Genomic DNA, 288,358 nt, shown 5'->3' with positions numbered 1-288,358 from the left:
TATTAATATTATAATTATTGTCGTTATTATTATTATTATTACTACTACTACAGGTCGAGTCTCTCATAACAGTTACTGAATAATGTTGGCCCGTGAATTAGAAGTATTATTTATTTTTATTTATTAACAGTTTCTTATATAGCGCAGCATATTCCGTTGCACTTTACAAATGAGACAGCAATACAACAAACAGGGTATTTACAGACAGTGAAAATGTAGGAGGGCCCTGCTCGCAAGGTTACAATCTATAGGGAAGTATGGGTGTACAGTATGAGCTGGGTGCTTCTGGCAATTGCCATTCTGATCAACCAGAAGTTAAGAAGTTATGCCCCTGAACACCATGCTAGTTGACTCTTTTTTTAATCTGATCGGACAAGGTTACAGCACTGGTGCTGGTTGATTATTTTAGTGGGTGTGGTATAGGGTTCCGACAGTCGGGATCCCGACAGTCATTAGCCCAACATCGGGCACCCATTTTAGTAGGGGAGGGTTGCTCTTGTTGTTTAAAATGATTTTGTGTCCAAACATATAATAAAAATGGCATTTTACTCTGCAGACTTTTCTTTGCAGAATCAATCCCAAAAAATGGCAGATTTGTTTTCAGAATGAGAATTCAATGTTGTTTTTACTAATTAGTAATTGGAAAAAAGAATTGAACCCCAGAAATACTTGCAAAAGTAAAAAAAAAAAAAAAATGCTAAAATACCTATAGAGTTCATTGTCATGGAATTGGAATAATAGTTAAACAAACCGAATGTTGGTGAATGATGGAAAACATTTTTGCCACTTAAATTCCTAATTTCTTTAATTAAATGTCCTGTGTTGTTATAAAAACTGTTCTTGCCTGCAGGATGTGAGTGAATATATAAGTAACTGAATACAAACTGACTGCAAATATCACTCACTTTTCTGTGATCACAGGATGCAGTGCAAATAAAATTAACTGTCCTTGCTTGTACCAGTCTATAATTTGGAATAAATATCACATTATACTGTTACTCAAAGACTTTATTATTGTATCTTTATCTTCGTTCACATGTTTAAATTAAATTTGGGAGTTATTCTCTTCTGTCAAAATTATTTGAAAATATTTTGTACTAGAACTGAATGTTAAGATACCACTGCATAGAAAGTATAAACTGATTTCTGGACAGAATTATCTTATTCAAAACTACTTATTGTCCCTGTAAATACAAAGCAGCATGAGCAGAAGAGGCATACGCTATACCAATGATCATGTAGCAACAGATACTTCATTTGCATGTGCGCAGCATCTATTCACTGAAGAGAGGAGGCATAGCCAGCATCTCCCTGGGTGCTGGCCATTCCCCCACAGCAGAAAAAAATGGGGCATGGCCTTGCGCAATAGTTGCAAGGCCACACCCCTTATTTTGGGCATTTCTCCCAATGTAATGATCATAGAAGTTGGGAGGTATGGAAATAGCTACACATAGCACCAATCATTTTGTGTGGGGTTTGTGAGCTGTCCCATGGTCCATGCATTTGGCTGCAAGAAGGCCCAGCACGGCACCCTGCAGCCAATGTCACTGGCCAAACCATGCAGACTGCAGCCTATAGAGCCCTGCAGTTCATTTCTTCTTAGTGGTTGGTTGCCCTATGCCCTGGGAAAGATGCAATGCAATCAGAAGGTGTGGCTTTCATAGGGCAATGTTAAGTCCTGTTAAATCGCAGCACTGGGGAACTTTCTTTACACAATAGATTCGGCTGCTCCGGATTGCGACTGTAACCGCCCACATTCACCCCTCCTACCCGCACATGACACTGCAGACAGTAAGGGGAATTTAAACGCAGAACCCAAAAAGTGAGTCTTTGCTGATGATATTGAGATGGCTGGGTGCATGCTTCAGAGCATGTGGTGCGTCATCCAGCACAACTGCAGATATGGCTTGTGTTCTCCGCCACAACAGGACACAGGTCTTGTATCATCCACCACAACTGGAAACAAGGTTGTGCCATCCACCACACCAGAGAAACATTTAATTAGTGTTAAGTGCAATCAAGTACAAGTGTTCACACTTCTCTTCATTAGTCTATGTCAATAATTGGAACTTATATTATTATTTGTATTATAAATGTCACTCCTCACACACTGTATTATATATAGTGGGAGTTTTGATGTGTTTATCCTGGACAGTAGGTTTATAGAAGTAGGTTTATATATAATGATTGGTAAATTGAATAATTTTAATAATTTTATCATATCTTTTTGTTTATTCGTGTTTGCTTATTGCTTCTCCCATTTCTATTAGCGACTAAAGGTTTTGATCATCCATTAGGAGGTTGTTAACAGCTTTAGGAGAAAATTTTTGAGTTACGAGAACCTACTGATATTTTATATTTGTTCACATTTTTGTATTGCTATTAGATTACTACTTTGGCATGTTATTAGTCAAATTGTTGTCAAGCACCTGATCAAATACAATTTTGCTCATATGGAAAAAAACAATTCTCACATAGAAAACCTAAAAATAATAACACCACATTTATCATGTGCCAATATGTTTTGGATCAATGTAACTTCCAGAATATTTCAAAGAGAGTCATTAAAAAGTAGTAGCTAAATTATATTCTCACTTGTTTTATAGAGCTACAAATCCAGCAAGATAATAAATTGTTTTGTTGAAAACAGGAAATCTGGCTAAGTTCGAAGAGCTCAGCAAAACATTGGCCGGGTAACTCATAACATCATGTTCTACTTTGAGAGTGTTTCCATGAGTTGAAGAAAAATAGAGTTACAGACGCATCTGGTAAAGTTGCTAATTTTCCAAATGTGTGGTTACTATCTCACTGATAGAGCAATTTGGCAACTTTATTATCCTATGCTGTTCCCAGCTGTCCACAGAAAGCACATCAGCAGTTCAGGCTTCCTTTTTCCTTAGTAGAGTTGGTTTCGGTGAAAGTATTTTTAAGTTTCTCTTTTTTATTTTTAGATTGTAATCTTTTAAGCAGGGACCCCTTTCCTTTGTCTGTTAGTTATTATTACCCAATCTTGTCTTTCTTATGTTTTGTTTCCACATGTAAAGTTGAACGGAACATACTTGACCTTGTATAAATAAATGTAAATAAATAAAATAGGTATATTAATAAAATTACATGTATTTATGACACCTCTATGAATATGTTTTTTTTTCTGCCTGGAAGATTGTGTGAGCTGAAAAACAGTTTTGGGAGACAATGGAACACTTGGTGATTTGACCCCACTGTTATACATTGGTAGTATTAAAGGTCTTAGCCCTATGTTTTTTTTAAAAAAAAGTAGTGATTAGTCCAGCAGAGACAGAGAGGTTACTTGTTTCCATCAACGTAGCATGGCAAAAAAGCACGCCCCCGCACATGTGACATCATAGGTTGTAGGGAGCCTTACCAGGGGATGCAGTGTAAATCCCGGCGGTCGGGATAACGGCGTTCAAAATCCCGACGCCGGAATCCCGACCGCCGAAATCCCGACCGCCGAAATCCCGACACTTTCTCCCTCCGGGGGGGCGAGTGCAGCGAGCCCGCAAGGGGGGGCGATCCACGTCCCCCCCTTGTCGGGATTTCAGCGGTCGGGATTCCGGCGTCAGGATTTTGAACACCGGGATCCTGACCACCGGGATTTAATACTGAATCCCTTACCAGGATGTCTGCAAGCTAAACATAGGTGCCAATGAGGCAGTAGTTGTGCTGTCACCTTTGACCTGCTTTCTGTTTGGTTGGTACTGCTTGCTCACCCCTAATTCATTACAACCATGCATGTATCTCTACTATTCTAACATGAATGATATGTGCACTATATGCAATGAGATCTCTAGTAGGAGAGATAGCAAGGAGGTAGCATTGTTCCTCCTAAATGTACCGTACATATGCAAATTGGGCGCCCGTCTACTACATAAGTATCAAATTATTTATTATCTATATATTTCATATGCAGGTTGAGTATCCCTTATGCAAAATGCTGGGGACCAGGATAATTTTGGATGACGGATTATTCCGTATTTCAGAATATTTTTATATTTCAATGATGTATTTTGAAGTTTTCTTTTACATTTATGTTTAATAAGTACATCAACCACATGAAATACACACATTTATATTTTATTTGTTTAAATAACAAGGATTCAAAACATGAAACAAAATTTGTGTACTATCTCAGGCACTGAATTTGAATGCCAAGCAATCATTGTTTTGCACATATATAGTGCCAGTTACCTATCTATATCCCCAGTAGTGCTGTTACAGTTTTTTTTTTTCACTTTCTGGAATATATGGTTTTCAGAATAATTCGGATAAGGGATACTCAACCTGTACTGAATGTTTTGATGTTTGTTTAAATATATTTTATTTGAATTTTTTTAAGAGTTAGTTAAGAGTAGAGTTATTTACTAAAGCTTCTAAAATGAAAAGAGGTGATGTGGCCCATAGCAGCCAACCAGATGATGTATTTCATTTTGTAATGCAATAGTGGAATGGTAGACAGATTCTGTCAACATCATCCTTTTTCATTTTTAGAAGCATTATGGGGGTAATCAATGTTCATTGATATTTCCAATACTTAAAAATTTCGGGCAGCACCTTTTCAATCTTGACAATTTTCATCTGAGACTCGCTGCTGCAGATTCGAGTCTTTGAAAAACCGAATCCGCATTTGTGGAACAAGCCACCAAAATTGCGAATTAGAGGCCTTTTCCGCGGAAAAAAAACGTGGATTCGTGGAGCCACTTATTTTCTGACTTTTTGACTGTTTCGAATCTGAATTCGATCTTTTCTTTGCAAAAACGAATAATATTTCTGGAAATCGGAAATATTGACCCTTATTCAGATCTGGTAGCGGTACAAGTTTGTTCTCAAAATGGGCAAAACCATTTTCACTGCAGGTGGGGCAGATGTAACATAGAGCGAGAGAGTTAGATTTGTGTGAGTTATTTTGTTTCTGTGCAGGGTAAATACTGGCTGCATTATTTTTACACTGCAATTTAGATTTCATTTTCAACACACCCCACCCAATTTAATTTTCTCTGCACATATGACATCTGCCCCACCTGCAATGGGTTTTACCCATTTTGAGAACAAATTTGTACTGCGATCAGATCTGAATAAGGGCCATTGACCGGGATATTAGTAAATTTACCCCTTAGTTTTTGCTAGGTATTCTGCATTAATGTACCTGGTATTTGGATGCAAACCTAGTTTATTCTCTTTACATTCTCAAGAATAATTTGCTCATGTTTGAGAATTGTATGTTACATAGCACGGGAACTTACAAATGTGTTTGAACAGAAGAGATGCTCCGAGCTAGGTCTCTTGGGAACATGCCATCTGCTTTTGTTACTCAATAATACCATACAGGTATGTTTTGTTGTTTTGTTTAATTAATCCTCTGTTTGATTTTAGCAGGGGATGTCAGCAAATTTTCAAATGCAAAGCAGCGAATGCATTTGAGATTATAATCAAAGCTGAACTGTGACTCCCTTTATAAATCCTGCTTTCCACTATCTAATTAAATGGCCACAAATCCCAAGTCATACCTCAAAAGGAAATGTCAATGAGAAAACTCTACGCTTTACTAAGAGAAAGTTGAAACTTACACTGTACTTATGCATTCTTCCACATGTTTTTTGAGATTTATATGTTGATATTGAATAAATGCTAATAGCTTTATGTAGAGTTGGATGCCATTTCACTTAAGACCACAGACATAGGCCGGATGTAAAGGGAGCCAAATTTAGCAGCCCATTTGCAACAAATAAACATTTTTTTGAAATGATATCTAACCTTAAAAATCTAAAGTAAATTTTGAACTCTCAACAAGGTCATGTACTGTACATTTTTTTAAATGCGTAAATTGCAACTGTATCTACATAAAAAAAGGCTATGCTAAAGTGTATTCCTGCCAAACATAATTTGGTATACAGATACAGTTGCAATTACATAGAATATAGACATGCTGCATGTCATTTTAACCAGCAGAAGCAGCTTGTGCAAACTTCATCCTTTTTGAATCATGACATATTTTATGGTAAAAAAATGTTAGTCACATGACCTATTTTGAGAATTTACATATGATTTAGATTTTTAAGGTAATAAATATTTAAAAATGTTTATTTATTGCAAATGTGCTATAAATGTGTACTGCATTGCCGAATACAACTCACCCCAATTCTATTTATGTCCAACTTTATAGAACTTTTTTGTGTCCAACTTTCTAACTTGAAAAAAAAATCTATAAATTTTTTAATTGATTTTTCAGTGTTTAATCATGATTAATTGCATTATTCGGGCAGTATGGATGGTATAATGGTTAGCATTACTAACTCACAGCACTGAGGTCATGGGTTCGATTCCCACCATGGCTCTAACTGTGCAGAGTTTGTATATTCTCCCTTTATTTGCATGTCCATCCAGTGAAGAACAATAGGCGCCGCGCGTCAGAGTCCCCTTGCTTCGCTCGCCCACGCTGCGGGCTCGGTGGCTCGCTACGCTCGCCACGCTAATTAAAATCAACTCCATGCCAACATGGATAGTGGAGGTATGAACTATCCATGTTGGCATGGCGTTAACTTAGTTTATTTTACTTAGTTAGTGGCGAGCGTAACCCGGAAGTACGCGCGGCTCCATGCTGGCGCCGTGAAAGTAAAGAAGTACCGGTGGTGACAACAGCACAAAAGTACACTACACTTCCACTAAACTCACACAACACTCTGATGGCACTCTTATGAGATGGTCCTTTTGCATGCAACCAGTGTCAATGCCCAGTTACTGCTCAGAAATTCCACTTTGACCCATCTGAATCTGTCCAATCACCTGGAGAACTTCAAAAATGAGTACATTTTCTTCTGTGCATGGACAGGATTCTGTAATTCACTATTTATGCCTAAGAATCTCCGCATGACTCCGAATCAAGCCCATCACTTGTAGGTGCTCTAAGAGTAGAGCACAATGATGATGGATTCCAACACTAACAAGCAGCTTGTGGTTGGCTAGGTGTGAATGCACCTTCTGACACCGATAGGTTCTGCCCCCTTTTGCTGATGCATATGTTTCTGTTTTTGTGTGCATGTCTTTTGCATGAGGAGAGCTGTTTATTCTGTATTAGGATATTTTTTATTTCTATGTAATGCCTTAAAGCAATCACCACTAGTTAAAAACACAGCATAAACATAAGTACAGTAGGAGGAAAGTAAACTTGGCACAGATGCTTCTTCATGAACAGATTTTCCATCTGAAATTTGGGGCAAAATCACATTCAAACTCACTCAGCTCTTTAGTGTTCTTCTAGTTAAAAAAAAACCATTGATAACTAGGCTATTAACCATTATTTATCATCTTTTAATGTTCCTCATACATCATCAATAAATTGTTGCAATGTCCCAATCCCCCAGGTCAGGCAATTATTAATAAAAGTCAAAAAAGGGGAAAGGGGAGTTGGAGAGTCTGCACTGGTTGGTGCTATAGCACCTAATGAGGCCCCAAGCGAGACAATATTCTTTAATTTATATGTGATCTCTGTGGGGGTGCAGCCAAAGACAATGAATTATGAACAAAAAAAGGGGGAAAGAGAAAAGATTGTCTTCTTTTTTTGGCGCACAGAAGAAAAGATAAAGTATTTTAAGTGTTTGTTTAAAATTTAGCTTTTAATTAGTCTGTTTTAAAACTGCTTTTACTGTGAAATATTAGTGCAGTAAACAAAAATTGATTAAAATCGGTATCAGTGTGTCTTTTTTCTTAGTTTAATTCTTATTCAGAGACGTGTGTTGAGATTTCTTTTATTTTCAGATCCTTTAATACATCATGTATATGATACAATGTTTCTTTACTGGGTTGTAATTGTATCAAGGTTCCTCTTATTTATTCTTCCTCTATGATTATTTGTTATAAACTTTTGTATTAGTCTCAGAGGGCTGGAGGTATAGGAGGGTATAGATAGGCAGTTTTTTGAATTTTGACTGTCTTATCTTATTGTTCACCTATATTGATGTATAAAGTTAATTTCCTTTAATTTTCTTAATCAACACATGTAGCTCCGACTTTTGTTTGATTGTTAATTAATGGGTAGGGATTTGTGACCTTTTTCAGCTTCTATATTGTACCATCAATTATTAATTGAATAATTATCTGCTAATCCCTTAATGTATTATATACCTTTATTGGTTAGATTTTGGGATTGCAGTGTTTATTCAATATTTATGTAAGTACAATTCCATCAAATGTTTTCTACACCAGAGGCTGTGTTTTATAGTGTGTCCACAGACAGATCAAATAGATGTAGTTTTCCTTTTATGAATGGCAGCGTTATGTCGTTTAATTCATACAAGCCGCCGGCTGATGAATGCGCTTCCCGATTTGTACAGGTGACAAATTCACTTAGATGCGTTTTTGCTTCAATTAGAAGATAGCGTTGTGTGACTTAGTTTTTACACGTCGCTGGATAATAGCTGCGCTATTAGGTTTATGATGTGCTCACAATAAGTTTGATTAGTTTCAGTATCTGCACAATTGATAACAGCTTTGTGTAGTTTGAATTTACACACGCTGTTTAATAACACAAGCGCTATTAGTTTGTTATGTGCCGGTAGCACATTAAGCTAAGAGTAGTTTAATACAGTTGAAGTTGACAGTGTGTAGTTTACTTTATACACTCCGCTGGTAGCAGTTATGTTATTGATTCACAGTAAATTGTCAGCGGCTTTTATGTAGTGCAGTCTATATACGCTGATAGATAGTGGCTGCGTTCTTAATTCTCCGCAGGCTGGTAGCAGTTTCACATAAGTGCAGGTTTTCTCGATGAAAATCAATTAGACATTTTTTCCCACAAACTACCCAAAACGCCGTGACAACGTTGGATACAGTATTGGCACAATTGATGGCAGCGTTGTGTAGTTTAATTTACACGAGTTGCTTAGTGACAGCTGCGCTATTCATTTATCTTATGCTGATAATAAATTCAAGTGAGGACAGTTTCTTTCCATTAGTGTCGGCAGTGTATAGTTTAATTTATACACGTTATTAGTGGTGGTTGTGTTGTTAATTCACAGTAAACTGACAGTAGGTACACGAAAATGTGATTTCTCACAATTGGTAATAGTAATTGTACACTTCAAACCATACACACTGATGGATAATCTGCTGCGTTATTGATTCCTAGCAGAAGCTTCACATACATATAGTTTTTTTCTCTCTTTTAAATGTGACGGTGTTATGTGGTTTAAGGTACTTGTTTCCTAGAACGGCCACAATCGTGAGTGATCGTGGCTCTTAATTAAGGGACACGATCCTCACGATGTGGCCGATTTTTTACAATTTTTTCACTTTGATTGACAGAAATCGGGTCAATCGGTCGGTCGCGACCAATTAAAATCGGCCGCGATGCGACCGACCGATTGACCCGATTTTTCCATAGACTTCAATGTTAAAAAATCTTTTAACATTGAAATCGGTCGGTCTTGTGCCATTATAATGGCACAAGATGAGATGGACTTGATTAAGTCCATCTCACATAGGGAAAAATGATAAAAAAGGTGAAATGGGCCAATATGACCCATTTCACATTTTTTATGTGCCCGCCATGACCCCACGATAGACGTGAACCCGAAGCGTGGCGAGCGCAGCGAGCCCGCGAGGGGCGGCGGTGCGCGTCCTCCGACCTTTTCATTCCCCTACTATCCACTAGGGCGTGGAGTGAGAATATAATAGTGTGGCGAGCGCAGCGAGCCACCGAGCCCGAAGCGTGGCGAGCCCCGCGAGGGGACGCGTATACCTGTGAAGTTAGACGCGTCCCCTCGCGGGGCTCGCTGCGCTCGCCACGCTTCGGGCTCGGTGGCTCGCTGCGCTCGCCACACTATTATATTCTCACTCCACGCCCTAGTGGATAGTAGGGGAATGAAAAGGTCGGAGGACGCGCACCGCCGCCCCTCGCGGGCTCGCTGCGCTCGCCACGCTTCGGGTTCACGTCTATCGTGGGGTCTAGCACACTTATTAACATTTGGGGGGGCAATTTAAACAAATCTGGTGAAAAAAAAAAAAAAATCGGGTGAAAAATCGGTCGATCGGATCGGTCGCATCGTATGCGACCAAATCGCATGCGATGCGATCGATCCGATTTTTTATCTTACGACCACAACGATCTAAATCGTTGTGGCCGTTCTAGGAAACAAGTACCTGGTTTAATTTACACACGTTTGTTGAGTAAGTGCTGCACTGCTACTGTATAACTTTAGTAGTGTGCTAGCAGCAAAACCAGACGACGGTAAATTTTTCAATCAAATAGCTGCGTTGAATAGTTCAATTGAGGTGCGTTGCTGGTAGCAACTGTGCCCTTAATTTTATGGCGTGCTAATCGCAGCAAATTTAAATAGAGAGAGCTTTTACCCAATCAGTAGTAGCGCTGTATGGTATAATTTATGTTGCCGATAATAAATTCAAGTGAGGACAATTTCTTTCCATTAGTGTCGGCAGTGTATAGTTTAATTTATACACGTTATTAGTGGTAGTTGTGTTGTTGATTCACAGTAAGCTGACAGTAGGTACACGAGAATGTAATTTCTCACAGTTGGTAATAGTAATTGTGCAGTTCAAACCATACACACTGAAGGATAATCGGCTGCGTTATTGACTCCTAGCAGATTAGCAGCAGCTTCACATACATATAGTTTTTTTCTTCTTTTATATGTGACAGTGTTGTGTAGTTTAATTTACACACGTTTGTTGAGTAAGTACTGCACTGCTACTGTGTTACTTTAATAGTGTGCTAGCAACAAAATCAGACGACGGTAGATTTTTCAATCAAATAGCTGCGTTAGATAGTTCAATTAAGGTGCGTTGCTAGTAGCAACTGTGCCATTGATTTTATGGCGTGCTAATCGCAGCAAATTTAAATAGAGAGAGTTTTCACTCAATCAGTAGTAGCGCTGTATGGTATAATTTATGTTGCTGGTGGCAACTGCGCTAATAGTTTATAGCGTGTTGTTAACAAAAAATAAGAGAATATAGAGAGGGGGAGAGAGGAGTATTGTTTTCCTCAATTAATGAAAATGTTATACACGTTGCTGGTGTCAGCTATGTTGTTGGTGTATAGCTAGCCGGTAGCAGGTTCACAAAGGTTCAGTTTTTTACTTTCAATTAGTGACAGCGTTATGTAGTTAAATAGATGAGCGCCGCTGGGTAGTAACTGCGTTATTATGATATAATCAGTTTAATAGTGAAATAGAAATAGACGCAGTTATCCTCTATTGCTTGCGGCGTTATATGTTTATAGAGCGCTGTCATACAGTAGCTCTCAGCGTGCTGACACCCCGCACTCGTGCTGCATATATTTCATTTCCCACAAAGACGTGGACAGTATTGTACCTATTGGTACTTGGTGCGCAGATGCTTATTATCTATATGCAAGGTCTTCCCTATTACATGGATATACAAACAAATCAATTAGACATTTTTAAGAGACACATTGCCCGAGACGCCGACGCGCGTTTCACAAAGGCAGTTTTATCAAGGCGGACCCGATCGTCCCGCTCAGGGCATATTTAAAGAGAAAGGGATCACCAATCAATTGCTCTATCTTTTGTCACGTGACATTTTCAGTCTGTCAGAGTATTTGGGAATGGTAATTGTTTATTATTCCGCAGGTGAGTGAGGAAGATGACGTTGTATTTTGACACAGCATCCTAAGTCATGTGCTTTTAGTCAGCCAATCAGTGATTATATGGGCAATAATCATATGAACATCGTGTATGCAAGTGGTATTTAGATTGTATCACAATTTTGGACGCGCACCGCCGCCCCTCGCGGGCTCGCTGCGCTCGCCACGCTTCGGGTTCACGTCTATCGTGGGGTCTAGCACACTTATTAACATTTGGGGGGGCAATTTAAACAAATCTGGTGAAAAAAAAAAAAAAATCGGGTGAAAAATCGGTCGATCGGATCGGTCGCATCGTATGCGACCAAATCGCATGCGATGCGATCGATCCGATTTTTTATCTTACGACCACAACGATCTAAATCGTTGTGGCCGTTCTAGGAAACAAGTACCTGGTTTAATTTACACACGTTTGTTGAGTAAGTGCTGCACTGCTACTGTATAACTTTAGTAGTGTGCTAGCAGCAAAACCAGACGACGGTAAATTTTTCAATCAAATAGCTGCGTTGAATAGTTCAATTGAGGTGCGTTGCTGGTAGCAACTGTGCCCTTAATTTTATGGCGTGCTAATCGCAGCAAATTTAAATAGAGAGAGCTTTTACCCAATCAGTAGTAGCGCTGTATGGTATAATTTATGTTGCCGATAATAAATTCAAGTGAGGACAATTTCTTTCCATTAGTGTCGGCAGTGTATAGTTTAATTTATACACGTTATTAGTGGTAGTTGTGTTGTTGATTCACAGTAAGCTGACAGTAGGTACACGAGAATGTAATTTCTCACAGTTGGTAATAGTAATTGTGCAGTTCAAACCATACACACTGAAGGATAATCGGCTGCGTTATTGACTCCTAGCAGATTAGCAGCAGCTTCACATACATATAGTTTTTTTCTTCTTTTATATGTGACAGTGTTGTGTAGTTTAATTTACACACGTTTGTTGAGTAAGTACTGCACTGCTACTGTGTTACTTTAATAGTGTGCTAGCAACAAAATCAGACGACGGTAGATTTTTCAATCAAATAGCTGCGTTAGATAGTTCAATTAAGGTGCGTTGCTAGTAGCAACTGTGCCATTGATTTTATGGCGTGCTAATCGCAGCAAATTTAAATAGAGAGAGTTTTCACTCAATCAGTAGTAGCGCTGTATGGTATAATTTATGTTGCTGGTGGCAACTGCGCTAATAGTTTATAGCGTGTTGTTAACAAAAAATAAGAGAATATAGAGAGGGGGAGAGAGGAGTATTGTTTTCCTCAATTAATGAAAATGTTATACACGTTGCTGGTGTCAGCTATGTTGTTGGTGTATAGCTAGCCGGTAGCAGGTTCACAAAGGTTCAGTTTTTTACTTTCAATTAGTGACAGCGTTATGTAGTTAAATAGATGAGCGCCGCTGGGTAGTAACTGCGTTATTATGATATAATCAGTTTAATAGTGAAATAGAAATAGACGCAGTTATCCTCTATTGCTTGCGGCGTTATATGTTTATAGAGCGCTGTCATACAGTAGCTCTCAGCGTGCTGACACCCCGCACTCGTGCTGCATATATTTCATTTCCCACAAAGACGTGGACAGTATTGTACCTATTGGTACTTGGTGCGCAGATGCTTATTATCTATATGCAAGGTCTTCCCTATTACATGGATATACAAACAAATCAATTAGACATTTTTAAGAGACACATTGCCCGAGACGCCGACGCGCGTTTCACAAAGGCAGTTTTATCAAGGCGGACCCGATCGTCCCGCTCAGGGCATATTTAAAGAGAAAGGGATCACCAATCAATTGCTCTATCTTTTGTCACGTGACATTTTCAGTCTGTCAGAGTATTTGGGAATGGTAATTGTTTATTATTCCGCAGGTGAGTGAGGAAGATGACGTTGTATTTTGACACAGCATCCTAAGTCATGTGCTTTTAGTCAGCCAATCAGTGATTATATGGGCAATAATCATATGAACATCGTGTATGCAAGTGGTATTTAGATTGTATCACAATTTTGATATATATATATATATATATATTGTGACTGGTGTCTTTTACATTTCTACAAAAGGTTTGTCTGAATGTAGATTTTATCCTACATGAAATGATATTCGTTGAAGTTGGGATTCCTGAGAGTGATTGGTGATTTAATGTAGTGAATTTTGTGAAATTATATTTTTAATATTTTTATTTTTTATTATTTATTTTTTATTTTTTATTTTTTATTGGGTGATTTAGTGAAGAACGATTATTGGTGTGGTACTTGGCATTAAGTGGTGATCACATAGTGTTGATCGGTGTATGTGTAAGGGATTGGAAACAGTGAGACAAAAAAAGTGTAAGAATATCAAACAAAAAGTAAAAGGTGATAACTTGTGTGAAAATGCATGAATTATTTGTGCGGTTTCTTTTGGTCAGATTGACCTTTTTAATCTATGAAGAGAAAACTTGTTTTATTTGGAGCCAGGTGTGATTATTATACATTGTGTGTGTGAATATGTGAAAAGAGAAATCCCATAAGATTTAATTTTCATGTATTTATGGGGTTAGATTTATAATTGTTTTGTTTCTTGGAATTATTATTCATATCCTTTGATTGTTTTTCGAGAAAATGTGTCGGTTTAATTAAGATGGTTGTTAGAATAAATTGGAGATTCAGATGGTATTTAGAGAAAATGTACATAACTGTTACTTTCATTTAGCCCATTTGGGTGTAGGCTGTCTAGCATGAAGATCATTTTCGTTTCAAATTGCAGTAATTGTTTATCTATATTGCCTCCTCTGATGTTTAGTTTCAGGTGTTTCATCCCAAATGCTTGCAGGCCATTGGGATTCCCATTGTGTTGGTGTAGGAAGTGGGAGGCGATAGGCGTCAAGTTCTTAAAGTTTTTTTGATCTTGTCTTGCTTTTCGGATGCTGCCTATATGTTCCAGTATTCTGACTTTTAGTTTCCTTTTAGTTTTGCCGATGTATATTTTATTGCAAGGGCATGTTAAGTGATATATTACTCCTTCAGTGGTGCAGTCAATATATTCATTAATATTCCATTTTTTGTTGAACTTGTCGTGGAATTGTGTTGTTGGCACCATGAAGGGGCAGGCCTTGCATTGTCGGCAGCAATATGATCCTTTTTTAGTGATTGATGATTTGGTTAGGTTGGGAAGATGACTCTGGACCAGAGTGTCTTTGAGATTACGTGATCTTCTCCAGCTAGTCTGGACCTTATCTGGAAGGATTTCTTGGAGGTCTGTGTCTGTTTGAAGAACTGGCCAATGTTTTTGTAGTATTTGATTCATCTTCTGCCATTTATTATTAAATGTTCCTATGAATCTAACTGGTTCTTCTTTCTGAATTTTAGCTTTAGGTATTAACAGAGCTTCTCGTGGTTGTTGTTTTACATCTTTCTTGGCCGTCTTAATTATTCTTTTGCTGTATCCTCTCTGATACAGTCTCTCACACAGTTCTTGTTCCCTTATTTTGAATTTGTCATTCTGGGAACAGTTTCTCTTTGTCCTTAGGATTTCTCCTTTAGGGATTGCTCTAATTGTTGTTGGAAGATGAGAGCTAGTTGCGTGTAAGATGCTGTTAGTGGCCGTTGGTTTCCGATAGTTGTCGGTTGATATTTGTCCGTTTTCCTCAATCCTTATCTTTAAGTCAAGGAAATTTATTTCTTTTTTGCTCATGTTTCCTGATAGTTTTAGATCGAGTTTGTTGTGATTGAGTTTATTGATGAATTCCTCCAGGCATTTTTGTTCTCCATCCCAGATTATCAGGATGTCATCAATATACCTTAGGTACAGTACCACATGGTCGGTATATTGGTCGTTATCCTCTGAGAACAGGATTTCCCTTTCCCACCACCCCAGGTAAAGGTTCGCATACGTTGGGGCACAAGCTGTCCCCATCGCAGTCCCCTTTACCTGGAGGTAGTGTTTTCCATTGCAAGTGAAATAGTTCTTTGTAAGAACAAATTCCAGTAATTTGAGTAAAAAGGAATTGAAGTCATTTTGTCTGCTCATGCTTAAGAAAAATTCTACTGCCTTTATACCGTTGGTATGATGGATGCTTGTATAGAGACTTTCTACATCGTAGGTTGCCAGCCAGGTGTTAGGGCCTACCGTGATGTCTTGAAATTTTGTTAGTACATCCATCGTATCTCTCACATACGATGGTAGCGAAAGTACAAATTGTCGTAGATGTTGATCTATATAAGTACTCGCTTTTTCTGTCAGGCATCCTACTCCGGAGACAATTGGTCTTCCCGGAGGTGTTTTTTCATGTTTGTGAATTTTCGGCAGTAGATAGAGAGTTGGTATGATGACTGTTTCTACTTGCAGATACTCATGGTCCTTCTTGGAGATGATATTGTTGTTGAATGCCTCTTTAATTAAGTTGTTATACTGTTGTAAGTAATTGGAGGTAGGGTTAAATGTCAGGCTTCTGTAGCATGTCTGATCATCAAGTTGTTTCTTTATTTCATCAATATACATGTTTCGTGGCCACAAGACAACATTTCCCCCTTTGTCAGAGGGTTTGATAATTATATCCTCCCATTGTGAGATTTCTTTTAGGGCTCTTCTTTCTCCAGAGGTTAAGTTGTCATGATGTGATTCAAGTGGATCAGATTCTCTGAAAAGATTATCAATGTCTTTGGAAACCAAGTCCAAATATACCTTTACAGGTGGACATATTTTGAATTCTGGAAAGAAATTCGATTTTTTCTTTATTTTGCTACTGTCGAAAGGTTGTAGGCTCTGGTTAGTGTCTTCAATACCAGATTCCAGTTCCTCCAGGATTTTAAGAGCTTCCAGCTCTTCATTTGAAAGTTGTGATGAGCTTGTAGGGTCGGTATTTTGTTCCTGAATCCTTTTTTGAGTACAGAAGAATTTTTTAAGAAGGATTTTACGTGCGAATAATTGGATGTCTTTCTCGCATTCAAATCGGTTAAGTTTGCTGACAGGTGAGAAAGAGAGACCTTTAGATAAGAGAGATTTTGATCATCGTTTAGGATTTTTGTTGATAGGTTTATGATCTTTAGGTTGTCACTCTTGAATCAAATACTACAAAAACATTGGCCAGTTCTTCAAACAGACACAGACCTCCAAGAAATCCTTCCAGATAAGGTCCAGACTAGCTGGAGAAGATCACGTAATCTCAAAGACACTCTGGTCCAGAGTCATCTTCCCAACCTAACCAAATCATCAATCACTAAAAAAGGATCATATTGCTGCCGACAATGCAAGGCCTGCCCCTTCATGGTGCCAACAACACAATTCCACGACAAGTACAACAAAAAATGGAATATTAATGAATATATTGACTGCAGCACTGAAGGAGTAATATATCACTTAACATGCCCTTGCAATAAAATATACATCGGCAAAACTAAAAGGAAACTAAAAGTCAGAATACTGGAACATATAGGCAGCATCCGAAAAGCAAGACAAGATCAAAAAAACTTTAAGAACTTGACGCCTATCGCCTCCCACTTCCTACACCAACACAATGGGAATCCCAATGGCCTGCAAGCATTTGGGATGAAACACCTGAAACTAAACATCAGAGGAGGCAATATAGATAAACAATTACTGCAATTTGAAACGAAAATGATCTTCATGCTAGACAGCCTACACCCAAATGGGCTAAATGAAAGTAACAGTTATGTACATTTTCTCTAAATACCATCTGAATCTCCAATTTATTCTAACAACCATCTTAATTAAACCGACACATTTTCTCGAAAAACAATCAAAGGATATGAATAATAATTCCAAGAAACAAAACAATTATAAATCTAACCCCATAAATACATGAAAATTAAATCTTATGGGATTTCTGTTTTCACATATTCACACACACAATGTATAATAATCACACCTGGCTCCAAATAAAACAAGTTTTCTCTTCATAGATTAAAAAGGTCAATCTGACCAAAAGAAACCGCACAAATAATTCATGCATTTTCACACAAGTTATCACCTTTTACTTTTTGTTTGATATTCTTACACTTTTTTTGTCTCACTGTTTCCAATCCCTTACACATACACCGATCAACACTATGTGATCACCACTTAATGCCAAGTACCACACCAATAATCGTTCTTCACTAAATCACCCAATAAAAAATAAAAAATAAAAAATAAATAATAAAAAATAAAAATAAAAATATTAAAAATATAATTTCACAAAATTCACTACATTAAATCACCAATCACTCTCAGGAATCCCAACTTCAACGAATATCATTTCATGTAGGATAAAATCTACATTCAGACAAACCTTTTGTAGAAATGTAAAAGACACCAGTCACAATATATATATATATATATCAAAATTGTGATACAATCTAAATACCACTTGCATACACGATGTTCATATGATTATTGCCCATATAATCACTGATTGGCTGACTAAAAGCACATGACTTAGGATGCTGTGTCAAAATACAACGTCATCTTCCTCACTCACCTGCGGAATAATAAACAATTACCATTCCCAAATACTCTGACAGACTGAAAATGTCACGTGACAAAAGATAGAGCAATTGATTGGTGATCCCTTTCTCTTTAAATATGCCCTGAGCGGGACGATCGGGTCCGCCTTGATAAAACTGCCTTTGTGAAACGCGCGTCGGCGTCTCGGGCAGTGTGTCTCTTAAAAATGTCTAATTGATTTGTTTGTATATCCATGTAATAGGGAAGACCTTGCATATAGATAATAAGCATCTGCGCACCAAGTACCAATAGGTACAATACTGTCCACGTCTTTGTGGGAAATGAAATATATGCAGCACGAGTGCGGGGTGTCAGCACGCTGAGAGCTACTGTATGACAGCGCTCTATAAACATATAACGCCGCAAGCAATAGAGGATAACTGCGTCTATTTCTATTTCACTATTAAACTGATTATATCATAATAACGCAGTTACTACCCAGCGGCGCTCATCTATTTAACTACATAACGCTGTCACTAATTGAAAGTAAAAAACTGAACCTTTGTGAACCTGCTACCGGCTAGCTATACACCAACAACATAGCTGACACCAGCAACGTGTATAACATTTTCATTAATTGAGGAAAACAATACTCCTCTCTCCCCCTCTCTATATTCTCTTATTTTTTGTTAACAACACGCTATAAACTATTAGCGCAGTTGCCACCAGCAACATAAATTATACCATACAGCGCTACTACTGATTGAGTGAAAACTCTCTCTATTTAAATTTGCTGCGATTAGCATGCCATAAAATCAATGGCACAGTTGCTACTAGCAACGCACCTTAATTGAACTATCTAACGCAGCTATTTGATTGAAAAATCTACCGTCGTCTGATTTTGTTGCTAGCACACTATTAAAGTAACACAGTAGCAGTGCAGTACTTACTCAACAAACGTGTGTAAATTAAACTACACAACACTGTCACATATAAAAGAAGAAAAAAACTATATGTATGTGAAGCTGCTGCTAATCTGCTAGGAGTCAATAACGCAGCCGATTATCCTTCAGTGTGTATGGTTTGAACTGCACAATTACTATTACCAACTGTGAGAAATTACATTCTCGTGTACCTACTGTCAGCTTACTGTGAATCAACAACACAACTACCACTAATAACGTGTATAAATTAAACTATACACTGCCGACACTAATGGAAAGAAATTGTCCTCACTTGAATTTATTATCGGCAACATAAATTATACCATACAGCGCTACTACTGATTGGGTAAAAGCTCTCTCTATTTAAATTTGCTGCGATTAGCACGCCATAAAATTAAGGGCACAGTTGCTACCAGCAACGCACCTCAATTGAACTATTCAACGCAGCTATTTGATTGAAAAATTTACCGTCGTCTGGTTTTGCTGCTAGCACACTACTAAAGTAACACAGTAGCAGTGCAGCACTTACTCAACAAACGTGTGTAAATTAAACCACATAACACCGTCACATTTAAAAGAGAGAAAAAAACTATATGTATGTGAAGCTTCTGCTAGGAATCAATAACGCAGCAGATTATCCATCAGTGTGTATGGTTTGAAGTGTACAATTACTATTACCAATTGTGAGAAATCACATTTTCGTGTACCTACTGTCAGTTTACTGTGAATTAACAACACAACCACCACTAATAACGTGTATAAATTAAACTATACACTGCCGACACTAATGGAAAGAAACTGTCCTCACTTGAATTTATTATCAGCATAAGATAAATGAATAGCGCAGCTGTCACTAAGCAACTCGTGTAAATTAAACTACACAACGCTGCCATCAATTGTGCCAATACTGTATCCAACGTTGTCACGGCATTTTGGGTAGTTTGTGGGAAAAAATGTCTAATTGATTTTCATCGAGAAAACCTGCACTTATGTGAAACTGCTACCAGCCTGCGGAGAATTAAGAACGCAGCCACTATCTATCAGCGTATATAGACTGCACTACATAAAAGCCGCTGACAATTTACTGTGAATCAATAACATAACTGCTACCAGCGGAGTGTATAAAGTAAACTACACACTGTCAACTTCAACTGTATTAAACTACTCTTAGCTTAATGTGCTACCGGCACATAACAAACTAATAGCGCTTGTGTTATTAAACAGCGTGTGTAAATTCAAACTACACAAAGCTGTTATCAATTGTGCAGATACTAAAACTAATCAAACTTATTGTGAGCACATCATAAACCTAATAGCGCAGCTATTATCCAGCGACGTGTAAAAACTAAGTCACACAACGCTATCTTCTAATTGAAGCAAAAACGCATCTAAGTGAATTTGTCACCTGTACAAATCGGGAAGCGCATTCATCAGCCGGCGGCTTGTATGAATTAAACGACATAACGCTGCCATTCATAAAAGGAAAACTACATCTATTTGATCTGTCTGTGGACACACTATAAAACACAGCCTCTGGTGTAGAAAACATTTGATGGAATTGTACTTACATAAATATTGAATAAACACTGCAATCCCAAAATCTAACCAATAAAGGTATATAATACATTAAGGGATTAGCAGATAATTATTCAATTAATAATTGATGGTACAATATAGAAGCTGAAAAAGGTCACAAATCCCTACCCATTAATTAACAATCAAACAAAAGTCGGAGCTACATGTGTTGATTAAGAAAATTAAAGGAAATTAACTTTATACATCAATATAGGTGAACAATAAGATAAGACAGTCAAAATTCAAAAAACTGCCTATCTATACCCTCCTATACCTCCAGCCCTCTGAGACTAATACAAAAGTTTATAACAAATAATCATAGAGGAAGAATAAATAAGAGGAACCTTGATACAATTACAACCCAGTAAAGAAACATTGTATCATATACATGATGTATTAAAGGATCTGAAAATAAAAGAAATCTCAACACACGTCTCTGAATAAGAATTAAACTAAGAAAAAAGACACACTGATACCGATTTTAATCAATTTTTGTTTACTGCACTAATATTTCACAGTAAAAGCAGTTTTAAAACAGACTAATTAAAAGCTAAATTTTAAACAAACACTTAAAATACTTTATCTTTTCTTCTGTGCGCCAAAAAAAGAAGACAATCTTTTCTCTTTCCCCCTTTAATTATTAATAAAAACATGTTGAAAAATCCTGATTTGGCTTTTTTAACATGTTTAAGTTCCCCAAATCCCCAACGGATTGCCGATCATCTCTAGCCATGAATCCAGTAAGCCATGGGTAGTGTCGGCAGGTCCGGAATTTGGGGAATCGCATCTGCTGATGTATGGGGCCGTAAGCCTGACTGGTTTTATTCAAGATCTCCATTCCCATATCTGACTTATTATCATGATTTTACTTTTGAGACTTTTCTGAATTTATTATATGATATAAAATTAGGCAACGATTTATATGTAACAAAAATATTCTTTATATTTTTTAAAAAATATATATTTTGAACACATATAAACAAACCTACAAATGTTTATTATTCCCTTACCAAAGCACTGTAAAAGTAAAATCCAACAGTTTAGAGCCAGCTGGGTACCCACAAAAGTATAAAAAAAAGTCAAAAGTCAGAAAAAGTTAAAATAAAAGTATATAAAAGACATGTATACAAATTATTTCTATATTAATAAATCATATGCCCATTGGCAACTCAACAGAGTAGTGCTTATAGTTGGGCTAGCATACAATCCTAGAAAATGAATGAGAAATCAAAGAAAGTGTGGTTTTGGTAACATGAGAAAAACAGGGATATAAAATGTATCATCCAGTAATACGAACAGAAACATGTAACATTGGAAAAATGAGAAGTGAAAAGCTGGTAATACAACAAGGAGACTAGATATCGGGAACATAAGGATATAAATGTGGGACATGACTCCAAGGAACAGCAAAACAATTAACTTACTGTAGTGTTACGGTGTTGCACAGATTTCTAGGGACACTACACTGTCCTGTATGAATAAGACTACATAGGGACACTCCTTTGGATAACCCTGCTCTGCAGGATCTTGGAATATTCTGATGTGTTTAAAATTTAGGGGCATATTTATTATTTCTTTACAGCCTATCTCCAAAATGAAAGATTCCTTAAAGCTGCAATTCATGGTAATAAAAACATATTTTTTTTGCCTAATCCAGTGGTTCTCTGAGTTTGTCCACAGGACCCCAAACAGTTTAGGTTTTCCAGGCCACCGGCGGATCTTTAAAATGTGATAGATGGTAATATTCCTGTTGCTATGGGCTACCAATCAGAATCTATTTCTTATTTATTTAGCACCCTCTAGAAGATAGTAGACAGGATCTAATTGGTTGCCCATAGATACATGTGAAGTCTAATTCACATCTTAGTAAATTTATTTTACTTATAAAAAAAGTGTATTTTTTTATGATTTGTAATTAATATTCTACTAAACACAAAGAAGCTAATGCAGACTCAGTACTACTCCACTTGGTGCATTATTTCTTATGTCTAGAACAGAGTCCAAATGCATTTTCAATAAGCCATGTAGGTTTGTGACTCTGTGATACAGGGCCTTATTTTGGTTCATTCTTTCTGACAAAATCCTTCTTAGATGGACAAAACCATGTGCACTGCAGGGGGGGCAGATGTAACATATGCAGAGAGAATTAGATTTGGGTGAGTAATTTTGTTTCTGTGCAGGGAAAATACTGACTGCTTTATTTTTAACTGCAATATAGATCTCACTTTGAAGTAAAACCCCACCCAAATCTAATTCTCTCTGCACATGTTACATCTGCCCCCCCTGCAGTGCACATGGTTTTGCCCATCTAAGAAGGATTTTGTCAGAAAGAATGAACCAAAATAAGGCCCACAGTCCGAGCTTGAGTGGGTAATCCGGAGTTAGAGCATTCAACCGTGATACATGCAGAAAGGAGTAAAGGTTAATATATTCCATAGAAAGCCGTTATTTGTGGATGATTGGGTCTCACGTTTTTATATGTATCTCACTTTATCTTATATATAGATAACAATGGTAATTGTAATAACAAATGCAGTGGTGCTCTCTTTTTTTATCAATATATTTTATTCAGTTTTTAATATACAGTTTACAATGTTCAAGAGTATCAATAAAAACATACAAATATACATAGAACAAAATATTCAGCTTTTTAAATTTTGCAAAGAACACTGTGTCGCTTTCCTGAGCATTAGAATTTCTATTTTTAACTCAAACTTAATCATAAACCTTAAAATTGTGGAATGACACACACAAAAAAATAAATAAAAAATAAATAAAAAAATAATGAAAAATAAATGAAGATTTTAATAAATAAAGAAAATAAAGATAATAGTGGTGCTCTCTTAATGCTTATAATATCAGAAGAAAAGTGTTTATTGCCAGACAGGGTTCTGTATGTGTTTTCAAGAATTATAGGGGTTTATTTACTAAGATGGGAGTTCTATTAAAGATCGGATGTTGCTATGGGCAACAAATCTGAATCTACTGTACTTAGATATAGAAGATAATAGATAGCATCTGATTGGTTGGCATAGCAACATCCCATCTTCAATATAACTCCCATCTTAGTAAATAGTAAATAAAGCATATATCTAAATGCATGAAGATTGTTAGGATGAACTCTGCACACCAGCATACTAATCATGCATTATAAAGCATTTTAACAGGGTGAGCTTTAGAACATGATGGAACAAGTGTCATGTTGGAAGTTTTAAGGCTATCACTGATAAAGTACAGTCGGTATGCCAAGTTCCACCCAACAGTGTCCCCATTTTTATTGTGGACCTTATGATTGTTGAAATAGCAAATAAATCCTGGCAGGGAGACATAAAATGAATCAATCAATATTTTTATCCTAGTAAAATTACTGTTTGTATATTAAGATACGTAGCTTAGGATGCCAGAAGATGGCAAACTGTCTCCAGAATCTGGATACATATCAAAATACAGATGTTGGAATTCCCAAAGCCAACATCCCAAATGTAAGCATCTTAGGTAGGTTAGGGTTAGGCTTCAAGGGGGAGAGTTAGGCTGTGGGGGGAGGGTTAGGGTTATGCTGTGGGGAGGGAGAGTTAGGTTTAGGCTCGGGGGGGTTAGGGTTAGGCTGAAGAAAAGCAGGGTAAGGGTTAGGTGGAGGGAGGGGAGACAGCAAACATACATACTTTAAACCTGTCGACATTGTGGCCATTGGAATCCCAGTGTTGGTCTCCTGACCAAATACATTCTCAGAACTGGGACCCGGTAATTAAACCATTGGTAAAATCATTGATAGTCATTGTCTTGATTTACCTGATGTCTATCTGCTCATACATAACAATCAACTACTTTCATAAGCAATAGTATGACTGGCTGAAAACGAATATGCAAGGAGTTGCTGAGAATCCACTAACTGCCATCTGGCTGCACTTATGGGTGGTGTAATGAGTTTATCTATGTATTTAGACATTCAGACTATAATATTATGTGATGCAAATAGTAAAGATCTGAAGTTATAATGCACTCTGTGATTTCAAAAAATAACCTCTAACCTCTCATTCAGTAATCCAACACTTTTGAGCAAGACCACCAGGTGTGCATAAAGGGGCAATTATTATCCTTTTTTTTTAAAGACGTATTAAAGGGTCATGAATGTTTCTTGTTTGCATCACATAGAAAATAATAGTAGTGTGAAAATCAGTAATTCTAATATTCTAATATCAAGTTAGCGAGATGTGGTCTAACTCGGTTATATAAATATATATTTTTTGACCTATAAAAGATTCATACATTCTTGCAATAAAGGGTATAATGGGGCAGATGAGACTGACACCTCCAGAGGTCACGGTAGGATCTTTGTGACATTCTATTTCAAACTGTTAGGGACCAAGGACATTTATTCAGCAATTGCTGAACACTGCTCAGCTTCCATTTATTCAGCAATAACTGACTGTTCTGAATTTATACTCCTCTGACCCTTAGACTGTCTAATTATGTTAAAGGCAGTATGCAGCACAAACCAGCCTCCTCTCCTCCCTTCCAGTCCAGATAAAGAGAGAGATCCCCAGGAACACCCCTCTGGTTCATTGTGTCTGTGTACTACCTTCAATGGTTAATCATCAATGGTAGACAGCACAAAGCCCCCAAATGAATTTCTCCGTGGGGAGGGGACATGAGGCCTAGCCCCACAATCCCAGCATGACCCATAAAGCCCCACTCTAGCTCTGATTGGTTGGCCATCTGGTAAATAATACAGGGGATACAGAGCTATTGCAAACTGTTGCCACAATGTCAGCAACCACAGAATATTGCCAGCCTCTGATACCATCTCATAGATTGGCTAAAGTATCTTCTCTGGACTTGCAGACTCTTGTCAAAGAAAAATCCAATGACAAATGCAATGGGGTGGCTCATTAGGTGTTATCCCTTTGCTTGTATTGGCTTTGACAAGTTATTTTCCACTTTTGTCAAGAAAGACATATCTACTAGACAATACCATACACATCTATTAAAGGGTCCCTTGGTACTTGAAACGGTGGAATTTTCTTTCATTCTATTTGTGTCAATATTTTTTTACCCCAAAATGACAGTCAAAAAGAAAGAGAAAGATACAATAGCATAATATTGCTAGATACACAGATATAACACTCAATTAAAAAGGTGGTGGGATTTGTACCAAAATAGGTGGTCTACTATTGCAGGAGAAAAACCAGGGGACCCATCTCTAATACCAGCACTGCAGGGACCCCTGTTGAATTTTTACATCAAGCCTATATTGTCTACCTTTGTTGTGGACAATATCATAGGGTGAGAGTCCTCTGTTTTGAACCTGATGTTCTTATCTTGTGATTTTATAATAAAACATTATTATGCTATGTGATTCTATGTATTCCATTATGATGATCTGAATTTGGGGAGGAGAAGCTGATTACTATCTGGTGACGTGAGTGTCCCTCACTGAGCTAATTTGTCTAATTATTATTGTAGACTACCTATTTCGGTACAAATCCCACAACCTTTTTAATTGAGTGTTATATCAGTATCTAGCAATATTACGCTATTGCATCTTTCTGTTTCTCTTTGAGTGTCATTTTGGAAAAAAAAATATTGACACAAAAAGAAGGAAAAAAAATTCCACCATTTCAAGTGCCAAGGGACCCTCTAATATATGTGTATGGTATTGTATGTGTTTTGGTGAAAAGGTAAAATTCATCTTTTAGAGGATGACCCCTAGGTCTACTAAAAGCGCATGATCTAGTATACCACAAACCTTATTCTCTTTTCATATCTACTAGACAGACTACAAAAAAATATATAAAAAAATGTAAATACCAAAAAAGCACCAAATGTAATTAAAAAAATAAAAATGTCCTCTCACACTTATCAATTAAGTGTAAACTGAGCGGTATTTAATAAAAATATTGAAACACTTTATTTCAGCAAGGTCACACTTATATTTTTATGGAATGGTAGAGCTATCCAAAGATTCCAATTGGTGTCCAAGTAAAATATAAGAAAATGTGTTCATCATATGTCATTAAAGGGATAAAATGTAAGAAAGCTGAAAGATGCTTATTTCTTAACATGTTTGGTCTTTAGGGTACTTTTAAGTGTATGGGTATATTTCAGATTAAAATCCACAATAGTGGAATTCAGTTTTAAAGTTCACATATATTATTATTGCGAATACCCAATGACATAGCAAATTCTATATTATCAGCATTCCATGGTTTAAAATAATGATTTCTGTCCATAGCAAATAGTAAATGAATGCTCTCTTCAAATATGTATCTGTGATAATGTTGTCTTTTGTATGATCTCTTTGATCTAAGACGTATTATGTTTTTCCTGTGTGATCCACAAGAGTTTACTAGAAGGGACTGATTCAATACTTACAGTGATTCCTGTAAGAATGCCTAACAAATTGATTTTTTTAAACAAAGTATTTATCCATTAGTCCATCATTAATGTTCCTCCAAAATGGTATCCATTGGTATATGTAATACCACTGGATACCATATAGGTGGAACATCATTAATGGACTAATTTATGGCCAAAAAAAACTTCCTGTTTTGATTTCTATATATCAGCAGTTGCCAAAATCAGTCCTCAGGTCCCCACACAGTTTGTTTTCCAGGTCACCTGTTTTTTATTTAAAGTGTATCAATTGGGGATACACAGTGCTCCTGCCAGGTGACCAAGAAAATGTCAACTGTTAGGGAATAGATATTAGAAAACAATCCTCTACATGATTTCAGATAGCAATTTAAAAAAGGTATGGTAATGTCATATTATTCTATTGTAATCTGTGTCAGGATACAATAGATGACCAGCTATTTATGTCACAACCCATCACAGGTAATGGGACTATAATTCAGAATCTCACATACAGTATATCTGTATTTTATTTTTCTCATATATGTAAAAAAAGTAATTCAAAATTACATTATTCTAAATTTATCTATGACTGTTGGGTGTTAGTTAAAATGATGACACATACAGTAGACTGGATTCATTTTATAAATGTCATTTTGTTACATTTTATTACAATAAAGTCTTTGTTACTTGCAGATTGAAGAAAGAGGAAGGGGAGAGAAGAAATTATAACTTTATAGGTTTTATAAGAAATGTTATAATTTGGGGAAACCAAACACTTCATTCCAGCATAACAACCTCATCTCACCCAAGACATAGTGGTGGCAGTGTCGTGGTTAAAGGTGGACCAAGGGTGGATTATCATCCTTGATGGAACTATGGATTCTTGAATTGTATTGCTACATTCTATAGTAGAATATCAGCATAGCCATCAATTAGCTGAAGCTCAACTGAAAGTGCATCTGCCACCAAGAAATGACCCAAAACACAAAAGTCATTCTACAAAAAGTTTCTGATAAAAATGAAATGTAAACTTACACAAAGCCCAGACCTTAATAAATTAGAAATGTTGTGGTAGAACCCGCTTGAGGTACTCATGGAGTAAAGGTTAATACAGGTTGAGTATCCCTTATCCAAAATACTTGAGATCAGAAGAATTTTGGGTACTTGTATCCTAGAACGGCGCCCACTAAGCTATTTGCTTAGTGGGCTATTCTGCGTAGTGAAATCGCATCGCATCGCATGGGCCATTTTAGTGCCATGCGATGTGCCATGCGATGCGATGCGATTTTTTCATGTAATTTATTCACTGCTCTGTGTGCCCCAGGGCATCGCATCGCACCTCCCGCAAAATCGATTTTATAGGGTATGCGATGCCATTACATTAGGTCTGCAATAATATGATTATATAGGTCCTAAAAGAGGTTTTATGCACTCCCCCACTATCCACACTGAATATGAATGCCAAGCAATCATTTTCTTTTATGTAGTGCCAGTTACAGTATATATCATGTCCGCAGTAGTGCCAGTTACATATCATTTCTCAGTAGTGCTGTTACAGATGTCCCCAGTAGGTGCTTTTAGCAAGAAAAAAAATGTTGTTCACTTTCTTGAATGTATGGTTTTTGGAATAATTTGGATAACGGATATTTGGATAAGGGATACTCAACCTGTACTGTATATACAAGTTGATGCAGTTCTTTAAAGCTTTATTAATATATATTTTATGTTATTTAATTGAGTTGTCTATAAAATTCTAAAGTTTGCTGCTGAAGTTATCCTTACTCTTTATGTATGTGCATGTGATTGGGAAAATAGATTGAAAGCCCCATTGGCTAAAGGACAGATGTGAAAGATACTGCATAATATATGTATACAGTATATACTGTATAACTTCATAAATAATAATAACACATGCATCAATACCAAACCAATAAGTGCGATGTAAACAGGTCTTGAGATTCTCCAAAAAAGTTGAAAATTTAAACATTTAGGGGATTTTTTAAACAGAACTAATAAGTAGTTAAAAAAGGTCCATGCTCCAAAACAATATGTGATTAATAATTCATTTACTGTTCCAAATAGTCTTAATACTGTATATATTACTTATTTCTATGAGACCATATCTAATAGGCTTGGCCCCAAGTCATTATATACAGTAAGTCTGATTTAGCTTAGGGGAAGTACTTGCTTTTGTGTGTTGACAACTGGGTGACTCAAACTTCAATTTAGTATCTTGGACCGACAAATTGAGTAGAATCCTTGTGACATATAGGGTGGTATTCAATCTCCCGCCGCTATACCCAACTGGGGAAATAGCTGCAGGGCCCTATTCAATGCTGTTTTCCCTAACAGCATTGAACAGGGATCTCGGCAGAACGGGCCCGACTTTACAAGCAGTCGGGCCTATTCTGCCAAGAAGGACCGGGAATTGTCTAGCCCCCGGCCGCAGCTTGACGATTTTCAGCCGTTTCTCACGGCCATGCCACCTTTTCAGCTCTCGGCAGTCAGGGCATTGAATCACTGCCAAGCTAGCCGAGAACGGGACAGGTCACAGCTGTCTGGCCAGCCGGACAGTTGTGACTCGGGATTGAATATCCCCCATAGACTCTGGGCCGCATTGTGAGTAAAAACTGATCATGGCTTTTGTGGCACTGATGACTGGCCCCATAATCTTTCTCTTAGTCACAGAATTTGTAGAACTGTTAATTTAAACAGGTCTGGGTGAAGACTGTGGAGATCGACCATCCATTCTCCAGTGTTTATACTGTGTATACTTACAACCTACGTATAAAATTTGATATAAAAAGCACTTGCAAAGTTTTTGCAATAAAATACAGAAACATAATACTGTAGCTACTCCTTAGAATATATACACTAGCTGATTTACCTGTAACAACAAATAACATACTTCATTTTAAAAATTGCTGTTATATATTTACATTTTAACTTTTCAAAGCAACATTGAGAGTTTTTATGAGGATCATGAATATCCAAATGTGTATTCTTCTGTATCTTTTATTATCAATGTTAAATGTCTTTCCTGTAAATCAACATATTTATGAGGAAGATTCATGCTACCAAATGCTAATTATTAAAACTAATCAGTTTAATGATAGTTGGTGTGATGCCAAACATGATTACATTCTGTATTTTGAATGTTACTGTTTGTATATCTGAATACCATTACTTTTAACTCCTCCTCGGCTGATTGTCCTGAAAGCCATTCCTCTTGTGTAGCCGCACTTACAGTAGAAAAGCGTACCTACCTGTTATCTTAGATCGTGTACAGTTAAGGTATATATTAATTTGTGATAATAAATGATATGGTAAAGATTAAAATAATCAAAAATAGTATCAAAAAGGTATAATAGTAAAATGTGTATGTGTGCGTGTGTGTGTGTTTTTATATATATATATATATATATATATATATACATATATATATATATATATATATATATATATATAAACACACACACACGCACACATACACATTTTACTATTATACCTTTTTGATAATATCCTGGGGAAAGCTCTGCTTATCTCTTTATGATAAAGATTTTAATCGAAACGCGTTGGATTTCTGGACCTGCACAAAGGAATTTTTCCTTTTATGTTGGACTATCTTGTCACTGTTGGACATTGAACTAAGGTACTGGGTGTTCATTTACCAAACATCCTTGACTCATCCGGAAAGTTTCTGATGTATTGTTAATGTGAGTTCTACAAACATCATTCACCCACCCTTGGATCCATTTCTTCAGTGTACTTGTGGTACCATTTTAAACAGTTTTTGATAATAAAAGTATTTTTCAAGTGAAAGAAACCCAGATGTGCTTTCAAAACCCCTGTGAATTGTGAGTTACTGGTACGCTTACCTAAAAAGAAACCTTTACATGTGTTACAACATTTAACTTTAGTGAGTGGAAATGTACGCTTAATTGAATTATTCGGACACTGTGGTGAAGTCTGGTGAAGGGCGTATAAAATCACCATAAAAGATACCTCTATGAGCTTCAGATACACACTCCTTTTGTGAGTATGGTACGTCCTACCCTTGTTACATATTTATGTTTTGAAGACAAAATTTACAGTCCTACACATTTAACCCTTCTCTTTGCTTCACATATACACCGTCTGAGACAACGGGAGAAGGAGAAAAATTATATACAGACAGCGCTTGGAATATATCCTTATCTTTCGTTGTATATCATTGTTTTACTTGTTTTGGTTAAACAAGCTTCTTTGGTTATATCGAGCTGCTCCTCTGTCCTTGCGCCTTGGAAACCTCCAGTGTTTTATATTTGATGGATATGAATATAGTATATGGATAAAACAGACACACATAGGTGTGCTTATGGGAATGTCACGGCTATGACACCAGCACACAATCCTTATAGGTGTGCTATGGGAATGTCACGGCTATGACACCAGCACACAATCCTTCACATTGGGCAACACAGACGGTGGGGGCAGCATGGACAGTGTAATGGTTAGCATTGCTGCCTCACAGAACTGAGGTCATGGGTTCGATTCCCACCATGGCCCTATTTGTGCAGAGTTTGTATATTCTCCCTGTGCTTGCATGGGTTTACTCTGGGTCCTCCAGTTACCTCTCACAATCCAAAAAATATACTTGTAGGCAAATTGGCTCCTAAAAAAATGAATCCTAGAATGTCTGTGTGTGCGTGTACATGTGGTAGGGAATATAGATTGTAAGCTCCACTGGGGCAGGGACTGAAGTGAATGTTTAAAATCGTCTCTGTAAAGCACTGCAGAATATGTGTGCGCTATTTAAATAACAGGTGGTAATAATAATAATAATAATAATAGGAGGACAAACAGATGGAGGGAGGGCTGATAGATTGTCACGGATAAAAATCAATAGAATCCCTACCCCGCCACCCAGCCTCCAAGTGACTGGGACGCATGTGCGTGTTAGACGCTCATAGGGCTGATCCAATCTTAACAGTGCAACTGATGGAGGCATCTAAAGATGCACCAAGCAGTATTAAAGCATCTACATATAAGTGGGGAATGCACATTTATGATAACTTAACTAAATCAGGTGTTTGTGTCCGGAAGTACAGTAGGGGATGTGAGCAGATATATCTTCTATTATGAATATGAACGCCTACTGTATGTACTTTTGGAGCATGTAGTAACTGGTAATCAGTTTTCCTGATTAATATTATATGCACATTAATTAAGCACCTTAGAGTGCTCAATGTAGGGTGTGTGAACCCCCCCCCCCCCCTTCCCCAGGGGAACACATGGTGATATGCAGGGATACTTTTAAAAATGTCAGTAATGGTGTCTTGGTAGCTATCCAGAGTTCTGTGAGTCTCAGGGATTTATTTACTAAGAAAGGGAGTTCTACTGAAAATGGAATGTTGCCATGGACAACCAATCCAATTCTAACTATTATCTTCTAGAAGGTGCTAAATAAATAAGTAGATTCTGGTTGGTTGCCCATAGCAACATCTCATAGCCAATAAAACTCTCATCTTAGTAAATAAACCCAGAAGAGTCTTAAAATTACATTGACAGCCCAAGTACCACTATCTCAGTAAATACTACCAGGGAGAGAATGTGGTATTGCAGTCTCTATATATCCCCACTCCCTGGACATCTTATGAGCATGGGGGCAGTTTGAAGACTTTCAAATACTTGGGCATTGGGATCGAGGATTTATTTGAAGCCTGCTTGAGATTTATACAACTTGCAGTATGATTGGCAGCAGGCTGTCCTCCTCAAGCTTCATCTGCTCAAACAGCCATCTTGTATATCTAGTACCCCATTACAGGAGATATTAGCCCTCAACACCTGGGAGGTATACCAGGCATTTTGTTGGCTACCTGCATTTGTTACTGGTCAGTCATCTCACTATGGGCATAATTTATGGTGGCACACACATGCCTATGCAACTACGATTTTTCAGGCTACATACTTGCTAATCATCCCAAGTGAAGTTTCCACCAAGAATAGAATATAGATGCCCACCGGATCCATTGCAAAATCCTCAGCAACTGTGTACACATATGGAGCATTAATACAATAACGTGAAATGCCACCTCCCCAAGTCTATGGTCATACACACTGACCGTAGCAGTAGTGCCGCTTTTTGCCATCACTTCCCATTAACTCCTCAAAATCCAGATTTGGGGATTTGGATTGCAAAAACAATTTTATCTTTTTTTTTTTTTTTATAAACTTTTTACAATGATTAGTAATTTATTGATTTTAAACTGAGATGTAATCCAAATCCAAACCGAAACACTTTTGGGGGTGGTTTTGCCAAAACCAAAGCATGATGATGAATTAGAAGTAAGACCAGCAGAGGATTGTTGATACAGCATTTCTTGACCTATTTGGAATGTTCCAAGGCCCGGCTACATAACACCAAATGATAGTGAACAGGATCCTCAAACACAGTGACAAATGAGTATTAATTGGCATAAATAAGCAGACGGTATATGGTCCCTGTGTCAACAATATCTAGGTTATGAGGTCGACCACTAATGGTTGACAGTGACTAGGTCGACACCTGAAAATGTTCGACATACCATAGGGTTTTGTTACTTTGCCTTATTCTGATCTGATTGCAGTACAAATTTGTTTGGAAAATAGGCAAAAACATTGTGCACTGCAGGTGGGGCAGATGTAACATGTGCAGAGAGAGTTAAGGTGCGTACACACGGGGGAGATATATTGCTCAGTGTCTCCTTTTCATCAGCGACCAGAGATGGTCGCTGATGAAAGGGAACCTCTGCCGGCAGTGCCGCAGAGGTAATCAGCTGGTCGCAGGAGCAAGCTCCTGCGACCAGCGATTAGAACGGGGCTGAAAACGGGAGCGCGCACCCGGCGATTTATCGCCGGGGCACACTCCCATCACTGGGAATATGGTCGCCAGTTACCATATTCCCAATGATTTCAGCCCCTATTGCAGCTGTGTGTACACAGCATTAGATTTGTGTGAGTTATTTTGTTTCTGTGCAGGGTAAATACTGGCTGCATTATTTTTACACTTCAATTTAGATTTCAACACACCCCACTCAAATTTAACTCTCTCTGCACATGTTACATCTGCCCCACTTGCAGTGCACATGGTTTTGTCCATTTTCCAAACAAATTTGGACTGCGATCAGATCTGAATAAAGGCCATTATGTGGTTTATTCTGGTTGATTCGTTCGGATGTGAATTCGCATCCTTGCGGGTCAACCAGAACCCGTCCTGCTAATGGTGATACACCGGCCCACCATTCACAAGGCGCGTATGTTCGCATGGCATGCGAATGGATGATTTACATAAACATGCATTCGCATGCCAGTGGGAACCTCCCACATCTTTCGATGGTCGCTGACCATCGAAAGATGTGGTGCGCACACGCATATATAAAGTAACACTCTGGTCAAATGGCATGTGAATGGCGTGTGAAATGGCATGTGAATGGCGTGTGAAATGGCATGTGAATGGCCTGTGAAATGGCAGGCAGCTGACATCTGGTGATGTCCGCTGCCAACCCCCTGTGCCCACATCCCCGGGCGATTACCTTAAATGCTGGGCATTCCCATGGGTGGGTAGCCCTGCCCGACGACCCACGCTACAAGGTTGGGTGCGTGCACCCAGCGAACAGTGTGTTCCCCGTGGGTGCACGCACCCAGTGTCTGAACATGCTCTGAAATGCGTGCGAATGAAGGGGCCGATGCCCATGAATGCACATGTGTGACTACTGTATCTACATCTGCTATCAGTTTGCTGCGATTAGTATAACCATTCACAGGCATAGTCACACCCGCAATCCATAGGTACTGTATTGTGTGTTTACCCAACTGCAGCATTGCAGCAAAAATGAAGGATGCATCTGTATGTGGGCCAGATTCTCTAAGCTTCAAAAGTGATAAAATGGAGAGTGATAAACAGCCAGCCAATCAGCTCCTACCTGCCATGTCACAGACTGTGTTTGAAAAATGTCAGACAGGAGCTGATTGGCTGGCTGTTTATCACTCTCCATTTTATCACTTTTGAAGCTTAGAGAATCTGACCCTGTATGAGAAGGATCGTATTCAAATCCTCTATGTGTAACAGCTAAGAGTTGACAGTTAAGAACATTTTCTAATATCTGAGTATAAATGAAAATAGAAAATGTGCTAGGTATTCTGGGACATTATTTGGATGCCATTTGAGAACAGCCACCAATTTTCCTTACTATGAGAAGTAGCAGGCTGACATGTGGTGCAAGTCATTACTAAATGAGACTTAAAGGAACTCCAAACAAATAATTAGTCAAGTAAAACAATTGGAGAACATGTTGACTTATACTTTATGGAGTTTGAGTTTGCGATTTTGGAATACCACAAAACAAATGGCACAGAAAGTCCTAATTTTACTACTATGGGAATTACTGCTTATGTTAAGTAGATGGGGAGAGGGTGATTAAAAAGTCATAAGTTAAGTTAGTAGCCAGAGAGAGAGAGACGCAGATGTGCAGGGGGATAGGCCGATGAAGGAGGGGTGAGTAAATATGGCATGTAAGGAATGTAAATATGTCTTATTTAGATTTGTGGTGTGTTATATTCCTGCAGTTTTGTGTAATTAATGAATTGTAATTATTATTGGGAATGATTGAATATTCTCTGCAATGACGTGCCTAGTATGCAGTGACTTTATAAATAACTGTTAATAATAACATATTAAACACAGCCGCATTTAGTACAACACTGATTACTACCGTGTATGGTTCTTGCTGTAATGTTTTTATTATCTATAAATAAATGAGAAGCTGAGTTTCCATGTCTTGAGCGGAGCAAGGCTGGATAGTAGAAAAAATCCATAAAAACATACATGTACAGTATGTAGTATAGATATCACTCAGATGGATATATACAGATGGAGCAGCTCTCATTAGAGCTGCTCCTGGCAATCAAATCACCAACCACAGGAAGGGAGTGCATGAGCAAAAGACGCTGGCGCACCCCGTTGTGACGGAGCTCTCCGCAACCTCCCTGCCACTCCCCATCTCTGCATTTCTCCCTCACCCTTCCCATCTCCCTGAAGCAGAGATGGGCAGGGATTCCGCCCCCCACCACCAAGTGACTGAGATGTGCAAGCGTATGGGGCGCTGGAGACAGGCCAGTACATCAGAAGACACGGAGGAGGCCAACAACCCAACAGCAGCAACGCTACCTCCACCTTTGTGCAAGGAGGAACAGGAGGAGCACTGCCAGAGCCCTGCAAAATGACCTCCAGCAGGCCGTTTACTCAAACGGTCAGAATCAGACTCCATGAGGGTGGTATAAGGGCCCGACGTCCACAGGTGGGGGTTGTGCTTATTGCCCAACACCGTGCAGGACGTTTGGCATTTGCCAGAGAACACCAAGACTGGCAATTCACCCTGTGCTCTTCACAGATGAAAGCAGGTTCACACTGAGCACGTGACAGATGTGACAGAGTCTGGAGATGCCAAGGAGAACGTTCTGCTGCCTGAAACATCCTCCAGCATGACCGGTTTGGCAGTGGGTCAGTAATGGTGTGGGGTGGCATTTATTTGGAGGGCCGCGCAGCCCTCCATGTGCTTGCCAGAGGTAGCCTGACTGCCATTAGGTACCGAGACCTGAATCCAATTGAGCACATTTGGGACATCATATCTCGCTCCATCCACCAACGCCATGTTGCACCACAGACTGTCCAGGAGTTGGCGGATGCTTTAGGCCAGGTCTGGGAGGAGATCCCTCAGGAGACCATCTGCCACCTCATCAGGAGCATGCCCAGGCATTGTAGGGAGGTCATACAGGCATGTGGACCCCACACACTACTGAGCCTCATTTTGACTTATTTTAAGGACATTACATCTAAGTTGGATCAGCCTGTAGTCTGTTTTTCTACTTTCATTTTGAGGGGGGCTCCAAATCTAGACCTCTGTGGGTTAATAAATTTGATTTCCATTGATAATTTTTGTGTGATTTTGTTGTCAGCACATTCAACTAAATAAAAAACAAAGTATTTAATAAGTATATTTCATTCATTCAAATCTAGGATGTGTTATGTCAGTGTTCCCTTTATTTTTTGAGCAGTGTGTATATATATATATATATATATATATATATATATATATATATATTGGCTTTAAGACAGTTGTCTGCTTCTTCATTTATTTCCGAGTGACATCCACCGCTTGAAATATATATATATATATATATATATATATATATATATATATATATATATATATATATATAGGCAGTAAAGATATACTGTATTCTCCCAAAACATACATATGATAGGAACCAAACATATCTATAGGTGTTATATATATTGCTATGTGAATTGTTATAGGGGGTTATTCAGACCTGCACACATGACTGCTAAAAAGCAGAGCCCTGCAATCAGATAGCCACCACCCACCAATGTGATAATCCGCTACATGCAAGCCTGCGAATGAGCTGCAAACATTTCACAGTCCCTATGAAAAGCTGCAAATCCATATACAATCACTCACCAGCAAATGATTTTTATAGTGTGTGCAGTCTGTGCATAGCCCATGGGGAGATGGAGGCCACTGCTGATGTCACAGCCCTCCCTTCTAATGGTCCGGATGGCTGGGCTACTCCCACATTTTCTGGGGCACTCCCAGGAAATGTATGTCAATCACCTTGCAAACGGAAAGCGATGGTAAGCCATCTCTGGCATTGTTTGTATGGGGACCCTGCAGACAAAGTACCTTGCGCATGCCCAGCTATCGGGTCTGAACCAGGCCTATGGTATATATGATGTTAGGATACATTTTCATGGAACTAATTTGTGTTCTAGATATTAAGCTGTCTAGCTCAGGAATTAAATTACAGTGGGGCAGATGTAAGCAAGCATAAGTGTACTACAGATGTAAGCAAGCATAAGTGTACATACAGTATGTTTGCCAAACATGCACATGCATGCATTATTAAACAGCTACAAATCCCAGCATTCCCTGCCACAGTTTTGACATGTCCTGATAGCAAATCTGTGGCAGGGCATACTGAATACCACTGAACTAAATCATGAATGCTAGGTGTTTTATATGTGTATTGATTTCCATGATGCCATAGGCCAAATGTTATAGCCTCTGAGTTTGGTGACCATGTGGGTTGGTGTCCGGACTCATTTTATTAAAGGGGCAATCACATATAAGGTATGGTTTTGCCTTGTATATTATTGCCCTTTTAAAAAAGACATCTGGGTTCAGCCAGCAACCCACATGGCTGCCTGACTCGGAGGCTATTACATTTGGCCCCCAAAGCTATCTGTTCCAACACCATGCAACATTGAACAGCACTATATATGCCCCCAATATTGCACAAACTTACCCCAACACATAAATAATCATTGGATTGTCAGCCATCCATTACCATTACCTATTATAGTAGCCTTACAGTAAACGTTAAACTAGTATTCTTTGTACTAGCTTGAGTTTGATGTCTTCTAGTACTGTTTGAAGACTTCTTAGCAATGATAAATTCTGGGCTTATCATGGTCCTTGTCATTACTTAATCATGTGACTGCACAGGAGCATGGGCCTTAAAGTTACAGTATACCTGTATTGCCAGATACTCATGATTCTGTTATTGAATTCTGGTTGCTAATTTTCATTTTAGTACTGATTATTGATCCTAGTCTTTTTTAAATGACTGTAGAACCTGTTTTTAATGTTGATATTCTGCCTTCTGAATGCAGATTCTGTCATTTTGCACATTTCAATCTTCCTGACCTCTGTGCCCTTAATTGTTCACTAGTTATTGCTATACAGTTGGAGCCCCTCTCAACTTTGTTCCTCAGGTCGTGGCTCACCATGGCTAGCCATGGCTATTCTATTGTTCTCAGCAGCAATACAATACATAGAACAATACAGTAGGGGATTAGCAAAGTAATCCTATTACTCACTTAATCATATTAAAGGGCTAATGAGGAGGGCTCATCTGCATATATATATATATATATATATATATATATATATATATATATAGCTATGGGGTAACTAAGTACTGGTGACAAATAAAGGGGTTGATGCATCAAGTAGTGAAGAGAATGGATAAGTGCACCAGTGGACCATAGAAATCAAATGGAGACAATAGAAAATAATGTCTGGATATTGTCTTTGGCTGCACCCCCTTTGAGTTCTATTGTTAAACTGCTTAGTTTGGGGTTAAAGCAAGTGCTGTAGCACTCGCCTGTGCGGATATATTCAATTTTTCCTTTTCCCCCCAAAATCTATAGACAATATAAATCGGTTGGCTTCAAAGAAACATTTATAAAGTACGGTATAATCTAGAAAATGCAAGGTAGAGGCTGATTGGTTAATATGGGCAACTTCACTGGTCCATACCTCCCAACATTTGATAGACTAAAATTAGGACCTGCCTTGCCGAAGGGTTGAGTGGGTGTGGATTCAGGTAAATGGACATGGCTTAGAGCAGAAAAAGCGGTGATCTCCAGCTCCCCCCCAACTGCCCCCCCCCCCCCCACCCACACACATGGGACACTGTCACCCATGGTTAGCTTAGCTAACTCACTGACTGTTTTCAATGGTGAACATTGACTTTAGCGATGACCATTTACAGCCTGGTTCTTGAGCAAATTAGTGAAAGCCCTAGAATGGAGCAGATGAAAAAAAAAAACCTGATGGTTCAGTTATTTGCGATTGGATCGGCGAATGCATCGCTATTTGCGATCCATTTACAATTTTTCAAGGGGCATTTCTTCTTTCTGTCTGGGTGGCGGCTTTCTCTAATTTGTAATCTATGCTAAATTAGGCCTTGTGTGCTATTGTAAGAACTAATGTATGTTTGAGGACAGCCCCGTACTTTCTACAACTTTCAGGCATATTCTACTTTTGCTTGAACATCCTTTAAATTGAACATCTTGAAGGAAAATATGGAGATCCCTGAATAATGACCTGTTTTTATTTTATTTTATTTTTGTATTGAATAAAGTGCTAATTTAGACATCTGATAATTATACACTTGTTTACTAGTAAAGCGACTGTGACACAGAAACAGAGAGATCCACAAGAGTGAAACTCATTTTTCCTTATGTCGCTTAATCTTTATATACTAGTGTTTAAGATGTATTTCTCTATTTTTCATCTACAGACTCTCTTGATGGGAGTCTGTTGTATGAATCTCCATCTGGTAACCCAAAGTACCATATGTTAAAACTGACTTCTGCAAATGTCAAACTCCATAACAGTGAATGTTTTTTTTATGTTGTGCATATAGATGAATGTTTTGCCTTATTTTTCTGAAATGTACTTATGGCTAAAGTTCTACATTAACGCATGTTGCCTTCAAAACAATAGCAAAGTGACCTATTTTTATCATTTTACCTATCAAAATTCATCTGTCTTAAAAAGCATTTGTAGCACGGCACGTTGTCTTTTTATCCTGTCCGCATTTAACCACGTTTTCTTTCTTTCTTTCTTTTTTTTTTTTAAACTTGGCTAAAAAAGAATAAATCCTATTTAAATATTATTTGATTAAAGCAGATGTCGGCTACTGCTTATGTAATTGATATTTGATTTATTCAAGATTTATGCATGCTGTGCCTTAGATTTATTAATGATAATCCCTGGCTCTTATGTTTAATATAGTGGAACCAAAACATAATTTGCTGGGATCAGTCAAAAATGCATCAAAGTGATTAACTCTACATGCAAAGCATTAGACAGTGACATCCCTACTGTGCATTGGGTAAAGGGAGGTAATAATGGTGTAATTTGCTGCACTTAGAGATGTTGGGCATTTGCTAAAATGAATGGTATATTTCGGTCCTTTTCCACTGGTAGAATATGTGTGTTTAGCCAGAATTATTTTAAGAATTCATACAAATTATTTTAAAATATTAACACTGTACTATTAATGAGTAAAAAAGGCCATTATTAGATATTAATAAAAACGTAACCAAATCTGTCTGTCAAGATATAATTAGAAATGAGCAGGTTCCATGATAAAGTCCTGAAGGGCAATCAGTGCTCACCTTCCCAAGTCTGCTCTTTCCTTCTCCCATGTGCACACCATAAAATAAATGGACGGATGGATAGACGGACAGACAGACTGGCGAACATTTAGACAGGTGACATGGATGGACAAACATATTGATGGATAAGTGGATGGACTTATTCTCCAGATCAGAAGTCATAGTGTTTTGAGAAATGCATTGTTATAAACCTTTGGGGTACACTGTACGGTCATTGGGTCACCAGCATGTTGGCCGACAACCATTTGGTTAACACCATTAGGTCAACATGCATTTAGGTCATGACTTAACGTTGACATGCATTTAGGTCAACGTGGGTTAGGTCGACAGGGTCATTAGGACGACATGGGTAGGTCGACATGTTTTTTTTTTACTGTGCCGACAGGCAGTATTTCATGCCCTATTATCCACTAGGGCATGGTGGGAAAGTAAAATAGTGTGCCTGAAGCATGGCGAGCATAGAGAGCAATGTGAGGGGACACGGTGGTATGATTCGGTGTCCATATCGACACGACATGTGCCGACAGGGGGTATTTCATGCATTACCATCCACTAGGGCATGGTGGGAGAATTAAATAGTGTGCTGAGCATAGCGAGGCACCATGCCCAAAGCATGGCGAGCACAGTGAGCCATGCGAGGGGGCGCGGTGCTACGTTTTAGTGTTTCTGTTGACTGTTGACATTCCGGTAAAAAAAAAAGTTGACTTTTTCAATGTCGACCTTACCCATGTCAACCTAATGACCCTGTTGACCCATACCCATGTCGACCTATTGACACTGTCGACCTTAACTCATGATGACCTAAATGCATGTCGTCCTTATGGTGTTGACCTATGCTTGTTGACTATAATGTTGGTGACCTAATGATCCATACCCAAACCTTTAGGACACAACAATCACACTCATGGAGACTTCATAGACTTCATGTACCGCACATACAGTAAAATTACTACTAATTCATATTTAAGAGAAATAGGCAAACGATAAGAGAAAAAACAGCAATACACGAGCCGGAACTACCATTGGTGCAGCAGGTGCAGTGCACTGGGGTCCCTGAGGACGAAGGTGGCCACTTCTGTCTGAGTCACCCTCTTACTGTAACCCACTGATTTCCTCTGTCACCCTCTGCCTCACCTTGCCACCCAATACCGTGTTGCATATTGTGAATTTGGGTTGAGGTGGAGGAGGGGGGCCCAAATTATATTTTGAAACAGGGCTCAGCACCCACAAATTCCACCACTGCCCTTACCACTATTACACTTATGTGTCTCTGTAGTGATGACTTGAGCAAGACTCACGGAGCATTCATAGGTCATTGCTTTCACACAGTGCCAATCCGCAATGATAATTTTCTGTAAAGTGCAAGGTACTATAGATACTGAATGCAAGATACTCATTGTTTATCACACTAGTGAGCCAAACATTATGTATATCTGCTGAATATGCTGTTGCATCTCTGTATGCCATAAAAACAGATCTACAGATGGAGCTGCCCTCAGCATTGCCGAGCTGGTGAAGGGCAGCGATGTGCGGTGCGGTGGACAAGCGAATGGCTCACTCGTTTGCGCATCCCTGTCAGCAAGGCAGTGGTGACATTTGTATGTGCACGATTTTTACTTACCGCATTTCCCACCTGCTTCAGACCCATTTGTGATGTCTTCACTTCAGTTATCCTCACAATGACAGTCTCATTGTGAGGACAGATTATCTGTCTCATTATCTGTCTTTGCACTATCCAGACCATTAATAAAAATCTAGATAGAGGTACTGTATGCAGCCTACATTTTGGATGCAGTGAAGTACGACCCCCTTGTGGGGGTCCCTGGTGAAAACCACCAATATGTTAGACTCCGCACCCCTGTTCTGGGTCTACATCAATCCTAATTGAACATTCAGCAGCGATACAACCCCAACAAGAATTGTTACAATAATCTGTTCTTCCAAGTCATGGATTGTACAGGAATGGATGGTGTCCTGTGACTTCTGCTGGCTCATGTAAGACTTGGCAACTCTTGTTAACCTCTTAAATAAATGACCTTTTGCCTGTCAGAGGGACTGTACATGTCTTCCCCCTTTCAGACCCAGAATGGCTAACCTTGGACATATAACATGCTTTGCCATTTTGGAAATGTTCTGACCCAGTCATTTGACCATAATCATTCAACATGGTGAGGTGGAGTACCTAATGTGTAGAATCATAGGGAGGGGGGCTCCACTGGATCATGAGTTCCAGTAGCCAAAATCTGTAGAGGATGCTGTGCAGTGCCTGTGCCTGCAGTTCAGCAGAGGATGCTGCTGCATTCCTACTGCTGCTGTCCTCTGAAACTACTGGCTGCCACTGGCAACGCTTACACCATCAGGGCCAGTTTATCACAGGAGCAATAGGGGCAAGTGCCAAAAAAGGCCTCCACACATTAGGGGAAATCTCCAGGACTTATAATGGCAGTGCAAGCGCTGCTGAGCATGCGCAGACACCTCAGAGACTCCAAGAAAAACGACAATTAGCCCTAAGGCTAGATAGAAGCGCTGGTAATATGTATCTAAGATCCCCTGTTGCTATACACGTTTGCAGCCCCTTGTTAGAGGGTGTGTACCTCAAACAAAACAGAAAGGAGAAATAAAGCTCATGCAGTTTGCACTGACAGGAGCTTCCAAGGGGCGCAGCTGTGTTCTAGCACAATAATGAGTCTGTTAATTCAAAAATCAATAATTTTTTATTTTCTAAAAAATAGTAATAGTATGATTACAATATCAAAATATCAAAAAAACGAAGTGCACTTCAATATTTAAAAACAAGACAATACAAGACTTACAACATAAAGACAACAGAGGCTATTAATTTGTATATCCCATATGAGGCTTAAATCAACCCGACATCTTTTGTAGGAACAAACACCCGCAGCATATAGTTACCAGTCCCGAAGTGTGAGAATGCCTGCTGTCTAAGGTAACTCCAACCTCCTTATATGGACAGTTCAACCTCTGATGCAATGGAGGTATTCCCCTGGTGTGGGGGGGGGATAGGAGGGGATTCCTCAAATGTCCAGCAGTAGCCGTTTAATATAGAGCTATTTCTCCGGCAGTTCTCTTTCAGCAATCTCTGGGTATGGATAAACAAGCAGGTGCAGGGTTTCTGGCACAGCAACAAAACGCGTTTCTCCGCCTAAAACGACATCAGCGGCTTCCTCAGTTGAGGAAGCCGCTGATGTCGTTTTAGGCGGAGAAACGCGTTTTGTTGCTGTGCCAGAAACCCTGCACCTGCTTGTTTATCCATACCCAGAGATTGCTGAAAGAGAACTGCCGGAGAAATAGCTCTATATTAAACGGCTACTGCTGGACATTTGAGGAATCCCCTCCTATCCCCCCCCCACACCAGGGGAATACCTCCATTGCATCAGAGGTTGAACTGTCCATATAAGGAGGTTGGAGTTACCTTAGACAGCAGGCATTCTCACACTTCGGGACTGGTAACTATATGCTGCGGGTGTTTGTTCCTACAAAAGATGTCGGGTTGATTTAAGCCTCATATGGGATATACAAATTAATAGCCTCTGTTGTCTTTATGTTGTAAGTCTTGTATTGTCTTGTTTTTAAATATTGAAGTGCACTTCGTTTTTTTGATATTTTGATATTGTAATCATACTATTACTATTTTTTAGAAAATAAAAAAATTATTGATTTTTGAATTAACAGACTCATTATTGTGCTAGAACACAGCTGCGCCCCTTGGAAGCTCCTGTCAGTGCAAACTGCATGAGCTTTATTCCACCTCAGAGACTCCCATAGTCCATGGGAGTGTGGAGGCAGAGCTGCGAGCTGCTTCTCATGAGCTCCACCTCCATACTCGAATACTAATTAGCGCTACTACCAGTGCTTAAAGTGGTCATGGAGAGGTGGTGGAACTCTCCTTCCCTGCCGACTCCCCCCCCTCCCTGCCCCCCAGCCCTCCCAGTAGGCAGAGCTATAGATGGTACTAGAATGTTTTTTGCATTTTCCAAACAGTAAATTTGTTCTCTACTGGCCAATCAACACAAAAAAATAGTGCGTGCCGAAAAAAAGTGGGGGATGGTATAAAAAAAATCATCTTGGCCACATAATAGTAACCCCAGTTCAAATTAAGGCATAGAGTAGAACAATCCTATTCACATTACACAACACACGTAGTTACCCTTATTCACATTAACCTTAAACGATGACCCATATTCATGCTACAAAACACGCAGTGACCCTTATTCACGTTACACCTCATAGTGACCCATATTCATGCTACACAACACGTATAGACCTATATTCACATTATACCTCATAGTGACCCATATTCACGCTACACAACACGTAGTGACCCATATTTACATTATTAAATGTTCCACATTATTAAATACACTTATACACATAATGACACACATAACACTCCTTACACACATATCCCCCCACATTATTAAATACAATTACAGTATACAAAGCCCTACATAATTCTCCTTACACATGCCCTACTTTATTTAATGCCCCAATACATAGTGACACGCATAACGCTCCTTACAAATGCCCCACATTATGAAATGCCCTTATACACATATGCTGCCAGCTCACCCTTTCCCTGCAAAACACTCACCTAGCAGGAGGTAACAATCAGGCTGAGCAAGAGTATTGGTGAGCCCGGGATGCAGCAGCAGCAGAAGCATGGGGTGTGTGGAGGGGAGTAAATCCTTAGACAGGTGGGGATCCCAGCCTCACAGTTCTAGGTCTGGATTGCCTCCACACAAATGCTTCCCGCCGAGCATCTATAGCCGTCTCACTTCAGGCGGCTCACATCCCCCGGTTCACAGCTCCACTGGCCGCTAGTCTTATTGTCAGCTAGCAGTCCGCAAATATGGGAGGGGGGGGGGTGCCGAGCAAGGTAGGCTGATGGAGGCGGAACCATTCCGCCTCCAAATTGGAACTGATGGACCACAATTCCGCCCCATTCCGGCCCACTTTAACCCCTAGCTACTACTGTTGGCAACTGTTAACATTATGCATAAGCAGCGCAGCTACTGATGGCAACCAGATGCTATGTGTAAGTGGCTCTACTAATGTGACCATTATGTGTTTAATTGGCGTTACTAATGTGAGCATTATTTATAAGGGGTGCTACTATGGTGGTTATTATGTATATTAGCAGCACAAGTACTGTTGATGGAGCTGGAGTCTGCAGAGTTGAAGGCCAGAGCAGGCATACTATCAGATGGTTTGTATTAGGGCATAATGTGTGAGGCACTACTGGGGACATAATGGGTGAGAGGTACCACTCGGGGCATTAAGAGTGTGAGGCAATACAGGGGCCATTATGAGTGAGTGGCACTACAGGGGGTATAATGTGTGTAAGTGGCACTACTGGGGGCATTATGTGGATGTGGCACTAAAATGTGATGGGGGAGGGCGCAAAGGGGGGGGGGTTGTGACATTAGCTTGCTCCAGGTGCTATGGTTTAATGCTACACCTCTGCCTTCAGCCCAATACACATTAGACAATATTCTCTGTGAATGATATGGTTAACAATATTGCTGGAGCTCCCGGACAAAAGAACTAGAGCATACCTGTACACAATGGGTATCGTAGGGCTTTAATTCAAATGCAACAAAAAGCTCATATAGCAAAGCTCTGCATTTCAGTTACTACCTTCAAATTACAGGTGGCATCACTGTCAAGCCTGACACTCAGATTTGTCCATCGGAATTACCTCATACGGGCACTTGACATGGAAATTACTTCCAACATAGAGCCTTTATAAATGGCAGCCATCATCAAAAAGGTGGCACACATAGGCCCCTTGCACACTGAACCTCAGAACCAGGATATTGCGGACTTAACGACCTCAGGCAAGTGCTGACCTAATGACCCGGGGACCTGGGTCGAGAAAACCGGCAATTTGACCATGTCATAAGAAGAGCTAAACCCGGGTCGTCCTCTGTATAATGAGCGACCTGGGTTTAATGTGATTGTGCCGGACCTGGGTCGGACCCATGTTTGCGATCTGAAAGCGACAATAGTAGGCTGAAAATGTTTAATATTTGCCACTTTATACAACCTCCATCTGCAGTTCTAGATAAATAGGAAACATACTGTATTACCTGTATTTTGTTTTTGGCTTACTTGCACCCTGGTCTTTCTGGAAATATCATTATATAGAACAGGGGAAGGCAACCTTTGGCACTCCAGTTGCTGTGGAACAATACATCCTAGAATGACCTGCATTAGCTGGGCATGCTGGAGTATGTAGTTCCAAATCTCTACGCTTTTAGTTTTTGGTACTGCTTTCCTAGCACGGCGCCCGTCTCATTGATTGTATGCCTTAAGTTTAAGGTACTTAAGGCATACAATCAACGCGATGGACCCGATTTTTTAATCTCATGGATCTTATGCATACATAAGATCCATGAGATCCATGAGATGCATGAGATAAAAGAATCGTGAGCCCCCAATAACCATTGTTAACGCCACCAGCACTATCAACGCCAACCCGAAGCGTGGCGAGCGGCGGCAGTACGCGTCCTCCGACCTTTTCATACCTCCACTATCCACGTCGGCATGGAGTTGATTGTATATAGTGTGGCGAGCGCAGCGAGCCACGGAGCCCGAAGCGTGGCGAGCGCAGTGAGCACCGCAAGGGGACGCGGACTACTTTACATGTATTCCGCGTCCCCTCGTGGGGCTCGCTACGCTCGCCACGCTTCGGGCGCGGTGGCTCTCTGCGCTCGCCAAACTAAATAAAATCAACTCCACGCCGACGTGGATAAGTGGGGGTATGAAAAGGTCGAAGGACGCGTACCGCCGCCCCTCGCCAGGCTTCGGGTTGGCGTCAATTGTGGGGTGGCGTTAACAGGGGGGGGGGCATTTCACCCATGAAGGGGGGTTACCAATTAAAATTGGGGTTTTGGGGCCTTTTTACATTGATTCCAATGTAAAAATCTCGTTGATCGCGCCGATTGCATCATCTCATGCATCTTATGCCGCACAAACACATAAGATGCATGAGATGCTTGAGATATCAGCCCCACACATACAATCTAGATCGTGGGCGCCGTGCTAGGAAAGCAGTACCTAGTTTTTTGCCAGGCTCTTCCCTTCAACAGGCTGCCTCACACTCCCTGACTCATGGCCGGCAGCAGCGTTCTTCGTATCCTCAGCAGCATAAGACACACATTCTCCCACTCTCAGAGCAAGTTATACAATCTCCTGCACTGCCTCAAGGTGCCCACACACGCACCGATCCCGGCGGTGCGATGCTATACGATGGGGTGCGCGCTCCCGTGGCACCCCATCGCACAGTACAAAAAGTATGTGCTGCACATAGCATCGCAAGCACATCGTATGCACAAGGCATACGATGCGATGCTATGTGTGCTAGTTGAGCCCACAACGCACGCCGGGATCGGTGCGTGTGTGGGCACCTTTAGTCCTAATGCAGAGGTCCCGTCTCCATGGCAGTACACCTTCTGCAGTAATACTGTCTTCAATAATGACCTTTTTATGCACAAAACCATTTAATGCCAACCCAGTTCACATGAGGCAGTGGTGGTTGAACACCTACATTTTGTTAAAAGGCTAATTGGCTTCCAACAAAATTAGTTTAATTAATGTGTGTGTGTGCACATTTGGTAGGGAATATAGATTGCAATCTCTGCTGAGACAAGGACTGATGTGAATAGCCAAATAATCTCTGTAAAGCGCTGCTGAAAATGTGTGAGCCTTTATAAATGGCAGCCATCATCAAAAAGGTGGCACACATAGGTCCCTTTCACACTAAACCTCAGAACCAGGATATTGCGGAATTAATGTCCTGAGGCAAGTGCTGACCTAATGACCCGGGGACCTGGGTCGAGAAAACCGGCAATTTGACCATGTCATAAGAAGAGCTAAAGCAGGTCGTTCATTGTATAATGAGCGACCTGGGTTAAATGTGATTGTGCCGGACCTGGGTCGGACCCATATTTGCGATTTGAAAGCGACAATAGTAGGCTGGAAATGTTTAATATTTGCCACTTTATTCAACCTCCATCTGCAGTTCTAGATAAATAGGATACATACTGTATCGCCCCCCCTTGCGGGCTCGCTGCGCTCGCCACGCAGCGGGCCCGGTGCCTCGCTATGCTCGGCTCGCTACGCTCGGCTCGCTATGCTCGGCTCGCTATGCTCGGCTCGCTACGCTCGGCTCGCTAATTTATTCTCCCTCCAGGGGTGTCGTGGACACCCACGGAGGGAGAAAGTGTTGGGATTTCGGCGGTCGGGATTCCGGCGTCGGGATTTTGAACGCCTGGATCCCAACCGCCGGGATTTAAACTGCATCCCCTTTTTGGAAATTATATAAAACAGGGGAAGGCAACCTGTGGCATTCCAGTTGCTGTAGAACAACACATCCTAGCATGACCTGCATTAGCTGGGCATGCTGGGGTATGTAGTTCCAAATCTCTATGCTTTTAGTTTTTTGCCAGGCTCTTCCCTTCAACAGGCTGCCTCACACTCCCTGACTCATGGCCGGCAGCAGCGATCTTCGTATCCTCAGCAGCATAAGACACACGTTCTCCCACTCTCAGAGCAAGTTATACAATCTCATGCACTGCCTTATTCCTAATGCAGAGGTCCAGTCTCCATGGCAGTACACCCTCTGGGATAAGCATATTGATATCCTTACAAAAAAAATAAGGATCAAATATGGTTTGAGGTAACATGTTTTAAAAAAGGGGCAGACTAGATGGGCCAAGTGGTTCTTATCTGCCGTCAAATTCTATGTTTCTATGTTTCTATATTTAATACTGTCTTTAATAATTACCTTTTTATGCACAAAACCATTTAATGCCAACCCCAGTTTACATGAGGCAGTGGTGGTTGAACACCTAAAATTTGTTGAAAGGCTAATTGGCTTCCAACAAAATTAGTTTAATTAATGTGTGTGTGTGTGCATTTGGTAGGGAATATAGATTGCAATCTCTGCTGGGACAAGGACTGATGGGAATGGCCAAATAATATCTGTAAAGCGCTGCTGAAAATGTGTGCAATATATAAATAATTGGTAATAAATAAATAATGTACAGTACATGTGCCTTTTACAGTTTTCTGCATTGGTTCCATTAGGTAAGCTTGCAGACTGCACAGAATTTTCCTGTTTGTAGGCATACCAAACCAAAACACAGCAGTGCACTTTATAATATGTGGCCCAATTCGGGGTGTGTGGCATAAAGAGTAATAGGCATTACGGTGGGGGTATAAAATGAAACAAGCATTACTGTGTATTATAATATGTCATAGGTATTACAGTGTGTGGCATACAGTGGCAAAACCATTATGGTGTGTGGCATAATGTGTAGTGGGCATTACGGTGTGTGGCATAAAGTGAAATAAGCATTACGGTGTGTGGCAAAAAGTGTAATGGGCATTATGGTATGTTGCATAGTTTGTAATGGGCATTACAGTGTTTGGCATAATACGTCATGGGTATTACAGTGTGTGGCATTTTCTGTAAGAGCCACTATGGTGTGTGGTACAATGTGTAATGGACATTAGGGTGTGTGACATATTGTGTAAGGGGCATTACATTTTGTGGCATAATGTGGTTTGTTGCATAATGTGTAAAAGGCTTTACTAGAAGAAGTAAAAATAACCAGGGGGTGCCAAAATTCACCCTTGTTCCGGGTATCATGTCGCCTAGCTACACCTCTGCTAATGCTCTGCTTACTGTCTACAATATCTCTGACCTTAACATTTTTCATTGTCTACATAATTCACTACATACTGTATGTGACTTGTCATAATGTTTTGTTTAATGGGTGTATGATTTAGTGCACATTTTGCACCCAATTGCAATGTCAGTAAATACGATCTTATGTTCTCAGACCACAATACACATGTGCTCTTTGATATATAATGACAGTTAAATTGCACACTTCTGCTTCAATACATAAATGCTAAAGTACTATCTGCATGCAAAAGAGCAAAGCTGTTTGTTTAATACACCTTTGAATAGCACCATCTAAAGAATGATTATGCTCTATTCAAATTTGAATAGAATGGGTGAAACAGTAACCATATGATTTATTCTTCTGGCGAAGTGGAAAAACATGATACCAGATTTACACTTTTAAAAACAAATACCTAAAATTTGACATTATGAAATCAAATCCTTGCACTGAAAGAGGTGAAGCTCAGCACAGTGCATAAAACTTGACCTCTTGTGCTTTCAGACATTTGATGAATGTGCAATCTGGTTCCAAGTAGAGAAAAACATCAGGGCTATTATACAGCTTTGATTGCATAATCATTTGGAAAAGACAAATTCCCTTCACTCGTTGTCAACAGACCAGTAGAAAATGTCACGTAGATACCTTGAAATGCGAGCACTTAATTAAGACTCGAATGAAGCAAAGCAGTGGATGTCACACACTGTCTAAAAATATTTGGCACATCTACGTTGGGAAAGAAAGTGAGATTATGATGTTTTACGGCATCCAGGCCATAAACTGTCTGACTTTAAACGACTGTATGGATTTTTAGATCTAGAGTGCCAATCATTGCATCTTGAGGTTATCAACACATTGTAAACTGACTTCTATATGCTTCAAATAATAAAATGTCTTTAGTTCTAAGCAATGGATCCAAGAGATTTTATGTGTAGTATCTCATGAGGTAATAGTATTGGGATTTATTTACTAAGATATGAGTTCTATTGAAGATGGGATGTTGCTATGGGCAACCAGTAAGATTCTATTATCTTCTAGAAGGTGCCAAATAAGAAGTAGATTCTGATTGGCTGCAATGGTCAACATCCCATCTTAGTAAATTTTCCCCATTAAGTTCACTGTGAAGAGGTATGTTGCAACTAGGGTCATATGCTCATCTTCACCAGGGCTGGATTAAGGGGGGCTCAGGGGGGGGGGGGGGCTCAGGGGGGTCAGTACCCCTGGGCCCCCTCTAACTAGGACCCCCTGTAGTACACATGAATCTTTAAAAATATATATTTTCTTATTTTTTTTAGCTAAAGGTTCTGTGCATGGGAGTGGGGTAGTGCTGCAGCTTCGCCTATCTGCCAATGTGACAATGATTAATGGTGCTGAGCATCAGGAGCCAAGGCACACTGCAGTGCATTACTGGGCGTTGACTAAGGCCAATGAGACTGCACAAGAGGTCAGAGGCTGAGATGCTTTTTCTGAACTCTGATTGGTGGAGCTCACCATATGCTTCTCAGGCCCATGGAGGACAGCAGCAGCAGCGGCCATGGGAGGGTTTTTAATCAGAGGAAGCGCTGAGCCTGTGAGGTCTCCTACAGAGTAAGATACAGAGGGACAAACACAGACATTTCATGTGGTGTATATATATTAATCCCCCCCCCGCATTTACCCAATGACCAAGTTATTACTGCCATTACTCTGTGTTTTGACAGTGTAATATTTATCCTGTGCAGTTTGCGGACAGTAAGTGACCCGGCCCCCCCAAAGGCTTAATCCAGCCCTGAAAATCCACTTTTATCTTCAGGCCACTGCAGTTTTGCACAGATGGTCATGGAACACATGTCAACTGTTTAGGAATAGAAATATGTGAGAAGCGACACATATATTTACAAAGTATTGGCTTTTGCAAGCTATCACTTCTAAACAGGGAAAACTAAAGTGTAAATACCGTACGCCCCTTAATGAATAAGAGGGCTCTTCTTCTCAGAGTATGTAAGCTCAAATGAATCCCAGGGGTAGCCACCAAACTGATTGGATGGAAATCAGGAGTTTGGACTTATTTCTGGAGGACCTCTGGACTCTTTGCACTTACCGCACAACACTTGGAAGGAGTGTGGGCTGTTTTTCCCGGGATCAGCCCTGCTCCCCTCTGGCTTGTTTGAGAACTTTGATATACATCTCTGTTCTCCATCTGTGACGGTAATATGCCATTTGTTTTCATTGTCTTCCCATTTTTATGTATTTTACTTAATAAATGATTTTACACTATACCTCCCCAATCATCTTTTATTTTGGGTCACCACTGTATGAGACGGACGCCATAAGGGACCAGGTGTCAATATTTCCATCCTATCAGTTTGGTGGCTACCCCGGGGATTCATTTGAGCTTACATACTCGGAGAAGAGGAGCCCTCTTATTCATTAAGGGGCGTACGGTATTTACACTTTAGTTTTCCCTGTTTGGAGAAGAGGACCATTCCCCCATATATAGGAACATATTATCCGGCACCAGTGGAGGAGATATTGATACCTTCTTCTATGCAATAGTCATTACCATTAGCAACAGCATATTTCAGGTGCAATACAGTAGATCTGCCTCTAGAAAGGCGCATACACACCTGTTCGGAGGCACATCATTAATAATCAAGGACATGCTGTTTGACATCTTCAATCTCCTATTGCATGTGGATTTGTTTTTTCAAATTCATGCTTGTTTTGAACTTGTTTATGTTTTTATAGCATATGGATCTTAAGATGGGATGTTGCCCATCGCAACCAATCAGAAGCAACTTCTTATTTATTTACCTTATAGAAGATTATAGAATCTGATTGGTTGCTATAGGCAACATCTTCAAAAGACCTACAATATTAGTAAATGTTACCCGTGAGAATGTTTTGGGCAACATCCATGGGTATGGCATCTAAAGCAGCAATGGAACGGGGACTCCGGGAGGGGTGTGGCCACGACCCCGTGCAAAAAACTTAATGAGAGGGAGGGAGAAGGCAGGCTGCTGCTACAGTTCTCTCTCTCCCCAGTTCAGCATACAGCACTGTGTAACATGTGCTGAGCTGGGGAGAGAGGCTGTGCTGCGGTGGCAGCCTGTCATCTCTCTCCCCACTGCCCAGCTCCCTGCAAGGAAGGAGCGGGATGGGGGCCCCCAGCAGACCTGGGCCTGGATAAAAAGTACCCCCCCACACTCCCCGTCTCCACACCACTGCCCATCATACAGCGCTTCATCTTTTTCACTATTCTTTCATTTTCACTGGGATATATATCCCCACTGCACATTATACGGCTCCTTAGATTACTGATAACAACTAGACTCACGCGACATTCACATGTTACACATCACATACAACAGTACATAGTGAGACAGACAGACAGATAGGGGTCAATTTACTAAGATGGGCATTATATCAAGATGGGATGTTGCCCACAGCAACCAGTCAGATGTACTTATTTATTAAGCACCTTCTAGGAGATAATAGATATAATCTGATTGGTTGCTGTGGTTAAAGGGACTGCGGGGGGGGGGGGGGTTTCTGGTATCCCGGAAACCTCCCTTTTCTTGGCAAGTGCCTTAAATTATGACAGCGTAAGCACTGGTATATAATATGATCAATAGAGCTGCCACCACATCATGCAGTGTAAGGGACACATCTACTGTGCCCTTAAACATCACAATGGACCAGAGAGTAGCTGCTAGGAGGAAGAGACAGGAGACTTACAGATGTAGCCGAGCTCATCCTTGCCCGGCGCCCGCCAGATCCCTTTCACTGGCAAGCGCCGGCGATAGGGACTGGGAGGCGCGTGCATCGCACGTGCGTCCCAGTATCACGGCGGCTGGGCAGCGTCTCCCTGCCCATCTCCGCTTCACCGATATGCTGCCCTGTTTGGGGGGGTGGTCGGGGCGGCGAGGGTTATTATATGTTTAACCTAAAAAAAACTATTTTCAGGGCTGTTACCGCTCCCCCAGTCTCCCGTACTTACTCCAATGCTCTGCAGAGTGGGAGTTTTTGGATTACATTTGGAAACTCCCCTCTAAAAATCCTGCGTTTGCCACTGAATGTTACTAAATGTTTTATTTGCTTATATTTATCTTTTTGTTTAACCATTTTGTTACTTGTGAGCACATTCTTTATAACCTCAATTAGGGATGTGTTTTTCTCATCTTCAATAGAACTCCCATCTTTGGAAATGATTGGTTTGTTTGGGCCCCCACAGTGGCCATTGGGTGTTATTCAAACCTGATCGCACAGCTGCGCCAAGACCCTACATTTTTTCAATTGGGATTCCCCCCTGTGTTTCAGTACTTGCAACACTCTGTTTGATGCTTTGTTTGGCAACTCAAATGGCCTAGAGTCTGTATTATAGTTCAATAGGCAACAAGAGAAAGGTGCTTCACACAAAGCGCTCAGTGTATAACCTCATAAGACAGATTTAAAAATTGAAACAATATCACCATATTTCATTGTGCTGTCACTGGATAGGTTCAATAGACAGGCTTGATAACCTGAAATGATAGCCACCTTTAACAGGTGTTATATTTCAATGATTGGATTGGTACAGAATGTCTTCTGAGATTACAACTGTACAGTATTGCTCGTCTTCATGCAGCTGTGTCTGGATAAGAAATGGAACATAGATGCGTGGTGCAGCCGGGAGCCGGTGGGTGGGCGAGCCAGGGAGATGGAGCCAGGGTTGGAGGACGAGCTGGGTTGATGGTGAGCGGGCTGGTCCGCTGGTCAGCCTGGTCCTCTGCTGGGCGGGTGGGCGCCGGCAGTCTGGTCTGTTGCTGGGCGGGTTCCACAGCACTGTACACAAGGTATTGTCTTGAGTATACCTTATTTCAAGCATTATGATCTAGCAGCTCAGCTCTCCCAGTGTGTCCCCTTTAGTGACTCTTATCACGCTAGGATATGGCTTCTGATAAACTTGGAATCTATTGGGGCTTGGTTGGACTCCTCTCTGCCATGGCTCAACAGACCAATGCATCATCCTTTTGTTCTTGTCCACCCCTCCATCTCTTTTTCATTTTTGGGATAGATAAATTACAACATTTAAATTGGCCCCTTATTAAACATTCCTTTTTTGAATAGCAAAGACATTCATCCAGGCTGTACTCCTTCTGCCTCTAAGCCAGCGATTTCCAACCTGTGTGTTGCTGCACATTGGTGTGCCGTGGCTGGTTACCAGGTGTGCCCTGTCTGTTTTACTCTGGCTGGCTGCTTCTGTGTGCAGCTCCCACTGCTATCAGTTCCAGCCACTGCCACCCTCCAGGTATTTGGATATCAGCCACTGCCACCTGCCGGCTATTTGCAGTCCCTGGTTGTTTCCGCAGGATGGCGTGTGACCTGTGGTAACTCATAGGTCATGCACGCCACGTCGCCTTCCCACCTGGAGTGCCTGCTTGCCCGCCCACCCATGCCCACCTCTTTTCCTCCACCCGCCACTGCTTAACCACATACCGCTACTCCTTGTCCACACTCCACACAGTCTGTGTGAACCAGGTATGTGTGGCAAGAGGAAGATGTGGGATAAGCAGGCCTCTGTTTGTAAAAAAAACTTTTAACTTTTAAATAATTTTCATGGAGGGCCAGCTGCCTGCAAGATTAGAATTAATGAACAAATGTGCAATGTATGTAACTGTTACATAAATTGCAATTTTGTTCATTAAATATGGCCTCCTATAATTATATGTTACAATTATATTATATGTTACATGGTATTATGTCCTTCTATAATAAAGTCACAGTATGTTATTGTAACATATACTATTATTATAGGAAGCCATATTCCCAGCGTGTTTTAAGGCCACCATTATAAGGGTGACTTCTCCCCTCAGAGACATTGTTCTTTTCATATATCTATTCATTTTACACATATAATATAAAACCATGGCCAGTTAAAACATACTTATTCCTGTACTAGCCTTTTGAATAGATACATTTTGTTATCCACATATTGTTGATTATTAATATTTATTTATTTATTTATGAACAGTTTCTTATATAGCGCATACATATACCTCAGCGCTTTACAGATAATATTTGACCATTCACATCAGTCCCTGCCCCAGTGAAGCTTACAATCTATATTCCCTACCACATGTACACGCACATACAGACATTCTAGGGTTAATTTTGTTGGGAGCCAATTACCCTACCAGTATATTTTTGGATTTTGGGAGGAAACTGGAGTACCCGGAGGAAACCCACGCAAGTACGGGGAGAATATACGCACAGTTACGGCCATGGTGGGAATCGAACCCATGACCTCAGCGCTGTGAGGCAGTAACGCTAACCATTACATCATCCGTGATGCCCCAATATTATATTATAAAGTGGTCTCTTCCTTCTACTTGTTCTTTATCTATATTCCTACTTTCTTATCTTCTCTTTCTGCTGGTTATGTGACAACAATATTGTATTTGTACTACTGTGGGGGCCACTGTGTATGTTTAATTACTGTGGGGCCACTGTGTGTGGTTTTTTTCCATGTGAGGTCCTGATGATGTGCCTTGGCAATTTTAAAGTCTCGTCGGTGTGCCGCGAGTTGGAAAAGGTTGAAAATCACTGCTCTAAGCTATGGTTATATTGGGGAATTAGATTGCTAAGCCATCTCACTCAGGCCCTATCTTACCTTCCTTTACCAATGTGAAGGACAAATTCTCAACACCAAGTAAGTCCAACCACTTTTACTCCTCAGAAAAGTCCAGACTCTGCTCAAGACATTTCACTGCTTTTGAAACAATTTACCTTAAATAATCCTTTACTAAAGGGTGTTTATAGATTCTATAGGATGAACTCTGTTTATGAGGCTCTTCAGACAAGAGCTCCATATGAAGGGGTCTGAGAGATGGACTTTGTGGAACCTCACTATGTCAAGGATCGGATGATAACGGTCTTATTGCTGCCTCCAGTTTCTTATATGTTTGCATAATGGGTAATGTTTATACTGTAAGTGCTTATACAGATAGCATTGTGTTCCCATAAATTCTAAACACAGGTCTTTGATAGGTTGTGCTGAAGTGGACACTTGATTTCATATATGGTGTGAATGCCCAAAGCTCCTCCCTTAACTGGAGAAGTGATGCCAGCTGCTACCTCATAGAGCATGACTTCTCCTCCATCCATGCAATCTATTATTAATAGAATCTGTTATGTGTACAAGAGGAATATATAACAAAACTTAACTCCTCCAAGTCCTTTAATAATGTTTTGAAGCTCTGGAACTCATGTCTTGAAACCCGTTCTCGCTTCTCTCTATGATAGCATACATAAAGTTCCTCTTATTTTTTTTAACCCTTTGAGTGCCAACATCTCTGTGAGAGATGTGCAAAATATCTGCTAAAAAAGCCAGGGTTGTTCACATTTGTTATATAAATTCAAATAAATATTGTTGTGCAGAACAAGATTATATTTCCTATATAAGGTAAACATTACAGGTCCTTATGATGAATAAAAATTTTCACACCTATTTTGATGAATTCCCTTGGCACTAAAAGGGTTAAACTTCCTGACCTACCCCCCCCCCCCCCCCCCCAACATCTCCTCTTTGTTTTCATTCAGCAGCTAGCATCCTGCCTCTTTACTTTTCTTCTTTCCTTTCTCTCTGTGCGGCCTTTCCTTAAAGTAAATGGCCCCTCAAATTTGTTGCAGTTTATGTTTGCTTTTTAATTGGTCCTTTTGAACTTTATTCTAGAAATGTGTATAAACTGTATTTTTTTTACGTATTTGTAGAATGTACCCTTGTATTGCCCCATGGCCTGCTCAAGATGCATTTACTTGTTACTAGGGATGGCCATCGTTGCCATTGCCATCGATGGTTGCCATCGATGTCAATTCTGCAACTGGCCATCGATAGTGCTTAGCTGTGCAATGGATGACCATCGATTTTATTACATATCGATGGTCATCCATTGTATTTGATTGATTGACCTGTGGGCCAATCAAAACACAAGGGGCGGGGCTGCGCGGGTGTCAGGGGGCGGAGCTATGCTCCATGTCCTGGCACTTTGAAAAAAAAAAAAAAAACCATAGTTTTGCTATTCCATCGATGGAGGGAAACCATCTGGTTCTCCATCATCGATGGCAAAAGTATTCGATATCGGTCATGAACCATCGATGATTTCAAATCATCGATGGTCGATGGCCATCCCTACTTGTTACACCCTATACTGTATATCAACATACTTGTATGATTTTAATGTTGTTTACAAACTTTAATCACACCAGGAGCCGGTATGTCCATTATCTGTTGTTAGTAATATGGAACATTCATGTAGTGGCAAATCTTTTAAACAGCCTTTCACATTTGATAATAATATACCTGGCACTGCAGACCTTTAGCGGATCCATCTGCAAAGGTTTTCGCAAAACTATGGGTGCCATCCAAATTGCAGAATTATCTCCACCATTGATATGATATATTTCAATGGTTGTAACACCACCCTGATCATTTGTATCACTGCTGAGTATGACAAAATATCAGGCACAGTAGAAGAATGCTGTTAGAATTCACCAACACCTCTTCTGTTAGTTTGGATGAATGCCCGAATATGTCCTCTTTGTTTACATTTCCTTCAATAAGTTATGAATAAATATTCGCAGCGCCAGTGGCTCTTGGACTGGTAGAAAAGGCAAAAGTAAATACCGCAACATTTAATATAAAATGTAATCACTGTACTCTTTCATAAAGTGTTATAAACATAATACTGTAAATAAATATAATGAGTTCCTTGAATTTGTCAAACAACCTTAAATTCTAGCAATCCAAAATTATTTGTCAGACAACCTTAAAAATGTAAAAACACCAAATCAGGGAAAAAATGGAAAGAGAGCTAATGTAATAAATTGTAAAAAAAATAATTTAAAATAACCTTGCCGAAATATAAAGAAAACATTTTTTATAGGGCTGATGAAATGTGAGTGTGTGTGGGGTGTATCTATCATAAAACTTTATATATATATATATATATATATATATATATATATATATATATATATATACTCCAACACTGGTACCGTAACAATGATTGGTGCCCACCGCATAGTGATGCCTGTAGGAGACAGGCTATTTGCAGATATCTGTGGACGGCGGCACTCAAACAATAATAAAGGAGGCAGGAGACCTGGTAGTGTCCAACGTTTCGAGACCGAGTGGTCTCTTTATCAAGGTGCAGAAGATAACAACAGGTAAAACACAAACACATACCTTTATGCTGATGTGGAGCCCACGCCCACCCACCGGCACCGCATCATGACGTCACCCGGTGAAGCCGCCAAGGGCACCCAGGATCTGCCCATACAATACACTAAAAGTGTTAAACAATGGTGCAATATATATGTAAGGGCTCAATATGAGCCAGTTATCACATGTGCATATATAAATATGTGACAAATACTAAGACAATATAAAGTGCATAAAAATGGTAAAACAGGCGCATGTCACGTATATTGAGACCAAAGAAGTATGTACTCTCCGGACTAAAATGTTACAATCTACTGCAAAACATTTCTAACTATGACACAAAGTCACAGTCTAGAGAGAGACACTACATGATACAACATATACTTTTAGTCAAACACATCCACCTAAGGTACTATAATGAATCGTATTCATCAACCAGTAACTGCCTGTAAGCACTACAAAAAATGTGAAAAACCGGCATGTTCATTTAACCCTTTAGGGGACAGGGTCTCGAGCCGGTAAATCCACCGGCTCTCAGCTCTACATAAAGTTAGCCCTCTGTCACCACCACGTTTAGGTTGCGGGATCTGTTCAATGATTCTGTACCTCAAAGAAGATAATGAGTGGCGGGCTGTGGCAAAGTGCCTTGCCACAGGCTGATCACTGCTGCCTGACGTCAGAGCCTGTTTAATGGCAGACCTGTGGGCTGCTGCCCTTTGTTTGAATGTGTGGATGGTTTTGCCGACATAATGTTGGCCACAGGGACAACTGATCAAATACACAACATAATTTGATGTACAAGTTACCCGTTGTCTAATTTTAAACGGTTTCCCCAAAAACGGATGACAGAATGTATCACCCGGGGTCATAAAGCTGCATGTAGTGCAGCCACTGCACTTGAAACATCCGGGCTTAGGGGTCCCCAAAAAGGTAGATGATATTTGAGATGGTACCTCAACCACATAATTTTTAATCAAGTAGTCCTTCAAATTCTTTCCCCTTGTGTATGCACACATGAGGTTGGAATTGTGCAAGGACCGTAAGGCAGAATCAGTATGAATAATCGGCCAATGTGATTTGGCCATTCTGCTAATAAACCTACTTTTAGGATGGTATGCATTAACCCATATAAATTTGTCCACCTTCTGGTTATGGTTGGTGGGGGTTAAGGCCTGATCCCTCGTCAGGGCTAGAGCCTTTCGTTTAGATTTTAACAAATCACCAAATAGGTTGAAGGCTGGCCTACCATTCTCCCAAATGCTTAGAGTTCACTGCATTGTCAGCGACCCCGGAGAGTTGGAGGAGACCCTCACAAACATGGTTGAAAAATTTAGAGAATGTGGATACCTTTTAGAGTTTTTTAAAAAATTTAAACGTACCGTGGACAGCTAGAGTGTCTGGGACTTGAAATTCCACGAAAAATGTCTTGGTGGGAGTTTTATCTACCTTTGGGAGGGGAAAGAGGACCTTTATTTCAATCTTTTGAGATATAAAACCAATACATTGGCACATTTGCTGCTCTTTAGTAACAACTACCTAACAGCATTGCAACATCATTTATGCACTCCACATGTGCACACAAAGACCACAAAAGTCAACATTCAAGGCTTATGGAAAACTGAGATACTAGCATAGTGACCTATCTTTTTGTGAGATCTCCAAGAAAGTATCCTTAGCCAAATTATTTTATGCACAGTGGGATACGACTGTTTTTTATATATATATATATGAGTCATGTTCCGGCACTCCTCTCTCTATGGGTCAGCTGCTCTGGTGCCTTCAGTTGTCAAATCAATATATCCAGGATAAACAGTGGCACTCTGGAGTCTTTTTTTCAAAAGCAATTTATTCGTACAAAAAGAAATCAAACAATCATGTCCCCAAGGACCAACGTTTCGGGACTTCACATGCCCCTTTGTCAAGGTGAGAGAACAAGGTAACAATGCATTAGCTTACCTTAAATGCCTAAAGTGAGATCCCCTCCACCATTCTCGTGGGTTTGGTATGCGTGCATTGTTTATGTTACCCTTGACCATTCTTTAGTGCCGCCACCATTCATAATCTTAATTAAAATAGTCAAGCTTTTCAATTAATCAATTTGACAGTACATATTTGAAACCCCAGCACTGTTGTCCATGTCTTTCTTCATTAGTGTTAAGTAGTTTACAGTGTTAAGGTATTTTAAAGTGTTAAACATAAAGATACCCGATGGTGAGTTTATCTAATGCGCTCAAACCCCACTCAGCAAAATGCACTCCTGATTCATACAAGCCCTCCCACACCTAGTAGACATGGTTCATTCCTGTTGCCCAGCAAATCTATGCACTTACTGTACACGTATACTGTATATGTAGATTTGCACAACAATGGTGACATCACATTACGCTTTTGCAGGATTGTAAATGAGACTTACAAGATCTAGTGTGAATTCCAAATATTTGCAAGCTTCACTATGGAAATAGGAAAATAATATCAGCTACAACGTTAATAATAAAGGCATCTAAATGTCTAGTTAAAGTATTTTTGACTTTGACATAGTGTCACCAATAGAGAAAGCAGACACAGCATTTTATCTATAAATCAGCTAGCACTGAGATAGATATTGCCCGAAGGTCTAGCCAGAGAAAACAGACAAAAACGTGTTTGGGGCACAGTTGCTGTTTGGAACTGTGCATGTTTTTCTTTCTTCAAAAAACATCTGTCTGTTTGCATAGAAAAAGCATCATCAGTAAGGGGAAACAAGCTTGGTGGTTTATTAATACACTATGACCTCAGTAGCTGAGTTAGAAAATTTGGCCTCACCAACATAGATGACTTCATTAGCTGTCAATCTGCTACTCCCAGTGACAAGTCTTCAAGAAGAAAACAGTTTGCAATGGTTGAAGCACAAAGCATACATAAGAGTTGTATCTGAAACATTTTAATAGTATAATTGAGGATATGTTTCTTCTTGTAAGCATCGCTGTTGTTTGTTTTTAAATTTGAATACAAAGATCTCTGTTTCTAATTTCAAATTCTATGAATCAAATGTGTTTCAATAATAGAAAAAGATGTTCAGGATTCCAATAATAAACTAAGTACATGTAACAAGTGATAAAAAATGTATGCAGAACTGTGACAATTTTTCCAGTCATTTAAAATATATATATATATATATATATATATATATATATATATATATATATATCTCGTAGCGGGGTGGCGGCACTCAAAGGACTTTGTTAATAAAGTAACATACACAACGGCTTATCACAACAACGTTTCGGTCTTTATTGACCATTGTCAGGTGGAAGGTCAGTAAAGACCAAAACGTTGTTGTGATAAGGTGTTGTGCTATGTTACTTTATTAACAAAGTCCTTTGAGTCCCGCCACCCGCGCTCTAATATCTACAGTGTAGTAAACACTGCTCTTGCATGCATGATAATGTACCACATTAATAATAACAAGAATGCACTGTAGAAAAGTGCACCTTACTCCCGTGCAGTATAATCTAACATATGTATAATGTATTATTCAGTGCGCTAGGATAGAGTGTAGAAACTGGTCCCTAGAATAAAAGATGGGCCTACAGGCAGTAGAGCCCACCGCGGGTTTCCCCTGTTCCTTTGTGGGCCAGTCCAACACTGGTCCTCATCTCAGCCCCCAAAATGAACACCATATTCAAGTAGTTTGAATAAGACAAAATGCATGGTTGTCATACACAATTGTATGTAATCTGAAATCTGCCCCCAAAAAAGGCTCAATCGCCACATTTATTTTTTTTACCCTCTACAAGCCCTAGATTTATTTCTAACATCACATGGGCCAAAAATAGAACTCAGAAAACTAATTTGTACACAGGTTGTATTTACAGTGGGACATAAAATTACTTCTAGGAAAATTCTGTATTAAATATCTGTAATTACACTAATACAGCTGTGTCCTCATACACCTAGACTCAATGCACCATACAGCACAAGAGACATACATTTTGCAAGTTATTTGCATTGCAAATATGTAGCAAAACACCACTCAAAGTGAACTACAGACTTGTATGCAACTTTAACCACATAAAGTCACAGATGAAGCACAATGGAACTTGGGGGCCGATTCAGTTTCACACTCGCCAAGCGATTTGATCTGGACAGGGAGATCCGGGGTGGGCAAGCGGTGGCAGCAGGGGAACACAGCCAGGTCATTGCTTGCATGGAGCTGGTGGCTGATGTCAGTGCCTTCTCCCTTTTTTGGCCATTTCCGTCAAGGATAAAAGTAAGTATAGACATACTTTTATACAATAATTTAATGGTCAGCGAACATCAAATGGTTTTTCATCTAGGCAGCTGGAATCGAGGAGATTCGAGCGATGAGGTGGGAAGGGGCGTTTAGCAGGGCGGTGGGTGGCGCTTACCTGTTCGCTAGGCTGCAAATATACTCAGCCTAGTATATGCAGCCTAGCAAACAAGTCTGAATTAGGCCCTTGGTGTAGCTGCATTGCAGATCTTCATACACAGATGAGGACTCATTTGCAAGCACAGATGTACCAACATCGCATGTCAATTGATCAGTACGATCTGCAAAGCAGTTTTATCCTTTCACATTGGTTTTATTTGTGTGAATAAGATACACATGTTGAGCAAATGAGAGAATCACCGTAGGAGCGACAACATGGGAGCAGGTGCACCGTAAGGGACCATTTGGCACAATTGAAACCACAGACATATGTGTACAGTAAATTTAAAACAGGTGTTTTAAAGAATCAAGTAACCATGTAATTTGTTTGATTTTACCCATTCTTCCTTTACAGGGCATATAAAATAAAAATGTATTCTTAGTAAATCTAACACAAATCAAATGATAAAAATGTATCTGGTCTCAAACAGGACAGAAGAGAAATTTGTGGGGCAATCAATTCAATTTGGAAACTCATGTGGTGTCCAAACTGGAGAAAATCCAACTCATACAAACCACTGCCAAATCCATTCTCTTTTTTTCGTAATTGCCATGATTCATATGTTATTACATTTATTTAACTGACATTCTGAATCTTCATCTAAATCAGCTAAATAGACAGGATTGCGTAAATGTGGTTGTGGGCTACAGCCATAGAGGTTCTAAAATGTCCAACTGTCAGTAAAATAGGTAAATCTAGGCTACTATGTGTTTTAAATGTGGATAACGCGCTGCAAACCAAATTAATTGACAAGAAAAGAAGAAAATATACTAAATCAACCAAGATAAATTTGATTGCCCAAGGGGAACTTGTAAATGCTTGGTTTAATGCTTCAGACAAGATGGTAGTAATTGATCAAATGATTACACTTGCACTCCGTTGTGCCTGAAGATAGAATCCTGTCTTCATCAGCTTGACCTGCACAAATGGGTTCTGTTAAAATATGACTGCCACCAGGATTAGGACTCTTTGAAGACTTGCTAAATCTGTCTAAGCAGATGAAACATTCTAATGAAAAATGGATAATTAGATCTGTTCAAGACATACAGACTATCCCTTTATACAAAAGCTATACCCTGTAGAAGCCAGCTGATACCATCACGTAGTTCTGTAAATGGATAATATATGTAGAGAACTGAAAGTAAATCTTACGGTCTTAAGTAGAATAAAAAAATTACATGGCTTAATGCAACAAAGAAACATTGCCTGTTGCTGAGTTAAGCTGAGATAAAAATGACATTATCCTAGTCTGTTTAGGAAATGATCAAACTACATTTAGAACGTCCAGTTATTCAGGATGCTAAAAATAGTTCTTTGTTCTTTTTGATTGAATAAAGATGCCAACAATTAGGAGTAAAAACTTTACCATATGTTTGAAAAGTTCAGAAATATCAGATACTAAACTGCGTACTTTCTTTATGATTAAAGTCCATTTACCATGTATAGCTCAAGCATACAGTATGACTGCATGTCTGCATCTGCACCCTACGTAAATAAGTACTTTAAAAAAAAGTCCTTCCCCTGGGAACCTCTTCCTCCTTCATGTCATTGTACCATATAGGCTCCAACATAAAAGTCCCATTGCCAAAGGTAAACTTCCATGCTGCATATACTGTAGTTGTGCAATAGTAATACATTGGTTTGCTCAAGGCATCATCTTGAGGAGGCAAGATTTAATCTTTGGTTCCAGAAGTAAAGATGCAATGCTTATCAAACACTATTTAATTTTGGTAGGAACCATTGCTTGGGTTCACTTCCCTCTGTACTCCTGTGAACTGATTAGAACTAGAGGCAAATTAAGTTCCACAAGCTAAGCTTAGCTAGATTCCTCTACAGCAGTGGTGGCCAGAAGGTCGATCGCGATCTACCAGTCGATCGCCGGCCTTCCGCCGGTAGATCGCGATCGGTATTGTGCCCAGTCCCCGTTAAAATAGTTTGCTGCTGCCCGCTGCCCGTGTGCTGGCTGAAGCCTCTCAGGGCTTCAGCGTTCCCAGTGGTGCACTGCGCGGGTGCACGGATGACGTCACCGCGCACCGGCGCATCGGCTCAGTGTAGGACTGGGAACGCTGAAGAAGGCGGGAGCTGCAGAGTTTGAAGACTGCAGAGCGGGAAGAGCGGGCTGAGCGGGCAGAGCGTCTCCAGCGTCCAGCAAGGTACTAGGCATCCCAAACAAGGTAAGCGCCTGTGCAATCTGCTCCTGATAATTAAGCCCGGACCTGTGCTGTAGGGGAGGGGAGGGGGGGTGCGTGCGTTATGGAGAGGTGAACATCGTGTGTCACCACTTGCAGGGGCTGCTGGATAGGTGATTGCTTTGAAAACAGTTCTCAGTTATTTATTCACATTGTCTAACACCCTTATGTTTGTGCCACAAACATAAGGGTGTTAGAAAATGTGAATAAACAACTGAAATGCAAACCCAGCAAATTGGATGTGGTTTCGTGTTAATGAGGGGGGGGGGGAGGGTTCTAAAATCTGGGGTATCCCAAACAAGGCAAGCATTTTCTGTAAGGTGCCTTATTCATTTATGGTGGTTGTTACATGGAGGGAGGTGGCCCCCATGTGTCCCCTATCAGCCAGGGGTGCCCAATGTGTGCGGTATAATTCCATTTGTACCCCCTTGTGTCCCCTATCAGCCAGGGGTGCCCAATGTGTGCTGTATAATTCCTTTGGTACCCCCTTTGTGTCACATATCAGCCGGGGGTGCCCAATGTGTGCTGTATAATTCCATTTGTGTCCCCTATCAGCCAGGGGTGCCCAATGTGTGCTGTATAATTCCATTTGTGTCCCCTATCAGCCAGGGGTGCCCAATGTGTGCTGTATAATTCCTTTGGTACCCCCTTGTGTCACATATCAGCCAGGGGTGCCCAATGTGTGCGGTATAATTCCATTTGTACCCCCTTGTGTCCCCTATCAGCCAGGGGTGCCCAATGTGTGCTGTATAATTCCATTTGTGTCCCCTATCAGCCAGGGGTGCCCAATGTGTGCTGTATAATTCCTTTGGTACCCCCTTGTGTCACATATCAGCCGGGGGTGCCCAATGTGTGCTGTATAATTCCATTTGTGTCCCCTATCAGCCAGGGGTGCCCAATGTGTGCTGTATAATTCCATTTGTGTCCCCTATCAGCCAGGGGTGCCCAATGTGTGCTGTATAATTCCATTTGTGTCCCCTATCAGCCAGGGGTGCCCAATGTGTGCTGTATAATTCCTTTGGTACCCCCTTGTGTCACATATCAGCCAGGGGTGCCCAAATGTGTGCGGTATAATTCCATTTGTACCCCCTTGTGTCACATATCAGCCAAGGGTGCCCAAATGTGTGCGGTATAATTCCATTTGTACCCCCTTGTGTCCCCTATCAGCCAGGGGTGCCCAATGTGTGCTGTACCAAGGGTGCCCAAATGTGTGCGGTATAATTCCAAGGGTGCCCAAATGTGTGCTGTACCAAGGGTGCCCAAATGTGTGCTGTACCAAGGGTGCCCAAATGTGTGCTGTACCAAGGGTGCCCAAATGTGTGCGGTATAATTCCAAGGGTGCCCAAATGTGTGCTGTACCAAGGGTGCCCAAATGTGTGCTGTACCAAGGGTGCTCAAATGTGTGCTGTACCAAGGGTGCCCAAATGTGTGCGGTATAATTCCAAGGGTGCCCAAATGTGTGCGGTATAATTCCAAGGGTTGCCCAAATGTGTGCGGTATAATTCCATTGGTACTCTCATGTCTCCCATATCAGCCAGGGGTGCCCAAATGTGTGCGGTATAATTCCAAGGGTGCCCAAATGTATGCGGTATAATTCCATTGGTACCCCAAATGTGTGCAGTATAATTTCAGGGGTGCCCAAATGTGTTGTCACTTAGGTCACAGAGTCTTTGAGGTGCAGGGTTGAGCAAGGCAAGCCATTGTCTACAAGTCTGAGCGGTCACAGTGCAGGAGCATTTTATCACCTCCACGAGAGTCTTCAAGGAAGAACAGGCAAACTATTGGTAAGTATATCCACTGAGTGTGCTGCTATGGTGGCTAATATGACATGGGGACTGATATTTATCATGATGTTTTTGTTTCCTAGGAGCCTGCTATCACCATGAGTACTGCACAAAATGCCAAGAAGCCAAAAACATACTATTTCCACTCTGAATGGGAGAATGACTTTTTTTTCACAATGTCAAACTCAAAATGTGTATGTCTGATCTGCCATTCTAAAGTTGCAATTGCAAAAAGAGGGAATCTGGAATGGCATTTTAAAACCATGCACAATAAGTTTGACACCGATTATCCTCCTAAAAGTGAATTGCGGAAGAAGAAAGTTCACCAGCTAAAACTGCACCTTGGCACTCAGCAGTCAGTTTTTACAAGACCGAGTGCTAAATCAAAGGCAGCTACTATTGCATCATTGCGTGTCAGCCACATACTTGCAAAGAAAAAAAAACATTTTCAAGATGGAGAAATAGTGAAAGAGGCTTTTTTAGAGGCAGCAGATGTATTATTCCAAGATTTTAAAAACAAATCGGAGATTATGTCTTCTATTCAGGATATCCAGCTTTCCAGAAATTCTGTCATGCGTCGCTGTGAAGTTATGGCTGACAATTTAGTGGAGCAGCTGCAAAAAGACCAAAAAGAGTGTGTCTTCTTTTCTCTGCAATTTGACGAGTCAACAGACCTGACAGACACATCACAACTTTGCATATTCTCTAGAATGGTTTTTGAAGATATGTCTGCTAAAGAGGAGATGCTAAAAATCCTGCCACTAAAGGGAAAAACTAGAGGGGAAGACATTTTTCAGGCCTTCAAGGAATACATAAAGGACACACAACTACCAATATACAAACTTGTTTCCATAACCACTGATGGAGCACCGTCTATGACCGGAAGGACCAATGGGTTCATTGCCCTGTGCAAACATGATGAAACATTTCCTGACTTCCTGAATTATCATTGCATAATTCATCAGCAAGCTTTGTGTGGTAAAATGCTAAATATGGCTGATGTCATGGATATAGCACTCAAAATTGTAAATTCAATTAGAGCACGAAGTCTTCAGAGGCGTCTCTTCCGATCACAACTTGAAGATAATGAAGCACCACATAATGATCTTTTATTGCACACTGATGTCCGATGGCTAAGTAGAGGTGCATTTCTGCAAAGATTTAGAGAACTACTACCCGAAATCAAAGATTTTTTAGAGTCCATAGATGTGGAATACAGGCAGTTGGATGACGAACAGTGGCTGCTAGATTTAGCTTTTTTAACAGACATCACAGCCCTGTTAAATGAACTGAATATACAGCTTCAAGGTAAAGACAAAAATGTTGTTGAAATGATTGGGTCTATTAACTTCTTTAAGCAGAAACTGAAAATGCTGTGTGTGCGTCTCCAGCAGTACAACCTGCGTGACTTTAAAAATCTTCGGTACTTGTTTCCTAGAACGGCCACAATCGTGAGTGATCGTGGCTCTTAATTAAGGGACACGATCCTCACGATGTGGCCGATTTTTTACAATTTTTTCACTTTGATTGACAGAAATCGGGTCAATCGGTCGGTCGCGACCAATTAAAATCGGCCGCGATGCGACCGACCGATTGACCCGATTTTTCCATAGACTTCAATGTTAAAAAAACTTTTAACATTGAAATCGGGAGGATCGCGTCGGTCTTGTGCCATTATAATGGCACAAGATGAGATGGACTTGATTAAGTCCATCTCACATAGGGTAAAATGATAAAAAAGGTGAAATGGCCCAATATGACCCATTTCACATTTTTTATGTGCCCGCCATGACCCCACGATAGACGTCAACCCGAAGCGTGGCGAGCGCAGCGAGCCCGCGAGGGGCGGCGGTGCGCGTCCTCCGACCTTTTCATTCCCCTACTATCCACTAGGGCGTGGAGTGAGAATAGAATAGTGTGGCGAGCGCAGCGAGCCACCGAGCCCGAAGCGTGGCGAGCGCAGCGAGCCCCGCGAGGGGACGCGTATACCTGTGAAGTTAGACGCGTCCCCTCGCGGGGCTCGCTGCGCTCGCCACGCTTCGGGCTCGGTGGCTCGCTGCGCTCGCCACACTATTCTATTCTCACTCCACGCCCTAGTGGATAGTAGGGGAATGAAAAGGTCGGAGGACGCGCACCGCCGCCCCTCGCGGGCTCGCTGCGCTCGCCACGCTTCGGGTTGACGTCTATCGTGGGGTCTAGCCCACTTAGTAACATTTGGGGGGGCAATTGAAACAAATCTGGGGAAAAAAAAAAATCGGGTGAAAAATCGGTCGGTCGGATCGGTCGCATCGTATGCGACCAAATCGCATGCGATGCGATCGATCCGATTTTTTATCTTACGACCACAACGATCTAAATCGTTGTGGCCGTGCTAGGAAACAAGTACCAAATCTTCTCTCTGAGCTAGATGCTCAAAAAAAAGAACATTCGCAACTTGCCATTTCCAGATATATGGAACAGATTGAAAACCTCCAATCAGACTTTGAAAGACGTTTCAAGGACTTCAGATTTCTTGAACCGCTAGCAACATTTTTGTCTTTTCCCTTTGGTACAGACAAGGATATTGATGATATTGCATCCCAAATGTCCTCTCTTTTTCATATGGACACCTCTTCAGTTGCAGATGAAATAATGACTTTGCAAAATGATATTTTTATCAAAGCCCGGTCTTCTGAAGGAAATTTTTGGAAGCTTCTTGCTGAAGAAAAATATCCAAACCTAAGAAAAAGTGCCATGTACATAACAGCACTTTTTGGCTCCACATATCTTTGTGAGTCTGCATTCTCGCATATGAAAATAATCAAATCCAAATACAGATCAAGTCTAACTGATGACCACCTTGACGCCTGCTTACGATTAGGAACGAGTACCTACTGCCCTGAGTATTCAAAGCTTGCTGATGCCATGCAGTGCAAGTCATCTCATACCTAAATTTGATTTCACCTCTGATGAAAACTACAGCTGTCTGTTTGTGCAATTATGTTTGTACAATAAACTCTTATTTTCTTCATCTACCATTCGAGTGTCCGTTCCTATCCTTCTGCAAACAAGGGGGGTAAGGGCTTTCTTTATTCTACTTTGTATGTTCCTGGCACCGGATACACCATCTTAATACAGAGTGCCATCCTGTGAACCAAACGATAATACCTAAATTTGCAAGATTTCCCAACATATTGATGCCGGTAGATCACCGGTAAGTAAGAGTTCAAAAAGTAGATCCCAGGCTACAAAAGTCCGGCCACCCCTGCTCTACAGTATACAGTGGTCTGGGACATATAATTTGCAGTGTTCTAAGGACAGTGAGAGAAGAATTACCATAGCAATGCTTCCAATCCAAGTCATTTCATCATTGATCTAGGCAGGGCCAGATTTCCCACTAGGCCTGTGAGGCACCGGCCTACAGGTGGCATAGTGAACAGTGGCCTTTATGCCATGGAAGGCCTGGATGGGCAGCATTCATACAAAAGAGCTTAAAGGCCACCACCCACCGGGTAAAGAGCAAGAACATACAGTTGAAGTGCTGGGGAGGTGGTGGCAATGCAAAAGAGCTTAAAAGTCACTGCCCACTGGGTGATGACCTAAAAATACACGGTGGAAGTACTGGATGGGGAGCAGCTGTGCAAAAGTTCTTCAATGCTGCTGCCCAACATGTAAAGGGCAAGAAGATGCCATGGAAGTGCTGAGGAAAAAGGTAGTCATGCAAAAGAGTTTATAGGCTTCAGCCTACTGAGTGAATTCCTAAGAAGACGTTGTTGAAGTCCTGTATCAGCAGTGGCCATGCAAAATAGCTCAAAGGCTGCCGGCCACCAGGTGAATACCTAAGAAGATGTGGAAGTATTGGATGGGTGGCAGCCGTGCAAAGAAGCTTAAAGGTCGCCACCCATCAGGTGAAGAGAAAGTAGATGCCATGGAAGTCCCAGGGTAGGCAGCAACCAAGCAAGAGAGCTTAAAGGCTGCTGCCCAATGGGTGAAGACTGAAGAAAATGCTGGGAAGGGGGGCCTGAGTGTCTCCCTCTCGCTCTCTCTCTCTCTGTGTGGGGGGGAATGCTGTGCTTAGGGTGTGGACTGACCCTCCCCTGGATCTATGACACTTGTAAGTATTTACATGCTATTGGGATATTGTAGTATGCATTTAGCTGCACCTGTTAAGTTAACTGTAAACATGGTCTGCTCCAGCATATTGGAGAAACTAGTCATTTCCATCAAGCACACTGTCACGACCAGTGAGGGTTGAGGACCCACCTCAGGTGCATGTCCAGGTGTGGGCTGTACTAGGAGCCCTTGGAACTTAGCAGGTTGGATATATGACTTTTGCATAAATCCCAGGCTGTGAGTTTTGGCGGAGGCTCCGGAGTGAGGGCGCGGAGTCTAACTGCCAGCGGTCTTCTCCAGGGACCCCAGCAAGGGAGTTTGGGTTTCGCTGCATCTGGATAGCATGTCGCGGCCCCTCTTTCGGAGAACTCACTTGTGCCCAGGGACAGATGGTCAGTAGGTAGACCGGCTAGACGTGAGATAGCGGACCAGGATATAAAGGTTCCAGGACTAGTAACTGTAACTCAAGTGGCCTACTCGGCTTGAAGGGTTCTGGAGAGCAATAACTGTAACTGAAATGGCCAACTTGGCTTGAATGGTTCTGTAGGGTGATAATTGTAACTGAAATGGCCAACTTGGCTTGAAGGGGGTTCTGGAGAGAAATAACTGTAACTGAAATGGCCGACTTGGCTTGAAGGATTCTGGAGGGTGATAATTATAACTGAAACATAACTGGCTGCAGGGCTCGAATACAGGAATGGGAACGGAACGGATCAGGAATAGGAGAAGCTGGATGTCAGAGACAGAGCTGAGACCGTAGTACCACGCAGAAACACTGGAGGCTGCTGCAGAGCTTTGCTGATGACAGCTGCAGAGTTGTACAAGCACTGAGGCTCACAGCTTGCTGGAATTTATGCCCTGCCCAGCTAAGTAAGGCCAGCCTCCCTCCCAGAAAAGGGATAAAGCACCCTCTCGCCTGCCGTTCATGTGACCTGGCCAAGATGGCGGCATCCGGTCCCGGGAGCCGGCGCCTGACATGCCACCAGACTTGTCACCGACCTGGGAGCCCCCACGCCAGCCTTCCCCCTGGACCCACTCGGACCCGCACCACCGCGGCACAAAGACAGAAGTGCCCAGCGAGGTGAGTAGCCATGGCTGGGTTGGGTGCTACGGCGAGGTGTGACACACACAACCACATGATTTACAAAGGAGGTTCATTTATATCTCACTTAGCTCCATATGATCATAGATTGAGATCTAAATTATTGATTGAGAAGTATATTATTCCTCTCTTGGAAATTTTTATGCTGTCTCTTTGTAGGATATATATCCTTAAGCAGGAGTTCTCAAACTCGGTCCTCAGGACCCCCCACAGTTAACATTTTCTGGGTCACCTGGCAGGTGCAAAGGTGCATTCATTACTCATTAATACATTTTCAAGATCCACAGGTGGAGCTAATTATTTCACTTGTGATTCTCTGAGGAGACCTACAAAACATGCACTGTGTGGGGTCCTGTTTCTTAAAGCACTGGAGATTATTCATTGATTAAGGCAAATTTCTAAAATCATATTATAGGGCAGATGGATTGTTTCCACGGGACCCCCACACATTTTGGGTTCCCCGTACAATATTTTTCTGCCTCCTTAGGTTCCTCTATCATGATTCCAATTCCCACTTGACCATGATTGCAATGCTTTTCCATCTAAGTAAGCACAATATTGTTCTAACGATGATGGGAACTAAAGTTTATTGGAACATGAGAAACAGAAAACATATGATATTCACAGAATGAACACTTCCAAAGAATTAGTGCATACACACTTGCCGATGCCAGTGGGAGACAAGGGAAGGCGGCGGCAGAGGAGGTTGGCGCAGGCCATCGGAAGGTGCATACACAATGGACAATATACTGACCAATATCATTCAGAAGGACTAAAATTAGCTTAACTGTTAGAGGTATTTTGCTGTTTTAAAAAGTTAGCAGGATGTAGGATGAGCAGAGGCAGGTGAAAAATAGCAAAATATCTTAAGCAAATTCAAAAATTGTGTGTATAGAATGTCAAAGTAAAGCATTGATTAACATCTGTTGGTCTTATTTTCTCAGACAGTAATACAAAAATTATAATATCAAAGAGACCAAGGGTCAGTACTGGTGGGCTGTATAAATAATTAAAAAATTGGAGGACAAAAATTTATTGCCAAGAGTCAGGGAATTGGGTCATTATATATGACTATTTTATGCTATTTAATCAAGTGATGGAAATAATAAAGGCCGCAACACAAGGTGTTACAGTGAGAAGAATCCAAATTAACCACTCATCTGACATGAGATGTGACTGCAGCCATCTGGACTTTCACGTACATGGCTGCATCTTGTTTTCACCTCTGTTCCACAGCAAAATCTGTTCTACTCATGTGACCATATCCAGATTTTGGAGACCAGATACCCATGACAATTGTGCAATAATCTACATGTCAGTCATAAGATCTATGCAGGAGTACACCATAAAAAGTAAATTAAATCCTTAGTTTTAGATGTTTGATCTTCACTCAATGCAACATTCAAATGAAATCTAAATGCATCCAAGGAGGTTTAATAAGAAGGAAAAATAGTTCAAGAATCACTTCCGTTATTCTATTAAAATCACTGGTGCTCCGTAGAAAAAAATAGCTGACAAAAGTTTTTTCTTCAAAAAAGAACCTACCTAGAGTTGGTTGCATTTATGGAGATTGAAAGGTAATCTCTCCCTGATGAAGTATCTTTGAATATGAAATACGTAAGGACCCAGGAGTTTAAGTAGAAATACTGTTTCTATTGATAATGTTCATTAATTTAGCATAAATATTAATTATAAAAATATGGGATACAGAATGCCATTACCTCCAATTAAGTAGAGAATTGTAACACTCTGAGGGAACAGTAAAGCTTTAGCCTTAAGGTGTCCATTCACGGTGCAATAATTGCATGTGATTTGGTCTAGATCAAATTGCATGGGATTTGCGTGCGATGCGATGCAATCGGGACCTAGTTCAAAAAGTATGTTCTGCACATACTTTTTGATCTGTGTGATGAGATGTGCGCGGGAGCGCGCTTCGCACCAAACCTGCAAATCGCACTGTTTATGGACACCTTAACTCTAGGCAGGGGGGGAACCAGGATAAAATGACAGGGGGGCACCATGATAAAAGAGGGTTTGGGTAGGGGAGAGGCAGTGTTAGTGGTGCCAGTGTACATGCTAAGAGAGCGGCAGAGAGAGGGTGGGAATGGGATTAAAAATAGGCCCTGGCATTTAAAGTACACAGGCCCACCATGGCGACAAAAGTGAAGCATGTAGTTGTGCGCGCACCAAAGGCGTGCTCCGGAAAAGGTGGTGTGGCCACTCAACAGGGGGCGTGTCCTTGAGTGTAGTGTAACACACCATATACAACTTCTACACATTATGCAACAAAATACTAGACCCCATTATACTTGCCCCTTACACATGATGCCAAATGGAATGAGCCAAAATTCACATAATGCCACATGGATTGAGCCAAAATTCAAATAATGCCACACAGATTGAGTCAAAATTCACACAATAAAACATGGATTGAGCTAAAATTCACATAATGCCAAATGGATTGAGCCAAAATTCACATAATGCCAAATGGATTAAGCCAAAATTCAAATAATGCCACATGGATTGAGCCAAAATTCACATAATGCCACATGTATTGTGTCAAAATTCACATAATGCCACACGGATTGAGCCAAAATTCACATAATGCCACACGGATTGAGCCAAAATTCTCATAATGCCACACGGATTGAGCCAAAATTCACATAATGCCACACGGATTGAGCCAGAATTCACATAATGCCACATGGATTAAGCTAAAATTCACAATACGCTTCATAAACAGGGACATTGTCCGCCAAACGCGTGTATTAAACATTTACACCATAATGTCCATTACATGTTAAGTTACGTGCCATTATGTCCATTACGTATTATGCTAAACACCATAATGCCTACAAAAAGTTATGCTACATAAGTGCTGCTTATCTACATGCTCATTGCCAGAGGTTCCATGCTCGTTGCCATGTGGGATTACATGCTCATTGCCAAGGAGGAATACATGCTCGCGGTAAATGGGGGACAGCCGCCAGGCAGAAGTGATAGCCACTGACAGTGGCAGAGCCTGGCTGTATTCAGAGCACTGCAGGTCCTTGCTATTTGAAATAATACCTCTTTCACACCAGAAAATGCATTCCCAGGTTGGCCCCTTTTACACCAGTCTAGTCCCTGCATTTTCTGGTGTGAGGGGGAGAGAAAACCACCCCTCCACCCTATAACCAGTTATCTCATTTAACCGGCTCTATCTTTGGAACCAACTGACCCATTTTGAGACAAGTATCATACTGAAGGACTTTTAAGTGGGCTTTGAATTATTTTGGTACAGTGAAACTGTTCCAGAATAATCTGCCCTCAAAGAACATGAACAGCCATGAAATTACATTTAACAAAAAAAAAATCGGTTTACCCACAATATCTCTGGAACCAATTGACTGATATGGACCTGATATCATATTGAAGGCCCAGCGATTTGGAATTGAATGAGAGCAACCACAAGCTTCTGTGATGCCAGGGGGGAACTGGCAGCCATCAGAACCAGGTGGGGGTCGGCAGGGCTGCCAAGAGAAATCCTGTGCCCCGGTACAACAACTTCCCGGGGCCCCCCTGGAGGGGGTGTTTAGCATGTGAGAATATAGCAAATTTTATACATTTTAAATACATACACACAGTGGTTGGAGGGCAACATTTTAAATGATGGTATGGTAAAGTGAAGTTTGTAGCTCCGCAAAAGAGGGTGTGGCCACTCAAAAGGGGCATGTCCTTAACTGTAGTGTTCCACACTATATACCCTTTATACACATAATACAACACAATAGTAGACCCCAGAATGAGTAAAAAGTCACATTATGCCACACAGTATGAAGCAAAATTCACAATATGCCACATGGAATGATCCAAAATGTACGTTATGCCACATAGAATGAGCCAGAATTCACGTTATGCCATACAGCATAAGCTAAAATTCACGTTATACCACACAACATGAGCAAAAATTAAAGTTATGCCACACAACATGAGCTAAAATTCAGGTTATGCCACAAAGCATGAGCCAAAATTCACGTTATGCCACACAGCATGAGCCAAAATTCACATTATGCCGCACAGCATGAGCCAAAAATCACGTTATGCCACACAGCATGAGCCAAAAATCACGTTATGTCACACAGCATGAGCCAAAAATCAAGATATCGGCGACACAGGGAAAATGAGAGTGACAGCGGGGAGGTGGGGAGAGTGACAGTGAGGACATGGGGACACTGACAGCGGGAATGAGGGGACAGTGACAGCGGGAACACAGGGGCAAGTAGAGTGACAGCAGGGAGGCGGGTAGAGTGACAGCTGAGACAGTGACAATGTAGACATGGGGACATTGACAGCAGTGACGCTGGGGCAGTGACAGCAGGAATAAGGAGTCAGTGACAGTGGGAACACAGGGACAAGAAGAGTGATGGCAGGGAGAGTAATAGCTGGGACAGTGATAACAGGGACACAGAGAGCGAGGATGCGGGGACACGGGGGAAGTGACAGCAGGAATGAAAGGACAGTGATTATTAACAGCGGCCCGATGGGGAGAGTGACAGCAATGGGACAGAGAGAGTGCAGTGGCCATTTGTTGGCCTAAAAACTTACTCCCAGGCCTTCTGGTGCAGAGGCGGCGGGGGAGGCAGGAGAGCCAACATCAGACGGGGTCCAGGGATTCAGGAGCCAGGCCACCTGGTGGGGGTGTGGCGGCAGCAGGAAGGAGGAGGGCCAGCTCCAGGCCTACTAGCACCCTGAACCGCACCCCCACCCATGTGAACGCACGCTCTTGAAAAATTGGGCATTGCCTTGCAATAGCGTGCAAAGGAGAAGCAGTAGGTGATGCCAGGGAATGGGTGACGGGCAGGCAGTGGGTATCAGGTAGATGCAGTGGGGAATAGGTTGACAGGAGAGAGTGAGACAGAGAGGCAGTGGGTAATATATTTCAGTGGCCCTGGGATGGATGGGAAGGGGACAGAGAGTTGATGGTGGGAGTACGCTGGGATGAATGAGGGGGGCACATTATGACTGGAGTAGCTGAGGGGGTAATGAGGGTCATTTAGAAGAGGGACGTGGGTTAGTTGGGAGAGGGAAGAAAAGAGACACGGCTGAGAGATTCAGTGAGATGGTGGGGAACACTGAGCTGGATGAGGTTCACTGTGAATAGTGGCCACTAGGGAGGAATATAAGGGAACAGTAAGTGGTGGAAGGAGGGAACACTTGACTGAATTAGGAGGGGTGGATCACTGTGTAACTGGCAGGATGGGTTCTATGTATGGGGGCAGTGATATGGACAGCTAGAGAAGGGACAGACACTGGAATTGGAGAACTAACCTTGCATCATATCCGCCGCTGCATGTTCTTTACACTGGCAGCGTGATGCAGGGATCTGTTCCCCGGCAGCAGGTCTTGGCTCTGCCTCTCCTGACTGCCATCTACATTTTATTGCTGGATGACTGTGGCTTCCTTCCGGCAGAGGCACTTTCGTCGAGTTCGTTACCCTGTCCCCGCACAATGCTGCTGCTGATACTGGCAGTCAGATCCCTCCCCCTGCTTCCTGGTCCCAGCAGTGCCCTAGTGCGGCGTCGGCTCCCAGCAGCTGACGGCAGCTCCAAAGGTGTGCGCCTTGAGCTGACTCTGCCACGGATTCAGTGGGAGGAGACACCAGACCGGCAGCGGCGTGGCAGTGGAGGGGAGAGGAGGGAACCAGCAGCAGTGTCCATAGAGCTACCCAGCCCCTCCTCACACACCCCTGCCAACAACTGGCCCGGATGACCTGACAGACCCGGCGCCCGGCCAAAAAAAAAGCCAAATACATCTTTTTTTAAAGTGTGTCCCTGGACCCGGGCCCCACTGACAGACCCGGGCCCAGGTAAACTCTACCCCCTCCCACTCCCTCTCGGTGGCCCTGGGGGTCAGAATTAACGGGTCCCATATTTTCCTATGGGGAAAAACGTTACAGCTTTACCAGGCAATATATCCAGTTTCCGGGGGCCTAGGGACATGGGGCTGGGCTCGTTTGAAAGCCCTCAGCAACAAAATGAAATGACAGGGGGGCATGTGCCCAGGTGCCCCCCCCCTGAATCCGCCAATAACTCTAGGCAAGTTTTGAATGTGATACACCCCACCATTTACTGCATGCATAGCACTATTTATTAACTCTTTGAGTGTCAACGTTGCTGTTAGAGATCCTCAACCTGTCCACTAAAACTGCCAGCGTCGCTCAGAGCAACTGTTATTTTGGTATAAATAAACACAAATACAGCCAAGTCAATTAATTGAAGTTTAGTTAAATATTGCACCCAAAAAAGAACACTTGCTGTGAGTGACGATGGTATTTTTAGCGGATATTTTGAGGATCTCTCACAGCAACGTTGGCACTCCAAGGGATAACACTGTATGTATTTCACTTTGTGATATTTATGCAAGGGGCATCCTTTCCAATAGCAGCTGTCATTTGTTATGTGCGGACTTAGTGGAGTTTAGAACCCGCAAGTCCTACTGAGGATTGGCAAGCACATGTACAAGCCGGTGGAGATGATTGGAATAATGTAGAAAGAAGCTTATAGGCTTTATTAGGAAAAGCCATCTATAGATGTCTTGCCTATTGGGTACAAGTTCCAAAACAATGTTCTTTCTGGTGCTTGATACATATTGAGAATACAATAATTTTGACTTCATTTTGTTTTTAGTACATCCAGTCCCAATATCTTAAAATACTGCACTAGATTATCACTTTCAGTTTATATCTATGGGGCTGATTTATTACCATCCTCATCCTCAGATGTAGATGATGATATTGCCCCAATTCACAATGCAATAATCGATTACATCACATGGGTGTATCATGAAGGGACAGAGCTTGCAAGAAAGCTGTCTCTGCAATGCCAGTCCACAGCCATGAGCTGAGCATGTGCCGCCTCCTCATTTTGCAGCCAATATGACCCACTCCATGCTGGGACCCCCCCACCACTACTGCTCATACTGAGCGAGATGTGCTAAGTCTTTAAAAGTGACAAAATGGAGAATGCTAAACCACCAACCAATCAGCTCATACCTGTCATTTTTTTAAACACAGCCTGTGACATGGCAGTTACGTGCTGATTGGCTGGTGGTTTATGACTCTCCATGTTATCAATTTTCGAGCTTAGTACATCTGGCCCACTCAGTGCTACCTCCTTGCTTGTCTTTTTACTGCTCATATTCACCTACAGTGGGGATCGGTGATTGAAGCTCCTGGAGGGTTGACAATCATCAGGGCAGAATTAAGGGCCTAATGGACCTCGAACTGAAAATGTTCAAGGATCTATAATGAGAAGTGGGGGAGGAGGCCACTGCCATGTAGGTATGTGGAACCCATGCACTATAAGCTCCGGTGGGCAGAATTTACTACAGTATGTCTTAGTATTGGTATTTTGTATACGACTAAATACGACTGTTATCAGTGGATTATTTCATTTACACATTCGTATTCTGGAGCATAATTTAAGGTGTCAAATTTTTGAGCTTCGCATTTTTTGATGTCGTATGGAGTCATATTTTTTTTCCATATTTTTTTACAACTTATACTAGAGTACACCTAGTAAACACATGTTAAATGTCTGATTTTGTGAAATACACCTGCAAATTAAGGAGTATTGGTACTTGTTTAGTTTCAACGTGGCAGATAAATCGCATGCGATTGCATCGCATGCGATGCGATCAGATGCGATTTGATGCGATTTTGTACCTGTCCATAATCCCACTATCTACTATGCATGAAGATGATTTTATATAGTGTGGTGAGCACAGCGAGCCACCGAGCCCGAAGTGTGGTGTGCTCAGAGAGCCCCGAGAGGGGACGCGGATTACTTTACATGTATTCCGCCTCCCCTTGCAGGGCTCGCTGCGCTCGGCACGGAATACATGTAAAGTAATCCCCGTACGCTTGCCACGCTTCGGACTCTGCGCTCGCCACACTATATGAAATCAACTCCATGCCTAGTGGATAGTGGGTTAAGAACAGGTACAGAATCGCATCCGATGCGATATTGCATGCAATATAGCTGCCGTTGTGAAACTAAACAAGTTCCAGAGTATTTTTTTTACAACTTGTAATAGAATACGCCTAGTACATTATATATACATATACATATAGTATAAGTTCTGATTTTGAAATACGACTTGATAGTAAATTTCAAAATTACATTGGAGTAATGTAAAATTCAAGGCGTATTCTTTCGATGGCGTATAAAGTCATATTTTTTATAAAATTACGGTCGTAAAATACAAAAAACGAATATGTGCCCGAATACAAATATGACATATTTTGCTTTGTAAATCCCCCCCCCCCCAATGTCTCCCTAAATATATAGAATTACAAAAACTGCATAAATGTAAAATAGAAATGCAGTTTTAATACTTATGATTTATGACCAAGCTGTTGTCTGTCTGGTGATAACAGGCCTATTTTTATGTGGAGTTCCACATCCACCCCCATATGGGAATCTAGCCCTGGTTACCTCCGTTTGATTTGTGCGGAAGTATACAAATATCTATCATTCATATAAATTGGGTATATTTCTACTTAAATATTTCTAACTTAAACACAAGGCAGGTTCTTTTTGTTTTGTAGATGGATTAATTACAGTAGCTGACACCCAGGAACACCCTGCTTTGTACACATACAAATACATTCGGTGCAGTCTTCACAAGTCGGCGTCTCCTGTTTTTTTCCATTTATAAATTAAATCAATCACAATTATTCCTACATAATTACAACAATACAGTATGTGGCACATTTGATATAGAATAGGCAGTGAAAGTTACTCAGAAGAACAATATTATCCACATTTAGTGCTAGTTAAAAATAAAATCTGCACAATTTAGTGGTTTGAATAAATACAATAGTTTTCACTATGCTACTGTAGAAAACAAGTCATTCTCTTGCCAGTATACAATTCCTATCTCCAGGAACACTGGCAAATTGTGAATGTGCCTTTGCCTAATAATTCTATAAATATACAGTAGGTACCACTATACAGCTGGCATGTAGCCTAGTGATTCTGTTCCTGTTCTAGATGATTCCTTTATAAAGCATTGATATACCAAGCTGCACTTTTTGTTGACTTAAAAGTAGTTGTATTGTAGTATGTAATGTAGAGATTTGTTGAGTATCGAAATTGGGTACCCTTGATCCACATTTTGTATATCTAATTTTCTTGAGAAATACATCCTGAGTGGAGCAATACCTTTTTATGGGTGGGAACTCTCAGGTATATTATCTTTCCACTTCTTATAGTGGTTGCTATTATAATTTAAATACCTATTCTGATCTGTCTTTATAGCAAAGGTTTCAGTGACTATACTGCCATTTCTTACAGTGGACATGATATCCAAGTAGTCCACATGGGAATTATGATATGTACTTTTAAACTTAATACTAAACTCATTACAATTTAAACTATAGGATGCCCGTAGAGGACCAGGTTCACCTGAGATTGCTCCCCCGAATGTCCTCTAATTGGCCAATGAAGAATTTCTGATCCTCATCGATGTTCCTTGTGTTTGAAGAAAATAATATGATCAAGTCTGGACTGGAACCCTAATTCTTATTTATTCAAGTGTGCGGATTCCCTAAGTTGCTCATCCTCCCTGCCTCTCACCTGGTGGCTCTCCGGAGACCAGCTTCCCTGAACACTGTAGTGCAATCCAGAGTTATCTGCTCATGGTGGCCTGCTGATGGACCGACCTTCCTGGTGATAGTTGCTTGTCGTGGTAATAGTTATACACCTTGTGGTAGCCAGCCTACAGCCTTCTATCACTCGGTATGAGCATCCATTTGTTGTACCCTGGATTTGTTTTATCAGTCAAAATAAACTCTTTTATTGCACTATGAGGCGCCCCTTCTCATTTTCTCTTTGTGCAGATTTCCACTTCCTTCAATCGCGGAGGAGCTTATGATGGAGAAGGGTGCTGCAGCCTTATACTTGGGACTTTTGTGCTTTTAAAACCCCTGGGTTAATACATGGTGTTTGGTTTGCTGAACATTGACTTGTGATTAATTTCAGTGCTTATATAACTTTGCTTTATATATATATATATATATATATATATATATATAAATTCCAGAGAGTTCCGCACCTATCGCACAAGAGTCACCACGGTGGTGCTCACTCCAAGGATAAAAATATCCAAACAATAAAGAACAAAAGAAGAGGGCACTCACCAATCGCTGAATGAAATTTGAAGAGAAGACAATTTATTTATGCTTACATGACAGGGCTAACGTTTCGGTCTTACACAGACCTTTGTCAAAGCCAAGTAGTATAGAGAGCAGGTCCTTCCACCATGAACACCCCATGGTGGAAGGACCTGCTCTCTATACTACTTGGCTTTGACAAAGGTCTGTGTAAGACCGAAACGTTAGCCCTGTCATGTAAGCATAAATAAATTGTCTTCTCTTCAAATTTCATTCAGCGATTGGTGAGTGCCCTCTTCTTTTGTTCTTTATATATATATATATACTGTATTTATAAATGGATATAGAGCGCGCTAGATGACCGCCACCTCCTTCACGTGAGATTATGGAATTGATGTTCAATGTAAAATTTATTAAAACATTAAATACTCAAATCAGACATGGCTTCCATTGTTTAATTATTTCAAGATGGCAAAAGACCCGACGCATTTTGTCATAAATGACTTAATCAGGGGAGCCGATACCACTACATCAAATGTAGGGAAAAAACCTTAATGAAGATGGTTTTAGTGTCGTCACTTTTTTTAGTGAACTTCTTTAATGGCTGAAAGCGATATAATTATCCAGCAATAACCAAAACAATCTTCGGTGCCAAGGTTCAATAGGAATAAACCAGGTACAACTTCCAATGTCTGAGTGCTGAGTGATGGATATATATATATATATATATATATATATATATTGCAGAGGAGGCGGCGGCACTCTCAGCTAGCAATAATCCAACGATAAAAGTCGGTGCCTTCCACAGGCTAAGCTGCCAAAAGAGATGCTGGCCAAATACGCAATATAGAGGGGACGGCGGCACTCGGTTCAAACAAATCACACAGTAGGCATGGGCAACGTTTCGTGGCCAGGGTTGCCACTTTATCAAGGTGCCAATGATATATATATATATATATATATATATATATATATATATATATATATATATAGTATGTGTGTGTGTGTGTGTGTATATGTGCTCTTATGGAAGAAAAGCAAGCACAGGTCATTTACCACCCTCTGCTGTGCTTACTATTATATATTCTCAATTATACTAAATATTCAGGTGATTACAAAGTATCTTAAACAATGAACACAATTATGGACTTTTAATGGCAAAAGGTCAGCTTACAGCTAAAGACCACAAATCCCTTGCCAGTGTCTGCAAATGGACTAACAACAGCATCTTAATTACCTCAAGACTCTTGAGCCCTGTATGTTATGTTAATTATGTCTTGGAGTGCCCCAGGCTGTGTGTAGCCACAGACACTATGGTGAAAACCTGCTGACCTTTTTCAACCTCAGGTTCAAGTTTCATGATTTGTGCCTGTATGTGGTGAGAGCTCTTGTTTACACATTCCTTTGCCTTAGTACTAAAGTATGTGGAATTCTTATAAGATGTGTCCAAAAAGTAAAAAGCTAAAACTTGTATATTATTGTTATCCCATAAACTAACCTAGAATGCAATAACAATTGTGGAAATTATGTAAAGAAAAAAAAAAATCAGAACTACGGACATTTTCTCTAGTCTTTAGTAACCTGTGGCTTTAAAAAGAATCCATGAATTACATATCTGTTACATATAATATAAATGTATTGATATTCAATATAAGAATTTTATTTGTAAAAAGTCATTGGACAAATATCCAAATGAAATCACAATGAGAAGTTTTTGTAATTTCGCTGCAAATAGGTCTATAGGTGCATACACAGGGCATACCTGCCAACTTTTAGATTACTAAAAATGGGACACTCGCATGGCCTAGTTGCACGCGCCTGAAAAGGGGTGTGGCCTATGTTGTAGGGGGCATAGCCTTGTGGGGATGCTGTGGCCACAGGTTATGCCCCCATTTTCCATCACTTCGGATGCATGGCCAGCGCTGTGTAAGCTGCTGGCCATGCCCCCAGCCCCTCTGCCTCTGAAAAGATGCTGAACACATGCACACGTCTATTCACTGCTCTGAAGTCCGCCGGGCAAGGGGGACTCCCAACTGTTCCCCCCCACCACCGTGGGACACTGCCGGGACTGTCCGATTTTTAGGTGAAAATCGGTACACTTGGGAATTATGCACATGGTGCATTTTTGGCTGTGTACGAGTTTGACTATGTGATTTTCCTTGAACTTTCTGGAACACAGAACCATCCAATATTGACTATATTTACTTGAGATTGTGACTATTTTTATTTACTCGAGAATTTGACTATACTAGAAAAATAGACTCTATGCAATATAGTCAAAAGTGGCTTGCCTGACAGTCTATATGTTCTTGTGATGCCTATCCCATGGTTGCGAGCAATGGCATCGCAGCCTGTATACACACTGTGCGATTTGTGCTAACATTTCTTATAGTCAAAATCAGAAGCTCAAATTGCACTGTGTGTATTCACATGAAGATGGAGCCCAAGTACTTTACCTGTGCTTTAGTGAGTGCATGCCATTTAAGGTGTTTATGGGTAGAGTATCTACATACAGTGTTCTCCCCTGGAAGTCCTATTATATAGCACATTGTAATTGTTAGCATTACTGCCTAACAGCACTGAGGTCATGAGTTTGAGTATCACCCTAACAGTGTGGAGTTTGTATATTCTCCCCATGCTTGTTTGGGTTTCCTCTGGGTTCTCCAGTTTCCTCCTACTTAAAAAAAATTGGTTAATTTACTTTCAACACAACTATCCCTAAATAGAATGTGTGTGCATGTATTTGTGATGTAAATGGCCAAATATTCTCTGTAAAGTGCTGTGGAATATGTTTGCGCTATATGGTAATAATGATATAAACAGTTGCTGGTCTCCATGCCTAAAGTCTCCTAGCATTATTTATTGAATAACCTAGTATGAGGAGAAAATGTATTAGAGATCGGTCACTAGAAGGTGTATTTTAGTGGAGACCAATGCCCTAATTCAACATCGCTCTATATGCAGCGGTCGCTTGGTGTTTAGAGAGCGGTTAAACACCACCTGCCCCCGCCGAATCCCCCTGGTACCAAATAAGGGGATCTGAAACAAGAACACATCCCTCACATGTCTCCGCTAGCAGGAGAAATAATTTGATGGTCACTTCGCAAATAAATGTCAGTCTCAACTGTCTTTAATTAACGAGCGCCTGGACGAAGACAGGGCGAGCAGCTGACGTCACAATACGTGCACCCATGGGAACGCCTAGCATTTTCATGGTGACGCCCATAAAACACTGAGCGTTCCCATGGCCGAACCTTGGTTTCACCCCTGACCCTCCCTCGCTGCAGCAAATAGCTCCTCGCTGACGGGGTTTGAAATGCACATGCGCATGCACAAATCCCGACCATCGGGCTGGGGCTGATTTTCGATCACCGCGAGCGATCCTGAATCGGCCCCCTACTTACAGATAATGGTACTCTTTATCTAGAAGGGCGCCCATCGTGGCCATCTCGGGCATTGAATGCACTAAAAAATCGGGTGCAATGCGACCCCCGCGATTTCCCATAGGGAACAATGTTAAATGTCTCATTTGACCCGATTTTCCTGTTAAATGCCTCAATTGACCCAATTTTTCCATAGGAAACAATGTTAAATGGGCCACAGAGGCCAAATAGGCACCCTGAAGTGTGAAATGGCAACCCCAATTGTTAACGCCACCCCACGATCAACGTCAACCCGAAGCGTGGCGAGCGCAGCGAGCCCGCGATGGGCGGCGGTACGCGTCCTACGACCTTTTCATACCCCCACTATCCACGTCGGCGTGGAGTTGAGAATAGAAAGTGTGGCGTGCGCAGCGAGCCACCGAGCCCGAAGCGTGGCGAGCGCAGCGCGCCCCGCGAGGGGACGCGGATACCTTCACAGCTATACGCGTCCCCTCGCGGGCTTCACAGGTATCCGCGTCCGCTTGCCACGCTTCGGGCTCGGTGGCTCGCTGCGCTCGCCACACTTTCTGTTCTCAACTCCACGCCGACGTGGATAGTGGGGGTATGAAAAGGTCGTAGGACGCGTACCGCCGCCGCTCGCCACGCTTCGGGTTGACGTTGATCGTGGGGTGGCGTTAACAATTGTGGGGGCCATTTCACACTTCAGGGTGCCTATTTGGCCTCTGTGGGCCATTTAACATTGTTTCCTATGGAAAAATTGGGTCAATTGAGGCATTGAACAGGAAAATCGGGTCAATTGAGACATTTAACATTGTTCCCTATGGGAAATCGCGGGCATCGCGTCGGTCGCATCGCACCCGATTTTTTAGTGCATTCAATGCCCGAGATGCCCGCGATTTTTTGCTAACGATGCCCACGATCAAAATCGTGGGCGCCGTTCTAAGTAAAGAGTACCCAGATAACTTTATATTATGAGTAGAAAGTTCCTTGCTACAACTCTGGGTCTCCAATCTCTCACTTGTGCATTGAAAAAGACCCATGAGGTTGAAATGCGTCTGAGGCAGGTGTGAGAGACTCTATTTGATGCAAAGCAACCTTCCAGGGAATTAACAGGAGACAAGCAGCAGGAGTGAATTTAAGAATCTTGGGCAAATGATAAGATCTGTGCGTTTACTTACTAGATTCTAATCCAAACCAGCTTTCTGGTAGACAGACTTGCAAAAAGTTCTTGAATCCTACGCCAAAGATTTTTTTTTCCTAAATGTATTTTCCCCTTCTGTAATTGAGGATAATATGCTAGATGTATTTTTTCTTTCTTTCCTAAATCCTGTTTTGGACGAAACACAAAGAACGAGAAGCCTCAAAAATAAAAGTTTGGTAGCTAGGAAATATTAGAAAATATATTTAAATGAATATACAATGTGAATATGGTAACATCCTTAAGTAAATGCATTACTATTAAAGTGTGAAAAGATCTCCCAGCAATTTTATCATGACCAATTTGCATGTTAAAATCTGTAACAGCTTAAATGTGGCCACTGGAAATGAAAACATTCGATACGTCTATTTTGTTGAGCACTTTTTCTGCGGATAATTGGAACACGTTCAAAGCTACTGTTCTATATGTGCATTAATTTTAAGGTCTATATAGCATTTTATTTAGAAACAGCAGCAGAGATGGTAAATGAGTAACAGCATGTTCCAATGACATTGAGTGGTGGCACCAGAGTGGAGGCTGAAGTACAGTTCAAAATTCAAATAGGGGAACCACACCCGCTGGCAGTTAGTCAGTTTGGAATGGCAGTTGATGCGGCTTCCCTATTTGAATTTTAAACTGTGCTGCTGCAGCCCCACCTCTGGAGCCGCCACTGGCTATGTTTCATAATAGAGCATTCTTCCTAAAAGTTTCTATTGCCGGAGCCTTCATGTCACCTTTCATTTTTTGATACAATTTGATGTGTAGAGTTTGGCAGTCCAGGGACCAAATGTAATAGGGTGTGAAAATCAGAAAGTGAAAGATTTTGGGATAGTTTTATCATTTTTTTAAACTGAAAACCAGGTGGATTTTGCAATGTTGTCGCTTTACAAGAAATGGGAAAACTCTCCCAAAATCTCTCACTTTCTAGCTATCTATTATAATAATTATTATTATTATTATTTTTTATAAAGCACCACAAGTGGAATGCAGCGCCGTACATATAGCACACATTAGAACAGGGTACACAGAACTAAACATAACAGCAACAGAAGAACTAAAACAGAGCACAGGTAACAATTAGCAGCATAATTCTTAGTACACAAACAGCTGAGATGTAGGGAGGCAAGTGAGAAGAGATGTGGGTATAGATGGTAGGTGAGTAATGGGCCCCATACAGCAGCAATTATTTGTGACAATCCTCAGATCTGGAGATGATTGTCACAATTAATCTTTAATGTGTGGGCTCCCCCTTTTGGCGATCCCGATCAAAATTGATCGGGATCACCAATCGATTGCTGAATCAGATTTTTAAACATGTTTAATAATCTGGTATTATCTGTGGGTCTTTTTTATATGTGTGGGCATTCCCGTTTCGTCTTCTTCTTCTATTTAAATTATGAAAAGAAGTAAAACAGCTGAAATGACAATCGATTGAGGTGATGTATGGGCACTTTCCAGATATGAAGATGCAATCTTTAGATGGGAAAAATCTGACGATCACTGAAATAAATCTGTAATGTTTCTAATGTTTTTGCAAGTCAAATACATTGTAGAAACCATTTATCTGGCCGAAAAATCACTGGAACTGGAAAACAATTAATTGTGATCGCTGATGTATGGGGCCCATAAGAGAGCTGTAATTAAAATGCAAGAAGAGTGCTGTGAGAACAGGAGGGAAGAGGGCCCTGCTCCAGGGAGCTTACAGTCTAGAGTCTAGACTGTAAGCTCCCTGGAGCAGGGCCCTCTTCCCTCCTGTTCTCACAGCACTCTTCTTGCATTTTAATTACAGCTCTCTTATGGGCCCCATACATCAGCGATCACAATTAATTGTTTTCCAGTTCCAGTGATTTTTCGGCCAGATAAATGGTTTCTACAATGTATTTGACTTGCAAAAACATTAGAAACATTACAGATTTATTTCAGTGATCGTCAGATTTTTCCCATCTAAAGATTGCATCTTCATATCTGGAAAGTGCCCATGATAAATACAAATACACACATATATCTCTTTAGCTATATTTAGATAGTCTCTAGACTCTAGAGACTATCTAAATATAGCTAAAGAGATATATGTGTGTATTTGTATTTATCATGGTTAGTGAAGCTAACAACATTTTACCTAAATGTGCTCTGTACTTTAAATCACTTTATTAAATAAAAACTTAAAATATGTTCAATGAAAATATTACCAAATTTTGTGATGCAAGTTATTAATACCTTAGCTAACTACAGTGAAAAGATGAAAGGAGTTAGTTTAAAACATGATTTATTAACATTTGCCACTCTGTTACTCTTTTTGGAATTTCCATGTTTCCAGACAAGTCATCGAGATTTTTATTGTTTTATATTGTTCAATTATATTTGACTTTTTTTTACTGCATTCGTGTTTTCTAGTTAAAAGTAAATCAACAAACTGTGCAGTTCTAGTGTGCTATTTAATTATTAACTTATTATATTTTAAATGTATTAAAAGCGGTTTTGTAATTTTATGTTCCTCCAAGTATTGATTTGACTTAACTGCAGGGAACTTTTGGTGAAATTTAATAGTATGAGAGATTCATAAAGGGAGAGATTTGGTAAGAAATCTCCAGATTTTTTTAAAAGCGGCAATCATTTACACTGCAAAACCAGTTTGATTTTGAAGTGTAAATGATTGCCGCTTTAAAAAAACTGGAGATTTATTACCAAAACTTTATTTCTTAAATTAGATTGTTTTTCTCAAAATTGTAATTTGCTTAATGTTTTATAAGCCATTTTTGCCTTTGTACATTGAAATGTCAGTTTTCTATTGGGAGTGAAGTTAATCAATTAATAGCAATCCAACTGATAGTTTATAAAACGAATTCTTTATTATTATTATTATTATTATTGTTTATTTATATAGCGCCAGAAGGGGTTCAAAAAAAAAAAATATATATATACTGTATATTCTTAGGAAATAATATGAGGAGAGAGGGCTCTAACATTACAATAAAACACAAAATGTTGAAGAGGTGTTTTTCTACATCAAGTGTGTAGTGTACTTTATAAACACGGTCCAAGTTTGTAAGTCCTTATTATTTTTATATATTGTTTTAAATTTATGATTTTACAAAAAATTTTATTGAAGCAAAATCAGTGTCATTTTTAACATTTAAATGGAATGGAAAAATGTAATTAAGTATCCTTATTCTTGACATATTTATTTCATATTTTCTTTCACTTTTTTAATGTGTTGTTGTCATTGTTCTTAGCTTTTCATACTGTACCTGCTGTTATTTTATGTTTCTTCTACGTTTTTGACTTATTTTTCTGATTGGTTGTAAAGTATAACATCTCGGGCGAAATGTAATAGGGTGCGATTTTTTAGACAAAAAAAAAATCGCACCAAATCGCACCTTTAAAAAATCGCATTTTTTGCAGCGAATTCGCATATGTAATGAGATGCGAATTTGCGGCAAAAAAGTGCGATATGGTGCGATTTCGGGCGATTTTTAAGTCCTGAAAATGTGCGATTTTCAGTCATGAAAATCGGCACATTTACAGTACAGTGCGCTGTGTTGGAAAAAAAAAAAAAAAGAAAAAAAAACATAACCAGCCCCGGGCTCAAAAAGCCGGTGCTGGTATCATAAAATCAGAGGGACAAACAAATAGGGGTTCCCTTGATTTAATGAAACCAGCACCAGGCTCAAGGTCCAGTGCTGGTTCCCAAAATACGGGGGACAAAATGACTAGGGGTCCCCCGTATTTTAAGAACCAGCACCAGACCCAACCAGCCAGCAGGGTAATGCCACAGCCGGGGGACTCTTATTATATAAGGTCCCGCGGCCAAAGCATTATCCCCGTGGCTGGTCAGCATGGGCAGGGGTCCTGGGGAAGTGGGGACCCCCCCAATGAAGGGGTCCCCCCTCCAGGACTTACCAGCCCATGCTGAAAGTCCGGGGCTGTCCCCGATGCCCCTGGGCGGTGGGCATCGGGCTGATGCAAAGTGTAAAAAAATGAATAAAAACTATTGTCTTCTACTGTGGAACTATGAGTCCCAGCAAGCCTACCCCGCATGCTGGGACTTGGAGAACCACAAGTCCCAGCATGCGGGGCATTAAAGGGCCCGCTGGCACTTGTAGTTCTACAGTACAAAAAATAGTTAAATAAAACACACTGACACCCTAAAAAATAAAAGTTTAATACATACATAACACACACATACTGATACTTACCTACCTTGAGCCCGTAGGTCGGTCCCTGGATCCTGGGTCCGGAGTCCGGGGCTCCAGGGCTGAAGAGTCCGGTTCTGGGGCCTTGGTCCTGGTTCCGGGGCTGGTCCGGGGTCCTGGGCTCCAGGGCTGATGACTCCGGGTCCAGGATCCGAAGTAGTCCAAAAGGGGTACCTAAGGAAGGAAATCCTACTCACCTGGTCCCCGGCGACGATCTCGGCATCTTCTCCGGCAGACGCGCTGCTCCCGGCTGCTGGTACCCGCTCACGGACTGGAGAGGCACAGAGATGTTTCATCTTCCGCGCCTCTCCTCAGAATGATTCTATTGGCCGACTAGCGGCCAATCAGGAGCCAACTTTCTCGGCTCCTGATTGGACGCTAGGCGGCCAGTGGAATCATCCAGAGGAAAGGCGCGGAAGATGAAACATCTCTGCTCCTCTCCAGTCCGTGAGCGGGTAACAGCAGCCGGGAGCAGCGCGTCTGCCGGAGAAGATGCTGAGGTCGTCGCCGGGGACCAGGTGAGTATGATTTCCTTCCTTAGGTACCCCTTTTGGACTACTTCGGATCCTGGACCCCGGAGACATCAGCCCCGGAACCAGGACCAAGGCCCCGGAACCGGACTCTTCTGCCCTGTAGCCCCGGACCCCGGACCAGCCCCGGAACCAGGACCAAGGCCCCGGAACCGGACTCTTCAGCCCTGGAGCCCTGGACCCCGGACCCAGGATCCAGGGACCGACCTACGGGCTCAAGGTAGGTAAGTATCAGTATGTGTGTGTTATGTATGTATTAAACTTTTATTTTTCAGGGTGTCAGTGTGTTTTGTTTAACTATTTTTTGTACTGTAGAACTACAAGTGCCAGCGGGCCCTTTAATGCCCCGCATGCTGGGACTTGTGGTTCTCCACGTCCCAGCATGCGGGGTAGGCTTGCTGGGACTCATAGTTCCACAGTAGAAGACAATAGTTTTTATTCTTTTTTTTACACTTTGCATCAGCCCGATGCCCACCGCCCAGGGGCATCGGGGACAGCCCCGGACTTTCAGCATGGGCTGGTAAGTCCTGGAGGGGGGGGACCCCTTCATTGGGGGGGTCCCCACTTCCCCAGGACCCCTGCCCATGCTGACCAGCCACGGGGATAATGCTTTGGCCGCGGGACCTTATATAATAAGTGTCCCCCGGCTGTGGCAGTACCCTGCTGGCTGGTTGGGTCTGGTGCTGGTTCTTAAAATACGGGGGACCCCTAGTCATTTTGTCCCCCGTATTTTGGGAACCAGCGCTGGACCTTGAGCCTGGTGCTGGTTTCATTAAATCAAGGGAACCCCTATTTGTTTGTCCCTCTGATTTTATGATACCAGCACCGGCTTTTTGAGCCCGGGGCTGGTTATGCTTAGGAGGGGGTACCGCACGCCGTTTTTTTTCTTTTAACTATTTTTTTACAACAGAACCATGCACAGATCTCAATGATCTGTGCATGTTTCTGATAAAATCGCCAGGCAGAACCTGGTCTATTTTTTTTTTAGATTTTTAGTAACCTTTACTAAAAATCGCAACCCATTAAATATGCGAATTCTATCCTTTTTAATGGGAAAACATCTGGATGCGATTTTTAGTCTAACTAAAAATCGCACCTTTAAAAAATGCGATTTTTGCCGCAAATCGCACCCTATAAAATATGCGATTTTCGGGAAATGCCCGAACACGGCATATTTTGCGGAAAAAATCGCAGAAAAAAAAAAACGCCTCCCATTACATTTCGCCCCTCATCTTTAATAGAACACGTATCTCTAATTAATTTACCCCTAAGTGTCTGTGGGTGTCTCTGTATAACCCAGAAAACCTCCAAATAGATCTGTCCAGTCCAGGATCATGGAGGCATGGCCAAGATTTTTGGAATATGGCCACATCCCATTGTATCAGGCCCATTGCAAGAACTGTGCGCTCTTCACCAAGATGGTCAAGAATATGCCTTCCTGGCAGAGAGTTTACGCTCACTCCCTTGTTGCAGCTGCACCCCTCCAATCTTACAGCAAGCATCCAATCCCCATTAACAGTAAGCAGCATACACAAAGGCCATTATGCAAAGAAAGCATTACATTATTATTTTTTATCTCATAGAACACCTAACGAACATGAGAAAGATAGAGATACCTATTGTAACCATATTTCAACCCATTTTATCCTTCAGTAATGTGATTAAGGCACAACAAACTAAAGTACAGTGACCGGGCTACTTGGCTGCTGTCATATTTTCTGCTGTTTTCGTGTAATTGAAAAACAATTTGACACTCCTGCCTGCTACGTTAGAATGCTGAGTTATTTTATAAAGACGGTTCTGTGAGTTTTCCATGTACATTTGCTCTTCTGAATAACTGTAATTGTTTGGCTGCAGCGGCCTCTGTGCTGATGCCAGCTGGCAACAGCTACGTCTGTGACACATGACACCGCAGCTGTGTCCACATGTTTCTGTGTTGCAGTATCCACTTATATCATTTACTTTTTTTTTCTTTTTTTTATCAACAGTGGAACTGCTCAAGTGAGCCTAATTTATGTTTTTAATCAACTGTTGAACCATATATGTGAGATCATTGGATTACACATGTTATGCTACTATTTTGCCTTGACATTTGCATTGTTCCAAATAAAAATAAAATAATCAATTGTTCAGGATTTGTCAGAAAGGACACTGTGTTTTTGGAAAATATTTTACTATCTATTTTTTTATTATTCTCTAATTAATGTGATTTCTCATTCCCGGTTCCAACTTTATTTTACTTTTTACATATAATCATTAAATATTTTATTAAAGTAGCAATGATGCTTAATAAATTCCATAGAAAAATATGATTAATGCATTTAAATAAATAACTTTTGTGAAGAGATTTTTAAATATTTTTCAGGGGTAAGAGAGGTACTTCAAATTGGTTTGAGCATAGGTGTGTTATTGCACATGGGATGATATATTTTAATTTGCCGAAGGACATGGGGAGGAGCCAAAAGGGGGCTGCAGCACGATTTATAAAAATCAAATAGTGAATAGGGGAGGCACCATAACTGCCACCAACTGCCATTCCAATTTTACTCACTGCCAGTTGGTGTGGCTCCTCTATTTAAATTTTGGAATGTGCTGCAGCCCACCTCTGCAGCCACCAATGATAAGGACCCATTGAATAGGAACAAAGCACAGACCAGATTATAGGGAACTGGTTACAGTTCTTAATTGCACAATCTCGAATACAGTATTTCCTCCCTCTGTATGTACTAGCATATATTCTATACCAGTGGTCAGGGAACAGAGGTAAATTACCCCAAATGGGGTAAAAATTTAATTCCTGGGGGTAATGGATGGTCGCGCTGCTGAGACACAGACGGGCATGCATATAGATTCATATGCATTTCCGGCTGTGTCTTAGCAGCGAGACCGTTGATTACCCCCAGGAAACTCATTTCATTGCATATAGAATCTATATATAGATTCTACAGTATATGTATGCCCGGCTGTGTGTGTTACAGTACTGTAATGTACAAGGACCTGACGCAGTGCAGTGCATCAAGCCTCCAAGTCTGTACACTTCTTCAGTAGAGTCAACTAGTTGCTGTGCCATCTCAGCAGCGCACAGTCTGTACTGCCGCTGTGGCACTGAGTTTCTTTGCTGGTATAGGCTCCTGTCAATATTTTTGGATTGTGGGAGGAAACCAGAGTACCCAGAGGAAACCCACGCAAACACAGGGAGAATATACAAACTCTGCACAGTTAAGGCCATGGTGGGAATGGAACCCATGTCCTCAGCGCTGTGAGGCAGTAATGCTAACCATTACACCGTTCGTGCAGCCTCTCCAGTCAGTCAAGAGTTGACCTGTATTACTCAGTTGCTCCTCATTGAGATGTGTCACTTTTCTAAAAGAAACTTTTATTTATTGGTTGGTTAATGTATTCCTGCAACATTTGCTATAAAGTTGCTATATCCATCCACCCCCCATTGGTTTTCATCATGATGTTTATATCTGCAGCAAAAAGTTGTTTATTCATGGACAGCGTTATTTCATATCCAGAGGTAACATGTCATCCATATAATCCAAAGTGCTTTCTCATTAGAGATTAGCTAATTAGTTTTATAAATCTATCCAGTTTTTCCAAGAAATCACCCATCGTAGGACAAGTTGAGTTTCTCTGATTTCCATATTGTTTACTTTGTAAAATATGTTTTATGCACAATAGTAACCTAGAAATGATTCTTTCAAAGTAGAGATGTGCAGGTCCGGATTTCCACGGATTTACCCGGAACTCAAAACGGGATCTTATTGGCTATATGCTGTCACATGTTTTTGCTCTAAAACATGTGACAGCTGGATAGCCAATACGAACCCATTTTGAGTTCTGGTTGAATGCGAGTAAATCCGAACAAATCCGAGTAAATCCGGACCTGCACATCTTTATTTCAAAGATAGGTTTCTCTTTTCATTGTTCAAAATGCATCAGTCTGAGTATGCGGCAATGGCTGATTTGCTGAGCTGCGGTTGTCACGAGGTTGTTTGTTAGATAGACATTAAATCCTTCTAAACTCTGCGTATTATTCCATTGAACTTATTATTGGTTAAAAGCAAGTAAGCCCATCTACAGATCTAGAAAGGGCACTTTTCACATTAACCTTTCATCTTTGTCCAGAGCTTATAGCACAGTTCAAGTTTCCTTGAACAGTGGTGGATTATAGGGTGTTTAAGACAGTTGCTCCAGGCTCTATATGGGCCCAGACCTGCCCCATTAGATCTAAGTGGTGCAAAAATATATTTGACAACCTTGTTCTTGCTGTTTGCAAAACATTTGAAATATGAGGCTTGCATTGTATAGTAAACCTGGCAGAACAAGGTGCTTGTTGTGTGTTAAATATTAGATTGAAGCTCATTTGGGAATGTGTATATAAATCACTGGTCATGCATTAAAAAAATGCACTGTAAATTAGGAGTTACATTTATTGGGCCGGGAAAGAATTGTTTTAATCCACTACTATTCTGCAAAATCAGTTTCCCACTGCATTCTTCTCAATATTATAATCCCAATTTATTCTAGAAGGTAAAAAAAATGCTCCAGCCATTTTGTGGGATAAGTTGCAGTATGGAGTACATTTACTAAAGCTTCTAAAAATGAAAATAGGTGATCTTGCCCATAGCAACCAATCATATTCTGTCTATAATTGAATCTGATTGGTTGTTTTGGGAAACATCACCTATTTTCAATGTTAGAAGCTGAATAAAGTCAGTATCTTAGTGATGTCTTAGTTTAGTCTCCAATACGGAAACTTACACTTTTATTTGATTGGTCCAATGTAGAAAAAGAAAATTGCTGAGAAGTATGTGACCCCCGGGAATAGCCTCAGGATTGAGAGGAATTCCACAGCCTCAGGTTGAGACAATGTTGCTGGCTGGACAGCCGGGTTTGCAGCTGTGAGTGCTCTAAGGGCAGTAAACCCAGATGCAGATGATGTTGCCCTGGATTCGTGGAAGGAGTTGAGAAGTGCCTGTGCAGAGAGGGAAGAGAGAGTGAGTAGAACAGGCAGTGTGGAGTTTAGAGGGGCCCATCAGGGTGGGCTCCTGTGAAAACTGTGCTAGAAGTGACCAGAGTATGGGAGTGGAAGCCGAGGGCAGTGACCGGGTCCCCGGCATCAGTGGGAGTGCCGACCAGCCAGCTGACAAGAGTAAGAAATCAGAATAGTCCCAGGCCCACAAAACTGTAGTGGCCATGACAACCGGGCACACATCCAGACCGGAGACCATGCGTGAGGGGCCGGAGCAGCCCTGTGACCCGCTGGAGAGTGGTGGTCCAGGCAACCGCTGGGAAGATTTTGTCCATCCGTGGACCTGGGTAATTCCACAACCCAACTGTCCCAGCTGCACAGACCCAATAGGGCTGGGTTTAGACTCTCCTGTAGTATACCCTGGCTTTCTCATAGCCATATTCATTGCATGGAATCCTGTTTGTCAAGAGACATTTACCCTCTCATAGCTGCCGAAGCGGTGTAAAGCTGGAACTTTAAGCATGTGTAAAATGTTATTCTTGGTACAGATTACAAGTATAGTAACTTTCTGTCTCTTAAGGCTACATCCATAACAGCCCAGTCCTACAGTATAATATAGTTATAATAAGGAAGGCTATATTCACAATCCTCCAGTCTCACTGAAGCAACTCTGGTAAATAGCATAAAGAGTGTGGGGAAAGGCAATTCATTATTTGTTCATATTCTAGTCCCCTTTGAATCTATAAAAAGGGAATCCCTGTCAATTAGGGTGACATCAGTAAACAGGAGCTTGATTCATTGTTGTTTGACTTCCGTAGAATACACTGTGTACTAGTGGCAAAGAGTTTGAAGGGATTGGTTGCCATCCTGCATCATCAACTAGATTTGTCACCCTTGTGCACTTCTCACTTACACCTGATTAAGGAGGGACACTTGAACGAATATGCACTGTGTGATACTTTGGCGGGTACATTTTGCAATGCCTATTCAGATTGTTATCACTGCGTATAGACTTCCCTACATAGGGGCATACACCCATTGAACATTTTGATGCGTGACAATTACTAAAGGGTGTTTATCCTGGGCTCTATAATATTCATAACATATGCAAAGGTTGAGATTATTGAATGTTTCTAAATGATGATATAATGCTGATTATTGAATGGAGATCTGAAGTCAAACAATGTTGTTGTTGCAATGATGAATTCTGAATGTGGTGCTTATGATGGAGAAAATTGCACTGAGACTAAAGCCAATAAATTCACTACTATCGAAAATACAAAGTCATAGAGGCACTTGGTGGTCTGTCATTTATTTGGTGGTGTCCATTATTCAATGGCATGAATGTATTAACCAGCTATTGAGTCCCTCAATATACCCTGAGTGCTCATTGGTGTCAAAGTTACCTTCCTTGGAAAGTCCGGAGGTTAATCTGGTGTCAATTGATAGCTGAGAAAAGGGACAATCATGCAGACTTCTGGCTAGTACCTGTGTTCCAGACTTACGCCCCCCCCCCCCCCCCATTGCCTGGGAGTTGTATTTGTGCCTTTATTTTACCTAATTTTAGTGATGATAGAGTTTTCAATCTCTCTCTTCCTCCTTTCAGCTGCTACATCCATCAAAATTTCCAAAGTGATTTCCGGTTCAGATCTGGCTTCAATGACATGAATTCATGGTGCTGTTGCCACAGCAGTTAAATGTGATTTTGCACCCTTTCTCAGGTTGTTTACAGCATGAATTAGCTGAAAATTGCTTACTACCCTATGGGACAGTGAGTACTTTTATGAAAATTCCTGCTGCCGTAAAGTGCAACCGATGCTGCTGCTTGATTCTTCCGTTAATGTTTAAACTTGTGCAAGAAAATAATATTAGTAATGGCGGAAGAAGGAGTACCGCACACTACTCTTCTGCTACGCCTTAATATAAGGACACGCATAAGGACATGCATACCGCTCACTTTCACTCTACTCTTAAGTACTGTAGATATTTCAAATTGAGAGGAGAGGGTACTCACAAATGAAATGCCTAATCAAGGGGTACGGGAAACAAAAAGGTCGGGAACCATTGTCTTAAGGTGTTGGTGGACAAACCAGCAGTTTACTTTCCTGCTGAAAGCGAGAATTACTCTGCTCAGGCCCACTTATATCTTGCCACATGTCACATACATATAATAAATAAGAATAGTTATGGGTGCTTATTTGTTTTATTGTTTTATTATACTATGCAGTGAGTGCGCTACTGTTTAGTGTATAATTATGGCAGTGTTTCTATTTTTGCTTTTTTGTATTTCATTAACAATTACTGTCTAAAGCACTATACTGGTACCCAGTAAAAGTGATTGTTTTGCTCTTTTAATTAACTGCAATTTATAGATACAGTAAATGTGTTGAAAATGACCTTTATGAAGAAACAGGGGAGTATAAATATGCAGAAATAATGACGCCTGGGACTACAGAGGAAGGTGAAACAGTAAAAGGTCATACAGGAGGATAGCCAAAAACTGTTACTATATTGGTTTAGAGGAAATATACTACAACTGTTTTCCTTAATCACAGTGCTGTATGTGATGGGTTTTTATATTTTTGTCGGGCCTTAGGATTTTTTAAAAAGTAAGACTTCAAGCTTTGCTTAAAGTGAAACTCAAAGAACAATTCCACATTTTGGGTGACAAATTCTACAAACAAACCGCCCTTTCCCTTGCTACACCTTAACAGTGGAGCTTCTTCTTTATACTGTAGAGACCCTTTAAGATATAAGCCCCTTACTAGATGCCCTAGGTTGACCCACAATATTCATGCCAAAGCAATTGCCAATATTCAACACGGTCACTCTGGAACAGGTGGCACAATCATTTGATGGTCAATGACAGTACTGCCGAGAGGTATGCCGACCCCCATTAAAATTGTGGGGATGTGGCCTAATTTTGGGAGGCGTGGCCACCTCCCACGATTAGGCCACGCACTCAAAATGTTTAGGGGTTGAAAAAACACTCTAAAGTCGAGGGGGGGGGGGGAGTGTTATCCTTCCCCCCTCAGCAGCAGCACCCATCTACAGCATGTGCTGTGCTTACAGCAGGCTCAGTATGAGCTTTCACGCTGTCAGTGAGATGCTCATGCTAAGCCTGCTGTCAGCACAGCACATGCTGCTGTCCAGGCCCAGGTAATAAGTACCCACTCCCCCCCCCCTCTCGGCAGCCCTGGTCGCTGACCATATACTTCCATGCGAATGGATGTGTAAGCGTACACATCCATTCCCATGCAAATAAGAGAGTACATTTGGTAAAGGGGAGTGGTAGTTCACAAGCCCGGCGGGCGGCATTTACTGGCTTGCTGAGCAGCAAATTTAAGTTGCTTAGAGAGCCAATGTGAATCAGGCCCATTGTGTCTTATGTGAGTGTTGCAGGCATGCTGCTTAAAGTGGTTGCAAATATAGGGGGAGATGTATAAGATAAATAAAAAGTACCATCCAATTAACAGCTGTCATTTTTTTAAGGGCAGTCTGTAAAATTACAATATAATAGTTAGCAGGTTGAAGACAGAGAAATCCCTTTAACACAGAGTTAGATTTGGGTGAGTTAATTTGTTTCTGTGCAGGGTAAATACTGGCTGCTTTATTTTTACGCTGCAATTTAGATTTCATTTTGAACTCACCCCACCCAAATCTAACTCTCTTCGCCTATGTTAAATCTGCCCCTCCTGGAGTGCACCACGGAATTCCCTGGTTCCATGCATAACAAGCACCCCCAAAAGGTACTCTAGGGGGCCCTCTCATCTTGCAAACATAGGTGTTCTTGCTCAGCAATGTATGATCACATCAAGGGAGAACCATTGACTGCTTAGAAAAGTAAAGACTGTGTTCTTTTCTACCTTTTCATTACAGTGTATCGGGAGGTTGCATCTCTCTCATTAACTGGTTCACTGCTGTTCCAAGCATACATTAAAAACAGATCATGATATGATTAGGATATACTGTATTTGTGCATAACAATCTTATTGTATAAACTAACCCTTTGATAATAAGATCTTACAGTGTTATCCAACTGTGTAATATACATATGTAGAAGACCAGATATTGCATGAGATGTACTTTAAATTGTACAAGCCTGATAAACTTTTGGAGAGTCTTTAAGAACTTTCTAGCAGGGAACTGCCTTATATGCAACCACTCTCTAATATTAATGACCTCACTACTTATTTTATTTTCTGTGTCTACCAAGCCTACTGAAGCCAGAAGCACAGGCAGCCAGCCACAAGAGATCAAAGAAGGTGTGGGCTGGGCCTGGGGTCTGCAGGGATTCCTTCATGTTGCTTGATACAACTTGTATATTCTAAATATTAGTGTGCACTTTCTGGAGCTCAGGCTGGAGAGATAATTGTGTGGTCTGGGGCTGGAGAGACATTGGGCCTTATTCTAGTTCACTCTTTCTGACAAAATTCTTCTTAGATGGACAAAACCATGTGCACTGCAGAGGGGCAGATGTAAAATGTGCATATATAATTAGATTCAAGTGAGTTATTTTGTTTCTGTGCAGAGTAAATACTGTCTGCTTTATTTTTACACTGCAATATAGATCTCACTTTGAAGTAAAACCCCACCCAAATCTAATTCTCTCTGCGCAAGAAACATCTGCCCCACCTGCAGTGCACATGGTTTTGTCCATCTAAGAAGGATTTTGTCAGAAAGAGTGAACTAGAATAAGGCCCATTGTGCGGAATGAGGCTAGAGAGAAACATGTGTGGTCAGGAGAGATAGAAATGGGACTGAGGAGAAAATGGAGAAAGTGGAGCACTACACCATGAATCCACAGACCTTCCATTAGGCCTAGCCCCTTATACATAGCTCCCACATTAGGTATAGGGGGGGGGCAACTGTGGCATAAAACAGCCATGGCCACTGTGCACGAGTTTGCCCTATGTGGCATTATTTTATGCTATAGAATTGTGCCAGACGCCCTATTCCAAGTCATTTCAGTATTTATATTAATTGGGAAAAAGTTTCATTGCTCCTTTTTACACAGATTTTAAATTGCAAAGCCATTAAGCAAGTAGAGGGTAAAACATGCAGCATGGTTTTACATAACAGGCACAATTTGTTTTTTTAAAACCCGTATTTAATATAAAAATAGATTTAAAAAAAATGTCATTTGACTGAGCAGAAAAACCTTCTATTAACCAACTATTAAGGTTATTAGTGCCAGTTTTTTATTTATCTTGTTTATTATCAGCACAATGATGATGATGATGATGATAGTATTATTATTATTATTATTTTATTATTATCTACTATATAATAAGTTGAAGAGTCTGTGTGCGTGTGTGTGTGCGTGTGTGTGTGTGTGTGCGTGTCCGACGCATTGCGGACACACCGTGGCACTCAGAGACACCAAATTCAGCAACAAGATACCTCTGGACCCGGTGGTGTGCACCTCGAAGCCGTTTTTGGGAAATTTCACTTAGAAATTTAAAAAACACCAAGTTGTAATTTTCCTTCATTGATGTTCTGGGGAAAAGATCGATGATCTGGGAAACCGTTTGCGAAGGAACAACTCCACACCTGATTTCATTGCTGTCATTGAGTATGAATGACACATTCTAACATTATGGTGAAGGCTTTAAACAATTAGTTAGGAAATTATTGAGGATATACATAGACCACACATAACATACACACATACACATTGTACATGCACACACAGTACACCACATACGCACACATAGCACACAACACACACATTTATACATAGAGCACCTCACACACTTACACATTGGACAGATACACACACACACAACACACCACATGCAGTACAATACAAATCCATGCACACTACAACACACACCCAAAAACAGTACAACAAACACATACTTAAACATTGCCAGGATACGCAAAGCACACTACACACACATATATACGTAGCACACCTCACAAACTTACACATTCGGCAGATACACACAACACTCACAGTACAACACACACCCACATTCACTACAACACACACCCAAAAACAGTACAATACACAGAACACACACACTTAAACATTGCACAGATACACACAGCACACTACACACACACAGATTTATACATAGCACACCTTACGCACTTACACATAGGGCAGATACACACAACACACACACATAACATACCTCTAACAGCACAACACACACCCACATTCACCACACACACCCAAAAAACAGTACAACACACACAAAACACACACTTAAACATTGCACATATACACAAAGACACAACACACACATACTGTATATACGTAGCACACCTCACACACTTACGCATTGGACAGATACATACAACACACACAACCACATACACTACAACACACACACAAAAACAGTACAACACACACAAACACACAGAACACATAAAAAATAATTTGCCGTTTATTTAACAGTCTGTACCGGCAAATAAAAACTGTACCTAATGTACCGTTTCTACTTTGTTCCCCATATCCGTCTCTCCAGTCCTCCAGTTGCACTGAGAAATCTTTGTCCTGGCCAATGCACCCATTGATCAATACAAAGTGGGTACACTGCACTCACCCTGTTAGTCAGTTGGATATCAGGCACTACTCTGCCTTAAGGGTTTCTCAGACTCTTTTGGTTCATAGATAATGTTTGGTCGATGGGCATGAGCGCTGCATGCATTTGTTTGAATGTTATGAGTGTAAGAAGTTGAAGAATAAGACTGAGATGAAGATTTGTCACGTTATAGTGTACAATTTACTCAATAAATTGTGAAAAAAATATGTGTACATAGAAGTACAATCAAGAAATTAATGTAGGGTTAAAAAATAAATTCTGATTCAAACTGATAATTGTTTGGATGGCGGTGGGTTGCGAAACAAATCTATAGGTGGAGGGGGTATGGATATTGTGGGCATAATTGGTGTTTGGTACACCTACAGGGGGTCCCCAGTTGATGAGAAATTTTCACTACAGTGTCACCGTAGGGGGATTTCCAATTGGGGTTCAGGTGGTCTTTTAGGGACCCCTTTACAATCCCGTTGGTCTCTTCTCCTGGAGCCTACGGTCTCCCTCAGTGATTGACTATCATTAAGGGAGACCGTAAGCTCAAGGAGAAGAGACGTACAAGATTGTAAAGGGTCCCTAAAAGACCACCTGGACCCCAATTGGGAATCCCCCTATGGTGACACTGTGACCGTGACACTGTAGTGAAAATCCCATCAATTGAGGGCCCCCTGTAGGTGTAACAAACACCAATTATGCCCACAATATCCATACCCCCACCTATAGATTTGTTCCACCCCATCCAAACAATTATCAGTTTGAATCAGAACTTATTTTTTAATCCTACTTTCATTTCTTGATTGTACTTCTACTGTATGTACACTTACATTTTTTTTTCACGATTTATTGAGTAAATTGTACACTTTATAACATGGCAATTCTTTTTCTCAGTCTTATTCTTCAACTTCTTACACTCCAAACCTTATCAATGCATCCATTGATGATTGTGATGGCTGGATCAGTGGATTGGCCCGGCGGGTGAAGGGAAGAATTTGGCCCATTGCACCCATTCCCAGTGGTGCATTACATTACATTTTTAATTAATTATGGCGCGGTAAGTAACGCCCACCCTAGTCCCCACGCACTCAGCGCCTGTAATTACACACCCTACAAACTGTACCATTGAAAGTATAGAAATGGAGGTGTGGCCACGTCCCTTTCTGATTTTGTACCGATTTCTGACCCTCAGATGTTGGAGGATATGTCATACAGTAGGTGCTAAATCTCAGGAGTGGATGTGGAATTCATCAACACATACAAGTTATCAACTCAGGAGTGTTGTGTTTCAAACAACAACACCACACCTCATTGCCGTCATTGAGTATTAATGCAAACACATTCTAACATTATGGTAAAATCGATAACAAATTACAATCATAAGGTCTTTGGCACAGCATACTGTAAGATGACATTTTTCAGCAATTTTGGAAATAAAGAAACCCCAAGGTTTTCCCGGGCGGGTCAGCTAGTAATTATTATTACACTTACTATTATTATTATTATTATTATTATTATTATTATTATTATTATTATTATTATTTTATAACTATTATAATTAATCAATGATGATGATGATGATTAATTAAATAATAATAATAATAATAATAATAATAATACTTTGATCACTATATTTCCTATGTGCCAGAGTTTAGTCCTGTTTGGCACAATATTAGATGGATTTAGATTAGCATAAGAACCTGATATTTACACATCGTCTTCTCATTTGCATTAATATTCCGCTGTTGCTACTCACTTTATTTGTAAGCCTACATTTCTGGAACATTCTAGTCTGTGCATAAAGCTGAGGCAGTAATGGTCTACTTACTCTGTGGTATGGTGTGATTAGGGTAGGACTGGGAGAACCTAAGGACAAATTCCTATCACAGAACGTGCAAAATGGAAGGACCATAAACCGATCGAGACGAATATTTTCCTGAACAATTTGGATCATTTTCCTCATCTCTAGATGTGGCTCCTAAATTACAAGCAGTAATCCTTGTAATGTATAAAACCAAAAGTGTGATTGATTAATACTGCATCTTGACTGTAAATAACCCCATAAACTGTGCCATGGACTTTTACCTCCTATATTATAACAATTAGTCCTGATAATATTTCACTCTGACTGAGCATAATGATGACTACATAGTGAATAACGGAATATGTTACAGCTGTTCTTAGACAGTATCACAGAGTACAGTTTTGTGTACCAGTTAAAAAAAAAAGGATATTACAGAACTGGAAAGAGTTCAGAGATGGACAATAGAATTAATAAAGGGATTGGAAGATGTTTAGCTAAAGTAGAAAGCTAGCCAAATTAGCTCCGTCAGCTGCAGTCCCAGTTGGTCAAGATCTGCACATTAGCTCAACATCTGAATCTACAAGTGAATCTACAAGTATTCCTATTGTATTGTTCAAAACTCTTTACTTCATACAACTGCTTGCTCAACAAGAGAAACATATTCTTCTTTATTTTACTTCTTTAGAAGTTCAGTATCAATACAACCTAGAGAGACGCTCATCATCTGCTGATCCGCACTGTCAGTCCCTCCATTGGTTGCCTGTATCTTACCGTATTTAATATAAAACACTTCTACTCACATATTAAGCTATTAACCATACTGCACCAGCATATATCTCTTATCACAAAATATCTCCCATCTCGGCCACTCCGCTCTGAGGAAGATCTTTGTCTTTGTCTCTGTTCTGCACGGATCACCTACTCCCATTCACTATTACAGTACTTTCATCGGGCTGCTCCCACCCTATGGAATGCCCTTCCACGCACAATAAGACTCTCTACTAGCCTCCAAACATTCAAGTGTTCCCTGAAAACTCACCTCTTCAGGCAAGCCTATCATAGATAAGTACCATACGCATAATCCTCTGAGGCACTTATGTATTATATAGCTTTCGTTATGGACTTACAACTATATATATATATATATATATATATATATATATGCTGCAATTATAAATGAACATATATCTATATATTTATTTATTTTATTTATTTACGTTTTTTATATAGCGCATACATATTCCGCAACACTTTACAGAGAATATTTGAACATTCACATCAGTCCCTGCCACAGTAGAGCTTACAATCTATATTCCCTACCACATGTACACGCACACTCAGACATTCTAGGGTTAATTTTTGGTTGGGAGACAATTAGCCTATCAGTATATTTTTGGATTGTGGGAGGAAACCGGAGTACCTGGAGTAAACCCACGCAAGTACTGGGAGAATATAAACACTCCACACATTTAGAGCGATGGTGGGAATCAAACCCATGACCTTGCTAACCATTACTGCCCCAAGTTAAAGACAAATTGTATACTTACAAAATTACATCTGAAATAATTCTTAAAAACACAGTAAAATACCACAATTCTAAGGAGAACATACAACTGTGAACAAGACATCCAAATATACAGCTATAATAGATTTACATTAATAATACTTTTATAATATATATATATATATATATATATATATATATATATATATATATATATATATAAATGTACATTGAATGGCACTCCATGTAACATGAATAATGATGGGGTGCACACACAGCAGGGTAGATAGATGTATGGAACAGTGGCACGCACTCAGATTTGCACAAACACAGTCAGACTACAGCAGTAGTGTCCAACGTTTTGGAGTTTAATCCGTTTTCAAGGACGGATTAAACTCCGAAACGTTGGATACTACTGCTGTAGTCTGACTGTGTTTGTGCAAATCTGAGTGTGTGCCACTGTTCCATACATCTATATATATATATATATATATATATATATATACTTGCTGGGGGCGGCCCGGCACTCTCTGCTGGTTCACGGGGGGGATAGGTAGGCTGGCAATGATGGGCGGCACTCAGAGGAAACTTTCAGAAACTTTAATGCAGTGAGGCAGAAACCAACGTTTCGGGGCGCGGTAACCCCTTTGTCAAGGTTGATTTTTGAGCACCTTGACAAAGGGGTTACCGCGCCCCGAAACGTTGGTTTCTGCCTCACTGCATTAAAGTTTCTGAAAGTTTCCTCTGAGTGCCGCCCATCATTGCCAGCCTATATATATATATATATATATATATATATATATATATATATATATATATATATATATATATATATATATATATATATATATATTAGAGATGTGCAGGTTCTGATTTACTCTGATTTACTATGATTTCAAAGCAGGATCTTATTGGCTATCCCAAATCACATGACAGTTGTTGACAGTTGATAGCCAATAAGATCCTGCTTTTTAATCAGAGTAAATCAGAACCTGCACATCTCTAATATAAATATATACTCTTTCCAAGATATAGAACCAGGTTTACCTTATAGTATTTGTGTAAAAGCCAAGTAAAGTTTTGGTCCATCCAATCATCCAATCACTTATTTAACCAAGAAACACAATCAGGGTTAAGGTTATAGTTAGCCCAAACTTCAGCAGTATTTTCCCAACTTGGTCCTCAAGGCACACTAAAACTGGCCATACATCTACAGATTGATTGTCAGATTGGGCTGGTTGGAACAAAAACCTAGTAATATTTGAATGACAGTTTGGCAGTTTTCTAGCAATTCAAAGCAAATGGTCAACTGTAATTTGCTCTCATCCATTACCAGGTTTTTGTTCCAACCAGCCAGATCTGCCAATAAATCTGTAGATGTATGGCCAGCTTAACAGTCCTCGTTATAGTGATAGCCATGCATAAGCACTGATGGTTAAATCAAATTAACTGAGGTATTAATTAGGTCACCTGTTCTAAAGTATGGCTATCCTTAAAACCTGGACTGTGAGGGTTTCTTGAGGGTCATGGTTGGGAACCCTTGGCCTAGTGCTGCTAACCAAATTATGGTACTCATATGGCCATTATTCCTTGTATTACCTATTTACAAGGTACTGCCATGATTATTGTATGTACAGTATACTGCCTGACTTACCTGATTGTAGATGAGCTTCTACTAATACTACTATCGGCAACAGCTGTACTTGCACTGGGTGTGGTATATGGTCCCGACAGTTGGGATCCCGACAGTCATTAGCCCGATGTCGGGATCCCGACTGGCCGGACTCAGACAGCGGGGCGAGCGCAACAAAGCCCCTTGCTCACCACGCTGCGGGCAAGGTGGCTTGCTACGCTCGCCATCTATTTTAGTCTCCCTCTATGGGGGTTGTGGACCCCCACTGGTGGCCGTCGGGACCCCGAGTGTCAGGGTTTTCACTGTTGGGATCCCGACGTCGGGGTAATGACTGTGTGGATCCCGACTGTCGGGAAACTTACCAGCACCCCTTGCACTAACATCTCAGAATTACTCTAAACATGGTGTGTTTATCTCCAGCTGTCCGATGCAGTGGTAATTGTGTTTTGTAATTATGTAGCTTAATTGATAATATGCTTATACTATGCAGGATTTATTTGTATTTGGGGCTTGATTCGGAATTCAACGCTGAAGTTCGGAAATCGCATGCATAAGCCATAGAACTGCGATCACAGGTGATTGTAGTTCAGAGTTGGCGAGGGGCTGTAGCGATGCTTTGAGGGGGTGTTGATGGACCATTGTGTGGGCATCGCGTCAGTATTTTGTGGGAGCAGTCCGGACAAAACAGGCATGTCTGTACCACTTGGGGGGAGGCCCGTGGTGGCTGCATGACATCACATGCAGTTGCTGGGACCCAAAACATGGTCGGCCTGTGCCTGGCTTCTCAGCTAGGCTGCACAGTCAAGGGGCAGTCAGCAAGGGTGTAACTACCATAGGTGCAGGGGGTGCAGCTGCTATGGGGCCCAGAGCTGAGAGGGGCCCACTTTGCCTGTCAAAGTATCATGTGCTGTATACATTTTTCAGCATTAGCTGATGAATAGGGGCCCTTACAAACTTTTGCTATGAGGCCCACATGTATCTAGTTACGCCACTGGCAGTCAGTACTGTATGCAGAAGGACCAGGCATGCGAGGTGGCCTTGCCCTCTGGTGGGGGCCCCCACAACAGCCTAGCGCCGGTAGTTGCAGTTTTGCAACACAAAACTGCAACTGTCTGAATTAGGCCCTTTGTTTGGTACCATTTTATTTATTTGTCTTTTTTATGTTTTATTACATATTGACATTAATTCAGCAACCTTTTTGTTATAATGGCCAGATAATTACATTTATTTTTATATTTACACTCTATTGCAGAAGTTATATCCCTGTTTTATTATGCACTTGGACCAGTAGCCTTGCTCAGTAGATAAGACAATGTGGACTGCAGAGGGTCCTGTACACCAAGAGCCACTGACTTCCAGTGAGGTAAGTTAATAGGAATCCTTTCCTATTGAAGCTAAGCATACTGGCCCTTATTCAGATCTGATCTTAGTACAAATTTGTTCTCAAAATGGGCAAAACCATGTGCACTGCAGGTGAGGCAGATGTAACATGTATAGAGAGATTTAGATTTGTGTTAGTTATTTACTTTCTGTGCAGGGTAAATACTGGCTGCATTATTCTTACACTGCAATTTAGATATCAGTTAGAACACACCACACCCAAATTTAAAGCTGTGTATACACCCTTAAATTTTTCCCTGTTTTTGATTAGTTTATGCTTTAAGAAGCAAAATTGAATCAAAATTGAATGGTTGATCAGATGCTTTTGATCTGCATTCGGTTTGATGCGCGCTCCCATTTTCTCTATATCAAAAAGAAAAATAGACTGTGCAGGCAAGGAAATATCGAATTCGATCCAGTAAATCGAATGTGTACAATGTGCCTTGAATGTAAATTGGATTCGATATCAAAATCGATATTGAATGCAAAAGTACAGATCTAATGCTAAATTGAATGGAAAGATCTAATGCCAAATCTAAGGGAAATTTAATCGAACATCGAATCTAAAGCAAATCGAAGCACGGGTACACACCATAACTCTCTCGGCAGATGTTACATCGGCCCCACCTGCGGTGCACATGGTTTTGCCCATTTTGAGAACAAACTTGTTCTGCGATCAGATCTGAATAAGGGCCACTATCCAGAATATTATAGTGTGGGGTTTCCTAGCTTTGAGTAAAAGGAAACTTCCTAAATAATAATGTATTTGAAATGGATTTTATAGGGGAAACATGGTTTGATGAAGTAACGCTCAATGATATGGTGTCCTCATGCACACTCACTAATTAGACTAATTATCTAACTAGAGCTCTATGTCCATGTCAGACATTAGCAAATACATGCAGGAAACATTGGAAGGTTATAACACTGAAATGGATCATTTGTTTAGAATGTAGCGAAAAGAAGCATGTATAAAAAATAACAGTTAACCTGCATATGTTGAGTTGAATACATGCCAAGATGTGCAAAGCTTAAACATAAGTATTTGCACCAGATGTGCGCTAAGTATATGAGTATATATTTATGCCCTATGACAGCATAAACTGCCATAGAGAAAGCATAGATACCTGTATATGTTGCTTTACTATGTTTGTAATAATTTATATAGTGGCATTACCCTATTTGTACAAAATAAAATAATAATAATAATAATTATAAATGGTACTTGTTCCCTAGAACGGCGCCCATCGCATTGTATACCATAAGGCATACAATGGTATGCGATGGCCCCCGATGTCATACAATTTTAAAATTATATACCATTGTATATGGCATACAATGCCATACAATGCGATGGTATACGATTTTAAATTGTATAAGCACCCTAATGGGTGCTTTCAATGTTAAATGGCCCCCCTATAAGATTATTAATTGTATAAGCACCGTAATGGTTGCTTACAATGTTAAAAGCACCCCCACGACACCCCCACTATCAACGCCAACCCGAAGCGTGGCGAGCACAGCGAGCCCGCGAGGGGCAGCGGTACGCGTCCTCCGACCTTTTCATACCCCCACTATCCACGTCGGCGTGGAGATGATTTTAGCTAGTGTGGCGAGCGCAGCGAGCCACCGTGCCCGAAACGTGGCGAGCGGACGCGGAATACATGTGAAGTAATACGCATGCGCTCGCCACGCTTCGGGCTCGGTGGATCACTACGCTCGTCCCACTATATAAAATCAACTCCCCACCGACATGGATAGTGGGGGTATGAAAAGGTCTGAGGACGCGTACCGCCACCCCTCACGGGCTCGCTGCGCTCGCTACACTTTGGGTTGGCGTTCATAATGTGGTGGCGTGGTGGTGTATTTCACATTATAAACACCCATATGCTTATACAATTTAAAATCGTATAGGGGCTTATACAATTTTTTATCGCATCGCATGCCATTTACCCGCATGCGATGCAATGAGATGCCATACAACTTAATATCGTCGGCGCCGTGCTAGGAAACAAGTACAGTACCTAATAATAATATAAAGTAACATATAGACAAGAAACTATGTTGCCTTTGAAGTTTTATTAATTAATATTAAACCAATAAATTCCATATACAGTAAAGTGTAATTGAATATAAAAACAAATACAAAAAAACAAATAATAAATATAAATAAATTCAATCAAATGTTCCTCTTTAAAAATCAAATAGGCATCTTCTTGCAGTAGTCAAAATGGCACAATATCAGTTAAGTAATCTGACGGCAGGACTTGCTTGGGTAGAAAATGTAAGCAATGATGGTGTCAATGTACCAAGCTTTGGCGAGAGATAAACTGGATGGAAATATAGTACCAGTATCCATTACTATAAAAGCGATATCACCTTAGAAATATGTGGTAGTCTGTAGAATTCCTTAGGAAGGTAATCATACATATGTGTCTGGATTTACACAGTTAAATTGCCATCAGCACTTACAGTATGTACATTTAAGCCACTGTACTTATCTCAGTCTTGTAGTATTTTACTAAACATCTACTTGGCAACTAGTGGCCCAGAAGCAAGGCTAAATCCAAGAAAAGCCTAGCACAATCAAAGTAATTTATATGCCTACATTTTTCCTCCAAGTCCACTTCCTGCATATGTTCCCAGGCAACTAAATATTTAGCAAATTAGTGGTTTTGTATTGAAAACGGCAACTATTTGTTGCATCACCCTGTAGGAGTCAGGATGACTGGATAAAGGCAGCTTAGCTGCAGTTTCGCTGACTTACTGTATGGGCAGTGACTGGAAGAGTCAGGATGCCTTTTACAGATGGGGCATGTGCCAGAGGATTGGAAAGGGAGGATGGCTGATTTATGGGAAAAGCCACAAAGAAAGATGCAATACAGCTGAGTCTCATTAGCTGTCTGAATATACATATGTAGATTGTTAAGGATGTCCTGGATTGAAGATGAAAATGATTTATTTTCTGCCTTATAAATACAAGCTTCAGCTTTTAGATTATTGCATGTTCCTCGACAGGGAGAATTGTTAGAGCAAATACGTCTGGTCTCAGTATATGGAACAGTGAGGGAATTCCACCCGCCCTCACCGGCAGACACTGTGCTAACTCACTTTGACATTTCTCTCTCTCTCTCTGAATGTAGTGGGTTATGATTTGAAGAAGGTGAGTGTGGTGAGAGATAAATTTGATGGTTCTGGCTACAGTACTGCAGAGTTCTTCCTAAAAGAATTAGTCTATAAACACACCCTTAGCTGAGACCACTACATTAGTTCTGCTTTCCGAATGGCTCCAGTAATGATCTACGAGCTGTGAAGAGGAAGACTAAGATGCAGGTTCTCTTCAAACAATGCCATAACTGCATAGTAAGGTGACGGCTGTCATTGCTACCTGGGTGTTTCTGTTTCCATAGTGTATATTCTACTATGTGTGCATGGTTGTGAGGAGGGGTTAACTTATACAACACCCTCTACATTGATACGTACAGTTCTTATGGCTTGAACACCACCACCATGATGCTTCATTTTTGGATAAATCAAGTACCAATTAGTATTGTACTAATTGGTACAATTGGGTCAGTGGTGCAAGTAGGAAAAACGACTTAGTGGTACTGTGCCGCGCGCCGTAGGCGTTCGTCGAAAAATGGGCGTGGTCAGGGGCATGGTCAGGGGTGTGGTCATGACACTAGGGGCAGTGGCTAGAATATTGCACGCCGAAGGCACACGGCCAACATTTACACAGTAATGCCTGTTATGCGTCACACACCAAATACATATGACCCATGCCATAATGCCCGTTACACATTATGCCCATCACCATAATGCTCATTGCACAACACAACTGATGCCCATTACTAATATACCCCCACAGTGCCAGATATGCCCCCACAGTGCCACACATATGCCCCCACAGTGCCAGATGTCAAATGCCCCACAGTGAAACACATATGCCCCCAGTGCCATATATCATATGCCCCCACAGTGCCACACATATGCCCCGTGCCAGATATCATATGTCCCACAGTGCAACACATATGCCCCCAGTGCCAGATATTATATGCCCAACAGTACAACAGATATGCCCCCAGTGCCAGATATGCCCCCACAGTGCTAGGTATGCCCCCACAATGCCAGATATGCCCCCCAAAGTGCCAGATATGCCCCCAGTGTCAGATATGCCCACACATATGCCCCCAGGGCCAGCCATATGCCCCCACAGTGCCAGACAGAACCATATATGCCCCCACAGTGCCAGATATGCCCCCAGTGTCAGATATGCCCACACATATGCCCCCAGTGCCAGCCATATGCCCCCACAGTGCCAGACAGAACCATATATGCCCCCACAGTGCCAGATATGCCCCCACGGCGCTAGGTATGCCCCCACAGTGTCAGATATGCCCCCACAGTGCCACACATATGCCCACAGTGCCATAAATGCCCCCCACAGTGCCAAATATGCCCCCACAGTGCCAGAGATGCCCCCCACATTGCCAGATATGCCCACCACAGTGCCACACATATGCCCCCACAGTGCCAGATATGCCCCCAGTGTCAGATATGTCCACACATATGCCCACAGTGCCAGCCATATGCTCCCACAGTGCCAGACAGAACCATATATGCCCCCACAGTGCCAGATATGCCCCACGGTGCTAGGTATGCCCCCACAGTGTCAGATATGCCCCCACAGTGCCACACATATGCCCACAGTGCCAGAAATGCCCCCCACAGTGCCAAATATGCCCCCACAGTGCCAGATATGCCCCCCACACTGCCAGAAATGCCCACCACAGTGCCACACATATGCCCACACAGTGCCAGATATGCCCCCGCAATGCCAGATATGCCCCCCACAGTGCCAGATATGCCCCCAGTGTCAGATATGCCCACATAGTGCCACACATATGCCCCCAGTGCCAGCCATATGCCCCCACAGTGCCAGACAGATCCATATATGCCCCCACAGTGCTAGATATGCCCCCAGTGCCAGATATGCCCCCACTGTGCGAGGTATGCCCCCCACAGTGCCACACATATGCCCCCAGTGCCAGATATGCCCCCACAGTGCCAAATATGCCCCCACAGTGCCCCCCACAGTGCCAGCTGCAGAACAGCACAACTCACCGTTGGTTGCTGCAGCCTGGTCTCACTCTCTCCTGCTCCAGCCACTGCTTCCCCCCGCCGCCATCTCCGTGCCACCACCTTCGCGCCGCTGCTGCTGCTGAGGGAGGGGAGGGCTCCCCGCCCCTCCCCTCCATAGGAAATCTGCTGTGGCGGGGGGCAGTGGACCTGTACAGGCCATGCCCCCCGCCACTTACATATGTGCCTATGTTTTAGTGGTACGCCGTACCACCCCGTACTGCCTCTCTTGCAGCACTGAATTGGGTATAATTTTTATTTATCTATGTTAACCCCATCTCTGTGAGAGATGCTCCAAAAATGCGCTAAAAATGCCAGCTCACATTTGTTATATAAATTTAGCCCCATTAGCATATGAGAACGCTCAGCATTTCATGGGCATTCCCATGAGAACTCTGGGCTTTCTCAGTCTAATGAGGCCTTGACGAACAGGCGGGGGGGGGGGGGGGGGCAGCTGACATCACCTGATGTCCTCGCACAGGGCGCCCACAGGTTAGAGTCCCTATATATGTGTCTCTGAACTGCGAGGGCTGGAGATTTCTCCACGACTGTGAATGGATGATTATCTAAATAGCTGAGTAACTTAATGCTATCAGTTTAGCATGATATTTAAAACTATAAAATGAAGTGGACACAAAACCCCAAGTACTGTAAAGTCCAACTTTTAATCACTAAAATCCACTTTGTTTTAAGGCAAAGATGCTATAAAAGGAAATGACATTTGGAATTCCATACAGACCGGACTGCAATCTTTCTGTACAGTAGCAGATTAAGGCCTCGTACACACCAGAACGATCACGATCGTGCGTCGATCGTGAACCGATTTGCTGTGAACTTCTCGGGAGCGCTCCCCCGGGCCCAGACTCACGATTTGCATAAGATGGTGTATTTTTTTACTTACGATCGTCAAACGATCGCGAGTCGTTTGCGATGGTCGTCCGACTGTCGTTTTGGTGCATCGTGTGTGCACAGTGACTGTCGTTTTTGAAATTTAAATAATGGGCAGGACTAGTTGTGGGGTACAAATAACAGCAGCCATTTTAGATCTGTGCATTTGTGCTTTGTGACTAGTGAGGCTTGGTGTATACCTGCTGAACGCTGTACATAGCTGTTTGCTCTGCTTTGTTTTTGCCTGGCATTACAAAGTGTGCTTTTCCTGTGTCCATTATGCAGTCTGCAGTGATGGATTCTTACCAGCAAGATTTTCTGCTTTCCTATGCTGTGCTCAGGGTGAGGCAGCTGAGGGCCCAGCGTAGAAGAGCTAGGTCATGCTGGACCAAGCAGTGGCTGCTGAGCCGTCAGGCTCGTTCTCACATGCCACTGCTCCTGGAAATTCGTGAGAATAATCCCAATGATTATAGGAATTTCTTACGTTTGGATGATGCCACCTTCCATGAGTTGCTGCGTCTCGTCACCCCCCACATCCAGAAGCAAGATACCAAGTATCGCATGGCTATACCTGCTGAGGAGCGGCTGGTGGTGACCCTGAGGTTTCTGGCTACAGGACGGTCTCTGGCTGACCTGAAGTTTGGATCCCTCATCTCCCCGCAAGCTTTGGGCCTCATCATCCCCGAGACCTGCAAAGCAATCGTGAAGGTACTGCAGCACGAGTATTGCAAGGTAAGGAAAAATACACCACACACTTGTAGTGAAAACATATAATGTTTTATTAAAATAAATCAAACTTTGACATCCACACATTTTTAGTTTTCCTTTTTTTTGGATTAAATACAAATGGTACAAAAATAGAACCCATTGATACGCATAACTGCAAACTGTTCCAAAGTGCAATAACATGTCCAAAAATATATAAAACATTTCACTTTTCTGCCTTGAGGTACGGAGCAGTAGAACACACAGTGCTTGTGGCGCAGATAATCAAAGTACCTTCATGCACACGCAGTGCAGAAGCAGTGGTCCCGGCCCCATTGCTCCGCACCATGCGCCACGTGAGCATGGGCTTTATCTGCGCCACAAGCATCATGTGTCATACTGCTCCATGCATGTGCAAATGGCAAAAGTGTCATTTTAGAAACATTAGGTACGCATAATATAAAAATAGACCAAAGTGCTATAACAAGTCAAAAATTTTGTAACAAACTGAGCTTTAAAACCTACTGCCGCACTCACTAGAGGTACGGAGCAGTAGAACACACAGTGCTTGTGGCGCAGATAATCAAAGTACCTTCATGCACACGCGGTGCATAGTGCAGAAGCAGTGGTCCCGGCCCCATTGCTCCGCACCATGCGCCACGTGAGCATGGGCTTTATCTGCGCCACAAGCATCATGTGTCATACTGCTCCATGCATGTGCAAATGGCAAAAGTGTCATTTTAGAAACATTAGGTACGCATAATATAAAAATAGACCAAAGTGCTATAACAAGTCAAAAATTTTGTAACAAACTGAGCTTTAAAACCTACTGCCGCACTCACTAGAGGTACGGAGCAGTAGAACACACAGTGCTTGTGGCGCAGATAATCAAAGTACCTTCATGCACACGCGGTGCATAGTGCAGAAGCAGTGGTCCCGGCCCCATTGCTCCGCACCATGCGCCACGTGTGCATGGGCTTTATCTGCGCCTCATGCATCATGTGTCATACTGCTCCATACCAACAGGGCAAGAATTGGTTTTACAATTCGCGTAAAACCGGAGGGTCCTGCTCTCCTGTGAACTCAGGCAATAATGAGGTGTACAGGTGGGTATAGCGGGCTGGAGTTGAAGGTTGTGCGGAGGATGCTTGGACAGGTGGAGATTGATTTGGCAAAGTGGAAGGGACTGGTAAGGGTGCTGGGGGAGTAGGCCCTGGTGGTTGTTGGCAAGGAAGAAGGCCAGCTATGTTGCATTCAAATGTAAGGCGGTCTAAACGGCCAAAAAACAATAGCTCGCTGCTTATGCGTTCAAAGGCCATTTGCTGGGTTGGACTCAGCTGGCGTAAGCCGTCAGACAAATATTTCCCGAAAGCATCAAATCGGTCGGGAGGCCTACGTAGAACCTGTTCGGCCCGTATCAGTAATTCCTCCTCTAGGTTGTCTATTTTCTTTTCCTTGCGGCGCGATTTTTTACAGGCCTGTTGTGGCGGTGTGGGTGTAGTGGATATTCCTTGCGATGTTCCTGGAGACTCCGACAATCCAGACAGGTCCAGGGTCGGTGAATGTTCTGTCTCTGCACTGTGTTGCTGTGGAAACAAATACCAAGTTCAATTTATTAATCAAGTTTATTTATTATTTCTACAGTTCCCTACCAGCGTGAAGGATTGGCAAAACATCGCTGCAGAGTTTGAAGAGACATGTAATTTCCCAAATTGTGGAGGAGCCATTGATGGCAAACACGTCCGCATCAACCAGCCTGCACAGAGTGGTTCCTACTACTTCAATTACAAGGGATACTTTAGTATCGTTCTAATGGCTGTGGTTAATGCGAACTACGAGTTCATCTTCCTGGATGTTGGCAGGAATGGGCGTGCTTCGGATGGTGGAACTTTGAAGGATACCAAGTTCTACCAGAGGCTCACCTCCAACACTCTTCACTTGCCGTCGGTCCAGGAAACCAAACATGGGCTCAATTTTGTGTTCGTGGCAGACGAGGCATTTGCCCTTCATGAGCACATCATGAAGCCATATGCCAAAAGGGGCCTGGACCACGACAAAAGAATTTTCAACTACAGGCTTTCCAGGGCACGGCGGCTTGTGGAGAGTGCGTTTGGTATCCTGGCAAGCCGTTTCCGCATTTTCCATACTGCCATCAACCTGAGGGTGGACAAAATAGACTGGGTCGTCATGGCGTGCTGTGTCCTGCACAATTTACTGCGCCGCAAGGAAAGACCACAAAGGCCTACAGGACCAGCACCACCAGAGGTCCCAGAGGAGCCAAAGGAGGTAGTGCAGATATCCTCTGTGGAAACGCCGGCGCAACAGTATAGGGGGACTACACGCGCCATGCAGGTTAGAGACCAGTACAAGGACTATTTTAATGGAGTGGGTGCTGTCCATTGGCAGGAGAACCACATTTAAGACATGTGTGGACTGAACCTATTCTCCGGGCCCAAAAAAATAATGAGGAAGGACATGTGTCAATACCGGGTCTGTACTTACCGGCAATGGTTGGGAACTTTCATCCACAGTCTGCAACACCTCATCCCCCTCACTCTCCACCATGAGGTACAGTCCGGTCCTCTGTGCCTCCTGACTCAGGGTGAAGGTTAAGAGATTGTAGTACCACAAGGAGGTCTCATACACGTCGCCGGCTCCGGCACCAGATCTCTTGGTGGTCTGCATTTTCTTATGCTCTTTTAGGAACACAGTGCGGAGATTTTGGATTTTTTTCCGCACCCACTCCGCATTGGCTTCAGGGTGATATGAACGGCTGAAATTGGCCAACTCATCCAGGGCATTTGCTCTTTTTATTTTGTTACTGTAGTCTTTGGACTTCGTCTTCCAAAGACATTCGTACTCCCTGTATTTGTCGATAAATGCTTCGACGAAGTCACGCTCCTATGTCAGAGCCTGAGACATGTCTATAAGAAAATAGATAAAAAAAATTATTAAATGATTATAGTTTATATATTGTTAAGACACTTCTTTTATTTCAGGTTCACTTTTGTTAATATCACAATAAAGTTTTAAGTTTCACCAACCAGTTTCCTTTTTATTGTAAACAAGGTGATAGTGTACACAGCTTCATCTATTCCAGTGTTGGCCAACCTTGACACTCCTGCTTTAGTTGAACTACACATTCCAGCATGACTTGCTGTGGTTTTGCTATTTACCATTTACACACACAGATATATCACTGCACTGCATTGGTGGGCATCAAATGCACTGGGGGGGAATTGGTGCGCAGCTAATGCATTGGTGGGCAGCTAATGAATTGGTGGGCATTGGCGGGCAGCTAATGCATTGGTGGGTAGCTAATGCATTGGTGGGCAGTGGTGGGCAGCTAATGCATTGGTGGGCAGCTAATGCATTGGTGGGCAGCTAATGCATTGGTGGGTAGGGCAGGTCCAAATACCTGTCTTCAATTTGGCTGTGCTCCAGGATCCTCCGTCACTGCTATCCTGTACCATCGACGAGTCTCACAAAATGCCTGCGGAGGGAGTGACACACACAGATATATCACTGCACTGCATTGGTGGGCATCAAATGCACTGGGGGGTAATTGGTGCGCAGCTAATGCATTGGTGGGCAGCTAATGAATTGGTGGGCATTGGTGGGCAGCTAATGCATTGGTGGCCAGCGGTGGGCAGCTAATGCATTGGTGGCCAGCGGTGGCCAGCTAATGCATTGGTGGGCAGCGGTGGGCAGCTAATGCATTGGTGGCCAGCGGTGGGCAGCTAATGCATTGGTGGCCAGCGGTGGGCAGCTAATGCATTGGTGGCCAGCGGTGGGCAGCTAATGCATTGGTGGGCAGCGGTGGGCAGCTAATGCATTGGTGGCCAGCAGTGGGCAGCTAATGCATTGGTGGGCAGCTAATGCATTGGTGGGCAGCGGTGGGCAGCTAATGCATTGGTGGCCAGCGGTGGGCAGCTAATGCATTGGTGGGCAGCGGTGGGCAGCTAATGCATTGGTGGGCAGCGGTGGGCAGCTAATGCATTGGTGGGCAGTGGTGGGCAGCTAATGCATTGGTGGGCAGCGGTGGGCAGCTAATGCATTGGTGGCCAGCGGTGGGCAGCTAATGCATTGGTGGGCAGCGGTGGGCAGCTAATGCATTGGTGGGCAGCTAATGCATTGGTGGGCAGCTAATGCATTGGTGGGTAGGGAAGGTCCAAATACCTGTCTTCAATTTGGCTGTGCTCCAGGATCCTCCGTCACTGCTATCCTGTACCATCCACGAGTCTCACAAAATGGCTGCGGAGGGAGTGACCAGGAAATGAGTATAAACAAGCAGGATCTGACGACGGTCTGACGAGGCAAGTGCACACGATCATCTCGCAATCTGCATACAATCAGCCCCCAATCTGAGGTCGGATTGACAGATCTTTACTGCAGTAGGTAGGATCTTCAATCCGACCTACGACCGGCGGGTACGCGCATCGGATCGGAATTGTGGGCTTAAAACAAAAGATTTTGCACCAATCTATAGCAAACGCTCGTACGACCCATCGAAATCGGAGGTTTTTATGCCAAATCGTCCTGGTGTGTACGGCCCCTAAGGCATGCACATTGATCTCACTCACTGTAAGGGTGTGCAGTGCACAAAGGTGTTTCTATAATGGATGCAGTGCCCACACCGTACATCCTGGACTCATCTTTTATTACTTACCTCTCCAAAGTGTCACATTTCCGCATTGTTGCTACAGCAGAAATCACTAGATAAATGGTGAGGCAGTCATGTGGGTGCCATGTTTCTGGAGAGCTATGGAACCACACCAGGATGGTCATATGGCCCCCTACTTTCTTTTAATGTATACATATGTAAGTATGGAAAAGGCCCTTACAGACTGGGCTTGTCCCTCTGTAATAGGGAACTCAGCCACACCTAAGCATGGTGCTGAATTCCACAGGGATGGACTTTACAGTATATTCAATACGATGATGCATATTATTGTACTGAACAATATACAAGAATTTACTTATACTTAATAATATATATCCATGGCTGTCATTTCAAGATGCACTTAATTGTTTCATTCCTACGCAGGGGCAAATACAGTGATGTCACAGCAGCTCAAATTACTTCACTCTCAGTCATGTTATATAAACCAGAGATATCGTTTTTTCTAGAAAAGTAGGGATGTAAAATGTTATTCCAACTTACTATGGAAAGACAGGTTCCCTCTTAACAATGTATTTTACCTCCATGGTTAATGTCTAAAGTTATAATTTGGAGATTTAGTGCTCCAACAGAGTTCAGCAAACCTCATTGCCAATCCCTTAACATTCCCATAATGTATTTAGCTTTTATAGACATAGGCCCTCATTCAGCATGGACTGCATATGTGAGGCTGCTCGCAGGATTAGAGTGTTTGGGTCCAAAAGAGGGCGGGGAGAATGGATGAAGAGAAAGCTGAGGTGGGAGAGGGGGAAGTAATATATGAAGTTGGAGGTGTGAAGGGGCACAGTCCCAGAGGAGGGGAAAGCACACAGTAACTAGCAACATACTGTGGAGGCTGAAGCTGACTGCAGGGGGGAGGAGGGCCCTGAAGGTGGGAGAAGGGCTGTAGGGAGGGAAGAGGTAGATCAGCCATAAAGTGAATTATCTTCATCCTGACTCTGCCCATGCTAACCCTAAATGGCAGCTGCAATGTGTCATGCAACCCGGTACATTGACTGGTGCCTCTCAAATGTTTGAAGGGAGGAATGAGCTACCCCCCAGTTCCCCATCCTCCACCTCAGTTCAGGCACCTATGGTTGCCAGGGATACTTGTATGAATTTAGGATTGCTGATATGGCTTTGCAAGTTTGGATTCTGGACACCCCCAGACACCCCAAATTCAAACCCACGCTCTGAGCCTATTCGGGAATTCCCACCCAGACTCAGAGCACAGGTCTCCGGACCTCGCGAGATCCCACCATCGGAGACAACACTGCCGGAGATACAGATCCAAAACACATTTGGCGAAATACTAAAAGTGGCCGGTGCACATACGGAAGTAATTTTTTTCCAGATGGCTCTAGTTTTTGAAACAATGGACAGCCTCAATTAATAAAAAAACTTACATTACACATTCATATGGGAATAAATGCAATAATTCTAGAATATTTCACTTACTGTATATAAGTTCTTATTAGCTATTATCTATAAAAAAAAAAAACAGCCAATAAAACTGGTGTCGTATTCCTAATCAGCTAATCACCACACTACCCTAAATTTGCTCGAATACAATTGGGAATAAAATGAGTGATGACTAGTTTAATGCAGTACTTTTCATTGGTGCCACAGTGATCTTGAAAGACTAACTTATGACAAGCAGAGAATTAACCAGAGTCTGTTCTCTGCATGGGGTTTTTATATTTTAGGGTGTAACATAGGGCACAAGGAGCCATTATACTGAAAAAGTGGACTTTCTCCCCAGATGTTTTATTTGGCAGTTGGTAGCCATCTCGCATCCTAATTGTAGTTTGCACAAATGTTCCGTTGCCCACACTTTATTTCTATCACACTCACACCCTTGTTTAAATTGGATGACCTAACCCACATCATAATGCAAGAGAAATGTAAGGTGGTTTGTGGATAACCATGCTGTCAGCAGCATTAGCTCAAAGCCGTTGTGTTTTAGAATAGCACTCAGTCACAACTTAGTGAACATGAACCATCTGGATGTATTCTCTAAATATTTAAAAATGAGAAAGAAAGAAAAAAAATACCTCAAGAATTTATTCTTACCTTGTGGTGTTTTTGAGGCTTAATACCTAATAATATTATCTAATGATAATAATTTTATATTTACTGACAACTATCTTCATTTCTGTGTATAGGGAATCAATCATCCTCTTCTTAAACTTTACAGTAGGCACATCCCCTTAGTAGCATCAGATCTAATTAAAGAAATTGCTCAGCTGGGCCACAACATCATGGCGGCTTCGTGACTAAGCACAGAGCCAGGAGTTCAGACCAAGGGGAATTTCCATTTAGCTGAGGCTAATGGTTCCCCAGGGATATCCAATTAGCTATGATAGCCAAAACTTTGCATGCCTCAGGTGCCTCATGATAACCAGCACTAGGAGACCTGTTTACTGGGATAACACATGGGTCCGAAAACTTTTCCTGGACCCCGGTGTTCATAAAACAAATGCCAGCATACCAACTACCACTGGGAGACCAGAGTTGGAATCCCAACTGCCTAGATGCATAATGGTGAGTAACTGATAGAGCTGTAGTGTCAGGCTGGGGAATGAAGGGCAGGTTTAAGCAGTAGAGGGGGACATACGGTTAGGCTGCGGAGGGGGGGTGGAAGGTTAGGGTTAGGCTGCAGGGAGGGAGGTTTAGGGTTAGGCACTTAGAAGGGTGGTTAGAGATAGGATGTGTGGCAGGGTTGTTAGGTTTAGGCAGCAGAGTCTGGGGGTTAAAGTTAGGCAATAGCAGGGAAGGTTAGGGTAGGCTGCAGTGGAGTTAGCAGGGCATAGGGAGGGTAAGTATAGGGTAAGTATACTTACCTGCCCCCTGTCGGGATTCCATCCTTCTTGATGCTGGCATAGGTATTCTGATATCCATATGTATACCTTAGATAGTGGCTCCCCTAATCACATGCATCACGAAGCTAGCGGGCAATGCAGCACTACTTATAACTGATATGTCTAGATAGAAGTCCAATGTTAAGACCAAGGTATTGGATTCAATTCCCCATGTACAGTATTAGGTATATTCCTGCTGTACGTGGAAACTATCATCTAGCACCACGCAGATGAATCCGTATTAATACCTTTCAATGGAGTTGCAGATCGTTAAAATTATGTTTACGCGGCATCCGATGTAATGAAACAATGGAGATGTTTCAGAATACTGAGAAACAAAATATTCCACACATGACAATTCATTACGTCAACTTTTTTATTTATCCACCAAGTAAAAAAGATTAGCAAAGTAATCTGATAGTGTTGAAAACAAAAAAAAATTGCGATCTTTCAACGTGCCCAAATTAGTAAATGGGATATGATGAATTAAAGGATGCTTACTAACAATGCAGGAATTTTGTTCAAAAGAAACATTTGGGCACTTTCACTGGGAAAGAGGTTAAGAGGTTGTCAGAGCTTTCTCGAGGGGCTCCATCTGACAGTGAACATGTGTTTCCTCCCTTTAATCGGCTTGCCAGTAGCCAGAAAGCTGCTTGTTTTCTGCCGAGGTTGTCAAAAATAATTTCAGTCTGGAGACGATGAATGATAAAAGAGATTTTCAAACACAGTTTTGCACTGTAGTCCTCACAGTCCACAGTAGATAGGTTGTATTACAACCCCAGTGCAAAGGGTCTTGTCCGTGTTTCAGAAGTATAGCTGCACTTTGTACAACCTGCTCGACTACTTAGAAACGTAAAAGTCTGTAAGAAAAAAGAAAGTTTAAAGGGAAATAGTTTTAAAATGCAAATATAGAGGCATTAATGTTTCATTATACCACATAAAGATTTTAGAGATAAAAAATACCATCTTGCATTATTGTTAGAACAGACAGTATTAATGGGCCTTTCATTCGGTGATTTAAGATCAAGTAGACAGTGCTACAGTAGTTAGTGCTACTGTATACTGGGGCAGATGTATTAAGCCTTAACAAGAGATAAATGTAAGGGTGATAAGGAGAGATAAACGTCCAGCCAATCAGCTCCTTACTGACTTTTTTCAAACACAGCCTGTAACATGGCAGTTAGCAGGTGATTGGCTGGGCCTTTATCTCTCCTTATCACCCTTGGATTTATCTCTTGTTACTATGTCTGCTATGTTTTTATCTATATAAATGTGTATAGAACTACAGGCAATAGAATTTACGGTCTTCTGCTTAGAATTATCAAAACACTAATTTACTCTGTAAAGTGCTGCGGAATATGTATGCGCTATATAAGAAACTGTTAATAAATAATTAACAAGGGGATTGATCGTAGAGCGGAAAAGGTCAATGAATAAGATATAAGAATTGTGTCTGGCTACTCAGGCCCGTGAAAACGGGGTGGTTGTTGGAGGGTGGAGGGGAATCCATTCGATGGAGAGTGATTGCAAATGGATTTCCCCCTATTCGCACAGTTGCGATCGCATTTGCAGCCATACACATGGGTGGGATTTTACTCTGGCGGGGCAGAAGCTAACTGATCACTGAGCTCTGAAGATTCGCAACCCAGCGATCGTGTCTGAATCAGGCCCCAAGTACAGGACTCTGAGGCAGCACCATCGCTGCCCATGATCCCTGCTAGCAGTATGCCTGTAGCCAAAATTGCTGCTGCAGTGCCATCTGAAGAGACCAGACATACACACTACAGCCTATACAGTCTCCTGAAAGATCCCGAGGATGCTACAGACAGTGCTGTTCTTCCTGATGGCTGGTGGCCCCTCCTCCTCAGCATCATGTCATGCACTCAGGGGATATGGTCATCACAGGATACTGTAGAGCCCTGTTACAGTGCTGGTACAATGTATTCAGTTTCAGAAGGAAGGTGAGGAGAAATATTATACACTATGTATAACAAAACCCCATAAGGACTTATGCTCCCAGTGGTAGTGTCTGTAGATGTAGAAATACTGATTGGTGTGTCTTTAGATGCCCCATCGATTGGACCACAGACACTTCCACCTATATCAGGTGCATTTTTTCTGTCCAAGCATGGCCTCTTATGTAAGTGGATGAGCGTCTCTGTATGAAATGCTTTCAGCGATACATCTGTGACACTCCCTTAACACACCCATAATTCCATCCATCTCTATGGGCCAGATGCACTTAGCTTCAAAAGTGACAAAATGGAGAGTGATAAACAACCAGCCAATCAGCTCCTGCCTGACATTTTTCAAACACAGTCTGTGACATGTCAGACAGGAGCTGATTGGCTGGCTGTTTATCACTCTCCATTTTATCACTTTTGAAGCTTAGTGCATCTGGCCCTATGTGAGCGCTAAGCAACCTCCCTGTCACCCACCCACTACATTTGCAAAACATTTCTGACACCATGCATCGGTCATGATCCTCATTCCCAGGTATGTCTCTGCGCGCACCCTATCCGAGCACATGCGCAGTGTGTCTTAGACTCATGCGCATCCGAATCATGGCCCTAATTTTTACTAATAATACAATTAACATATTGCTACAAAAAGAAAAAAAAAAACATAACAAATACTAGTTGTGCATTTTGTAATGAAATGAATTCCCTATTACAGATATAATTAGAATATTAAAAGCTACATATTGATCTCTTCATTAACAATATTTAATTTAAATTAAGATATTACTAATTACTATAAAGCAAAAATAGAAAAGTTCCCCAATGCTTGGACAAAGGCCTCTCTTGGCGTTCAGAAACATTTGGCTAGCATCATCCAGTTCTGGCAATGCGGGTTGTATCGAGTGTTTTTAGTCTATTATAGTTTATAATCAAGATGAAGAGCACTGCAGACTAATAAGTGCCGTAATGGAATCTTTGTGTATGTTTTCCACAGCAGGACGCAAATTAACATAAGTGTCACACTCTGTTGCCATTCCTGCAATAATATCTCAGGCGTTACACACGCTGAGAATTTCTCATCTGAATACCAAGAAGATGAATAAGGCATGCAGGGCATTTACAAACCCTTTTCTATTTTATTTCTCTATGATAGATATACTTCACATTACAATTAATTGAGATTTGTGTAAAACTGTTATTTAACACATACACATATCTATCTATCTATCTATCTATCTATCTATCTATCTATCTATCTATCTTTATATATATATATATATATGCTGTAATTGTAAATTAACATATATATATATATAGATATATATAGATATATATATATATATATATATATATATATATATATATCTGGCTACATCTGTCACTCAAAGTGGGTGTCTGTGTCTATAACGCTCTGTTCCTGGACTTTCCTCTTAATGTGTGATTGCCTTCATCTGTGCTGAACACCTTTCTGAGAAATTAACCTGTTTAAAACAGGTGATGGCAATCATACATTAAGGGGAAGTCTAGAAACAGAGCATTGTGTCCCTCCTGGAGAGGGTCATGTTGGGAGGTATGTGACAGAGAACCAGCCCAGTGAGCCCACAGACAGTGCCAGACACCCACTGCCTTCCCATGTTGCCCAGCACTGCTACTCCACAGCCACCAGGTGAGCGCCCCCCTCCCGCGATTTGCGGCAAAACCTCCCCCCCTGCGCCCCCCCCTCCCGCGATTCGCGGCAAAAACACCCGCTCCCCCGCGACCCCCCCTACCGCGGTTCGCAGCAAAAACACCCCCCGCGACCCCCCCTCCCGCAATTCGCTGCAAAAAGAACCCCCCCACGACCCCTCCCGCAATTCGGGGCGGCACCCCCCCTGCGACCCCCCCCCCGCAATTCGCAGCAGCCCCAGGAATAAATGGCACATGCAAAACACTGACATGGCTATGGTCGACAATGAAAAAGGTTGACATGAGTTTTTGAAGATTTATTTTTAATTTTTTTAATTTTTTCCATATTCATTGTCATGTGTCGACATGGACACCAATGAAGTGGCACACTTATGTCAACATTTACATGTGTTGACCTTTCTGTGTTGATTTTTTCTTGTGGCGATTCGCGTCACACCCCCCCGCAACCCCCACTCCCGCGATTCGCGGCAACCCCGTGACCCCACACCTCCCGCAATTCGCGGCAACCCCCCACCGGAACCCCTGTGAACCCCGCCCTCCCGCGATTCGCGGCACCCACCCCCGCGACCCCCCCTCCCGCAATTCGCGGCACCCCCCCGTGATTCGGGGCAGCTCCAGAATTAAATTGCACATGGAAAACACTGACATGGCTATGGTCGACAATGAAAAAGGTTGACATGAGTTTTTGAATTTTTTTTTTTCATTTTTTGAATATTTTCATATTCATTCTCATGTGTCGACATGGATACCAATGAAGTGCCACACTTATGTCAACATTTACATGTGTTGACCTTTCTGTGTTGATTTTTTCTTGCGGCGATTTGCGTCACCCCCCCCCCACCCCCCCCCCCACAACCCTCACTCCCGCGATTCACGGCACACACACACACACACACACCTCCCCCGCGATTCTCGGCACCCCACCCCATGACCCCCCCTCCCATGATTCACGGCACACCCCCGCGCCCCCCCTCCCATGATTCGCCGCAACCCCCGCCCCGTAACCCCCCCTCCCGCGATTCGCGGCACCCACCCCCGCGACCCGCCCTCCCGCAATTCGCGGCACCCCCCCCCACGATTCGCGGCAGCTCCAGAATTAAATTGCACATGGAAAACACTGACTTGGCTATGGTCGACAATGAAAAAGGTTGACATGAGTTTTTTAATTTTTTTTTTTTCATTTTTTGAATGTTTTCATATTCATTCTCATGTGTCGACATGGACACCAATGAAGTGCCACACTTTGTCAACATTTACATGTGTTGACCTTTCTGTGTTGATTTTTTCTTGTGGCGATTCGCGTCACACCCCCCCTGAACCCCCACGATTCACGGCACACACACCCCCCCGCGATTCTCGGCACCCCACCCCGTGACCCCCCCTCCCGTGATTCACGGCACACCCCCCGCGACCCACCCTACCATGATTCGCCGCAACCCCCCTCCCGCGATTCTCTGCAATCCCTCCCCTCCCGCGATTCGCAGCATCCACCCCCCCCACAACCCCCCCTCCTGCAATTCGCGGCACCCCCCGCGACCCCCCCTCCTGCAATTCGCGGCACCCTCCGCGACCCCCCCTCCCGCGATTCGCGGACACCTAAGTTGCAATACAGGGCATCTTTCATACAATTCTAACCATATTTCTCATATACAAACGTTCACAAATTAAGGGGGCGCAGCCCCTTACGACGGTGTGAAGAGCGCCCGTAGGGCGCGATGAATCACCTAGTATATATATAGATAGATAGATAGATATATATAGATAGATAGATAGATAGATAGATAGATAGATATCTATATATCTATATATATATACACACACACACACACACAAATCAACAGAGCGCTGAAATCAAACCAATTCAGATGAAGCAGGATATCCATGTCCTATAGTAGTCCAAAGTTCACTGGAGGAACTAAAAGTCCCAGAATCACCACTGTCTCTGTGGTTCACTCTGGGTGCACTCAAGGTGTAATTAAACCCAGCTGCTCCGTTCTCTGCCTTAGGAGTCACCTGATCCAGACAGCAGCATCAGATTCTATTGCTGCATGAGGAGTTAAAGGAGCTGAGAAAAGGTGGCCCGGAGCGGGAGAGGCTAACAAAGCTCACCCCAGCTGATGACATCAAAGCATTCCTTTGCACATTTGAATGCACAACCATGCATTTAGGATTGCCTGCAGAGGAAAGGTCTGATAGGCTGGCTCCCTGTTTAACAGGGGATGCACAGAGAGCCTATACGGATATATATATGGCTGAGTCATGCTCCTACCCTGGCCTTAAGAAGCCTATACTCAGAAAAGCTCAAGAGTTTCATGATTGGATTGGTGGCTGGAGGGCTCTGAGCCTCCCAGGATCAAGATTGGCAAACTATCCCAGCTGGCTAGGGCCTGGTTGCCGCTCGATAAAAATTCTGCAGGTCGAGTTATGGAAATAGTCACTCTGGACAAGTCTATGTGGGTGTTAGACCACTCGGTGTAGTAATGGGCCCTTTGAGGAGCTGGCAGTGGTGATTTAGTGACACCTGACCCTGGGAAAAGTAAGTAAAGGCAGATCAGGATTCATGCCAGCACCAAAGCCCAGAACTCAGGTACCAGTGGTTAAGCCAAAATCTCCACCTCCTACTGTGTGCTTTGAATGTGACAATACTGGTCATGTATGGTGAGATTGCCCAAGACATGAAGAGCTGATGGATTGCAGCGCGGGGACAGTGGCTCGGCCAGAGAATAGCTTGAATGCTGCAAAAATGACCCAAGCAGAGTTGACCCTATTGCGTGTCGTGGTACAGCTGGAAGGACAGGAAATCTGGGTGCTAGTGGACACTGGCAGTGAGTTCACCATTGTCTCTGCCAAAAGTGGTTACTGCAGGGGTTGACCAGGTCCTTAATGAGATGGGGAGATTTTGTAATTCCACATGGAGTAGATGGGGTACCTGAATAAGGACTTATCAATTGTGGAAAGAGATTGACTATAAACACAGGCACACTTTTATCACGTATTGTTATGATATACTTTCAATTGTTTCTTTTTTTTGTAATGAATATATTTTTAATTTAGCACTGAGCATTGTTTATTTAGCACAGCAATACCCCAATATTTCTTGTTTTCTTGTATATGTGGGTTTTACCCCCACTTTCTTTGCTGCAGCTTGGCCAAACTGTGCCTCGAACGAGAACTTGTTATCCTCTCCTTGCTGTTGACCAGGTCCTGTCTTCGGTTAAAGTGCTGTGTATACACAGTGATGTTGAGGAGTGCCCATGTGTGCACTTATCTTGGTAATACAGGTTTGACCAATAAAGGTGACCTTCAGACCACCTTATCCGCTATTCCTGGGGCATGAATTCCCATTACTGCAGGAGCTGGTTACTTGGCATAACACCAATAGTCAGCAGCTGAGGCTGTTAAAGTCTTTATGGGCACACAGGTTTACCACCAACCCTGAGAAATGTGCCATTGGTATGGTGGAATCAAAGTATTTGGGGTACATTGTAGGCAGAGGACAAGTTAAGCCTCAGCTTAGTAAGGTAGAAGCAGTCCTCGCTTGGTATAAATCCAAATGTAAGTCGCAACTTTTCTTGGTCTGTTGGGATATAAACGAAAGTTCATATATGGGATTTTGACACTAGAGCAGCTTCACTTCTGAATGTCTTAAAAACAGCCAACAGACAAAATAACGTGGTCTAAACCAGTGGCAAATTCTTGGCAAGATTTAAGATGAGCTTTGTGTACAAAGCCTGCCTCATAAGCTCCTGATGTTTTAAAAAAAGTTTGTGTTGCAGACGGATGCCTCTGGGACAGGATGAGGGGAAGTCCTTTCTAAGGAGGAAGATGGAGAGGAGAAGCCTATCCTCTACTTTAGCTATAAAGTACTGCCCAGGGAGCGCAAGTAATCATCTGTACTATTTATTGGGATGAGACTTTTTGTTGGTCACAGAACATGCACCCTTGTGATGGATGCACAAAAACAAAGAGGTGTATGCTCATGTGACCTATTGGTTTTTGTCCTTACAGACATTTAAGTTTGAGGTGAGACATTGTCCAGGGGAAGAGCACCTTAATGCAGATGCCCGTTCCAGGAGGTTTGTAGGTCCTGATTCTCCTCCAGGTACTCCGGTTTCCTCCCACAATCCAAAAATGTACTGGTAGGTTTATTTGCGCCCAACAAAATTAACCCTAGAATGTTTGTGTGTGTGCACATGTGGTAGGGTATATAGATTGTAAGCTCCACTGACAATGTCAAAAATTCTCTGTAAAGCGCTGCTGAATATGGCCCTTATTCAGATCTGATCACAGTACAAATTTGTTCTCAAAATGGGCAAAACCATGTGCACTACATGTGGGGCAGATGTAACGTGCAGAGAGAGTTAGATTTTGGCGAGTTCTTTTGTTTCTGTGCAGGGTAAATATTGGCTGCATTTTTTTTACACTGCGATCTAGATTTCAGTTTCAACACACCCCACCCAAATTTAACTCTCTGCACATGTTACATCTGACCTACCTGCAGTGTATATGGTTTTGCCCATTTTTAGAACAAATTTGTACTGCGATCAGATCTGAATAAGGGCCAATGTGTGCGCTACATAAGAAAATGTGGTACTTATGTAGTATCTGGGCTGCCGATTTTTTGATTGTATGCCTTAAGTTAAGGCATACAATCAGATGCGATGCGATATCGCATCGCATCGCATCGCATCGCATGCGACCATCGGATGCGATGACCCGATTTTTCCATAGGAATCAATGTTAAAATGGACTGAGTCCATTTTAACATGGAATTCAATGGGAAAAAGGGGTCCTTTTCATACCCCTACTATCCAAGTGGGCATGGAGTTGGATATAAACCTGTGGCGAGCGTAGCGAGCCACCGAGCCCGAAGCGTGGCGAGCGAAGCGAGCCCCGCGAGGGGCCGGTATTCTGTGTCCCCTCGCGGGGCTTGCTACGCTCGCCACGCTTCGGGCTCGGTGGCTCGCTACGCTCGCCACAGGTTTATATCCAACTCCATGCCCACTTGGATAGTAGGGGTATGAAAAGGACCCCTTTTTCCCATTGAATTCCATGTTAAAATGGACTCAGTCCATTTTAACATTGATTCCTATGGAAAAATCGGGTCATCGCATCGCATCGCATCGCATCGATGGTCGCATGCGATGCGATGCGATGTGCCCGATTCGACCCGATTTAGAAATCGGCAGCCCAGATACTACATAAGTACCGAAAATGTTAATAAATGAATAAAATTATAGTTCTGTTATAAGCCAAGTTTAAAGTGACAGAATAAAACACAGTAAAATATTTTTCTATAGAAAACCAGATCCTGATGATTTGACCGGTGATTAAAATATTTTGATCTTTAACTAGCATTGATTGTTTTGTTAAATGAACACAACTCTGTATAGGTATTGCAAGGCCATTATTGACAGGTTAAATGTGGATTGGCTCATTGCCTCTTCATCCTCTCTTTCTACCTCAGTCGGATTTTCATGATCCAGTAGTTATAATGATAAAAGTTGTGGACTTAGATAATTTTATTGCAAATAAAAAATGACAATATCTTTATGCCTGTGATATATTAATCCATTAATACTACTAACTTTAATTGTATTAAACTAAATTAATGAAACTAATAGCATGAAGCACAACACATTTTGAATATTACACTGAATAATCGATTGATATTATACTCATTTTGCGTTTTTGCTTAAGGGAAGCTGTTGTAAATATATTATGCTATTAAAATTTAATCAGGACCTTTGCCTGTGCATGGCTGATCTGTTTTAGCAAAGTACATGGTGCTTACAACTCTCATTTCTGAATATACAGTTTATATGTTTACAGTTTTTCTGGATCAGTGCTGCTGATCAAAATGATCCTTGAGATCTACCAAAAATTTGGCAGGTATTCAATGCTGTGTGCGAGCGGCGACAGCGAGCAGAGCTTCCTGCTCGCTGTCACCGCTCGCCCTGTCAGAATTCAACGCAGCCCCCTCATACGCCAATTTCCCCTCGCTCCGTTTTTTTAACGAGGGGGAATTGGCGTATGCGTCTCCAGAAGCAGCGAGACTCGCGGCTAAATACAGTGAGCTTTCTGCATTAGCCGCGGGTCTCGCTGTTTTGGGGAATTCTCGCCGTCCTGTGACGGCGAGGATTTCCCCAGAACATTGAATAGAGCGAGCGGCCGGCGCAGTGGTTAAACAGCGAGGATCACTGGTTTTCTGCAATCCTCGCTGTTTAACCCCCTCGCCGCCCGCATTGAATACCTGCCTTTATGTTTTCCAGACCACCTAGCTGGTGTAGTCATTATTAACTAATATTATCAAACATGTGCTGAATTTATTCATAACTGACACATTCTACAGATTCACACGTGGCATAGAGAACATGACCGGTTGTTTGATCTTGAGATCCACTTTGGTCACGCCAACTTAGTTTGTAAGATATCCTTAGTACTCTATTATACACTATATCAGTGGTCTCCAACCTGTAGCTCGCGAGCTACCAGTAGCTCACGGTCATTGTCTGGGTAGCTCGCCTAGCTACAGTACTGCTGTCAACTCAGATTAAGTGCCTCAAATCAGGACCTGAATCCAGGAGCCCCCACAAGGCAGGATGAGAGAACCCAGAAGCCACCAGCAGCTGCAGAGGGATCCAGTGTCATTGTCCCATAGCAGATTGAAGGCTGCTCTGTTGACCCACGAAGATGCACACCACAGGTAGCCACTGGTGGGAGACAGCAGAACAGCTGACACTCCCACAGAGATAAGTGGGAAGGTAGTTGGGAGTCACTGTGAGATGGAGTGGGGATCTGTTGCAAGTTGGCTAGACAGGTATGGGGACCACATGAGAAATTAGTAGATTTTTCTAAAAACATTTTTAGTAGCTCTTCAAGCTGTTTAATTTTTCTCGAGTAGCTCACACCCCAAATAAGGTTCGCGACCACTGCACTATATCATCCTTAATTCGTATATTGGGCGAGATCTCACTGATCTGTGCACAGTTCTGTCAATTTTATTTTTAGATTTTTGGTGGTAATATTTACCAAAAATCTAACCATATTACGTTTGCGAGTTGTATACTTTATAATCGGAAAACATCTGGATGCGTATTGAAGTGACCAAAACCCGCCAAAATGTGTGGCAAAAAATATGATTTTTACAACAATTCGCACCCTATTAAATTTGCGATTTTCGGAAAACATGCAAATTCAGAGATTTTTGACCAAAAATCGCACATGATTAAAAAATTGCACAGTATTAAATTTTGCGCAATGTGTCTATATTTCTCTTACCTTTATATGTATATTTATTTCTGTTTGGTAAATTATATCTTCCTTCCTCCAAACATCAATGACTTTATTTGTCAAAACATCTCTCACCTTGGTAAATTTCTCTAAAAGCTTATCATGTGAATCCACCCATCCAACAATTTTGCAAACACCTATATTCCCAGACACATGCCCAAATAATCATTTATTTTTATTGGAAACATTTATTTCTTATAAACCCATGTCTCACTTTCTCCAAATGCATGGAAACATAGGAATATAGAATTTGATGGCAGATTAGGACCACTTGGCCCATCTAGTTTGCCCTATATGAGCAAACCCACATTGCTGGCACTACTTGCTCAGCCTGAGATGCAAAGCAGAGAGATGCATTGCTGGAGAGGTGCTCTCTCCACTTGCTAACTGCTACTTGCTGCCGCTGTGTCTGGCAAGCTGTGAAATAGGAAGTGGCACTGGCAGCATGAAGCATAGCCCAATGTATCATGTCCCATCGGCTCTCTTTCTCCTCTCTCAGCCCCTTCCTGCCTGCTTCACTTGATGTAGTGGCACCAGCAGCTTGAAGTAGTGGGTGTTCTATGTAAGGGACAGTACCATGAGCATTCTGTGTAATGGCTACTATTGTTAGTGGTTTGTTTTCTATCAATTGCAGTCTGCAAGCAGATCTAGAACAGGATATGGAAGGATCACTACTAGGAACTACTGCCTTATTGTGCTTAGATTAGCAAGTCTTTCAAGTAGTAGTAGTAGTACGTTTATTTATAAGGCGCCGCAAAGTGTCCGCAGCGCCGTACATAGCAAACAAAAAAAACAAATTACAAGGTAACGTACAGGGTGTGTTGAAAAATTCAGTATAAATAGGGGTATAGCTGGTAGAACTAAAATCAGCATCAGTTCAGAAGTAGGTGTCAAAATTGTCGAGGAGACTGAAGATGAAGTAGAGGAAGGGAAGAACAGGACAGGAGCACAGGTGAGGTAATGAGGTAGGGTGAGTACGTGAGGAAGGAGGACCCTACTCATAAGAGTTAACATACTAAAAATAGGTGGGTGGATGAACGAAATACAATAGGATAAGTAGGAACGGAGGGGAACAGAGGCAGGATAGGAGGATAAAAAGAGGTTAGGAGGAGGGATAGGCTAGTCGAAAAAAGTGGGTTTTGAGGGAGCGCTTGAAGGAGGTAAGGGAATCAGATAGCCTGATGGGTGGCGGGAGGTTGTTCCAGTGCAGGGGGGCAGCGCGAGAGAAGTCTTGGACACGGGAGTGGGAGGAGGTGATTAGGTGAGAGGTCAGTCGGCGGTCAGCGATGGAGCGAAGAGGACGGGAGGGAGTGTGGATAGAGATCAGTGAAGAGAGGTAGGGGGCTGTGGAGGAGGAGAGAGCCTTGTAGGTGGTGGTGAGGAGTTTAAAGAGAACTCGGAAAGGAATGGGGAGCCAGTGAAGAGATAGACAGAGGGGGTCCAAAAGAAGATATGGCAGTTTTGCTATACACATAAATACAAAAAGCACTTTAAACTAGAAAATACTCTAATACAAGTCAACTTAGCACATGTAGATACAAGATGCTCTAGTGTATCTTTATGTCCCTCAAATATCCATCAGACTAATTCACATGCGATTGGATCTTTTCACAGGATACTTACTGCCCTTCAGACATCCCTTCATGACACTTACCTTCCCAACATACCCCTTAAATGTCCTTCAGATTGTATGTACATCAGCTTCAGATCCTTGTATCTGGTCCATGTAGGACATTCGTTATTTCAGGGCCGGCAACAGAATTTTTGGGGCCCCATACACTGATATCTCTGGGGCCCCCCACCTCTCAAATGCAATCAACTACCCCTTTGTTAGAACATAAACTGTGCGTTCTTTCTCACTGATGTGCTCCCTAACCCGTCGGCTTGGGCTCTATAACACTGGTGCACTATATGGTTATAGGCTGTGAGGTTTGTGCATGTTAGGGTTAAGTGATGGGTGGTGTATAATTAGAGTTATGCTGCAGGGGAGGGGGTGTAGAGTTAGTTAGGCTGCGGGGGGGGGGGTATATAGTTAAGGTTATACTGTGGGGGAGGGGGGTGTATAGTTAAGGTTATACTGATGGGGAGGGGGGTGTATAGTTAAGATTATACTGTGGGGGAGGGAGGTGTATAGTTAAGGTTATACTGATGGGGAGGGGGGTGTATAGTTAGGCTGCAGGGAGTGGGCTGTATAGTTAAGGTTAGGCTGTGGGGGGAGGGGGATGTACAGTTAGTTTGGCTGCGGGGCAGGGGGGTGTTAGGCTTCAGGGAGTTTCTGGTAGTTACTAACCTGACCTCCGGTTCCATGTTCCCTTCAGCCTTCTTCCCCTTGCTCCGCTCTGTACCCAGTGCACCGCACCCTCCTCCTGGGGTCCCTCATCTACCGCTGGGACCTGCTTTTCTTCCAGTCCAGCGGGCACGGCTGTCACCACGTCCCCCGCTGCTCTCCTCTTCTGCAGCTGCTCCCTCCCCTCCAGTAGCCCCGGGCAGCGTGACTCCTCACAGGCACGGAGTAGACACGTGCACTGTGCAGGCTGAGGGAGGGACTCTGGGAATCCCGCGGCAGGTCACATAGTATACTGGGTCATCCTGTCCGACCCGCTACCTCCAGGCTCAGCAGGAGTCATCACAGCAGGCATGAGCCTGAGACTCGTGAAGCCCCGCGGCCCTGCCGAGACCCGGCGTGTAGCTCCGACCATTTTCCCAGAGTGTGTGGGGACAGGGGAAGTGGCTGAGCGGCCGAGAAAGGGCAGCTTCCGATCCAAGCCTGGCAGCGGCTGAACATCTATCTGAGAAGGGGGGATGCGTGACTATTCAGGAATGACCGCTGAGCAGGAGGCTGGCAGGCCTTGGGGCCCCACAGGACCTCGGGGCCCGTTATGACTGTCCCCCTTGACCCCCCCTGTCGCCGGGCCTGCGTTATTTACACAGGATCATTTATTTTTTTATTATTTATTTATTAACAGGTTCTTAGATAGCGCAGATTCCGTTGTGCTTTACAATTGTCGACAGTGATAAAACAAACTGGGTAACAACAGACAGACTTGGAGGTAGTAGGGCTGTGCTGCAAGCTTACAATCTATAGGGACATAGGAGGGGAACACAAGGACAAGCACCAGTAATAGAATAGCAGTCCCACCAAGTTGCAAGTCCAGAAGGGAAGCTATATAATACATAAGTGCCTCAAAGGGTTATGCGTGTGGAACCTAAATATGATAGGCTTGCCTGAGGTGAGTTTTTAGGGAACACTTGAAGGTTTGGAGGCTAGTGGAGAGTCTTATTGTGCGTGGAAGGGCATTCCATAGGGTGGGAGCAGCCCAATGAAAGTCCTGTAATAGTGAATGGGAGCTGGTGATCCATGCAGAAGAGAGACGCAGATCTTGTGCAGAGCGGAGTGGTCGAGATGGGAGATATTTTGTGATGCATGTAACATGATTTTGGAGACAGGTTATACAGATGAATGTGGGGAAGAAAGGATAGTTGTATGTTGATTGGGTCCTCACTACTTACATTTAAGCTGTAATGTGTATTGAACTGTGGTGCTCTTTATTTGTACTGTATTTTTGTTATTTATTCAATGTTATGCCAAGTTTTGTCTCCCTGTATTGTTCCTTTGTACGGCGCTGCGAAACACTTGTGGCGCCTTATAAATAAAATTATAATAATAATAATAATAGTTCAGAGTCAAGATTGACCCCTAGGCAATGAGCTTGTGGGATAGGGTAGATTGTCCAGTTGTCAACAGTTATGGAGATATCAGGATGGTAACTGTTCTTGGCTGGTGGGAATATAAGTAATTCCGTTTTGGAAATATTGAGTTTGAGTTGGCGAGAAGACATCCAAGCAGAGAGACATTCAGAGACTCGGGCCAAAACCACTGGTGACAACTCTGAGGTTGATAGATAGATTTGAGTATCAGCCGCATATAAGTGATTCTGAAATCCGAAAGAGCGGATTAGTTTACCAAGAGAGGAAGTATAGAATGAGGACCAAAGACTGAGCCTTGCGGAACTCCAACTGACAGTTTTTCCCCTTGAAAAAGATTGCAGTTGGCAATTGAAATGCGTTGGTGTTAACTGGGAGTGGAGGAACCTTTGGAGGAGGACGTTTGGATTGCAAGAATAGTGGGAATAGTGGACCTATCTATGGACTGATTCCGGACAGACCCTGGATTTCCCCCAAACACACGCTGCATATGACAATCTCCCTGACAGGAATTCTCATATATATCTGGTAATTACAATCAGTTATCTCTCACATCTTTCCTGCACCACCCCGATATTTGTATATTGTTTTTTAACAGATTGTTTTGTTATCAAAGAAGATAAAATGCACCATATGCATCTTCTCTTTTAATTCCCTATATGAATATTGGATGAAATACACCCAAGGAAGAACTGGGCAGTACAATGGAGAAAACCTTGCTTAAAAGTCATCTGGGTGACCCCATATTGGCTCAATGGGAGAAGAGAAACGGTTCCCCACAATCAGGGACGCACTACTCATCTCTCTTTCCATTCACTGTTTGTGGCGCCAAAAAGGGATACCTCTCACATCTTTTCATACTATTTACACACCTAGGCATGAGGACACCTTAAGTGGGGCACCCCCATTGGCAGCCTAATGCACACCACCTTTTACTTTTAATATATAGCTATGTGTAAAGGTGCCTATACACTCTGATTTGGGACAATTTCACCAGATCCAGATGGATCCGGCCAAGAAATCAACCAAATTGGATGTGTTTGATACCTCATCCGACCCGATGTGCGGTCCTATGTGCATTTAGATAATGCCCAAATATTACTCTGTGAGTAAGCAATAGTGATGCGCTTCCCTGCACGTCATTATCGCCCCAGTGATTAATATCCAGCATACTGGATAAATCTAGTTTATTGTTGGGGTTGCTCGAATCAGGGGCAGTGTTCTCCATGGGGAACACTGGCGCTGACATATTGCTCAGCGGTACGTCGCTATGCAGCGCTGTGTGCTGAGCAATCTAGTATCTATCAGAATGCTCTTGCAGCTTATTTTCCTGTGTGTAGGCCCCATTAGAGTGGCTGATTCATTGGTGTTCACAGTACATGAGTGGCTGTGATTGCTCACAGATTCTGTGAAAATATGCAAATTACAGTTTCAGAATGTGAATATTGGACTGAGCAAACCATGCTGGAAGATCTGATCTCTCCAATATTGATGCAACCCTCTGTCACAACAACATGTCATCATGCAGCTCCTGATGCACAGACTTCCTTTCAACCTGTTTAGGATATGGCCAATGTGACTGCAGTTCTACAAATTATAACCTATTTCACACTGCAGCTCTTAACTGGTATATTGCCAATTTTTTAGCCTTTTAAAATGGTTAGAGCTGTAGTGTGAAAGCACCAGTCTGCATTTACCGGTTACAAATACCCAGTACTTGCAAACGGGTAAAAAGCAGAGTCCTACACGGTTCAGAGCCGTTTTTTATGCAGTGTGAACGGGTCTTAAGATTGTAGCCACTTTTTGATACATTCCCAGGGCACGCCTTTTTGCAAAGACTTAGGTCACCTCTCAGTCTCCAGCATGAATAGCCCACAGATCTCAGAATCCATCCATCAAGTATGCAATGTGTGCCACCGCAATCTGTTTTTTCGAGTGTGTAGTAAGGATTTCTCCTGGGCTGCTCATGCGCAGTTTAAGATTTATTACTCCTAATATGGAAACTCTTAACTGAATGCACCTCCATAGTCCAAAAAGAACTTTCCGATCGGTAGGTTGACACATTATTCCATGGTACCGTTATACTGAGCTGTCAACTAGATGCTCTGCTTTTAACCTATCACATTCATTATGTCCAGTGTCTCCCAAAACAGCCAATATTAAATGAGAATAAAAATAAAAAGTTGAAATTAGCATTAAATATGGTTTAATATATATGAATTCAATTAATAGTAACTTTATTTTAATGATGTATTAATAAGATTGATTTTCCGGGATCCATTCCATAGATGGAGAAGTTCACCGTATACACTGCAATGCATATAAGTTGGCAAATGTATACAAATAAAGAAGCTGTATACAGATCGAATTGCGATCCGCCAGCCTTCTCCAGCCCCTGCCAGCCACCATAAGGGGGCGCGCACGCACGAGATACTCACACGCCCCGTTCCGTCGGAGCTCTCCGCTGCCTCCCTGACAGTCCCCGCTACCCCCCTAACCCTGCTTGTCTCCCTGAAGCAGTGATGGGCAGGGTTTCCGCTCCCCACCTTCGAGTGACTGGGATGCGCGCGTGTGTGAGATGCTCACGCGTCCCAGTCAGATGGCCAGCGGGGGCATTGTGGTGATTCCCGGCACTGTATGAGAGGCGTTCCATCTGTAGTTCATATTTTAATGCTTAAGAAATTAGTGCTTACAATGTAAGACATTTATTATGTTAAAAATAGACTTTTTAAGTGACTTCAGAATTTGAAATAATAAAAGCAAAAAGAAAACTAAGATAACTTTCTACACCAAAAAAATGCATAACTTATCATTTATAATTCCTGTAGATAAATACATAAGGCTTTTGTTGTACATATCCAATGATTAAAACAGCCTAAGGGTTTGGAACTGAAGGAGACGTATGTTCTAACTTGATATCAATTCCACACAGAATTTCAGTCAACTTAGATTCCTGACCTTTTGAGACCTTTGACCTGTCAGAGCTGCCAACATGTCTGTAATGAATGTTACTATGAAAATCTAAATTCTATGGATTGTTTTCTGCTTATTTGAAATTGTCAGGACTACTAGGATGTTTATGGTGTGTTGGACATGCTGTGAAGGTTACAGGTCTTGTACACAAAGCTATACTGGATAATTGATTTTGACTTTATTTATGTTTCATGTTTACATGACAATTTCACATTTTGGATGGACAATTTTGAATTGGTTCTGCTTTGATTCCCCCTGAACAGTTGGAGTCATCCTCTGGGAACCCCTTTAATAGTCCCTAAATAATTCAGGTCTCCACATAAGAAGGTAAGATTTGGACCAGGCCATTAGTAAAGTCTTAAGGTGGCCATACGCTACTGAGATTTCTCACAGCAATGTATGGCCATCCGATCCCCCTTATGCTGCCCGTGACCTTCCCAGTCGGCAGGATCGCATGCGATATATCCTTTGCATGTGATGTATCACAAGCGACCCCATTACCTGATGCAGGGAGGGGACACTAGTCGGAGGTCAGACGTGCCGGCAGGACCGACCTCAGTGGCAATCCCCTCCCCCTAATGTCTAATGTAGGGATGGGAAGTTTCCAATTAGCTTAATTAGACCTTAATAACTTACCTTCTGTGTTGTCTTCTCCCTCCAGCCTTTGGTGTTAGGTCTTCTTTTGCATCAGTATGTGTAAGTGCTGTATGTTTGAGTGTGTAAGTATGTGTAAGTTTGTCTGAGTATTTGTAAGTATGCGTGTGACCACCTCGTGTGCCTGAAGGCAGCAGTGGGAGAATTAAATCTCCCAGCAGCCACAACCCCTCCCAGCAGGCACCTCCCGAGTGGAAAGATGGAGAGGAGATGACCTGGAGTTGCAGAAAAACACTGGGCAGTAAGTGTCCAGCTTTATTTTACTCCCCCCCCCCCCCCCCCTCCATGATACTGACTTTTCAAAGCTGAAATCCATTCATCCATTATTATTATTTTTAATTGTACACCTGTGGGTATCATTAGAAGGCATAACCATGCGCATGCAAAATTTGTGGCCAAACCCTTGCATATAATTGGTTTTAGTTAGAGAAGCATATCCTCTAGCAGGGTCCCCTTACTAGTGTAGTGTAAGCAGTTTTGTAATAAAAATCTAAAGTAATTATGTAATTCAGATATCCAAAATGTCTACTCAATTTCCTGATTATTCTAAATTAAGCTAAGAAAGTTGTATTTTAAGAGAAAAAATATGAGGGAGAAACCAATACCTGTAAGCCCACTAACGTAGAAGTATTTTTTTGTAATGACACAATTTAGTCTCCACTCTAAAATCCTTAAAAAAACAGACTCAAACTTACCTGCAGGGGTGTATTAAGGCCTGAGGAGTGTAGTGGACCAGCTCCCCCCCAACCTCTTCCACATACAAATACACACAAAAACACACACACACACACACACACACACACACACACACACACACACACACTACACTATAAAGAGGGAGCCATTTTACCAGTGATTTTCTTGAAATAAGACACATGCGCAAAGGTTTCTGTTCTATTCAGAAGTCTTTGCTTTAAATGAATGGTGCCATTTTTCCAAGATGTCACTAGGAAAATGGCGCCATAGTGTGCAGAGCAGGCCCACCCTGCAAAGCCAAATGCATTTCACTAATGTCAACAACCCAAATTCACAGTTCTCTTTAGTGTATCTAATTATCCTCAAATTTAAGGTGCAGAGTTCTGCAGCTGTGCGGGATGCTGTCCAAACTTGGACATTTTTGTAAAGGGGCAATCATTTACAAGGCATGGCTTTGCCTTGTAATTGATTGCCCTTTAAAAAACATCTGAATTCGGCCGACATCCCGCACAGCTACCGATCTTGGAGGCTATTACATCTGGCCCCAGGGTAAAAAAAATGACCAGTTTCGATGTAGGCTTTTAGGGATTTTGCAGCACCTTCCTGTGGCAGGCAAAACAAATTCCTAATAAGCCACAGCACATGCCGACATATCGGGGCTATGTCACTATATAATATATCGGCTTCTATGTTCTATATGGAGAAAAGTGCTATGGAAATATTGTTATCATTATTCACTTTTTAAAAAGCAGTGTTGGATGCGAATGTGTCTGCTACATATTTGTACTGTTCTTTTTTAGTGAACAATTCCTGTTGCTCAACATTCTACTGAAATTATATTTATTAAATATTGAATTTATTCAAAGAGAAAGCAATGATAGACAGACATCATCATACATGAATAGTGGAATAGTGGTATAAGAACATTGGGCCTTATTCTAGTTCACTCTCTTACAAAATCCTTCTTAGTTGGACAAAACCATGTGCACTGCAGGGGGGTAGATGTAACATGTGCAGAGAAAATTAGATTCTGGTGAGTTATTTTGTTTCTGTGCAGGGTAAATACTGGCTGCTTTATTTTTACACTGCAATATAGATCTCACTTTGAAGTAAAACCCCACCCAAATCTAATTCTCTCTGCACAAGTACCATCTGCCCCACCTGCAGTGCACATGGTTTTGTCCATCTAAGAAGGATTTTGTCAGAAAGAGTGAACCAGAATAAGGCCCATTGACATGTCTCTCTGTATTTTTCTTTGGCATTAAACAAATATAGAAAAAATGAAGAAACAAACAGGGGTAGAGGGAAAAATGTAGGGGAAAGAAAAGAAGGGGGCAAAGATAGGCTGAAATTACATTTAGTTACACACAAGTAATTTTTCTCAGCATTACAGTTTGGACCTTATTCCGGTCCGTTTGCTCGCGTGCAAATTTGCATGTGAGCTTGATGATTTCCAAATGGGCATTTCTGGGGGCATGCGTCAACAGCGAACAGACTGATCCCTGGGTGCACGCACTTAACATTGCGGGCGGTGGGTGGGAGGGATGTGGTGTGGGTTGGTGGGCCGGAGGAGTCATCCATGGGAACGCCCAGCGTTTCATGGACATTCCCATGAAAACACTGGACGTTCCCATGGAAGTCATCACCGGATGACAGCTGTTCCCGAATGTGCATGCGTATCTGAGTGACCTGAGAGTCACTTTTTGACGGCCGGATTACCATACGTACGCCCAGCGTTTTCATGGGAACTCCCATGAAACGCGGGGCGTACGCATATGGTAATGAGAAAAATCAGCCCTTCATGCCCCTCTCCACCCCCTGCTCGAATGGTTCCATATGATCATTTTCTGCACGGATATCACGCCGTGTGAGGCGTTCACACATCCGCAGATACGCCTCTGCACATGCGCAAACACCAACCATCGGCCGGCCGTCCGCATTCGGAGCCATCCGACTCAATCAGTATAAGGGCCTATGTTCATTAAATATTGTAAAAACACGTTTTAATTAAACGCATCAATGAATTACATTTACAGTCATTTGTTATGTCTCTGGAGGATGCCACGTCTATTTCTCTATACTGTTATACTGTGTGTGCAGTTGTTTATTTTTAGTTTAATGTAGCGCTAGTCCCCATGTGAGGTGCACCTGAATGATTATTACTGAGTCTTGGCACCGTATACAACAGCAGAGAAATAAAGTTATATGTATTCCTGTGCTATCGCCTCTCAACATGGAAACTGGCAGATCATCAAGGATGAGAAGGTTAATGACACTAGGTTGTGTTTCAATAGTAGTATAAAATATGTCTTTATTGCTCTGTTTTGTTGTGTTTGTTGCTTTTTTATAGGCATACCAGATGGAACAGGGGCAGTTTATGTCTATGGGAGTCATCCTTGTTGTAGGCACAGATGAATTTCATTTGCTTACTAGTGACCTATGTGAAACATGTCCAAACTCAATCTGCGTTGGGTACACAGAGATGTCTCGCTATTATAGGGAATGCTAATGAGGAAGCAAATAATAATCTTTATCACACTTTTGAATGCGTAAATGATGCATTATTTTAATGAGGACCAAAACACCTGGGAATATGTGATAGTTTTTCGCTACCAAAATGTTGTGGCTAACTTTAGTTATTTGCATAAATTGCTGCTTGTTTTGTATGAAATTGTAGAAAAATAATTCAAGCCCCCTGCAAACTGTTCATTAAGGTTCTGGAACAAGGATTAATAAATAACTGGTGCACTAATTGTACTAATTTGTAAAACTGATTATGCACCTTAACCACTCACTGAGCAGGAGCAGAACATATTAGCCCAGCTGAAAGGTGAATTGTACTCGGAACTTGAGGCAAATGAATGTGTCATCTGTATCGAGGTTACTTGGATTTTATAGGGTAAACAAGACATTATCGCTACAGGTGTAATGCATCTTCTGGCTGCGATTAAACTCAAGGTGCCCTCTCTATGTAGAATGGCTTCATTTTCTGTGTAAAATGTTATATTATTTCTACATGCATGTGCCATAAGCCAGATTCTGAAATTAAAGGTAAACATTGAAATACATTTTAAAGATTAAAACTAATATGTTTTTTTTTTATAATATATATATATATATATATATATATATATATAGAGAGAGAGAGAGAGAGAGATACATATATAAATATATATATATATATATATTTATTTACATACATAGAACAACATAGAAACATATAATTTGATGATCTATTGGACTATTCAGCCCATCTAGTCTGCCCCATTTTTTAACCATAATGTTACTCCTAAACCCTATTTGATCCTTTTTTCTTTGTAAGAATATTGGCAATACGCACGCATGTCATGACCGCATTTCCATACCGCATTTCCATACGCATGCCCAGCATTTCCATTGGACTGGCCATGAAACGCAGGGCATACGCATATGGTAATGAGACTGTTCAGCCCTCCACGCCTCTCCCTTCCCACTTCTCGTATGGCCGGGAGCGTGCACTGGGAGAGCAGAATTCTCGCTGAGTTCAGACGTTCTCTGCATACAGACATGTGCAGAAAAGACTCTGCGCATGCATATACGCAAAACATTGGTCCCCTGTGCAAATCCGTGCCCTACAGAGTGAACCAGAATAAGGCCCTTATAGTGGTATCCTTTTTAAAGATCCATTCATTCTTCTGAAAAACAATGTAGGTGCTTGAAACACATGAAAATGCCACATCTACTAATTATAGCACACAATGGGGCAGATGTATTAAGCCTTAACAAGAGATAAATGCAAGGTTGATAAAGAGAGATAAACGTCCAGCCAATCACCGGCTAACTGCCATGTTACAGGCTGTGTTTGAGAAAAGTCAGTAAGAAGCTGATTGGCTGGATGTTTATCTCTCCTTATCACCCTTGCATTTATCTCTTGTTAAGGCTTAATACATCTGCCCCAATGTCTTTTTCATTTCATGATTAAGACAAAATGGGGGGTGGGATGTAAATTGTACCTTGCGTTGTCTGCTGGCCATCTATAGCAACAATTGAATTGCTCTAATAGGCACTCATTCTTATAGACAGCCAGCAGGGGACACACGGCACAATTGAATTCCCCCCCCAATTGGACTAAAAAACTCTTAAGTGTGGCACAATGTTGGCTTCTGATGTGGCACTTTTGCAAAGTGGGAATCTCCCATTTTACCTCCTCCCTGTAAACCTAAGCATATTTTTCATTTATCCTCCAAAGACCATAAATTGGTCCTTCAAGTGTATTGTGCAGTCCACTATGGGCACTAGCACAATGACAAACTTTATTACAGTAAGTATAACAAATTTAATGTTTCAAACTTTCAACTGTTCAAAATGTTTTAACAGTTGAGATTTGTAAATCATGGCACAAGTCACAAATGCTTAGTTCACATTCTGGTGAATTTGTGAAAGTATTATTTTTGGGTTTCAAAAATGGTTTGGCAATTCAGCACATCCTGAACATTATGCACACTTGTCTCCGCCTTGGCAAAAAAGGAAAAATAATGTTGTTTGATTTAATATTTCTGATAATAGTTTGGATTTCACTCTATTATATTTAGTAGACTTCTGTTCCCACCTTATAAATTACCTGCTAAAAATAAGAAAAGCAGATAGGGTGCAGCCCTTCCCACTTTGTTGGCGTTAAGTGAAAAAATCTTTTAAAAAAACAATCTTTGTACACACTATGGGGCTTATGGTAGAAGTGCACCTGCTCAGTGGCATATTTATAATGTGTGCAGTGAGCACCGGCCCCTGAATCCCAGGAGGGCCCACGGTGCACACACTGCATCAGGCCTTAAAGTGGTCTTGGAGAGGCGGAGCTCCTTTCCCTCATTGCCACCTAATCCACCCCTCTCTCCTACCTCCATTCGGCAGAGCAAGGGCCAGTGGTAGGGTTTTTAGCACTCCACTGCAAACTATAATGCTTTTCTGTTTGAATTACTGTTGGACAGGGCCATCTTAATGCATGGGCTTACTGGGTACCTGCCCTTGGGCTCCACAATGCTAGGGGCCTTCGAGCAGGGGTTTGCTGTTGCCTCTGGGCAGTGGCGTAGCTATAAATTTTGCTCCCCCTGCCAAAAAATGTGTGGTGCCCCCCCCCCCCCCGGAATCCTTTCCAGTGTGTTCCCCCAGCGTGTGATGTGATGACATCACACGCATAACGGAGAACTGAATTAGTATAGAGGAAGAGAGACCAGCAGACACTGCTGCTTCCTATGTCTCCGACGCATCCCAGGCTGCCCTAGCACGCCCATCCGCCCACCCATCCTTACGCAGTAGCCAATAGCCGGCTCTGTTTATAGTCAATTGAATCAGTGGAGGGATTTGTCATCTCTGCCATGGCCGCACCTATGCTGTGGCTGACTAGCCTCCGGTGCTCAGCCAGTGGGCAGTGACAGGCAGCAGCATATCAGTGCATCGAGACGGTGTCGGCGCCCACACAGACCCCACTGTGGCTTGCTCCCCCAAGCAGCAGCTGGGGCTGCCTTACAGTAGTTACGCCACTGCCTCTGGGGTTTCTTGTGAGGCTAGTAGAGATTGCTGTACACAAAATCACACCTGACGGGAAACATTCTCTACCAGCCTGCAGCCTAACAGTTAATGGATATACGCATGGTAATTGCTGCAGAGCTGATAGCAGGTGGAAAGATACGGCAGGAAATATTTTTTTACTTAAGTAGGGGCCCCAGTGCATTGCTTTGCCTAGGGCCCAGAATGCCGTTAAGATGGCTCTGGCTATGGACAGCCCGCACTTTATTAAATATACCCCCAGCTATGCATAAATGGCAATTATGTCAATACGCTGTCACTGGACTGCGTTCATGAGTACGCCACTTTATTTATACATCTCTTCAGTCACAAGTGTGGATGAGACTTAAAAACACGCCACTTTGCATCACTCCTTCTTGTGTATGTAGGGTTCTAGAGCATGTGCAGTGCAAAATCATGCAAGATACTGTATACTTTACCTTTACCTAACGGTCATCTGTCAGACCAGACTGAGGTCGACAGTCATTAGGTCGACCCCGGAAGGTCGACTGTCCCCAAGGTCGACAGGGTTAAAGGTCGACTGTCCCCAAGGTTGACAGGGTTAAAGGTCGACATGGCTCAAGGTCGACATGACTTAAGATCGACATGGGCCAAGGTCGACATGGTTTTAGGTCGACAGTCATTAGGTCGACATGAGTTTTTCATTGTTTTTTGAGCCGACATGTGCTGACAGGCGGTATTTCATGCCCTACCATCCACTAGGGCATGGTGGGAGAATAAAATAGTGTGCCGAGCGAAGCGAGGCACCGTGCCCGAAGCATTGCGAGCGAAGCGAGCAATGCGAGGGGCTGCGGTTCAACTCCAACTGTGTCCATGTCGACTGTGTCGACATTCGGGTCAAAAAACAGTGAAAAACTCATGTCGACCTAAAACCATGTCGACCTTGGCCCATGTCGACCTTAAGTCATGTCGACCTTGAGCCATGTCGACCTTGGGGACAGTCGACCTTCTGGGGTCGACCTAATGACTGTAGACCTAAGTCTGTTCTGACAGATGTACCGCTTCCACCTATACTCATTCGTTCATACCATCATCAATAATGTAATACACTGGGGCTTGTATAGAAAATGACAATTTTTTATTTTATATTTAAAAATTTTATTTCATTGTTTCAACACAGGTTTATTTCTTTCAATTTATGATACTATCCTAATACACTATTTCTGTTATGCCCTAGCCTAGGGATGGGGAACCTTCAGCCCTCCAGCTTTTGTTGAACTAAACATCCCAGAATGCTTTGCTACAGTTTTAGCATGGCCAAATAGCAAAACTGTAGCAGTGCATGCTGGGATGTGTAGTTCGGCAACAGCTGGAGGGCCAAAGGTTTCCCATCCCTGCCCTAGCCTATACAACTCACACAGAGAATCTGATGTCAGCTAAATATAATTTTCACCAGTTGTTTTCTCTCAATTAAATTGGAATGAAGCTCAGTGGCAGATTATAATAAGGGTAATTATCTCTACTCAGTGACCCACGGCTGTAAGGAAGCTCATTCAAATACATTGCTGCAAATAAGGCATAAGGAGCAAGGAGAGAGGGACTCGCTTTATAATCTCACACATTTTTTAACGTATTCTTTCTGTTTTATGCAAAATACAGCATGCTTGCTGCATATATTAAATCCACGAGGGGGAGGGGCTTGCTGTGTGTATCTACTGAATAAATAAATGCAGAAGTGTTCCACAGAGATGTTATAGAATTATGATTGCTTAAGCAAGGGATTTAAACATGAAAAATAGGTGGAGTGGGAATGCACGGCATGAAAGTCACCAGGAGCGATGGTAATTTGAATCCTGCATTGATGAAGTACAGTGTACAAAACAGAAAGCAACCGACTACGTCAAACATATTGCAGTGATTTTCCCCTGCTATGCGAGGGCAATTTTTTTTTACGTATTCATGAAGGGAATGGTGTTTAATTATTTAATCGCTGGAGCTTGTAACTTGGAGAACGCATAACTTAGCCATTAGTGAGTATTAGCTGCTAATTTCCGATCTGTGACACAGAAAAAAACGTTTACACAACTACGTTCATCTGGGATTTAAACGCTCTTTGAAAAATCATTGTCAAAATTGTACTTCCATCTTTACTCCCGAGGGGGGGGGGGGGGGGAATTTTCCAACGGAACGTGATGAATAGGAATCAGTTTGCAGACTGTAGGGTCATTAAATCAAATACTTTCAAACTGTTAAAAAGAATTTAAATTGGACTTTTCACAGAGTTAAGAACCACTTGCCATCTCTTCACGCCCACAGTTGGTAAAGGCTGGGTGGCAACATATTTCAGCAACTGATGGTAAGACCTGTTAAGTCGTCCCTGGTAACTTAACTGAAACAGTATATGTGTAAAGCCAATGAAAATCCCTGGCCCTTTACAGCTTCGGTCCCACTGGAAATAAGATCACAGTAATGTTTACAAAAGTCTATGATTCATTTGGAGAGGAAACCATGACAGCATGGGCTGCCTGTATGTGAAATATAAGTAACCAAAGCTTAGCAAAATATTCTAAGAGCACAATAATGAGGGTGAGGTAATTACTAGGAGTTAATTACTGGTGATATTACACGCTTAAAAATGTGAATGGCTTCACTGTCAATGATTTGCGTCCGTGACATCTACTGTAATTTTTTTTTACAGTTAAATCAATGTAAACATTCCTAGTATTTTGTTACATCTGTTTCAATGTTTTGCTTTTGTTTTTCTTTAAGTACTTGCGGCAGTGTTTCATAAATTTGGTCCCTAGTAGTCAAGGTTTTAAGGATATATATGGTTTATCATTAGTTAGTTTGATTTTTAAAAAAAAATGGATATCTTCAACGCCTGGGGATATATTTATTAAATTAATTTTAATCAATTAAGAATATAGTTACATGGCATAACCACACATTTAGGAACATAATTTAATATTCTTTTTTAAATCTTAATAAAATAGTAACCCTGAAAACACAACTCCATTCAGTTAGATTTGAAATCAATCGTAAATGTATCTTATTGACTGTACAGAGGGGCCCTTATTGTGGTTCACTCGCAAAGGCAAATTCCATCTCAAATGGACAAAACCTTGTGCACTGCAGATGGGGCAGATGTAACATGTGCAGAGAGAGTTAGATTTGGGTGGGGTTTTACTTCAAAGTGAGATCTGTATTGCAGTGTAAAAAAAAAAGCAGACAGTATTTTCCCTGCACAGAAACAAAATAACTCACCCAAATCTAACTCTCTATGCACATGTTAGCAGCACCCCCAGCCCTCAGTGGCAGCAAAGCAAAACACCCCCCCCCCTCCTCCTTCCCAGCACTTAGCAGCAGCATGCCTTCTCCCCAGCTCTCATTAGCAGCTCACCCCAGAAGTCTTCCTCAAATGGCTCTGTGGTGATGACAGCTGGTCTGGCTGGGAGTTCAGCAGCGCTGCTTCTCTCTTTCTCCCACCGGGGAATTGCAGCAGCGCCAGCTTCTCCCCCAGTCTCCCTTCTGCCGGGGCCATGCAGCTGCACTGGCTTCCCCCCTCTCCCTCCCGCAGCCGAGGTAATGCAGCGGCGCATTCTACTCCCTCAGTCTCCCTCACGCTGGGGCCATGCAGCTGCACTGGCTTCCCCCCTCTCGCGGCAATGCACCGGCTTCTCCCTCAGTCTCCCTGTCGCCGCGGCCATGCAGCTGCACTGGATTCCCCCCTCTCCCTCCCGCAGCCGGGGTAATGCAGCGGCGCCGGCTTCCCCCCTCTCCTCCACACCTGTCCGTGGAAAAAACAATTTGGTCCGTCAGGGGGGGTTCCTGGGTACTCGGAAACCCCCCTGCGTGCACTACTGAAGAGAGTGCTTTTCTTTCTTCTATTATATTATACAGGTTATGGTTCTGTTCTCATTTCTAAAGCCTTTTCCAGCTCACATATCCACAGTTGTTTCCATTGAAGGTGTAAGTAGCACTTTGCTATTGGAAATCATTTACATCATCAATTACATGAATAATATATATCATTAAATTGAACAATGCATCTTCTATAACAGAAGCTACAGTACATGGCCTTGTTCACGCCTTGAAATCAAGATGCAAATAAATCCTAATAGCATAAAACAAATACAAAGAACAGCCAATAGAAACTGAGTTTAACTAGTCACACAATGAATAGATACATGTAAATACTTTGAGTAGCGATCAGTGGCAGTCTGTTTTCTTTGAAGCTCCAGCAACAAGTCATTAAGGTAAATTACAGTTTTGACTAATGACATGTTCTAAAAGCCTAACACTGTTTGTATTTGAAATACATATGTAGGCTTTGTTGACCCCACTCTGTTGCTGCACAAAATGTTGGCAAAGACGAAGAAAAGAAGAATTACTAGTTATCATTTGAAAAATTAAGAAAGTTACATATTATATTGGGTCAATTTAATTAGAAGTGATTTATGGACGATGTCAGCAATATGCCATTGTGACTCTAGCTTGCGCCGCCCCTGGGAACTCACGCCTCCCCCCGCCACCCAAATTTCCTTGCTATGCTGTGAGCTGAGGTGTACGCAGAGGCAGAGCTTTGGGAGGCAATGGGGTCATCTGCCGCCGGGCTCCTGCTCCCAAGGGGGCACCTCTCCTCCCCTACAAGTTTACATCAGTTAATTGAAAGCTGTCAATATGGCTTTTGTGGCTGAATCTCCCTCCATAGACGTCACACTCTCTTTATTTTAAAAATAATATACATAATATACATACATACATGCATACAGACATGAATATATATATATTTATATAAGGTGCAGTGTGTATGTGTGTGTGTGGGGGGGGGGGGGGACACCAATAATAATTTTGCCTTCGGGCAACTGGGAAGAACTTACACCACTGGGTGTACGCTTACACATCCGCTCGTATTCACCCGCGCAGAGGAGAAACCACAGCTAATGGACTTTCAGTACGTTTGTATGCAAACAATAAATATTCTAAAGCAGTGATGGCTAACCTTGGCACTCCAGCTGTTGTTGAACTACACATCCCAGCATGCCCTGCATCAGTTTTAGCATGGCCAAATAGTAAAACTGTAGCAGGGCATGCTGGGATGTATAGTTCAACAACAGCTGGAGTGTCAAGGTTAGCCATCACTGTTCTAAAGTATAGTAAAACCAAGCAGTTGACAAAGGTAATATACCTTCAAACAGGCACAACCAATTTTTAATGAGTAATTAAAAAATATTTAAAGTTTACAAAAGTAGCTGGTGAGGTGATGTGAGGTAAGTATGGGACCCGTGTGTGAACGCAAAATGCATTTATGTTGTATAAACACATCAAACACATGAAATACACACATGTTTTATTTGTGCATGAAACAAGGTTCCAAAACATGAAACAAAGTTGTACTATCTCAGGCACAGAATTTAAATGTTAAGCAATGATGTTCTTGCACATAGTTAGTGCCAGTACATATCATCCCCAGTAGTGCCAGCTACAGATTTCCCCAGTAGTGCCAGTTACAAATGTCCCCAGGGCCTGATTAAAGGTTCCAGGTGCCCCAGAATAATACACATGAAGCTCCCCTTGTAATGCTGCTAAACACATGTGTATGGATGCTCAGAGATTTGCCATTCATACTATCCATGTGCATATAATGAAGGTTACACAACTGGCATGTATGATCTTATGGTGAAGCACACTTTGGCTTTAGGCTGCCCAGCTGGCGCTGTAGCACAATGTACAGTAATGGTTCCATCAGTAAGTTGCACTGGCACAGCGATCAGCTAGTCACTCTACTACCACAGTACATTGGGGCGGATGATAGCTAACAAGCATGGAATAAATTAGGCCTTCATTTTATTCATCGGCTGTCATCTGCAAGGTGCCCCCTAGTTATGGTGCCCTAGGCTGCAGCCTAATCAGCCTATTGGGTAATCAGGCTCTGGATGTCCATAATAGTGCCAGTTACAGATGTCCCCAGTAGTGGCAATTGAAGATGTCCCCAGTAGTGCTAGTTACAGATGTCCCCAGTAGTGCTAGTTACAGATGTCCCCAGTAGTGCTGTTACAGATGTCCCCAGTAGTGCTAATTACAGATGTCTCCAGTACTGCTGTTACAGATGTCCCCAGTAGTGCTAATTACAGATGTCTCCAGTAGTGGCAATTAAAGATGTCCCCAGTAGTGCTAGTTACAGATGTCCCCAGTAGTGCTGTTACAGATGTCCCCAGTAGTGGCAATTAAAGATGACCCCAGTAGTGCTAGTTACAGATGTCCCCAGTAGTGCTGTTACAGATGTCCCCAGTAGTGCTAATTACAGATGTCCCCAGTACTGCTGTTACAGATGTCCCCAGTAGTGCTAGTTACAGCTTTCCCCAGTAGTGCCAGTTACAGATGTCCCCAGTGGTGCTGTTGCAGATGTCCCCAGTAGTGCTAGTTACAGATGTCCCCAGTAGTGCTAGTTACAGATGTCCCCAGTGGTGCTAGTTACAGATGTCCCCAGTAGTGCTAGTTACAGATGTCCCCAGTAGTGCCAGTTACAGATGTCCCCAGTAGTGCCAGTTACAGATGTCCCCAGTGGTGCTAGTTACAGATGTCCCTAGTAGTGCCAGTTACAGATGTCCCCAGTAGTGGCAGTTACAGATGTCCCCATTGGTGCTAGTTACTGATGTCCCCAGTAGTGCCAGTTACAGATGTACCCAGTAGTGCCAGTTACAGATGTCCCCAGTAGTGCCAGTTACAGATGTCCCCATTGGTGCTAGTCACAGATGTCCCCAGTATTGCTTTTAGCAAAAAAAAAAAAGAACATTCAGGAAACTGGTTTTCAAAATAATTTGGATAACAGATATCCATATAAGGTATACTTAATCTGTACTATGTTGGTGATTCTGGTTGATTCAAGAAGCTGCTTACCGAGTCCTTGTAACGCCCCCCGGCAAATACACACACATACACACCCTCGCAGGCATGCAAGGGGATGTGTCCCGAAGCAGGAGAAATCATTCAGTGGTTGGCGACCATCAAATGATTTCCACTGCCTTAACAAATATAAGTAACTGGAGCTCACTTATATATTGTGGGTAGCAGGACAAAGACAGGGCAGGCTACTGACATCATGTGACATCAGCCACCCGCCATGGCACACCTCGTCCCATCTGCAATCCCATGGCAACACCCAGCATTTTCATGGTGACGCCCAAAAAGCACTGGGCATTCCCATGGGAGACATCCGAGCACACCGACACACGCCCCGGGCCCGCACCGCTCCATGCAAATGGTTCGGTGACATTGCAAATTGAAATGTGTATGCACAAACCCCGCCCATTGCGGAAGGGTCCGATTTTGGTCCAGAATCTGCCCCAATTTTCCCCAAACAGTGACAAAACTGTGCATTATGAATGTGGAGGAGCCATGAGAGAAAAAAAAACATAGTCCAAAGTGTGTAAAGCTGGATACACATTAGAAGATGTGTACCCAGCTCGATGTCCGGACCCGACAGGGGAACCAGCATTGGCAAGTGCATACACACCTTCTGATGCCGAGCATGATGAACAACGGTGGCGGGGAGGAGGGGAACAGGAGCCAGGATAGCAATGCCCTTCATCATCCTGCATGTACAGATGAAGCAGGACATTGGTAACTGTCACATCCACCATGGCGCTTGCCTAAAGACCCCGGTACTGTGCCCAGTCCTGGACCCTCTAGGTGCACTAAAACCATGGCGCTCACCTTTGTTATGTCTCTGGCTCCAGTGGGGTACATGTGGCTGTGTTGTCATCGCATGGTGACACTGGTGTATTGTGCTCCAGCTCCATGCAGGACATGAGTAGCATATCAACATGTGTGTTTGTGCCTGGTCTGTGTCTGTTTAAAAGCCGGTGCTTGTGCAGCTGCATACAATCAGGGCCTCCCAGCCTCTCCTGCACGGCTCCGCCTCCCTCTCTGATTGCCTGACCAATGCCAGCACAGCTCACCTGGTAAGTACTGGCTGCTCAGGCTAGATCCTGCTGGCCGTTTACTGCATCGAGTACCACCGGACTCTGCTTACCGCCTATGTGGACAGCGAGGTCAGATCCTCAAAGGGGTCTCACCTTGCTATACTCCCGACGGTCACTTCCAAAGGTTACCTCTGGCAGCAGCCACGACCATAAACTGCAAGGATTCCTCTTCTCCAGTTATCTTCATTTATTCATCCAATCATCCAATCCTCCAATCCGCAACCAATCATCCAATCTTCAAATCCTCATCCAATCATCCAATCCGCAACCAGTCATCCAATCTTCAAATCATCATCCACTCTTACAACCTTCATCCAATCATCCAATCTTGCAACCTTCATCCAATCATCCAACCTCCATCCAATCATCCACATCATCCAATCTTCCAACCTTCATCCAATCATCTAATCTTCCAATCTGCAATACAATCTTCATTCGTTCTTCAAGTCATCCAATCCTCAATTCCTTCTGCAACCCTTAATTACTACTCCGGTTTATATTCTATTCCACTCTTCAATTATATTGCAATATTCTTCAAGGACCAAGCTTCATCATCTATTATAATAACTTACTGGACAATTGACTTTATATTTGCATACTTGCCATATACCGTTTTTATCATCATCATTATCACTGTCTGCAATATCTTCATTAAATTCATTATATTTTATCCTCCTTGTTTCACTCCCTTCTGTCGTGGATGCAACCACCATACGTTAAAGCACCCATCCTCTGTTAGGGGGGGTACACACCAGAACGATTAGGGCTCAATTCCATCAATCTGGATCCAATTCCGACCGATTGGATGCAGATTGTATGTAGATTGGGCATGTTTAGGTCCAATTCCGATCCGATTCCAATCCGATGCGCGTCCCCGCTGTCGTTTGGTCATTTTACAGATCCTACCTGCTGCAGTGAGGATCTGTAAAAGATCCATTCAACTGGATACAGACTCAGATCGGATTGGGATCAGATTGGATGCAGATCGTTAGCAGATTGTGTGCTCCAACAGATCGTGCGAGCATCACACAATCTGCTAACAATCTACTAACAATCAGGATCGTTCTGGTGTGTACCAGGCCTTACTCTCCAGCTGGTGCTTCTAAGAGCGTGACCGTAACAACCCATGACCGCAAGCATAATTAACTATAAAAACTAATAGTAATAGAAGAAATCAACTAAATTGTAAATATTTTATGGAACACCCCTATTGATGCAACTAAATAATAATCACATGTAATACTATATTCCCAAATAATGACAGTAGAGGTGGTATTGTCAGAAGTGAGAGGAGGGGGCCCTTTCTCCCTCTCTAACAGGCAGCCGGACAGCATAGTCAGTATCACTCTGAGTGATGAGGCCGGGAGCTAATAAACTCTAGAGTGGTGCTGGATTCCACTGTGCATGTGCATTACATTGGGGAAATGGTGTGGTGGTCGTCTAGCCAACAATTCTCCTACTGTACACGTGTAAGCAGTGGCATAAGTTTGCTTCAGTCGCCCGGAGGCATGATTAATGTTGGTGCCCCCCCCCCCACACACACACATTTTATGTATCAATCTCTCACTCGGACACACACACACCTTTCACACAGACACACACCTCTCACTTGGACGCACACACACGCCTCTCACTCAGACACACATACACCTCTCACCCGGACGCACACACACACCTCTCACTCGGACACACACACGCCTCTCACTCAAACACATCACACTCTCACTCAGTCACACACAACTTTCAGGCAGACACACACACACACCTCTCACTTGGACGCACACACACCTCTCACTCAGACACACACACCTCTTTCACTCAGACACATACACACATCTCTCACAGAGATGCACGCTTTTACTAAAAAAAAAAAAAAAAAAAACACTCCTATTTGAACTAAATAATTTCTCTAGGAAAACAAAGCCAAACCTCATTTAAAAATCTACAAACATATAAAATCATTATGTCCAACCCAACTCCACTGCAACATGAAGCAGGTGCAGTCAGTGCCTACCTGTGTGTGGCTATATTCCCCACGCGGTGCAGGAGAGTGCATCAGCCATCTATGTACTGTACAGCCTGGGAGGAGCTGAACGCAGCAGCTCCACCTAGTGCCAGTGGGCTGCCAGCTCAATCTCTGTGTGAGTCTGTGAGAAGAGAAGGCAGCTTCCGTGCCTCAGCTCCTCCGTCGGCTAATGAAATGTACAACTGCAGGGATGAATCAGCAGACAACAGGAGACACCGGAGAAGTGCCCCCTGAAGACCAAAAATCCGGCGGCAGCTAACTCCATTGCCTCCTGCACTTCCGCTCCATAAAACTCATTGCCGCAAAGCGATTTTGCAGGGCTGCTTTAGTGGACTCTGGGCTCCGAAGAGATGAGTACTGAAGAAATGGGTGCAGCATTTGTGGTGTTGGGCCCCCATTGCACACACTGTCCCCATTTATAAACACACCACTGGGTATTTATAGTGTGAATTTAAAAGAGAGATTGTAGAGCTCAAGGCATATACTGAATGAATAACCAGGAATACTTTGTTAATACTGTGGGTTTTTTCATTTAGCTTTTCATGTGCATATTATTGTGAGCAACATAGAAATTTTGTTTTATGTTATTTTTTTTCTGTTATACTGTAAGTTCCTGAAACCGATTCCTGTAGATTGGAATTTCTTTTTCTAAAATATGAATTTTAGAAGTACATTTCTCTGTATATGTCTCAAGTTACCAGACATTAATAACTTCTCTGAAGAGGAATTCCATAGGAAATGTACAAAAACACAGAGCAAATGGATTGGAAGGCTGACTCGTAACATGTCTTTGGCAAAGAACAAGCAATATTTGAACTACTATTAATCACACATGGAGTTCCTATAGTCCTGATACTGAGATTTTACATATTTACTAGACTGAAAGAAGTCCATCAAGTTTAGTATCACCTCATTATTTGTCCCGGTATGTGGATATTAGATCAACTTTGTCTAGATCGACAGTCCATTAGGTCAACCACTATTGGTCGGCAGTCATTGGGTCAACACATTATAAAAAGTTAAGGTTCATTAGGTCAACACAACAAAAGGTCAACATGGAAACAGGTTTACATGAGTTTTTCATGTTTTTTTGTTCATACTTTACCATCCCAGTGGACATGGAGAATAAAAGAGTGTACCGAGTGCAACAAGGCACCATACCTGAAGCATGCACGGGGACACGGTACACTTACAGTATATGGTGTCCATGCCATCCTATGTCGACTTAGACACAAAAAGACTGTGAAAAACTCATGGCGAACTTTTACCATATTGACCTTTTCCATGGCGACATTTTGCTTGTGTCGACCTTTTGACCATGCCTGCCTAATGAATGTCGACCTTTTTCATATATCGACCAATGGTTGACCAGTGGTGGTTGACCTAATGACTCTCGACCTAGACAATGTCAACTTATGACCCATATGCTTTGTCCTAAAGAATTCACACGATAAAAATAAATTTCTAATGACACAAACTATTTGAAAATAGGAGGGAAGACTAAAGGCCCCCATACACTGGTACAATTTGGGCTGATTTCAACCTGAAGGATCAGGTTGAGAAATCAGGCCAAATTGGATGTGCTTGAAATCCCCTCCAACCTGATGCATGATCCTGTGCGCATTGGGTCGGACCCTAGAGATTGAACGTCCTGCACATAAAATCTATTGGATCACATAAAATCAGCGGCACATCGGGGGTTTTGGGTCTTATTCTGTAGGTGTGTGCCAGTGGTGAAGCACTGCCCAGGACCCACCACTGCACAGTCACCCCGACCCCTGGGTGCCCGGGACCCATTGCTGCTTCCCCACCACCGGGCGCTCAGCAAATCCCAGGACCTGCTGCTCCCCAGGACCCACCATTGCCGCCCCACAGTTCACCAGTTTTTTTTTTTTTAAATCTCCTGTTCCACTTGCAATTTATTGCATGTAAAAATGGCACATTAAGTGCCATATCATAAGTGATCTCTCCTGGGGAGCTGCCGGGGGAGCTTTGGGGAAATTAAGTCCAACTTGTCATTAGGACAATGCAAGGGGGCCTTTACAGTAATTTTACTAGATGCAGAAACCCCCTATCTCCCTTTACTTATATTACAGTATCTCTATATACATATTGTCAGTGAAACAGCTATTGCTTAATGGGCTCATAGCAAACTGTGGGAGAGAGGTGCTCAACAACACAATAATGTGATTTCTGCTTGAGGGGCCCATTTATCAAACCATATTTGCGGCTAAATCTGGTGTTTTCGGGGGTTAACCGCAAATATTAAGTATCCCCCAAATGTATCACAGGGGACCGCAGCAGGAATCTCCGATCCCTGCTGCGATCCCCCCCTGCAGCGCTGCCGGCCGCATCCCCCATAGGTTTCTATGGGGGATGCAAAGCTGCCCGATGTATCAACATCGGGCAGCCCGGCATCGCACCCCTGGCCTATCGCCATTCTGATATGGCGATAGCCCATTGTAGCCTATGGCTACACATCGCACTGCCAAGTGGGGCAGTGCGGTCACAGGGGTCGGCGGGGGTCAGCGTATAACCACGCATGCGCAGACCCCCTGGCTTCCGGGTCAGGGCTTCGCAGGGACGGGCTCCTTTCGGAGCCCTATCCCTGGTCCCCATAATGATACATCCCGGCGATATTAAAAGCAACCGCAATGCGATGCCTGGCGATGTCACCACGCCGGCATCGCACATTAATGATAAATGCGCCCCTCTATCTCCTGGTTCAGATAGCCTAAACAGGTCTTCAGATTCACCATACAAGCATCAGAGCCTAATGTTGGGCCTAACTCAGCATTAATCCCCGTTCAGAGGATTCACAATCTCTTTGATTATTGAATGACTGCGCGTTTGCAGCATTTGCATTGTCCATGTGCGGCTGCAATTACCAAAGAAATATCCATAAACATAGCAGTCACATAGAAGTTGCAGTTTGATTGACAGGAAGCCAGCATTTTCTGGATGTGTTTGTGAAATGCAGGTGCACCCAGCTGTTATTTTGGTGGGTCTCTGATGTCAGCGATGACCACTTCCAGTCGGGTTCTTTAGTGGATTAGTGGAAGCCGTAGACTTACGCAGATGGAAAAAACTCTTCATTAGTTCGGTTTTTGTGAATGGATCTGTGAAAGATTTGCTATTTGCGATGCATTTACAATTTTGGCAAGGGCCAGTTATTTTTTCTATCTAGGCAATTTCTTTTTGACCGCTTTTTTTCTAACTAGTGATTCATGCTTAATTAGGACCATTGTGTGCTATCTTAGTTTCTCCACAATACTGGTATGTCTCATATATACAAAATACTTGGGAGCAGAAGTATTTTGGATTTAAGGTTTTCCGTATTTTGCAATATCTGTCAGCCATAATGACATACAGTATCTTGGGGATGGACACCAACTCTTCTTATAAATGTAATTTTATACACATCAAACAAAGTTTGTGTGCATTAAACCATCAGAAAGCAAAGGAGGTCACTAATTCAGTCATGCTGAAAAATTTGATATTTTGGAATATTTCAGACATTAAGGGTGACATTTAATAGGATGCGCTAGTTGTTTTTTTGCGATTTTAAGTCAACAAAATGGCATTTTCGCATTTCCACATTTTAGGGAAAATGTTTACTTAATATGGTGCGCTAAGTCATGTAATTCGCAGTATATTGTGCGATAAATCGCACATATTTGCTTGCTGAGTTTAAATCGCATTTTTTTTGCATCCAGATGTTTTCGCATTGAAAAGTATACAAGTCACTTATTGAATGGAATGCGCTAACGGAATTTAGTGTCTAAAAATCGCCACTGATGCAGACCAGGTCCTGATGGGCGAATTGACCCAAGAGCAACTTTGGTCAAATGCAGAAATGGCTAATTTTACAAAGGTGTCCACAATTGTATTCATAACCTCCCCTACATATACCCAAACATCATTATGGACACCTGTAAGGGTTTGAGAGATGGAGATTGTGCAGAGTGGTGTGGAGCTGACTCTTTGTGACTTTGGTCATTTGGAGGAGCTGCGCAGGAGGAGGGAGGCTGCTGCGCATCAGATCCAGGTACCCCGATTACTGTGTGCTTCACGTAGGTATCGTGCTAGGCTGTACCTTGACTCCCTCTCTGATCAACAGGTTGTGGGGATGTTCCGGCTGAACCGCATTAACCTCTTGAACTTATATGAGCAGGTGACAGATGATTTGGACCCTTATTGGGGTGCCAACTATGCAGTGTCTGGGCTGCAGAAATTAATGTGTGCCCTCTACTTCTTGGCCACAGGCTCCACTCAGTCTGTGACCTCATGGTCGTTGGGGGTCTCACAAGCCACTTTCTCTGTGCATTTAACTCAAGTGTTACTTGCTTTCAAGAAGTTGTGGGGCACATATATCAGATTCCCACGTTGTGAGTCAGAGTGGCAGGACCTTAAGGTGGCTTTCTGTCGGCACTCAGCATTTCCAAATGTTGTGGGAGCCATTGATTGCAGCCACATTGGACTTCGGGCACCGCACGTGACGGGACATGTCTACGTCAATCGGTGTGGGCGTCACTCCTTTAACGTGCAGGTGGTATGTGATGCCAACCTCAAAATACTCCATGTCGTTGCAGGCTACCCAGGGAACCGCCATGATGCCTATATTCTGCGTCACTCAGCCCTCTGGGACCGATTCCAGGACTACCAAATGCCATAGGGCTGGCTACTTGGTAAGTACATTTTAAGTTCTGTAAATGATTGCCCACTATGTATATTGCTATTATGTGTTAATTTACGTACTAAACAATTATTGCACTCCTGCGTAGTGTGTCAATAGTGTGTTCACTTTTGCCAGAAATGTATCCTTAAATCACATTCAAAGGTAATGTCACTCTGGACATGGATTATGGGTATGCTTGTTTCTGAAACCACTAATTAGCAGCAGCAAGTGTACCCTGTAGTGCATGAGGTTTTTTTTTCTGAAGTGACACTTTATTGTGTTGTGTCTTCTGAGGCAATAGGGTCCTCCACCTCCTCCTGCTGTGCCTGCTCCTCCGGGGACCGCCCTGGCCCAGGCCTTGTTGTGGCCATGCTGCCTGGCACAGTGCTGCCTCACCCTTTGACACTGCTGGCTCTTAGTTGTGCCTCTGCTGCCTCTACCCCTAGCTCCTCTGATGCTTCTGCTGGCTGGAACTGGCCCACTGCTACCTCTGCCATCTGCACTCCCCGAAACTGCTCCTCTCCTGTCCATCCTCATCACCTTACTTCCTTTCAAAGGTCAAAATGGCGCCTGTGCCCCTTTAAATAGGGGGTGTGATGCATATTGTAGGAAACTTAGGTGGGCCAATAGGTTGTGGGGTTGTTTGGCATGCGGAGGCAGTGTAGTAATTCGCATTCTGGTTGGTCAGAAAATCACACATAACCTGCGCCGGAAATCACACATTACTGTGTCATAAATTCGCACCACATCGCATCTCTTCACACTTTACCACACTTTTTGGGCACATTTGCGCATCCCATTAAGTAATCGGTTTTGGAGAAAAAATGCGATTTCAAAAAGTGCATTACGGTGCGATTGTGAAAAGTAACTAAAACTCGCATCCCATTAAATGTCACCCTAAATTTTTGTATCTGGGAGACTCAACCTGCACTTTATAAACTTTAAATTTCAAGCTTCTTTAAAACTTAAATGTTAAAGGGAATGTTATGGTATTGTACCCAATAGTGAATATTCAATTTACTTTAAAAAAATCTATTCTCTTCCTTCATAACTTTATTAATCAACCTGTAGAAAAGTTTCATAAAAAAACAATGAAGGTTTGCTTACTATTTTCTTTACACATCTTTCTTAAATATTTACGCTTAGTTTAACACATGCTGAAAAGGAAAATTTGATAATGTATTAAAAGTAAAAATGTCACGGTAGCGTTTGGAAAATTGCTAACTCATTTCCAAGATAGTTCTTATGAAAAAACAAGTTTGATGCCATCTGAGCCATGTGATAAAGAGGTACAAGAAAACGTAATACATATTTGTGATTTTAAATACCTAATTGCAATTGTTTTGAATCTTGGTCATTCTTTTATTGGTCTAAATTACAATCAGGGAAAATCATGAAACAATGGAAACATTTGAAAAATATATATAAACTTTTGTCCATATATATGATAAATATAACATTTACAACATTTTGAAATAATGTGGAAAAAATTTAAATAGTAAAAAATAAGAGCTTGCTCTTTACTCATAATTTCAAAATGTAAAAACGAACTTTATTGAAAAAATGTTCAAACAAAACATGTGTGAAACAATAGCAAAGTTTTTTCCACTGATTAGAAACTGTTGTTAGAGGTATGATATAATTATGTATTGGGATAATAATACACAAATTAGTTAAATAAGATAAGTGTTTGGAAACACCCCCTGTAGATCAACTTAAGACACTAAGGGGTAAAGATGGGAGATCTATTGAAGATTGGATGGTGCCCAAGGCAGCCAAACAATATTGTTTTTTATTGATCTAAATTGATGTGGTGCTTCAGTGACTAAAATATTAATTTTCTAATATTTAAAAAACAGTATTAAAAAATCATCTATTAGTAAATGTGTGTTTTAGCCCCTAAGACACAACATCGATTTAATCGATAAATAATTAAAATTAAAAAAAAAATATATCAGTAAGGGGGAGATTTATTCAACCAATCAGTTGTCATGATAGTCAATTCTATAAAATAATACCTAGAAAATGTCGGTTGCTATGGGCATATTCTCAAACTGTTCTCATTTGGATGTTTGATACCTCTCCCCAATGATTGTTTTAGAACACAGGAATCATAAAAAAAATATTGTTGTATTGGGTGGGTTTTTAGTTCTTCTGAATCGAAGAAATAGTCGGTAACCACCGGAAAGATTATAAATTCAATTTACACTTTACTACAAAAGTGAAAACAAAGAACAAATAAGAGTATAATACTCAACTTTTGTCTAATGTCCCATACACACTTTCACTCATTTTGGCCCTTCTGAGCGATATTGTTTGTAATATTGTCTAATATGTATGCTAATATTGTTAATGACATGTGCTGACGTGGGTATTTAACAATGTCACCCATCATCTGTACATGCAGCCCAATATGTCAACAACTGCATGTATAGAGCAGGGACATATCATCACTGAACAATATATCATTCAGTGTACATGAACTATATATTTTGGCCAGCACTTTAGCGGTAATCATTATCGATATATCTCAGGGAGTGTATCATGTAGTGTATATGATGATGATTCAACTTCCCAACAAAGGAGGAGCCCTTGTCATTTGTCTTTAAATAGTTCCCTGCATAGCGAGCGGCTGAATGTTGCCCACTGCCCACCCGAATGCCTACCCCCCCCGCTCGATACCCTGCAAGGGGATGTACGCAAACACATCATTTGATGGTCACCAACCATCAAATGATTTCTCTCCCCTTCGGAAATAAAAATCAGTCTAAAGTGACTTTTATTTATGTCAGAGTCCGCCGAATAGGGGGCGGGCACTGATATCATGTGACATCAACTGCCCGCCCCCTGCAGACAGAGGACCGCCTGTTTTCCCAGGGGAATGTCCACATTGTCATGGGGATGTTCATAAAATGCAGATTGTTCCTCTGCTCTGGTCCCTGCCCCTGTCCACCCCCCCCCCCCCATCCACTACCCATGCGAATGCCTCGGCAACTATGATAGTCAATGATGGCGTTCGTACAGTGGCCCTGCACATGCGCAAATATGCACAGGTGCAGAGCTGCGCTATCAGTTCCCGCCACGCAAATACGCTCATGAATCAGGCCCTTAAAGTATTCTCTCCCACACTCAATAATACCCTACACCATAGGCAACCCTTCATATAATACCTCTCCATTACCAAGGTGTGCATTGTTGGATCTTGGGAAAATTAGAGGATTACATGCGATCTGGAAAAAGACAGAACTGCAAGTAAAAACCTATTAAAAATAATACTCTTACATTAGTCTAGCTCTCTGTAATGCTGTGAGATTATGACTTTGCTTAAAACGCTATTTCTTGTTTTGCTTAGAAATCAGAATACAGAACATTTGGAAAAGCAGCTATTTAATGCTGTCTGCATACAAATGGGTACACGGTGCATCTTATTGTGCCATATAATGGTAGATGTTCAATCTATTTAGTAACACTTCTCAGGTGCATAAAAGATGGGGTTATTTGAATCAAGAAAAAGAGAAAACTTTCCTCCCAGCCCACCCGAAAAGTATCATCGATACGACTTGAATACTAATACTAATCTATCTTATAAGATGTACATACGCTGTGATCCAGCAGCTATCTACTATCTGCTATCAGGATCCGGTGGTGCCGGCATCAAAGAGGAGGGAGGGACAGATGGTGCCAGGTTGGCGCACGGGGGGAGGGAGGGGGTATGGTGCATTGAGCAGCATAAGACCCCATTCAATCTGCTTGATTGAAGCAGAAATAGACTTGCCAGGCAAGTCTATATCTGCTTTCGATCCCAATGCCACAGGGCTACATATCAGGATCAAATCTGTATCTTATGCAGCTCAACACTATATAGTCCAAATCGAATCGAAAATGACCCCAAATCGAAGTGTTTGTTAGCCACCAGGCCACGTCAAGGCATCTCTTATACTGTGATCCCTAATGCTACATGATAATAGCAGCCATAGTGGGTCATATATTTGCTTATTGTTATGCAATATGCAAACACATACAAAAATATATCTAAATTGGGAGCCAACTCACATGGATTCAACCCGAGATCCCTTAGTATTGTTAGGGACAACCAATATCGGAGAAGCCTTGAAACGGCCTAGTGGCTTAACCATATCTTTGCAAATATATGCAACTAAGATGAACTCTGAATGAAATATTATTATGTTTGGGGATGTGTAGTGTGTGGCAGCAGGGGAACATAGTAACATAGTAATTAAGGCTGGAAAAAAGACGCCCAGCATTTAATGGGAACACAGGCAGGGCAATGCCTGCTCGGGGTGGGTGGCTGACATCACATGAGGTCACATGACCCTCCCTTTGGTGGACACCAACCGGAATAAAAGTCAGCTTAGATTGTCTTTTATTAAGGAAGGGGATACAAATAATTTGATGGTTGGCGCCTATGGAATGATTTCTCTTCCCTTCTGCCACATGCAGAGGATGTGTTTCCATACACATTCATTCAAATGCTACTGAGGGAATTCAGCATAGGGGGTGGGCATTCGGCCGGGCAGCATAAACCCACTTGCTAAGCAGCGGTCGTTTGTGCCTGATTCAGCTTTGTTAGCTAAGAAAGCAAACAAAGCCATACTGCACTGCAGTTGGGGCAGATGAAACATGCAGAGAGAGTTATAGTGGGTACACACAGTGCGATTTTGCATGTGATTCAATCCCGATTCGATTGGGATCGAATTGGGATCAAATCAGGATGCCTGCCGATTTACAGTACACGGGAGCACGTATTGGGTTCGAATCTGCATCAAATGTGGACAAACCACACACAAACCACATTCGGTACACATTCTAATTCAATTCGATTTTGCTTCTACAGTATAAGCAAAATCAAATAGAAAAATAGTGCATATCTCACCATACGTACCCTTTATTAGATTTGGTGGCAGTGTTGCAATAAAGCTGTCTAATATCTGTAAGCTACATGCAAAATGATCAAATATTTACCCTACACAGAAAAAATATAAATATATTTGCTCTCCTTGTATTACAACTTTGTGTGTTCGGGACAAAAAATGACTTCCTTTTTTACTTTACTGAATCTGGCCCTTTGTCTTTAATGCACTATAATTGCATTATATTAAAAATAGTTATTTAATTGCTGCTACAGGTTGCTCCACATTAACACTTTAGGGTAGTAATTAGTATATCCCAATGTCGTGGTACGGAAAGGCAGTTTCGGCAGAATACAGCATCTCTCTCCATCACTGGACAGAAATGTCTTAAAATATTCTGTGGCTGTTTCATCAAAATGACTGACGTTTATTCATGTAAATGTGTTTTTTGTATTACCACTTGGTGATGTACACCGTCCTTCACAGTAGTATTAAAAACATGAGCCCTGAATGCGCACTTGTGTAATGTGCCGTCCAGTATCTATTTTAAGCTGTAGAGCAGCCTTCGACAAAATAAGCATTGCTGAATTTCTAAAACTTTAAATCAACCAAGGTGTTCTTTCTATTTCTTCAGAAGAGCGACACTCTGCAGCAATTTCAGTTTTGCATTAAACTCTGCTTTGAAGCCTAAACAAATTAGAGAAGTCTGGGACTTTATTTTCAGAGTTCATTAACTACTTCACAGCAAAACCTTTTTCTCACGTTCCAGATGTTGTGGTTTTTCTTGACCTCAGTTTATATTTCCAGATGATGAGAACAGGCCAACATTACATTCTGCTCTAAGTAGTTTCTCTGGGAAATCATCGGAGATTAGAAATAACTAGAGCCAGGCAGAATTGTTAGAAATAAACACTATACATTTTTCCTGCAGAATTGTATGTCACATTAACGTTACACTGTTGAGGTCACTGCAAGAAGGCTAAGGAGTAACGTAAAAAGGCAAATTGTTAGATTATGTCATTCTGGCTCATACCGACGGGATTGACGTTTGTGACCGTGCAACAATCAACAATCTACCCATTGTGCCTCATTTATTTCCAGAAAGGAATTCTCAATTTGCATTGACTTTTGTCATACTCACCTATAAAACAATCCCACCAACTGTATTTAGATTCATATTATCACCGAAGAACAATACTAGAAAATGAAATAAAAAATGAATGGGCAAATTCCAAACTTTAAATTCTACTGAAATAAAGCTTGGTGGAATTTCACATTATTACCGAAGAACCATACTAGAAAATTAAATAAAATCGAATGGGCAAATTACAAACTTTAAATTCTACTGAAGTAAATCTTGGCGGAATTTCAGATTTTTTATGTTTTATGTGTTAGGGCAGAGGGTGATATCTGACTCATTACTGTTCTGTTTTGTTGGCTATTGAATGTATAGAACCCTTGGTAGCAACAAACTACTTTATTAAACTTAGTTGCAATTAAAAAGGGTTTTTTAACATTAGTGTTTACAAGTCGTTATTCACATTCCCACCGCATTTCCTAGCCTGTTGGGTTTTAAATTGTGTTTTTGTTTGTTAACAATTGGACTTAATTTAATTAAAGAGGGGAGTCCGAGAACCATAAGGGCATGTTTGCATAATTGAAACTGATGCCGACTGGCATGGAAGTCTGTATGCCTGCTTCTGTTTATTGAGCGCGTAGAAAATCAGCTCCCCATGCACAACTTCCAACAACCGTGATTTGGAATAATCCATACCATTATGTTCCAGATGGATCTGGCACATTTTTAAATAGGCATACATCTGACATTTAATATTAATGTTGTTTCTCCTGGAATAATTATCATATGCCGGGAGAATTATTGACTTAGAACATGGTGGTGTTGAGCAATTGAATAATCAAAAATGTTCTGCAAATGGGCAGTGAAGTAACTCACAATATTGGTAGTTGAAAGTTGCCTTTCATTCTTCAGAGATTTAACAGTATAGGGGCTAATGATGGCGTACCTGCCAAGGCAACATTTTTACAAATTTGTCAAGTGTGAAATTAGCTGGAATAATACTTTAAAAAATAAAACAAACCTAAGGGGAAAATTCAAAAATTCACTGTAAGAAAACCATCATCAAAATAAATGTAGTTTCTTATATAGTGCATACATATTCCGCAGCGCTTTACAGAGTATAGTTGAACATTCACATCAGTCCCTGCCCCATCCTCCTATATCAATATAGAAATCGGAAAAGCCCAAAACTCCAGAACATATAGTAACTCAGTGGTGTAACTAAAAATGTTGTGCCCCCTTGCACGACCTCATTGTCCGGGTTTTTATGCTCATTGCTGGCGATTACAGGCTTATTGCCTGTAATCGCTGGCAATGAGCATGTAATCTTTTGATCATTGCAGGGGGTTGCAGACTCACATCATGCAAGCACTCCCGGAATCTGGCACTTCCAGGAAGTGCTGTTAATTCTGCGCACCCCTGACAGAAGCTAGAGGACCAGTAGAACCACTAGCAACTGTCTCTAACAAGGCGGCAGCCATTTTTGCAGGGCTGTTTTAGCTGTCCTATGGGGTCAACCAAACCGCATGGAATCTGCCATGACCCTGTGCACCATGGCCCAATTCCCCCAAGCCACTGCTAGGGCTGCGGTGTACTATCTATGCCACTGACTCAACAAACCCAACATTTATGTAGACACCATCATCAAGTATATACTCCTGCAGTTTTGTATGCAGTTTTGAATGTACAACAATCAAAAATTAAACAAAGCAGCAGTAGTAGCAACAAATAAATATATTATTATAGTTATTCTTCTTACTATTCTCATTATAATTATTATATTTGTATTTATAAAACCTGGAAGAGAGGCAGCAGTGAAGACTGACTATTAGTATGGTGTGGTGAATTATTATTATTATTATTTATTTATTTTGTTATTAACAGTTTCTTATATAGCGCAGCTATTTCCATTGTGTTTTGCAATTCGAAACAACAGTGATAATACAAAACTGGGCAATAACAGACAGACGTAGATATAGAAAAGCCTTGCTCACAAGCTTTTCATCTATAGATTCCAGAAAAACACATATGATACCTAGATTCTAGCTGTGACTGTGTGTATTTCATATTTAATGCAGTTGGCAATGTTACTGTAGAGCAGTGGCATATTTATAATAAATGCAATGTGCGCAGTGCACATGGGCCCCCATTCCGCACATATTGCAACCTTTTTTAATATGTACCTTCCCGGAGTGAAGCAATGAAGGCAGCAGCTCTGCCGGAAATGCCAAAAAATGGCTGTGGCAGCCATTTTGGTACTTGTTTCCTAGAACGGCCACACCGATTTTGATCGGGTCGGAAAAATCGCGTCGGTCGCATCGCATGCGACCAAATCGCATGCGATGCGACCGACGCGATGGACCCGATTTTTACATTGAATCAAATGTGAATAGGGTCCCTGGGACCCTATTTTACATTGGATTCAATGTAAAATTGTACCCAGACCCCAAATGGCCCCATTGTGAACGGCACCCCACGATTGACGCCAACCCGAAGCGTGGCGAGCGTAGCGAGGGGCGGCGGTACGTGTCCTCCGACCTTTTCATACCCCTACTATCCACGTCTGCGTGGAGTTGAGAATATAAAGTGTGACGAGCGCAGCGAGCCACCGAGCCCGAAGCGTGGCGAGCACAGTGAGCCCCGCGAGGGGACGCGCATTACTTCACAGGTATACGCGTCCCCTTGCGGGGCTCGCTGCGCTCGCCACGCTTCGGGCTCGGTGGCTCGCTGCGCTCGACACACTTTATATTCTCAACTCCACGCCGACGTGGATAGTAGGGGTATGAAAAGGTCGGAGGCCGCGTACCGCCGCCCCTCGCGGGCTCGCTACGCTCGCCACGCTTCGGGTTGGCGTCAATCGTGGGGTGCCGCTCACAATGGGGGGGGGATTAATTTATAGTCATGACGGGGGCATATACAATGAGAAATGGGCCATATTGGCCCATTTCCCATTGTTAGCTATGTAAAATGTGCTTAATCGCATCCATCGCATCTTGTGCCATTATAATAGCACAAGACCGACATGATGAACATGATTACAATGTTAAAAATATTTTAACATTGAACCCTATGGCAAAATCGGGTCCATCGCGTCGCGCGATGGACCCGATTTTGCCTTTGCCGGCAAAATGGACCTGATTTCAAAGGAAATCGGGTCCATCGCGTTAATTGTGTACCTTAAGTTAAGGTACACGATTACTCCCGATTGTGGACGTGCTAGGAAACAAGTACCGCCATTTTTTCAGAGTTCTGCGGATGTGCAGTAGAGTCTGAGCCCTAGAGGGCTCTGCTGCACTGCACACTAGAGAAGTGCCAGCCAGAAGAGAGGAGGGCCTGAATGGAGGAGGCTGCACACAGGCCTCCTTTCTTAAAGCGCCTCTGTTGTAGAGCCTCCCTGTATACAATATTTGTTGCTTTGGCTGTATTGTTTTGAGTGCAAATATAAATATCTCTGCTTGACCTGACTTGGCTACATAAAGCTGACCATGTGAAAAGCACCCAGTTGTCATGTACACCCCTACTTTATGTAGTGTCTGACTTTGAGACTGAATAATTATCATAGCAAAGCATGCATTGACTGGAAATTGAAGTCTCTTAAACTGTAAATGTAATTGGAAATTAGAAGGGTTTGAGGAATAAATGCATTTTCATCTTTACTACATCCTGGGGCTTATTCAGATATGAAGAGTTGCTATAACTGCTTCCTTGGACGCAGCAGCAATATTGTATCTCTGTGTGTAACACAGCAGGAGGCTTCTACTTTTGCTGCACCAACGCGTTTCGATCTGCATCGGATCTTTATCAAGGTGTCCTTGATAAAGATCCGATGCAGATCGAAACGCGTTGGTGCTGACTGACCTTCTTTGGGGGATCTCACCATTTTGGGGACAAAGGACTGCTGACCACTCCAGGAAACGGGGCCCCGTTACTTCCTGGCGATACCACCTTTCAGCTGACCCCTGCGAACCCATAAGATGAGTACCCCACTTGTTCTACACTTGTTATTTTAACACTGTTTAATAAAGTCAATAGTTGTGACTGAAGAATTCCTCACGTTTTAAAATCTGGATATAACAAGAATCTTAAGATACGCCTGACTTACTCCGATACTTTGTGAGTTGTTTGAGAAGGGGAGAATTCCCCGTATTTATTGTCATTCTAACATATATATAACAATAAGGAATTGTATGTATGAAATTGGAATTGATATATCAGTATCACACGAAGTATCCCCATAAATCTTCTTTCCACATATACTACTCCTAAAAATACCATTGAGGAGCACCGTGGAAAAACATCAAAATCAGGGGAGTACTGCCATTTCATATTTTAGCGCTCATTATCTAAGTTACAGTTACCTCCTTCCACTTAGGTTACCCAGTATATGCCAGTCAGTTAAAGTATTATAGATAGATCAAATGTATATAAATATTAATAATAATTAATATATATATATATATATATATATATATATTTACATAACAGCAGTGTAGACCCCTGGGCATAGCAATGTATTGGGGCCCCTTCCTATCCTCCAGCGGTAGGGGTGGGGGGTGCTATGAGCGGAAGCTTTGATGTCCCGCAGGTGGTAGGGGGTACTATATCAACCGCTCAGCATGTAGGGCTCAGTAATTTCCACTAATTACCCCTTTACTGCACAGATGGTGGGAGATGAGGTGGGAGAAGGGGGCATTGGCAAAACGCCAAGTCAGAAAGAAACTGAAATATCTGACTGGGGAGAGCAATTAACAGGCTTGGATGGGGACCACTGCTTTGAAGTCAGATATCTCCGGTTCCCCAGGGCCGATTTTTAAAATTCTTGTACCCATGGAAAGAGGGGAGCCTCAGCTTTCAGGATAGGGCCCTCAGATTCCTGGGGGGGTTTCTGGGTACTCATAAACCCCCCTGCGTGCGCTACTGATGGCCCCAACTGTGCAGAGTTTGTATATTCTTCCCATGCTTGTGTGGGTTTCCTCCCACAATCCAAAATTATACTGGTAGGTTATTTGGCTCCTAAAAAAAAACTAACCCTAGAATGAATGTTTGTGTGCGCGTGTACATGTGGTAGGGAATATAGATTGTAAGCTTCACTGGGCCATGGACTGATGTGAATGTTCAAATATTCTCTGTAAAGCGCTGCGGTATATGTGTGCGCTATATAAGAAACTGTTAATAATAAATAATACAGTGGCTTCTATAACTTTGAATAGATTTCCTTTTCAGTCCTGCCCCACTGCACAATTTAGTTGAATTCAAGCTTCCCATCAGTATAATTGGCACATCCGCTTTTAAGGTTCTAAACTATGCTGGTAATCCTAATGCTGATAGATTATTTAGGAATTCAGGAGGCTAAAGCACTGAATCTTCTACATTCATGACAGTATTTACAGAATTATAAACTCTCATCTCCCCAGGAAACCTCTCCAATATATCACTATTAATAGAGTGATCTTGTTCCTTTTTGGGTGCAAGGATCAGAAATCTGCATAACAATAAGTTGCTATCTCTTGCATTGATGTTTTTGTTATTGCTCAGGTTTATAATTAATAATAATAATAATAATAATAATAATAATAATGTTATATATTTAGCACTTATCTCCAGCAGGACAAAAAATCATTCTCCAGACATGAAAAAACATATCACATTTTACAAAGGACTTTGTATTACAGCAGATAGAAAAGCCCCAGAAAGCACAATTGCTTTCTTTTTGCAAGGTTAGTTCACAATTGAAAGGTTAGTTTTTTGGCAATAGTGTCCATGGGTTATTTACAGGGCCGGCCCCACCACTAGCTTTAGGCAATTGCCTATGGGCGCCGGCCACTGGAGGGCAGCACTGCGCGCTGCCAATGCTTCCGATATTATTTATTCCTTGAGCTCTAGCTCTTCAGGGAAGCCGCAGCTGCCTGTTTTTTCAGCCGGCACTGACAGCATGAGCATAACTCTAAAGTAAGCACTGTGACAGCGCCCTTGATCTCACCCAGCTTGTTAACCAAACAGAGACCCCCCCCCCACTCTGCGTCCAGAAAATGACAACCCCCACCTACCCTGTGAGGGCACGCATATTCTCTGCCGTGCCCTCCTACTGCACCAAGACACATTGAAGCTCCCCCTCCCTCCTGGGCTGCTACAGCAGCACCGGGCACACTGGAGAGGCTGCTGCTGCTGAACCCTGGCTGAGACGAGGTTCCACCCATGTCTGGACTTTTTTTTTAACTCTGATTTTCCCTAAGGGGACGTCGCAACACCTCCCACGATTAGACCATGCCCCTAAATGTTGCCGGGGGCCAGCCAACCTCTCAGCCGCACTGTACATAGAGACATGTCCCCCCCCCCTTACTGTGCCTCTGTGTACTCCCCTGCTTGTTTTCTGAGTGACTACAATACCAGACATTCTCCTATATGCGGTTCCCCTACAGTGTTTCCCATCTCAGTTCCGAAGGAAGAGTGGAGTGCCGGCTGCTGACACTGGGTAATGGGAAAGTGCAGGTGGCTGAGCTTTACCAAGAAATCTAAGCACACGAGTCATTCCCTAGGGGAATTGAGGAAGGAGAGAGACCACATGCACCACTGTAGCCTGGCTTGCCACCTGATATCAAATACATCCCATGCCCCTGTGTTAATCCCTATACGATTACATTACTACTGCTCCTATACCTGTGCTGCCCCTATACCCCCATGAACCCTCCCATTACTGCTGCTCCTATACCTGTGCCATCCACATGTCCCCTGTTCCCTCCCATTACTCTTGCTCTTATGTCTGTGCTGCCCCTACACCCTCCTATTACTACTGCTCATATACCTGTGCTGGCCCCTATAACCCCTGTACCATCCCGTTACTGCCCTGCGGTAAGATAAGCTCCTATACCTGTGCTGGTTCCTATACAATTCCCATTACTGCCCTGCTGTGACAACCATACCCAAGGCCAAGGTTACATAAGGCAGCTTTAGGCAGCAGCATATAGGTACCTGCCCCTGAGGGATGCCGCTGGCTTTCTCTTAACAAGTCCCTAATTTCTGTATTAAGAATAGTATTATGGTAGCATAACTAAGTATTGACTGGCATTTACTTACATTGTCCCCATATTTATTTTCATATTTGTTCATAAATACGAAATTAATATAATATTTCAAGAAGTTAATTATGTATGTAAATGGCTGGGCAGAGGGTATTGGGGTGAGCAGGGGTGGTATTGTATAGCTTTGCCTAGGGTGTCTAGAAACCTTGCACCGGCCCTGGTTATATATAACACCCATGAAAGGTACCAGATGAGACTGCCATCTTGGGTGCACTATGTAGGATTACTCTGGCTGGTCATCCCTGTAGAAGACTACACAAATTGTGATGGTTGCAGCCAGTGGTGTCACAGGGGGGTGCAGGCTGCACCTAGGTGTTACCCGCAGAGGGGGTGACACCCAAATGCCAGCTGCCACTCAGTGACAGGAGCTGTTGCTGCACAGTAGCATTGGCTAAACCTGGTAAAGTGATAAAATGGTAATAAATCTGTGCTAATGTGGAATGTGATAATGCACCAGCCAATCCTCTTCTAACTGTTATTTATCAAACACAGCTGATTGGTTGGTACCTTACCACCTTCCGCTTTATGACTGCTTTATCACTTTACCAGGATTAATACATCTGCCCCATTATGTGCATCATTCACCTCCCATCACTGTGCAGGAGCTGACACAGCAGCCACAGCTCTTTCAGTAGGCAGCCCATATCACCAGACCCCAAGACTGATGGAAACAGGGGGTAATGGGATGTGAAGCCACGCCCTCCCACAAAGCCACAGTACTTTGGCACAATCACTCAGAGCCGCAATGGGTGTCAAAGGGGCAAGTGACACCTCTGGTTGCAACACTGTAACATTTGTAGTGGAGCACTAACATAACAGGTCAATGTATTTTTCATCCCATCCCTCAGTGTACTAGGTGTGGCTACAATGTTGGATGCACTACAAAGATTAAACTGTGGGAGATAAGCCATACCAGGACCCAAAGCATATATGGGACAACTGACGTATACAATATGATATACATTATATCTTTAGCAAGTCACTATCGTCAGGTATAGTACCAAAAGATTGGAGAATAGCAGAGGTAGTGCCAATATTCAAAAAAGGAAAAAAGGAAGATCCAGCTAATTACAGACCCGTTAGTTTAACATCAATTGTGGGTAAACTATTTGAAGGATTTTTAAGGGATGGTATCCAGGAATATTTAGATCATCACCGTCTACTCAGTACTAACCAACATGGGTTCGTGAAAAATCGTTCATGCCAAACTAATCTACTAGGGTTCTATGAAGAGGTTAGCAAAAACCTCGATAATGGAAATGCTGTAGATGTGATTTTCCTAGATTTCGCTAAAGCATTTGATACTGTCCCACACAGGAGATTGATTAATAAAATGGAGAACCTAGGATTGGGTGAAAATATCTGCAGATGGGTAGGGAATTGGCTATGTAATAGAGAACAAAGAGTGGTTGTGAATGGTGCCGTATCAGATATGATACCGGTACTAAGTGGAGTGCCCCAGGGTTCGGTTTTGGGGCCCATTTTGTTTAACATTTTTATTAACGATATTGGGATAGGGTTACTCAGCAATGTATCCATCTTTGCGGACGATACAAAACTTAGCAAAGTCATCAAATCACAGAAGATGTCACCATGCTTCAAAATGATCTTGCAATTCTAGATGAGTGGGCAAAAAAATGGAAGATGAGGTTCAATGTAGATAAATGTAAGGTTATGCACCTTGGGAGACACAACCAGTGTGCAAGTTACAACCTTAGCGGAGAGGAACTGGGTAATTCCATACTTGAAAAGGATCTAGGAGTCCAAATAGACAGCAATCTAGGATGTAGTGCCCATTGTAATGTAGCTACAAAAAAGGCCAACAAAATTCTGGCATGTATTAAGAGGGGAATGGAAACTAGGGACTCAAGGGTAATTATGCCACTATATAAAGCATTGGTGAGACCTCACCTAGAGTACGGAGTACAGTTCTGGGCCCCACACTATAAAAAGGACATCATAGAATTAGAAAAAGTCCAAAGGCGAGCAACAAAGCTTATTAGGGGAATGGAGAATTTAAGCTACGGGGAGAGATTAAGCAATTTGGGACTATTTACATTAGAAAAGAGACGTTTAAGGGGGGACATGCTCAACATGTACAAGTATATCAAGGGCCAATATAAGGAACTGTCACACACCCTATTTTCTACTAGAAAGGAATCTAGGACGCGAGGGCATTAGTATAGATTAGAAGAAAAAAGATTTCATTCAGCTAGTAGAAAGAATTTCTTTACGGTCAGAACAGCCAAGCTCTGGAACTCTCTTCCCAGAGAGGTGGTAACGGCTGGCTCATTAAATGCGTTCAAGGCAAAGTTGGACAAACATTTACTGGAGAAAAACATCCATGGGTACAAATAAGAAATATAATTTGTCTGTAAAATACCAGAACCTACCAAATCAGCAATGGATATCTATACCAGGTTGAACTAGATGGACGCAAGTCTTTTTTCAGCCTTACCTACTATGTAACTATGTAACTATATACTCTATATCAGGCATTCCTAACCTCCCAGGCCCCCCATCAGGGGCAAACGCAGGATTTTCAGAAGGGGGTTTCCAGAGGGGCGGAGCAAAGCACGGAGATGGACACTTAGGTGACCCAGTATATGCCGTATCAGTTAAAGTATTATAGATAGACCAAATGTATATTAATTATATATATATATATATATATATATATATATATATATATATATACACATGGGCGTCAACAGCAGTGTAAACCCCTGGGTATAGCAATGTATTGGGGCCCCTACTGATCCTCCAGCGGTAGGGGTGGGGGAAGCTTTGATGTCCCGCGGGTGGTAGGGGGTATTATATCAACCGCTCAGCATGTAGGGCCTGGATCAGTAATTTCCACTAATTACCCCTTTACTGCACAGATGGTGGGAGATGGGGTGGGAGAAGAGGGCATTGGGCTGAATGAAGGGGCCCTGATACATAACTTCCAGAGTGGTAGAGGATGTTTAATATGCAGAGGAGGGGTGTATAGTGGAGTTGGCTTATTATTCATAATTTTCTGGTGGGAGTACAGCTTGCTTGACTGCAGATATCTCCAGTTTCGGGAAATAGATTTCTTAGATTTTAATGGAATTAAAAACTGGGGACAAGGGGATCAGAGCTCAGGAGGCAGAGCAATCTGCCAACGAGTATATAAAACTACATACCAGGTGTGTGGAGCTGGAGCAGTAACCAGCTGCTGGAAGGCTGATATCTCTGGTTCTGGGAACAGAAGAGACAAGCTACTAGTGTCGTTCAAAGGGGGAGAGTCCCAGCTTTTGTAATATACCCTCTGAAAAACTATAAGTCAGACAGAACCTTAAATATCTGACTGGGAAGAGCAATTAACAGGCTTGGATGGGGACCACTGCTTTGAAGTCAGATATCTCCGGTTCCCCTGAACCGATTTAAAAAATGCTTATACCCATGGAAAGAGGGGACCCTCGGCTTTCAGACTAGGACCCTTAGACTCCTGGGGGGGTTCTGGGTACTCAGAAACCCCCCCTGCATGCGCTACTGCCCATGGCAGCCATGCTTAAGCACAGGTCACTTAATTAGTACCTCAATTAAGGGGTATCCACACAGGCTGGGGCTGGGAGATTTTGACTAAGCGATTTGGCTTTGCCAAAATCAAGATGTACTGTAGCCACTGGAGATATCTGGCTGCCATCCCCAGCCACTAGCTCGTGTGTACAGCCAAATACACTACGTCTAGTCAAAAGTGACTTGCTTGCATGGTATATTTGGCCAGGCAATAGCCATGCTGTGGGGATGCACATCGCTATCACCCACAGTATACACACAGGGGGATTGTGACAAACCTTCTAGTCAATTTTGACTATCAAAATCGCGTTGTCAAATCGGCAGGTGTGTGCACAGCTTTATTTTTATTTAACCATACAATATGTGCTGAAGCCTGGATACCACAAAAATCTTCAATGATAGTGCACCCCGAGGACCAAGGCTTGGACTACCTGCTCTGTATGAATAGATCAATATATAAACAGTAATACATCCTGCCCATAGAGGAACCGTCCAAGTCAGCCACATGAGGTGCACTGGCCGGGTTTGCAGAGACTAGAGGTACAGTGGAAGTTACAGGAAGAAAATATAAGAGACAACAAAACACAGTGGCATAAATGGCAATATTAAGTCAGTGGGGAGGTCAATATAAAAGTAATGGAATTAGATTTTGTGTGTTTCAGGGAGCAGAAGATGTTTGCTTCAGTAAGGGAGCAAGTTTGAACAATATAAAACAAAGAGAGCAAGTTATTTTTTATCATAAAAAACACTTTTTTGTGACAACTTGGAACAAATAGACACAACACTTGTATATTATATTTGTATAGATAACCATAGAACTCAACCAAACATAGCACAGTTGTGCAAGAAAAGAACTTTATAAGCAACAATTTGCATATGTTCCCATCGGGAGCATGTGCTTGAGTCTTGTATACACACACACACACACACATATATATATATATATATATATATATATATATATTTTTTTTTATATATATATATATATATATATTAACAGTTATTTATATAGGGCATACATATTCCGCAGCGCTTTACAGAGAATATTTGAATATTCACATCAGTCCCTAACCCACTGGAGCTTACAATCTGTATTCCCTACCACACGTACGTGCACGCACAGACATTCTACTGTAGGGCTAATTTTGTTGAGAGACAATTCACCCTTGAGCATATATTTGGATTGTGGGAGGAAACCAGAGTACCCAGAGCAAATCCACGCAACCATGGGGAGAACACACAAACTCCACAGTTAGCGCCATGGTGGGAATCAAACCCATGACCTCAGTGCTGTGAGGCAGTAATGCTAACCATTACACCATCCTTGATGCCCTACACGTTATTTGTGTAACGCTAGTATGTTCTTCCATAGTCTGAATGGATTTATTTTGGGTATGCTGGTTTCTTCCTACAAAGCTAAGAAACTGGTAGACAAATGACATAGAGTGTGTGCTAAGGAATATAGATTGTAATCTTCACTGGATCAAGAACTGATGTGATATTATTCAATAAGTGTGTACTATAAAAATAACTGTTGATATATATATATATATATATATATATATATATATATGTATGTATATATGTGTGTGTGTGTGTGTGTGTGTGTGTGCGTGTGTGTGTGTGTGTTCTGCATCTACTGAATATTATGCTGTGACATTTACTGTTATTCCTGCTAATGAATTCTTCCCCATTGTTTTATTCCTTACACAGTGATCCTCACACTCTTGTATTCCATTTTTTGCCATAGGGTTTGTTTATGCTCATTACTCATGGAGACAGGAAGCCTGAATGATTGGTCTGTGTATTTATTTCATGTGCCCTCGTTTGGACCTTTCATCAATCTTTAGGTACTTAGTCACAAGTCCTGCAGTCACTTATGTTACATTACTTGATACAATGTGACTGCACACCAAATTGATGCACATTGTGCTAATTCCCCTCTGCCTAATCATTCGCTAGTCATTTTTCTTATTTATTTTCTTATGAGAAATACAAAAACAATAGTTTCATACAGTTTGCATTTTTGAAAAGAATATGCATTTTATTGTGGTCAGTTTGATTATGTATTAAACAATTTCTTCGAAAACTTTTTTGGGGGTGTATTTTTTGGTGCATAGTAAATTTACAGATAAAAAGCTGACTTGGACTTACACCTGTTTGTATAGTGGAAAATATGTGTATTAGTTCTGTGGATTCCCACAAAAAATTGGGTACTTATGTAATATCTGGGCTCCCGTTTTTCTTATGAGACCGCATCCCCTCGCGGGGCTCGCTGCGCTCGCCACGCTTCAGGAACGGTGGCTCGCTGCGCTCGCCACACTATTTAAATTCAACTCCATGCGTAGTTGGATAGTAGGGGTATGAAAAAATGGGGTGCATTTAACATGGGAGCCCAGATAATACATAAGTACCAAAATTGTTCTCTTACTTCCCTATGTAGATCTGGATTCCTATGCAGCTGCTACTGTTCCTCAATAATATTCACATTTAATTAGTGTTTGAAAAATAAGAGGATCATTAAGTAAAAAAAAGGTCTCCCCAAATAAAAATAATAAAGAAACTTTTTATTTAGTTAACATTTTAAATTTGAAATAAATAACATACATGAGTAGTTATTATGTAAAAACTATAAAAAGGAGAATTTTGAAAATAAATCCCTTAAGTTTTTATTTTGAGCATTATGTATTATAAGACAAACTTAAACCTAAAATTATTTCTTCTAAAATAAAAGCAAAATCAAGCTCCTTCTGTATAAAAAAACATACTGTACATATTCTTCATTAAGTAGGGACATTTTACCTGATCTAACTTGAGATGTGACTGTTAATTATTTTATACATGAAAATATGTCACATAAAATTAAATGTTTTTGTTGTAACCATATTGTAGCAATATACTGTAAGCTAAGTGGTTGGACTCCCTTTGACGTTTGCCATCATTTAAAAGCATCAACTGGAAGACACTAGATAGGTGTGAAATTTTTAAACTGCTTTGTGGAATCTTTGCCTCATTCTGTATTTGAACTCAAAATGTACCAAAGTTCTCCAAAATAATTTGTCTTGCTGTTTAGCCATATAATTTGTGTTCCATCCAAATTTTCCAGCCACAACATAGAGGAATATGATTTGACCACTGCTGCAAAATCTCTATTTCTTAACGGTATATTCTAAGAAATCCAAAATTAACCCATGAGTGTCAATGTGTCTGTGAGAGATGCGCAAAATATCTACAAAAAATGCCAGTGTCATTCACATTTGTTATATAAATTCAAATAAAAAATGTTGTGTAAAAAAACGATTATATTTCCTTCATAAGATAATGGTCATTATAATGAATATAAATGTGTGCTTGGCAATTTTCACAACTATTTTGACAAACTCCTTTGGCACTGAAAGGGTAAATTCATAAATCGTACTTTCCAGAATGTCAAAGAAGGCATCCCATCATTGGGGAGGTTATTCTGGTTGGTGCGGAACTTTCCGAATTCTTTCGGAGCGGACCGCACGCCACGCTGTGCGGACATTGTAAGAACAAACGCCCACAGGTCCTCCGCATTCGGACGGACTCGCTCTCTGAGAAGAGGGTGTGTTTTCGGACAACATCCAAACCGTGCGTGTGCAGTGGCCACACAAAGATTCTGCACGGTCTTACAGCGGCAGAACGGACGGGAAACTGGCCATACGCACCGATGCGGTGTATTTCTGCAAAACTCACGACTATTATCATATAAATATGTCACATGACACACTTATGCAATTAGGCAACCTCATAAAAAAGGGTTTGTTTGTAATTGTGAATCAATTAAATCCTATTTGATACTTAAACACATTACTACCACTTTACATTAACCCTTACATCATGTGAAGTGCTATTCAATCATTGTTACCCCTTTACGTAGGTTTTATGTATGCAAACAAATGTGTGCTGTTATTGCTGAATGTAAAAGTGACATGTATATTTATATTAGTGATACCAATTTCTGCCCATTGCTTGCAGTGTAAATGTGTGTAAAAAATGCAGCCGTGCTTTCAGCATATATTTGTGTGTTTAGTAATGATCCTTTTAGGCTGCAATGGTTCCAATTGAAGCAATGAAAAGAGTGTAATTAATGACTAAGGAGTAGAGGAGAGGATTGTATTGTGTTCAGCTGAGAGTGGTTCAGGTGCAGGCGTACTAATTGGGTGATCCGAATGCCTAGCGCATGACTGAGTGGTGTCCGCAAAGTAATACTTGCTTATGAAGACTGCATATTTCCTGCCTGTTGGTTCGTTTGCAGTCGGTGTTCTGTCCGAATGCACGCCTACCAGAGTTCGTGCACTCCCTCGTGTACGCCCATATTTAAGCCCACTTTGAAACTACGCCATTGTGTAGTTCCGAATGACGCCCATATTACGCCCATATTTCCCGAGTATATGCGGTGCACATTTCTGTACGTATTAATGAGATCGAGTACGGAGACCGTGTGTGGCACATGCGCATTGCGTTGCCTACGAATGCGCAGACGGCTAATAACCGCCATCCGAAATAATTCAGAAAGTTACGCATCGACCAGAATAATGCCCTGGATGTGCTGGGATCAAAGGAGGCATTTCTGCAATAATGTAATACCAATTTCTACTATACATGTATGTGTGTGTTTTGCTTTAATCGCTCCCTGCTGATGTATAAAATTATACTATTAACATGACTTTTAGTTGGACCTTTGAAACAATGTTTTATGTTGTTTTCTATGCCACATATGTTTACTTGTTCAAGGCAGTGTCTAATACAAGCAATGATATCTGTAAAGAATATTGTATACAATGGGAATTACTGTACTGCAAGCTTATCACCGACTAATATTTGAAATCTTAACAACAGTTTGGTTCTGTAGAAATATGATTTGAACTAAATCAAAGCCCACTTTGGTTCTTCCAAGGAGAAACAATCTGTACCAATTCTGTTTCGGATCTGGTTTGAATTTCGGGCTTTGGATAGCAAAAATGACATACTGTTATTTTTCCCTTTTTTATTTATTTTTTTACATTTTTATCAATGTTTATTGATATATTTTTTAAACCATTTTTTATCCAAACCAAATCCAAGCCAAAATACTTGAGGCTGATTTTGCCAAAACCAAAAAAATGATGATGAATTAGAACCTAAAAACAAGTGTCCACTAATATCTCTAAATATTTTTTAAATCCTACCAACTGATACCTCCAAAAAAACATGATTTTTAAGTATAACTCAGGGCCATCCTCAAGTTAGTTTCTTCATAGATGTAATGCATAGAAGGTAAACTCAAGCTTATTCACTCTAGAGTTCTGGTCTGGGCTAATCCAACACAAATAATCACTGGGAGACAATTGAGGAATATACTCTAGTTGACTCCTGGGAATTTATTTACTAAACAATTCCCAGGAGTTCCTATCAATTTTCTGTAGAATTTTAAAAAGTAATACTATTAAGTGCTAGACATACCTGGTGATTTTTTTTTTTTTTTAGCAACTATTCTTCCCTTGGCTTTTAAAATGATACTCTATCACACACCAACAAATAAACCCCACATTTCTATATTGGATAGAATTCAGAGAACCGAAACACATTTCCTTCATTTGTTCCCCTGTTACACCATTCTCACAAAATTCACAGGGATTTTCATTACTGAATTTAGTTAGATTTACAATACTGTAAATTGAGCTGAGAAAAAGCGGTTTGATAAATTCTAGAGGGATGCCTAACTTCTTGGAAATGAGGGAGCAATTTGCCTTGATAAATTACTAAATAAAGCCCCATACACAAGGGGCGATCCGGCCTCTCTTTCTGAGTGATGTTCTTAACCCTTTGAGTGCCAACATCTCTGAGAGAGATGTTCAAAATATCCACTAATAATGTCAGCGTTGCTCACATTTGTTATATAAATTCAAATTAAAAAAATGTATTAAAAAAATAATATTTTCTATATAGGTATACATCACAGGTCATTATGATGAAGAAAAATGTTTGCTTGGGAATTTTCATACCTATTTTGACAAATTCATTTGGCACTCAAAGGGTTAAGCATGATCGCTCAGCACACATTTTGGCACACTCGCTCAGCACACTTCGATGTGTGCTGAGCAATGTGTGCAGAGCGGAGCTTTGTCTATTGTTTATAGGCAAAGTCCCGCAAACTAGCAGGATAGACAGTGCAAGTGCTGTCTATAGCTATGTACACATGGGGCAACATGATCGCCCAGTGTTTGGTTTTCATCAGCGACCACAGATGCCTGTGAAATCTGCTGGTCGCAGGAGCATGTTCCTCTGACCAGCGACCACCCCAGGGCCGGTCGCGGGAGTGTGCTCCTTGCGACAGTCTTACATTTCTGGAATTGTAAAGTTCACAATTAAGCATAATAAAAAATGAGATGTCCAAAAACATTTCTCTCATTGAGAACATTGAAAATAAATAAAGATCTACAACTGCAAAGGTATCCGGACAACTTGTCATTTTTACTGGACTTCTGTGTAAAGGAGATTTTTATGAAGTTTCTTACATCACATTTGTCTTCACATGGATTTAATTGTAAAACAGTTTTTAGGTATATTTTTTAAATTATATTTGAGCTTTTCTCCATTTTAGATTTAACACTGTATTTATTCTAGAAATCTGGGCCAGCAAAATAAGAATCAAAAATATTTTTTCTCCTATAAAGTCTCGAATATATTGCCAAGAAATCTACACATTTTTGTGACCGCACAATGCTTAAATTGTTAGTCCAAATGGTGCTGGCAATCGGCAGTAGAGAAAAGTCAGTTTCAGTAATTGTCTATACAGCATTATGAGCTATAGAAAAAGAGAGGCAATGAGCTACCTTAATTGTATAATTTTGTCTATGAATATTGATAATTTACTGAGAATACTCAAGTCACGCAAGCCAAGAAGTCTAACACATGTTAATGGAAATAAAATGTGTACTGTAGATTACTTTATGGGATATCTTTGGTCAAAAGCACCTAGACCCTTGATGGCTAACCTTGACACTCCAGCTGTGTTTGAACTACACATCCCAGCATGCTCTGCTTCAGTTTTGCTAGTTGGCCATGCTAAATCTGATGCAGAGCATGCTGGCATGTACAGTTCAACAACAGCGTCAAGGTTAGCCATCAAGGACCTAGACAATACCTTTTCCAAGCTAGAAATGTAGGGTGACATAACAGCTTTCTGAGTCCATTTGTAAATTCCCATGGAATTGGAAGACCTACCATTAATATGGCTAATTGCTGCAGTGTGTCTATATACAGGCCAGGATTTTTTTCAGACAGGAAAGTCCCTTGTGCCCCAATGCTTCAGTCATGAACTACCAGCCTTTTCCGTATCTATTGATAGCAAAAGGGTTATATCTCTATTTAGAGATATAAGAGATAAGACCCCGGAGGCCTATGACTTTTTTGTATGACCAAGTGCATCATCATGGTCTCTTTTGAACAATTCTGGCCATAACAGAATGAGGCGCTGTTGATAGTTACTTAAACCGCTTATTTATATTACTGAAAACATCTGTTTTTGAATATGGTGAAGGATAGTTTTATTGTGTTGTCTGGCAAATTCTGCAAGACTGCCACAGTTTAGGCAAGTATTTTATAAATGGTCTGGGACATAGAACTATTATAGCTCCTCTTTTCCTTTGTTGTTGTTTCACCCTAAACATTACCAGATATTTCACACTAAACATTACCAAAAATTGCACCATAAACATTACCAAAAATATGCAGAAAAAAAATACACCAGGTCCAGGCTGGTAAGTTTGACAGAACCATGCAGAGATCAGTAAGGTCTGTGCATGGTTCTGTCTAAAAGTAAAAATTAAAACAAAACAAAAAGGCATGAGGTCCCCTTCCCCCAAGCACAACCAGCCCCGGGCTCAATATAGAGGACCCTAGTCTTTTTGTCCCCCCATATTTTTAGAACCAGGACTGGTCCAAGAGCCCAATCCTGGTTTCCCAATTATGGGGGGGATAAAGTGATGGGGTCCCTCTGTATCTAAAAAAAACAGCACTGGGCTCTTGGACTGGTGTTGGTTCAAAAAATATGGGGGGGGGGGTGCAAAAAGACTAGCGATTCCCCATATTTTGGAACCTGCACTGGGCTCCAACAGCCAGTGGTCATGCCACAGCCATGGGACACTTCCCCAGCTGAAACATGAAAACCCTGGCTGGTAAACCTTGGACAGGTTACCTGGGAGAGTGGGGACCCCCCAAAAAAAAGATCCCCCCCAGGCTTAACCCTTCAAGGGATGTAGCCCTGGGTTGTCCCCGCCACTCCTGTGAGGTGGGCTGATGCTTTTTGTGTTAAAAAATGTAAAAATTACATTGGGTTATGCAGTAAAACTACATGTCCCAGCATGCCACAAATTCCAGCATTAATGGGTGTGCTGGGACTTGTAGTCTTGTAGTCCCACTGCATAATCAATGTACAAATAAATGCACACAAACACACCATGAAAAGTACAACTTTATTCACATACATGCACACACTCAATCACACATACTCACCATGCCTGGCTCCCATGCTGGATTGGTCTGCTTGTCCAGTAGAGGGTCCAGGGTTCAAAAATAAAAAAAACCTGGGATGAGAGGAACCTCATAACTGACTCCTCTCCCGACCCCTAAGGGAATCCCAGTGATGTGCATCTTGGGAATCCCAATTATGTCCATTACTGGGTCTCCACGAAACCAATCATGGCTCGACTATATCCAATCATGGCTGAGCTGATTGAGGTGGGGAAAGGGGGTTCTCAGTAAGACCAAATAAGAGGTGATTACAGTATTCCAGACTGGCAATGAACAGTGAGTTAATAAGGGTCTTAGTTACATTACTGGAAATATTTTTGAGATGGAAACAGCAGTATTGCAAAAGGCACTGAAAATGTGATTTGAAGGAGAGGAAGGAGTCAGGGATAACTCCAAGACAGTTCACTTGGGGACTAGAGGAGGTAGTTGAGCAATCAATAGATAATTAAACTGTGGGAAGTGGTGTTATGCAAGAGGGTGAAAAGATCATCAGCTTAGTCTTTGAAATGTTAAGTTTAAGTAAGTGCTTTGACATCCAGTAAGAGATAGCAAATAGACAGTTGGAGAAACTGGTGAGGAAAGAGGGGGAAAGGTAAGGGGCGGAAAGGTAGATCATCAGTATCATCAGCATTAGGATGCCATTGGAGATCAAATAGCACATGAGCTTACCTGAAGAGGACGTATAGAACTCTTTATTTTCCTCAAGGGGGAAATATGGAGGAGTGTACCCCAGTGGCCACAGTTAGACCAGCACGCAGGGGTAGAGGAGGGAAACATTTTGGATAGTCTAATTGGGGTATAATACAACCTATAGTATAATTTGTAAGATGTTTCCTTGCAGATGTTTCCGGGTGGAGATAGAACTTTTAGCAATATTTTCCGTCACCTCCTCCCAGCACAGAGCAGAGCTAAATGTTGTTTCCAATCCTGTTCATGATGACTAAGGGAAACTATACAGACCTCAAATAACATTGTATATACAGAATAAATCAGATACTTACATAGGGGGCAATTCAAGCACTGAGTCTCAAATGGGGTGAATATCGAGGGCATCTGTTTGAAGGAGAGACATAAGAAAATTACAGTGTTGGAAATATTTTAAAAAATTTATGGCATTAGGGAGGGGAAAAAAGGCTTAATGTAATCGATAGAGGCCCAAGAGCCTTGGACAGTAAAATCATATACCATAAGTAGGCCCACAGAGCCCCAAGCTATGAAACATAAAGGAATACCTGGAGGTAAAGCATGGTTGTTCCACACAGAAGCAAGGGGAGAGAAGGTGGAAGATAGTTTGTAGCTAGAATACGAAGAATCTCAGATATCCATGTAAAATCTGAGATAGTGCAGGGGGCAACCAGCAAAGATCTATGGGACTTACTCAAGCCCCGTATAGAGGTCAAAAATCGAACTCCTAAACAAACAGCTTCCATATCAACCAAAGAGATAAATCTAGGTGCGGGCTCCAAAGAGATAAATCTAGGTGCGGGCTCCAAAGAGATAAATCTAGGTGCGGGCTCCAAAGAGATAAATCTAGGTGCGGGCTCCAAAGAGATAAATCTAGGTGCGGGCTCCAAAGAGATAAATTTAGGTGCGGGCTCCAAAGAGATAAATCTAGGTGCGGGCTCCAAAGAGATAAATCTAGGTGCGGGCTCCAAAGAGATAAATCTAGGTGCTTATTTAACATTTCTTGTATGACTTAAGTTCACTTTTGACGATAATTTTTATTTTATTTTTGAAAAGGAAAAAAAAAGTTGTATGCAATGATACATTTCTCTTATCCTGTAAAATAATAATGTAATGACAGGGAATTTTCTTTCAGCATCTATTAAATCATTACCTGTTCACCACCGTATTTACACTTTTAGTTTGTGAGTTCTGCTCCAGGCTTCTTCTCAATAAACACGAGTGGATGCATTTTCTGAAACATGTAAACAGATTAGTGATGTCATATAGGTTTTTTTTATAGTATAGCACATTACAGATTATAACACTCCATGGTTTAAGGTGTTACTTTTCCTCCAATGTGCATCTAATCTACATACAACTAAGGTTTAATTAGGGGGTATATTGTTATCATTTGACACAAGAAAATAAAAAGAACAAATTTGACTATAATGTAATAAATAGTTCTATATAATGGAATACATTTCTGTAATATATTTCTACATAATATGCTTTATTCTATTCATTTGTAGCCTGTCTTAAAAACACATTTTGTCTATTCAACTAAAACAAAATAAAAAACGAAGGTGGATTACACATAGTGACATGTGATAGGCCTATACAGCCCTGCCAAATATTTCTGGCACTTAAAATCTGGCATAAAGAACAGTTATTACACATTGGAGCTTGTAAGAGAACTTCACTACATTTGTAAAACTATTTACATTACTGCAAGAAAGAAAAAGGCAGTTCGGGTTCTAAGAACATTTTACACCCTCTACTATGTTTTCTTTTTTTTCTAGTATTTTTTTTTCTACAAACACAGATAAAATAATTCTTCAAATACATTTCTATATTGGGGTATTTCAGAAAACTGTTCACAGGTAACTATGTCCAAAAGTTAGCAAAAGTGTAAAATTTCTTTCAGGGCTCTCAGAAATAAATGGAGTATGTTTAAGGTTATAGATGAGAATATTGCCTATAAAAATGTTAGCCTAATGCTTATAGACTGACCTACTGTGTAACAGTTGTGGTTTTGTGACTAAGCGGCCTGTTCATGAATCTGTGCAGTGGCATATTTATAATCTACATCAGGGATGGGGAACCTTTTTGGGGGCAAGTGCCGTTTGTATAGGGCAGGGGTGGGGAACCTTTTTTGTGCCAAGGGCCGTTTGTATGGAGAAAAAATCCTTCGGGGGCCATATGTAAAAATGTCTCTTACAAATTCTCCTGCTGCAGCCGTCCCACGCTCTGGCGGCTGCCGCAGAATAGGACTGACAGTCTCCAGTTGCTGTTGATTAAGAGGAATCTTGCGAGAACTACCGACCTCTTACGAGAATTCTCCTGTACTTGACTCCCGGCAAAGCCGCCTGGTGGGTGGGAGGGCCACTCAGATGGCTACGGGGGCCGCATACGGCCCTAGGGCCTGAGGTTCCCCACCTCTGGTATAGGGAAAAAATGCCTTGCGGGCCATAAATTTAAAAAAAAAACACTTACAAGTTCATCTGCGGTAGCCGTCCCACGCTCCGGCGGCTGCCGCAGTTTAAGAATTGCCGGTCTGTGTGATCCGACGGCTGAGCAGGGAGTCAAGTATAGGGGAAATCTCGTGAGAGGTCGGTAGTTCTTGCGCGATTTCCCCTGTACGTGAATCCCTCCGCAGCCGCCGGGCGGGTGGGCGGGCCGGACAGACCGGCTGCGGGGGCCGTATACGGCCCGCACTCGGAGGTTCCCCACCTCTGATCTACATTATGCACTGTACACGGGCCCCTGAGAGCCATGGGGCCCACACCGCACCCATTTTTTTTATTACTTACCCTCTGGAGTCCCGCATTAAATCAGACGCACTGCCGGAATCGCCGTATAAATGGCCACACCATTTTTCCAGAGGTCTGCGCATGCGCATTATAGTCTATGCACTGTAGTGCTCTCTGGGCAGCACAGCGCTGGGGTTGGCAGAGAGGAGTGGGTCCGAACAGAGGAGGCTGCACATGGGCCAACTCCTCTCTTAAAGCGCCTGTGAATCTGTGTAATGTATAAAGGAAAGTTTTTACTAACTCAGCTACTCAGCAAAAAGCAAATTAATTCATTCACTTTTTTGCCCATGCAAGAACGAGCTTTGTGTAATTCCAGCACTCATATCTTGGGTTAAAGTTGAATTTTTTTATTATGTATAAAACAAAGTGAACATTACATTTTTTTTAAAAGTATTCACCAGAGGAGGCAATGCAAAGTTTCAACATGAAGCAGCTTGAACAGTCCGGAGCAGGTATGTCTTCTACATGCTGGATGAAGGTATACACTGCAGCTTCTAATGACTAAGAATGAATCCCATGTATCTTGCACTTGGTTTGTAGGAACATGCAAAAGTCACAGGTGGCTGGAATGTATGGCAAATTATTAAGCTCCTTGATACATAATGAGCCAAAACAGACACCACTTTTTGGAACTGCTGGGCAGGACTTATGTCATGATGGAGGCATTGGTTAACCTAACAGTCCCCAATGACGGTGAGCAGGGCACTAACAGGTTGGCTGGGCACCGGTAAAATGGAGGGAATGTGGACACTGGGGTTGGGGCCCGGCCGACCCATAAATAAGAGGGAGAGAAAGGACATGCTACCGATGCAGCTGTCTCTCTCCCCTGCTCAGCACACAGCACTGAGCAGTGTGTGCTGAGCTGGGAAGATAGGTTGTGTTGCGGCAGCAGCCTGTCATCTCTCTTCCCACTGCCTAGCTCCCTGCAATGGGGGAGGGGTAAGTGGGACCTGGGCACCTTCAGCAGACCCGACCTACTTTCACTGTGTGGCATATTGTGAATTAGAGGCACTACAGAATTGCATAAAATGAACAAAGGACACTACATTGTTGCATAATATTAACTGTGCATTGTATTGTGTGAATTGATTGACCTATAATGTGGTATAATGTAAACTTGGGGTTCTACAGAGTGGTATAATAGTAACAAAGCATTGTCATTTTTTTTAAATAATATGAAATTGGGGCATTATATCATGGCATAATGTTAACTAGGTACACTAACATGGCATAATATGAACCGTAACACTTGTGTGACATAATATGGACAGCAGGTCCTGTGTGGAAAATTGTGAAATGGAGGCACAACAATGTGGCATAATATGAACTAGGGCATTAAGTGGCATAATGTGAACGAGGACACTATTTTATGGCATAAACTTAACTAAGACACTACTATGGGGTTTAAAATGAAATAGGGAACTACTACTGGCATAACATGAACAACCACCGGGGGACAGGTGTTACCTAAAAGCCTTGGGGGCACCATCAAAATGTTGCTTTGGTGCCCTCACAGTTCTAGGTATGCCCATGTCCATAGCAGTATGGGGACCACCAGTGGCACTTAGTACCACTGCTGTATTTTTTATTAGGCTTTAGGAGCACTCAGCGATGGCTACTTCCAGCAGGTGCACCGTTAAATAGGGAGAAACACCTGTTTTCACCTAATGTAGAGGTTATATCACTTTGTTTAATAGGATTGGGAACAGACCAAACACTTGAGGTACAATTTTTTTTTTTTTTCATTTAACTTTTTTTCATTTCAAAGTTTTTCATTGAAGTTTTTCATCGAAATTGATTGTCATCAGTAAGTCCTAATTTGAAAGATCATTTTTTTATAGTGGTTGCAGAAGGTCTATATTTGTGTATTTTACAGGTTCTCCCAACCCTGGGCCAAATGTAATAGGGTGAGAGTTTTAGAAAGTGAGAGATTTTGGGAGAGTTTTCCCATTTTTTTTAAAGCAGCAATCAATTACATGGCTACCATTCTCCCAAAATCTCTCACTTTCTGAAACTCTCACCCCATTACATTTGCCCCCCCCCCCCCCCCGTCTTAAACTAAAGTATTTCTGTACAATGCAATTATTCTGCATGAGAGCACAATATAATATCTAGCACAGGATGCAACCTACAGTTTGGTGCCCGGTAGGCAATGGGGTCATTCATAAAATTTAAGGTACTGTATACACCCAGCAATATGCACCACTTTTCCTGGTCATCTCATACCCAAATTACACAGGCTCATTGTCTGCACCTGTAACAGAGTTTTTTAAAGTTGGACTCCATGTTTGGATCTAGTGAGTCTGCTTGCAAATATGTCCCAAGACCTTGTTAATTTAAAAACATAGATTTTTTTTCTCTTAAAGTACAGATTATTTTACCCTGTTTCATATAAAAGGAGATTAGGGTGGAATTTATTTAAAGTGTCATTTATTAGAATAATGTGGTTTACATGTGCATATATTATCACCCTATGCCTTACGTGTGACATATTTGCACCTGCATGAAAGCAGTACTTTACACAATCTCCATGGTGGTTGCCGTTTCTGGACAATCTGTGCAGTTGGATAGCCCTGCAGCACCAAACACATTTAGCAACACCTTCCTATATGTGCCTATTTACATCTGCCATGTCATTTATATACATGGTCCCACATAACACAATCACATAAGCAGCACATAGCAGTAAGCAATTACTCCAATGTGCCCAGGTCTGCCCATTGTCCTATGCAAAATGTAATTTCTACACATTTCACTACACACACCATGAGAAGTTGGGTACTAGTAGGTGTACCACTTGCAATACTCCTCTATGGGGGTGCCTACAGTATAGAGGTTACTGTACATGAGTGGTACATACTGTAATTTCCCCAGCTGTCTGTGCAGACAATGACATACCTATGTAAATGCTCCAACTGTCCTTGAACTAAGATAAAACAAAGTAGAAGCGAACTCAAAAATAAAAAACACATTTAAACTTTACTGCAAGAGGAACCTTTTATTTTTATTTTATGTCAAGTAAACAAGTTTATTTGTATATGTATATATCATATATATATTATATTTACAAGGTGATTTTTGATGACAGTCCCTGTTCTCCCTTCATACTGAACCTGCTGCTTTAAAAGGCATCCCGCATGCCCAAACTCAGACTGTTTAACTAGGGATGGCCATCGTTGCCTTTGCCATCGATGATTGCCATCGATGGCAAAAGTGCAACTGCCCATCGATAGTCTATAACCATTCTATGGATGACCATCAATGTTTTTGCATATCGATGGTCATCCATTTTCTCTGATTGAGTGGCCTGTGAGCCAATCAAAATGTGGGGGCGGGGCTTCGCGGGTGTCGGGGGCGGAGCTATGCTCCGTGTTACGGCACTGTAGGGAAAAAGCAAAACCGAAACTATTCGTTTAAGCTTTTTCATCGATGGTGGGAAACCATCTGGTTCTCCCCCATCGATGGCAAAACTATTCGACATTGGCCATAAACCATCGATGATTTCTAATCATCGATGGTCGATGGCCATCCCTATGTTTAACATCCTGATACTAGACATCGATGATAGACAGAAAAACAGACAGATAGATAGAGATAGAGATAGATAGATAGATAGATAGATAGATAGATAGATAGATAGATAGATAGATAGATAGATAGATACATAGATAGATAGATGCACATGTGCACTTTAATAAATGCATTTTGTTTAGTTAAAGCAGTTCTACAAGAAAACACTTTGTTCTGAGTCCGATCTGTCCCTCGTCACACGTGATGTTGTTTTTATATACAATTATAAATAAGGGTTACAGCGTATGAAAGCTGTTTTTTTTTTCTCTCTCCGTAAGCTTTAGGGACTGAAAAGAATGCTGCAAGTCATCAGAGTCATAGTTGGAATAGAGAGTGTTAATTCTTCCATATCTAAGCTTCTTTGTAGATTTTTCCTTTGTCTCTTGCCCCAAGTCATTAAACACTAATCCCATCAGCCTTTTCTAATCCGCCGCAGTTGAACTAGAGTCCAGTTTCCTAAACTGTCTTTGTTGCAATTCTAATAGACAGCTTGCTCTGGATTTTACTTGCTGGAGAACCATTTAGGCTTTCCTATTGCAGTCCTTTAATGAAGTGCCATTAATGAATATTTCCTTGCTTTCAGCCACTGTGCAGGCCATCAATTGGTTTAGTGCTAAGTAAGCCAAGACGTGGGGTAATATGGGTGTTAAAGGCAGAACCTAGGAGACAAGAACTTTGAGGTCACCGCTTGAGAAGTCATAGGTTTTAATTATTTAGGATTTACAATAGAAAATCTTCCTTTTGTGAATGACAAAAGAAAACCGACTAAAAGGAGATAGCAGAAAGGTTTGGGATCTGCAATGTTTTGTAAGGAGGAACCACGCTTGAATGCAGCTAGAAAAACCTGGTTTAACCTCTTTTAAACTTACATCATATTTGAAGAATTAAGATCTTTACGATGCAAACTCCTTGATGTTTAATTTTATATTGTTCCCATAAAATATATTAAAGTCAGCAAGAATCTTATTAACTGGCAACATAGGTGTTGAGTTCTTACACTTAAAAAGCCTCATTCATAGATATTCACTGTTTAACTTGCCAAGCAAAATGTGCCAGTTAGAACAGCTTTCTTACTAGCCTAACCCCCTTTTTGCTGGAACGTTGTTGTGAACTGCCTTTAAGTATATGAAGTGTTATTCCTAACAAGAGTATATTTCTGGCAGTCTTTAAACGATAGGATATCATAAAAATTTACTTCACATAAGTGGTTAACATGTTTTTTTTTATGAACTGCTTTTCAAATCTACATGTCTAAGCATTTCCAGTGTGTGCACAGCCTTTGGAGATGTGAGTTGAAAGAATTCTAGAACACACAGTTTTAATGAATGAAAATTATGCTAAATCGGGGCTCGTTATATAAATGTTTAACTGGTATTTTGATTTAGGAAGAATTTTCTTCAACGAGTTTTTGAAAAAAGTTCGAAAAAAAATACCACAGCCGACTCTACTTCTGCCAGCCTTCATCACCAAGGTTTTGATGTAAAAAAAAAAAAAAAAAAATGCGCTCTATAAGGAAGCAAAGAAAAACAGTTAGGCCTTAGTGACAAGAAATCATTTACAGTTTGTTTTTTAAAACTATTTTGAATATACCAAGAGTACAGGGAATGTTTAGTCCGTGGTCTCGCATTTTAATGTTGAAGATACATTTGGCGAACTGCAAGGCAGTACACCAAGCCAGTTCTATGCCAAATTCTGTAATGGGCTTTCTTTAACATTTAGGTACTTGTGTATTAGCACGGCGTCCACTAAGCAATTTGCTTAGTGGGCTATTCTGCGTAGGAAAATGCTTTGGTCTCGATGGCCCGCTGCGCTCGCCACACTATATAAAATCGACTCCACGCCGACATGGATAGTGGGGGAATGAAAAGGTCGGAGGACGCATTCCGCCGCCCCTTGCGGGGCTCGCTGCGCTCGCCACGCTTCAGGGTGGCGTGGTCAGTGGGGGGTGCGTTAAACCTATTTTGGGGACAGACAATCATATTATTGTATAGCTAATGTAATGGCATCCACACCCTATAAAATCGCATGCGATCGCATGCGATTTTGCGGGACATGCGATGCGATGGCCCGGGGCTGACAGAGCAGTGAATAAATTACACTGAAAAATGGCATCGCATGGCATGACCCTTAAATGGTCCATGCGATGCGATGCAATGCGATTTCCCTATGGTGCCGTACGTAGCAAAACTGGGCGCCGTGATAATACACAAGCACCAACATTTATTTCCTAATATTTATATCAATGTCATAGATGCAGTAAAATGATTGTGTGAGACTGGCAATCAATACATAAACCGGGGAATAAAATGCAAGTACTGTCAGTATAATATCTATAAAATATCTACATAATAATTGGGTAAGGCTGTCCCGTCTACGCAATGTCCATGCAGTGAAAGCATGGAAATATGTCCCCAGAGCCGGTGTTAGGCTTCTCAGCACCCTAGGAAAAACTTCAACCTACTGCCTCCCCATGCTGCCACCTTTACCCACTTTCCAACCCCTTATGGCATACTTGCCCAACATTCCAGAATGCCAGGGAGGCTCCCCTGCTTTCCCTGGAGGCCCCCCTTTGTCATCCACAAGGAGGAGGGGGCAGCAAATGAGGGAAGTATGCCTCAAAGGAAAGTATGGAGGTCAGGTCTTAAAAGTTCCACAGCAGCTACCTGCATTAAGTACAACAAAGAACCTCATAGGCATCATTGATTTTTTTGATAGGCAGACTTGGTGGTGCCCCCCCCCCCCAGATCCTGGCACCCGAGGCAGCTGCCTAAAGCTGCATAATGGTAGAGCTGGCCCTGTATGCCCCAATGGCTCCTACTACAAGGAAGGCAGGACAGACTTCAGAGAGGAGGACCAGCCACCTGGATACACATTACCTTGGGGGTGGTTGGAGTCATGATGGGATGAGGAACAACAAAAAGATGGTGGGAGTGGCCTTAGAGGGGGTTGGTACAGTTATAGATGTTGGCCCCATTCTAGGATGATTACAGAGATGATTTGGCATATGATTAGGCATGCCAATCGCGGGGCATTTTTTCAATCCCGGAATTCGGGATTGAAAAATGCCCAATCCTGGGATTCCCGGGATTGGCTTCCCTAATGCAAAAACCTGCCACGGCCGCCCGCATATTTACTTACAGGTGCGGTGCGGCCGGGTGGGTGCAGCCTGGGTGTGTAGGTGGGATGATGCAGCCTGGGTGGGTGGACGTCGGGCGATGGTCCGGGAAGAGGTGAATCATGCAGGCAGTCTCGTTGGTGGGTGGCAGCAGGAGGTCAGTGCGGTGCACACAGAGTCAGACGAGAGGCGGCTGTTGTGTGGCCTGCGCAGCATGACCTCTGACGTTGTTACGCTGCGCAGAGCCGCACTGCCCGGGATGGGAGAAGCCGGGCAGCGCCTGAGCACCAGCTCAGACGCTGCCCGGCATTAGACTTCGCATGCGCAGTCTAATCCCGAAATCCCGGGATTGAAATCCCCGCGTTTTAGGGGCCAAATCCCGGGATCCCGCTGATCCCGATCCCGGGATTGGCCACCCTACATATGATGGTCTGACTTGGCATACGATGGTCTGTTACACTAGTAAACTTTTTAGATAGATAGATAGTTCATCAATAATCTGGCACTCACCCCAGTCACCACAGCATGCCCAGGTGCCTCTTCTGGAAATAGATGAAACATGCAGTATATACTGTATATACAGTATCTACAGTATATATTCTTGTAAATAATATCTACCATAAATTGTTGAATTCATATATCATTGCTTTTGTGCTCTTTACAAAACAAAATTTCTAACTCTAATGATAAAAGCAACGACTACTATAAATATTACAGATATTAAGGGTAGAATATAATAGGGTGTGATAATCAGAAAGTGAGAGATTTTGGGGCAGATGTATCAATAATATTTTAACGTTAGTTAAATAACGAGTCCCGCTTCTCCTGCATAACGAGGAGAAGCGGGCACTCGTTATGGGGAGATGTATTAACATCCCCCAAGCCGATAAGGAGAGCCGTTATGCCCAGCGTTAACGGCTCTCCTTATCGGCTCCCTCGCCGCCCCGCACATGCGCACTCGCCGTCGCCCCCCCTGCCTGGCTTACTGGGCATGCGCGAGATCTCGCAAAAAACGCGAGATCTCCAGCGCAGCCCTAGCCAGAAGCAGGGCTAGCGTTGTCCCCACAGTGGGGGATAGGACAACGTTAGCCCTGAGCTGGCGAAGCGGCCGGGGCGAATTAACGCCTTGAAGGCTGTTAATACATCGCCCCGGCCGTTAATCCCTGGGGGGGATTGCAGGGACAGCCCCGCCGAGCGTAACTCGGCGGGCTGTCACTAGCGCACGTTAGGTGCGCTAGTAATACATTAGGGTCAGACGTAATCCCCCCCAGTTAACCAGCGTTAAGTGCATTTTTGCACTTAACGCTGGTTAATACATCTGCCCCATTGGGAGAGTTTTCCAAAAAAAATTTAAACATCAATCATTTACACTGTAAATTTTGCCATGCAAATGATTGGAGCTTTACAAAATGGGACAACTCTAACAATGAGCATAGATGCACTAAGCTTCAAAAGTGATAAAATGGAGAGTGACAAAAAGCCAGCCAATCAGCTCCTGGGTGACATTTTTCAAACAGAGTCTGTGACATGGCAGGTAGGAGCTGATTGGCTGGTGGTTTATCACTCTCCATTTTGTCACTTTTAAATCTTAGTACATCTGACCCATTAGCTCTCACTTTCCGATTCTCGCACCCTACAGCTACAAGTCACCTCAGATTTCTGCCTACATTCTTTTATAATGACACAAAACTTCTCAATGATTTGAACTATCCCTATAATTTACGGTGGCTAGAGAGCATGATCCCATATAAATAGTATTGTAACATCATCATAAGATTGCTAGTAAATGCAATGGAATGTCATAAAGAATTGGTAGGCCACATCCATTCTCTCAGTGTGGAGATAAAAGCATGTATGCAGTTATTTTAATGAGTTGATGCAGGGGTGTTTGTATCATGGGCCTAGTGGGAATCACGTAACACCCTGCACCCAGGACAAGCCACTGTTGCCTCCTGTGCAGTGCAGTGCGGGAATCTTGTGCACAGTACGGAAGGAATTGTTTGCTCAATTGCAAACAGACAAAGCCTGAGAACAAAATACTATACACTTGGAAAAGTCACTAGCACATGTATGTTTTCTATAGAGCAAAGTTACATACTTTATACCTGATTTAAAATAAGTAATTCAGCTAATAGTTGCAATATGTATACCTACCACAGGGGGGGCAATGTAAAATGAGCTGCCTGGATTAGTATTGCATAGGACACAACATAGCCCAAATCTAGAACACACTGTTACAAAGGATGAGCGTAATGCACACTATATACCCTGTTTGCTAAAAATGTTTCCACTTTCATCCTCTACCGCAGTGATATATACCTTTTCCAACTCCCGGACAAGACTTTAAAATTGCCAAGGTACACCATCAGTCCCCACAGGGAAAAACACGCACGAACACACACTGGCCCTTATAGGAAAAACAAAACACACCCACATACACATTGGCCCTCACAATATCAAAACATAACGGCCCCCAAAGTAATACATACGCAATGGTCCTCACAGTAATACAAATGTGACCCACAGTAATCAAACACATTGGCCCCCAAAGTAATGCCACACACTTCTCCCCCTCCTAGGTAATTCCTAACACTGTCCTCCACTGCTAATATATCTACAGTAAATACCTAGGGCAGCGTTGGATGGAGGCGCAATGTTGGATAGAGGAGCATTGTAGGATGAAAAAGCATGGGCAGACAGAGGAGCAGCAGCAATGCATGGACAGGCACTCTGGCGGGATGGGAATGTGGCGTGTGTGACATATGAGTCACCACAGGTCACAGGCTGTCCTGTGGAAGCTTTTGGAGGAGTCCTTATTGGCCACTTGGTGATATCCTGAAGCTGTTGAGATGGACTACAACCGATGGCACAGATGGAATTAGCCTTATCGGGAGTCCTCACTGCTGCGAGTGGTCAGGTATCCAAGGTTTTAATGGCAAGAGACTTACAGAAGTAAGGGGATCCGATCAGAAGAAATAAGCAGGTGGGGCGGGCCCTTTGGTGTATAAGGATTTTGCTTGAAGCAAGAGCTGTCCAGACAAAGAAAACACCAAGGGTGAGATTTAATAGGATGAGATATTCAGAAAGTTAGAGATTTGGTGAGAAATCTCCAGTTTTTTTAAAGTGGCAATCTTTTACACTGCAAAATCACACTGATTTTGCAGTTTAAAATGATTGCCGCTTTAAAAAAAACTGGAGATTTCTCCCCAAATCTCTCACTTTCTGAATATCTCATCCTATTAAATCTCACCCCAAGGCGTTTCGCAGTGCTGCTGACTGCTTTATCAAGGACTACTCCAAAAGCTTTCCCCAGGATCAGAGCAGGTTCTATTATCCTTGAAATTGGTGACTATATATTTGGGTCCATTTAAACATCTTTTTACATATTTTTACCTTTTGTTTTTTAAAAGTGTTGTTATTGTTTTTAAAATATTGTATTCTTTTTGCCATTAAATAATACTGTGACATTGGTAATATTCAGCGCTGCTTTCTCTTTTTTTTCTCTATCTGGGAGCTGACTACTCCCACAAGCAGCTGCTTTTGATTAAGCAACTGTGGGCAAGCGCTCTATACTAGCCATTGGTTAGTTCTCCTCTTTTTTGTCCTGTGGAAGCACCTAGTGCTGCAGGAGCTGCTGCGCACGTCATGTACCCGGTGGGAGGCAGCAGCTGTCATGTAGTGATAGCAGCAGTAGCCTTGCATGCAAATTCAGTTGGGCGGCTACTGGTAGAATAGTTTGTCTGTCAGTAATTTCTGGTCATATTGGGGTTCCAATCCTAACTCTGAGCCAGCCATTAATATATAGGTAGGCACTTAGAGTATCAAGACTAGGAATGTCCAGAGTGCATGTTGTGATAGTAGATCCATTATTGAAAGAAATTTAGGTAAGAGCAGAAAATACTGGTCATTGTGTAGTGTCCACTCAAAACACACAGATAAACGTAGGGATTGAAACCAAGGCAGGACTTGTTACAGGGTGATGGATTATTTAACAGGCATGTTAGGATCTTCCAGCCTCGGAGTAGAGAAGTCAGAAGGGATTACACAAGGAAACAATGCAGTAATGTATACCAAGGAGAAGGTTGCAATCAATACTTATGATTAGGGAGTGAATTGAGGTGTTAGTGGTTCTTTGAAGATATAGGACTTTTCTTGTTTCAGACAGCCGACCTGACAGCACCATGGAGCCATAAACTGTCAGGATCCACTCAGTGAAATTTGATTTAGATATCTACATTTTTGTCCTTGGAAGTAAATACTAAAATACTCCAATGTTATACCCCTTTCACACAGAAAAATGAATTCCCGGGTGAAGTAGTTCCACCCAGGAATTTCATGAAATACACAGGTCCTTTTTCTGTGTGAAAGGGTCAATCCGGATTTTAAACTTCAGGCCTCCAACCATGCAAATGATCAGGGTCAGAGACTCGTAGTTTAAGATCCAGTTTGACACATTCACACAGGCGAAAACCCCGTGTAATAGAGCAAATTACCAGGTCTCAATTATAGACCCGGAGATTTGCTCTCCTGTGTGAAGGGGGTCTGACCACATGTGGCCAAATAACTCGGTGCTTTGAATGCCGGGTAATTGCTGGGTTATTCGGCCTGCCACTGTCTGAAAGCGGTATTATTGACTTTTTTCAAGTCAATATGGGATTATTATCTCTGACATATTTGTTGTATGTTATTTGTTTGTTTGTTCGCTATACATTTGGACACCGTTGAACTGATTTGGACAAAACCAAAGCAAGGTGGCTTGATTGGGTCCACATTCGGTTTATGGCCACTACAACCCCAAATCCCTACCCCCTGGGGGTCCTAGGGACCAAAAAATGGGTCTGGCTTATACACAAAGTGGGTCAAGGAACCACTATACAATCCCACGCAATGCCAAGGAGGGTAATAGAGGCAACAGGGAGCCACAGACTGAGAGTTGTATAGCAGGAGGGCAGTGTCCACCAGCAGCACAGAGTATATCAGGAGATGCATGATGTGTCAGTGAGGACAGGGCTGCATGTGACAGGGGCAGTGACATGATGAGAGGAGGGGAATGGGGGCAGCAGGAAGTCAGAGACTGAGTTATATAGTGGGAGGACAATGTCCACCAGCAGCACAGATTATATCAGGAGATGCATGATGTGTCAGTGAGGACAGGGCTGCCTGTGACAGGGACAGTGACATGATGTGAGGAGGGGAATAGAGGTAGCAGGAAACCACAGGCTGAGAGTTATATAGTGGGAGGAGCATGGTCCACAGCAGCATAGAGTATATCAGGAGATGAGTGATGTGTCAGTGAGGACAGGGTTGCAGGTGACAGGGGCAGTGACATGATGTGAGGAGGGGAATGGAGGTAGCAGGAAGCCACGGGCTGAGTATTATGTAAAGGAAGGAACACAGAATCCAGCAGCACAGAGAATATCAGGCGATGACTGTTGTGTCAGTGAGGACAGGGCTGCACGTGACAGGGGCAGTGACATGATGTGAGAAGGGGAATGGAGGCAGCAGGAAGCCACAGGCTGAGAGTTATATAGTGGGAGGAGCATGGTCTCCAGCAGTACATAGTATATCAGGAGATGAGGGATGTGTCAGTGAGGAGAGGGTTACATGTGACAGGAGCAGTGACATGTGAGAAGGGGGGTGAAAGTAGCAGTAAGCCACAGACTGAGAGTTATATAGTGGGAGGAGCAGGGTCCCCAGAAGCACAGAGAATATCAGGAGATGCGTGATGTGTCAGTGAGGACAGGGCTGCCTGTGACAGAGGCAGTAACATCATGCAAGGAGGGGAACGGAGGCAGCAGGAAGCCACAGGCTGAGAGTTATATAGTGGGAGGAGCATGGTCTCCAGCAGTACATAGTATATCAGGAGATGAGGGATGTGTCAGTGAGGAGAGGGCTACATGTGACAGGAGCAGTGACATGTGAGAAGGGGGGTGAAGGTAGCAGTAAGCCACAGACTGAGAGTTATATAGTGGGAGGAGCAGGGTCCCCAGAAGCACAGAGTATATCAGGAGATGTGTGATGTGTCAGTGCTCCGTTGCTGCCACCATCGGCAAGTATGTACTTGCCGATGCCATGTTGCCCGCCAGCTACTCCCGCAGGTGATATAGCTGAGTACACACATTGGGGAAAATTTACTAAAATGGGAGTTCTATTAAAGATAGCCCATAGCAACCAATCAGATTCTATCTATATCTACTAGAAGGTGATAAATAAATAAGTAGTAGGATCTGATTGGTTGGAATTGGCAACATCCCTTCTTCAGTAGATCTCCTATATTATTAAATTTACCCCCATTGTGTAGTGTGTACCCAGTCCCTATTATTATTAGATGCAATTCATCATGAATCTGCAATCAGTAAACATCCATCTGAGTAATGATAACTGTCCCAGACATGGATGAAATGTAGGGCAGATTAGTATTGCTAAGAGATTAGTAGGTCGACACCTAAAATTGCTTCAGCAGGTCCAAAAGTTCCTAGTAAAACACAAGAGTCTAAAAGTACTATGCGCTACTTAGCTGCTGCGTCGTTAGCATTTTCATAAACTGGATTTAATAGGGCAATTTGTTTCAGTGTAAAGTTTTTGTTTTGAATATAATTGAAACCACTGATGACATTGTGGCTATGAAAAGCACCACATAGTTAATTTAGACATAGATTGCAAAAATAATCCAAAAGTAGAGTATATAAAGTTTCTCAAAAAAAGAGGAGATCATTTACACTTTTACAATATGGGGAGTGGGATTACAGCATTAGCTCTGTCTAGGTTTACATCTATTTGGCTTGAATGAAGGTTTTGGTTAAAGTTAGATCAAGGTAAAACCTTGAATTGAACTGAAATTTAGGAGTTAATTTACTCATTGGAGTTTGTTTTGGCAGTTTTGAAATAATGATGATTCTTCAGCTCAAAACTGCCAATGGTTTACTGTGAAGTACCAGTTTTCACCACAAAATTTCTATCTGCTTAAAATATTATTTGTTGCTGTCAGTGCAGAATTGTCAGGAATCAGAACCTATTTGCAAGTAGCTCAGGGTTGCCGACTTTAAGATTCTCCTCTCCGGGAGAAGCCCGGAGAGGAGAGTTTCACCAGCCGCTCAGGGGGCGGGGCTTACGAGTGACATCACTAAGCCCCGCCCCCATGCTGGTAAAACAAGGAATTAACAGATTTCCGTGGGGGGGGCGGGGCTAAAATGACGCGATTGTGTCGTTTTAGCTCCGCCCCCTCCTCTGAGCCCCGAGAATTGCGGCATTTTAATGCCGCGATCTGGGGGACAGCGGGGGTCCCCCTGAATCCGGGAGGGTTGCCCACCCTTCCGGGGGGCCGGGAGGGGGTCCCGATTTTCGGGAGACTCCCGGAAATTCCGGGAGGGTCGGCAACCCTGAAGTAGCTATTTCCTAATTTTCTTTAAATTGTAGTGAGGTAGTAACAAAGAAACAAATTTGATTTATTATTTATTATTTTTTTCTTAACAGTTATTTATATAGCGCATGCATATTCCGCAGCACTTTACAGAGAATATTTGAACATGCACATCAGTCCCTGCCCCGGTGGAGCTTACAATCTATATTCCCTACCACACATACAGGCACGCACATTCGTTCTAGGGTTAATTTTTATTGCGAGCCAATTAGCCTACCAGTATATTTTTGGATTGTGGGAGGAAATCAGAATACCCAGAGGAAACCCACGCAAGCATGGGGAGAATATATAAACTTTGCACAGTTAGGGCCATGATGGGAATTGAACTCATGACCTCAGTGCTGTGAGGCAGTAATACTAACCATTACACCATTCGGACCTTATAGCATGCCCCTTTTTCCTCTTATCCACTAGCTTTTCTGTGAATGAATTCTCTTTTAACCTACCTCCCTGCAGTCTGAGTGCATGTTCTTGTGAATTGAAGTTTCTTAACCTTTAAAGAATGTTTCCTTCCTATTCCTCATTAAGGGCCTTATTCTAGTTCACTCTTTCTGACAAAATCCTTCTTAGATGGACAAAACCATGTGCACTGCAGGGGGGCATATGTAAAATGTGCAGAGAGAATTAGATTTGGGTGAGATATTTTGTTTCTGTGCAGGGTAAATACTGGCTGCTTTATTTTTGCACTGCAATATAGATCTCACTTTGAAGTAAAACTCCACCCAAATCTAATTCTCTCTGCACAAGTTACATCTGCCCCACCTGCAGTGCACATGGTTTTGTCCATCTAAGAAGGATTTTGTCAGAAAGAGTGAACTAGTATAAGGCCCTAAATGCCTTGATATAGTTGAACATTTCTAGCATGCTTGCCTTCTTCATTGCTTTGTTACCTTGCCTTTAAGTGACTCCTTGAAATCTCTCCTCCTCTGTAATTTCCATCATAGTGCCAATAATACTATATTTAGCCTTTGGATTTTTGAGACCCAAGTGCATGGCTTTATATTTTTTGGCATTAAACTGTAGCTGTAACTTTCTTGCTGATTCCGCTAGTTTACCTAGATCCTCAATTTGTTTTTTCTTCTCATTTTGCATACTGTACCTTAGTGTCAGCTGCAGAAAGACATTCTTTCCCTATACTATTTACAATGTTACCAATAAAGATATTATAAAACACTAGTCCAAGGGGGTTATTCCCACAGAGCTCACAAACAGAAGTCTGGTTGGGGGGGGCGTGGAAGGGTGTGGGGCGACATGGTGTAGAATCTTTCTATGGAAACAGCCATTATTTCATGGGCTTTCCCATGGTAATTCTCCCAATGACGTGGGTGTGGGGGGAGGGCAAAAAGCTGTTGTCAGTGGAGGTTAGCTGCCAACCTGCTTCCCACACAGGGCACTCACAGGTCTGAGACACCATAGAGGTGTCTCAGATCTGCGAGCACAGAAGAAAACATTTGATGGGCGCCGACCACCCAAGGCTGCAAATGGATGATTATGCAAATCATCCATTCGTATGCCTGCAGGGGTTTGAAGGGTGGGTGGCCATGCGGTCGGTGTCTGGGGGACTCATTCTGGTTGACTTGCCAGCCTGGCGAGTGTACCATAATAAGGACCCAAGTACAGATCCCTGGTGATTTACATTGGTAACATTTCCCTTCTTGCGAATGCACTCAATTTACTACATATTTCTATTTCTTATCCCGCAACCAAGATCTTATCCAATCAATTATCCTAGGATCCAATCCCAAGTTTTCATGTTGATTTAACAGTCTGCAATGGAACACCATGTCAACAGCCTTCACAAAGGTTTGCAGTGTTGAATGCAGGTGAGCGAGTGTTCTGTGAATGCATCTGAGTCACATTGTGCATGCATCAGTCCATGCACAAAGAGTGACAGTTGCAATTCATATGCTGGGCGGTTCTGGACGATTACATGGAAGTGGAATGGAATTGTCATGGAATTGTCTACCATTGTAAAGCGCAACGGAATCTGCTGTGCTATAGAAGAAACTAAATAAATAAATAAATAAGTGGCTATTTGGATGCCAGTAAATGGTCCAGCTATTGATGTGTTATGGATGTGCCACAGGAATGACACTATACTGGTTGCAAACACAGCTGCATAATTATTCATACTGGAGGCCATATTCCGATTGAGAATCTACATGTAGCAAGGGGTTGGTGAGAGTTTTGATTGTGTTCCCCAAGCTCGGTGTGCCCCAAGCAGTGTTTCAGCATCTAAAGATGCTCAAAGTGGACATCTTAGTCCTTGGCTGTACACCATGGGTAGGGCTTGTCGTGGTAAAGCTACTTCTAAATAAATCTGCCTTGTCTCAGGCCCTTTCATGTGTGCTTTTTCAAATTACATTGCACAATTTCTATTCACTCCATGGGGGTAATTCAGCATGGATTGCTAATTAGAGAATTCTCAGATCGACTGATTTGTGTGTGCGTGAGCAAAATTAGTGACTGAAAATTCAGAAGGCTTATAATCTCAATGTAGCTGCATTTTGACAGACAGTAAGTCGGTGTTTGGGTAGCAGAACCTATGCTTTTTCTGGGTGTGTCTGCAAAAAAGTAGGTGTGCCCAAGAGATGGCGATGCATTCGCAGATTCGCATAAGCATTTTTTTCTTTCATTTTGGACGGTCGCTTTCTGCCACCGAGCCCGAAGCATGGCGAGCGGACGCGGACACCTGTGAAGCCCGCGAGGGGACGCGGATACCTGTGAAGGTATCCGCGTCCCCTCGCGGGGCTCGCTGCGCTCGCCACGCTTCGGGCGCGGTGGCTCGCTGCGCTCGCCACACTTTCTATTCTCAACTCCACGCCAACGTGGATAGTAGGGGTATGAAAAGGTCGGAGGACACGTACCGCCATCCCGAAGTGTGGCGAGCGCAGCGAGCCCGCGAGGGGTGGTGGTACGCATCCTCCGACCTTTTCATACCCCTACTATCCACGTACAATATCGGGGTGGCGTTAACGGTGGTGGGGGGCCATGAAAATTTTTTTTTAAAACATATCCAATGTGAAATGGCCATATTGGCCCATTTCACATTGTCATTTTATTTTGCACATCATTTAACATTACTGTCATACATTTAACATGGGAAATCGGGTCCAGTAATTTTAACATTACTGTCTATGGGAAATCGCGGGCACCGCGTCGGTCGCGTCGCGGCCCCTTATAACGGCCGCGACCGACGCAATGCCCGCGATTTGGGGGTAAATCGCGGGCATCGCGTCGGTCGGGTGTCCTTAAGTTAACTAAACTTAAGGACAAAATCGGCAGCCCGGATAATTCACATGTACCAAAAATTAAAATATAAAAAAAACCTTTGACCTGAAACGGCTCCGTAGCTGCCACTGATCATTATTAAGAAAGAAAGTGTTCCGCACATGGCCGTTGTTTAAACAGAATTAAAGTTTTGTGTTGTTTTAACCGAACAGGCTTCCATTGACAAAACGTTCAACTCACTAATGAAAATAAATTCGATTTACTTACAAGTTAAACACTGCAAAACAGGGTGACACACATCTGAAAGTGCGACCACGCTTTCCTTTGTAGATAAAAACAAACAGGTCACATTTTTTAAACAGATTTCCACTTTTTGATACATTTCTTCTGTTGGCAATGCAAGTTGTATTTGCACGTTGTTAAAATTTGTGCGCTTTCACTTTTCAAGTAATCCACTTGCCAAACTTCTTCCTTTGGGGAGTTAGACAACTTTTACATGAACTGGAGGAGAGAATTCCTGCATAGGTAGCTGTTCTCTCAGTAATCTATATAGCATCTGTGTACTTTATGAGGAACTTTGGGCCATTCTTAAGTCGCTATCAGCATAAACTGACTGCCATATGTCTAGGACTTCCCTATTTTCTTTCTACAGTGCTTCAGATGTGAAAGATCTAAAATATATTGTGTGTTTTGCTGCCAAAGGGCTATATTTAATCATTCACAAGATACTGGACCGCCCGGGGAAGCGATGTTTGGCATCTGCGCATGAGCATTTTTGCTCATGTGAAGACACCAGGTGCGAACGGGCACGGTGAACTGCAAATCCGCCATCCCATTCACACCCAGCAGTGCGGGTGGGGGGCGTGTGGTGGTGGTAGATAGACGTGCCCATGGGAATGACCAGTGTTTCATGGGTGTTTCCATTAAAGGACTGGACATTCCCATGGAAATGAGGCAGTGACGCGACTGCAGAGGACGGGCAGCTGACATCTCCCGAATGTCACCTACCCGCCCTGTCCTTTTACAGGGCGCACAAAAAGCTAAGACACTGGAGAGTGTCTTTGTTTTGCGTGCTCATTCCACATCATTCGATGGTCAGCGACCATTAAATGATGTGGTCCTCACCCACAAGGCTGCCTCAATTAGGTTCCTCTGCAGTCATTTTAAGCCTAGTTCCATTGCATAAAAGGGCAAGAGTGAAGTTCTACAGAAGCATGATGTCCGTAGAAACGATGCACAAACAGATGTAAAGGGTCTGTATGGGTCCCGCCTGTAGCCTCACTCCCGCCACACCAACGCGTTTCAAATAAAAATCCTTCCTCAGAGTGACACCACCTTTGGTATACAAAAAGTAGATCACAGCACTAGGGACATAGGTTTAATTGTGGGCAGTACACAATGAAGAGTTTGTATGTTCTCCCCATTTGTACATGAGTTTACTCTGGTTGCTCTGAATTCCTTCCAGATTCCAAAAACGAAACAAAACATTAAAAAAAATATTATCACTCATGATAATAAATAAAATACCATCAGTTAGGCAGTTAAGGTTATGAGCAATTTAACTGACCCCACCCATGTAGCAAACATAAGTATTTCTTATAATGGCCCTTATTCTGGTTGGTGCGGTAATGTCCGTGTGCGTTCGTGCCGCCGATGTTTTGTGTCTGCGCATGTGCAGAGGCGTCTCTGCGCATGTGCGAACGGGACGCACTGTCAAATTCCGCATGAAATGTGTACACTACGAACAGGGGGTGGAGAGGGGCGTGAAGGGCTGTTTGGGCTCATTACCATATGCATACGCCCCGCGTTTCATGGGCGTTCCCATGAAAACGCTGGGCGTACGTATGGTAATGCGGCCGTGACGCACGTGTAGGGGGCGGACATATGACATTGCCGGATGTCAGCTGCCCGCCCAGATCCCTGCTTTTGCACGGAGAAATGCCCGTGTGGTCTGAGGTTGCGGGAGCTGGTGGACCACTCGGTCCTGCATTCGATGTTCTGCGACCATCGAATGATGGGGGAGGTTCCAAGAGATGGAGGAGGTGTATCCGCGCGGTCAGCGGCTTACCGCATTCGGACGGAGTGAGCGATCCGTACGAAAGGCGGGGTTTAGGACGCACGGTCCTGGCCGCATAATCGGCTCCGGCCGCACCGACCAGAATAAGGCCCAATATGACTAATTATAAAAGCAAAGTATCTAATGACATTATATAGAACATTTCCAACATTATTTTGCCACTGATCATAAAAATGTCACAACAAGCCTGATAAATATGTTTAGGGACAAATAGGGAAGAAAAAAGATAAATTAATAAGTATCTGTTAGCGATGATGATATGTAATGGTAAATTAGTTAAGTTCTCTAACACAGTGAGAGGAGTAAAGGTACATTCTATTACCCTGGTTTAATGTAAATAAAGAGGAAAAGTCAGTGATGGTTAATTAAAAACAGTGAGCCGGATGTTTTGCGGTTGTAGTGCGGTATGCCAACCGAGCTCAGTCATTTTTTAAATGGGCTTTCATTTACAAGGCAAAAACATGCCTATAAAAAAAAACGTAGCATTCGCCCGGCATCTCACACAGCCAATGGACCCGTACCACTTGACATTCGGCCTACTGTTTCTGAAATGTATAATATAAGAAGTTGTTTTAATAATAAAGTTTTTTTAAACCCATGCAATGTTTTAAATGGCTTCAAGATTACTTTATAGCAATGTATTTCCTTTCTAAAGACCATAGACACTGGGCCTACTACTTCAGCATGGATCGCTAAGTTGAGAAAAAGCAGTTGCTGCAATAAAACAGAAAGAAAGAAAAAAATGCCCATTGCAGAAATTGCGTAGGCATCGCAAAGCGCTAGGGTCACTGAGAGTTCAGTCAGTGTGAAGGCATGCACTTTAATTTCATTGAAAATTATGCGCATCATGGCTCATAATTGGCCATGCCCCCGCTCGAGCACCAGGGCCCATCTGATTTCTCGTGGTGCTGATCTTATCAAGGCCTAAGTGAATGATGGCCTTTCAATATACATATATTTATGTATATACATATATACTGATATATATATATTTAAATATATATATATATATATATATATATATATATATAGCGTAGTGTGGCTGGCACTCACTTCCAAATAAGTCTCTCAGGGCCCGGTGCCTTCAGCATGGGAGCAGCATGTGCTGACCCAAATATAAATAGCAGGGTTCACAGCGGCACTCGGGACTTAACCGTACAAAGAAACTCACATAGCCATTCAAGGTGTGGTTGATGTTTCAGCCCCTCCGGGCTTTTATCAAAAGCCCGGAGGGGCTGAAACGTCAACCACACCTTGAATGGCTATGTGAGTTTCTTTGTACGGTTAAGTCCCGAGTGCCGCTGTGAACCCTGCTATTTATATATATATATATATATATATATATATATATATATATATTATATATATATATAAATATATATATATATATATATATATATATATATATATAAAGAGAGAGAGAGTGAGAGAGATTTTGTTCCACAATGGTTCCGTCTATACTTTGGGAGAATATGAAGTATTTTATTGGTTCCTCACAGCTTTCACAATTTTAGATCTTATGGCAAGGTATAGAATGGAACAGTTTGCTAAATTAAATTGGGGAAAAAGAATGTAAATCAGATGTACACTTGCATATTCCCTATCCAGGACCTTGATGTGGTTTCAAGAGGGTTGATAGCTTTACAAAACCCCATTAATGAAAGCTAAAATTTCAGACAGAACTGTTGTGTTGTATATAGGGACCATCATTGCTTGTGCCTCATTATGAAAGCAGAATGTTGGATCTATGATATCTAATCTAGAACTCAGATGTAGTACATTACAAAAATAATATTTCCTTGATGTTTGTTCCCATGTAAGGTCTTTAAAGGTCTCTAATGATGCCTATATCTTTCTGCAAATGCTCTCACTTCATTCTTTTCATGAAGCACATGTGGGTAAAACGGTAACATTGCTCCATCTGATGAATAAACCCATAGCAACATTTTGAAGGGGCCCGCTGTCCTGGTGCTTCAAGCAAGACACCTCTCTTTACATCACTAATTATTCCATAGTAGTGCACTTGTTAATTGTATAAGCATATTAGTTTATTTTCTGGACTGTAGTAATGTTATGCTCCACAGTAGTGCTCTAGTTCATTTTATGGTCCATAGAAGTGTTTCTACTTCATGTTATGCCCCATAGCAATTCACATTATACTACAAGTTCTCCAAGCCCTGTAGTGTCTCGGTTTATAATATGTCATATTACAGTGCTGTCACATTATGGGCGCAGTCACTTAGTGCCCCCAGTTCATATTATGCTACAGGGTGGCCATATATGCCACAATAAATTGCCTACCGTTCTTTATTTTAAAAAAATGTGGTGTTTATATTTATACTGTGAGATATTACAATGCTTTAAGTTCTTAAAATGACTCATTACAATGCCTTCCCATTCATATTATTCTACAAGACAGTGCCACAAGTTTATATTGCCACAATACAGTGCACTCCTGTTCATATGATTCCATATGATAATTACCCCAGTTCAGATTATGCCACATTACATTATCCAAGTTCACTTTTTGCCATACTACTATAGTACCTCCCATAGATATTGTGAAGCATTACAGTTTCTCAGTTATGCGATGTTACTGTACTTGTCCTTTAGTACATTGTAACAAAACAACCAATGCGCACATATAACTTGCCATTATAGCATACACTACATGCATCACCCCATTAGACTGCCTTATCCTACATACAAGTCAATGCCAATGTTCACGTTATTGAGCGATTTATTTGCTACTCCGCTTTCCGAAAAATCCCTAAAATACATAGAGTGTACACACAATAGCATTGCTGTAATTGAGACACACAGTATGTCTTGGATTAGTGCTAGTGCATTACACATTTGCAGATGCTGGAAGAGGGGAGCGGCGGCGGGGTAGAGGCAGTGGGAGCAGGTGCAATCCTGCATGTACCTGTACATAAAGAATGATAGGGCGCATTGTTATCAACATTTAGGAAATATTTAGCATACACACTACACAATATTTTCAATACTTTAATCAATATTTCTCAGAAGGGGGGAAAAGAGCATTTAAAATATTGCATAGTGTTTATGGGGCTTTACGGCAGCCCCACATCTTCAGGGCTGAGAATATTGACATTACCAGTGAGTGCCAAGACACGGCAGAAGGGGGCACAGTCTTGCATTATATTTCAACTAAAAACTCTAATGACCACCTGGATGGGTAGAAAATATTTCACTACAAAGGAAAAAGTTTTGCGCTAATTTAACAGTTATAAAACATCTCACCCATGTGGTACATTTATGCAAGAACGGTGGTTCCCAAACTGTGTGCCGTGGCACAATGGGGAGTTGTTGGTCCATGACCAATTTAAATTATTTCTGGTCAATGTTATAAAAAACTCCAGTACTTGTGGCTTCCAATCATAAAATATGTGGACAAACAGAAGCAAATCCTGTCCCTCACCACATAACTGAACCTAAGGCGGTCATTTAAACAACAATTTTTTTAATGTATACGTACTCAATAAACAACTTTTGGAATATGGGTGCCACCAAAAACTTTCTGATACTATAAGGCACCGCGATTCGAAAAATAAAAATAAATATAAAGTACATATGCAAAATATATATATATATATATATATATATATATAAATGTATATTATACATATACATAAAACTGTACATATAAAAATGGCTTATTAATAATTAAAAAATATTATATAGTATATCTATTTGGAAACAATAACCAGACACAATTAGGCAGTGATATAAAATTGTGTTCTTTTAAAAGTTTCTGATTTCCAGATGACATTACTAAATATATTTTAGTACATTGCTACATATATAATTTCTTAATGTCAGAGGATTTAATAAATTAATGAATGAAATATTATTTAATTTAATTAATGGAAATATATCTAGAAATATATCTGTTATAGTATTTAATTTTATGGAATTATTAATGAAGATGGATGATCTTGACAAGTTTTTCACCATTACCGGTACTTATATAATGCATATTTTGGGTTACTTAGCAGTTATTATAAAAAGAATAGATAAAGGGGAATAATATAATCGCAAATCTTCACTTGAATGTCAAATTAAATGGAGGATAGTTAAATGTCCTTTAGCCCCATGGGAAAAAATGCAATTGATTCAACTGGCTGTATTCCAGGTCTCTCTGTTTTATGGAGATGATGAGGGTACTCCACAGTAAGGACACTCCCTTCCCTACCTTTTCTTTCTGGCACAGTTTAATGACTTATGTAGTCATTAAGAAGAAAGCAATTTTTACAATAAAATGGTATGTTTCATTTGGCATAATTCCATAATAATGAGAGCAATTATGCTTGGCTTTAACATACATCTGTCCCTCGCTCTACTGTTGGTGAGGCTTCTCAGTAGCTTTTTATACAGATCATACTAATAATATGCAGACAGAGGGTGAGGAAATATTCTTAAACCAATTTTACCATTTCCCACAAGGTATTTAGTAGTATATGCCCTTTAGAGTTAAATTCACTTTAGGCAGGGCTGCCATCAGGGGGGACTGTGGGGACTACATTTCCAGGCCCAGACAGATAGAGGGCCCAGGACTGGAGTTTATAAATTATAATTTGTCATAAACAAAGTTCACATTTCCCCTGAACCAATGTAGAGGTTGAGTAGAGCGTCCAGAGCCTGATGAGACACAGTTCTCACCAGGCATTCCGTGTGTTCGAGAAAGGAGGTCCCTGCCTATTTTGTCACAATTTTGCCCCACAATTTCTGATGGCAGTACTGACTTTAGGGGAGATGTATCAAGTAGTAAATATCTCTTTTCCAGTGCTCCTCCCACTGAACATCCTACTAAATATACAACACTATAATTAGATTAAGTATTTGTAGGAATGCGCAGCCTCTTCTATTAGTACTCTTGAAGAGGAACACACCCACATTGCACTTTTTGTTGATGCTGCGTTGGAAAATCTGCATCACCGAATAGGTTGATTTGCGCAGAACGTCTTCAGAAGTTGCCAATATAATACATTCGGCATGCCAAAGAAAATTTGTAGGTACTTGTTTCCTAGCATGGCGCCCCCGATGTCCATCGTAGGGCATCTGATCGCATTGCATGCCATATAGCCGCATACGATGCCTGCGATGCGATGCATTTTTTTAATTGTACAAGCACCCTGATGGGTGCTTACAATGTTAAATGCACCCCCACGCCACCCCCACTATCAACGCAAAGCCGAAGCGCAAACCCGAAGCATGGCGAGCGCAGTGAGCCCACGAGGGGCTGGCGGTACACGTCCTCCGACCTTCTCATACCCCCACTATCCACGTCGGCATGGAGTTGATGTTTGATAGTGTGGCGAGCGCAGCGAGCCACTGAGCCCGAAGCGTGACGAGCACAGCGAGCCCCGCGAGGGGACTCATATTACTGTACATGTATTCCGCGTCCCCTCGAGGGGCTCGTTGCGCTCACCATGCTTCGGGCTCGGTGGCTCGCTGTGCTCGCCACACTATCTAAAATCAACTCCACGCTGACGTGGATAGTGGGGGTATGAAAAGGTCGGAGGACGCGTACCGCCGCCCCTTGCGGACTCGCTGCACTCGCCATGTTTCGGGTTGGCGTTGATCCTGGGGGTGGCGTTGACAATGGGGGGCCATTTAACATTGTAAGGCTTGTACAATCAAAAATCGTATACCATCGCATCGTATGCTATTGTATGGCATTTGATGCGATGCAATATTTTATTGTACAATATCGCGTTGCATCGCATACCATTGTATACCTTATTTAGTGTAATGTTATACGATGCGATGTGCGCCGTGCTAGGAAACAAGTACCAAATTGTAATACTAATAGTGTTTTTTGATCAGAGTTTTCAATGGTATGCACAGAGAAAATCCATTAAGATATACACACACTTTCTCCAGAATGAAAGCACTTGTACATATGACAGAAAGTTCATCTGATCATGGATATAATAGGACAGAACAACTCCACTGCAAATGCTATAGTCAGAACAGAAAAAATTAAATTAATTTGCCTGCCTGACCCATTCACACGGTACAACTGATTTCAAAGTTGTTTCTATCTACAAATACATTATACCATTTTAATGCTAGCTACTGCTTATGTTGAATTCAAGAATAGCTTTATCTATTTGTCATTTAAATCTTCAAAAGGTGAGTAAATCATTAACAATATACACGATAACGATATAGTAAGGACATACTGTGCATATCACCTAGTGTGTATGCACTGTATCATTAACGATGCACGCTCCCGAAGGTTGTTAATGATTCCACCTGTTATCTGTACTTGCAGTCAAATCCGACTACATCATCAATGACTGCATGTTCGGCTGGGGGTCGTGTGAAGTCATTAAACAATATTGTTCATCTGGAAGTTCAAGCGATATCTTTAGCTATATTGTTTGGTAATGATATTGCATAGTGTGTACCCATCTAAACTAATGTCATAATTTGATTTTGCTATTTTACCAGTACTTCTATGTACTTATTGTAAGTTGGCACAAGAGCATAATCATATATGGCATTGTGGTCAGAAGACTCTCACAATGGCAACATAGCCTGGTCAGTATTCTAACCCTTGTACTAACTAACCTTAACAATAGCCCTAACAACCCCTTCCACAGCCTAACTCTAACCACCCCTTCAGACTAACCCTAACTGTCTCCTCCTGCGACCTAACCCTAACTAACCCCCTTCAGCAGCCTGACCCTTACCAAGTGGTCAGTGACCATCAAAGGATTTCTCCTGGGTTCACAAATATAAGTCAGTGGAGATGAAGACAAGGTGGGCGGCTGACATCATGTGACATCAGCCACCCACCCGTGGCACACGTCATCCCTCCCGCAATTGCTTGTGAACGCCCAGTATTTTCATGGGGACGCCCATGAAACGCTGGGCATACCCATGTCCAGCACCGCCACCATCCACCCCATCCTACACCGCTCCCTCCACACTGTGAACAGCCCAGCAACAATGTAAATCACCAAGACTGCTCACAATCAGGGTTTGCACAAATGCGCATGCACAAACCTCAACCATCGAGGTAGGGGCCAATTTCGGTTCACTGCGAGTAAACCCGAATCGGCCCCTATATGTGTGTTTATATATAAGAATTAAGAATTCCCTTGAAAAGTCCAGGACCTTCCTTACGGTAGAATCATATGCGATATATCACTTTTGCATACAATATATCGCATGTCATCTCATTCCCTGCTGCTGGGAGGCTGCCCATGTTGGAGGTCGGACATGCAAACAGGTCCGATCTCTGAATCCAGTCCCTTGCATACAGGACCGCCCATCGGATCAGATCAGATGTCAAACACATCTGATTTGAACAATTTTCACCTGATTTCTCGTCTCGATCCGTTGGAAGTGGATAAACCGAACAAGAGTATGGCCAACTCAATAAAGACAGATAGACAGACAGACAGACAGACAGACAGACAGACAGACAGACAGACAGATAGATAGATAGATAGATAGATAAACAGACAGACAGTAAAACATATGAGCTATTGGTCACTAAATGTAAAAACTGTCCCTTATATATGTATGTTTTTTTTAGGTCTCAATTATTATAAAACTGGATAAAACAAATATGTTACAGAATGGGAATATCTCAATAATAGATACAAACCAAAGATTGTGCTGCAGATGTTTGATGTCCCAAAATAAAAAAAGTTACAGCGTAAATCAGTGAAGAAACAATGTTGTCGTCTAATTGATTACATGTGCTTTATTATGCACATGGCTTGTGTTCCTCCTTTGTTATAGTCTTCCTTGGGTGCTTGAGTTCATCTTACATTTAGGTTCTTACTTTAAACTCTTAAGCCATTTATTTGTGAAACCCAAGATGAACCTGCACTATTTCATGGGATTGTCAGAGCGTAACATAAACCAAGCTCATTTGTACTGTTAAACTTCTCATTTGTTTATTTTTACTCTGCACTTCTAAAGCTATCACAAAAATATCCCCCAAAAAGTTCTAGCAAAGACTCTGAATCACTAAATCTTTTTAGAAAAGGATGACATTTAGTAAATGTTATGTTCTGATACAACACACTGCGGTTACATGTCAGTGCAATATTACAGTGTCATTGACATGAAGTGTTGTTTGTTTCCAGCTTTTTATAATTAAAATACATATTTTAATCTAACACTTTAAAGAAGTTTATTCTATTTTACACCATTATAATCTCTTGAGACAACCAAACTGTTCTGAAAATAAATGCTGTGGTAGTTATTGCCTTATGGAAATACTGCTCCAATGCCCAGCTGTACATGAGGACCTGGGAGGTTTGGAGTAGTGGTACAGAGCAGGGAGTGAGGGTTGGAGTAGTGGTACAGAGCAGGGAGTGAGGGTTGGAGTAGTGGTGTGGAGCAGGGAGGCAGGGTTGGAGTAGTGGCGCGCACATGGAGAGAGGATTGGAGTAGTAGTGCGGAGCAGGGAGGTAGGGTTAAAGTAGTGGTGCAGAGCAGGGAGGAAGGGTTGGAGTAATAATGCACAGCACGGACAAAGTTGTGTTATGGAGAAAGGAGGAAGGGGCAGAGTAGTGGTGTGGAGCAGGGAAGGAGTGTTGGAGTAGTAGTGTGGAGCAGGAAGGAAATAGTGGTGTAGAGCAGGGAGGGTGGGTTGGAATAGTGGTGTGGAATAGGGAGGGAGTATTGGAGTAGTGGTGTGGAGCAGGAAGGAAGTAGTGGTGCAGAGCAGGGAGGGTGGGTTGGAGTAGTGGTGTGGAGTAGGGAGGGAAGGTTAGAGTAGTGGCACTGAGCAGGGAGGTAGAGTTGCAGTAGTGGTGCGGTACACGGAGAGAGGGTTGGAGTAGTAGTGTGAAGCAGGAAGGGAGTAGTGCTGCACAGCAGGGAGGGAGGGAGGGTTAAAAAAGTGGTGTGGAGCAAAGAGGGAGGGTTGGAGTAATGAGGCAGAACAGGGAGGGAGTGGTGGTGTGGGGCAGAGAGGGAGGGTTGGAGTAGTGGAGCATAGCAGGGAGAAAGTTGTGTTGTGGAGAAGGGAGTAGTAGTGTGGAGCAGGAAGGAAGTAGTGGTGCGGAGCAGGAAGGGTTTGCATAATGGTGTGGAGCAGAGAGGGAGTATGGGTGCGAAGCAGGCAGGGTGGATTGCAGTATTGGTGTAAAGAAGTCCCATATAATGCTATTTCACCTCTGAAATGACAGCAGCAGAATCCTTCCCCTCCCATAACAGTGAAAGCACCCCCGACCGTACAATCTACCCCTCGTGAATGTGGGTACCCCCTCCATTACAATCGTAAAAGCATTTCCAGTTTGGTGTGGATTGATTCTGTATGCTAGAGAATTTATTTACATGAGCTACTGCATATAAATCGCACATAAGTCACACTGCACATTTGCAGCAATGGCGGTCGCAGTGAGGATTTATTCATGAAGCAATTGACAGTGCGAGAGTGTCTGTAAGAGTTTGTAGGAGGCACTGGGACACATTAAATGCAGGCATATCATTGCCAATTTAGGGGCATGTCACAGAGTGTGACTGAAGTCTTATACAAAGTTAAGTTGGCTCTGGCATCTGCCAACAGCCATGCTGCATGACCATAGGGTTACTCTAGAGGTCAATTACATGTGTCCAATGTCTGCATCTTCATACACAAGCAGCAGATCAAAGATACCTCTAGTGGGTGTCTTAGTACAAATCCTAATCCTTGTGCAACATTTTCATATTGTTGCACAGCTGCTCCTTACCTAATTAAACCCCAGGGCATCCACACTACTCATTGGTAGACTCACAGTCGTTCCTGGTCCTGATGTCTGCCAGCTCTAGTAATGTTGCTTTTGCTTACCTGCTGCAGTCAGCAGGCACTAGGACCCAGATCAGCTGTCACCGGAGGCACTACTACCAAAAGTGTAGCCAGCTAATTCCTGAGACATTCCTGTTTGTCTCTGAATCAGGCCCAGGGTCCTTATGGATTGAGACTTATTCTGAAATTCCATTAATAAGAGATTTACAAAAGGAAACACAAATGTGGTCATGGTACTTGTTTCCTAGGACGGCGCCCCCTATGTCCATCTTACGGCATCTGATCGCATCGTTTTTTAATTGTACAAGCACCCTGATGGGAATACATGTAAAGTAATTCGCGTCCCCCCGCGTGGGGACGCGTATTACTATTACTTTTGCTGCGCTCGCCACGCTTCGGGCTTGGTGGCTTGCTGTGCTCGCCACACTAGATAGTGTGGCGAGTGCAGCGAGCCACCGTGCCCTAAGTGTGGTGAGCACAGCGAGCCCTGCGAGGTGACGCTTATTACTTTACATGTATTCCACGTCCCCTCGCAGGGCTCGCTGCGCTCGCCACGCTTCAGGCTTGGTGGCTCGCTGTTCTCGCCACACTATCTGAAATCAACTCCACGCCGACGTGAATAGGGGTATGAAAAGGTCAGAGGACGTGTACCGCAGCCCCTCGCGAGCTCGCTGCGCTCACCACGCTTCGGGTTGTTGTTGATCCTGGGGGTGGCATTGACTATGGGGGGCCATTTAACATTGTAAGGACCCATCAGGGTGCTTGTACAATAAAAAATCGTATACGATCGCATCATATGCCATTGTATGGCATACGATGCGATGCGATATTTTATTGTACAATATAGCATTGCATCACATCGCATCGCATCGCATCGCATCGCATACCATCGTATACCTTATTTAGTATAATGGTATACGACGATAGGAAACAAGTGATGGGATCATAGGTGATGTTATTTACCAGATACAAATTGCAGCAATTAAACTAATGGTTTTGGCAAACTTTGTCAATTTTTGTGTACTTTAAATTCAAATACCACTCGCAAGTAATAGAACAACCAAGCAGAGTAGGTGACTTGATATTATGCAACAAAACAGGTAGATCTTTTGCACAATGAATAATTTATTGAACACTGATTTCAGCATAGTAAAAATTTACTTGTATTTCAATAAAACATTTTGTAAACGAGTAACAAAAATTAGACAATTTAAAAGGGTAAAAATCAATCAGCACAGAGACGCCTTGAAACTTTTATATTGGGCAAGTGTCATTATACAAAAAAAGAAAAAGAAAAGAGACCACTTTTTAAAAGAATGGTAATAAGTATCTACAATAAATAAGTAAAAAAACCATATGGTAACAAAATTCCTGGAAAAAACTTCACGTGTAGATGTTTGCATATATGTTTGTTTCAGTTTACTTATGGGAATTTTTTTATTTTAAATAAACGTTCAGGTTGTATATTGAAGAAAAATGTTGTATTTATTTTATTTTTATTCTTTCTCTATGTGTGATTGTATATGTTACATTTCATGTATATGAAAAATTACTAATCAAAATTATTATATAAAAAATATTGTCTATGATTTGTCAGCTCATTTCTTTCTTTACATAATTTACATTTTATTTATTTATATTTAATTATTTAAATACATTTTTCCATGTATTTAAATTATTTTGTATATTTTTGTTTAATTATTATTTTGACAATTTTGGTTTATAAACATTTGATTTGATTCTACCTTGGTCCTGAACTCATCAATACCATGGCCCTTATTCTGGTTGGTGTGGTAATGTCCGCGTGCGGTCGGTCCGCCGATGTTTTGTGTCTGCGCATGTGCAGAGGCGTCTCTGCGCATGTGCGAGAGGGGCGTACGGCCAAATTCCGCATGAAATGTAAACACTCCGAACAGGGGGTGGAGAGGGGCGTGAAGGTCTATTTGGGCTCATTACCATATGCATACGCCCCGCGTTTCATGGGCGTTCCCATGCAAACGCTGGGCGTACGTATGGTAATGTGGCCATGACGCACGTGTAGGGGGCGGACATATGACATCGCCGGATGTCAGCTGCCCGCCCAGATCCCTGCTTTTGCACGGAAAAATGTCCGTGTGGTCTGAGGTTGCGGGAGCTGGTGGAGCACTCGGTCCTGCATTCGATGGTCTGTGACCATCGAATGATGGGGAAGGTTCCCTGAGATGGAGGAGGCGTATTCCGTGAAAAATACACGTGCGGTCCGTTCGGCCAGCTTCTTACCGCGTACGGACGGAGTTGGCGATTCGTATGGAAGGCGGGGTTTCGCACGCACGGTCCTGCCCGCATATTCGGCTCCGGCCGCACCGATCAGAATAAGGCCCCATTAATCAAAGCTTATCAACTTATTCCTCTTTCAAATGTCAGCAACAACATTCATTATTTATTATTTATTTATTAAGAGTTATTTATATAGCGCACACATATTCTGCACCTTTTTATGGAGAATATTTGAACATTCCCATCAGTCCCTGCTCCAGTGGAGCTTACAAACTATATTCCCTACCACATGTACACGCACCCACATTCATTTTAGGGTTAATTTTGTTGGGAGCCAATTAACCTACTAGTATAGTTTTAGATTGTGGGAGGAAACCAGAGTACCTGGAGGAAACCCACGCAAGCACGGGGAGAATATACAAACTCCGTACAGTTAGGGCCATAGTGGGAATCGAACCCTGTGAAGCAGTAATGCTAACCATTACATCGTGCGTGCTGCCTCATTAAATAAATAGCACAAAACATGAATGAGTGCTGATTACATACAGCAAAGTCATCATTGTAGAATTCCGTTTGCCTTTGTGGATTTTCTACGAAATCTGTTTTTTGGCAAAATACTTATTTCCATTATAAGATACAGCCGACATTCAGTCAGACTGGAATAATCTGCTGAAATTTGCTGGATCTTGTTTGTCAGAATAAATTTGCAGAGCTTTGACTGCTGGCATTAGTTATATACACTATTGTTTTGCAGAGGATACCATACACACTGCTATGATCCTTCTACTGTCTCTCCCATCCTCTTTCAATTATAATATCTTTTCTAGGGAATGGTAAGCAGACATTAAAATCTTTTTCATACCTATTATCCAATAATCCAATTTGTGCAAATTATGGTAGTTGCTATTAAGTGTAAACACCTTTACTCAAGCTATATATTGTTATCGGTGGAAATGTTTGTACACAGACGCATTTATTTTTTAACATACATATTGCGACCAAAATCTTTTGTAATTCATTAAAAAAACATTCCAAAATTATTTTTTTAAGGATAGAAACTGTCTCTTAAGTTATACAAAAAGGAAGTCACAAGTGCGCTAAAATAGAAATGAAAATGAATCTAAATAAGAATAATGCAAAAAATAATCATACATAAATAAAAACACAAAGGGTAAAAACAACTTCATCTAGAGGGCAAAAAGGGTTACCCTTTGTGTTTTTAATTATGTATGATTATTTTTTGCATACCTTTATTTATTATGTGGACCAAATACCCACATCTAACTGCAGCTGAAATAGAAAATTTAGATATACCACAGACTGGTAGCGCACTGCCACCATCTTTTTTCTGCTTGTTCCCTGTCTCTTAAGTGACATAAGTAAGGGGAAAAGCTCATACCACTTTTCCACTAAAAACAACAGGTGTGAACCAAGTTTCCAGACACAATTGTAGCCCAGGTCAGACCCCACCATTGCACCTTGGACCCAAGTTATTTTTGGGTCAGCCTTGTTTAAATTGAACACGTGTCTGCCCTGAGTGCATACATCTACAAACACAGCCAGTCAGCAGCTTTTAAGCATAGTCTAGGTCAATGTCAAATTGTTTACACTGCCCTCTTACACATGTTCAACTCTGATAAGTACCAGGGTTAGATTACCAGGGTTCTCAACCTGGTTATTTTCCAAGGACCTTTTAACATCAAGCTGTAGCTGGGCAGTGTTGGACAAGAAGGGGAAATGACACCATGACACAGGGTGGGTCCAGAGTGTGATGTCATGACATAACGGATGTCATAACATCAGCCTGCCCGCACACAGCTCCTCTTCTCCCTCCCACACTACAGCCACTGGTGAGCAGTCAGTAGAGGATGAATGACCCGACGGCGATAACAAAAGCATCTTGCAGCCACTGGGTCAGTCATCTGCTACTGACTGCCCGGCGACATTAGAAGTTTTTGACAGGCCCTGCCTACCTAAGAAAATGGGTAGATTAAAAAATTAACTGGGTCTCCCTCTGGGCCAGTCTGAGGCTGTGCTTAAGTATATCAAGCAAAAACCGAGGTTATTGCTGCAGCGAAAAAGGGGTATAATTTTCAACTGACACACTTTTATTTTTACAGCTCTTTTTAAAGAGTTTAAAGGTCCATACACACGAGACAATGTGTTCAGTGAATAATATTGTTGAATGTTTTCCCTTGATCTTTCCAGTGTCTTGGACAGTGGCGTAAGTTCTTCCCAGTTACCTGAAGGCCACATTTTTATACAGGTATATGTATGCATTTTCCAGCACTCTAATTTAGTAAATACAGCTTTGTCCTGCGCATTTCAAAATGTATGATAGAGGCAAAAGAAAAAATGGATGCCACTTGGACCAAAATAACACCATGAGCAGACTAGTCTCAGTTTCAGGGTTGGACCCCCTTTATCAGGATCACAGACATATGGTCTTGATAAAGGGGGTCCAACTTTATCAAGGTGTCTTTTTTCTATGTCCAAAGGTCAAGAGTTCTAATATAGTAAATGTTAGTTGCAAAATATATGATTAAAATAAAGACTGTGAAATCTAAGGTGCTGGGAGGGGAAGTTGGACATTGAAGAGATAGGAATGGCCACACAGTTAATTTAATGTTGTTGCAGGGAAGAAGAGGTGTCCCCTTTGGAGAAGGAGCCCAGCTGGAGATGACTTAATTGCCTTCTATAGTTCTGTCTCTGGTCCTGGTCACACTGACCGATGTTTTCAGAGATATCATTCCGAAGGGCCAAAATGAGCGATATTGTTACAAATATTGCCATTTGTAGTGTCCCCACCTTAACACAAGGAAGAGGTTCATCAGGAACATTGATTGTACATTATTTGTGATCCTAAATACTATGAACAAATCTATATTAAGCTACATTAAAAAGTATAAATGAGTGACTTTCCAAACTGGTCAAACTGGTCAGTGAGACAGTAAATTTCAATCATTCAAAAATGTGTGTGCGCACAATAATCGTTAGATATTACCATTAAAGTGGGAAGGGGTGTGGATAATTTGGTCAACAGTGTAGAGGTCAACAGTCAATAGGGCGACCACTTGTTCTTTTGTGTGTCAATGTCGACATGGAACTCGCCATGCTTCGGGCGCAGTGCCTAGCTGCACTCGGAACTCTATTATATTCTCCCACTATGCCCACTGCGATGGTAAAGACGGTTTAAAAAAAATCATGAAAAACTAAAGTTTAACTTTTCCATGTTGACCTTTTTCATGTTGACCTTTTGCTTCTGTCAACCTTTTGACTATGTTGACTGAATGCATGTTGACCTTTTCCAAGTGTCGGTCTTCTGCCTGTTGACCAATAGCTATGGACCTTTTGAATGTCGACCTAAGAACCGCATACCGTGGTAAGGTCCGGACCTGTAGAAGTATAGTAAATTACCAGGAGAGGAAGACATTGCGGTGGTGCTCTTTAATAAAGGTGTTACAATGGAGGGAATGTTAACAGATCATCCACCTGGCTAAAGATGCAATGGGTTATATTTAATAGGATGAGAGATTCAGAAAGTGAGAGATTTGGTGAGAAATCTCCAGTTTTTTTAAAGCGGCAATCATTTACACTGCAAAACCAGTTTGATTTTGAAGTGTAAATGATTGCCACTTTAAAAAAACAGGAGATTTCTCACCAAATCTCTCAATTTCTGAATCTCTCATCCTATTAAATCTCACCCATTATGTCCACAAGGTCCTATAGTACATGTAACACAACAGAAGCTTTTGATGTATTTTGCTGTTTAATAACATGCTTCCTCAAAGCAACTGGTAGTAGCTCAGCAAGTACCTTCTTAAATACTCATATTTAATTGTGTAATTTACGACACATTATATAAATAATATGGAACACACATTATTCATTTGTGATGCTAATTGGAAGATTGACATTTATGGTCCAACTAATTTAAGATTGTAACACTCATAATTCTTTCCTTTTGAGACATTTTGTAAAATACTACTCAACAAGAATTTTAATACAGACTTTGCAATGATTACGTTTTATATTGTTTTTTTTACATAGTTTTTTTTTTACTTTGCAGAATCATAATGATGAAGCTATTAAATGTGTTTGGTGTTTTACCTAAAGCTGCATGCTACTTTCATTCATTTGTTAATTCAACATTTGCAATTCCCCCAAGTAATCACTTGAGAAGTATCCAAACCACATGTGTTTGACCTCCACTCCGGTGCGTGGTCCCATGCACACCGAATCAGAGTCAGAGATCGGATGTGCTGCCCAGAAAGCATATGTTATATCGTATGCAAAAGGACTGCATGCAATATATCGTATGTGATCCTTCCACCCGGGAAGCTCCGGGGCACTTCAACGGGGACCGGCTGTGACTTCTTCCCTCAGAGAAGTCGCAGTAGTCTATGGGGGCCTTAGGACCTTATTCTGGTTGATTCGCAGCCTTGCGAGTCCACCAGACGCCGCCCTGCGAATGCAGATACGCATGCCCCCCCATAAATGATGGTTTTGTATGCACGGGCTGCGAATGGATGTTTAACATTAACATTGATTTGCAGGCTGTTGGGGAACACCCACATCATTCGATGGTTGCCGTCCATCAAATGGTGCGGAAGGCACACGCACACCTGAGCCTTGAGTGCGGCTGTTTGTGACTTTGTTTCTCTACATCAGGGCTCAACACATTTCTTTAAAATCTAGGAGCCAGGATGAAAATGTAGGAGCCAGATAAACTAACAATAAGTACAATACCCACCGAAGGCGCGACCCAAAAATGTACACATGCCATAATGCCCATTACATATACCACACGCCCTAATGTCCATTACACATTATATCAAACATTGTAATGCTCATTACATATAATACCACATGCTGTCATTACATATTATGCCACATAAGTTCCGCTTACCTACATGCTTGTTACTATGGGTTTCATACTTGATTAAAGGGGTTAACATGCTCATTGCCAATGGGTTAACATGCTGTGCCAGGGGTTAATATGCTCTGCCAGGGTTAAATGCTTGTTTCTATGGGGTTACCATGGTCTGCCAGGGGTAAATGCTTGTTGCTATGGGTTTTACCATGGTCTGCCAGGGGTAAAACTGCTCGTTGCCAAGGGGTTAACCTGCTCGCTGCCAAGGGGTTTAAAATGGCGGGCCACCACATCCAGTACTAATTATAGTGAGGTGCAGGGTTCCCTAGCAAACTGTCACACTGAGGGGGTAGACAGGGGCAGGAGGCACATCATTTTAGGGCAGAGGAGCATATTTAAAATAGCTGGCTGCAGGGGGGGGGGGAACGGCGGGATTATTTGATTTTTTTGGGGCACCTCCAATGTTATTATTAAATTGTATCATCCGTTGAGAATATCCTATATATACAGATGAAGCCAGCCTCATCTAGCCGTCTCTGGATAGCCATGGTGACCATGCTGAGCCAAGGCCTACTGTTCTCAGCTGCAATACAATACATAGAACAATAGAGTAGGGGATTAGCAGAGTAATCCCATTACTCACTAAATCTCTTTTTGTGTCCTGTGCGGGATATCCCCTGTTTGCCGTGGCCACGAGCAGTCCAGATCACCAAGATATGCTGAGAGGAGAGTCATGCTGATAACCACTGCAGGGGAGTGGCTTTCAAATAGTCGGCCACCACACACAGTAACTGTCACTTACATTTAGCAGGACGACAGCTGTGCAGGAGGGCAGCTGGAGCTGCGCTGACATCCAACCTGCTGAGGACGGGGCTGAACACCAATGAGAAGGTTATCCACTATGCAGGGGGGGCCCGATGTTCGCTATATGCTGAGAGGAGGTGTGACACTGATATCCGTGGCTATGTGGCTTAGGTACACCCTGCCGCTTCGTCCTTTCTCCTCAGCAGATGGCAGGCAGCAGGCCACACCTCTCACAGAATCTAGTCGCCAGATAGGAAAATCTGGTTGCCATGGCAACCTGGCGCCTGGGGTTTGTCGAGCCCTGCTCTACATGCAATTGACCCGGAAGGCACCAGGGATGTTGTTTAGTACAGGAGGAATGGCAGGCCTACACTTGAAATTCTCTCTCTCTCTCTCTCTCTCTCTCTCTCTGGGTCAGATGCACTAAGCTTCAAAAGTGATAAAATTGAGAGTGAAAAACAACCAACCAATCAGCTCCTGCCTGACATGTTTCAAAAACAGCCTGTGACATGGCAGGTAGGAGCTGATTGGCTGGCTGTTTATCACTCTCCATTTTATCACTTTGAAGCTTAGTGCATCTGGCCCTCTCTCTCTCTCTCTCTCAAGTTATTTTGTCACATATAATACACTTGTGATATACTATAGCATAAAAGATAAATAATCATTTTGAAATAGAATTATTTATATTTTTAGACTGGATTTAGGCAGCTCTCAAATTGCATCTCATGCATTATTATTATTATTATTATTATTATTATTATTGTTGTTAAACATGAAAGGTCCTGAATATAATTTCTGCTGCACAACAGTAAAGGCAGCATTTGGGGGTTTGTATTAGATAAACACAGCAGGAAACAATATCATAGACTTTTTCTTGTCTAGAATCATTCTCCCACAGTGTATAAGTTCACAATGAAGTTAGATTTGTTCAGTTTCCTTTAGATGTGCTACAAATATTGGATAAAATCTAACAGAAAGCTTTGTGTGATCCACTACATGTCATGCTATCTTCCCTCTGCTCACCAGAATTAGATTATAAACATATTGGGAGTTCATAGATTCATCGTACGCATCAATCACACCATGTACAGTATCCTACAAAGTGCATGCCCTTTTCGATTACACAAAGCGCGATATACTGAAATGTAAAATAAGCACGTGTCATAGTCGTCAGATAAAAATGTATATTGTATTTTCATAGCAATCTTACATGCGCATTTAATAGTCCTATAATTATTGTTTGTAGGAAAAACAAAGTTTTGTGTGGCACTGTTTGTATGTTGTATCTCAACTTCTATAATCAACATAGTTGCCCATCTGGATAATTTACTGCGGAGGGGAAAAAAATGAGACTTTGAAATGATCTCCTGGGATCATTTAAAGTGTTTTCAAAATGATTCAACATAAAAAATGGAATGTACATATTTTTGGCATTTTATGCATTACCATGAACTTACAAACTTTGGAGCGCTACAAATTCCTCCGTATGTTTCTCATTTAAGTTGCATGTAGCTCTTGTTATTGCTAAGGTATTCACAGTACCATAACCATACACTGTGTTTCATTTATCTAAGTGAAAGCAAGTGGCTGGACTAAATTCTTTATTTTTTATGACAGTCTTTCTCAGCTTTTCTCAGCTTTGCATATGATCATAAATGAAGAGATTAAATGAAAAAGGCGAAGAACTGCATCTTGGCTTTTTAATGTGATTCCTTCAAAGCCTCAGTCTGGATAACTGCCTGGCTTAAAAATATAAAGTTTTTATCTGAGATCAATCAATCTGCAGCATAAGCATGCAATAGGGGGCATCACATTTGTTTGCTATAAAAAAAAATGCCATCACACAACATTATATAACAATTAATGAGAGAAAGCAATGGCTTATTAAGCATATTAATCATATTAACAATGAAATTGTTTTGCAATTGTGTTTATTGGTAACTAATGATATACACAGACTTGGAAAATATCTGACTTTGTAATGGTTTGAAAAAATTTTTTTATAGTTGCAGAAATATAATTGTCTACAGCCTCACAGCTATTTTTTTATTTTATTTTTTATTTTTTTAGCATTTGATTTTTTTCCACTTGATGACTGAAAATATACAAACATTAATCAAAGACTCTGAAACAATACAGACATTTACTTTCATTTTCTGTCTTCCACTAGGCCGGTGATTGACAAACTTTTTTTGAATCACATTACCCTAGAATGTCAGAATTCTCTTCACGGCACCCCTAGGCCAAACGTAAATAGAAGTAAATAGAAAATTATATAAATTGTGTTTATATATTATACTTAAGGTCAGGGCTTAAAGTGGTTATGCAGAGGTGGGGGAACTCATTTCTCTATGCCACCTAATTAACCGCCTCCCCTTCCCCCATTAGGCAGAGACAGGGCCAGTGGTAGGGTTATTGGCACCACCCTGCAAACTAGAATGCTTTTCTGTGAGAATTACTGTTCAGGGCCAATGTGGAGGTTAAAATGTTCCACTTCATCATTAGAGGTGGTGGAACTCAGTTCCACTCCATTCCCCCTCACTTTAACCCCTGCTTAAGGTCAGTTATGAGGTGAGGGGCAGGATTTGCTTTCGTTTGTACACATATTTTGTTTCTTTTTACAGCTACCAGAAATGGTTCTGTCTGTTATACTGACCATACAAAATTTTAACTGGTCTTGAACCATCAACCCAGGGCACCCCTGCTAGTACCCTAAGGCACCCTAGGGTGCCACGGCACAGAGTTTGTGATCTACTGCACTAGACAGTTAAGTTAATGCTCATTGGTTACTAATAAGAGATGTGCAGGTTCGGATTTATCCGGATTTAAAAATGGGATCTTATTAGCTATCGCTATTTTTAATCCAAATCATGTGACATCTAGATAGCCAATAAGATCCCATTTTGAAATCCAGGTAAATCCGAACCTGCACATCTCACTATGGCCGTAGCAGGGAGAGCTGCAAGGAAGATGATCGGTCATTCTCTTTGTACAAATACACTAGTTCTTGCACTATCATTGCTTCAAAAGCTTTGCAAATTTTCATAGTGTCATTATATAACATTCTTTGTGTGGAGAAGTGTTCTAATTCCAAATACTTTTTCCCTATATTTTAATCTGAGTTGTTTGTAGGAGTGGGTGGATACCTGATTTCAAGTATACATGGCCTAGTAGGTGAAATCATTACTATCCCACTTGAATTTATCTTGCAAGATATTTGGAATCTCCCCCTGCACCATAGATATGATGCCCCCATTTTATGGGAGGGAAGAACCAGGGGACCTGTGTCTCCACAAAGACTTCTTTGCATGAGAGCCTCCCACCGAAAATCATGATGTCAAATCCCAGCTTGCAAAGCCGTTCACAGTACTGATCTAGTCCCTACATCAGGTAGAATGTGATTCTTGCACGTGGCATTGACCCTCTGTCCATTTCTGAATCAGTGCCTATACTTTCACTCATTGCACAATCTCTGTTTGTTCTTGCGTGGTCGGCATTGATGTATCGCAGATTGGGGCTTCTAGTTGGTTTCTGTCCCCTATGCCAATTGCAACTAGAGTCTAAAACTTTATTGATAGTTTATTGAAAACAAGTCTGATAAAATTGGCCATGGTGTGATGTTAAAACTCTTGGCGTGAAGGGCAAGGCAGAAAATGCAGATACATCATAAATAACAGGCAAATAAATCTTTAGTACTTTTTCAACAACTAGAACCTTATAAAAATCATCAACAGTTCATCAATATCATTGTAAAAGAATTAGTCTGTGAATAAAATGTTTACAACTGAAATGGTCTGATCTTATAAGATGTTGAATATAACTTTTCATTCCCTTTATTTGCTCTAGATCAACATGGAGGTTTATAAGCAGAGTTGGAGGATGATCACACACATATATCTTATTTTATTAGTAGATATTCAAAATTTCAAACTATGAGCTTAGTGTCTGTTTTGTTGCCGTCACTGATTCAGTTTGCCATGGGAAAAAAGGTGTCTTTTAAATTAAAATTTTTAAACAATAGATGAAACATGCAAAAGGAAAAACGTTTTATACCGTCAAAAATGTTTAAAAAATATTGTTTAATAAGTGTGTTTTTGACAAATATCACAAATCATTCAGATGATTTTTTTCGTCATTTAAGAACATTTTTAAATAATTTCTAGAAATACCTGAAGAATGTGGATATCTGAAGCTGAGCAGATGCATGTAAGCCCATCGATCACGAGACTAGCTAAGCTGGATTTTGAGTGCTAGGACCCATTATATTTTGCTGACCTTGGTAACAGAATGGCATTTTTTGCATTTTAAATGCTTCTTAACTTGTAACATGTATTAACTTGTGAAGCCTAAAGCATATGAGTCCATACTGAAAATGATATTCAATGCGAAGGAAATTCAACATGCAGAAAAAGAGATATTTTACTCCTCACTAGTCCGAAGGGTGGGTAAAAGTTTATGCTTATGCAATTCTTGTTTGTGATTGTAGCATAGCTAATGCTGTGCCCCCCAAAAAAACATGAAATTAGGCGAGACGTCGACAACGCCAAAAATACTGTTGGGAAAGTGAAATCAATTTTTTATTAAACTGCAGCACAGATCTTCTGAACATTTAATGGAATGATATGTTTGGAAAACTGATTCAATCAAAAAGAAACATCTGACAATTTAAAAAACCTCCAGCATGCCCGGGCCAAGGGAGTCTGTTTATCTACATAACTATAAGTTAATGATGTTTGTGTGTGTGTGTGTGTGTGTGTATGGATGTTCCACAATAACTCTCGGCACACAGCCCGCACCCCCTACAGTTTTTTTTTCCTTTGGCTACGCCCCTTCTGTTGACCATGCCCCTTTTTTATTGGTCCATAAGATAGTGGTAACGTTTGAAGATGATTAGTTATAGCAGTCAAGAGTTATCGTGAAACATCCATACACACACAAACATCATTCAATTATAGTTATGTAGATAATGCCCAAAACCTGTATATTTCAGAAGCCAATATTACATTTTTAGACTGTTCCTGGAAATTAGGGACAGTTGCAGTTCCATTTTCTTACAAATAAGAAATACTGTATGAAACAATTTTACGGACACTTTAAAAATTCACACACCCTTCTTCACAGCTCCTACTCTAAGTGATATTGTGATTAGTTTGTTGATTTCACAAGGGGCTAACCAGGGGCTTAGAGAGGGAGGGCAGGTGTGGGCAATGAAGGGTCATGACTTAATTGTGGAGGATGTGCCCATGCCTCCTTTTAAACCCTTTAGAAATAATTATTATGCTTAGGAGTTAAAGTGTGTAGTGTGTGTGTGTGTGTGTGTGGTAATTCTGACAGGAAAGAATTGTGGTTTGCGGGAGGGTGCCAAAAATCGTACCACTGGCCCTGGCTTTGCCTAATGAGGGGAGGGAAGGGGGAGGAAGTAGTTGGCAGAGGTAAATGAGTTCCACCACTTGTCTAGGACCACTTTAAGCCATGCTTATGCATCATGGAACGGCACAGCGACCAGCATGGGAGGAGGGGTGGTAATTTGCTTCTTAGCCAAGGGCAGGTCAATGGGGGGGGGATTAGTGTGACTGCATACCTCCCACAGACCGAAGAGAGCTGCTGCAGCAGTCTCCCTAGACCCATGCAACTGAGCACACAGCAATGTTTGTTGGCTTGTGGGGAGAAAGGGAGAGAGAGGCTGCTTCCAGCTGACATGCAAGGAAGTGGGTGGGGTAGTCCAGGGCCCCTCAAGCAAGACTGGGCTCAGGTAATCAGTACTCAATCCCCCTCAGCAAACTCACCAATCAAATATTTTATATATAAATTATACTTACCGTATGTTGATGTGCATAACCAGCAAATGGTGATTCATAATTTTAAATGTAAATGTACAAGTACTGGATGGGGATCAGGTTGCGTTTACAAGGGTGTTATCTACTTTGTAGAAGGTGCACATAATGATGCACTGCAGTTCGATATTGTGCGGTTTCAGAATTTAGGTCAATAGTATGTTCATAAGCCCATTGCCAAGGGCGTAACTGGGGTCCACAGCAGAGGGTGCCTTCTCTAACCATCCCATGGCGAAGTACATGGGGTCCTTATTAGTTGCTATTGAGCCCACAAATAACTAGTTACATACAAATGCTGCTCCAATGTGGGCCTGAACAATGCATGTTGGATTTGACTGCAATTATTGAGTTTACAATGAAATGTGATGTGTATCTTCTGTTTCAAGTACCTGTTTCAGCATTGTTACATAAATAAATAAAAATTGTACAACACTATCAATTTGCTTCTTGGGCTAATTTATGTCATATACATTTTTTTTGTAATTAAAATACTATTTCAAAAATACGTAATACAATACTGATTGCGGAAACCAACACATGGGGGTATATTCAATGCCAAAGGGTGAGCTATGATGCTGAGCAGTGCCGATAGCTCGCCATCATAGCTCGCTGTCAGTTTTCAACTGCCCCCTTCACTCGCCATTTACACCTTACTGGTTCTTTTCAGCGAGGTGGAAACGGCGAGTGGGGTCATCAAAACGGTGAGGCTTGCCACTATACACAGCGGGCTCACTGCAATTGTGGTGAACCTTGTCATTCCGGGGACTACTTTCCATCCTCTGACATCGAGGATTTTCGCAGAACATAGAATATGGTGAGCAACCGGCGAGGGAGATAGACGGTGAAGATGGCCATGCTCGCCGAAAAAAACCCCTCACCGGCGGCATAGAATTCCGCCCATAAAGTACTGATGCCACCAGTGAGATGATCCTAAACTAGAACATTTCAAGAAATTCTGCTAATACAGGGGTAACAAAGGACTAAAGGATAAAGAGGAAATGAGCAGTACAACTTGGGCTAGAGTGAGAAATAAGAGGTCAACAGAAACAGCAAAAAATTGATCATATATATATTTTTTATTACCAGTTTCTTATATAGCGCACACATATTCCACAGTACTTTACAGAGAATATTTTGATCGTCCACATTCCTCCCTGTCCCAGAGGAGCTTACAATCTATATTCCCTATCACATGGGCATGAACACACAATTTTCAAATAAATTAAGGAATTTCCTTTTCCCTGATTTAAAGTAGACAGTGCTGCTATCCCCTATCATTTTGTTTGGGGGGGAGCCAATTAACCTACCAGTATATTTTTGGATTATGGTAGTAAACCAGAGTACCCGGAGGAAACCCATGCAAGCACGGGGTGAATATACAAACTCCACACAGTTAGGACCATAGTGGGAACCAAACCCATGACCTCAGTTCTGTGAGGCAGTAATGTTAACCACTCCATCATCTGTGATGTTTGCTTCCCGATGTCAATGTTTTCCATCATACGTGTGCATACATACCATGCTTGTAATTACTGGCTTATGAAGGTATTTGTATGCTATATTGTTAATTAACATAAAGAAGAATTCTGATAGCAGGCTCCTTAGGTAAGTAGAATATCCATTTATTAAATCAAAAAGCTTGAAGTCTTTTCTAAGCTACAATAAAACTTTTAAGGATGTGATAAATTCTATTGTTTAAATTCCTCCTTTATTACTTTTTGAAATTGTAATAAATGATCTTGAACCTCTAGATTTGACCACTTCCTTCAATAGTATTATCCTAATTAATTTCAATTAAATATATGTAAAAGAAGATATATTTTGAAAAATGCATATCCCTTGCCATTTATTAATATATTGGAAAAGTGTAAACCTTGGAACATTTAGCACAGAAAATATTCATTTTTGGTAATTTCTCAAGGGGCCAATTTATTAAATGAAAAGCTTTTAGCATCAGCTAAAAGCAGAGCAGTAAATCATCGGCGTCATCAAACTGCTCCATCACTTCATTAATTTAAAAGATTATTATATGCGTAACTGACATAATTTTGAACAATGTTACATGGTTAATTTATTAATGTAGAAAAGCAGAAATGACACTATGAATTGATTTATATTTATAATTGTATAATTTTAAGACTTTCTGTGTGACTTTCACCAACAGAATGAATGATTCAATGTCCTGCTGGTAATTTTATGGAGAAGGTTCCATCCTGGCTAATGGTTTACTGATAGTAACTTCATCAGGTCATCTCATTTTAAAATACATACCATTTATAAGAATATACAATGACTGCCATTTTTAAATATACTGTAATGTCAACTCCGACTGCTTGGCTTCCCAGTAAATTTAAGAAGAACTTCAAAATAATTGCCTACTGAAGGAAGGCATTTTTTATTTTCCAAAGAAATCATTTAGAGTACAGCTAAACTCTACTTCCTTTGAGGTAGATGTCAAACAAATTTCAAGTCAGTATCAGGGACATTATTATTGATATGTAAAACAAATATGCAAAGTTTAATTTAGGAATATTAGAACTTATTCAGCATGGATTGCTAAATTGCGAAAAAACAGTTGCTGCAATCAAAAATTGAATGCCCAGAAAGAAAGAATAAACACTCACTGCATTCTATGCGACTGCAATGCATATACTGTAGATATTTATTTGCAATATATGTATAGGCATGCACAATGCAAATGCTGTGCATACACAGTCATTCAATAATTGTCCACTCTAAATAGTGATCCATGCTGAATAAGGACCATTATTGTGCCAATCGCCATATTTGCTAGACTAGGAGACATAGTTTAAAGGGGGGTATTCAATCTTGCCTTGCCCTACAGCATTAAAGAGGCAGATCGACAGAGTGGGCCCGTTTTGTCAATTACAGCTGTGAATTGTCACGATCATGGCCGAATCTCAACAATCCTCAACCATTCACGCAAACATGCACCCTGGTGGGAAAGATGCCGGAAACGATGTGAGACTAAAGCGACACCGGAAGTCATGTGATATCAAGACGGCCGGGAGATAGCGGCAACATGTATAGATCACTATGAGCCATTATAGAAGTGCACTTGGTTATTAGGAATTCAGCATTGAATTTTGGCGGGAAATTGTGAAAACCCGCCCCCAGTGACTGTCAATTAGACAGCTATTTAATCCGGACAACAGATAGAGAGGATGCACCTTGATAAAGATCCACTTGGGAGAGGCGTGGCTTGGCGGCCATTCTGGGAAGAAGCAACTGAACGGAGCTCCGGGCGACGCTGAACTGAAAACACAGTTAACTGCCCGACCCAGCACACCCAGAGACTCCCATTATCGCCGGAACATCCCCAGAGCCTACCGAGCTAGTTGCAGAGCCGGGGAGGGAGTAAATCCCCTCCTGCAGGCTGCGACGCTCGAGGCCACCCAGCAGCGCCCGCCATCTTGAGAGGCCGCAACTCAGACGGCAGCACATGAGAAGGACACAGCTTCCTCACAAGAGACACCGAGGACTCGTAAAACCGAGCGGAGACCCAGCTCTGCACTCCTAACACCCAGCACAGCCGACCAACAGGGAAAAAAAGGTACTGAACACCGTTCTCCCTACAGCGCTGCAGGACACAGACGTGGGGACAGATACCACACACGCAGACACGCTGACGCTGAGGTTACAAACACCTTAGCAGATAAGCAGGGGCTAAGAAAAAGGTTGAATTAGGCACCCCTATACAGAAGTCCAGGTACAATCACCTAAGGTGCAATATACCCTTGAGAGAACCACCCCCCGCAAAGTACCTCATTACCTCAGTGCCTCAGTGCCTCAGTACCTCATTAAACATTAAACATCAAACAGTCAGTACCAAGAACTGTGCACTGGGATATTGGGTCACAAACAAATAAACAAACGCAGAACTTTGTCCCTAACAGAGCCAGTGCCGCAAACTCCTAATTTCTACTCCTCTGATCCTTTGATGCCCTCATCAGCTCACTAATAAGAGATAAATACAAACCAACAAAAAAAAAAGGGAAGAGGATCAGTTAATCCCTTGAGCTTGGTATTTAACAGTACTAACATGGAACTGAAATAAACACCAACTAAAATCCCATCCGGAATTGGCTATTAACCACAGTTATCAACGCAGACACCGTCCGGCATCCACTATACCCATCCCCCCCTCCCCCCCCCCCCCCTCCCCAAGACGAATCCGACATGGAAAGAATTAAATCGACCCCTTCACCTCAACGCTCAGCGCAACAGAGCGGGATTCAAGTTAAGAGAGGCCCGGGAAACTCTAAATCCTTTGAAACAGAGTCATCCTCCCCTGCACAAAAAAAAGCTATCCCAGATAACCAAGAAGAGGACACAGAAATACATCAATCTTCTAATCTGGCACCGTTAACCTATGATGATATGGTCGATGCAATTACATCAACTATGGCTCCACTGCTGGCCAAAGCAGTGAGCGATATTACATCTCAGCTCCAAAACCTCACACATAGGGTGGACACTATAGAAAACAATGTGGGTGCCATAGCACATGATTTGGCCGGAACCATGTGCGAAATAAAGAGATTGGAGAAGGAAAACTATAACATCATTAACAAACTAGAGGAAATCGAGAATCGGTCCAGACGGAGCAATCTAAGACTAATAGGTCTCCCGGAATCTGTCAAGGGCCCGGCACTTGACCTTTTTGTTGGAAATACCCTCCCGCAACTACTCAATGTCAAAGAGGAGTGCAAATCAATGGTCATAGAAAGAGTACACAGATTAGGCCCTCCCCCACGTCCTGGGGATACTAGACCTAGAGTCCTGATATTTAAATGTTTAAGCTATGTACACAAAATGATACTATGGAAAGCTTCAAGAAAAATCTCTAACCTACAATGGGAAGGCAATAACCTTCGATTATTCCAAGATTTTTCGGCGGAAGTGACTAAAATGCGTAAAACATTTTCACCAATCTGCAGTAGACTGGTCGCGGAGAAAATCAAATTCGCTCTTATGTACCCCGCGAAGCTGAGAATCTTCCACAAAGACTCTCAATACGATTTTACCTCGCCAGCAGATGCCATTGACTATCTTCGGAGAGAAATCCACAACAATGGAGACAACATTGCTGACACTCCTTAACGTTCCCTTATGCAGGGATAGTATCCTTTACCCTATGGAAGATATCTGAATATATCTGGACACCATTATTAAACCCGGTTACCTACTAGAAGGAACCTATTGTTGAACAAAGTATGGCACAACTAATTTGTGCAATTTCTAGGTATAATAGTTATAGCAAAATGTTTAATATTGTTTTCTTCTGCTTACCAACACCCCTTCACAAGTATCTGACCTACTCTCTGTTCCCTACTCTCTAATATCCATATCCAACTCTCTCCCTCCTTCCTTTCCCCCCCCCCCCCTTCCCTCTTTTCAAATCTATACCCTTACATGTGAGGCAGACGGTTAAGTGCACTTAAGTTCATGTTTAAGCCAATCCGGAGGGAACTTGACTCCGGATTTATATGATTAAGTGTGCAGGACACACTTATGTTAATTACACAATGCTGTTTTTGGGCCGTGGCCTGACAGATGGCTATAAGAAGTTAGATAGCTCGATTAGCGAGCTCCAAAAGTTTAAATGTAATTGTAATTTTACTGTGTATTGTTGTCCTGTCACCCCCTCCCTTTTGTGTTTCCCCCTTCCAAGGTGTAGCAGTGCATCCGAAGCCAAAAGAAGACTACTGAGCAGGTATGTTGACGGGCCATCTCACCCCTTACACGTAACATGACAGAATTAAAAATTGGAACCATTAATGTGGGTGGCTTCAACTCCCCCGCTAAAAGACGTAAAATCTTAGTGTACGGAAATAAGTTAAAATTAGACATCATGTTTATTCAGGAAGCCCATTTAATTCCCTCAGAAATGGTTAAGCTACAAATGCTAGGATGGAAAATGATAGCCGCAGCAAGCTATAACTCAAAATCTAGAGGAGTAGTTATTCTAATCAGAAAGAACATCCCATTTGAATTAATTCATAAAATTGAGGACATAGAGGGAAGATATGTAATAGCCCAGATATCTTTACACACACATATTTACACTTTATGCAATATTTATGCCCCCACGTCTTACAAAAAAACCTTCTTCCACAGCTTAGTCAAGAATCTAACCCCATACATAGATACAAAGCTGATACTATGTGGAGATTTTAATCTAACCTCAGATACATATTTAGACAGATCCAACCACAGTGTACGGGCTTTACCGCTCCCTAAACTCGGTGTCCCACAATTAGCATCCACACTAAGACTCATGGACATATGGAGGGTGCTTAACCCCACAGCCAGAGAATTTACTTGCCAATCGGCGGCTCACCACACATTTCAAGGATCGATTATGTTCTGGGGTCGGAGACCTTGCTCCCGAGAGTCACAGCCACTGAGATCGAGCCAATCGTAGTATCTGACCACTCTCTCGTCTGGTTCAAAGTCTTAGTGACAGAAGAGCCATCAACTAGATCTGCCTGGCGATTCCCGAATCACCTCCTCACATCAACCACCTTCACTGACAAACTAAGAAAAGATTGGGAAGATTATTGTTTAAACAATTTATCACATGCCGATTCAGACCCAGCACTGTTCTGGGTCACTGCTAAGGCGGTACTGAGAGGGAACATTCTATCTTATGTAGCCAAGTTGAACAAAAGTTACTCATCCGCTTTCATATCACTCCAGCAGAAACTAACGATAGCATACACCAGATATCAACAAAACCCCACAACAGGTAACCGCCAACTCTACACATCAGCTAATACTCATTTGAATGAATACTTACATAATAGAGGAAACAAATACTTATACAGCATTAATTATCGCTATCATAGTTTTGGAAACAAAACTGGCAAACTATTAACAAATATGCTTAACGGAACTAGAAACCCAACCGTAGTCCAACCACTTAGGCTACCAAATGGACAACTAACTAACTCCAACGTGCAAATAGCTCAGGTCCTAAAAGACTTTTACTCACATCTATACGCAAACAACCCCCCCATCACACTATCAGAAGATGTACAGGAGGTCTTACCCTCTTCACTCTACACGTCAATTATATTTCCCAAGATACCAGCTGATAAAACCAATTCACTCTTAGACCCCATCACAACTGAAGAAGTGGCACAGGTGATAAAAAATCTAAAGAAAGGCAAAGCTCCGGGTCCGGATGGATTTGGGAATAGTTTCTACAAAATAATGAAGAACCAGGTTATACAACCCCTAACCAAGGCCTTCAATCACATACTACAAACTAAATCCCCCCCTTCACTTTTTAACGCAGCATTTATTAAAACGCTCCCAAAAACGGGAAGAGATTTGACAAACCCAGGGTCCTACAGACCGATCTCCCTATTAAACTCCAATTACAAGATATTAGCAAAAATACTGACTGATCGTTTAAAACCCCTAATGCCTTTAATAATTCATCCTGATCAGACAGGTTTTATAATGGGCAGGCAATCAGTAGTGAATGTGCGCAAAACAATAACAGCTATTCAAAGGATGCAGAATACCTCAGACTCCCTTCCACCAGGCATAGTAATTTCTATTGACGCAGAAAAGGCCTTTGACCTCGTATTGTGGCCCCACTTAACCAAGACAATGGAACTTTTTGGTATCCCCAAGGAATTCATTGAATATGTCAAAATACTGTATTTTAAACCAGTATCCCAAATAGTAACCAACGGTCAGATATCAGATTATTTTCAACTTTTCAAAGGAACCAGACAGGGCTGTCCCCTATCCCCTCTCTTGTTCGCCATAGCCATTGAGCCCTTGGCCCTCACCCTGCGTCAATCCAAAGATTTCACTGGAATTCATATAAACAGACATGAATTAAAGTTATCACTTTTTGCTGATGATATGATCCTTTACGTCACAAACCCCAAAAAATCAATACCAGCCATTCTCTCCTTAATTCATAGATTTAGTCTAATATCGGGATATAAAATCAACTTAGACAAGTCGGAATTGCTCTATGTAGGAAAACACACAGTACACACGTCCAACGACCCCATCTTCAATAAATTCAAACTAGCCCAGACCCAGATAAAGTATCTAGGGGTAAACATCACAAACAAAACCGAAAATCTATATAAAGCAAATTACTCACAAATCATTACAAAAACCTTAACACTCCTAGATACATGGCACCAAATGCCTCTCTCGCTACTTGGGAGAGCAGCGGTAATTAAGACCATTATATTCCCTAAAATATTTTATTTCATTCAACTACTTCCTTTGGCTCTTAAACAAATAGATATACAAAAAATAAATTCAGCACTCACTAAATTTTTATGGAAAGGGAAAAGAGCGAGGATTGCACTTTCTAAATTAATGCTACCCAAATCACATGGAGGACTCCGAGTACCAGATTTCAAGGCTTATACTGCCTCGGTTCTATTTAGATATGCCAGTGATTGGCTGTTGGAGAAATCTATATATACTGATTACAATTTGGACTGTGCAAACTTCTACCCATTCTCCCCGGCAGCATTGCTCCATCAAAAATATACTGACATACCGAAATCATTGCTAGATAACATTATTTTCAAAGATACGTATCTCAATTGGATCTACTTACACAAGAAACTTAAGCGTGACCCACATATTTCCCCTTATATACCACTATGGGGCAACCCTAGCTTCCCCCCCTCATTGACCAATGCTACGATCTTGAAATGGAAACAAAGTGGCTTGTCTCTCGTGACCAAGGTCTTCGACCCGGGAGGAAGGATCCTGCCCTTCAATACATTGGCACAAACATATGCACTGCCGAACTCCCAGTTTTATCTATACCTTCAGGTAAGACATTACGCACAGACATTGAACCCCACACCGATCCATAGCTCGCCCCCCCATCCAATTCTCAAAATTTTAACATTCAGAACTACAGGGAAGTATAGATTAAACCTATTATACCCCTACCTTGTCGAAGCTAACACTACATTTGAAAATCAAATCAAAAATCTAGAGAACAAATGGCAACCCGAAATAATCCTTGAAAGGGACATGCCGACAAATATCATAGAAAACTATTGTGCACTAACCAGATACCTGACTTCGGCATATCTCCAGGAAACACATTTAAAATTTATACACAAATCCTTCATTACCCCAGCTCAAAGGAAATATATGGTAGCAGACGACCCAGGACATTGCTACAAATGCTCAATGAGCAACGCGAAATTTATCCATTGCTTCTGGGAATGCTCAAAAGTACGCAGATTTTGGTATAAAACCATCAATTATACTAATACTACCCTTCAAACTTCAATAACAATGACTCCTGAGGTATGCCTCCTATTAGACTTCCAAAAAGCTGGGGTAAATCATACTTCAAATTCTACCTCAACGCAATATACTCCAATATTGGTTCTAATATTTACCTTAGCAAAGAAACTTATTTTAAAGCATTGGATAAAAAAGACAGCACCCAGTATCCAGGAATTAAAATCTTTATTACTTCAATATTTGTATTACGATCTTAAGTCTACAATGGTACGGGAAAATAGCAACATACATAGATTCCAATTAAAATGGCAAAAATACATATTATCCCTGGATCAAGACTCCAGACATACCATTATGAACTACTTTGAAACTTCCTCATGGAGCAGAGTCAATCCCTTGATCATTGAAAGCATAGCAGGGAATAGAAGCCATAATACCACTCCCTAATGGCGTGAAACTTGGAGTAACAGTAAGGACCAAGATCAGCTTACATAGAACCCCTTAAGGTAGACGAGCTGCTGCGACGATAGAGGCCTATGGGAGGGAGAGATGACACGTTAACATACAGACTCAAACTGGCAAATCTGGAAAAAGTACCCCAGTCCAGTATAAATACTTGTTGACTCCTGCTATATACTAAGAAAAATTATTCTAAGCGAAAGAGGCACTGCTACCCCCTTGCATACCCACCCCCCCCCATCCCACCCCCCTTCTGTCTTCGTCAATGTAAATTGTATGTTTATGTACATGTTTATGTATATGCATGTATTAGTTAACACATAGGTGTCAAGCACTCAGGTAACCAACATGGTGAACATTACGAACTTAGTTCTAGCTTAAGAAGTAGTAAGCTTCTAATTTGAGTCTTCTTTCAAATAAGTTAATATGACTAGAAAACATTCTAGTAAATACCTACTTAAGCTTATGTTGAAGTTATACTTTCATGACCTTTTATTATAACCTCTTACCCAGGATTGATATTTAGATTGATAGCATTTCTAGAGTAACTGACTAGTCAAAGTGACAATATTCGTATATTGCAGAGAATGTCGTAAAGATATATACACGTATGCTCCAAATACGAAATAACAATGTGAAGTGCATTCTAATGTTTAACCAATGATCAACAAGTGTATAACCAATGTATAACCACTATCAGACAATGTTCAAAACGACACTTTTGTTTTGTTGCATTTCGCTTTGTATTACTTGAATGAAAAAAAACAATAAAAAGTAATTAAAAAAAAAAAAAAAAAAAGATCCACTTGGGATCGAAATGCGTCGGTGGAGACTCTCTCTGTTCCATAGTATATTCAATTCCCTCGATTCCTTATGGGATAAACTCCCATATCCCTTTGGAGAAAAGGACGCAAGGAGAACGATCCATCTTATATGCAATCAAAACTCTGATTCTGAGTGAGTAATTTGATTAGGGGAGTCCACCCCAATACATCTATCTTGATCAAAGTTCCAGATATAACATATAGAGTGTGATATATGCCATTTGAAAATTGAGATCGTGTGAGTGCTCTTGAAAGGGGGTTATAACCCCCATATTTCAGTCACATTCATATCACTTGTCCATTTGATATATGCACGCATTTTGAATTGGCAACATAGCCAAATGGTATTACACGAGGGATATTGCCCTCTATCTCCTTTTCTCTTGTCATTTCATGTACTAATGCGAAACAAGAACAAAGGAAGAAGCCATCAGATCTGAAAACGTGAATAGGGGAGTATCAGCTTCTCTTTATTTAAAGCGCCCATATTTCACCTATCGGAAAGGCTGTTGGGACAGATCAACAGTCGTGATCCGGGATTGAATAACCCCTACGTTTTTCAAATGGTTTTGGAAACTGCCCTCATAAAAATGAATTCTGTGACCTGTTATGGGATCATGGGTATATAAAGAAATACATTTGAGGTACAAAACAAATGTGACTTCAGAGTCCTGCCTATTGTCACTTTAGAATTACCTTTTTATTAATTTAATGTATTTCAGGAATGCGATCATATCAGAACTCTCTTTATTACATGTTGTAATCATTCTATATTTGACTATTTTTACTATATTTGACTATTGTATTTATACTTATTTTATATTTTTATACTTATATTATTTATAATTATAATATTTATATTATGTTTGTATTTATACATTATTACAATTTTTTTTGAATGTTGGAGCACTAGGACTGCACCTAGCCTACATGTAGAAAAAAATATCTCTGTGCATCCCAATTAATCCAGTTTCTCCATCAGATACCATAATCTTTGTGGCTGATGCTGGAACTCATAGATAAGATAATATAACACCAAAACCAAAATGATTCACAAAAGGCCACCGGGTAACATCGGGTCTAAAATACAACAACTTTAATAATGTGTACAAACATATTATGCAAAGCCTTGTGGTTCTCATTTAAACTTTCAAGTTCACATAGAAGTAGGTGATTTATGCCACGAAATGTGATTTACATCGAAGACCCAGCTTTATGTCAACATTTATTTAGGGTCTTATTTATATATTATATTTATATGTTTCCCTTGCAAATGTTTATTTGTTTCTTTAACACATATACTACAGATGGAGCAGCTCTCATTAGAGATTCTATCGCCATCCGCCACCACTCAGCAGCCGCCAGAAGGGGGTGCGTCCGTGAGCATGAGACGCTTGTGTGCCCCGTTCTGGAAGAGTCTGCATTTTGTCTAATTAGCAATCCATGCTAAATTAGGCCCTGTAAGTGAACCTGCTACCGGTGGCGGATGTGCTCATGTATTCAATACTAGTGTTTGCGTGGCTTCGCTTGCGTGGATGTCTGTGATTTTTTTAGCAGAACTCATTTTACAAATACAGTAGTGGCATATTGTGACACATTGATCACAAAATTTATTTATAATCAACATTTGCAGTTTTTCCTTTTTATACAGTAGTTTTTGCATAATGGGAATGAGCTGAGTCCTGAAAAAATATTTTGTCTCCATAGTTCATAAACATCTCCTAGGAGAATATTTCACCCAAAAACTTCTATGTACAGACACATCCCCTACCATTAGTGCAGCAAGTGCAGTGCACTCTGCCTCCCCCTTGGGATGGGGTGGAGGAAAGGGGCACAAATTATATTTTTGCACCTTTGTCGGGTTATGCTGCAGTAAAACAGCTAAGCATTCACTGTTTGCAAATTTACAAATACTGCAATTCTTTAAATACTGTAACTCACAGCTGCAGTTATATAAATGATCCTGTACTGCAAACATTTACAAATCAATATTTTTTAAATCAATTGTGTTTGGTAGAGATTTAAAGATTGTGAACATGATTGGATACTCCTCCCTATTGGGAAATAGTCTACCATCCAAAATATATCATTTATTAAGTCTTCTTTGAGTGACAACAACAATAAGTTAGGAGGTAGACTGGGGTTTCAAAAATTCTAAGAAACACTGAGTAGAGATAATTAATGAAGTGTTATAATTCCTAAGCACCCGTAGAGCAACTGACATAAAGGTACTTGGGAACTAACTTAAATTTCCATGAACACTGCGTCTCTTTTCATCTCCTATAGAAAGTTAAGTGACCTCACCCTAAAGTGATTATAGATATTTTAAGTGCTTCTAGTTTTTCAATTTCCACATTTCAGATCTGTAATACTAGAAGGTACGCTATTTATCTTCCAACAACAAAGCAAGTTTGTTTTATCAGGCAATTGCCTAATTCTGCAACATACATTTTTTTTCTTAAAAGCCAATTGATTTTCAGAATAGGAAAAACAATACTCCTTTGGGTCTAACCAGGCTATACTTTGCAGTTTAATGGCACAGCAGACATGGGTAACTTTCCACAGAAAATATAGATCTTTGATCCCTTTTCCGCAAGAAAAATGCATTGTAGTGAATGAACTAGCTTTTTAGTAAAGTGTCCACAATGCTTGTGCTGGCAAATGAGTTTGTATTTAGACTGTCCGTGCATAGGAAAACTACAACTGTTATTCCCTTCTAGAATCGCAGTAAGGCTTTAGGCCTGTTCTTGCTTTGTCATTGGTGTACACTAGCCCATTGGTTCCCAAACTGTGTGCTGTGGCACCCTGAGGTACCTCCGGGTACTACAGGGATGCCCTGGGTTGGTGGCCTAGAACTAATTAAAATTATTTGTGGTAAATGTAATAAGCAAAACCAGTACTTGTGGTTTCTAATCATACAATATGTGGCTAAACAGAAGAAAATCTTGTATGTCGCCACATAAATGAACCTACATATGAGTCTATGAAATATAAACACAATTGACTTAAATTAAGATTTTCTGCTAAATTCGTGTATAAGAAACATATGGTCTAGGGGCACCATGATATTCTAGGGCACCTTGATTTAATAAGTTTGGGAACCACTTCACTAGCCAGCAATTTGTGAAAATACAATCATTGTGTTGAAGGTGTTTGGTAGTGTAGCACAATTGTGTATCTAGACCATGTATATACCCTAGAATCTCTATAATCATTCTCTATGTATAATCTTTATGGCGGAGATGTATTAGACCTTAAGATAAAGATACGTTGAGAAGGAGATGGCAGTAATCAAGGTTCAGCATTGTGCCAGAGCTACTGCAAAGAAAGAAATCTACATGCTCTGTACCTTGAGGAAATTATGTTTGCACTATTTTCCTAGTTATTATAATGGCATAAGTGGAGAAGTAAGTATAGGGTGCAGGTTGTGTAGTGTTGGACCCCATGGACTGTTGGCATATAGTATATAGTATATAGTGGTGCTTGTGGTGTTGTTAGATGACACACCTTTTTGGAAGCTTACCCAGGAATGTAGTTCATTGTGGTATGCACAGAGTTAACAGGGTTGTCAAGGGTTAATTTGCAGTATGCAGTATATAGCATATAATATCACAGGCATGTGTACACAGATCATAGGGGGAGGGGCCCTAAACTGGTGTACACAGATGAATTGGTACAGGTGTATGGTGCAGGTACTTATGTGGCGGTGATTGACTGCAGCTCCGTCTCCGGCGGGTAGATGCCGGGGCTCAGGACTTGCTGTCTCTGCTTATAATGGCATCGACCAGTCTCTCCTCACACTGCAGGGGCTCTGGCACACAGTGTGGGATACACATTCTGAGGTAACTAAAGCACACTGTCAGTGCGGGCTTCTCCACAGCAAGGCGTACTGATGGACACAGACTGGGCGCACTGTCACTCTCTGTAAAGGCACGCTGTGAGTAATGGACACAGCATGTGGGGGACAGGGACCATCTACTCCAGGGAATGGGAAGCGCAGAGGGGCATATCAGCCTAGAGACTGATCCTGCTGCTGCTGTGAATAGGTACAGGTGCAGAGCCACCACTCCAACATGGACAAGTATGTATTACACACCCTGCACCCTTTATATCAGGGGTGGCCAAACCAGTCCTTGAGATCTACCAACAGTCCATATTTTTTAAATCATCTAGCTGGTGCACAGCTGTAGTCATTACTAACTGTCACATTTTCAAACACACTGCATTCATTCCTACTATAGACCCACAGGTTGCCTGAAAAAGAACTGTTGGTAGACCTCGAGGACAGGTTTAGCCATCACTATATTAAATATACACCCAAGTATCTCCCCTGATTGAGTGTATAGAATGTGAGATGGATTGAAAGACAGCCTTAGTTAGGGTATATTTATGCACAGTGCCTAGAACAAAAAAACATGAAACACAATTATATGGCAAGCCATACCAGAAGTGGGATGATAAAAAACACTTGAGTCCATGCCTTAGGTGCTATAATGGCCAGGGTGGAAATCTCCCCCATGAACTGCAGTTGGCCGTTTGAAAAACTTTTTGTTAACAAAAAGTTTCTCCCAGGGTTTGATGTGATTCCCATATGCTCAGCTCACTTTCTACTTATGTGTCATGTCTCTGGCAATACAACCAATCCCTTTTTTAAATCAAATTTGAACTTAAATTCAGTACTAATGCAGGGTACACACTGGGTGATTTGTGGCACCTCCAATATTGTTATCTATATCGGCAGTGTCGCAGGTGAGCAATATAGCATTAATTATATCAGCCAGTGATATCCCCGGGACTGATATAGTCCCGGTGACTATATAGTCAACATTGAGCTTCATAAACAGTCACCGGTGGGGGGGTTATCGTGCATATCGTTAAAAATATATAACCCGGTGTGTACAAAGTATAGTTATAACCTGTAGATTGGACGACATTAAGATACTTACTGACTTTTATTTGTATTTTTATTTTATATTCTTATTTTTATTTCATTGTTTTAAATGTCATGATTCGATCTACAGTATTTATGTATTCTATACAAGGCTGTTGCCCTATTTTGCTATATACTACTATATATTATTTGCTAACTATTATGTATTATGCTGTGGGACTTTTTATCCGCCAGAACTTTTTTTCACTGCTTTCCCAGTCTTGCTGTAAATTTTCACACCATGCTTCATTTGTGCTAGAAAAAAACAAAAGTTTAGAGATTTAGTTCTGTTCTCTTGTTTGGTTAGGATATCTCAGAGGATTTAAGTCCAAGCGTAAAGCAATATTTCATATAGCATACACATTCTGTTATATAAATACAGAATTTTATGCCTGTGCTTTTGTATGGAAATGTTGGCACTTAGAAAAGAATGTTCTTGTCTTACTCTTGCAATAAACATTTACATATTTAATATATACATAGACATTTCATCGCTCTTCATCAGGAGTAGTTTTCCAAAAGGGCATCTAGTCCATGCAGAGAAAGAATGCATTTAGTAAAGGACAATTTGTAAATTTTTTATCACATGACTTTTATCCCTTTAATTACACCAAATATCAGGAAACCATTCGATTTGCTATATGTATTTATTTAAATTGGCTTTGCAAACATAGTAGTCTAGTAACTTTGCAATTCAATTTTTAAGTGAAGATCTGCATTGTATAACTTGGTGGTATGATTTGTGCTATAATAACAATTATTCTTTGTTCATATGTAGGGATGCCAATCCTAGGATCGGGGTGATCCTGAGATTTAGGAAGTTTTTGGCCGGTTTTTGACTTCTGGGATTTAAGCCTGCAATCCTGGGATTTCTGGATCGAAATGCGCATGCACATTTGATCCCTTTTTCTCCTGTGCAGCGTTCACCTCAGGAGCTGCCTAGCAACAAAGTTGTGTAGCTGCACGGCTTAAAGCCATGTTTGATCTCCATTCGAAGTCTTTGCGATACCGATTATATTTTTGACTATATAATCAAAATCGAAGGGTAAATTGCACCATGTGTACATACCATTACAGTACAAGACAATGCAGGATAAGTATATGGTATATTAACATTGCTACAATGTCAGCAGATATGACACTGAGATAAGCATCAGGGTGGCAGAAACCAAGGGTTAGGTGCCGTTGTAGGGAGTTTGGAGAAGACAGTCAAAGTAACAGGACTCTGCCCATGAAAGCTTACATTCTAAAATGGGGCGTCAGACAGACAGGGGGTGACACCGAAGGGGTAGACTATGAGCATAGAAAAAGAGGTTAGAATACAGATGGCATGGTTTGATGTAGAAGTGGGTCTTGAGTACCCATTTGACGTTTTCTGGAGAAGTGGAGAGACTCATTGGAAGAGTAAGAAAATTCTAGAGATTGGGAGCAGCACGTGCAAAATCTTGATGTGGACCGAGTAAGTGAGTCCACGCTATTCACATTTTGTCACAGTGGCGCACCATCTCCACACAAGTCATTTTGAACATTTTGATTTTTCACAAGAAAAAACATCTTTAGATCCAACTTTTGTGGACTAAACCTGCTATTAGGCATATTCTAGTCCAGAAGTAACAGCCTCTGAGTTGAGAGACTTTGTAGAATACCATCTGAATTTGCATATTTCTATAAAGGGGCAATCATATACAAGGTATGGTTTTGTCTTGTAAATGATTGCCCCTTTAGGAAACACCTCTGAGTTCGTCTGACATTCCACACAGCCACCGAACATCTGGCCTGTAGTCAGTGTAGTAACTATAATGTCTGCCCCCCCCCCCCGCTGCTAAATTTGGCAGTGCCCCCAGCCACACATGCCCCCCTCCCCCGTTCCTTACCCCTCCGCCCGGCAGCAGGAACCCACAGATGTTGTCTGTGGGGCGGTCCTGGCCCCCTGCTGGCTTGTGCTATGAAAGACGGACCATTGCAAAATGTCTGCCCCCATACAGCAGACAGTTTCAGAGAACTGTCTGCTATATGGGGGCGGACATTTTATGATTGTCTGTCCGTTTAGAAAGCGTCAGGGAAGAGCCGGGCTCGCAGTGAATATAAGTAAGTCTGTGGTGGTGGTGGCGGCGGCGGTGTTACAATAGCCCCGCAGACCCCCGGCGCCCGCAGTTACACAGAGCCGCCCCGCTACTGCAGGGACTGCGGGGCTATTGTTACGCCACTGCCTGTAGTGTAACCTTACTGCTCAGTGATGACTTGCTTACAACTTTATAACTTACTATTAACATCTTATTATATAGATATTACACTGCAATTTTTGGAATCTTAGTAAATTTACCCCTCAGTGTCTTTTCACTTGTGCATGGCTCACTTGAAACAGGTGTTGGTTCTTCTACAGTTGCAGAAGTGACCGCGCTCCTTTTAACATCTGTTTCTGGCATTGGAAAGTATTCTATTCTAAACTTTATCCCTTAAAATAGAAAATAGATAAAAGCCGTCGTTAAATAATCACCGTTTTAGTTTTATTACGGAGAAAACTGACTGGACAAGAAATCTGGTTGCACATTAGACCCCAAAAAAGAAAACGATATTCTATAGTGTATGTAGTCCAGCTCTTCCAGAGATTTTCCATTATGTGCGACGATTCTTCTCTCATGGAAATTAGCAATTTACTGATTTTTACCAGCTGGAGCATATTTTCCAACAGTCTGCAGTACTCTCTGTGTACTCTGATATCATGTCCCATAAACTTGGCAGCTTGATCTAATTTATTGTCTTTTAAAGTTCATTATTTGGCTCCCAGTGGCTGCATGCTTTCTCAGTTTAGTTAAGGTGAGACGGCCTGCGTGGTTAGCTCTACTTGCTACTGAAAGCTTCCTTACACAGTCAAACTCCCTCATAAGGGTTATTGCTCAAAGCCTTGCAAAACAGACTGTGTCATGCATTTCTATAAATGTCTTCCGTGCGCTACACATCTCTCTAGTAAACAGCAGGGGCTCCTTTCTAGCCCTTTAACATCTGATTTCCTGCCTGGTCAGCAAATTAGATGGAGATTTGCTAAAATAGGGATTTTATTTCACATGGGATGTTGCTATGGGGAACCAATCAGAATCTACTTCTTGTTTATTTAGCAATTTCTAGAAGATAATAGATAATATCTGGTTGGTTGCCCATAGCAACATCTTGTGTGAAATAGAACTCCTATATTAGTAAATTTCCCACTTCTACCCCTTTCACATCGCAGCTAATTACCGGGTACAAGCCAGTTTCTTGCCGGTTCGACCCGGTAATTAGTGCGATGTGAAAGGGTTTACCGGTTACCGCTAACCGGTAGCAACACGCCAATCCGAACCGGGTAAAAAGCAGAGTTCTTACCGGTTCATTGCCATGTTGCTGTGCACTGTGAACGGGTTAAACGGGTAAACCGACCCGTTTCCCATTCACACTATGGAGGAGGCAGTGCTTGAAGCAGCGCTAGTTTTAAGGGCTGACTCCTCCAACACCCCCCGAAGACGCGCCGACGCTCCTCCGCGCCCCCACATGATGTCAGCGAACCGGCAATATTGCTGGTTCGCTGCTGTAATCTGAACAGACCGCACATGCAGGGTCGCATCATGACTGAACCGTTTAAAAGTCCCAGTGCGACCCTGCATTTGTGGTCTGAAAGCAATATTAGTCTTTAAAGCTAAGATTCTGATACGCATCTACATTTTTTCCAGAATAAGTGAAATGTTCCATTGTATTCTCTCAAAGATATCACATGCACTTCTACTTTGCCACCATCAGGGGTCAGTGGTTTTAATGGGTATAAAGATTTGGGTGCTCAGAACTTCAGAATTGCCGGCTGGTACAAGTGATCTTGGACAAAAAACTGTTTCTGATTTAGAGACAGTTCACCACTTTTGACAATAGGTATTGTTAGAGCTGGCTCAAACTCCCTATTTGTATCAGGGACCCCTATCTCACAGAGCCTCACTTTCAGGGCCCCCAGCATTTTCTGATATACCTTACCTCCACTCCCTCTCTTACTCTCTTCTCTTCCTATACTCCTCCTCTTGCTTCCTTTGTTGGCTCTAAGTAAGATAGTCAATTGACTTCACTTCCATTTCCACTCCAATCCTACTTGTTATTCGCTCCCTTTGGGCAGCACCCTCAAACCCTTCCTCTGTTTACCCTTTTGTGATTGTCTCTCTGTGTACAGTTTTGTATATGACTCTGACTCTCCTAGGGAAATTTCTTAAGATGAAATGGACACTCATTTAGATCAATGGTTACGAATCTCCCATTCTCGGCTAGGAATCACACATCACAAATATACCAAACTAAACAATTGTCCGATTTTGCTCATTTGCAAATGAAAATCACAGTAAAAAGCACAAGTACAAAGAAATTGACTTTCAGCCAAACTCAGCAGGATTTTCCATAGGCAACAGGACAACTCAGAAATTTACCATAATTCGTATGAGCAATGAATAAAAGTCTATGCCAGTAGAGAGACAGATGGATGTGCATAGAGGAGGCGGGCAGAGAGCGCTAATATGCAAATGACCAGCATTTCCTGGGCATACCCACGAAAACACTGGGTGCGCCCAGGAAAACGCTGGGCTTTCCCATGCAAACGGGGGCGGCTACCTGCCTTCCGGAGGTGCGCAGCTGATGTCACCGGATGTCAGCTGCCCGCCCTGTCCACAGAGCAGGGCGCCACTAATCTGAGCTGAGTCCCCAGAGACTGACTTAGATTAATAAGTGCTGAAAATCATCCATCAGCAGTGCTGTGGGGAAAATATGTGAATAGTGGGGGGGCGGGCATTCGGGCAAATGGCGGGTTGCGCTACAAGGTTATTTTACTGCTTTGCGAGCCAATCAGAATGAGATCCACAGTGTTTATACACCGTTTCCTTTCGCGAGTACTCGTATGTTGCTCAGGTTAATAATAGCAAACTCCAATATTCCTCATTATTCAAGAGACATAAAATTATCAGTTGTGTTATCAAGTTGTGAAGTGTTTGTTTTTGTTCTTGAACAATACTAAATGGCATTTATGAGACAGGCAAAGTGGGGAGAAAAAGTAGCGATACAAGATAACAATCCTGATTGCAGGTTCTTAGCTGTGACTAGGAGCCACGCCAGAAGATTTGCCTGTACATGCTCGTTCTCTAATGTGTATAAAATGGAATGGAACAAAATAAAATGTTCTGCTGAGCACAGTAACTTTCCATACTCAAACAAATGGTGTGTATGTATTTATATAATGCATTATTGCCATTAAGATAGTAATATATATGTTGGTGTTATAATAAAGTGATTACCATTTTCCTATATGGCTACTAAGCTTGACAAATTAAAAGAAAATAGATGATAACTTAATATACTAGTCCAAAAGATTATGTAGCACCCGGATCCCATCCCTGGCTCCGTTAAGGGACGCATCCATTGCAAGGCTGGAGAGGAGGGAAGAGGACAGAGGTGAGCAGTGACGTGCGGTGGTGGCTGTGAACGGAGAGGCACTGTCACAGCCACCACCGCACCGCACCCCCTCCTGGCTGCCGCCGACACCCGCTGCCCCCCTCCTCCAGCAGCAGCCAGCACCCGTCCCCTTCCGCAAACCTACGTCCCCGCCCGCTGTGCCCCCCCCGAAAAAAATGATACTCACTGGGCAGGGGGCAGGGGAAAGGGGAGCAGCAGCCACACAGGCAGGGAACCGGGACTCGGGAGCCGGCAGTGGCACAGGTCACAGCATAGGAAGCAAACGCGGCACTGTCGGTTTACATGACAGGGGCTGCTGTGATTGGACAGCAGCTGGATCTGCTGTCCAATCACAGCAGCCCCTGTCAATTAGGCACTTCTAGAAGTGCCGCTTTTAGTGTTATTTTTAATGGATTTTTCAGACCACTGCTTACCCTGCCCCAAGCCCCGCCCCCCGCTTCGTCCCCTTGCAGTTCTGTTTGGGAGGCACACTTATTGTGCCTCCTAAACTAGGTTAAATCATTCAAACTAGTAAAATAATATAAAGAAAATACTTATGACACAGAACATGTGTCATAGGTATATTCTTTGTATTATTTTAAAACAAATTGACAGGGGAAGCACTGCCTCCCCTGCCTCCCCTGACTGCACGTCCCTGGAGGTGAGGACGGTGGAGGGAGGAGGGAAGCAGACAGTTCTCCTTCCACTAATACATTAATTGCCCTTATCTGTAAGAACTGACAAGCAGGGCACTTCCACCCGCTAGTTACCTCCCAGTATCATTCAATATTAAATCTTTCTGTTTATACATAAAGGTATTAGCCAAATGACACCAACATGCATCTATCCACTTATTTCTAAATATCTCCCAGATGATCCCCTCCATGCTGCACGAGATGTGCTTCTCTCATCCATACTCATTACCTACTATTTCCCTGTTTATCCATTGGAAGGTCTCTTTGTACTTCTTTATATTGAATTGATTGTATTTCTCTATAAATGTCCCTAAATGGGGTACTTGTGTATTTTGGCGGCACCCATCGCATCGCATACCATAACGCATACGATGGTATGCGATGCGACGCGATATCGTACGATAGTGCACGATGGCATATAATTTTGAAATTGTATGCCATTGTACATGGCATACAATGCCATACGATGCGATGCGATTAAACATTGTATAAGCACCCTAATGGGTGCTTATACAATGTTAAGCACCCAAATGGGTGCTTACAATGTTAAATGCACCCCCACGCCACCCCCCCACTATAAACGTGAACCCGAAGCGTGGCGAGCGCAGCGAGCCCGCGAGGGGCGGCGGTACGCGTCCTACGACCTTTTCATACCCCCACTATCCACGTCGGCGTGGAGTTGAGAATAGAATAGAGTGGCGAGCGCAGCGAGCCACCGAGCCCGAAGCGTGGCGAGCGCAGGGAGCCCCGCGAGGGGACGCGGATACCTGTGAAGCCCGCGAAGGGACGCGTTTACCTGTGAAGGTATCCCGCCACGCTTCGGGCTCGGTGGCTCGCTGCGCTCGCCACACTATTCTGTTCTCAACTCCACGCCGACGTGGATAGTGGGGGCATGAAAAGGTCGTAGGACGCGTACCGCCGCCCCTCGCGGGCTTGCTGCGCTCGCCACGCTGCGGGTTCACGTTTATAGTGGGGGAGTGGCGTGGGGGTGCATTTAACATTGTAAGCACCCATTTGGGTGCTCAAAAGCACCCTTTAGGGTGCTTATACGATTTTTGGTCGTATAGGGGGTCAAAATCGCGTCGCATCGCATCGTATGCCATCGGGTGCATGGCATGCGATGCGATGCGATCTGTTCGTCGTACGACGGACATCGGGGGCGCGGCCAAAATACACAAGTACCCTAAATGGGACTATGGACACTTGGAAGCACTATATCAATATAAGGTACAGGTGAAGCAGAGTCATGCTCATGTCAATCACATCTACACATGACTCTCTGATTAATCTTGCCTACAGTGACCGTATGTCATTGCCTCCTTCTCTTTCCACTGCTCTGACTCTTAAGAGGAAATTTACTAAGATGGGAGTTGTATTTCACATGGGATGTTGCTATGGGAAACCAATCAGAATCTACTTTTCATTTATTTAGCACATTCTAAAACATAATATATAGTATCTGATTGGTTGCCCATAGCAACAGCCCATGCGAAATAGAACTCTCATCTTAGTAAATTTCCCTCTTACTGTGTCCTACATGTTGGTCTATCCAGCTACAGTGCCAAATCTGTCATGTTGACCCACCCCCTTTCTTCAACCCAACTTCAAACCAAACTTTCTGCATTCCCAGTGACCCTCATCTTTTTCTTCACCTGCTGGGCTAGGGTCCGTCCCATCTCCCTAGGAGTGTGAGCCAGTGGAGCGTGTGTCCTGGCTCCACTGCATAGAACTTTTTAGATAATTATATATTAGAATTACTCATAGATATGAGTTCTATATTATACCATACAAATGTTCAGGTTTATGAGGGACTAAAGGCTGCATAGTGCAGAAGGCAGAGCCGCCACTAGTAATGTTGGAACCCGGGACTGACCTTCACACACACCCCCCCCACCCCCCACCCCTTGCAAGCGCCGGCACCCCCACCTTGCGCGCGCCGGCACCCCCCTCCTCCTCCTCGTGCCGGCACCCACCCATTGCTATTACTTACCAGCGGCAGTGCAGCATCTTCTCACTACGGTGGTCGGGACTCGGGGCTCGGATCATCACTTACTGCACAGTGCAGCCTGCAGAGCGCCAAGCCCCTCTGTATCCTAGGCTCGGCGCTCTGCAGGCTGCACTGTGTATTGTGCGTGCCTGGTTGCTGGCGCCGGGTGGGGGAATGCATTGTGCGGGTGTGGGGGGGTGGTGCAGTGCCACTGTGGGCAGCTGCCCGGGCCCCTACAGAGGCCGGTGCCCAGGACAGCTGTACCCCTGGCACCCCACTATCGGTGTCCCTGCCAGAAATAATTTAAACATTAAAATTAAGTAAACATTAAGTTTTTAATGTAAAGATATCCATGTTAGTAATGGGTTCATGTTAGAAGTCCTTAGTTAGGGGTTAATTGTTAGCTACTGGAGGGTGTGAGATGTCAGAGGGGCAAACTAATTTGTGGTTGAGGTTTGTAGATGTTAAACATATTTCAAAAGGAGGGTCATCCTAACACGGAAGGTGGGATAGCACATAGAAGGTGTAAAAATAAGGGTATTCCTTCTGATGAGGATGTAGTGTAATATCACCTGTTTGCGGGGGTGGGGGGGTTCAAGATATAGCCTATTTTGAAGTCCGGTAAAGAGCTCGGGGGACATGGTGGGTTCGCCTTGACATGTGTGTGCAGAGAGTAGACAGTCGTACCCAACTGTTTAAGGTTTATTGGGCAAGAGCTGATTGCTATGACCTCTTTCTGCCACAATCCGTGTCTTTATGTATTAGTATTAGTTCAATCTGTTTGTTGTTAATATGTGGAAAGAGAAGGAAGATAAATTGTTTTGCCATGCAAGGTACAGGTCCCCCGATGTGCTTATGGCTACAACTTCTGGCTTTTTTCTCTGTCCTAATAATGCACTCAGCAGTCTGATGTTTTACTGTAACCTAGAAAACTGTTTCATTGCGCCTAGCAGGGGAGAATGTATTTATTATACATAGTTTTACATTCTCTATCTATGTATGACATGTGTATTTTACCTCTTCGCCTACACTGTATCAAATGCTCAGTCTTATTCAGACCTAGACATGCCTCTATGATGTTAAACTACACTCCCAATGAAGTCACACTTATGTCTTGCCAATAGATTAAGCCCTCAAGCTATTGTGAGATATATTATAATGCAATGAGATTGTCAGGAGAGATAAAGGGATTCTATGGGGGAAAAAATACATTGACAGCTTTACTGGTTTATGAGTGCTACAAGCAGCCTAACAGTATAGAGCTTCCAAAATCACCACACACACACACACACACACACACACCAACACACACACAAACAAACAAACACACAAACACACACCTCACTATGGCCCTTATTCAGATGTGCTATGTCTTATGCTCTGTGCTGAATCCTGACTGGAACGGATCATAAATGTCATGGGTTGACAGGTGGGTCTCTAGTGCAGTTGCAACCACTTTCTCAATAACCTTTCCTAGAAAAGGAAGATTTGATACTGGCCTGTAGTTGGTCATGCGATCAGGGTCTAAATTAGATTTTTAAGACGTGGTCTGACTATTGCTTCCTTCAGTGGTTCGGGAAAAACGCCTGTCTGCAAAGAGCATTGAACTATTTTTACAAATGCAGGGCCGATTATTTCCATACACCCTAAAGGAAGCTTGGATGGGGCAGGATATTGGCTGCATTTTAACACGCCCCCACCAAATGTGACTCTCTTTGCACATGTTACATCTGCCCCACCTGCAGTGCACATGGTTCTGCCCATTTTGAGAACATATTTGTACTGAGATCAGATCTGAATAAGGGCCCATATGTGGTGGTGCATCCACAAGCCTGTGGTAATTTGTTATGCACAAGCAAAGGCCAATGGTACTGTATCTGGCACCACCAAAGTGTAACACAGTGGCCAGTGGCAAGGATTCTTGTCCATTAATGCAGACATGTCCAACACTATTGCTTTCAAGTTTGTGTAAAGGCTAATGTCAGAAAGTACTTGGTGGATCAGGAGGAGTCAGTGACTATACCCTTGATGCAGTAATTCTAGTATGGATCTTATGGTTGGTATGGTTATTATACAAGTGCTGTATTCTTTTATAAGTCATAAATAATTAGAATGAATGTACTCTGAGTTACACAAGGGAAAGTGTGGAAAGTGTGGAAACAATAGTGTGTCATTACTAGCGGAAGGTGTTCGTCCCTGGTAGTGCTGTGTCTTATTGTGCAGTACTGACATGGGCACCTTTGTATACATAGTAATCCCCTGCTGTTAGCATAATTTATGAAATAGTGGCAATATCTACTAGTGAGAAAATCTGAGATCCAAATCTTTTCACAATGGAGAATAAAATGATGCACCCTTTGCAGTCACAGAGATGTTGCCAATTCACCACTGTAATGTTCGACACAAGAAGTGAATGCTCTGAAACACTAGTCATCGGTAATCATTGTTATGGCGTTTAATTACAAGAAGACTCCACAAGGTGATTTGGACTGCAGGAGGATCCAGTGGCACACATGCTAAATGGGGCCCACCAAGCTTCAGCATTCGTTCTCCAGAGCGTGAATAGGTCTGAGGCCATAGCCTGAATTTTCAGATTCCCAGATCAAAATTTTCTATGATCATGCCAATGCTGCTGTCTACTGGGTTCACCCAACCCTCCATGTCTGCTTTTTACCTGAGAGACTCCTTTGTCTTAGGTGTCTACAGGTGAAGGTGGGTGTCAATGTGTGTATCGCTGCAGCTGCCCTGGTGTGTCTGTCTACTGGGATTGCCGCTGACCAGCATTCTGTACAGCTACTTCATCATCTGTTGATTCCCTGTTTGACTTATCAGTGTTCTAAACTGAGATGCTGGCCCTTTTTTCTATGGTCACTGACCAGACCATTCATACATATGAGCAAAGAAATGCAGTGATATGGGCGGGCAGTTGATATCTGGTTATGTCAGCAGCCCGCCCCCCCCCGCACGTGCGTCACAACCGCATAACCATATGTACGTCCAGTGTTTTCTTGGGAATGCCCATGATACACTGGGCGTATGCATATGTTAATGCCTCTGCCCAGCACCCCCACGCCCCTCTCCACCCCCTGCTCGGAAGGCAGGGAGTGCGTGCTCGGTGAACAGATTTTACGCCGAGTTCACATGCTCCCATCGTATGCACATGCACAGAAATGCAGCTGCGCATATGCAAAACATCATTCCCCCTTGCGAATTCGTGCCCGAACGAGGGAACCAGAATAAGGCCCATGGTTATTAAAGGTGTATGGCAGAAAAGTATAGGAGGATTAATCCAATTAAACACAATAAGGTGTGCAAAACTTGTGTCTCCATGCTGGCAATGAGGGTAGGCCCCCCATTCCACCAACATTACAACTGGTCTGGAACAAGGAGGAGATCCCCACCAGGCTGAAAATGGAAATTAGAGAGAGTAATAGCTGGGACAAAGGAAGGTATGTGCTGATTCTATGTACAGGTTGATTGTGCATTTGTTGGATGTTACTGTAGCTAATTGTATTACTTTATGGTTGCTTTATATCCTGTACATCTATTACTTTATTGTTGTATGCTGGATATTGTTTTTATTGTGGTTCTGTACGGAAGCGGCATAGATGTAGTAATAGCCGTGCACAGAACAGGTCAGACTGGTGTCAACTCAAAAGAACCTGCACTACCACAAAGAATGCAATGCTGTCAAAACAAAAGAGCATGTGTACTGAGCGCGCCCCAAGATGGCTGCCTCACCTCTTACATGCTCCTGAACATCTCCACAAAACAGCTTAAATTCTACACAACCGACGTCAGAAACATCAAAATATCCAAGGACCTACCTTTAATTTGTACAGCCTTATGTGGACATCTCCTTAAAACCAGTGGATTGCATTCCAACACTGAGATTCACATTGGATTGAAACTCCTGCCTCTTCCCTGGCTCATCTGGGACTCAGAATGGCTCTACAATTGCAGTGATCATCTCCAGATAAAGGTACAGTTCCATGAAAACCAGCTACCCATCCTGGTTCTCCCTTAGACTTCCATTTACTATGTTCTCTATTCAGCAAAGATCTGAACTCTGGCATTAATAATCCATAATTACACTCTTCCCAGTTTCTGAATTTCTGGATGTCTCATTTTAAAACACAGGGAGATAGCTCATCGCAAAGAGACATGTTGTCTCTTCCCTTGTAAACTATTTGCATTTCAAAAGAAGGGTCTCATGCTGGGATTTGTTGGGATTTCACACCTACACTGAAGGAATGGTCTCTTAACACCTTCCTCAGCCTGCTGTAATAAGTTAAATGACTCTTACTTCAACCATTGAAAAGAAAAGTTTCCTGTAGGAATATATTTGACTATAGCAATAGCCAAATAAATGCAAACCCTGTTGCTGAATCACATTCCACTGTAATTTATGGATCACTCTCAGTATAGAGGAAAAAAACTGTTCAATCCTCTCTCATCAAATGCAATTCATACTTGCTCTGTCATTGAGGACCCAATGTATTTGTACACCTCCAGCTTTATACTTTCACTCCGTCCACCACGAAAGGCAGTTCCTATTAATCCAGCACAAGCTTCCATCCTTAAATCACTGGGCATTTTTAAGAGAACTCACCGTGGCAGCCGAGGGAATCGAAGCCGTAAACCTCCTATCAACTGTAACCATCTAAGTAACCGGTCATCAGTCTCTCCAATTTCAAATAGGAGACAAATAGAAGCAGTACCCAACAGACGACCCTGTGCTTTGAAGTACAGATCTGTAAATTCTCGCTCTGTGAATGACTTCCTAGGTGCCAACACACAAACCTTAAAGAAAATTGCAGGCCCTCTGGTATGTCCCATCAGGTCCGTCCTTTGTAATGCCAGATCTATAAAAAACAAGACTGCTACAATTGCTGACCTTATCGAATCGTCAGATATAGCCTGTATTACTGAGACTTGGCTGGATGAAAATGCAGCACCTATCCTGGAAGCTGCAGTTCCAACAAACTACTCTGTTATTCACAACCCCAGACTGGACCGCAGGGGAGGCGGGGTGGCCATCTGCTTTAAAAAAGAACTAAAACTTAGGGTCTGCCCAATGGAAATGACTCACTCATTTGAGTGTATTGTTGCCCGGAGTTCTGCACAATTAGGTTTCAGAGTACTTCTCATCTATCGCCCCCCTGGAGATGGAAAGATATTTCTACAAGAGTTTGCAGATATTGTTGCTGGGCTAGTTCTGGAGCACCAAAGATGGCTCATCCTCGGGGATTTCAATGCATGGGTCGATGATGAGCTCTCACGCCTTGGCCAAGATCTCATGTGCACAATGAATGCTCTCGGGCTCACTCAAGTCATCCCCTCTGCTACACATAAAAGTGGCCACACTCTTGATCTTGTCTTCCAGATTGGACTAGAAGTATCTGACCTAAAGATAAACCCAGTCACATGGTCAGACCACCACTCAATATGGTTCTCAGTCGCAACCCCTCAAAATAGATCTGTGCCCATGGAATTGACCAAATATCGCCCAAGGAGGGCTATGACTCCTCAGGCCATGGCAGCTAACTTGAACCTCTCAGCAGTGATGGGGACCTGTAAAGATCCATGTTCCCTAGTCCATTTTTATAACAGGGCTGTGACAGAGGCACTGGATACTATAGCCCCATTGCGTATTCGACCCTGCAAACCACACCATCAAGCTCCCTGGTTTGACAACAGTATTCGTGATCTCAAAAAAAGGGGTCGTATACTTGAAAGACGATGGAGGAAGACAAACCTGGCAGAGGATAAATTAAATCTAATCAAACACATTGGAATATACCAATCAACAATCACCCGCAAGAAAACAGTGTTCCTTTCAAATGAGATCATGACAGCAAAAAATAGGCCCGCTCAGCTTTTCCGTACAGTGGAGATGCTTTGCAAACCAGCATGCCTGCAGCCTGATGTAACCCTCTCGCAGTCAAGATGCAATGAGTTTGCCAAATTCTTTGCAGATAAAGTATCTATCATCCGGGCTGGAATCCCCACAGTGACACCAAAGGAGTTCCAACAGACCAAGCCTGCCAGTTTAAGACACTTGCCTTCATGGGACATCTTTGACCAAGTGGATGTACAATACATTGCTGGAATTTCCAGACTGTTGCGTCCCTCCTCCTGTGATCTGGACCCTGCCCCATCCAAGCTTCTTTTAGGGTGTATGGAAATAATCGGCCCTGCATTTGCAAAAATAGTTCAATGCTCTTTGCAGACAGGCGTTTTTCCCGAACCACTAAAGGAAGCAATAGTCAGACCACTTCTTAAAAAATCTAATTTAGACCCTGACTGCATGACCAACTTCAGGCCAGTATCAAATCTTCCTTTTCTAGGAAAGGTTATTGAGAAAGTGGTTGCAACTCAACTAGAGACCCACCTGTTAACCCATGACATTTATGATCCATTCCAGTCAGGATTCAGGAGAAGACATAGCACAGAAACAGCTCTGGTATGTGTGCTCAATGATCTTCTAAATGCAAGGGATAGAGGAGACTGTTCAATCCTAATCCTTCTGGACCTCTCTGCAGCATTTGACACCATTGACCATGGGATTCTAATTGAGCGCCTGAAGAATTTCTGTGGCCTGGGTGGCACAGTCCTTAGCTGGTTCAAATCATTTCTCGCTGGCAGGTCACAGAGAGTGGCATCGGGAGTATACTCTTCACCACCAGTGCCGTTGTCTTATGGTGTCCCACAGGGCTCTATACTATCTCCCATGCTTTTTGCAGTATACATGCTTCCACTTGGTGACATAATCAGACGTCACGGCCTGGTCTACCACTGCTATGCAGATGATACCCAACTGTACCTGTCCTTTGCTCCAGGCACCGATAACACAATAACAACCTTAAATGGCTGCCTAGCTGAGCTCCAGGAGTGGATGAGTGCCAGTTGGCTGAGACTGAACCCAGATAAAACAGAAGTCCTGATGATAAATCACAGGACAAGACGGCAGCATAGCCAACTGACAGGTCTTAAGCTGGGGGGCACAGCACTAAAAAACTCTGATCATGTGCGGAATCTTGGTGTTGTCCTGGATAATGGCCTGACACTTAAACATCAGGTGTCAGCCACAATCAAATCCTCATTCTTTCATCTGAGAAACATAGCCAGAATCAAGCATTTAATTCCCTCAGAAGACCTTCCTAAAGTCATACATGCATTTATATCATCACGACTAGACTACTGCAATGCTCTCTACCTGGGTCTTCCAGCAAAAGAATTGCACCGCTTGCAGCTGGTACAAAATGCAGCCGCCAGACTATTAACTAACCAGCCCCGCTCCTGCCACATAACTCCCATTCTCTACACCCTTCACTGGCTACCTGTAAAATGGCGAATCGTTTTCAAGATTGGCTTACTCACTTTCAAGGCCCTACATGACCAGGGCCCAAGGTACCTGCAACAGCTGCTGATCCCTTACTGTCCTACTCGATTACTACGATCCACTGAAGAAGGACTACTAACAGTACCCAGAATCTCCCTGAATTCATCTGGGGGTCGAGCTTTCAACTTTGCTGCTCCAACTCTGTGGAACTCTCTTCCTCGCACAGTGCGAGAAGCGCCCACTATAGAATCCTTTAAAAATAGACTAAAGACATACTTATTTACTCAAGCATTTCACTGACATCTACTGTTAAGTTTGTTTTGTATTTCGAGCTGTAAAGACGATGTGTGAAGCGCTTTGAGTCCTATTGGGAGAAAAGTGCTATATAAATATCATTATTATTATTATTATTATTATTACAGTATATATGTGGAAATAGGATGTACGGTGTGAATGAATGAATGTAATGTCTATTATGCAATAGTAATGTAGTGCAATGTCTATTATGTAATAGTGGTGTGGTTAAATTATGTTTCTAATCTCCAGGGTTATCTTTATTGAACTAAAGACAATGGGGCCGATTCTGGTGAACCGAATTCGGCCCCTGTCCCAATGGTCGGAGTTTGCGCACGTGCATTTAAGTGCATGTGCAAACCCAACTGAGAGTGGCCTCGGTGATTCACAATGTTGCCGGGCCGTTCACAGGGAGGACCGAGGGCAGGGGGGATGGGGGCTGTGGCGGCGCTGTGCCATGGAAACGCCCAGCATTTCATGGGCATCCCCATGAAAACGCTAGGCATTCCTATGGGAATGTGGGCGGGATGAAGTTTGCTGAAGGCAGGCGGCTGACATCACATGATGTCAGCCACCCGCCCTGTCTTCGTCCCGGCACCCACAAATATAATCTGGAATGGATATATTTGAGTATCAGGTCTCCTGCGCTCCTTCTAAGGCAGCCTTCTTAATTATCACTTTTTGAGGTCTCCCGCAGACCTTGAATAAATGCTGGGATGTGGGTGGATGTGATAATTTCAACAGGCGCCCAGAATTGAAATAAATTCCAATTTATTGATACATAAACACTCAATAAAAAACAATAAAAAAAAAAAAAATTATGTATAAAAATTCCTATTTCTTGAAAAAAAACAGAACAAAGATGAGTCCTTACCCCTAAGGGTATTTGGAGCCAGCAAGGGATGGAATAGGGTAGGGACGCATTTCGAGCCTCTGTTGCTCTTCTTCCAAGCACACTGCCTTGGAAGAAGAGCACCAGAGACTCGAAACGCGTCGGCACAAGTGACTAACGGACTGACGGACAGACCCTAGGTGAACCTACCAAAGTGCTTAGGTATTTGGGGCCACAGCAGGGTGCACTTCCAGACTGCATCCCTGCCCTATTCCATCCCTTGCTGGCTCCAAATACCCTTAGGGGTAAGGACTCATCTTTTTTCAGTTTTTTTCAAGAAATAGGAATTTTTATACATAAAAAAAAGAAATATTTTTTTTCTGTACTTTTATTGTTTTTTATTGAGTGTTTATGTATCAATAAATCGGAATTTATTTCAATTCTGGGCGCCTGTTGAAATTATCACATCCACCCACAACCCACAAATATAAGTCAGTCTCCACTGACTCATATTTGAGAAGGAAGATAAAAATCATTCATTGGTCGGCTACCATCGATTGATTTTTCCTGCTGCTGGCACATGTGAGGGGATGTGTTTTTGTAATACATCCCCTCACATGGTTGCGAAGGGAAATAGCAAGGGGGGAGGCGGTAATCACCGGGGTGACATCACAAGGACTAGGTAAGATGCCAGCTTCACAGCTTACCGAGTCAGCTAAAATCACCACCAATGTATATGCAATTGTACGACATGAAGGTACAAATGTGTTGTTGATGATGATGAAGAAGAAGAAGAGAGGAAATAGGTACTGTAGGAAGAGAAGGAAGAAGTAGCAGTGGAAGAAAAAAACACAGAGGCTTTGTAGGACTGTGCAACAGGAACAAAACTAACAATACATTACATAAGTTCAGAGCAAGTTGTTTGCATTCAATGGCTGCTCCTTCCCTTACAACTCTTTCCTACATCCCTTGCTGATGCTGGTGTTCGTTGATCTCCGCTAGAGGCAGGTTTTCTACATGGCAACCTATGCACCTGCTTTTGATGTTTTTTGATAGGATGAAAAATGTCTGTAAAGTAAAGCAGGCAGTCAGTTTACTTTAAATGTGACACAGGAATTAAGCCTACATCCAAAAGACCTAGAGCCTGATTCAGATTTCTATGCAATACCGATGTTCATGCAGCTGAGCATTTATCGGTAGACTGTGCATTTGCTAAGGTTCTCTATGGATACTGTCTGCAATTAGCAGTAAAAATCTAGTGCAATATAGTACAATGAATTATTGGTGGGAGGAGGGCGACAAACCGGTATCTTACCTAGGACCACAAGAGGTCTAAAGGCCCCCATACACTTTGCGATTTTGGGACGATTTCATCCGATTTCGGCACTTTGTGCCGATAATCGGATGAAATCGGCCCAAAATCGTAGGTATGTGACATTTGATCCGATCCGATGCGCGGTCCCGTGCGCATCGGACCGGATCAGGGAGGTCGGACGGTCTGTACATACGATCACGTCCGACCTCCCTGTATGCATATGCCTGCCACCTGACAGGCATATGCATACAGACACCGGGGGAGTAGTGGGGGCGGCCAGCGGCAGCGGTGGTGGTGGCGGCCAGTGGCAGCAGTGGTGGGGGCGGGCAGCGGCGGTGGGGACGGGCGGCGTGTGCGGTGAGCGCAGTGTACTTACACATAGCAGCAGCGGCGGGGACGGGACGCGCAGTGGCGGCTATTATATTTTTAAAATACTTGTCAAATGACCGGCCGCTCTCTGATTGGCCGGAGAGCTCTCAGCCAATCAGAGAGCGGCCGGTCATTTGACAAGTATTTTAAAAATATAATAGCCGCCACTACGCGTCCCGTCCCCGCCGCTGCTGCTATGTGTAAGTACACTGCGCTCACCGCAAACGCCGCCCGTCCCCGCCGCCGCTGCCCGCCCCCACTGCCGCCGCTGGCCGCCCCGACCACCGCTGGCCGTCCCCACTACTGCCGCTGGCCGCCCCCACTACTGCTCACCGCCCTGCAGCTCCCCGGGTTTTTTTTTACATGGGATAAATCGCATGCGATTTATCCCATGTAAAAATGGCACATCAAGTGCCAAATTGTATGTGAGCCTCCCGGGGAGCTGCCGGGCGGCTCGCAGGTAAATTGGGTCCGACTTGTCCCTAGGACAAGTCGGCCTAATGTATGGGGGCCTTTAATCTGCCTTTATTCTTACCACTTGTTTGTATACCACTTGTGGTTCATCCTGTACTGACTGCAGCACCATAGAAAGCTTTCAGATACATTTAAGACCTTATTCAGTTTATTTGCAGTGGCGGTTCGTTTGCATGGGGACCGATGTTTGGCATATGTACATGCGCAGCCGCATTTCTGTGCATATGCCAGGTGCGTGCAGCCATGGCGAACAGACTGTTTGTCGGGTGCATGCACCCAACATTGTGGGAGGGGGTATGGGCCATCGGTCCGGGTACTCACGATACCCCAGGGGCACCGGGGATCGGGCAGCTGACATCACCGGATGTCAGCTGCCTTCCCATTTCCTCCTGAATGTGCACGCATATCTGAGTGACCTGAGAGCCACATTTGATATGCGTGCACGGACCACATCTTTCGATTATCAAAAGATGTGGGAGGTTCCCCCTGGCCTGTGAATGGACGTTTATGTAAAATATCCATTCGCACGCCGGGTGGATGAACCCGGTATGCGAAGGGGGGCGGGTGTACCACCATTCGCAGGGCGGGTACTGGTTGACTCGCAAGGGTGCGAATTCGCATCCGAGCGAGTCAACCAGAGTAATAAGGTGTAGTACTATTATTTCACCCAGTGCATTATCCAGTTACGACTTGGTCCTGATTCAGGTTTGCTCTGCAAGCTGTAAATCTCAGAGCTTACCGAACACCTGAGACACCGCCCTGCCAAACCCCACCACCCACCCACCGCCGAGTCCCCTTGGTACCCTGCAAGGGAATGTTTATGAGAACACATCCCCTCGTATGCCTCCGCTAGCAGGGCAAAACATTCGATGGTCACCTACTATTGAATTATTTCTCCTTCCTTCGCAAATAAAAGTCAGTCTGAACTGACTTTTATTTACGAGCGCAACACAGAAGACAGATGACATCCTGCGACATCAGCTGTCCACCCCCGGCAGCTATTGGCCCACCCGCGTACCCATGGGAACACCCAGCGTTTTCATGGTCCAGCGACTTCTCCGCCCCCATCAGCCCCCGGCCCTCCATCCACGCAAACGGCCCGGCGAGTGTGTGCCCAAATATGCGCATGCACAGACCCGCAAACATCGGAACTGGGCCAAATTTGCCCTGTTTCTAATTAATCTGAATTAGGCCCATATATAGAAGTAGACCATAGCAACCAATTAGCTTCTACCTGTGCTCGTTACATGCTAGCTAAAAGCTGTTCCGTTGCTATGGCCAAAATCTCCACTTGTCCACTGCTCCACTCTTTAGAAGCTTTGATACATTTCCCCCTTTGTCACTGATGGAGTATTTGGGGTGGTGAGTGGTGTCAAGTACACTCTTTCCTCACAAAACTTTATTGGAAATTAAAAATACAAAACAGTAATCTAAAACCTCATGTGTTTTTTTAATGTTTTTTGGAAGGTCTAGTTGTGTATGTGACATAGATGAGAAGCGGTTCATGTTCAAACCAAAGGTAATAATTAGAAAATTAGGATATAGGCATGTATCGCTAATTACTGTCAGATTTATTGATATGTTGTTTATCTGACAATTTGCACATTTCATCTTATTTTATTGTGGGCATATGTACTAAGCATTAGAGAGATAAATGGAGAGTAATAAAGTAGCAGCTCCTTACAGCCGTGATATAGGCTGTCATTTATTAGGTAATTGGTTGGTAGTTTACCACTCTCAGCTTTATCACTCTCCATTGCTTGGTATATCTACCCAGAGAAGCACTGGGGTTTTTTAACAGCCCTGGCATTGTGCACGCATGGTTAGGTCTAAATTCAAGTGGGCGAAGGGACCTCCTGACATGACAGGGGAGGAGAGAGGGTGGAGAGAGGAAGAACAAGGTCGGAACAAGGGACCCACACAGACATGCTTAGCTCACCACGTTTCGGCACCTGGTTACTAAAGGCCACCAGTAGTGGCATGGCTAATGAAGGAGCAAGAGCCCCAGCCTTGCTCCTCCCCTGGGCGTGAAAGGTCCTTTAGCCCACTAGAATTTAGCAACTACCATACATGTATGCAACAAAGGAGGCGGCTATGGCTCATGGCTCACAGGGGTATGGTCACGTGCACACCACCGTGTGTCATTGCATGCAGAGCGCAGGGAGTTGCAGCTGCTTGTCCAGCCCATGTCACCATTTGCCTAGCAGCCAATTAGAGCACCAGAAGGCAGTGCTGCTCTATCAGCCCCAGTCTCTTTGTGGCTGGACCGACCTATTAGGCCATCAGCTCTTCTTCCAAACACTAGAAGTGCCAGATGTCCAGTTCAGCCCTGTAAAGTCAATGTTTAACCTTCGATTCCAGGTCTTAGATTGTAAATCCATTTTTTTTTCTATCTAGAAAAAATGGTGGTGTAGTTCACAATGGAAAATCACAGCCAGAGAATTATACAGTGTAAATTCCTACCAATATATGATAGTCATATAATGTTCCACTAATGAAGGATTGTGACGTCAAACCCACCTATCTAAGAAAGTACAATAATACACAGTGTTTTGATTGGGAGGTTGTTATGTGGGGAACCACAGGTACAAAGAAAATGTGATTTGTAATATATATATATATATATATAATATATATATTTGGTACCTGTGTAGTTTCCCGGTGGCAGGCTACGCTACGCTATCAGCATAGCCCAATGGCAGCCTAGTGTAGTTAGCGTAGTGTCCCAGCGGCAGCCCTACGTAGTCAGCGTAGTGTCCTCGTCAGGCAGCGTAGTCACTGTACTGTCCGCTCGAGCTGCAGCTCTGTCCCAGTGTCCCTGGCAACCCGGTAACCGACAGATCCCCTGCGCTGGCAGATGCAGGTGGAGAGGCGGGGGCTGGTGGAGAGGTGCTCCATCTGCCTGAGACGCACGAGCGTCTCATATGCTTGTGCGTCTCAGTAATTCGTAAAGGACGCATTTTCCAGTGCTCCATATTACATACTGGCAAATGCCTCCATTTCAAACCCTCACTATCCACGTCAACCTGAAGTGTGGCGAGGGGACACGGTACTCTATAGAGTGTAGCGAGCGCAGCGAGCCACCGAGCCTGAAGCGTGGCGAGTGGCCGCGGATTACAAATCAAGTAATCCACGTCCCCTCGTGGCCGGGGCTTGCTGCGCTCGCCACGCTTTGATGACTGATGCTTGATAACCCTACGCGTTTCATCTTGACAACTTCATCAGGGGAAATATTTTATTAGATTCAATGATTCCAAAGGGTCTTCATTGAAAAAAGACTGTGATATCGCATGTGCCTCCTCCAAACCGCAATATCATAGTCTTACTGTCCCTTCTTGGCAAAAGCCTCTCCCCACCAATAATAATCTGTTTGGAGCATCCGTTTAATATTATTTTTATCTGTCCACCAAAAGCGGGTTTTTTCATGATTTTTTTCAATGGAGACCCTTTGGAATCATTGAATCTAATAAAATATTTGCTTTGAATCTCCCCTGATGAAATGCGTAGGGTTATCAAGCATCTGGTATACGAGCTCGAAGCGTGGTTATAATACCTGCACATTGTTTTATGTTACTGTTTTTATGATTCTAATGTAAATAATAAAAAAAATGCTAAATTCCTCTATTCCTAAGAGGTTTTAACCTATATTACCGCACTCTAATAATTCTGTGTATCTGTATCTGTATATATGTATATATATATATATATATATATATATATATATATATATATATATAACAAGAAAAAAGACTCACAACAGCGGCACTCTTCAGGAACTTTTCAACGTGTATTTCAAAAACCAAAAACCAATGTTTTGGGGCCCGTGGTGCCCCTTTGTCAAGGTGTGGGTAACAGTAAAACATAAAACAGGTCTTACCTATATAGCAGGTGAAATTATTTCACCTGCTATATAGGTAAGACCTGTTTTATGTTTTACTGTTACCCACACCTTGACAAAGGGGCACCACGGGCCCCGAAACGTTGGTTTTTGGTTTTTGAAATACACGTTGAAAAGTTCCTGAAGAGTGCCGCTGTTGTGAGTATTTTTTCTTGTTATTCACTGCGTCCGGAAGGCACCCAGGCAGCTGCACCCCGTTGGACGAGTGCCAGGCCGCCAAACAAGTTTATATATATATATATATATATATATATATGTGTGTGTGTTTAATATTTTATACAAGTCATTAATATGCAGCATATGTGTAACGCGGTTGTACAGTGTGAGTGCTACAGTATACCAGGTAGAGCGGTATATACTGATTATACAAAGATTGTTTATCATAATGTGACTTTACCTGTGTAACATCAGTATGGCTTTTAGTTTACATTTCAAATGTTGGCTTCTTGCTATAAATTCTTACAGTAAAAACTGCTACATTAGATATTGATTTTATACTATAGTAGTAAATTATACATTACGTAAGATAAATATATTAAACATATATTAAAATATTGACAACAAAAGTTAAAAAAAGTACTATATTATGTTTGAAGCATATTTATGTGTGTATGCTTAATGCTGCCATAATGCTGTATTTAGATATTTTATGACATTACCTTTATAAAACAGTCCCAGTAAAACTGATCCAGTGCAGTTAAATAAAAATACACATTTTTCAGAATGGAATAAAAGATTGCATACTTATATATAGTATATGGTGAATATAATAGACACATTTATGTCATCAACTTTAACTTTTGAGCTCTAGAGAAGGTAAAATATAGAAGCATCTCTTACCCTGTATGGGAAGATGTGACATTTTATTTATATATACATTTCTGCAGTATATCATGGAAGAGGTTAATCAGAGCCAGAGAAATAACGTCTCAGTCATGCAGAAGGTGATATCTGTAATAACGTCTCACTGGGAAGAAAGATCAAATCAGTTATAGTCAAGCGGTGTTCACACCAGGACACATGTCCCCAGCTAATGACTCCAAGCGAAGCGTCTTCATTCCAGGTGCTGATCAATTAACAGCCTGAACAGAGGTGTGAGGTGCCCCCTGCACGAGATTGGCTGCCCCCGACCCCACCCCCCACCTACTGAGGCATGAGGTGCTGGCCCTGCGTTGGCCTTTCTTCCCCACCTCAGGGCTGTGTGCTGCCTCTGCAGCTGCTACCTGGGAGACACAGTCACACTAATCCGTCCATTTTCACAAGCACCTAATCCCATTAGCACACCTGAAATAATAGCTTTAGTGACAAATGTCCCCTTGTTTCTACAATGGTGCTTGCTGTGCTAAGTGACGGCTGCCATTACAATGCCTTTGGTGGTTAGTGGTTACTTATTGTCATAAGGATGAGAAAGCCCCTATCTGACATTCACAAGAGAACAAATTGTATCCAGTGCACTTAGTAGTTCTGTAAATAACTGGGGGAAGTATGTAAACGCTGCAGTAAAGGGAAACCTGTTACACCAATGCACAAAGAGAGCTGACAAAAACTTTTGCCTTGTTATATATTTCTGATGGCCATATACCACTTATGCTGCTTTCACATTGCAAAAACCTGCTTTCAACCCGATTTTCTAAACGTTTCTTAAAACTGGTCAAAAGCCAGTTAAACCCCTTTCATATTGCATGATGTAAAGGTATATTGCAGTTTAAATACCGTTTTGTACCTTTCAGATTCAACCCGTTTCACCCATAGAAAGCCATACAATGTCTTTTTAAATGTTTTTTTCCTGCTTGTGGGCGGGGATCAAGTGTGGTTATCATTTGTAGCAAATACCGTTTCTGAGCTGTTCAGACTGCAGGGAAAACGGCTCAGAAACATGTAGGATCCTGCTTTTAACACGTGTCAAAATACCGGTTTTCTGTAACCAGTAAATTGACAATGTAGCTTTCACATTGCAGCTGGAACCGTTTTAAAGCACTTAAAAAACGGCAATATACCGTGTTACAGCTGCAATGTGAAAGGGGTATTACCTAACAGGGGCCCTTATTCTGATCGGTGCGGATATTCCCGAATTCTTACGGTGCGGTCCGCACGCCACGGTGTGCTGCCGCGTGCGGCCATCGTCCGTAGAAACGCCCACGTGTCCTCCGCATTCGGACGGACTCACTCTTTAAGAACAGGGCGTGTTTACGGACGAAATACAAACCATACGTGTGCGGGTGAAACACTCCGATTCTGCACGGTATTACAGAGTATGCACGGGAATCCCGCATCCAAACGGATGGCAAGCGGTGCTTCCGCACGGAAGCGGTGTATTTACGCCAAACTACAAACTATTATGTCTATTCTGCAATACATCACATGACCCACTTATTCAATTACCTATCCTCATACAAAAATGCCTGTTTGGAATTGGAATCAATTAGATGCCAATATATCCTTACAAGCATGCCTAACACATGCATTGCACACATTAACCCTTCCAGCAATTGAAGCAGCAATGGTTTCAATTAAAGCACTGACAAGCGTCCTATTAGTGAGTAATGAGTAAAGGAGTCGATTGTATTGGGTTCAGGTGTTAATGCTTGTAGTCATTAGGCGTTCCGTTCGGCTACCGCAAGACCGAGTGGTTTCCGCAAAGCAATACTTGACTTATGGACACCGCACATTTCTATCGGTTTTGGTCGCGTGCATTCGGAGTGCTATCCGAATGTACGCCCCCCAACATAAGTGTACTCCCCCGTGTCCGCCCATGTTTCCTCCCAGTTTTTCCCACTTTGAAACTACGCCCATGTGTCATTCCGCATGACGCCCATAATACGCCCATATTTCAAGACTGATTGCGGGGCACAGTTTTGTACGGGATTTGCACGAACAGGTACGGAGTCAATGCGTGGAACATGCGCGTGGCGTTCTCCACGCATGCGCAGACGCCGTAAAGACGCTATCCGAAAGTATGCGGAAAAGTATGCATCAATCAGAATAAGGGCCAGGGAGAGGAGCAGCTGAAGCAGTTCTTCACCACTAGGAGCAGAGCCATGTCTGTATCATTCAAATACATACACAATGCAATAGGAGTAATACCACTTTCACATTGCAAAAACCTGCTTTCAACCCGTTTTTCTAATCGTGTCTTAAAACTGGTCAAAAGCCAGTTAAACCCCTTTCATATTGCATGATGTAAAGGTATATTGCAGTTTAAATACCGTTTTGTACCTTTCAGATTCAACCCGTTTCACCCATAGAAAGCCATACAATGTAATTTAAATTTTTTTTTCCTGCTTGTGGGCGGGGATCAAGTGTGGTTATCATTTGTAGCAAATACCATTTCTGAGCTGTTCAGACTGCAGGGAAAACGGCTCAGAAACGTGTAGGATCCTGCTTTTAACACGTGTCAAAATACCGGTTTTCTGTAACCGGTAAATTGACAATGTAGCTTTCACATTGCAGCTGGAACCGTTTTAAAGCACTAAAAAAACGGCAATATACCGTGTTACAGCTGCAATGTGAAAGGGGTATTACTGGGGCTGACCACACTGCTTGGAGGTGGCTCATATGCCATTGTGTAAAGAGAAAATCAATAGGAGCAGCACATGAATTAAGGATGCAATTAATATGTTCCCAATGCAAGCCTTTATTTACAGTATATAAAATAAATCACATAACATAATAGAGCAGTGGTGTCAAACTGTTGTGGAACTACACATCCCAGCATGCCCTGCCAGTTTTAGCAGTCCATTATATAAAATCTGTGGCATGGCATGCTGGGATGTATAGTTCCACAACAGCTGGAGGGACATGCGTTTGACACCACACCACAGGATAATACTGTCACTGACTGCATACACTCTTGCTTCAACTTTATGTGCAGAAGAAACTGAGAAACCAGGTGCCTAAGATATATATATATATATATATATATATATATATATATATATATATATATATATATATATATATATATATATGAAAAACAGATGGGCATGGATGTTACAGTCGCTGATTATTGTAAATATATAACATTAAAATAGATCCATAAATGAGAATTATATAACTGACTAAGAACACAGGGTCTACAGCCCATATAAGGTAACAATAACTTAGACAATCGGTTTTGCAGTCCCATTTTAATATAATACTAATTGAAATATAGGCTCTGCAGCCACCATACAACAGTTAACTGAGAGAATAGGGGCTGCAGCCACTACAGCATATAATGTAATACTGAGAGAGCTTAGGTGCTGCAGCCACTGCAGTATGTAATGTAATACTGAGAGAGCATAGGTGCTGCAGCCACTAAAGTATATAATGTAATACTGAGAGAGCATAGGTGCTGCAGCCACTACAGTATATAATGTAATACTGAGAGAGCATAGGTGCTGGCGCCACTACAGTATATAATGTAACACTGAGAGCATAGGTGCTGCAGACACTACAGTATATAATGTAATACTGAGAGAGCATAGGGGCTGCAGCCACTACAGCATATAATGTAATACTGAGAGAGCATAGGTGCTGCAGTCACTACCGTATATAATGTAATACTGAGAGAGCATAGGTGCTGCAGCCACTACAGTATATAATGTAACACTGAGAGCATAGGTGCTGCAGACACTACAGTATATAATGTAATACTGAGAGCATAGGGGCTGCAGCCACTACAGCATATAATGTAATACTGAGTGAGCATAGGTGCTGCAGCCACTACAGCATATAATGTAATACTGAGAGAGCATAGGTGCTGAAGCCACTACAGCATATAATGTAATACTGAGAGAGCATAGGGCTGCAGCCACTACAGTTTATAATGTAATACTGAGAGAGCACAGGTGCTGCAGCCACTACAGTATATAATGTAATACTGAGAGAGCATAGGTGCTGCAGCCACTACAGTATATAATGTAATACTGAGAGAGCATAGGTGCTGCAGCCACTACAGTATATAATGTAGTACTGAGAGAGCATAGGTGCTGCAGCCACTACAGCATATAATGTAATACTGAGAGAGCATAAGGGCTGCAGCCACTACAGTATATAATGTAACACTGAGAGAGCACAGAGGCCACTACAGCATATAATGTAATACTGAGAGAGCTTAGGTGCTGCAGCCACTGCAGTATGTAATGTAATACTGAGAGAGCATAGGTGCTGCAGCCACTAAAGTATATAATGTAATACTGAGAGAGCATAGGTGCTGCAGCCACTACAGTATATAATGTAATACTGAGAGAGCATAGGTGCTGGCGCCACTACAGTATATAATGTAACACTGAGAGCATAGGTGCTGCAGACACTACAGTATATAATGTAATACTGAGAGAGCATAGGGGCTGCAGCCACTACAGCATATAATGTAATACTGAGAGAGCATAGGTGCTGCAGTCACTACCGTATATAATGTAATACTGAGAGAGCATAGGTGCTGCAGCCACTACAGTATATAATGTAACACTGAGAGCATAGGTGCTGCAGACACTACAGTATATAATGTAATACTGAGAGCATAGGGGCTGCAGCCACTACAGCATATAATGTAATACTGAGTGAGCATAGGTGCTGCAGCCACTACAGCATATAATGTAATACTGAGAGAGCATAGGTGCTGAAGCCACTACAGCATATAATGTAATACTGAGAGAGCATAGGGGCTGCAGCCACTACAGTTTATAATGTAATACTGAGAGAGCATAGGTGCTGCAGCCACTACAGTATATAATGTAATACTGAGAGAGCATAGGTGCTGCAGCCACTACAGTATATAATGTAATACTGAGAGAGCATAGGGCTGCAGCCACTACAGTTTATAATGTAATACTGAGAGAGCATAGGTGCTGCAGCCACTACAGTATATAATGTAATACTGAGAGAGCATAGGTGCTGCAGCCACTACAGTATATAATGTAATACTGAGAGAGCATAGGTGCTGCAGCCACTACAGTATATAATGTAGTACTGAGAGAGCATAGGTGCTGCAGCCACTACAGCATATAATGTAATACTGAGAGAGCATAGGGGCTGCAGCCACTACAGTATATAATGTAATACTGAGAGAGCATAGGGGCTGCAGCCACTACAGCATATAATGTAATACTGAGAGAGCATAAGGGCTGCAGCCACTACAGTATATAATGTAGTACTGAGAGAGCATAGGTGCTGCAGCCACTACAGTATATAATGTAATACTGAGAGAGCATAGGTGCTGCAGCCACTACAGCATATAATGTAATACTGAGAGAGCATAGGGGCTGCAGCTACTACGGTATATAATGTAATACTGAGAGAGCATACGGGCTGCAGCCACTACCGTATATAATGTAATACTGAGAGAGCATAGGGGCTGCAGCCACTACAGTATATAATGTAATACTGAGAGAGCATAAGGGCTGCAGCCACTACAGCATATAATGTAATACTGAGAGAGCATAGGGGCTGCAGCCACTACAGTATATAATGTAGTACTGAGAGAGCATATGGCTGCAGCCACTACAGCATATAATGTAATACTGAGAGAGCATAGGGGCTGCAGCCACTACAGTATATAATGTAGTACTGAGAGAGCATAGGGGCTGCAGCCACTACAGCATATAATGTAATACTGAGAGAGCATAGGGGCTGCAGCCACTACAGTATATAATGTAATACTGAGAGAGCGTAGGGGCTGCAGCCACTACAGCATATAATGTAATACTGAGAGAACGTAGGGGCTTCAGCCACTACAGCATATAATGTAGTACTGAGAGAGCATAGGTGCTGCAGCCACTACAGCATATAATGTAATACTGAGAGAGCATAGGGGCTGCAGCCACTACAGTATATAATGTTGTACTGAGAGAGCATAGGGGCTGCAGCCACTACAGTATATAATGTAATACTGAGAGAGCATAGGTGCTTCAGCCACTACAGCATATAATGTAATACTGAGAGAGCATAGGTGCTGCAGCCACTACAGTATATAATGTAATACTGAGAGAGCATAGGGGCTGCAGACACTACAGTATATAATGTAGTACTGAGAGAGCATAGGATCTGCAGTCCCCCTATACAGTAATACAGGATCTGCAAAGCGGCAGGGTACCACCGGGAGCAGACTGGTGTAACTAAAATGGGAATAAGGACGAATCAAAACTAGCTCTGGCTCGCACCAATTAAATATAATAAAAATATAATTAGGCTAAAAAATAGGGCATACATAACAAATCTGACATAAGTGGCTCTTTTGGGCGACAGATCAGTGCTGTTTTGGATTATATAAACCAACCTACAAGAACATAGGGTATAAATAAATTGAACTTGTTATCATCGGCCTGATATCTAATTATTTGTGTTATTGAGTTATTAATAAGTAGAAATTGCAGACCATACTCCCCAAGCTCTAGGTGTACAATAAGGTATATATTTTGTGGTACAAGCTGCAAAAGGCCTTTTCCTTGTAATCACTTCCGACAATATACTGGTAATACTTTACCTTTAGTGACTTTGATGTTATGGTAAACAGGTTGTTTCTCCATAACGATGGATTAAACCTTCACTGTGGTTTTAACGTCATACTGCTTTTGGGGGATTATTCGGTATTTGGCACTTGCAAACAGGTACTGCAATGATAGATGTTTATGCAGAGGGACACTGCAGAAAGTGTCAATTATGTGGAATACAGCCTATCATTTTAACGTGTGTGTGTGTACATATCTACATATATATATATATATATATATATATATATATATATAAATATATGTCTAGTGCACATTCATTTTCTGTATATTATAATTGGAAGTCAATTAAATAACGCTGATCCGATTATTATACATTGTATCGGAGAACAGGATAAAGTGTTTGAACTTTGCAGATTTATTTTTACCGATACAAAATAAATGTAATGTGTAAGGTGTTTTACCCAAAGGATCTGATGACAGATACTTTATATGAGGGTTTAAATAGACAATAGGACATTTACAATTCGTTCACTTTAAACATGTTCCTGTTGAGGATCTACTTTAAAATATAGCCATGTTAAAACTGTGACATTGATTCATAATTAAAATGTCTATATCTGCAATTAATACTCATGCTGTCCGACATGGTCATCTTGACAATTAATAGTTTGTGACCCGAACTAAACTTTCATTCGCAGAAATCCTTATCAATTAAAACGTTATTACATTGTATCTCCTGTAACTGTTGTTTGTTTGTTTATTTATTTTAAATCATATATATAAATAGTCCAGAACAATAATATGCGTGTATTTGCGGGAGGTTTCCCTTGCGATTATGTGGCGTTTGGTGTGTGAACCAAATTTAAGCTTTTCTACTACTCTGAAATCACCCTTACACATAATCAGGACTGTTCTGAAATTCAATTAATGCAAGTTGTCGATAAAAAGTTTCTTAGTCATTGATAGGTTTTACTTGTGGGTCCTAATTAAACAAAAAAAATAATAGTAAATATTAGCTATGTTTTATACTGAGCGCTATAAAATGACTATATTAGACATAACGTTGTTTTGCTTTGGAACATGAGATTTCTTTATTTCGGTTGGATGCAGTTATCCCAAATGTCCACTAGACGGCACAAAAGCTCAACCCAAAATGCCAAATCCGCCTTCATCCTCACCATTGCCTGAGTTGGATTGTTTCTTTATCATTGAAAACACAACGCTTGTCTTCTATGTGCCTTTATGGCATTATAGAACAAATTTAATATGGAACTAATGTTCAAAAAGCAATGAAGCCTGTAAATAATTTGCATAAAGCCGATCACAGTCTGTAGTTCTGCAAATTGAATTGATATCAATAAAAGGCTAAATAATATATATCTTCTACCTCTGTTAATTAAAGTTTTCCCATACATGTTATTTCAACACGTTGGGTATCACTGCCAATACATATGATCTAGCGCTTCATTACATCTCACATTGCTTTATATTGTAGGATACTTGTGGAGGGGGGAGTACTCGGGTCTCTGTCACTTTATGCAAATATAATGATCAAATCATACACATTTTTACAGCCGTAAATGTATGATGCATTGTTCTGTGCGATGATTGTATTAAAATAAAAGCACGCAAATTTGCATTCAATAAATATGCAAATACACTCATTAGAATGCAAGCGATTTTTCTGCTTATTTGTCATTTACATTTTGAACTTGTAAATATAAATTTATCAATATATATATATATATATATATTTATATATATATATATATATATATATCTATATATACACACAGTATATGCGTTGGGCACACACAAATGTATCACATATATTTACATAAATAAATGTGTGTGTGTGTGTGTGTGTGTGTGTGTGTGTGTGTGTGTGTGTGTGTGTGTGTGTGTGTGTGTGTGTGTGTTATATACACGTATGATGTGCAGTTAGATAGATGTGTGTGTGTTTATATTCACTTTGGCATGTATCAGGCGCACTCACCCTAAGAGAATGTATTGTGCCATGCACTTTTGTGTTTGTGTGCTTCGCCTGACATTACACTACGGGTGTTTAGTAAATAATGAATGCACTGTGTTTATTCCATAAATGTAATTCCATGAGAGCAGAGTGTGATCAGTGCCCGATGTAACTGCTGCGGATAGGCTGTGCTGACCTCCATCTGACTCCTGAACTGGTCTGGGCGTCTTTTGTTTCCTGAAGCAGAATCCCAGTACACAAACCCCTCAGCTCACTCCACAGCACAGCACTGTACATAAGGGCTTCTAATTCTCTTCTCCTAATCCTGCCCTGAACTCTCAGCCTGTCTCTTGTTCCTGCCGCTGCTCTCTCGCAGGGGTCTGTCCCTGTCTATGTATATAGTATATACACACATATGTGTGTATGTGTGATATATATATATATATATATATATATATATATATATATATATATATATATATATATATATATATATATACACCTTTTATATAGTTATCCAGCAGATGTTTCCCAGTCTCACTTCCCATTCTTATCAGCAGCATTCTTGCTTTATCTCTCTAATACATTTACTTTTTTTTTTTTTTTACTATCTTTGTTTCTTCCCCTTTCCACTTAACTCTCTCTTTTATTTTACTTTCTCACAGGATATTGAGATAAATTGTCCCCATTTAGTGTAGCTACTAATGGAACTTTGAGTAATTTACTATTTACCCCTTATTCGGTATAACACATGACAGACAGACAGAGAGACAGACAGACAGCTAGATAGATGATAGATAGATAGATAGATAGATAGATAGATAGATAGATAGATAGATAGATAGATATTTGCGAGTTCTTCAGGATGCGAGAGTCGCCAAACCTGATACAATGTAACAAATAATCACTGGCACTGAGTATACATCCAGCCTGTATCTCAGGGACACCAATGGGGGTTAATTACTCCTCCATAGAGTTTGTGCTATCAGCATGCAGCCTGTATAGGGACCATTACAGATATATAATGGGACAGCTCGCAGTCTCTTTACCTTTTCACTCTTTGCAGATGACTCATTACAGCCCAGATAGCTGCTTTATGGGCAGTGTTACAATGAGGTGTCAGGGCTGCAAGTTTTCCTAACTATCCCCTAAACTGTTTACCAACTATAAAACCCTTATCCAGAATTAGTATTGGGCAAACAGATCGAGGCTACTGGAAGCCCATCGCCCCAGGAGTGACCATTCCCAGGCCCAAGACGTGTAGCCTGCAGCATGCAGAACTGGGCAAGAGTTTGTACAAACAGCCCCCATAGAGAATAAGTAGCAGCATTCAGTATATGGAATATATAGCATACAATAGATAGTATATAGCAAAAAGATGCATCAGTCAGTACATATATAAACATATTTCAATATAAAACATATAGCATAAGATGCATATCATAATGCCCAGGATCCTTCATTGGATATATTTAGTAAACTACATAAATGATTATTAATAAGTAGAATATATTTATTCTGACAGCTGCAAGCAGTGAGATATACTCAGTATTAGTGTATATTGTACAGTAGGTGTTGCAGCTGTGGATGAAGGAACTCACCTTACCAGCTCCAGAAAGTCGCATTGTTGTCACCAAAGCTGAAGCCACCGATACAGACTCACCTAACCTTGTCCTCCCCAATCCCCCATTTACAGAGGGGTAAATGTTTCTGATATTACCCCCATATTAGCAGCCCTCTAACCTCACCCTTGCTGGAAGGACGTGCTCTGCCATAGTCTCCCAGCTAGTCTGGCAATGGGGAGACTGGAGGATCAGGGTCTGGATGTGACACTTTGTTTTCTCCTGGCTAAACACCTCGATGACAGTTCCTTCCTCTCCTCAATGGGAAGCACCGAGCAGGGGGATCACTGAGATCAGGAGGGAGATAACAGCTGGGGGAATGCTTCAAATTTTATTTGCAGATATGTTTTTTTTTCTCTTGTCAATTATGTGCAGGGAAGAGAAACAGCAGGACAGCCACAGACATGTGTGACCTGGGCAAACACACTGTATTGCTGGGAGAAGTCACAGACATACTGCAGAAGCATGGACATACAGAGAGAGTGCCAGTTACTATTCTAATTGTATATTTTATTCATTCTGTGATATTATATATACATGTGTGTTTGTTTATGGGTCTGTGAAATGCATATATATATATATATATATATATATATATATATATATATACACACACACACTCAATCACACATACATACATACATACATACATATAAATACATACAAACATATATAGAGTATGCATTGTTTGCAGCAGGCAGGCTATTTGCTATGTGCCTGGCTCCTGGAGCTGCCTGTGCTGTGGTTACAGTGATGGGCTCTCAGGGAGATACAGGGCTCAGCTCTCCCCCTGGGCACTCCCTGCAGATCCCAGCGCCCTGCTGATCGATTATTTGATCATTGATTCTCCCTCTCACCAATCCCAGGCTGCCTCCGCCGCGCCGGCCACTGATTGGACGGGAGATTTCCTACTGCTGCCTACTGAGATTTGGGCTAGCTCATTCTCCAGCGCACGGAGGGGGGAATATTCTGCATTGGCTTCGCTGTGTGCCAGCTTGCTGCTTCACAGTCCAGCAAGGATCATGTTCAAGGGGCTAAAGACTGCACGCATTGCAGGCAAACTGTTCTGCTATATGTATAATATGCTGATATGTCATTACACATAAGTGTGCAACATGCAAACTATAAGTTATAAGTTCAGCAGGAACTAAGATGTAGCTGAGGTCCTTGCTCTTATTCAGCTTTGATATTCTCTCTCTCTCTCTCTCTCTCTCTCTCTCTCATGCATGCATATTGTTGGCCACAATGTGGATTACTTTCAATTAAACTTGCAAGTATGTGACAATGACTGGGTACATGAGTATGAAGAGAAAAGACAGCAGCACCAAGGGATGTGATCTTTGGGGTCACCGTGTCCTATTAGGAGCAGTAACCTGTATCCAGCAGTCTCAGTGGACGGCAGCTTCACATAAACTGTCGAAAGGGAAATAATAAGTGTCATGGATTGCTAGTTTATAGGGTGCATAGGTTGAGATGGGCTGGCTGCATGCAGAAAAGGCTGCAGGGATAGTGTATATATTGTGCTGGAATAGTGTAGAGATATGTAAGGATAGTGCAGTGACTGTGCAAGGTTAGTGCTGCAATAGTGCAGGGATAGTACGGGGATACTGAAGGAATAGAAAGGGAAAGTGGAGGCATTGCCAGGGCTACTACAGGGAAATCTAGCTATAGTTACGGATTCAGGATAGTGCTGGGAAAAATGGGAATGGTGCGGGGATAAATAGGAATAGTGCAGGGATACATAGCAATAGTGCAGGAATAAATAAGAATAGTGCCCGGACAGATAGTGATAGTGCTGGGATCAATATGAATAGTGCAGGTATAAAAAGGAATAGTGTTGGGATAGATAGTAATAGTGCAGGGATAGATAGTAATAGTGCAGGGATAGATAGTAAGAGTACTGGTCTAGAAAGGAATATTTGAGGGATAGATAGTAATAGTGCAGGGATAGATAAGAATAGTGCAGGGATATATAGTAATAGTGCAGGGATAGATAGTAATAGTGCAGGGATAGATAAGAATAGTGCAGGGATAGATAAGAATAATGCTGATATCGATAGTAATAGTGCAGGGATAGATAGTAATAGTGCAGGGATAGATAGTAATAGTGCAGGGATAGATAAGAATAGTGCAGGGATATATAGTAATAGTGCAGGGATAGATAGTAATAGTGCAGGGATAGATAAGAATAGTGCAGGGATAGATAAGAATAATGCTGATATCGATAGTAATAGTGCAGGGATAGATAGTAATAGTGCAGGGATAGATAGTAATAGTGCAGGGATAGATAAGAATAGTGCTGATATAGATAGTAATAGTGCAGGGTAAGATAGGAATAGTGTAAGGATATAGTGCAGGGATAGATACGAATGGTGTAAGGATAGATAGGAATAAAGCAGAGATAGTAATAGTGCAGGAATAGATAGGAATAGTGCAGGGATAGATAGGAATAGTGCTGATATAGATAGTAATAGTGCAGGGAAAGATAGGAATAGTGCAGGTATAGATAAGAATGGTGTAAGGGTAGATAGGAATAAAGCAGAAATAGTAATAGTGCAGGAATATATAGGAATAGTGCAGGGATAGATAAGAATAGTACAGAGTAGCTAGGAATAGACAATAGATAGGAATAGTGCAGGGATAGATAGGAATAGTACAGGGGTAGATATGAATAGCTTATTGATAGAGAGAAATAGTGCCAGAATTTGTGGAAATAGTGCAAGGATAGATACGAATGGTGGAAGGATAGCTAGAAATAATCAGAATAAATCAGCAATAGATGGTAATAGTGCAGGGATATATAAGAATAGTGCAGGGATATATAGGAATAGTGCCCGGATAGATATTAATAGTGCAGGGAACGATAGGAATAGTGCAGGGATAGATAAGAATGGTGCAGAGACAAAAAGGAATAAAGCATAAATAGATGGTAATAGTGCAGGGATATATAAGAAGAGTGCAGGGATATATAAGAATAGTGCCCGGATAGATATTAATAGTGCAGGGATAGATAGGATTAGACTATTAATAGATAGCAATAGTGCAGGGAAAGATAGTAATAGTGCAGAGAAAGATAGTAATAGTGCAGGGAAAGATGGTAATAGTGCAGGGAGAGATATTAATAATGCAGGAATAGATAGGACTAGACTAAATGCAGGAATAGATGGGACTAGACTGTTGATAGATAGGAATAGTGCAGGGATAGATAGGTATAGTGCAAGTAGTGTAGCAATGATGAAGGAATAGGCAAATATAGTCAGGCATAGTTTAGGAATAGACAGGGATAGCACTGGTATAGTATAGCAATTGTGAAGGTATAGTACAGGGGCAATGTAGGAATACAGATAGTGCAAGCAAAATGTAGTATAGTGTTAGGATAGTGCAGGACTTGGGTAGACATAGTGATAAAGCCCGGATAATGCAGTGATAGATAGTGCAAGGATAAATAGGACTAGTGCAGGGTCAGGAATAGTGCAAGCATAGAAAGGAATAGAGTAGGGGTATATAG

General features: G+C 41.9%; 2 protein-coding genes and 1 long non-coding RNA gene across 3 annotated transcripts; 2 read left to right on the top strand and 1 right to left on the bottom strand.

Moving 5' to 3' along the window:
- The first annotated feature begins 68,487 nt into the window (after window positions 1-68,487).
- LOC146062864 (general transcription factor II-I repeat domain-containing protein 2A-like) lies at window positions 68,488-71,155 on the top strand. The gene is made up of 2 exons (XM_083174873.1): window positions 68,488-69,647; window positions 70,672-71,155. The coding sequence occupies exons 1-2, from the start codon at window positions 68,488-68,490 to the stop codon at window positions 71,153-71,155; spliced, it is 1,644 nt and encodes a 547-aa protein (XP_083030999.1).
- Window positions 71,156-116,657: 45,502 nt separating this feature from the next.
- On the top strand, window positions 116,658-120,403 carry LOC146062863 (uncharacterized). Its single transcript, XM_083174872.1, has 3 exons — window positions 116,658-117,475; window positions 119,093-119,147; window positions 120,276-120,403. Exons 1-3 carry the CDS (start codon window positions 117,023-117,025, stop codon window positions 120,401-120,403), a joined length of 636 nt encoding a protein of 211 aa, XP_083030998.1. The 5' UTR covers window positions 116,658-117,022.
- A 4,957-nt stretch (window positions 120,404-125,360) lies between these two features.
- On the bottom strand, window positions 125,361-285,018 carry LOC146062482 (uncharacterized). Its single transcript, XR_014471349.1, has 4 exons — window positions 284,830-285,018; window positions 191,075-191,155; window positions 190,239-190,290; window positions 125,361-125,829 (listed from the first exon to the last, which is right to left on the bottom strand). It is a non-coding gene; the product is annotated as an uncharacterized LOC146062482 (long non-coding RNA).
- Window positions 285,019-288,358: the final 3,340 nt, after the last annotated feature.

Source organism: Crinia signifera, chromosome 3, assembly GCF_055691185.1.
Source record: "Crinia signifera chromosome 3, ASM5569118v1, whole genome shotgun sequence".
Classification (NCBI taxonomy): Eukaryota; Metazoa; Chordata; class Amphibia; order Anura; family Myobatrachidae; genus Crinia; species Crinia signifera.
Note: the sequence above shows the minus strand (reverse complement) of the source record. Positions and strands in the feature narration are given on the sequence as shown.

Bases quoted from the DNA above. Each gene is read 5' to 3' on its own strand.
- LOC146062864 (XM_083174873.1), top strand. From the start codon at position 68,488: ATGCACAATAAGTTTGACACCGATTATCCTCCTAAAAGTGAATTGCGG. The intron at 69,648-70,671 runs GTACTTGTTTCC...TGCCATTTCCAG, and splicing joins CGTGACTTTAAAAATCTTCG to ATATATGGAACAGATTGAAA.
- LOC146062863 (XM_083174872.1), top strand. From the start codon at position 117,023: ATGCAGTCTGCAGTGATGGATTCTTACCAGCAAGATTTTCTGCTTTCC. The intron at 117,476-119,092 runs GTAAGGAAAAAT...TTATTTCTACAG, and splicing joins TGCAGCACGAGTATTGCAAG to TTCCCTACCAGCGTGAAGGA. The intron at 119,148-120,275 runs GTAATTTCCCAA...TTGTTACTGTAG, and splicing joins TGCAGAGTTTGAAGAGACAT to TCTTTGGACTTCGTCTTCCA.